This window comes from Dromiciops gliroides, chromosome 1 (assembly GCF_019393635.1).
Source record: "Dromiciops gliroides isolate mDroGli1 chromosome 1, mDroGli1.pri, whole genome shotgun sequence".
Lineage (NCBI taxonomy): Eukaryota > Metazoa > Chordata > Mammalia > Microbiotheria > Microbiotheriidae > Dromiciops > Dromiciops gliroides.
This window is the reverse complement of record NC_057861.1, coordinates 7,203,153-7,464,405: the sequence shown is the minus strand read 5'-3', so window position 1 is coordinate 7,464,405 and position 261,253 is coordinate 7,203,153. Positions and strand designations below refer to the sequence as shown.

General features: G+C 50.7%; 4 protein-coding genes and 1 non-coding gene across 14 annotated transcripts; 3 read left to right on the top strand and 2 right to left on the bottom strand.

Annotated features, from left to right (window-relative positions):
- The first annotated feature begins 12,718 nt into the window (after positions 1-12,718).
- LOC122735778 (SOSS complex subunit B1-like) lies at positions 12,719-13,692 on the top strand. Its single transcript, XM_043977555.1, is given in 2 exon segments — positions 12,719-13,002; positions 13,004-13,692. Coding segments are annotated over 2 exon segments (636 nt in total). The 5' UTR covers positions 12,719-12,762; the 3' UTR covers positions 13,400-13,692.
- A 24,791-nt stretch (positions 13,693-38,483) lies between these two features.
- LOC122737427 lies at positions 38,484-38,590 on the bottom strand. Its single transcript, XR_006354263.1, has one exon. It is a non-coding gene; the product is annotated as a U6 spliceosomal RNA (small nuclear RNA).
- Positions 38,591-41,171: 2,581 nt separating this feature from the next.
- On the bottom strand, positions 41,172-105,836 carry PRR14L (proline rich 14 like). 3 transcript variants are annotated; one of them, XM_043980522.1, is made up of 9 exons: positions 105,699-105,836; positions 89,049-89,537; positions 74,023-74,092; positions 57,838-62,782; positions 54,195-54,269; positions 53,260-53,428; positions 52,166-52,272; positions 50,997-51,068; positions 41,172-50,288 (listed from the first exon to the last, which is right to left on the bottom strand). In XM_043980522.1, exons 2-9 carry the CDS (start codon positions 89,484-89,486, stop codon positions 50,012-50,014), a joined length of 6,153 nt encoding a protein of 2,050 aa, XP_043836457.1. In that variant the 5' UTR covers positions 89,487-89,537; positions 105,699-105,836; the 3' UTR covers positions 41,172-50,011. The 3 variants fall into 3 exon arrangements, with proteins under 3 accessions (XP_043836457.1, XP_043836470.1, XP_043836463.1); XM_043980535.1 differs by lacking the exon at positions 105,699-105,836 and adding an exon at positions 75,496-75,688 and having other exon boundaries at positions 89,049-89,166; XM_043980528.1 differs by lacking the exons at positions 89,049-89,537; positions 105,699-105,836 and adding an exon at positions 74,202-75,461.
- A 13,837-nt stretch (positions 105,837-119,673) lies between these two features.
- On the top strand, positions 119,674-231,739 carry DEPDC5 (DEP domain containing 5, GATOR1 subcomplex subunit). 8 transcript variants are annotated; one of them, XM_044002189.1, is made up of 44 exons: positions 119,674-119,909; positions 125,505-125,622; positions 128,101-128,188; positions 129,804-129,850; positions 139,307-139,392; positions 144,031-144,114; positions 149,982-150,031; positions 150,497-150,566; positions 152,021-152,099; positions 158,303-158,364; positions 159,818-159,887; positions 160,551-160,623; positions 164,313-164,416; positions 165,111-165,185; positions 165,768-165,902; positions 166,310-166,371; positions 167,224-167,297; positions 169,250-169,319; positions 170,814-170,850; positions 173,201-173,321; positions 175,671-175,891; positions 176,464-176,667; positions 177,593-177,728; positions 178,385-178,492; positions 179,732-179,829; positions 185,706-185,765; positions 187,717-187,900; positions 190,054-190,214; positions 194,180-194,297; positions 194,409-194,576; positions 196,411-196,630; positions 197,121-197,254; positions 206,520-206,628; positions 212,841-212,906; positions 216,686-216,822; positions 217,215-217,292; positions 218,290-218,422; positions 219,892-220,000; positions 220,398-220,622; positions 224,179-224,348; positions 225,499-225,670; positions 227,907-227,967; positions 228,542-228,624; positions 231,138-231,739. In XM_044002189.1, exons 2-44 carry the CDS (start codon positions 125,565-125,567, stop codon positions 231,428-231,430), a joined length of 4,893 nt encoding a protein of 1,630 aa, XP_043858124.1. In that variant the 5' UTR covers positions 119,674-119,909; positions 125,505-125,564; the 3' UTR covers positions 231,431-231,739. The 8 variants fall into 8 exon arrangements, 7 of the variants coding, with proteins under 7 accessions (XP_043858124.1, XP_043858131.1, XP_043858116.1 ...); XM_044002196.1 differs by lacking the exon at positions 119,674-119,909 and adding an exon at positions 120,171-120,292 and having other exon boundaries at positions 187,744-187,900; XM_044002181.1 differs by lacking the exon at positions 119,674-119,909 and adding an exon at positions 120,171-120,292.
- Positions 231,740-233,748: 2,009 nt separating this feature from the next.
- ANHX (anomalous homeobox) lies at positions 233,749-251,329 on the top strand. The gene is made up of 11 exons (XM_043991748.1): positions 233,749-233,794; positions 235,400-235,659; positions 237,508-237,635; positions 237,765-237,888; positions 238,580-238,766; positions 239,883-240,015; positions 240,778-241,103; positions 242,969-243,116; positions 244,838-244,922; positions 245,813-245,896; positions 250,770-251,329. Exons 1-11 carry the CDS (start codon positions 233,749-233,751, stop codon positions 250,860-250,862), a joined length of 1,614 nt encoding a protein of 537 aa, XP_043847683.1. The 3' UTR covers positions 250,863-251,329.
- The last annotated feature ends 9,924 nt before the right edge of the window (positions 251,330-261,253 follow it).

The following is a 261,253-nucleotide window of genomic DNA, read 5'->3' as shown; positions in this document are numbered from 1 at the left end:
TCTCTGTCTTTCTCTCTGTCTCCTGATTTTATCACCATGGTTGACTATTGATCCCCAAGGACAAGGCTTTACAAAATCTCTATTGAATTATATATTCTTAGATTCAGTCCAATACTCTGTATAGCTTCTCCAGACTCTTGGATCCTAAGTGTCATTGGCTGTTAGCTACCTGGCCCAGCTCTTTGCCACCTGCAGATTTGATGAGGATGCCGCCCATCACCTTCATGTACCACACCTTGTTTGGCTACGCCCCAACGGACAGGAATCTTCTCTGTCATTAACCTCTCAAAAGAAGGGGAGACATTTGCCTGTGATGTTTCTATGAGTCACCAAGAGCAAGAAGAACAGAATAAGGCATGTCTGTGAGCTGAGACATGCCCAAGGCGGGACAGTCAGAAGCCAGTTTTTAACTAGAAGATGAAGTGTCGGAAAAACATTTATACTCTGAATTAGTCATGCCTTTGTTGTGGCGAGGGCTGATTCTTAGAAGATGGATACTCAAGGAGGAATGAAAGGCAAGTAACCAGGGAGGAACAGAAGCGCATGACACAGTCTGAGGACTAAAGGACAGAGGGACTGAGGCTAGTCAGGGAATCTTAGGGTCACAAAAGGAACCTTTTCAAAGCTTTCTTGAAGAATAGAAGTGCTGTGCTTGGGGGTCGATGAGATACCCATCACTGACAACAGAAAGAAATGCAGAGATGCTTAATTCTTACATTGCTTCTGTCATTGCCACCTCTGGACAGAAGTAGACTGGATAATGGGGAGTTGATGTCCAGTCGATCAGTGAAGTCAAGAAGCATTTATTAAAGTGCCTACTATGTGCCAGGCACTATATTCAAGGATACAATGAAAGGCATTTTGTCAACAAGCATGGTACAGCATGGCTCTGGAATCAGAGAACCTAGGTTCAAATCCCACTGCTGACCCTTACTAACTCTGTGACCTTGGGCAAGTCAATTCTCCTCCCTGGGCCTTGATTTTCTCATCTGTAAAATGATGGGGGTGGAGCTATACCACCCAGCCTCTGAGGGTCCCTAATAATGATAAGGAGGAAAACAAAAAGAAGAAAAGGCTATTATGTGATAAACACTGAAGATACAAAGACAAGAGTGAAAGTTATAGGAAATAGTCAGAGAGCACCTCCTTATCCTTAATAAATTCAAGTTATCTGGCCCAAATGAGCTACATCTTTAGGTACCAAGGTGAATGAATAGCAAGCAACCATCAAAAATATTTGAAAGATGGTGGGGAGGGGGCAGCTAGGTGGCACAGTGGATAAAGCACCGGCCCTGGATTCAGGAGTACCTGAGTTCAAATCCAGATTCGGACACTTGACACTTACTAGCTGTGTGACCCTGGGCAAGTCACTTAACCCCCATTGTCCCGCAAAACAAAACAAAACAAAACAAAAAAGTACCTTTAAGGGGCAGCTAGGTGGTGCAGTGGATAGAGCACCGGCCCTGGAGTCAGGAGTACCCGAGTTCATATCCGGCCTCAGACACTTAATACTTACTAGCTGTGTGACCCTGGACAAGTCACTTAACCCCCATTGCTTCACTTAAAAAAATGCTAGCTATCATTATTTGTAGTAATAGTATTGGGGGTAGTGGTTGTATGATGGTGGTAGTGGTAAAGGTAGTAGAAGTGATGTGGTAGTAATAATACTGGTAGTAGAAATGGCAGTAGTAGTGGTGATAGTAGTAGAAGTGGTAGTAGCGATAGAGGCAGTAGTGATGGTAATGGTGGTGGTGGTGGTGGTGGTAGTAGTAGTAGTAGTAGTAGTAGTAGTAGTAGTAGTAGTAATATCAATACTAAAAGACTGGAGAAGAATCAATATGTTTGTTTAAGAAAAGGACAGAGAATAGTAAGATCTATGAACCATTAGCCAGTGACCTTGACTTCACCTTCTGAGAAAATTCGAGAAGTGCTTATTAAAGACATGGTTCCAAAATATCTGGAAAAGGAAGTAGTGACCACAAAGAGTCAGCCTGGCTTAGTCTAGAAAAGGCCATTCTGGTCTAGTCACATTTCCTGTTTTCCAGTGTCACTAAATTAGTAGAGAAGGAGAGTGCTGTGGGTGTAGGTTAGCTGGCTTTGATAGGACATTTGATAGAGGATGCCATACTTGTAGAGAAGATGGAGAAACATGGACTGGGTGTTAAGGTAATTAAGTAGATTCAGAACGGATTGGATTGGATTGGACGGCAGGATTCTAAGCAGAGTCACTGATGGCTTGGTCTTGAGCTGCCCAGGGGTGTCCAGTGGTGGACTTCAGGGATGTGTTCTATTTCACAGTTTTGTCAGTGACTTGGACAGAGGCATATATGATTGGCCAAGGCTCTGTCCAAAGTCCTCTATCTTCCATATCCCCACAATTCCTCTTCAGGAGGATTGTAATCTCTAGCCTTCACTCCCAGAGCTGCACAAACTACATCATCGCGCAGGATTCCTCAGGGGCTGGGCTATCCCTTCTCTACAACCATCATCAGCTCAAGCCCACATTGACTATATTATACCTATTTTTAGGGGCCAGTGACAAGTATCCCAATTCTATTTAGCCACTTAATTAGCCATCAATTGACTTTTACAAAGAGATCTATTTACTTCAAAGCTATAGCAAGAATAAATATTTCCAGGGCAGCTAGGTGGCAAAGTGGATAAAGCACTGGCCCTGGATTCAGGAGGATCTGAGTTCAAATTCAGACTCAGACACTTGACACTTACTAGCTGTGTGACCCTGGGCAAGTCACTTAACCCTCATTGCCCCCCCCCCAAAAGAATAATAAACATTTCCCCCAATACCTTCTAGGCATGTTCTTCCCTACCCCACCTTGGTCTCTGAGGGAGGAGCATGGGGGAAGGGGATTAAATGGGATGTTGGGGGAGGACTAGCACCTCAGATGTGAGTTCTTGCTGAGCCCTTTTCAGGACTGCTCACCCACCTTTGATGCCCACCTGCCACCCAATTCTCACCTGTGGCTCCAAGAAGCTGTAGCATGTTCACCCGGGTAAAACCATCTCAGCAGATGGGCTAAACCAGGTTGAAGATAACTGACAGGCCTCAAAGTCATTGGACATGAGCCCTGAGCATGTGAAGACTTCTCAGGCAGAATGTGAGCATGACAACAACTTGTTCAAAGAGCCATGAAGGCGGCTGAAGCAGGCCCCTTGGAGCACTTCAAGCTTGATTAGGCACCAAATTTCAGGTCATTCAGGTCATGTACTGCATCCTGGGCCATCTCCAGAGATCTTGACTTTTGTCTTACCACTGGGCCCCATGACTCTGGAAGAGAGTGAGGCTAACCACTTCCTGCGACTCTGCCTTTTAAATCCCATTCGAGCACAGTTCAAGATATCATACCGTGATGTCATCAGTCCTGCTCAAAAACAAAGGCTGGAAATAGATAGATAGATAGATGAATGAATGAATGAATGAATGAATGAATGAATGAATGAACAAATCAATAAATCAACCAATCGATCGATCAAAGGCAAGTCAATTCCCCTCCCTGGGCCTTGATTTTCTCATCGGTAAAATGATGGGGGTGGAGCTAAACCACATAGCATGGATCCCACCAAGCCCACATCCAAAGGTAGCACTGCTGCTTGATGAGTCCTTGTCTGGGGCACTGCTCACCTACGTGCAGAGGGTTAACCTTTGCTCCTTGGGGCACTAGTCGTAGGCTGGATGCAATGCTTACCCTAATTCAGCCTGGAATCCTTAAAGGAATGACTGTAATTTCTCAAAGAGGCTTTCTGGACACCTAATTTAAGGAAAAGGACAGCTAGGTGCCATAGATTGCCAGCCCAGGACCAGGAAGACTAATTTTCCCAAGTTCAAATATAGCTTCAAACACATACTAGCTATATGACCCTGGGCAAGTCATTTCAACCTGTTGGCCTCAATTTCCCCATCTGTAAAATGACCTGGAGAAGGAAACAGCAAACCATTCCAGGATCTTTCCCAAGAAAACCCCAAATGGGGTCATGGAGAATAGGACATAACTGAAAAATGACTGAACAACAAATGTTAGGAAACCAAAACAGAAGGTTCTATAACTCATCAAATTTTTGGATGACACAAAGCTGGGAGGGATAGCTAACTCACAGGATGACATCATTGGAATCCAAAAAGAATGGCCTTTTCTAGACTAAGCCAGGCTGACTCTTTGTGGTCACTCCTTCCTTTTCCTGATATCTTGTAACAATGTCTTTAATAATTCTAGAAGAGCTTATTAAAGAGTACTGTGCTGTAAGAAATGACAAAGAAGATATTTCAGAAAAACCTGGGAAGACTTACACGAACTGATACAAAATGAAATGAGGAGAACCTGGAGACATTGTACACAGTAAGAGCAATATTGTAACGATAAATGACTTATTATTGTAAGTAAAAATGACTTAGCTATTCTGATCAGGACAAAGATCCAAGACAATCCAAAGGACCCCTGATGAAAAATGTTATCCACCTCCAGAGAGAATTGATGAATTCAGTACCGATTGAAGTATAATTTGTTCACTTTCTTTCTTTCTTCCTTCCTTCCTCTCCCCCCCCCCGCCCCCGCTAACATGGTTAATATGCAAATATGTTTTGCATGATTTCACATATATAATTGATCTTATATTGCTTATATTCTCAATGAGTGGGGGAGGGGCTGGAGGAAGGGAGAGAATCCAGAACTCAACATTTTTTTTTAAAAGAACATAAAAATAAATAAATATAATTCTTTAAAAAAACCCAAAGAGGCTCATATGCAGACTTTTTCTCCGAAAATCATTTCTAAGAGGTAGAGTTCTCACAAAGTAGAATGGATTGGCTTAGGAGAGGGTGGAAGTCTTTCAGCAGAGACCGGATGAGCATTTTCCCACCATGTTATGATGGAGGTGATTTGGGGGGGCACGTGTCAGACTAGAACATCACTGAACTCAAAGAGTAAGTAGAAACCACCCATTTTGGACCCCAAGACATAAGTGTGAGGGCAGCATAGGGATTGGCCCCAGAGGGTGCACTACAGATGTCAATAGATTAGGATGGTCTATTTCCAGAGGAGCTACCAAATGTCTTTTAGATAACATTTGCTTCCAGAGGCATTTATTTCAGAAAAAAGGGGGCATCCTTCCTTTGCCAGAGAGCATGGAATCGTGGGCTCTGTCCAAAGGCCCACTGCCTTCCATTTGCCCCACTGTCCCTCTGCAGGAAGATCATGAATTCCAGGAAATCTAGAACCAGCTTCCTCTTTTAGGGTCTGGCTGAGATTAAAGAACTCATTCTCTTTGGACTCTTTAAAGGTTTTCTGGACACCTAATTTGGGAAAACCAAAGCAGATATGTTATGTTCTGAGTGCTTGCTATGTACATTTACAAATTACATTAATTGCTATGTTTGATGTACAATGCAAACCAATCAATAAGAATTTAAGTCCTACTGTGTGCAAGGTACTTTATTAGTTGGTAAAGAACCAAAGACAAAAATAGTCTTTGTCCACAAGGAGGTTGCATTTCTTTCTTTTTTTTTTTTTTTGCAGGGTAATGAGGGTTAAGTGACTTGCCCAGGGTCACACAGCTAGTAAGTGTCAAGTGTCTGAGGCTAGATTTGAACTCAGGTACTCCTGAATCCAGGGCTGTTGCTTTATCCACTGCGCCATCTAGCTGCCCCTGAGGCTGGATTTGAACTCAGGACCTCCTGAATCTAGGGCCAGTGCTTTATCCACTGTGCTCCCTAGCCACCCCCAGGAGATTGCATTTCTAACAAAGAACCATTCCCTACTTGGAATCAGTTCGAGATGGTCAGTACATCCCCTTACGGCTGTCATTGGTTCTTAAAGGGAACCCTCAATAGCTCTCTCGTCAATATTCAGTAGACCCAGGATTTCCTTTCCATGACTCTCACCCGGAAGCAATCCTTCAGGTCAGGTCACAAGGCAATTACTCTACCTTTGGATAGCTCCAGTTGTGAGGAACATCCTGCAGAAGGGGACGGGTTAGAGAAACCGGGGAAAACTTGTATGCGCTGATGCAGAGGGAAATGGGCAGATCCAGAATAATGTTTGTAGTTAGTTATAAATTGTACTGGAAAGACAAACAACTTTGAAAGATTTAAGAACTCGGACCAACCCAATGACCAACCATAATTCTAGAGGATTAATGAAGAAACGTGTGACCTACCTCCTAATAAAAAAGTGAGAGGCAATAGCTATCGAGTCATACATATATACATGCATACATTTATATATATGTATATACACATTTATATATATACACACACACACACACACACATACATATAATGGACATGGGCAATGTGGGCATGGCAGGGAAGCTAGGTGGTACAAATGAATATAGTGCTGGGCTTGGAGACAGGAAGATGAGTTCAAATTCAATCTCAGACACTTCCCAGCTGTGTGACCCTGGGCAAATCACTTCACCCTGTTTGCCTCAGTTTCCTCATCTATAAAATGAGCTAGAGAAGGAAATGGCAAATTAATATCTTTGCCAAGAAAACCCCAAAAGGGGTCACGAAGAGTCAGACATGACTGAACAACAAAAATGTGGCAATTTATTTTGTCTGACTATGCATGTCTGTAGCAGAAGTTTTGCTTTTCTTATTTTCTAAACTGAGGAAAAAAGCAGATAGTTGGTACAGTGGGTAGAACACCAGGCCAGAAGTCAGGAAGACCTGAGTTCAAAACCAGCCTCAGTCACTTAATGGCTGTGTGAACCTGAGAAAGTCACTTTAACCTCAATTTACTTCAGTTTTCTCCACTGTAAGATGAGGATAACAATAACTACCTTGCAGGGGCCCAATTGAGATAATATTTGTAAAGCACTTAGCATAGTGCCTGGCTATATAAATATGAATCCCTTCCTCTTCCCCCTTCAGCTTGGGGAAGGGGGAGTTGGGAGGGAGAGAATGCAGATCTTAAAATAAAATTTAATATTAAAACAAAAAGATCCTTCAGACTTCTCATTCTTCCAACCTCAGCTAACATCTCTAAGCCATCAATTTTATATGCAAAAGCCATAGGTCAGGATGGTGGTGGGGATATAAACTTAATGCTTGTTGAATGAATAATGATAATGGCTCATGGCACTTCATAAATATGATCTCATTTTATTCTCACAGTTACTCTTTGGAGAAGGAGCTATCATTAGCCCCATTTACAGATGAGGAAACTGAGGCTGGTGGAAGTTAAATGTTTGCCCAGAGTCACACAACTATTAAGAATCAGAGGCAGGGGGCGGCTAGGTGGCATAGTGGATAAAGCACCGGCCCTGGATTCAGGAGTACCTGAGTTCAAATCCAGCCTCAGACACTTGACACTTACTAGCTGTGTGACCCTGGGCAAGTCACTTAACCCCCATTGTCTCACCAAAAAAAAAAAAAAAGCATCAGAGGCAAGATTAGAATGCAGGGGTTTCTGACTCCAAGCCCAGAGCTTTATATGCTGGGGCACCCAGTATAATGGAATGAATGAATGAATGAATGAATGAATGAATGAATGAATGAATGAAATGAACAATGAATGATAAATGAATGAATGAATGAACGATGAATGATAAATGAATGAATGATGAATGAATGAATGAATGAATGAATGAACAAGTCTGAGGTCTGTCTCACTGGTGGCATGGAGATGAATCTGGACTCTCAAAGACTATGACAGTGGAATGAAATCAGCTTCTTATTTCCAAGGAGATATTGAAACCCATGACGAATAACCCTAAGGAGAGGACTGATGTAGAATCAACCCCAAACCTTAGCTTTTTGTCCACGTGGTCCTTGATATGAACCTCTTCTGTGCTCCATACTCAGCACCCATACAACATAGAAGGGCTGGAAATAGAACCATTTTGCTGAGTTTGTAAGTTCCAATTCTGTTTTCTCATTGTCCAGGGGCAAAAACCCAGGGAACTTATCAGAGTGGTAAATGTAACAAAAAAGGAAAAGACTGGATGTTGGAGGGGATGTGGGAAAAATGGGATGTTAATCCACTGTTGGTGGAATTGTGAACTGATCCAACCATTCCGGAGAACAATTTGGAACCTGCAGCCAACCTAGGTTCTTGAAGGCTATTCCAATGGAAAGAAAACTCCACCAGCATTAGCCTTTGGGACCCAGAGTCCCCTCCACACCATGATGAGTGTCACAGTAGGACTTTAATGAAGTCCCCCTCAAAATATAATTATCATTCATATGTATATGTAGTCTACAAAGCTCTTTCCTCAACCACAAACCTTCCCTTTGTTGTTGTTTAGTCATTTTCCAGTCATGTCTGACACATCGTGAAGCTACCTGGGGTTTTCTTGGCAAAGATATTGTAGTGGTTTTGCCATTTCCTTCTTCAGCTCATTTTATGGATGAGGAAATTGAGGCAGACAAGATGAAGTGACTTGCCCAGGGTCACACAGCTAGTAAGTATCTGGGGCTGGATTTGAACTCAGGTCTTTATGACTCCAAGCCCAGGCTGGTGCTCTATCTAACCTTCCCTAGGCTATAACCATCCCCTAAGGCTAGTGTATTCTATTCCCCTTTCCTTTCTCAGCCAGACTCTTAAAAAAATAATCCCCACTGGTCTTCCTCACCTCTTCTCCTCTCTCATGCCTTAGCCCTTTGAGGTCTGGCTTCCAAACTCGTCACGTGGCTTAATTCCCAAATCAGAAGCCCTTTTCCCAGTGCTCATTCTTTTCAGTCCATCTGAGGCACTGGATACTCCTGGTTACTCTCTTCTCTCTGGGACTCCGTAACACTCCCGGCTCCTGATTCTCTTACCTGCCTGACTGTAGTCTCTCCCTCTCCCATGCTGACTTAGCACTCGTATCCCGCCCCTAGCCATGGGCATCCCTCACGGTTCCATCCTTTCCTTCTTTCTATATGTTCTCTCTCTTGGTAACCAACCGATTCCCATGGGTCTGACTCCCCCTTCCAAGCAGATAACGCCCTGTTATATGTGTATATCCAACTTGTCTCGCCCGAGCTTGAGCCCCAATCCCCAGCCGCCCATTGGACATTTCAAACTGGATGAGCCAAAGACATCTCACACTCAACGCAGCCCAAACAGGACTCACGTTTCCCGTAAAAACCTTTCTTCCAAACTTTATCAAAACTACTGCAGGTCCCACTGTCCTCCCAGTGTCTTGGGTTCATAATCTTGCCGTATCCTCTACTTCTCTCTCTGTCACCCAACGTATCCAGTCAGTTGTCCATCTTGTCATCTCTCTCTCATCTCTAGCCCTTCTCTCCACTCACAGGGCTAAGCCCTTAGTTCAGGTCCTCATCACTTCTTTTTTTTTTTTTAGTGAGGCAATTGGGGTTAAGTGACTTGCCCAGGGTCACACAGCTAGTAAGTGTTAAGTGTCTGAGGCCGGATTTGAACTCAGGTACTCCTGACTCCAGGGCCGGTGCTCTATCCACTGCGCCACCTAGCTGCCCCTCCTCATCACTTTTTACCAAGATCATTGCAGCAGCCTCCTAATTGGCATCCCTACCTCCAGGCTCTCACTGCTGCTGAGGTAATTTTCCATACATGTGCCTCTGACTAAGTCAGCATCTCCTACTCAACTGACCCCATGGCTCCCTGTTGCCTTGAGGGCTGGCTCTGTTTGGCTTTGAAAGCCCCCTGTAACCTCACCCCCACTGACCTTTCCAGCCTCCCCAGCATCGCTCCCTTTCCTAACAGTCTTTCTTTCTGTTCCCACACTCGACACTCCCCTTGCCTCAGCTCTGGTCATTCTCCAGGCCTATGAGGCCCTCTCTCCCTTTAGCCTCATGGATCCCACTGGTCCTTGCAGACACAGCTGAAGTGTGATCTTCTAAGGGCGCCTTTCATTATCCCTGCCCCCCTCCAGCTGCCGGTACCATCACTCTCTAATCCCTGGTCTTCCTCTGTATTTGTCTGTATTGATTCTCTCTCTATTTGTTCTGTATGCACTTATATTTACACCCATGTGGTCCTTTCCACTAGAAGGTAAGCTCTTTGCAAGGAGAGACTGTTTCATTCCTTGGAGACTAGCATGGTGCCTGGAACACAAGAGGTACTTAATTAAGGTTTGTTGATCGACTAAAGAGGTAAGATGGCTTGCCTCTGTATTAGTCACCCAGCTAGGAGATTCATAGGCTCATGTGTCAAGGTCTTGAAGGGGCCACAGAGACCCTCTTGTCCAACACCCCCATTTTACAGAGAAGGAAATGAAGGCCCAGGAAATTTAAGGGACTTGTCCAAGGGTTTTAACAGAGGCAGGATTCAAACCCAGGTCCTAGAGCCAGTTGTCAAAGCCAAGATTCAAAACAAGGGCTCCTGACTCCAAGTCATGGCTCTTTTCAAGCTGCCCCATTGCCACATCAAAAGCTTCTGTGGCGGATTGGCACAGGAAGTCAGGCTGACCTCTGAACCCCATCATTACAGGTAAGCAGGATCAACCTCATGTGTCCTGAAGCCCAACATCAATCAACAATCAACGTGTTCAAAGAGAGGTTTGATTTAACCAGCATTTATGCTGCAACTACCGCGTTCTGGAATACCAGGAATACAAAGGAAACCACACCTGTCCACGGCTCTAAAGGAACTTACAAGCCAGCGAGGGAGTCACGGGTTATGTTGGAAGATGATTGGAAAATGCTTGTTGACTTCTACTTAAAGGACTGTTAATTTGTCAGTCGGTCAATAAGCATTTTAAGGGCCTACTATGTGCCATGCAGTATGCTAAGCACTGGGGATACAAAGACAGGCAAAAGGCAGGCCCTGCTCTCAAGGAGGTCACAGTCTGATGGGAGAGACAACACGCAAACAATGAATTATTATTATAATAATAATGGCTAACATGTATATAGTACCTACTATGTGCCAGGCACTGTGTTTAGTGTTGAGGCTACAAAGAAAGGCAAAAGGCAGTCCGTCCCTGCCCTCGAGGAGGACACAGTCTAATGGGGGAAACAACATGCAAACAACTATGTCCACAAGCAATAGACAGGATAAAATGGAGATAGCCAATAAAGGGAAGGCTCTAGAATTAAGGACATTCAGGAATGGATTCCCCTGGAAGATGGCATCTCCTGTGGAGGACCGGTGGGCAGTCATGGACAACAGTCTCACCAAATGATGGGGAAGCAGGAATGGGGATCACAATCTGCCATCCTTCCAGATGCCCGGGCTCACAAGTTTGGAATTATTCTCGATTCTTCCCTCTCTCCATGAATTCCCTCTTCTGGTCAGTTTCTACGTCTTATCCACTCTGCCTCTGGTAACCATCCTCTTTCCTCTACTCGCAGGGCCCTCCTCATTTCTATTGCAGCAGCCTCCTGGACAAACTCCCTGCCTCTACTTCCCCCTACCGTCCATCCCCAATCCATTCTCCAGTCAGGCCTGAAACTGAGATTCCTAAAACACACCTGACCCTATTATTCCCATATTCAGACATGTTCCTTGGTTCCCTGTGGCTCCTAGGATAAATGATAAGACCTGTAGCCTGGTATTCCTAGTCCCGCACTACCTAGCCTCTGTCTACCTTTCATATCACTCTCTTCACACAATCTCTTTTCCAATCAAGTGGGCCTGCTAGCTTCTGCTTGTTTACAACAACCTTTATCTCCCACCTCCATACCTTTGCATGAGTGGTTTCCCTCCCTTCTTATCCCTGGCCCTTGAAATCCCTAGCTTCATTGAAGACAGTATCCAGAGGGGCAACTAGGTAGCGCAGTGGATAGCGCACCGGCCCAGGATTCAGAAGGACCTGAGTTCAAATCCTGTCTCAGACACTTGACACTTACTAGCTGTGTGACCCTGGGCAAGTCCCTTAACCCCAATTGCCTCATCCAAAAAAAAAAAAAAAAAAAGCAGAATCCAGGTACCAATTCCTGATGTTCCAGTGTCTCCCTGTTGAAATTTCTTTGTATCTATTTTGTAATTACTTGTGTCTATGTTGTTTCCCCTCTAGTAGAACAAAAGCCCTCTGAGGGCAGCAGTATCCTGTGCCTATTGGATATGGTTCACTTAAGTGAAGCAGATGGGGAATTTTATTTTATTCGCCGCTAGGTGGCAGAACCAATCCTAGATGAAGGTGTGAAAAAACTCAATTCTTGCCTCCAAATTGAAGTGCCCCAACTTGTAACTAAGAAGGCATTTTGGGAAGAAACAAGATTGGGAGATGGGCTGGACCAACTGACAGGATTGCTTATTGGAAGTCCTGAGGAAAAAGCCAAGAGCAAGGCCAGGGTGACTGGATACACCTGAAAGTACAGAAATGAGGAGTAGCCACTGAATCCAACCTGTACCAGTATAGGAAAACGAATTCCCATGATAATGTACCTGACAAAGGGTCCTCCAGCTTCATTCTTTTTTTTTTTTTTTGTGAGGCAATTTGGGTTATGTGACTTGCCCAGGGTCACACAGCTAGTAAGTGTTAAGTGTCTGAGGCCAGATTTGAACTCAGGTCCTCCTGACTCCAGGGCTGGTGCTCTATCCACTGCGCCACCTAGCTGCCCCCCTCCAGCTTTATTCTTGAAGGGGGAACCCATCACCTCCCAAAGCAGCCCATTACACTTTCAGATAGCACCATCTGCTAAGTGGTGCAGTGCATAGAGTGCTCAGCCTGAGTTCAAATCCAGCCCCAGGCACTCACTGGCTGTGCGACCCTGAGAAAGTCACTTAACCCTGTTTGCCTCGGTTTTCTCTTCCTTAAAATGAGATGGAGACTTCCTGGAATGTCTGTGACTCTACGTTCCATCGGGCTGCATCCGGCTGCGGGAGTGGAGGCCTGGGCAGCATGACGACGGAAACCTTTGTGAAAGATATCAAGCCAGGACTTAAGAATCTGAATCTCATCCTCATTGTGCTAGAGACAGGCCGAGTGACCAAGACAAAAGATGGACACGAAGTGAGGACCTGCAAAGTAGCAGACAAAACAGGGAGCATCAATATATCTGTTTGGGATGATGTTGGCAACCTGATCCAGCCAGGGGACATTATTCAACTCACTAAGGGGTACGCTTCAGTGTTTAAAGGCTTGTCTGACACTCTACACTGGCCGAGGGGGTGATCTACAGAAGATCGGAGAATTCTGTATGGTCTATTCTGAGGTCCCCAACTTCAGTGAGCCAAATCCTGAATACCGTGCCCAGCAGCTCCCCAGCAAAACGGTACAGAACGACAGCACTTCTGCCGCTTCCCAGTCTCCAGCTGGCCCTCCTGCTGGCTCTCCAGCCTCTGAGAGTCAAAATGGGAACGGCCTAAGCACCCCTTCTGGCCCAGGCAATGGCTCCCATGCACCCCATGCCCCTTCTCACCCTATCAGCACCCGAGTTACTCGAAGTCAGCCTAGCCACACACCTGCTGACCCTCCAGGTCCCTCCTCCACCCCCATCAGCAACGGCAAAGAGACTCGGAGGAGCAGCAAGAGATAGCAAGACACCCTTCTTACCGAAGACAACCCTTCCATGTATCTCCCCACCGGGAGCAAAGACTGTCCATTGGGAGCTAGCAGCATGTGTGTGGTGTGGGGACATATTCTCGCCTCAGACTTTCTGAGGTGATGTGTAGGGGGGCAGTCATTTCTCCCCCTTCTTCCCTGCGCCAACCCCCCTACTCAAGCCAGAGTACCTTGTCTCCTGAGCGCTCCAAACCACCTCTGCCATTTTTAGAAACCAAACTTGGGGTGAGTATGTTAAATGTGTGTGATATAGGGGACTTCCCTAATAAATACTTATACCCAGTGGGAAAAAAAAATGAGATAGAGAAGGAAATGGCAAACTACCACAGTATTTCTGCCAAGAAAACCCCAAATGGGGTCATGAAGAGTTGGAAATGACTGAAAAACGACTCAACAACAACTTATTAGGAAGTTTTTCCTGACACCCAGGCTACACTGGGCTCTTGGGAACTTCCATCCAAACTGGGCTCTATGGAATCTGCTCCTACTCCTACCATCTGGAACCTAACAGAACAAATCAGATTCCTTCTCCTTCTGACACCTCTTCAAATGCTTGAATACAACTCCCTTGTTCCCTCTGAGTCTTCTCTCTGAGCTAAACTAATCTCCAGGTCCTTCCATTGCTCCTGATATGATACGGAGTCAAGGCCCTTTACCAGTCTCGTCACCTTCCTGTGGACACTCTCCAGCTGATCAATGTTCTTCTCAACCTGTGGTGTCCAGACCTGGCCACACACAATACTCCAGATGAGGCCTCATGAGGGCAGAGGATGGAAGGATGATCCCCTTCCTCTTCCTAGAAGCCTTGCCCCTTCTAATATAGCCCAAGATCCCAATAATGGTTTCCATATCACACTAAGGACCTGTGGAGACCACTCAATCAATTGGTCAATTACAGTACCCAGCATAGTGTAGGAACTTAATAAATGTTTAGTGATTGGTTGGCTGATTTTAATGTAGCCGAAGATCCCAATACTGATTTCCCTATCACACTGCTGACATTTTTAAAAGTAATAAACATTTTTATTTATAGTTTTGGGTTCCAATTTTTATCCGAGGGATAAGCAATCAGATATGGGTTATACTTGTACAATAATGTCAAACATTACCATATTAATCATTTTGTACAAATTAATAAAAGAAAAAATGAGAGTGATAAATAGCATGCTTCGGTCTGTGTTCCATCAATATCAGTGGTTTTTTTGGAAGTGGAGAGTATGTTTCATCAGTAGTCCTTTGGGATTGTCTTGGATCATTGTATTGTTGAGAATAGTTAGGTCTTTCACAGTTCATCAGACAATATTGCTATCTCTGTGTACAATGTTCTCCTGGTTCTGCTCACTTCACTAGACATCAGTTCGTACAAATCTTTCCAGGCTTTTCTGAAATCATCCTGCTTGTTATTTCTTAAAGCACAATAATATTTCATCAGCAACATACACCACAACACTGCTGACACATCAAGACCAATCAATTAGTTAATCACAGTGCCTGGCACATATTAGGTATTAAATAAATGTTCAGTGATTGACTGGTTGATTTTGATGTAGTTCAAAATCAGATTACCTATATAGGTATCCATATCACATTGCTGACATATTGAGATCACCCAGTTAATCAATTATGGTACCTGGTATATAGTAGGTACTTAATAAATGTTCAGTGATTGACTGGTTGATTTTGATGTAGCTCAAGATCAGATTGCCTATATTGGTTTCCATATCATATTGCTGACCTATTGAGATCAATTGATTGATCAATCACAGTAACCGGCACATAGTAGGTACTTAATAAATGTTTATTTAACCTCCTTGGTTTTTTTTAAATCCCAACTAAAATTCCACCTCCTATAGGAAGCCTTCCCTCACCCCTCTTGATTCTAGTGCTTTCCCTCTGTTAATTAGCTCCTAATTATCCCGTAAACAGCTTGCTTTGTATGTTGTCCTCCCCATTAGCTTGTAAGCTTTCCAGTGTTTTTGCTTCTTTTTTTATCTCCAGCACTTAGCACAGTGCTTGGCACATAGTAGGTATTCAATAAATGCTTCTCTCCTTCCCCCATTAAACTCCCAGATCTTTTTAAAGAATAGCTATTTTTGGAGGCAGCTAGGTAGTGCAGTGGATAAAGCACTGGCCCTGGATTCAGGAGGACCTGAGTTCAAATCCCACCTCAGACACTTGACACTTACTAGCTCTGTGACCCTGGGCAAGTCACTTAACCCTCATTGCCCCACCAGAAAGAAAGAAAGAGAAATTTCACTAAGAATAGCTATTTTCTATCCATGGATCTACCTTCTTACATTTTTAAAAGTGATTTTTTCTTTTTTCTTTTTCTTTTTTTGTTTTTTTTGGTATCCAAATGCAAGACTTTCCATTTGTCCCTATTGAATTTCATCTCATTCAATTTAGCCCAGTGCTCCAGCCTGTCAGGGTCCTGTTGGATCCTGGCTTCGTCACCCAGTGTGTTAGAAATCTCTCCCAGCTTGGTGTCATTTTCAAATCTGACGAGCATGCCATCCCTGTCTTTATCTGAGTCATTGGTAAAAATATCACCAAGCATAGATCCCTGGAGCACCCTGCTGGAGACTTCCTGCAATGACAATACTGAGCCACATCAGTGTAAATGGAATCATTAACTGTCTTAGCCAGAGTGGAAATCTGAGTAGGTGGGGAGTAGTTGGCATTCAGACAGCTGGGCCGAGGTAGCAGAAGGGACATTAGCATAATATAATGTGTGGCCCTCTGTGTGATCTTGGACAAGTCATAACCTCTCAGACCTCAGTTTCCCCCTCTGTATTTGTGAAAGAGGGGAGGGGTGAATTGTATGACATCTATAAATTTCCTTACAGTCTCCCAGCCATGGGCCTCTTTAGTCTGGCTATTGGTACCCGGTGACCTGAGCCAGGCCACAACATGGGCACCAGCACAAGAGTGGTCAGAGCATAGGGGTAGAAGGATCGGTGTGCAAAGGACCAAATAGGCAGAGGGCAAAGGTGAGAGTGTACTGGGCCCAGGGTTTCAAGCTGGGGTAAGCAGGAAGAGGTTAAGGATAGAGTTTAAAACAAGAGCTCAGCTCAGGAACAAGGGAAGAGGTTCATGCACCTCAAGCAAATTAAGAGCATGATACCAGGACTGGAGCTGGGTCTATGGGCTACTCTGCTGAGCTAGATCCAGCCTGGTGGGTGCCCATGGCCCCTGGGGGCTGAAGAGCCTTGGGTCCCATCATCTAACGGTGGGCTATGTCCATTCTGGGGTTCTAACAGCAAGTGCCTACTATGTGCAGAGCACGGCATCAGGGTCTGGGAGAGATGGAAAAGTCTCCCTCAGAGAGACTGCAGCCAACTAGCCTAGAGGAACTACAAGGAAAGTAATACACACAAGAGGCAGGACGTTGTCTTGGAAGGAGTGTTGGGTTGGGAGTCAGATGTTGTTGGTGTTTTCCCTTCAATCTTGAAGAGGACCGTGATGTTGGAGTGATGTCATGACTCACACTGGATCAGATTGAAGTGAGGGAGAGCTGTGCAAGGTGACCAACCTCACTCTCTCCTCCAGAGCCATCTGGGTCCAGTGGCAAGATATAGATCAGGACGTCTGCAGATGGTCCTGGATCTTTAAGGTCATTGGGGGTAAGTGACTTGCCCAGGGTCACATAGCTAGTAAGTGTCTGAGGTGAGACTTGAACTCAGGCACTGTTGACTCCAGGGCCAGTGCTCTATCCACTGTGTGCCACCTAACTGCTGAGTTTGAACCCTGGCTTAGCCTCTTGCTACCTAGGTGACTCTGGGCAAATCGTTTTATGTTTCTGTCCCTTGGTTTCAACTACAAAACGAGGGGGTTGGGCTAGATGAGGTCTGAGGTCCCTTCTAGTTCTAAACTTAAGAACATACAAGTCCATTATAAGTTCAAGATAAGGCCTTTGCAGGTTTTTTTTAAAATTTTTTAAATTCATTTTGAACTTAAATACAAAATGAAAGGGGGGGAAGAACATTTCTAGCACAGCATAAGACCATGAATTTCCATTTCAGATTATATACTCTTTTGAGAAACTATGTCATAAATGCTCCATGCTGTTTTCAAAGCTATTCTACTTTTCAGTGCTTCCTTCTAAGTTTTCTTTTGTTCTCTGCTATATACTATTTCTTCTCCCCCCCTATCCACCTCACCCACACTTACTAGCTGTGTGATCCTGGGCAAGAACTTCTATTTATCAGTTCTTTCTCTGGATGTGGCTAGCATCTTCCCCCATAGGTCCTTTGTGGTTGGTTTGAGTATTTATGACACTCAAGATAAATTAGTCATTCAAAATTGTTCTTAGGACAATATTCTATTACTATGTACAATGTTCTATTGGTACCACTCCTTTCATTTTTCATTATTGCATGCAAGTCTTTCCATGTCTTTCTATAATCAATCAGCTATTCCACATTAATCATAGACCACAACTTAATTAGCCATTCCCCAAATGAAGGACATCAATCATTTTAGCCAATCTGATAGGTGTAAAATAATATCTCAGAGTTGTTTTAATGTGCACTTTTCTAATAAATAATGATTTAGATAATTTTTCATATGAATATAGATGATTTTGATTTCATTAAAAAACTACCTATTCATATCCTTTGATTGCTTGTTAATTGGGAAATGATTTATATTCTTATAAATCTGAAAAAGTTCCTTTTCTATTTGAGAAGTAAGACCATTATCTGAGAGATTATCCGTAAAACATCCCCCTCAATTTTCAGCTTTCCTTCTAATGTAGGCTACATTTGTTTTCTTTGTACAAAAAAATCTAATTTAATATAATTGAAATTATCCACTTTATACATTATAATGCTCTCTATCTCTTGTTTCTTCATGTATTATTAGTCTCTTATCCATGAGTCTGAGAGGTAATATTTATGTTCCATGTTCCTCAAATTTTCTTGTACTACAGTAACAGCAACATTGTGTGATGATCAACTGTGACAGACTTAACTCTTCTCAGCCACATAATGATCAAAGACAATTCCAAGACTCATGATAGAAAATGCTCTCCACATCCAGAAAAAGATCTATGGAGTCTGAATGCAGATAGAAGTGCACTAATTTCACTTTTGTTGTTTTTGTTGTTATTTTGTTTGTTTCTTCTTTCTTGTGGTTTTCCCCTTGTTCTTATTCTTCTCTCATAACATGACTCATGTGGAAATATGTTTAACATGATTGTGTAACCTATATATACCTATAACCTATAACTGTAACCTATATCAGACTGCTTTCTGGCTTTGTGAGGGGGAAGAGAAGAGAGGGGGCAAAACTTGGAACTCAAAATTTTACAAAAATGAATGTTGAAAAAATATTTTTACATGTAATTGGAAAAAATAAAATACTATTAAAAATAATTTTCTTTAAAAAAAAAAGAAAAAAAAATTTCTTGTGGTATCTTCCTGAATATCTGGGTCATGTATCCATTTTGACCTTATCTTGGTAAATGGTTTAAGATATTGGTCTGTGCCCAATTTATGCCAGACTGCTTTCCAAAAAATATTTTTTTTTTACCAAATAATGAATTCTTACCCCCAAAGCTTAAATCTTTACATTTGTTTAACACAAGGTTACTATAATCATTTGCTACTGTGTATTGTATATCCACTCTGTTCCACTGATTTATTTTTCTGTTTTAGCAAGTACCAGAAACTTTTTTTTTTTTGGTGGGGCAATGAATGAGGGTTAAGTGACTTGCCCAAGGTTCACACAGCTAGTAAATGTCAAGTGTCTGAATCTGGATTTGAACTCAGATCCTCCTGAATCCAGGGCTGGTGCTTGATCCACTGTACCACCTAGCTGCCCCCAGTACCAGATACTTTAGATAATTACTGTCTTATAGTTTCCAAACTTTTATATTTTTAAAATATTTTTTAATATTTATATTTTAAATTTTTAAAAATATTTCTTTTATATTTTTCCCCTACTGTTTGCCAGGCACTGGGTTAAGATGTTATTGTTCTTGCCTGTCCTTCATTTTCTTTTCTTTTCTTTTTGTTTGTTTTTGTTTTAGTTTTAGTTTTTGCGGGGCAATGAGGGTTAAGTGACTTGCCCAGGGTCAAACAGGTAGTAAGTGTCAAGTATCTGAGGCTGGATTTGAACTCTGGTCCTCCTGCATCCAGGGCTGGTGCTCTATCCACTGTGCCACCTAGATGCCCCCTGTCCTTCATTTTCTTAGAAGACCAATTGATGTTGGAGAGGTTAACAGACAAACCTAAGACCAGAATTCTAATTTAGATCAAAGTTCTGAAAAGGATTAATGGATAACTTAAGACTTGGGCCCTCATCAAAGTCAGGGCCCAGTTTCTTGTAAACTGGTACCTGGAGGTCTGGCTCCTGTTAATTACCCCCATTAATCACCACTCATCACAAAAAAATGAAGAGGCAGGTTATAGAGACCTTAACTACAACAAAAACATAAAGAGACGGGTTATAGAAATCCTAACTGATAAATGTTAATACACAGGAACTAGGCCTAAGGATGAAGAACACAGGGACACTCTGACCCTGGCAAGTTGAGGGAACATGCACAGAAGAGGCCAAATATATCCCCAGTTCACCTTATGACCAGTAAACCCTCAAAACACACCTGCTCAGAAAAAGGTACCCACCTCAGGGTTGGCTTAGGACCCCAGGAAGTCCCAATTAGGATAAGCCCTCCCCCGTACCTCCCTAAAGTAGAGATTATGATAATGAGACTGATAATCAGTTTATCTATGCTATAAATATAACTGTCTTCTCTTTCCCTATTTGAGAGACAACTCTATGGTGCTCTCCCTGTGGTCACTCCCAGTATTGCAATAAAACTTGGGAAACTGAGTCACTGAGTCTTTTAATTCTGTGGGAAGCCTCATAATCAATCTGATCAATTAAAGCCACCTCCCACATCACAATGATATCACAGTCTTGGAGTCAGGGTACAGTGTTTGGCCATGGCTGATCAAACTAATACAAGTTTGGAAGGCTGCACCACAGATTGGACACATGCGGTCCATGAAAATATTTATGGTGGAAATGGCTCAGCACCTTCTTGATTGGGGCACTGTGTTAAGTGCTGAGCCCCTCCCTTCTCTCAAGGAGATCCCATTCTAATGGGGGGGGCACACAAACAACTATTTACAAATAAACTAACTATAGGATAAATTTGTGGAGGTTGAGGGAGGGCAATCCAGGAATAGAGACCAGTATGGCGCCTAGAATAGGCACCAAGATCTGGCATGGAGGGGGAGGGCAAAGGTCTTTCCTGCCATCAAAGACCCTGGTTCTGTCCCAAGAGCTGGACAAAGACAGCTCCCTTCATTCGTCCAGTTTTATTGTCAGCCTCAAAGAAAGGTAGTTGGACTTTCTGAAAATTGGAAGCAAAACCAGGAAACCCGGATCCACCATGACTGCAACAATGTAAATGGAAGGATCGAAATGACCAACACAAAACGTTGTGTTATGATCAGGACCTTCTTTGCAGAGGCGAGGGTTGGGGAGTATGAAGTACTGCCTACGCTATTAGATTCAGTTCTTTGTTGTTTAGTTTTGTTGAGCTGCCTTTTTTTCTCTTTCTTGTTTTACTCTCTGTCATAAGGGATGGAGGGAGAATTGGGAGCCATAGGTGAGTAAAAAAAAAAAAGATAGAAATAGAAAAAAATTTTTTTTGGGGGGGGGGGTAAGGCAATGAGGGTTAAGTGACTTGCCCAGGGTCACACAGCTAGTTAGTGTCAAGTGTCTGAGGCCGGAATTGAACTCAGGTCCTCCTGAATCCAGGGCCGGTGCTTTATCCACTGTACCACCTAGCTGCCCCCCGCCTTTTTTTAAATAGAAAATATTTTAAAAGAAAAGGAACTATTAGGCTGAAGGGAACCTGGGAAAACATACACAATGCCCACATCAATGGCAATGGATGTCTTTCCCGATTCCTCCAGTTGCATTTATTAAGTGCCTGGCACACAGTAGGCGCTCGATGGTTGCTTGATTATAACCTCCATCCACGCAGCTTCCCTGGAAACTTGCTTTTCTTTGGGGATGTGGCTTTCCCTTTCTAAGCCCCTCACTGCCCTCTGTCTTCTTCATAGAGGCATAGCTTTCTTTTCAAAATCCATTGGCAGTGGCAGCTAAGTGATGCAGTGAATAAAGCACTGGCCGTGGATTCAGGAGGACCTGAGTTCAAATCCCACCTCAGACACTTGACACTTACTAGCTGTGTGACCCTGGGCAAGTCACTTAACCCCAATCGCCTCACCCAAAAAAAATAAATAAATAAATTGGCAGCTCCCTGGGGGAAAGAAGAAAGCCAGAACACCTTCATTTTGCCTGTGCTTCTGACTTTCTCCAGATTTCTCTACCATGACTCAGTTGTCTTGCTGGCTGCCTTCTCCTATTGGTGAATTCCTTCCAGGGGCCCCTATTTTGGAGACAGGTCCAGGCCATTTGTGCTTTATTCTCCTGGCTGTGAATCTGACTGTTTTCAGATTGTAAAGCACTTAGCACAATGCCACACATATAGTAAGCACTTAATAATGCTTGCTGTACCCTTTGACCCAGTAATACCACTACTAGGTCTGTATCCCAAAGAGATCATAAAAAAGGAGAAAGGACCCACATGTACAAAAATATTTCTAGCAGCTCTTTGTGGTGGGAAGGAATTGGAAATTGAGGAGGTGCCCATCAAGTGGGGAATGGCTGAACAAGTTGTGGTATATGAGTGTAATGGAATAGTGTTGTGCTGTAAGAAATGATGAGCAGGAGGAGTTCAGAGAAACCTGGAAAGACTTAAGTGGACTGATGCTGAGTGAAGTGAGCAGAACCAGGAGAACAGTGTACACAGTAACAGCAACATTGTGTGATGATCAACTGGGATAGACTTGGCTCTTCTCAGCAATACGATGGTCCAAGACAATTCCAAAGGACTCATGGTGGAAAATACTCTCCACATGCAGAAAAAGAACTGTGGGATCTGAATGCAAATCAAACCATACTATTTTTCTTTTTCTTTCTTTCTTTCTCTTTCTTTCTCTCTCTCTCTCTCTCTCTCTCTCTCTCTCTCTCTCTCTCTCTTTCTTTCTTGAGGGTTTCCCCTTTTGTTCTGATTCTTCCTTCACAACATGATTAATGTGGAAATATGTGTAATGTGACTGTACATTTATAATCTATATCAGATTGCTTTCTGTCTTAGTAAGGGGAGAGGGAGAAAAATTTAGAATTCAAAATCTTATAAAAACTAATGTTGAGGGCAGCTAGGTGGCGCAGTGGATAAAGCACTGGCCCTGGATTCAGGAGTACCTGAGTTCAAATCCGGCCTCAGACACTTGACACTTACTAGCTGTGTGACCCTGGGCAACTCACTTAACCCCCATTGCCCCCCCCCAAAAAAAAACTAATGTTGAAAACTATCTTTACATGTGACAGGGAAAAATAAAACATTATGTGTTGTCTAAAAATCTAAATGTGGGTTCTAATCTGTCCCCCCCACCCCAGTTTTGGAGGGAAACTGGCTAAAATCACTGATAAATTCACCAAGAGTTTAGGCTTTTAAGGGTTTATTAAAAGATATAAGATAGTGAAGAGAGAGAAAGATTGAGAACAGATTCTTTATAGCATAGAAATTCTAGCTTTCCTAACAGCCCACCAAGCCGATGTCTCAACCCAAAAGAGCCAGCTCCCCTCCACCAGCCTCAGCTTCCTACTTCCTGTCCTCCTCCCAGAAATGGGAGGTTCTTCAAGTTGATTGGCTGAGAGCAGTCTCCTGTTGATGTCCAGTCCATAGTTGCCCACCTGGGATCTCAATTTAATCAACCTTAACTAGGTTCAACTTCTGAGAACAAGACCCTACTCAGGGCCAGCCAGGTGTGGCCCTGATTTAATCATCACAAGTAGGTACTTAGTCTCTCAGCCTCACCCAATTCAATCAATTCCAAATCAAACTTCAGGTGGGGGCTCCTGGGCATCTGCCAAGTCCCATTATTTTATCACAATTATTAAGACTGAAAAAAAATGCTTGCTGTCTCCCTGCTTTCACAGCCTAGGGCACACTTACCAGCTCACAATTTTATTCCTAGGGGCATATGGGTGGTATCAGGTTTGTAAGAGTGCAATACCAATTCTCCCTCCTTTGCCTTAAAAAGTCTCTAAAAGTAGCTGTATGACCCTGGGCAAGTCACTTAACCCCAATTGCCTCACCAAAAAAAAAAAAAAATAGTCTCTACAGTCCCCAGCCTAAGAAGTTAAGCAAGACAGTGTCTCATCATCTCATCTCAGGATGCTTTTCTCTCTAGAAAAGCATGCATCAACTAAGGTGCAACACAACAGCTTTGGATTCCTGTTCACCAACAGCTTTAACACATTTGTCATCTTAAAAAACAAAGTATGGGGGGGCAGCTAGATGGCGCAGTGGTTAAAGCACTGGCCCTGGATTCAGGAGGACCTGAGTTCAAATCCGGCCTCAGACACTTGACGCTTACTAGCTGTGTGACCCTGGGCAAGTCACTTAACCCCCATTGCCTGCAAAAAACAAAAACAAAAACAAAAAAACAAAGTATGGGGTGGGGGTGGGGGTGGGGGCAGCTAGGTGGTGCACTGGCCTTGGATTCAGGAGGACCTGAGTTCTAATCTGTCCTCAGACACTTTACAGTTACTAGCTGTGTGACCCTGGCTGGGCAAGTCACTTAACCCTCATTGCCCTGCAAATTAAAAGAGAGAGAGAGAGAGAGAGAGAGAGAGAGAGAGAGAGAGAGAGAGAGAGAGAGAGAGAGAGAGAGAGAGAGAGAGAGAGTTCCCCAGCCTTTTTACTTTAAACAGTGGCAGGGCATGCAGCGGCTGCTCCCCCATGCACACCAAGTCCATGCCAATGCCTGGGAGAAAGAACAGACCCCTTCTGTCTGCTGCAAAAAAAGAAAAAAAGAAAACAAATAAAATGACATTCATACCCACTAACTGTGGGCTGGGCACTAGCTAAAAACGGGTAACAAAAAACCCACAAAGTATCTGTCATTCGTCCTTTGTTTTCAAAGAGGACTAGTGACATTATGGATGAAGTCTTGACTTGCTTGTGAAGTGGACTGAAGTGAGGCAGAGCTGAACAAAGTCATTAGCCTCACTCCTCCAAGAGTCATTGAAGTCCAATGCAAGGACAAAAGTCAGGACAAGTGGCAAGAGCCCAGGATGCAGTGCATGACCTTGGCATCTTTGATGTCTGACCAAGCTCTTCCAAGGGTCATGACGGCGGCTTCCTCTAAGACTTGATTCAAATCCCATTTTAGAAAGGAAGACTTTCCCCTCTCTCCTCTATTGCTAGACGTGTCCCTCTGAGATCGCCTCCAATTTACCCTTGGTGAGTAAATATTTAGAAAAAAGGTGGAAGCTTCCTAAGTCCAGAAGGAAAGAGGAGGCACAAAGTGATTAATTTAGGATACATTTGACTCCCTCTCTCCAAAGAGGGAAAGGCGAAGAGGAAAGGAGTGCTCCTGCACTCGCTCCTTGGCCCGAGCTATTTAAGTTTCTCCCAGGACATACTTCACACTTAAATTACCTCATTGCCCTGGCTCTGCCACTGACAACCCCTCTCTCCATGACCCTGTACAAAAATCTTCTTCTCCTGCCAGTGTCCGCTTCTTTGTTCAGGTCTTCCTGACTCCAAGCTCAGCACTCTGTCCACTGCGCCACCAGATGCTCCATTATGATTTGCCTAAAGTGTTCTGTTACCTTCAATTTAAAATATATATATATATATATTTTTTTTTTTATTTTAGTAATATTTTTAATAGGACAATGAGGGTTAAGTGACTTGCCCAAGGTCACAAAGCTAGTAAGTGTCAAGTGTCTGAGGCCACATTTGAACTCAGGCCCCTGAATCCAAGGCCGGTGCTCTATCCACTGTGCCACCTAGCTGCCCCCTTGTTACCTTCAAAAAAAAAAAAAAAGAGGGAGGGAGACTTGGGTTCAAGCTTTCTCTAAGGGTGGTTAGAAGGTGAAGCAGGGCTTTCATCTTTTTCCCTTTTTGTTTCTCTTTAGAATTTTCCTGCACAGGGGAAGCAGTTCTTGAATCTTGGTGAACTGGCCTGGGGGTGCCTGGGATGGCTCTTTAAACACTTGGGGAGTGATGTGAGAACCAGAAGAACAATGGATAGAAGCAGAACATCATCATAGAAGAAAGGGATTTTTTCCTCACTTAATAGGATTTCCCCCTATTACATGTAAAGACAGTTTCCAATGTTCATTTTTGTAAGATTTTGAGTTCCAATTTTTTCTCCCTCCTTCTCTTCCCTCCCTCCTCCTGAAGCCAGCAAGCAATCTGATATAGGTTACAACCATGTTAAACATATTTCCACATTTGTCATGTCAGGAAAGAAGAATCAGAACAAAAGGGAAAAAGTGGGAGAAAGAAAAGAAAAAGTGAAAATTGTATGCTTTGATCTGCATTCAGATTCTATCATTCTTTGGGGGGGGGGGCGATGAGGGTTAAGTGACTTGCCCAGGGTCACACAGCTAGTAAGTGTCAAGTGTCTGAGACTAGATTTGAACTCAGATCCTCCCGAATCCAGGGCCGGTGCTTTATCCACGGTGCCACCTAGCTACCCCTATAGTTCATTTCCCACTATGAGTCTTTTGGCATTGTCTTGGGTCATTGCACTGCTGAGAAGAGTTAAGTCTATCACAGTTGATCATCATACAATGTTGCTGTTACTGTGTACAGTGTTCTCCTGGTTCTGCTCATTTCACTCGCTTCGCGTAAGTCTAGGAAGACAGTTTTGAAAGACTTAAGAACTTTGATTGATGCAACAACCAAGTAAATGCCTAGAGTACCAGGATGAAGAATGTTACCAACATCCTTGTGGAGACGTGATGAACTCCAGGTGCAGAAAGAGATGGGCATTTCTGGACATGTCCATCATGTGGATTCATTTTCCTTGATTATCTTTATTTATGGTTACAAGGGTTTTTTCCCCCTTTCTTTTCCCCTCCAGGGCAATGAGGGTTAAGTGACTTGCCCAGGGTTACACAGCTAGTAAGTGTCAAGTGTCTGAGGCCGGATTTGTTTTTGTTTTTGTTTTTTAGTGAGGCAATTGGGGTTAAGTGACTTGCCCAGGGTCACACAGCTAGTAAGTGTTAAGTACTTGTCTGAGGCCGGATTTGAACTCAGGTACTCCTGACTCCAGGGCCGGTGCTCTATCCACTGCGCCACCTAGCTGCCCCTGGTGAGGCCAGATTTGAACTCAGGTTCTCCTGAATCTGGGGCCTGTGCTTTATCCACTGTGCCACCTAGCTGCTCCTTTTCCCCCCCTTTCTTTTGGTTTTTAATTGGAGGGAGGGAATCAGGGCCAGGGGAGTTAGCAGTAGGGATTTTTTCTAAAAGAGCCATTGGAACATGTTTTAAAATGCACATAAGAGAACAGAAGGAACTCTGAAAGAAGGACAGATGAGTGGGATGAAAATAATGCATAGAATTTACTATAAAAATTTTAAAGCAACGGATATGTAATGGAGCTTCATATGGAGCCTCTTGTGCATTCTGCGGTATGCTTGGGAATGCTCTTTTTCAGTGTTTGTTTGGAATTTTTAAAAAGTTCAATAAAAAGCCCTCCCTATACACCCTTTATACTAGACGTGACTCCCTCAGAGCCTCCACATCAACACCAGCTCTAACTGCTGATTCTGTAAAGGTTTTTCTTTCTTTCTTTCTTCTTCTTTTTTTTTCTTTTTTGGTGAGGCAGTTGGGGTTAAGTGACTTGCCCAGGGTCACACAGCTAGTAAGTGTTAAGTGTCTGAGGTCAGATTTGAACTCAGGTCCTCCTGAATCCAGGGCTGATGCTCTATCCACTGCGCCACCTAGCTACCCCAAAGGTTTTTCTTAATCACATTTACTGGTGCCTGTATAGTCCTTTAAGATTGTTAAGTCAAGGGGGGCAGCTAGATGGCGCAGTGGATAGAGCATCAGCCCTGGATTCAGGAGGACCTGAGTTCAAATCCGACCTCAGACACTTGACACTTACTAGCTGTGTGACCCTGGGCAAGTCACTTAACCCTGATGTGCATGATTTTTCTTCCTTGATTGGGAATTGGAGCAAGAAAAGAGGGAAATGGGATTGGTGGTGTGAAGGCTCATGTGTCAAAGCCATGAATAAGAACCTTTGTTCTTTATTTTTTTAAGTATTGTAGAACACAATCCCTTTCTTCTTTGCAGAGGTGGAGGACTAAGGGCATAGAATGCTATATATAATGTCAAGCTTTTTCCATACATTGGTCACTTTTGTTAAACTGTATTTTCTTTACTTCCTCCTTTATTTTTGTTTATGTGTTTGTTTTGTAGGGCAAGAAGAGTTAAGTGACTTGCCCAGGGTCACATAGCTAGTACGCATCCACTGCACCACCTAACTGCTCCCTATTTCCTCCTTTATTAGAAGAGATACCTGAGGGGCAGCTAGGTGGCGCAGTGGATAAAGCACCGGCCCTGGATTCAGGAGTTCCTGAGTTCAAATCCGGCCTCAGACACTTGACACTTACTGGCTGTGTGACCCTGGACAAGTCACTTAACCCCATTGCCCCATTTAAAAAAAAAAAAAAAAGAGATACCTGAGGGAAGCTAGGTGGTGCAGTGGATAAAGTACTGGCCCTGGATTCAGGAGGACCTGAGTTTAAATCTGGCCTCAGACACTTGACACTTACTAGCTGTGTGACCCTGGGCAAGTCACTTAATCTCCATTGCCCTGCAAAGAAGACGAAGACGAAGAAGAAGAAGAAGAAGAGATAGAAGAGATACCTTCTGGGGAAGGGAGGGAAGGGAAAGCATATGTGGGTAAATGTAGGTAATATAAAGACAAAAAAACCAATAAAAATTGATTTTTAGTTGATTCTCTAGGTTGCTCTAAATATACCATCTGCAAAGAGTGATAAATTTTCTTCCTCACTGACTATTCTTATTCCTTCAATGTCTTTTTCTTGTCTTACTGCTATAGCTAGCATTTCTTTCTTTCTTTTTTTTAAATTAATAAAGTATTTTATTTTTTTTCCGTTACATGTAAAGATAGTTCTCAACCTTTGTTTATACAAGCTTTACAATTTCAGATTTTTCTCCCTCCCTCCTCCCCTAGACAGCAGGTAATCTGATATAGGTTTTATATATATATATATACACACACATAAACACACATAATAACATTAATCCTATTTCTGCATTAGTCATGTTATAAGAGAAAAAAAATCAGAGCAATGAGGAAAAACCTCAAAATAGAAAAACATCAGCACCAAAAACAAAAGAAATAGTATGGTTCGTTCAGCATCTATACTCCACAGTTCTTTTTTTTTTTTTCCTGGATTTGGAGATCCTCTTCCATCACGAGTTCCCTGGAACTCTTCTGTACCATTGCATTGGTGAGAAGAATATAGTCCATCACAGTAGATCAACACTCAGTGTTGATGTTACTGTGTACAATGTTCTTCTAGTTCTGCTCATCTCACTCATCATCTATAGCTAGCATTTCTAATAAGTATGATATTGAATAATAATGGTGATAATGGGCATCTTTACTTCACCCCTGATCTTACTGGAAAGACTTCTGGTTTATCTCCATTACAAGATAATGCTTGCTCTTGAGTTTAGACAGATATTGCTTATCATTTCAAAACAGACTTCATTTATCCCTAGTGTTTTTGTTTTTGTTTTATCCCTAGTGTGGTTTTTTTTTGTTGCTTTGTTTTTATTTTTTTTAATTTTTTTTTTGGCGAGGCAATTGGGGTTAAGTGACTTGCCCAGAGTCACACAGCTAGTAAGTGTCAAGCATCTGAGGTCGGATTTGACCTCAAGTCCTCCTGAATCCAGGGCCGGTGCTCTATCCACCTAGTGTTTTTAAAAATAGAAATGGATATTATATTTTGTCAAAAAGTCTTTTCTGCATCTATTGAGATAATCATATGCTTTTTTGTTGTTGTTATTGATATGGCCAATTATGCAGATAGTTTTCCTAATATTGCAATAGATCTGCATTTCTGATATAAATCTCACATGGTCATAGTGTATGATGTTTGTGATATATTGCTGTAATCTCTTTGCTAGTAAAAATTGATTTTTTTAAAAAAAGCACAGTCAAGAAAAAAGTTGATTTTTTTTTTTTACTGTAGCACCTTTCAAAGACTATTACTAAGGTGTAGACCTATTGTTTCAAGCCTTGTCAGGAGGGAGTAGGCATAGTCAGAAGTGACAGACCCTTGAAGCATCAATGAAAGAAAAATGGCAACAGAAAAGCTTTTAAGTAAACAGAAGTAGCCTCAGTGGGGAGCTTCTTACTGACCTTTCTTCTGAGTTCTTTGGGAAAAGGGCTGGGAATCTGAGCTCCAGCCCTGGCTTCTCTATTTACATTAGCCATATGATCTTGGGCAGGTCATTTCCCCTTGGTCTCAGTTTTCCTCACCAGTAAAATGGAAGGGTAGTACTAAAGAATCCCACAGATACCCTATAGAATTTCTTTTTTTTTTTTTTTAGTGAGGCAATTGGGGTTAAGTGACTTGCCCAGGGTCACACAGCTAGTAAGTGTTAAGTGTCTGAGGCCAGATTTGAACTCGGGTACTCCTGACTCCAGGGCCGGTGCTCTAGCCACTGCGCCACCTAGCGGTCCCCGGAGCTTCTTAATTCTATTCTAAAGTGAGAAGAAAATGAAGATGGAAGGGACAGGAAGCAAAAAGACCTGTATTCTGGCCTCCAAATCGAGTCTCTTCCCTTTCCCTTGTGCCATGAAACATACAGTGAACCTTTACAAAAAGCCAATGACAGATTTTCTCCCGCCCAGAGTTAGCGGCCACTTGCTGTGTTTGGAATGGAGAGCGGTGGTTTCATAGGGACAGGCAGAAGGACCATGCTGGCTCCATATGGACAGTACCCTGTCCACTGAACAGAGCAGGGAAGAGAAGAGACTGTTGGACAGAGATGCTGGAGGCCTTAACCCTCTGAAGACCTGTGGAAACCGAGTCTTGACAAGCCTCTACAGGGTAGGCAAGTGACCAGATAAGCTCCTCCTTCTTGTTCGAATTCATAAAAGATGAAACAATAATGATGAAGAACAACAAAACTGAAAAAATGTTTTGAAAATATGGGGGCAGCTACGTGGCGCAGTGGATAGAGCATCGACCCTGGAGTCAGGAGGACCTGTGTTCAAATCTGGCCTCAGACACTTGACACTTACTAGCTGTGTGACCCTGGGCAAGTCACTTAACCCTCATTGCCACACACACACACACACACACACACACAAAAAGAAAGAAAAAGAAAAAAAAATGAAAAGGTTTAGAAAGCATGTTGAGGTAAGTGAGCCAGTGAATCGATTAGGGTGGTCTAAAAGGATTGCCTTGTTGTACCAAGGGCCCAGTAAAGGTTATATAGAATAAATTTATAGTGGCCCCAATCAAGATGGTTTCATGATTTTCTCCAGCTTGTTGTCCTCAAGAACAGACCCTGAAATCTGAAATTGTTTTAGAAAGAAATTTCCCAGGTCATTTGGTAGTAGAGGAGATCTAGCCAGAAAGGGGGTGGCTCTCTCTCCCCAGTTTCTGGAAGATTTAAATTATACAGGATTTTGACAAAGGTTTCCCATGCAAGAACCCCATGTACCCTACGTGCACAGTTGAGCCATTTTCCTGAGTACACCCTGGAAGCAAGGCAGAGTGACCTAGATATGTGTAACTATAACCCAAAACAGAAACTCCGGGTGGGCCCCTCAGGAATTCCTGGGTGTGGTAACCCAAAAGAGGAATGCTTTGGGTGAATCCAGGCCTAGGAGAATCAGAAATACCGTGTAGCCCCCTCCGGCATTCCTGGAGAATTACTGGGATCAAGCAACATCCTGGATGTGTGTGGATAACCTTTTATCCCATATCACTGGATTTAAACAGTACAATCACTTTTCCTGAACAGTGTCATAAATATGTTTTGCCCACAAGCCCCATTCAGCATTATGTGAATAAGAGCAAAGGCAGCACATGGTGGAAGTAATCCAAGGCTGGGGGTTGACAGGGCAAGATCTGTGATAAGGAGACAAGGGACTCAAGAGGAAAGTGTAGAGTTGGAGCGTTTCATGGAAAGGGTCAAGGTGGGAAGGGAGGAGAGTGCAGCCTGTGCAGAGGTGATGCCCTAGGAAATAATTGGGGGGGGGGGTCTAGAAACTGGAGGGAGATCAACTAAGTGCCTATTGTTTGCTAAGCACTAGACTGTTGTTGGTCCTTTATTGTCAAAGCGGACCATGACATTAGGGTGATGTCATGACTTGCACTGAATCAGATTTAAGTGAGGGAGGGCTGTGCAGGTTACCAACCTCACATCTGGGTCCAGTGACAAGATATATATCAGGACAACTGGAGATGGCTCTGGATGTTTAAAGCAATTGAATTTAAGTGACTTGCCCAGGGTCACACAGCTACTAAGTGTCTGATGTGAGATTTGAACTCAAGACAAGATACAGATAAGAAAAACAATCCCTGCCCTCAAGGTGCTTCCAATCTAAAGCATAACATAAGACAACATAAGACAACATAAGAAGAGAACTGAACAGCTGCATGTAGGGAGGGGAAGGTCCCTGACTTGGAGATCCTTCTCTAAAGTGGCAGAGTACTGAAGAGGTGTGGGTACCAAAGCTGATGCAGTCTCTTAGATGATGAGTTTCTGGGGGAAGGTTCCCCAGAATCATGCCTATAGTGGAGGTCAGGCCAAAGAATGCAGCTGGGGGTATATGAAGAGCTGGGGAGTCTGTGAACCCTCTTTAAATGGAGGCTTTGGGAGAAGTTCTTTGCATTGAAAGAGGCAGGAGGAGAGGTGGGATGCCAGCATCTTGTGATCAGATAAAGGAATGTTGTACTTCACCAACATCCTATCCCTTTCAAGCCAGGCCATGCCCCATTCAAGGTCTGCCCACCCTCTCTGAAATACCTGCTTAATGTGTAACAAACCCAAATCTGGTTCTTTCATGGGTGATGGCAAGATTAAAGGTTTGCATGTCTGCATGTTTAGCTGGGGTTGGGGAGAAGGGTGGGTCATGGGGAATGAGCACCTTGACAAACTGGGAGGTTGGTGTGTTTGAGTATCAATGGTGTATATGGAAGTCCCCTAGTATCAGGGTAGGTAGCATGTGCAATAGCCACACCCTCCACTAACCCTTGACAATCTAAGCCAGGTTGAGGATAACTAGTGGGCCTCAAACCGATCGATGACTTAGGGGGTGTCTACCCCAAGCATGTGAAAACATCTCCTTACAGAGAGAACATTTCGTTTCGATGGCCACAATGGCAGCTTAAGCAGGTGTTGTGCGGTCCTTAGAGCTTGGTTCGACATGGAAGATGCCAAGTCTGAACCCCAGGCAATTGCTGTCATCCTGACTTTTGTCTTGCTGCCGGACTTTGATGACTCTGGAAGAGAGAATGAGGCTGAAGACTTTGTGCAGCTCTGGCTCACTTAAGTTTAATTCATACACCAGTCAAGACATTTTCCTGTAATGGTGATGCCATTGGTTCTCTTCAAAAATGGACAATCGGGGCAGCTAGGTGGCACAATGGATAGAGCACTGGCCCTGGAGTCAGGACAACCTGAGTTCAAATCTGACCTCAGACACTTAACACTAGCTGTGTGACCCTGGACAAGTCACTTAACCCCAATTGCCTCATCTCCCCCTCCCCAAATGGACAATAAACAGCCCCATGACAACATTGAGGTAGGAGTTGAGGAAGGGAAAAAAAGTGAGCCAGGCGCCGAACTCATTGAAGAAAGAAGGGGAATGTCTTGGAGAGCTATAGACAGCCGCTGGCAATTTTGACTGAGTGATGTTTGAATTAAAATGAACCTCAAAGGAAGAGGGGTTATTGGGTGATGGAGGGAGAGGGAGAGACTGAAAGTGGAGAAGGGCAACAAGGAGGATTCCAGCTCCCCCATTTCCTCCTCCATTACCTCAGGGGAAATGAATGAAAATGCAGCCAGTGCTGGAAAGGGAAGCTTGGGAGGTGGGGCAATCAGGAAGCTACCACATCTCATTGACTCCCGGAAGATGGGAGGGATTGGGAAGGGACAAGGTATTAAAGCAGGTATTTCTGAGAGAGAGGGTGGGCAGACCTTGAATGGGGCATGCCCTGGCTTGAAAGGGATGGAATAAGGGGGCAGGGAGTGAAGGATGTGGAATGGGGTTTGTACCACAACTAGGGGTTCAGAATGATTGGGGTGGGGAGAGTGTGTAAGCAGGTTATCGTTATTCCCAGGGGCCAGTGTGAATGGGCAGGTGATAGAGTGGGAGCAGTGAAGCCAGACCTTTTCACAATATGGAAGTTCCAGGCAGGGACTCAGCAATCAGAGTCAGCCCCAGGGTCTAGTTATCCCAGATCCCAAGGCTTGGGCAATGGTATACAGCTAGAAAGTGGCAGGGGGCCAGGAGCATCCAGCAAGTGGGCAAGGCATCTGGTGTAGAGCTGCAGAAGTCTGGAAAGGATGCTAGAGGGTTGATGGAGTGGCAGGGCCAGGTGAGGAGCTGCAAGTAGCATCCTTCCCAATTACCTGGTATTGATTTGATTTATACCTATATATGCACATCTCTCTGAGCTAGACTCTGAGCTTCTTGAAGGCAGGAATTTTTTTTTAATCTTTGTATTTCCAGTGCCTAGCATACAGCAGGGGCTTAATAAATGCTTATTCTAGACCAACTCACTCCCACCCACCCCTCATAGAATGCAAGCTTCATGAGGGCAGGGATTTTCTCATTTTTGTCTCTGTGTCTCCAGTGCCTGGCACATAATAGGGGCTAACAAATGCTTGTTGATCGATTGATCAATCCAAGGCAATAAAATACTAAAACGATACAAAGGCCAAGGACAGAGAATTTACCTGAGACTTAAAGGAAGCCAAGGAGGCTGGAGGTGGACATCATACCCTCTGACTGCAGAGACTTCTGTCTGGGGCTCCCTCCTCCATACTACTTTACCTACTGATCCCATGAGCATCCATGGAGCTCCCACAGAGACCACCTCTATGCTCAGGTTTCTGAAATCTACCTATCCTTCCCCAACTGCTCTGTTGACCTCCAGTTGCCTCTAAGACTGAATGTCCAGTAGATGTCTTAGATTCAACATATCCCAAACTGAATTCATTATCTTCCCCCCTAAACACTTCCTACCTTCCCTATTACTGTAGAGGCCAAACACCATCCTCCGAGTCCCTCGGGCTCCCAACCTAAGAGTCATCCTGGACTCCTCACTGTCTCTCACCCCCCAGATCCAAGTTTTTACCAGGGTTTCTGGATTTCACCTTTGCAACATCTCTTGTATATGCTCCCTTCTCTCCTCTGACCCTGCCCCCACCCTGGTGCAAACCTTCATCTCCTCACCACTGGACTATCCTAATAGCTGCTGGTCGGCCTGCCTGCCTCATCTCTCCCACTCGAGTTCATCCTCCATTCAGCTGAGTGATTTTTCTAACGTGGAGGTCTGATCGTGTCACTCTGCTTATCACCCCACCCCCCAGCATTTCAATAAACACCAAGGGCTCCCTATCACCTCCAGAATCAAAGGCAAAACCCTCTGCTTGGCATTCAAAGCCTCTCACAACCAAGTCCCTTCCTAACTTCTAACTTTTTGGGTTTTTTACATCTTATACCTCCACTTACACTGGCCTCCATCTCTCTGCTCTGGGCACTTTCTCTGGGTGTCCCCTGGACCTCATGTCCACCTCCTGGCTTCCTTTAAATCCCAACTAAAATGCTATGTCCTCCAAAAAGCATTTGCTAGCCCCCTCTTAACGGCAGTGCGCTCGCTCACTCTCGCTCACTCTCGCTCACTCTCTCGCTCATTCTCGCTCTCTCTCAATGATTTACTTTCCCCTGTCTATAGCTTGTCTCCCTCATTTGATTGTAAGCTCCTACAGGGCAGGTGCTTAATGTTTACTGATTGTCTGAAAGTGGACTGGCCTTGGCATCAGAGGACCTAGATTCAAATCTTCTGTTTAACCCTTCCTGTCTAGATCCAAGGTCCTGGGACAACTTCAAGGGCCAAAGGCAGAAACCCTCTACTTTCTCCACCACCTTGCCTTGCTTCTCTGGCCACACCATGTTCCTCCGGCCTTCCCCTGCTAGTCTCCTTCCATCATCAGCTGGAGGTGGGCTCAGCTCAAAAATCCATGTGGGGTTTTTTAAATGTGAGCTGCAGATACATGTTTCCATTCCTGGAAGAAGTTCAGAGAAGCACTGCCAGGATCTTAATTTATGGATCCTTCTGGCTGAGGCACGAGCTTATTGGCAAGGATGGGCAACCTGTTTAGTGAGGCTGACTCTTTGGGACAGTCTCATGCTGTTCAACTGATTACATCTCAGGTTAATCAAGTTCTTGGCTGCATTTATTTCTATTTCTGATGGGGGTGGCAGGCTCACCTAAAGAGCTAGGGAGCTTTTCTTAAACCTTTTCAAGACAACAGGGTAAAAATATGTACATTTTAACTTTCCTCATTTTACTCTAAATACCTTTTTGGTATTTCCCAATCAAGAGAAAAGGCCTAGGGGCAACTAGGTGGTTCAGTGGATAGAGTACCGGCCCTGGAGTCAGGAATACCCGAGTTCAAATCCGACCTCAGACACTTAACATTTACTAGCTGTGTGACCCTGGGCAAGTCACTTGACCCCAATTGCCTCACTTTAAAAAAAAAAGAGAGAAAAGGCCTTCTTTTGAACAGAGGGGCAGCCTGGAGTGGTACAGGGATTCTTAGCCATTTTTGTATTATGAACCCCCCTCCCAACTTTGGCAAAGCCTGCTGACCCCTTTTCAGAATGTTTCTAAATGAATAATGATTTGTCAAGGAAACCAATAATTTTAAAACATAGTAATCAAAATAGTTTTGAAAAATGAGCTCAGGACTGATCCAACCATTCTGGGGAGTAATTTGGAACTATGCCCAAAGAGCTATGAGGTTGTCCATACCTTTTGACCCAGCAATACCACTACTAAGTCTGTATCCCAAAGGGATCATAAAAAAGGGAAAAGGACTCACTTGTACAAAAATATTTATAGCAGCTCTTTTTGTGGTGGCAAAGAATTGGAAATCAAGGGAATGCCCATCAACTGGGAAATGGCTGAACAAGTTGTGGTATATGAATGTAATGGAATACTATTGTGCTCTAAGAAATGATGAACAAGCAGATTTCAGAAAAACCTGGAAAGACTTAAGTGGACCGATGCTGAGTGGAGTGAGCAGAACCAGGAGAACATTGTACATATAACAGCAACATTATATGATGATTAGCTGACAGACTTAGCTCTTCTCAACAAATACAATGATCCAAGACAATTCCAAAGGACTCATGGTGGAAAATACTCTCCACATGCAGAAAAAGAACTGTGGGGTCTGAATGCAGATCAAACCATACGATTTTTTTCCTTTTTTTTCTTTCTTTCTTGGGGTTTTCCCCTTTTGTTCTGATTCTTTTTTCACAACATGACTAATGCAGAAATATGTTTAATGTAATTGTACGTATATAACCTATATCAGATTGATTGCTTGCTGTCTTGGGAAAGGGGAAGTGAAAGGGGGGAAAGGGAGAAAAATTTGGAACTCAAAATGTTATAAAAATGAATGTTGAAAACCATCTTTACATGTAACCGGAAAAAATACTATAGGGAAAAAAAAAGAACTCTTGGCTGTACGCCTAACACTCATGAGATTGGGAAAGTTAACAAGAAAGAAAAATGGCAAATGTTGGAGATCTGAGAAAATAGGTACACTCGTGCACTCTTGGTGGAGCTGTGAATTAGTCCAACTGTTCTAGTAAGCAATTTGGTACCACAGCTACTGTGAATACCTTTTGATCAGGTTATGCCAATACCAGGTCTATACTCCAAAGAACTCAAGGAAGGAGGAAAAAAATCATGAATTTACAAACATATTTATAGCAACTCTTTTTTGTGGTGACAAAGAATTAGGAAGTAAGGGAGTACTTATCAATTGGGAAATGTTTGAACAATTGTGGTAATAAAAATGTACTGGAATACTATTGTGTGAAATAGTTTCAGACACCTGGAAAGACTTGTATGGACTGGTGCAGAGTAAAGTGAGTGAACCAGAACAATTTATTCAGGAACAATAATATTTTATTTTTGTTTAAATTTTTTGCAAGGCAATGAGGGTTAAGTGACTTGCCTAGGGTCACATAGCTAGCAAGTGTCAAGTGTCTGAGGCTGGATTTGAACTCAGGTCCTCCTGAATCCAAGGCCAGAGCTTAAGCGCCACCTAGTTGCCCCTTATGGATGTATTTTTTATGTCGTCATGATTTCCCCCTGTATCCTTTCCCCTCCCCCTCCTCCAGAGCCATGCTATATAACCTATACACACACACACACACACACACACACACACACACACATTTTTTGGTGAGGCAACTGGGGTTAAGTGACTTGCCCAGGGTCACACAGCTAGTAAGTGTTAAGTGTCTGAGGTCGGATTTGAACTCAGGTCCTCCAGAATCTAGGGCTGGTGCTCTATCCACTGCACCACCTAGCTGCCCCCTCATTCATTCTTTCAGATACAGATGAAGAGCTTCTATGGTACAATTCACCATGCTGGGCATTAGGAGAGATGAGACACTTCTCTACCTGCCTTCTTTGCAGAAGTAGGGGACCATGGGTGTGGAACACTGTATATAGCATCAGACTATTTTTTAATATATCAGTTAGTTTTACAAACTTCTTTCTCCACTTAAAAAAAAATATTTGTTATAAAAGGAGGCAGAGATCCCTTATCACCTGGATTTGATGGAGGTGCCTTATTATCCAAAATGATTTTTTATGAAACCTTGGGTTAATAGGAGCAAAATGGCCTTCAACTGAACTGCAAACTGAACCCAGATAGCTAGCAGATAAAAAGTCCCTACCTGGAGACTTGACATCTGGGTATCCTCATCCTTGCCAAACCCTTTTTTGGAATCCTGTAATCATGATGCTCCTCTATTTCCTCCATACTTGTTATAACTGAAATTGTTCAAACTGCTTTGTATTACATCCATCCATTCTTTTTTTTTTTTTAACATATAAGGTATTTTATTTTTTCCGTTACAAAAAATATGGAACGCTTCACGAATTTGCGTGTCATCCTTGCGCAGGGGCCATGCTAATCTTCTCTGTATCGTTCCAATTTTAGTATATGTGCTGCCGATGCAAGCACTACATCCATTCTTGTTATAGATTTGGGTTGATCTGTAACTGTAACACCCTGTAACCAGTGAACAAAAAACCCCGTATATTCCCTCAGAAAGAGGGAGTTTCCTTCCTAGGAGACAAATAAGCTGGTACTATGTTTTTCCTGTCTGTCTCTGATCTGGTTTTTAAACACGTTCTCTGATCTGGGGTGCTTTTTTTTTTTTTTGGTAGGACAGGTATGGAAACAAATTGTAGGAGATATTAGAAATTAATTTCTCTAATCAGTTTATTTTTTGTAGGAGACAGGCAAATAAAAACTATATTTAATTTTCAACAGTAGATATATGTCTGGCAAAGCCAATGGTCGCATAAAATACAAGGAGTACAAAGGGATCCAATTATGCTGAAATGCAGTTATCAAAATAAGTTTTTTAAGAAGTTCCTAACCTCAGGTTATTAATCCCTGCTACAAAGTATAGTTCTCTAGAAGAGAGAGGAGGGGGAGGATGCAACAGGAAATGTAGGTGATACAAAAAAAAGATAGCAATAAAATCATGTTTTTAAATTAAATGCTTTGATTTTTCTCCCATAAAATGACTAACATGGAAATGTTTTTTAAATTTTTTTAAATTTTATTTATTTATTTTAGTGAGGCAATTGGGGTCAAGTGACTTGCCCAGGGTCACATAGCTAGTAAGTGTTAAGTGTCAGAGGCCGGATTTGAACTCAGGTCCTCCTGACTCCAGGGCCGGTGCTCTATCCACTGCGCCACCTAGCTGCCCCTATGGAAATGTTTTATATGATTGCACATGTACAACCCATATCTGATTGCTTACCCTCTCAGAGAAGGGGATAGAATTCAGAAGTCAAAACTAAAAAACAATGAATGTTAAAAATTGTTTTTACATGTAATTGGGGGAAAATAATTGGGGGGGGCAGGGCAATGAGGGTTAAGTGACTTGCCCAGGGTCACACAGCCAGATTTGAACTCAGGTCCTCCTGAATCCAGGGCCGGTGCTCTATCCACTGCGCCACCTAGCTGCCCCCAAAATGTGTTTTTTTAAAAATTGAATAAGCTATCCTCTATAACAAAGATTTTTTTTTTTAAAAAAGGGGAAAAGCCAGTGCAGCAAAACTAACCAACACTCTGAAAATGTGACTTTATATATCTAAGTGCTCCACACTCATGGTCTCCTACCTCTCATGTATTTCATACCACGGGCTCATAAGTAGCCAGGTGATGAAAGGCAAAAAGACCTTCCGAAGGTCTCCATTCAAATCTTGCCTCAACTCCTTCCTAGATGTGGCCCTGGGCAAATCACTTAACTTCTCTGCCTCTTTCTTCCTCTGTAAAATGTGGATTTTGGACTCATTGATCTCCACCGCCCCCAATTTTCCCTGTCCGTCTGTATCTCTCAGCATGGCCCGGAACACAAGCTTTGGGTAGAACCCAAAACAGGCAACCAGGCAGGATCTAAGCATTCCTTAAAACCATTAGGCTCCCCATGAAGTCAATGAGGTCAGCTTAACTTCTACAGTAAGATTTTGGGTTAATCTTCTAGCCACTTAAAGCTAGATTCAGGGGCAGCTAGATGGTGCAGTGGATAAAGTACTGGCCCTGGATTCAGGAGTACCTGAGTTCAAATCCAGCCTCAGACACTTAACACTTACTAGCTGTGTGACCCTGGGCAAGTCACTTAACCCAATTGCCTCACCAAAACAAACAAACAAACAAACAAACAAAAAACCATAAAGCTAGATTCGACAATATTAATAAATGACACAAAACAAATAATACAATATATTATTATATAATATACATTACTCACCATAATATTAATTATAGTAGCAATACGGTATTATATTGATCATATTCATTATAATAGAAAGAAACACTATAATATTTCCCTACAGGTCACAGTTAATAAGTATTGGATCCTGGATTTGAACCCAAGTCATGTGACTTCAGAGATCTTACACAATTTAATTTTGGCCCAGTCTCATGTGTTAGGACAACAGAGATCCCCAAATCTTCTACCTAGGAGCCCCTCCTTAGCTTGAGACAATAGCACCACGATTTCAAGAGCAGCTCTGCTGGAACCCCAACACTGCATGAGCCTGAAGAAATCTCCCCAACACTGGAAAAGGGGCCCCTTGGACCCTCTTATTCCTCTGGGCTCTTTAGGGAATCATTCTTCCCACTAGACTAATACAAAGAGCTTATACTTGGGCAGGGATAAAGCTTAAATCTTCAGAGCCCTTGAGCCAACATGCCCCTTGGAAATCTCTTTTCTTGTGATGTTCTTAAAAATCTTGTGTCAGATGTGCTACAATTCCCAAGGACTCATGAGAATAGACTTAAGGGGGCTAATCGAAAGATCCTTCCTTCCTTTCTTCCTCTTTCTTTTCGTCCTTTTCAATGCGGAAATTTCTTTTGCATTACTGTATATATTTGTAATATGTTTTGTCTTGCCTTCTCAATGGATGAGGGACAGATAGAGGGAAGAGAATTTGGAACTGAAAAAAAAACCACCTCTCATGCCATTTCTAATTCTTTTTTTTGTTGTTGTTGTTGAAGCAATTGGGGTTAAGTGACTTGCCCAGAGTCACACAGCTAATAAGTGTCAAGTGTCTGAGGCCATATTTGAACTTAGGTCCTCCTGAATCCAGAGCTGGTGCTTTATCCACTGCACCACCTAGCTGCCCCGTTTCTCATTCTACCACTCCCTTTTGGGTCGACTGGCATCCAAAGTCTGCAGTAACTAAAGGGCATGCCCTCTGATCCACAAAGTTTAACCGCAAACATACTCCAGAGCACAAGAGGATACAAACTTTCCTCTGGTTTGTTCACTCTTTTTCTCTGTCATCATGATCTTCTCTGCTGGGTCTCCTGTCAGATTTCCTACTGACCTTTAATTGATTCAGTGTTTCCTTTGGCACTCTACAGACACTTCTGCTCACTTTAATTTCTAAATGAAATTCTAAAATCTTGCTGTCTAACTCAAGCTTGATTAACACAGGATCATAGATCTAGAACTGGGAGGGACCTCGGGGATCATTTTGTCCCAATCCATCTTTTTACAGAAGGGGAAACTGAGGCCCAGACAGGGGAACTCAGTTGCCCTTAATTCTTTCCCAGGCCATTTCCCACCTTTCTATTGGCTACACTTTCCCATCTTGACCTTTTTATGAACCAATTCAACCCTACCTCACCCTCTCAAATCTCTTGCCCTATCACCAATCCCTGTTTGCCAAATCCCAACCTCAGATTCTTCCTACCATTGCTCCAGTGCATGTGAGGAATAGAACTAGAGGAAATCACAAAACTGTGCTGAGTTGACTACAAATTTATGCTTAATCCCACCTGAGCTCACTGCAGCAAGGCAATCCTACTTCTTCCTAAACAATTTGCTATCCCACCGTGTTCCAAACCTTCTGGTCTTGGTCAAGCTTCCCACAGCACCTCCACCCACTACTCACCTGAGAACCTCAATTTATTTTATGTTGTTTTGTATTTTGATATATAGGAACACATTATTGGGTTGTTTTTATAGCCTGCTGGTGAGAATTTTGATTATTTTTGGCTAACAGGCATATCTTTTATATAGAGATAAATGTATTGCTGAGATAGTGCGTGTGACCATTAGACATAAAGTCTCAGGGAATCTGTCAAGAGATGTTCAGTATTTTAATAGGCCTATTGCAAGTATTATCATGGTATATTTGCTGGACATGGAACCCAAAGGTAATTACTAACCTGGGATGCTAAGGTAACCATCTTTGTTCTGCCAAATGATGGATGTAACTTGATAATTCTGAACTGAAATCAATTCTGTGAGGGACTACAAAATTTGAAACCTAGAGGAGGAATGTAATAAGGGTTTCAGAACTGACTGGCATTTTGAACTCTGGGGTTCACAAGGACAAGCATCCTCCTTAAGAGACTGGGGACTATATCAATCTTTGAGACAGAAGATAGAATTGAGTCACAGCTTGGAGTTCTTATAGAGACACTCAAGCCTGGGAGAAACTGACTGGGAGGAAGAGATAGGAACCTCAACAGGTGAACAGCAGAAGTAACACTGGGCACAATCCTCCACAGAAAGCTGAGCCAGGAGCAAAATGAGAAAGGAGAAAAAAAATATGCAGGATTTAACAGAGGTGGAAAACAGAGGCTGGAGGAAGATCATTTGCCCTCTGGGCCAGAAGACTAGCAGAAGATTCAGGCTAAAGCCATCTGTTTTCCCACATCTTTGAGGGCTGCTGGGAGGTCTAAGGACAGGTCTGCTCTTTCCAACTTTTCCTCTTGATGCCCGTCCATGAACAGATACTAAACATGCCCTGTGAATATCTCTACTCAATTTTGCTTCAACCATGAAGCGGCTGAGGATAGAGATAAGCATACACTTCAAAGATGGCAGGGGCGAGCCTAATGTGGGGAATTTTTCTCTTAGTAAGTGTGTGCCTAACTTTTCACTTAATATCATCTCCTTAAAGCAAGAGGACGCAACCACTGTGGATCTGAGGTGCTATTATATTAACAGGTCAAAAAAATATATATATATATATATCCAATGACCTCATTGTTATTAATAGGATGTGAAGGAATGGCTTTCCAGAGACAGGAGAAAAGGTGGCTTTACTGTCAATGTACCCACCTCACACTACCCATGAGTCATGTAAACAAAGCTAAATTACCGTTTTCCATGAGTTATCAAAGCATTATTCACAGCTCTGACATGCCACGGGCCCCCAATTAGGAAGAAATGGCAACTTTTCCAAACATACTCTTTCCAAAGCTAAATGGTCTTCCCTCAGGACTACTCTTGGAGTTAGGAAAATCTGAGTTCAAAACCCACCTATCAGACACTAGCTCTGTGACCTTGCGGACAACTTCCTTGGGCTCTCTGAGATTCAGTCACATTTGTACAATGGGTATATACTTATACTGGCAGCAACTCCCTCACAAGGTTCCCATGAGGGTAAAATGAGAGAATGGATTTAATTTGTATCTGTTTCTATACGCACACGTTGTTTCTCCTGATAGACTATCAGCAACTTGAAAGCAGGCATGGTTTTGCTTTATACATGCTTGCCGGCTGCTTGAATGGAAATCATTTTGCAAACATTGAAGGGCTATATAATGCCAGCCATTATCATTGCTCTTATTCCTCCCCCAAGTTTGTGACCCAGCTTCTCTGGCTAATGATTGCACTTACATTCATCAAGACCAGCATTCTGATACATTTAAGAAATCAAATTCAAGTTGTCTGCTGTGTACATAGGAGGAGGAGCAATGGATATTTCGGAAACCACCACCATTATATCTGGAGATTTAACGTATTCAGATCAAGGGTGTGATGCTTTTCCAGCCTTTCCTTGGCAACCAGGGGATGCTGTCTCTAATGTCCCCCACTCCCAGCCTCTGGCCTCCTCCTGGTTATTGCTCCTGACCCAGCAGCTGCGTCAGGACCCCCATCTCTTCAAGCATCTTCCTCCACTTTTCGGGCTGAACACCCATTACCATCTTTTGGGGGGGGAGGGGACGGCAATGGGGGTTAAATGACTTGCCCAGGGTCACACAGCCAGTAAGTGTCAAGTGTCTGAGGCCGGATTTGAACTCAGATCCTCCCTAATCCAGGGCCGGTGCTTTACTCACTATGCCACCTGGCTGCCCCAGCCATTACCATCTTTGCATAGAAGGGACATATGCTCTTCTGGATTTTCTCCTGCCCCTGGGTTTTCCATAGCTAGTGAGCTCTCTGCCACCCAGTGATGCATCTGTCCATCCTGAATCTCCAGGTTGCCTCCTGGAGTGGGACTTAGCCTAGACCCTGTCGAAAGCAGCAGAGGTGCTTCTTGTCAGTCCAGTATATAACCTCTTGGCTGGGCATGAAGAATCAAGTGGGAGCTCATGGCTGGGGATACTTGGTGACCCTCTCTAAACACATCACGTGAAAACAGGTCCCAAAAGGCAAAACAACAACAAAGCAGTTGACAGAAGCTTTAGATAGGGCAAAGGAAACCAAGACTGAGATTCAATAAAGGAAGACAATAAAGCCAACAAGCCACACTCTCCACCCTCCACACATCTATAGAACCCGACCCCACTCTTTCTGCATACCTGTAACGTGGCGTCTTTTCACTGACATTTTTCAGAAGTCTTACCTTCTTTTTTTTTGGTGGGACAATGAGGGTTAAGTGATTTGCCCAGGGTCACACAGCTAGTAAATGTCAAGTGTCTGAGGCCGGATTTGAACTCAGGTATTCCTGAATCCAGGGCCAGTGCTCTATCCACTGCGCCACCTAGCTGCCCCCAGTCTTACCTTCTTTCACAGCTGACTTGTCAAATCCTGTCAATTCTGTCTTCGCAAAATCCCTCATTTCTTTCCTCTGACAGGATGAGCACCCTAGTGCAGGCCCCCATCACCCCACCCCTGGGTTGCTCTTCCTCATTAGTCCCTGCTCCAATGTCTCTTCCACTTAGTGCCCTCACCCTCCATTCAATAAACTCTAGCAATGCCCCATTATCTCTAGGATCAAAAATAAAATTCTGTCGGGCTTTTAAACCTGACCTTCCCCATTTGCCTGCACCTTATTCCCCTCTACCAACTACAATCCAGTAACAATGGCCTTGTTGATGTTTGTCAAACAATACGCTACATCTGCCACCTTCATGTCCTTTCTTCTTTCTTGTTTTTTTATTTTGGTAGGGCGATGAGGGTTAAGTGACTTACCCAGGGTCACACAGCTAGTAAGTGTCAAGTGTCTGAGGTTGGATTTGAACTCAGGTCCTCCTGAATCCAGGGCCAATGCTTTATCCACTGCGCCACCTAGCTGCCCCTCCATGTCCTTTCAATGGCTGGTCCTATACCCAGAATATTCTGCATCCTGCACTCTATTTCCTGTCTTCCTTCCAAGTCTCAATTTAGATCCCACCTGAAAGATGCCTTTCCCAAGACCCCCCACTGAGATTACCTCTGGTTCACAAATTATTTTGTCTGTGTCATCATTGGTGGTATGCTTCCCCAATAGAATGTAAGCTGTTTGAGGGCAAGAAGTGTGTGCGCCTTTCTTTTTAAACTCAAATGCTTGTTGACTTTGTGTAATGTTCACCTCCTCACCTCATAGCCCTGGCCTAGATGAACTTCCAGGGTCCCTTGCAGACCTAAATCTATGAGCCTATCAATCAATCAATCAGCAGTCATTAACTGCCTATGGTGTACCAAGCACTGTGGAAGGAAAGAAGGAAGGAAGGAAGGGAGGAAAAGGAAGAGAGGGAATCTGCATTCATTAAGTGCCTAAGTTATGGATATAAAAACAAACAGTCCCCCACCTCAAGATTTACCTTTGATTGTGGGAAGCTACATTGCACACATATGTAACAACAAAATGCAAGCATACTCAATACAAGGTAATTGAGGTACAAAGCACTAAGGAACGTCGGGGCACAGCCTGTTGTCTGGCTTCTTCACCCATTAAATAACTTTGAGCAGTGTCTGAAGACCAAAGTTGAAGTTAGATTACCAGGGAGAAGGAAAGGAAGGTCCATTGACCTCAGACCCAGAGGGAGGTTTCACAAGAGGTCAAATTAATGAAAATCTTCACAGCTACACAGGGCTAACCAGCTGAGACACCCAGAAGGATTGGTACAAAATTGGTGATGTTAAATGGAATGTGCAGGTTCAGATTCTTATGGTTGAACAATTTTGCCCCTTCCCCCAGAGTCTACTATTGTAGCCACAAGAAAGAATCACATGGACTGAGAATTTTTTGAAACTTTTTCCAAAAAAAAAAAAAAAAATTTTTTATTTTCATAAATTAACACATATAACAGTGGGAATTTTAGAGTCACAAACTACCAAACAGAAATGAAACTGCAAGGGGCATGATTGATGCCAATATTACCAAAAATGTACAAATTTCACTGAACTATTTCTCATGATAAGATAGAAACACTTTATTCAGGCAGCTACTGGCCCTGTCCAGCACGAGAGGTGCTGGAACATGTCACCCAGAAGTCAAATGCAGCACCGGAAGGTGGCTTGTGAAAATGCTCAAGCAACAATTTTGACCATCAGCCTGTGCTGGGGCTGTGAAATACACAGCACCTCCCCCCACCCCACCCCACCCCACCCCACCCTACCCCCGCCCTACCCACCAGGAAATCCAGAAAACTTCGGGGGCTGGGTTTGTGGCTCAATGGAATATTAAACTCTGATTTCACAGGCAGCTGAAGCCTTCTCCCCTGTCCAATCACTGGACATGAGGAGTTCAGTTCTCTTGGCAGGGAAGGTCCCCAGGAAAGGCCCTTTCTGCCAATTCTTTGTAATGCTTTGGATAAAGCCACCTACAACGTGGTACATCCTAGGTCCTTTCACAGACACCAGAAGAAAATTTAAAAAATATTTTCCCACAGGCATTAAAGAAAAAAAAATTGCCTATCTTCCCCATGCCTCAAAGTGACAAGGGAAAAGCATCACTGCCTAAAGGTTGATCTTTATATTTCTAGAGAGTGTTTAACGAAAGATCAAATTATTGCCTGGAGACTGAGAGGGCAACTCTAGAGCCCCCACCCCATAGCTCACACACAACCTCTGGCTGCACCCCGTTCCCCCCGTGGGTGGGACAGACAGGCCAATCTTAGCAGAAGGTGGGGGACCCAAGAACAGATGTCCCAATTCTTCTAAGTTGGCTCCAGCTCCAGTGTGCCCTTCAGGCAGAAGTGTGACCAAGTGTCATGATTTTCACAGCTGAGGGGGGAGCAGGGGAAAGGGGGGCATCATGTTTTGGGATTCACAGCATGAGTTTTTGAGCTCTTCAGGCTCCGAGTAAGGCAAATGCTACATGTCTCTTCACTGCACCCCCCTCAGTAAGACAACACAGACGTGATCGGCTTAAATGAGGTACTTTCACAGCAACAGAGAAATGAGATTGGAAAGGGGTGGGGGATGGCATGGAGGGGGAAAGGAGGTGGCAGGAAGTGAAAGCCAGCCATGAAAGGTTCAACAACAAGCAGACCCCTGCTCAGACCTGAGATTTCTCCCCCATCCCACGCAGAAAACTCTCAAGCCCCTGAGGTGATCCAGGCCACCTGGGGCAGAAGACCCGGTCCCTGCCATGGGCAGCATGGGCCCCAGGGGCTGGAGGTGCCACTGAAAATGCCTGTAGACATGAAGAAAGGGGTAGCTACAGTGCTGCTAGCACATCCCAGACCCATCGACTTCCTGTGAGTGATCTGAAGCCTGACCAGAGACTTGGAAGGGATGGCAAAGGTCTTTAGCTAGAAGCCTTTTGGACATTAGAGCTGGGCAGATGACCAAGAAACAACCGGGGATGCCCAGGTGCACAGCACGGTGGATGCCTGGCTCCTTTCCCACTCCACAGTGTTGCCAGAGCCTCACCAGCCGTAATCCCTGCTCATCCGGCCCTCACCGTTCTCACTCCTGGCCGTGCTTAAGCTGAAATGACATCCAATTCCATCATCAAGGATGCTGCCGCAGTGGCTTCTGGTCCGCCACGCCTGGCTTCCAAATTTCTGACACCATCAATGGACCTGACAACATGGTCCGACTGGAGCAAGACAGCTAGGTAGGGGGCTCCCTGAAAAGAGGCTGTGCAGGGCACCCACTACTCCTCAAAGGTAGTGCATAGACAGAGGAGCTTAGCATCCCGGGACCCCCAACCGAGGCAGAGGTATCGGGGGAGATGCAGGTCCTGACAATACAGAGGGCAATGGATACAGGTCTCTGGGGCTGGTCCACCAGGGGAAGGCCTGGGACTGTGGCGCAGCCATGCACGGTACTGAGCTGCTCCAACCTGGGGGTCTGGTCCCATTAGGCTGTAGCAGATGCCCATGGTCTCTGTGTTCAGGCCAGGAGCTTCCAAGGGAAAAGGCCCCCACTCTCAAGCTGGCACAGACAGCCAGCATGTAGAAGAAAGGTATAGCTTCTCTCTAGCCTGCTCTAACAAGGTCACCCCAACAGGTGAGTCTCATGTGCCCTCTGGAGGCTGCTCAGGTGCAGGTCTGGAGGCACCCCAGCAGAGTAAGCTGTAGGGATGGGAAGAGATGCTAGGACCCCAGGGGACGGGGGAGGGGGGAGCCCGGACGCCCAGCCCTCCTCACCTGTTTCCCAGGAAGAGGAATGCAGAGGGGAACGGGAAGGAGGAGGCCCGAGTGGATTAAGTGGGGGAAGGCTCACCGCATGAGGACAGCATCTCTGTGACCCAACAGCGCAGAAGGCTCCAAGGATGAACCAAGAGCTAGTGATCATCCCAGTCCCTCTCCCACCACAAAGCTTCAAGTACATTTCCCAAACACAGTGACCCAGAGCGCCAGCAGGGCTGGCTTCCCTGAGGCAGCTTCTAGTGAGAAAGGATGGAGTGTCCTCTCCTCTCCCTTGGGGCAGACTTAGGCAGTAAGCCTCTGAACCCACCCGACCCCAAGGGTCAAGACCTCCATCATCCACTGTCAATGTTTTGGCCATGAAAACAGGAAAAACCCACCTGATCCTAGTATATTAAAAGCGACCCGGAGAAAAACCTGCTTGTTGACCCTAAGTCCACTCACATGGAGGGTGAGAGCCAGCAGGCCCTGCCAACACAGCAGAGACCCTCCTTCTGAGCTGAAGGAAGGAGTGGCTTCAAGGGAGGGAGGGGATATGGCTTCCCGCTGCCCTGTGAGAGACTGGTCAGAGACACATTACATACTGAATAGTCTTTGCTTAAAACAGCTAATTGCCTCTCTCCTCCACATGTTAAAAAATAAAAATAAAACAAAAATCACATTTAAAGGCTCCCAACATGCAGCAATAATAATAATAATAATAATAACGACAACAATAATAATAAAAAGAGGAAACACCACAACATTGAAAAGTGCAACTGATTTGGAATGGTGCCTTGTTGGGCTCCTCTGGTGCCAGTGACCAAGGGCCACCAGTAGGTGGGGTGGGGCAGGGCTAGGGGCTGGGGTAGGACCAGGGGCTTAGAGGAAGGGCAGGCCGGGCCACACACACAGAGAACCCAATTTGAAGCAGACTCATTCCCAGGATTTAAGAACAAAATCAGGACGAACCTTTCCCCAACTCCTCCAGTGAGTTGTGGGATCCCAAGAACAAGGTGGTTTAGCTTCTGCGACTAGCACCGCTGTAAACAATGGAGAAAGTCCACAGGGACGTGCAAAATGAGGTGGGTGAGTCCTGGGAATCCTAGTGTTATCAGGGAAGGTGTTCCAGGCTGAGGAGGGGGCAGGCAGGCAGGCCTTCCTGGGGCCCTACACTCAGCAGCAGAACAGAGCTGTCTGCACCTCTACAGAGCTTGTTAACCAGGGATCCCTCATGCAGGTTGAGTGGTTTGAATGACCAGGAAAAGCCAAGAGATCCTTGCAAAGGAGGTCCCAGGGAAAAGACCAACAAGGCCCCCCAGTTCCTCCACAGTCGACTTCTCAGCAGCCTGACGCCGGTTCCTCTTCTCCCTCCTTGGCAAGGAAGGCCTCCAGGTCCATTAGTTTCTGAATCAAAAGGGCATCTAGCTCTTGGCTTTGCAGGGCAGCCTTTTTTGCCCTGGTAAAGCTGCCTGTCACCTTGATCTTACCACGATTCCTCCTCTTCCGGGGAACAGTAAAATCCTGGAACTCCAGCACCCGCTTTCTCTTCTGCTGGCTGACTGAGATAAGTGCCCCATTTCTCTCTTTGGGCTCTTCAAATATGGTCTCTAAACACCTGGGATCAGGAGATCAAAATGGGGCTGTCAGACCTGCACTGCAGGCTCCCCTATTATACACCTACAGAAACTCTGACTGGGAAAGACCCTCAAAGGGCTGGGGACCCCCCTTCACGACGTACCCGGCAAGCTGTCCTCCAAGCTCCTTGGGAGACCCTCAGTGTGGAGGAACCCGCCGCCTTTGGACGTCTGTCCTGACACTGAGCTGAGACCTACCTTTGCAGTGGCCACCCTCATGGCTTCCCAACTCAGGCCAATTCTGGCCACCCTGATTATCCTCCTCTGGAAGTATTCTGGCTCCCCCAATGTCCAAGGGCCCAGAGTCCTCCAGCTGTGACCTAATGTCCTGGCTGCTGCTATCACCACCACCACCACTACCATCAGCCCCTTTATCTGGGGCAACGTGGAGTCAAGACCCGCACTGACTTCTTTCCCAGCAGCCAAACGCTGGTCCAATCCTAGTCCTAGGAAGGGCCGTGTAGCTCTGGTCCCAGCCCGCTGCACTCCCACATCAATCTAGTACTTCTGCGAATGTGCTCCACCCCCTCATCACCCACTTCTTGCAGTGCATGCTGGGAGCAATGCCCTCGGACTGGGCTTCGGCATTTCCCCCAACCACATGTGCTGGAGCCCACTCTTCTACACTGTGACCTTACAGAGAAAGGGCATGACTGTGCACGCTACTTCCCTGTTCCCAGAGGACATACCTGGATGTAGGAGGGGACTTGTAATTTTTATTGGTGTATATTTCTTCCAAACTGAATTCCTTCTTTTTCAGCCTGAAAGAAGAGAACATGTGTCTGCTCTGCATGCACATCCTCAGCTTGCACACGGACAGAGCTATTTCCAAAGCCTTTGCACGAGCAGTCATTCTGTGAGGTGGCTAAATGCCGTCATTTCTGCAGCAGGATGAAGAAGCGCAGCCAGGCCATAGTGGGTAAAAGAGGCAGGGCTGGGACTAGAACCCAAGGGTTCCTACTCTTGGTCAAGTGTTTTATGTCCGTGAAACAGGAGACCTGCCATGAAGACTCAATCCCATGGAAGAAAAGATATTTCCCCTGAACAGGGCAATGAGGGCATCTGTGCCCACGACAGGAGGGACAAGGATAAGTAGGGGTTCAAACTCTCTCCAGAACATCGAGAAGGTGGCCCAGAGTCCCATGGGAAGACAGAGAGGGGCTGCTCTGAGGACCCAGATTCTGCTCCCCTCGTGCCAGGACGGGGCAGGTAGAAGAGAAGGGAGGAGTCAGCAGACAAGGCCACTGTGCTGAGCACGTCCAACAATACGTGCTCGGCCGGGCTAGTCTCCAGCTCAGAATAGCTCTCTCCCAGGCTGCTGAAACAAGCCCACTAGCTCTTCTCACACCTGTTGCTCATGACAAAGCTTAGGTAGGTGGTTTCCCAGGAAAATCATCTGGGCAGTCAAATTCAGATGATCAGCTAAGAAAATATTCTCTTTACTTAACGAGAACAACAAAATGAAAGCCCATCTAAGGGCTTGACTGAAGAGGGGAGAAGGGCTGTAAATGGGTCAAAACAAACATGGCAACGTTGGCCAAACTCCACCCACAGCAAGAGTAGCAAAAAGTTAATTACAACGCTTAACATTCTGATGTTTCCCAGAATAAGGGCCCAAGTCCCCAAAGAACTTGATGAAATAGATCTCTCATAGATCTCCTGGGTGGTTATGTCTCCGTGCCGTTCTGGTTGTCTTTCCTAACGAGTTCCTATTTCAGTTTGGGCTCTTCCTATGTCAGCAGCCCCTTTCCAAAGAATAACCCTAAGGTGAACCTGAGTTGGAGCACCACGTAGTCCAGAATCAAGTCTTGGTTGCTACCAAGTTGTAGGACCTCTTTACTGCTGAGAAAGAACTCACCTTTTGGGTCGAGGCAGTCCCATCGGGGTGAGGTTGGGGTCCGGCCTAGGGATGGTTTTCCGGATTCGAATCTGTGAGACTTTTTTGGGCCGTTTCTCTGGCTCAATCTATTTTTATGGGTCAGGACGGAGAGAAGAGATGGTAAAGAAAAAACAAAAATCAATGAAGCATATGAAGCAGCTCTCTAAGATGCCTAAGAGCTCGCTGCACTGGTTTTCTGAATTACTGCGATCAACAAGCAGCCAATTTGTTCTTTGAGAGGCGGTCGCTGGCCCCGTCAAACCCTAATTTATCTGACTAAAACACAATGTCACAATTCAATTGTGAACTCTGAAAATGGAAATTCTCATGGATGGGCTCTCTTGCCCATCTGGGATCCGCCCTTATTCTGAGAAAGGTACAAGACCTAAGAATGGGAAAGAAGCGGCCTAGGGACAGCGGCGCTGCGCTTTGGGGAGGAGGCCGGGGAAGGCAACCAGGATCGTGACTCTGGGCCTATGGAACTCACACTCTCGTTCGGGTTCCCACAATTCAAGCTGCCTACTGCCAAATGATATGCTCAAGCAAGAGCTAGCTGGGAATGCCAAGTGGGCCAGAAGAAGACCAAGATGGCAGCAGCAGGGCCAAAACCCAGGAGAAGCTCAAGGGACATAAAGAAGATAAGTCTTGGGGTGCCCAGGCCATTGTTAACAAGGAATGTCTATAGTTATGGTCATGGTCCCCTTCAAGATCACAGATGACAGGATTCTGGTGCTCAAAGGGACCTCAGTGCCTACACCGAGCCCAGCCCAGCCCAGCTCAGCCCCCAGGAAGATGACCTTCTACATCATCTCCAACAAAATGTTAACCAGACTTTACCTGAAGACTTACAAAAAAGGGAAACCCACTAGTTCCTGAGGCAAACCATTTCATTTTCTGGACAGCCCTGACTGTTAGTGAATTCTTCTTCTTTGAAACCTTCCTCTATCATTCCTGGTCCAACCCTGCCCCTCCCCTCACCCCCCAAGAACAAGCAGAAGGCTAATCTGTGTACCACGTGGTGCCACATGAGAACTCCTAAGACACCAGGAACAAGGAGCATCCCTCCCATATACCTCCTTCTGGGTGGCACCACTGTGCTGACTGGAGCATACAGGGGGGACTCTCCGAAGCTCTTTAAAAGCAGGAATCTGCAAGTCAGAAGCTGAAAGCCGGAGCACACTAACCACTGGTTCAAAGGCTAAGCAGGACTTTGGTGCCAAAGCAGAGAATGGAGGTCCCGGCCTGAGAGGATGGAGAGGAGAAAGAAGGAAAGCATTAAGAGAGGACCACTTCTCACTTTCATCTCACCAAAGGATCAGCAAATTACAGGCAACTCTTTTTTTTTTTTTGGTGGGGCCATGGGGGTTAAGTGACTTGCCCAGGGTCACACAGCTAGTAAGTATCAAGTGTCTGAGGCCAGATTTGAACTCAGGTCCTCCGGACTCCAGGGCCGGTGCTCTATCCACTGCACCACCTCGCTGCCTCCAGGATATTAATACCATCTCCAGAGAACTCTTATAGACTGCTTCCCTCTTAACCACCCTATGAGCTAAGAAGCCCAAATTCTATCAATCCTGTATTGCAACAGGAAACTTAAGGCCTAGGGAGGGGAAATGCAAAGTCCTTGGCAAGGAGGTGACGGAGCCAGAGAACAAAGCCAGCTCTCTGACTCCCAAGTCTAGGGCTCTCTCTGTGATCGCCCCCTGGCCAGAATGTTTAGGATTTCCAAGTTCATTTTCACCATTTAGAGGAGGTGGAAAAAGGAGCCCTGCGGATGGTTGTGTCTTTTGTAAGGAGGAAAGGAGAACGGGGCAGAGACCGTGCTCAAGGGATATGCTTATCTGATGAAGAGGGTGGGCAAAGCCCTCATTCTGCTTATGAAGGCTTCTTTGCAATTATCCAAATCCACCCTTGATTTGCCTCTTTCCCTCTGGGTGATTCAGTGCCCATAGGGGCCCAAGAGTCCCCCCCACAGTGGGTGGTGTAGAACCGAGGGCATGTGGCTTACCTAACTGGACTGTCTCTGGTCCTATCAGTGGTGGTTTCCATGCCCAACAGAGGCACATGTGGTAAGATGGCATGGCTGGCGTGAGGGAAAAAAAGCATAAAAGCAACCAGGTTAAGGACATACAACAATGGGGCAAAAAAATGCAACCACTAGGGTGGTTTTAAAAACCGACCCCAATTTGGAATTTCTAAGAAGAAAAAAGGTCCATGGCATCTTAAGAAGCAAAGAAAACAAAAAAGAAACCCACCATAAAACCCCCCAACCATGAGAGTATCCATGTGCTGTGTGTCCTCAGTAACTTGGGCAGGCTGGTCATGGGCCCCTGATTGAGCTTAAAGGATGAGAGAAAAGGGAAGGGAGTGAGATGAGTGTGAGTGTGAGGGGCTGGGGAAGGGGGTCACCATTCACTGTTTCTGACAGAGCACATCTTATCCAAAGGTGACTCAAGCAAAGAAAATGTATCCAAAGATGTTGTGCGTACACAGCGACTGCTCAACTCATGGGCATCCAGTGCTGCTATTTGCAAGGACAATCTCTCATCTGCCTGACGGGTGGTCCCGGAGCAGGGATCAGTGGGACAGCAGCTGCCAACAGGGCTGTTACCTTTAAGTAGCTATATTTATCAACACCATAAACACTCTGCTCTATACTTTGGGAGGGCTGGTGCTGTCCCAGGAGAGTGAATCCTCTATCCTTCCTGGAGAAAATACCAAGTTTGATGATCTCCAGAATACTGTCTTCATTGCTGAAGCACTTTAGTAGAGACCTCAGAACAAATTCTTCCCAACAGCAAGAGGTACTGAAGGGTTAAGAGGTTAAGCACTCTATAAACCAAAGTCCCTCCTTTTAACTGCTGCTGTGGTTATTCACACAGCCAACAGTATGTGAAGATGACTGGCCATGTACTCTCAGAACCCAAGCCTGTCCACCCTGGGGAGCTTGAGGCTGGCTACATCTCCTCTCAGCCTGGTCCTTAAAATGAGAAATTCAGACTACATCCGTAAGTCTCCTGGCTATTCTAAATCATGTCTCTAATCCTATGAAAAAAACACCAGCACTAACAAAAAAAAGGCATGAAAGTCTCTGTCCACATTTTAAGACCACTTAGTGTCAGTCAGTCCCATCACTCATGTGGCGATCCTGATTTGCATCAGTCAATGGGACTGACCTAAAGACAGCAGTTGTGTCGGGTTGTCTTGGGGAAGACAGTTCGCCTCCATGTTTCTCACTTTTAACCCTGACCACATCTTTCAAATGGTGACCGGATCTGCCTGTCCTAACTCACAAGGGGATGGGACGGCTTACAGGAGGTTTTGGAGAATGAAACAACATGAGGCACATATCTGTTACGATTACTGGAAGCTTCGGCTGCCTAACGCTACCCAGAGCGCTGGGTTAAAAAAAATCGAGATCATCAGGATTCACCCCACTTGCTTAGGGAGGCATCCCATCATTGAATTCTATTAATAATAATTAATTAATTATTAATAATAATTAATAATGTCTATTCCTTAGGCAGAAGAAAAGCCCTGGGAAGTCCACAGATGGAAACAGCAGCTCCTGACTAAAGGTTGGGAAATGACCTCTCAGCCCTGGCAAAGAACTTTGAAGGACCTTCTGAAGAAGCACATGGCAGGATGGGAAGCCTTAACGACTGGTAAGGATTTGAAACTAAGAAGCTTCCTGGTCCTCACAGGTGTCATTGTGGCAGAACAGACTCTTTCTCCCTCTGTCCATCCCTGTGAAAAAAGCCCCCAAAGGCCTGTACATCATAACTCTAAGAATCAGAGACAGAAGCAGAGGAATCGAGAGACGAGAGAGAGAGAGAGAGAGAGAGAGAGAGAGAGAGAGAGAGAGAGAGAGAGAGAGAGAGAGAGAGGGAGGGAGGGAGAGAGGGAGGGAGAGAGGGAGGGAGGGAGAGGGAGGGGGAGAGGGAGAGGGAGGGGGAGAGAGAGAGAGAGAGGGAGGGAGGGAGGGAGAGAGAGGGAAAGGGAGAGGGAGAGGGGGGAAAGATGACAGATGAGAAAGAGACACTCAGAGATGACAAATATGAATGAGTATGCCCGGCGGGGAGAGAAAATCATATGGAAGAAAAAGGAGCCGAGTCAGTGGTTCAGTCCATTCATCACATGGTGAAATGATTAAATGTTGACCCAAACTCAACCCTGAGACATTTCCAGAGTCTAACAAACTTAACAGCTCACACTGTGTGCGTGACAGAGCAGCTCAGAGAGAGGTCAGGGGCACGGTCACTTCTCAACTCCATTTGTTGCCAAGGGATCCGTCACTAACTGCACCAGGGCACATGGGGCACAGTCCCCAAGGGCTTAACCTAACGATCTCAGCTGGCATTTCTTAAATCAGCAGTTGCCCGTTCTCAGGCTCTTTAAGGATTGAGACCCTGAGGTTCTTGGGAGCTGCTTCTGGCCTTTTGTTTTCATTTTTAAAATTCTGTTTTGCTGGTAAGCCCTGAATACTGCCAGGCCCAGAGAAACATTCTGGAAGCCCAAGAAAAACCCTGAAGGATCTTTCTTTACAACATAAGGGACATTCATTTAGCCCTGGTTTCTTAGAACTTTGAAAGGGTTGGGGTGGTATGTTTTGAAAATTCATCCCTTTAAGCACATGTTTCCTAAGTGAGAAAATGTCTGCTTATTGCATTTCAATGAACTAGCAAACATTAAATTGAGTGCCAGTTACTATTTGCAGGGCACTGGAAATACAAAGATGACAAATAAGTAGTCTCTGCCCTTAATGAGCTTACGTCCTGTCCACCAGCTAAGGGTGGACATAGAGGAAGACGTTCTGTCGCGTCTGTGCTTTGCCATGTACTGTTTCTCTGTGACTCCTAAGGTGGAAAGCCAGAGCCGTCATTAGTGAGAGCTGAAGGCACCATCCAATTTCCCCTTCGCTTAGTTTTCAGCAATAACAAGCAAACCACCCATCTGAGGCTATTCCCCAATTCTGGGCTCGAGGAGAGCGCTGTCCTCTGAAGGCACAGCACAAAGACTCATTTCCACGCCTGGCACAGCTCAGATACCATACAATGCATCCTCCAAACCTCTCTTCCAGCTTTAAAAGGTTCCCAAGCGAAATTCCATCATGCTTGCATGATGAACGTCCTGAGAACTCTGGAGAAAGGTGCTACTGTAGAGATCACATACATGAAGCATGGGGCAAACTTGAAGTGCGTTAGTGTTAGTATTATTGTATCATTTCATCTTTTCTGATGGGCTTCAGATGAAAATGGTCACCAGATGTCACATCAGTATTATGAGCATCACCTCTCTTTGAGACTATTATATGGGGTATATATTCGTGTTGAGTTTGGGCAGGAAGAGGGAAAAAATATGGAAAAGAGAAAGAAAGAAAGAAATGGGAGTTTGGAGAGTGAAGAGAATCCAGGAAAATGAAATCAAAAAAAGAAAGAGCCTTCACGAGACAATAGAAGGAGTCTGGACAAGACACCTTATTGACCTGTCTCTGCAGAGCTGGCCAGGCTATCGGAAGAGGAAGGCAGAAGGAAAGGGCCTGCAAAGAGTCCTGGGCTTCCCACTCCAACTCCGTCCCCATCTCCTTTGCCCAATGGCAGGGATTATACACTGAACATTTGCAAAAAAAAGCTGACAGACTTGGACTTTACCTGTTCCTGATGCCCAGAGTTGGCGGCCACTTGCTGTGTTTGGGATGGAGAGCAGTGATTTCGAAGGGGCAGGCAGAAGGACCATGCTGGCTCCATATGGACAGTGCCCTGCCCACTGAGTGGGGCAGAGAAGGGAAGAGACTGTTGGACAGAGATGCTGGAAGCCTTAACCCTTTGAAGCCCTGTGTAAACTGAGTCATGAAGAGCCTCTGGATGGTAGGCAAATGACTGGATAAGCTCCTTCTTCTCGTCCAGATCCTATAACATCCAGGGGAAGAAAGTGCTAAAACAGTGGGAAGGCCAAGGACAGAGCAACCGGCTCTGACCTTCACGAGAGCATTGCTTCCAGGAGCTTGCCCGGGCGAGAGCAGCTCACAACTGAGCCCAGCCTCTTCCCTGAATGTGGCTGTCCCTGCAGAACCCTGGGACACAAGGAAGGAAAAGGTCCACTTTGGAGACTGAGGTGGGTGCGGGTGCACGGGACCCCCTCCTCCTGGGGCACTCTCAGGAGGGGAGCAGTGCTCAGAAAAAATCCTTGGGGAATCAGGGGTGAGCTCTGAGTCCAGGCTTATGTGAAAGGATATTGGGAAGATTTGGGTATTGAATTGCAAGGATGGCATTCTGTTCATCAAGTCTAAGAAGCCAACTCTGAGGGCTTCAAGGGGATAAAGTGCCGTCTGCCTGTCAAGTGTCTTGTTGCACCCATAATCACCTGTGCACAGGTTTAGCTGCATCATATTGTCGGGAGATTCATCCTGGAGCTTTTTCAACCTGAGCCGTCTGTAGGTCTCAGCCAGCGGAAGAAGTTGGGCTGAGCAAGGCTGAGATCCTAACTCTTGGGCGGCTGTGGACACAGCCAGCAGTTTCCCGGCCAGAACAGACAACTTGTTTAGCAAGGCTGACTCTTTGGTAGGTTCCTGAAGTCTCGCGCTCTTCAGCAGAAGGCGTCTTGTGGCTTTTGACTTGAGCGTGTGCTTGGCTACTGCAGCAGAGGACGGCAGGGCAGCGGAAGACTGGCCGAGGACTCTGTGTTCTTTGATGGAGATGGTTCCCACCACATTCTTTAGCAGGCTCCACCTTTGGACATCATTCATCTTTCTTCCAGTCTTGATGGGCTCATAAGTGATGTTGAGCCCTTTCTTTAAGGGTGGGAGGGATTTTCTTTGATATGGGCTCATTGCAAAGATATCGTTGTTTTCACATCTAGTACCACTGCTACCTTGGGGTTTCGTGGTGGAAACAGGGAGATCATGTCCTAAAGACGACTCGCTGTTGGGACATAAATGAAGAGCTTGTCTCCCTGCCCCTGAATGATCCCTCTTTAGAGATGGAGGAAGAGGCTCCTCCCTGGTCCCCTTTGCTCCTGTCATATCCTTTGAAGACCTCTGCTTCTGTTCACACCCCTTAAGGCGGCTTGGACTTGCCAAATCTTGTGATGATGAGCCCACTGTTGGCCCGATAAAAGGCCTGGCATTCCGTGATGCTTCCTGCTGGGAAAAGGTTCCTCTTTCCTTTAGCTGCGTGCTCTCTCGCCCGCCTTTAAGATCCTCGCAGCCCCGGACAATTTGGGCTTTCTGCGCTTCAGTATCCCCACACATCCTCTTTCGTTTAAAACAAGGCCTATAAGCATCTGGACTCTTATCACCACTAGCCTTTCTCCAAGTTTCCCCTGCAGCTTCCTCTCTGACTTCTAAATCATTTCCTGTTCCTTGCTGTTCTTCAGTCTCTCTTCTGGCCCTTTCATTTTCTGGATTCAGTTCAAAAGATGAAGGTGTCACCCTGGAGACCAGCTTTGGCTGGAATGTTCCTGTTCTTCCAGGTGGTCTCTTCTTCACCTTGCTCTTCAATGTGGGGAGCACTTTGACACCTACTGGCTCAGGAAGTTGTTTTGTTTCAGCTTTTTCACCCAAGGGACCATCAGAACCAGGGGCTAAATTTTCTTGGGAAGAGCTAGACAAAGGCGTTGTCTCAGCAGATCTTAACAGAGGCCCTTTGGAATAAACTTCTAAGGAATCTTCATCAAACACAGAATTCATTTGTGGTCTTAGCCCCCCAGTTGTCCCTTGTGTCTCCCCTGGAACCATTCCTTCAACAACTTTCCCAGGATGAATACTCTCTAGCAACACACTGATGGAACCTGACAACTTCATATCTGGCTCATGACGGGTAACACATCCCACTCCAGGGGCTGAGGAACCCACTGGCACGTGCACCTCCCCATCTCCCAGGGCTTGGCATAGCTTCTTACTCTCCCAGCTCACTGCATTACAAAGGTTGCCATCTCTCTGTTTACCAGATGGTGTCCCTTTACAAGATGACACGGTTTTCAGAGATCTCACGTTAAAGGAATCGGAAGCACATGGTAAAATAGAGTCCTGGCCAGTCAGTCCTTCCAATGGAACATGGACTTCTCTCTGAGGCTGGTCATTCCTCAAAGGCCCATCTGGCTGAAGCCTTCTGTCACTATCAGTTGAATCAGATTCTTTCATTTCCAAGACATTTTCTCCAAGGTTATTACTAGGATGAGCTGGGTCTGCTCTGCACACATCAGATTCTTCATTACCAAGGGAGCCTTTAAAAATAGTTTTCTTTGGAAGACCACAAGATGGCTGGACATTGCTCAAGGCTTCTTGGTGACCAAAGCTTGACCCTTTGTTAGGTTTTGCCACATCTTCATTCTCCATGCTGCAATGTTTGCTCGAGGATGACTCACTTTCACTCCCGCATTCAACTGGACTGTTAAGGTCACTCTGGCAATTAAGGCCTTGATGTGTCCCACTGGCCTGGTTTGTAACCCTAACACCTGAGTGCTCTGTGTTAAGACACAGGTCCTTCAGTTCTTTAGGACTAGAAATGTTTGAGAAGAGCCTGCTTTCTAAAGCCGTATGTTCAGAGGGATGGGATTCACAAGGTAATGAACTCTCCTTACTGTATGTTCCTGGTTTATTTTCCTCTAAGCCTCCCTTTTCAGCTGATCTTGCTGTGAAATTTCCAGGCTTAACATGGTTCAAGGCAAGTGTGCTTTTGTTTAAGGCTCTGCTGAGTACTGAACATGAAGCCACTTCATTCCCGATCTCGCCTTCCTTAAAATGACCTTCAGTTTCTTCTGGAGGAAGTTTGTTTTCCCCTGAGGAATGTCTCCCACTGAGGATGCTTCCTAGCAGGTAACCTTCTGCTCCTGGACAGAGATCACTGGGCACCCGTGTCTCTTCAGAGGTTGATACCAACTGATTCTTTGCTTCTGGGGAGACTGCAGTGGACTTATAGGTCACATCCCCTTCTGAGGCGTTCTCAGCTCTATGGTGGCAGCTGTGACAGCCCCAAGATTGAGCACTTTCACGCTCAGCCACGTCTTTCTCAAGGCTTGACACTGCTGCCGGCTTCCCTCTAACTATGTTGTTTGGCACCCTTTTGAGGTTTACTGCTTTAGCACAGACGTTATGATTCTGGGAAGAGGCAGCGCAGGTGGTGGCACCTGGGCAGAAGGCATCCTTCACATTGCTCATTCGGGTCAGAAGGGTCTGCTGATTGACAATGACCTTGTCTCCATCTTCCAACACAGAGCATGCCTCACTTATTCCCTTACTGAGGTCTTCTGCATCACCACCCAGAGACACCTCCTGGGGGGCTGTTGCTTCCTCGTCCTCACAAACATCAAAGGATCTCTTTGCAGATAAGACACATAAAAGCTTCCCGTTGTCTTCACTGGACTCAAGTTCATTCCGCCCATGAGAAGCAATGCTCTGGCCATCTACAAATGGAATAACATGCGTACTTAAGATTCCTATAGTTTCTTTTGTCTCAGGCTGGTCTGTCTGCAGCTGAGGAGGATCACTACTGACCCCTGAGACTTGATTTACAGGCTTGGGTGGTTGGTCTGGCACAGAACAAGCGGCGGGGTCTTTTTTCTCAGTGCTGCTGACCAAAGAACCAGGATTCTGACTGTCAACGTTCTTGCTGACGACACTTGGCTCAGTCTGCCCCACTGAGGAGTCATTTTCTTCTATGGAGTCTTCATCTTGGTGTGTATCATGAGGGCAAGTTACCCTCTTGCTTTTGTGTTCTTTGAAATTTTCTTGAATTTCTGGAGGGCCTTTCATAGGATCTCTTTCTGAAGGAGAAACAGAGTTCTCTTGCTGGACACTTCTCAGAGCCCCCCGACTGGGGCTGTGTCTGCAGCAGTCACGCAGGGCATGTCCCAAAGGAGGTGTGCTGCTCTCTTCTCCTCCTGACTCGGCATCCACAGGAAGTTCTTCTCTACTTGTGCTCCTGACACTCTGAACTCCTTCCTCCTCTTCTAGTCTAGAAGCTGAGCCTTCTTCCCTTGGGACCTCTCCAGTCCAGAGGGGTGTTTTCATCTTCTGCAGGTGATCTCCTGAGCCACATTTTTTAAGGGAGATTCTTCCAGGCCCTTCACAGGGTAAACTCAATGGGAAATATGACCTTTGGGGGTCTGCTTCCAAAGGAAGAACCCCTTCTTCACTCTTCACCTGGAGAATGCTGGTCTTAGAAGGGCTTTCAATGTCCCAGCCACAGTTGTGTTGGTGATTGTCAATGGCTTCATGGTCAAGGCTCAATTTGGACAGTACCTCTCCACTGTATGGTGGGAGGCTGGCACCGTCCTCTGGTGGTGGTGGCCGAAGAGGACAAGCACTGGACATTTCACATTCTTTTTCTGTCAAAGGCGCTTTTGTCAATCCAGGCTCCACAGAGGTTAAAGGCTCTAGGGACACCAGGGTGTTGGTTTCTGAAACCTCACCACTGGTCGTGATTTTGTCTACATCTGGGCAGTCGATGCACCCAGGTGGGAGACTTTTACTCACTTTGTCATTCCTGGGTTCTGCATTACTAATCATCTTAGTCCCATTGACCTTCATACCTTGTCCTTCTTCAGTAGGTTTAGGCAGAGTTTCTGTTGTAACCTGTGTGTTTCCTTGGTTTTCTTCTGCACAAGAGAAATGAACCCAAATCAGTATGACACGCCATTAATAAAAATGCCCCAATCCTTTTGCTTTAAATTTATTAACAGAACCTTATTGTGGGGCAGGAGAAGAGTGCAGGAGACCTGGGTTCAAATCCCAACTCTGCCACTTGATACCTGTGTGACCTTTCCAGTCTTTCATGTTAAAAAACTAGCCTGCTAGTTTTTCCCTGTATTTGACATTCCATCTCTAGCCTCTGTGCCTTGGAATAAGGGGTCTCTCATAGCTCGGATGTGGTCCTTCCTCACCTCTGCCTGTTCTTTTAAAATCTAACTTTAAAGGAGGTACTGTCTCCTACATGAAGTCTGTCTCCTTTGCAGGTTATTCACCTTGAAATGGTTTCGAATATATCTGTGCTCATGTTGTATCCACCCAGTTGAATGTATGTATCTCAAGGGCAAAAACAGTTTCATTTCGATTTTTGTATCCTCAGTGCCTGAAACACAAAAGGCACTTACTAAATGCTTGTTACTGAATCAAATTGGGCAAATCACTCGACCTTTCTGGGCCTGAGTTTCCTCCTCTGTAAAGTGACAGAGTCGGAATAGATGACCTTTGTGGTCCTTTCCAATTCCAAATCTATGCTCTACAATTCTGTTCCTCTTGATAGGACTATGTGGAGGTGGCCACTGGTGCTGAGCCACGGGGCCACAGTTGGGACTGGAAGTGATCTGGGCAGGGGGTTCTTTCTGCAAATAGTATGTTAGTCACTCATCTAGGGAAAGTGACGGGCAGAATCTCTATAACTCGGATTCCTCATTATTACAAGGGTTGGTAAGTTCGGCCTCCCTGAAAAAGAAAATCCATGAAGGGCCTGCCTGAGGTAAGGTGGGGTTTCCCCAGATTAGATCACATTAGTCCCAAAGCGGGTAGCAGGCCCACTAGACATTTCCAGAATCTGACCACAGCTGGAGTGTTGAGTTCAGTTTTGGGCACCATGTTTTAGGGAATACACTGCCAAGCTCCAGTCTACCCACTGAGAGCAGGGAACCAGGCTATGAGAAAATCAGTTAAAAGAGGTGAGAAATAACTGGATACAATGAGAATGGCAACTCTTCAAAGGCCTCTTTGGACCTATCAAGGTGCTTCACACATAAGCCATCACCAAAAGACAGGACAGTTGCCTTGCCTCTGCATGAGCTTATCCAAAGCCACTGCATTCAGTAGAAAGATTGATAAGGGTATTAGTTTCATTTCAAAGACTATAAAACCTCAGCTGCTTTTCAGTAAGTCTTCGGCTCTTTCCATCTCTTTAGATTTTAATTTGATCACAAGGGAAATAAACTATGTGGATATTTCTCCCACTGTGATGTAAGCTTTCCAAGGGCAAGGATCATTTTGTCCTGCCTTTGTATCTCCAGCAGATAGTACAGGGCCTGCCACACAGAAGACACTGAAAAAATGCTTATGGAATGAATTTCTGCTCTACACAAGCCCAGTCATTTCCTGGTTTGTATAAATAAAACCCTCCAAGTGAGGAGAAATGCTATCATTGGTATTTGAGGTGGTAACAATATACTCGTAAGCCATGCCAGTTGATGGCCTGAATGCTATGCAAGCATTATCAATTATACAAATGAGGAGGGAGAATGAATTCCAGTGAAGATTCCAGTCTGGACTAGCCTCTGACTCTTATCTCCATCCTACGGGGTCACCCCAAGTTCAGCCACGTCATGATGAATCTTTGGATCATGGCAACTAAAAAAAAATAAAGTGGCTCCTAGATTGTAGAGGTGGCTGAGATCTGTGCTGGAGGAAGGGGCTTCTACACCAATGAAATCGGAGATCCTTAAGAATCCTGGGGCACATTCAGAGGTCTAATAAAGGAAGCCCACATGCCTCAATGTGACACGGAAGTGACCGTGGGTTCTCCAGGGCTGTGCCAATCTGCCAGTGGAGTACAAGGTCACTGGACCAATGACAGGACCACAACAGGACTTGGAGATGGCGGGAGACTTGGAGGACGTCTGGCTTCATTTGACAGATGAGGAGGAAACTAAGGCCCAGAGAAGGGATTTGCCCAAGATCATTCAAAGAGTAACCCACAAAGCCAGGATTTAGTGCTTTTCCCACTCTAGCATGCTGACAGGGACCATGTGCAAGATCAGAAGGCTGCTCAACGGTGGACTAATATCTGTGGCCATGGCAACTGCAGATAGCCATCTTCTTATGGGAGCAGAGTCTACAATGGGGGAAGGATTTACCATGCTAATGAAGCGAGACCTCCCTAAAGTACTTATGGGGATGAAGATTTTAATTAAGACACCTGAACACATCTCAAAACAATTTACAGGTGTGGGAGGTGGCAGGTGAGCCATAGCCTATGCAAATGACGAACTGCTTTGGTCCAACCAACCCTGTGAGCTCATCCACGGACAGGACAGTGGATGGGCTGGCGGACAAAGACACAGACATGGATTTGGATTTAATCGGCATCTGAGACCTGATGGGACATGGATGATGATGATGTCGGCCCTTTATAGATTTCACTTGATCTCCTCGTTATTAACCCTAGTTTCTAGGTAAAGGAACTGAGGCTCTGCAGGTAGGTGGTCTGATCAGGACCACGGAGCTGGTAAGAGACAGGGCTAGTAGAAAAAAGCCACTGGAGATTCTAGGAGAACTTAATAGCAATATTATCAATAGGACATGCCATGGCAGAAAAGCTACACTGAGCTTTGGAACCTGTGGTAGAAAAAGTCACATTAGTTATGAGTCTTTCAAAGGCAATGGGAAAGCCTGGTCACATGACAACACTGAGGGGCTTAAGACGTGAATCACAGAACTGGGGAGAATCTTGACTTAAGCCTCTGACTTGAACAAGAAGAAACTGAAGCTCAGAGGCTTCTCAGCCATTCCCTGGTCCAACAGAATTCAACCCTTTCATGGTATTTGGTCAAGTGCAAAGATACAAGGACCAAAATTCAACTGTTCTTGCCCCCAGGGAGCTCCCACTCAAATACACCAGGTGACTGGCCTGAAGCCAATGACTCCTTGAGGTCAGGGTGGAGTCCTTCTGGACTTGCTTCTGAGGACCCCAAAGGAAGTCTCCTAGAGAGGAGGACTGAAACACACTGAAACTCAGCTTCCTATGGAGAAGTGGGTATCTCCCTCCCTTCTTAGGGGAGGGAGGAGGCCTAAGAGCAGGAACAAAGGGGTTTGTCTCACTGAATGACGTTTTTCTCTTTTTCTTGGTCCTAAGAGCTGGTTTTCCAGGAGAGAGATGAGTGAGGACTACACGAGGAAATGTAGATAACATAAGACAAGAAACAGCAACAAAACATAAATGTTTAAACCTGAAAAAACAACCACCACCACCACCCAGGGAGAGGGAAAACCAAGTTATCATTTGGTTACTCATTTTTAGAAAAGGGAAACAAGACTCTGACAATTCTGATCATGCCGCTGGGCAAACCCCCCAAAGATATCTTCCTTAGCTAGAGGGAAAGGTTCTGTATTTCCCAAAACATCCATAGCAGCATGCTCCATAGGAGTAAAAAACTACCAAGGGGGTGCCCCTGGCTGAGGAATTACTGCAAAATGCAGCAAATGCATGCAATGCAATAGTATTGCACCAGAAGAAACAACGACTGTATTGAATACAGAGGAACAATTGGTGAAGAACAAAAGAGGCAAAATGAACAATAAAAAGTCACAATGTATATGATGGTCAATGGAATGTAAAAAACACTGAAAGCTGAAATCAAGACCCCCTCCCATCCATGCAGGCCTGCTTCTGCCTGGAAGATCGTGGCTGCCACAACCCTCCCTCCTTCTGACCCAGAGCCAGGAAGCCTGTGTCCTGTTTTGTGTGTTTGCTCTCTCTCTTAAATATCGCTATTGACACACAGTCCGTCCCATATGAATGGGAGCTTCCTGCAGGCAGGAATCATGCACTTAGCTTAGTGCCTTGCCACAGAGTAAGCTCTTCTCCATGCTTCCTGACTAACTTAAAAGTACTTCCATTTCTGTCTGCAGATGGAATGCAAACAAACTCGGGGAGAAATGTGAAAAGTCAATCTGAAGTAAAAATCTGCAGAAAACCTACTTCTTCTACTTCTTCTAACCTACTTCACTGAAACCCCAGGAAAAACCTATGGCCCTGCTGCGCGTCCGGGATCTGGACCAGGCAAAGAGAAGAGGAAATGTCAACCAAAGTCCTCAGCTCGCTAAGAAACAAGACTGACCCCTGTAGAGAAAAGCTGCCTTTGAGCCATCTGCCTCTTCATGACCACACCTGGTGTTTTGGTGGCCAAGATTCTGGAATGCTTTGCCATTTCCTTCTCCAGCAGGAAAAAGAGGGCGTGGCAAACAGGCCCTGGAGAGCCTTGCTTGGAAAGGATGCTGAGCTTCACCGCCAGGAGCAGGCGGGCTCCTTCCAGGGGTGCTAAATGAAGTCAAGGGTCACAAATACATTCCCACTCCTCAGAGTGCTGACATGTGGTGCGGTGTTGGGTCTAGAGCCTTGAGTGCTGCCCCTGACTCACAGGCTCTAGGACTTTGGCCAAGTTCCTTCACCTCTGGGAGTCTGTTTCTTCTTCTGTAAGATGAGGACAATGCCATTCGAACCTTTCTTACCAAGCTCTGAGGAAGAAAACCTGTTGGATTCCACACCATGGAAGGTGATAGTTAGAAGGGAGCTTAGTGGCCATCTCGTTTAACTCAAAGACCCCAATCCCAACCTACCCAAAAAGCCAGGCCTGGTACGGTGCACTTGGTAAGTGGCTGCCTGGCCTCGGCTTGAAGCCCACCACTGAGGCCAACCATGACATCTGCAGGTAGCCCCCCATGGTCATCAAGCCTAACTCTGCCTCTCCCACTTGCTCCCATTGCTCCTAGTCCTGCCCTTCAAGTCCTTCAAATACTCCAAGTTATCTCTTAGGATATTTTTAGCTGATGCTCGAGACACAGACCTAAGGCGCTCCAACCTCCTGATCAGCCTCCACTGAGGCTCTTGCCCAGGCCTGAACATCACACTCCTTAAAGGAATGTGAATTATGGGAATATCCTATCGGGGATAAATTTCATGCCTCCCATCTGGAAGAATGGTACTAGGGGAAGCACCTGAGAACTACACAATAGTGACTCTGATATCGACCTGGCTAGCTGGCTGTAATTTATAATCCAGGGCAGGATTATGGGATTGGGGAAAGAAAGGCAGAAAATCACCTTCTGTTTAACACACTAGAATGGCTAAGGCGGAGCCCGCCAGGCACTGGGCTCTATAGTAAAGATGATTGGTTTTTCCAAGATTAAGCCATCATGTTTGTGATGGATAGGAAAACACCTTAGGGCCTGGAAAACAAAAGGTAGGAAGAAAGAGGCATTTCTGTACATGGACAAAGGTCAAACGTGGACTAAACTAGAGGCTCAGCTATGCTGAAGACAGTCACAACCAGTCCAGCCAAATATGGAGCCCTTTCAGACAGGGGAACAGATAAGCTCCAGAGAAGGGCAGCTAAAATGATGGTAATAACAGTTAGCATTTACATAATGCTTCTTTGGGGCCAGACACCACACGAAACACTTTACAATTACCATCTCACTGGATCCTCAAAAAACCCATTTTACAGATGAGGAAAATGAGGCAAACAGAGGTTAAATAACTTGCCAGGGTCACAGAGCTAGCAATTGTGGGAGGCTGAATCTGAACTTGGGTCTATCTGATTCCAAATTCAGCTCTCCATTCAATGAGTCCCCTAGCTGCCCCAAATGAGATGGATGGGGGAGAGCTAAGGATTAGTGATTTACTTAAAGCACAAACTAAAAAATCATAACAATTCTCAGCCTGGAAATGTGAAAGTTAGGGAGATTGAGAAAGAAAGGTTACATTCAAATTTTAAGAGTGACCACAGACACAAGAGAAGCCTTTCTTAGTGGTCTATCAGGAGTGAGATGTAAAAACAAAAAGCACTGATGAAACATTAAAAATCAAAATAAGAAGACTATATACATACTTATTTGCCCAAAGTGCCAGCCATCACTGCTTGCCCTTTGCCAGATCAGCTCTCCATCAAGTTGCAACCTGGAACTATCTATCTCTGCCCCTTCAGCAAGCATCCACACACCACTGTCCAAACCAGAATAAACAGACCCTCTGTCTACCTTGCACATTCCAAGTTGTTTGCAGATTGTCTCTCCCATTAGATGAGAGCTCCCAGAGAGCCCGAGAGCCGGGGCTGGGTTGGCCTTTCTTTGTATCCCTGGTGCTTGATAAATGCTTGCTGACTAGCCCGTGCCATTACTTGTGTTTAGACTGGGATTTACTGTTTGGAGCCTCAGTACCCGAGACCCGGGCTTGTTATCTGGCTTCAGAGATAGATGTTGTTCACACTCAGAACTTGGAAGAAAGTGCACAGGTTTAAAGAAGCACAAAGGGTTTAATGCAGTTTCTCTCAAACAGTTTTCTGTTGTCTCCCACCGCCCCCCACTGTGAAAAGAGAGAGCGTGAGCTCACTTCTGGTGGTCCCTCAGGGGTTACTGTCATACCTTGGCCAACCCATTGAGGACCAGTGGTTAACTGACCTTTTTTTTGGATTATGATTTTAAAATTATCTGTGACTTTAAAAAATGGTTAATCTTTTTGGCTGCATCACTCAATTGCAGAGGAAGGGCTGACCTGCCCTAGTGATGAGAGCAAGGTGAATCCCGGGGTCCAGGCCCTGCCCCCAGCCAATCCTCTGCCCAGTGCAGGCACTTCATGAAAACCTGTGGAGTTAAGTGGAACCTGTCAGAGGCTTAGCAGCTATTCTGTGAAATGCTTTTTCTATCCAGAAGAAAAGCTCTGGGCGTGACACCACAGGGTAGGACCCCCACACCCAAAGGCATCTGCAGGAAGAAGGCAGGAGGCCTCTTGGGAAAACCAGGCCAGCTCTCAGAGCGCCTCAGTTCACTCACCTTGCTCCTTGCCTCTGGGGACTGGTGAGGGAAAAGGCCTTTTACAAAGGCACCCACCCTCTCAGTCTTGATTCAAAGCTTTAGAAAGACTCCCAACGGTGGCTCTCCTTTTGTACCCCAAAAGGCTGGCTGAGCCACGGTCACATATATATGGACAAAGTAGAGGAGGAGAAGGAACACGGCACAGAAGACGAGATCTAAGTGCTCGGCCCATGGTGGCCATGGGCCATGGCCCATCCTGGATGAGCAGGGCCCACAGCAGCCTGGTCTGGGTCCCTTAGTAACAAAGCCGGCCACCTGCCCACCGAGCAGAAAGGTCTTGAGGAACAGAACGAGAAACATCCTGCTGAATGGAGTCAGTGAACTGAATGCCTTTGCTTGAAGCTGCTTCTTTGTTGTAAGAGAGGGGTCCTTCTTAGGGGAAGGAGGAGTGTGAATCAGTGGGATGTGTTAGAGATGAGAACAGAGCATCAGTAAAGCCTTAAGAAGTCCACAGAAAAGTTCCCAAAGGGACTGAAGGGGCAACTTCATTATCACAATATTAAATGTGTACATATTTTAAAAGAAAAACAAGCTCGTGGTTTTTCAAAGAGTAATCACTTGTGAGCATGCGCGCGAACGTGTGTGTATGTGTATTTCTGCTAATTGTTAGGTTTATAATAAAAGAGAGAATTCAAATTTTTGAAAAATGTTCGGCACTTCCAATGATCCCAGATGGCTCACTGCTGCAGGAAGCAAGCTGACAATTCTACATCCTGGAGATGCCATGTGGTCGGGCTTAGGACACCAGGCTCTCTGGGGCAGGATGTCCATCCACAAGGAACCCAAGGGACAAAAGAAAGCCATGGCACACCACCAATGGTGATGACTTGTGTAAGGTAAATGGCATGAAGCAAATCCCAACAGGTATGGTCCCCAGGGGTCAATGAAAGGCCTTCCAATGTGGACAGGACTGCAGCAGGGTAAGAAGGCATGTAAGGACTGTAATCTGCACAGGATCCCTGGAGGTCATCAGCTAGAGGATCATAAGACTCTTCCCCCTCCCCCGTGTGTCTACCTCTCTCTGTCTCTGTCTGTCTCACACACATCCTCCTTCACTCTCCATTTAGTAAGACCTCTATTTTTTAAGCAACATGATCAAACAACAGTCCATTTCTTAGGGAAGCCTCTGTCCTTCCAGGGTACTCAGGGGCTCACCCAGGCAGGGGATAAGGGATCTTACTAGGATTTTTCCCAATCCCAGAGTCCATTGCTTATAGACAGCATCTGAACGTGGTTCTTTGGAGTCCCCAAATGAACACAAATATTGATTAATCACTCACCCCATGGAAACCTTTGGATCATTGCTATTGGTCAGCTTTCAAACCATCCAAAAGAAATGTCAATTTTGAGATATTAAAGACATGATGAATTTGGAAACTAGCCTCTACATAAAGACCACATATGACCCCAAAGAGAATCCCTTATTTACCAGGGGTGGAGGGCAATACAAGTCTAGAGGAAAACAGAGAAAAGACAAAACCAGGCGGAGAGTGGGTGTGGCACCATGGCTTTATTCAGCATCAAAACAGGGCTCTGCATGAGCTAAACATGAACACGGGGTTTGTACAGAAATAAGCACCTGGCGAAAGTCTCCCCCACAAGATCACATCGACAAGCGTCTCCCTCTCGGGCTGCTCTTCTGCAGGAAGAGGCCACCCTTTTGTCCCACATCCTCGCCTTTTAGAGCCTCACCAGGGGCTCTCCCTGACGCCACTGTCCCTCCCCCAGTTCCCCCAGTTCCACTGGGCTTTATTTATATCCTTGAACCCTTGTGAACAGACACTTTAAATCTGGGGCCATGATGGGAAAGAACAAGGGCTTGGGCTGCCTCTCAGTTCTACCACTTAGTCTCTGTGTGACCTGCACTCACTTGGCTTCTCTGGAAAAGGAGAGCAGGGCTGGATGAGTTCAGACTCCTGGGACCCAGAGCTGATCAAAATTATTTAAGAAATAAGATAAAAAGTCCTAAGGGAGCCTCTCCATCAGGAGGCTGAGAAGCACAGAGCAGTGACTAAAGCCAAGGGCACGGAGCAGCAGTGAAGGCCTAGGCGGGCGCCTGGCCTCCAGGGCCCCCTCAGAGGGCAGCCTCCTTCACACGTGGCCGGCTTCCCCTCCCGTCCCCTCCCACCCTCTCCTGCCACCTCTGGGAAGGAGCAGCAGAGTCTCTGTGAAATCCAGACCAAGAGGGAAACAAACCATCGGCATCAGGGCACAGGGTTCTACCAATGAAAGACAGCTGTGGGCTAACACCCTCCTCCTTCAGAGCTGCTGCTGTTACTGGTCCTGCAGGGGCTACCTGGGTGTCTGGGTAGGAGGGGGAGAAAGGAGAGACCTTGGAGCCCCCCCCTTGCTCTGTCACTGGCTGAGACCACCAGGAGGTCACTCCAATTCAACAACACTTCAACAATATCAAGTGGGGATGGTAGTAATATACCAGAGGTCATTCTGGATCTCAGAACAGGTAGGAAGCGAGGTACCAGAGTGAGGTATTCAAGGACAGGGCTGTAGCCAGCCAGAGAACCAGAGTAGGAGGGCACTGGGGTCTGAGAGGGTGATGGCTGGGGGTGCCAGGCTGGCTCCAAAGGCATTTCCCCTTTACTAGATGACCATCTCACCACTGAGAATTCCTGCTGGCTCTCCACTTCAGGTGCTGAGCCCAGGTACCTGAAGGGCTGAAAGCACTGGAGGGGGTGTCTCACCCTAGGTCAACCATTTAGACAACAGTAGAGGCCCAACTGGAGCATGTGACTGTGACCTGCCGGGGGGTGAAGAGCTGCACATAACACTGTTCCCACATCCCAGTTCTGACCTATGCTGTGGGACTTTTTGCCAGCGTTCCCATGAGTGGGGAGTGACTGAAAAGCGCTTGGCAGTCCCCCAACCCACAAATTATTCAGGTCCCTTCTTGGGGAGCTCAGTTGGCCTTCCCTCCCCAGCTGACACTTCGGGTAAAAGCTTCCAGCTTACTACATTTCAAAGAGACCCTAGGAAAACCGGCTCTATCACACAAATGAAAGCTCAGGGAAAGGAGGGGCTGACAGGGTGTTGGGGAGCAGGGGTGGGAGGAGGATGCAGGGGCATAAGAATCAGCTGGGACAGGTCTCCTGGGAGCCCAAGGTGTCACCTCCAAGGCCCCCGACTGACTCAGATCTAGGTCTGTATGGGCATTTAACTTGGCTCCTCATCTCGTCTCCTGCCCCTTCATCACACAAGCTAGGGAGACAAGGGCCCTCCTTGAGGTGGCTTCAGCCAGGGATCAGCGCTGCCCAGAAGGGAGACATCCATCCCCAGCAGGAAACACGGGACCAGAGGGTCCCAGCGAGGGAATGCCAGTGGGTCCAGGACGAACTGTAAGTCTCCTAGAGAAGCAGCAGGTCCATTCACTCCCTCAACCTTGACTAAGGGCCCACAATGCCCCAGGAAGGGTTCCCAGCAGGCGAGGGGGGCATGGAGCTTTAGTCCCAACACGGCCATCGGGGGCCTGGGGATGAGCATCATGCGATGACCTGCCCAGGGAAGTGAGCACAAGGCCGTCTCCCCTTCTGCTCAGCACCAGAGGCTGCCATCTTTACTGGCGGAGAGGGAGCACCAGCGTCACTCCTAGAGCGTCCTGCGGGGGACAAAGCACTTGCCCCACAGCAGCCCCATAGGAGTTAGTATGAGAAGTGAGGAAGGAGGCAGAGAGAGCGAGCTGGAAGCTGAGGGCAGCACGTCTACCAACCGCAGAGTGGCTGGACCAGTGATGGTTTAGGAATGGGATGGAATAGCACGGTGCTATACAGAGAAAGGATGACGGGGAGGGCTGCAGAGAATCCTGGGAAAACTTGGATGAACGATGCAGAATGAAGAACCACTTCAGTAGCGGCAATGTTGTAAAGACTTCCCACCACAATGCCAAAAGACTCATGAGGACACATGCTACCTACCTGCAGACAGTGAAGTGACAACCTCAGCGTGCAGACTGAACCATATTTTCTTCTGTTTCTTTCTCCCCCCCCCTTTTGTTTGGGGGGGGGGAGGAAGACATGTTTTTCATATCTATGCTGTAACAGGTTTTATTTCTCTTCCTTTCACAATGGGGGAGGGAGGGAAGGGAGACAATTCAGAACAGAAAATAAAGGTGTCTGCTTTTTAAAGGAGAGGTATAGGGATAAAAGAGAAAGGCTATTAATCTTTTTTTTTTTAAGAAAACTAAAGCTGCAATAACCCTCTCCACCACAATAAGGAAAACGAGACTAGCCTTAGGGGAGAAGTCCATCCCTACCTGCAGGACGTGGCTCATCCTCAGAGGGGCTCCGGTTCAGCTCTTGCTTTGTCTGCTTCCCAAGGACCACCTAGAGAAAGAAGACCTCTGAGTCAGCTGGGCCTGGACGCCTTCCCTGAGACCCCTGAGACCCAAATCTACTCAGCTCCACCCCCAAACACCAGCGAGAGGCATCTCACCCTGACGTGGCAGCACCAAGCACGGCCCATTTTCATTAGTTCAGAAAACAAACGATTCACTTTATTATCCAAAAACAACACAGGGAAAATAGGCAGTCACCCACGAGTGCCTGAGGAGTCAGAGGAAGCCTGGTTTATATTCCCTTGTGGCCTGATCATCTAATATGAAAACAGGTGCACGCACGCGGGCATGGAGTGAGGAGGGCGTAATGAAAAGGGAACTGGCATTCAAATCAGAAGACCTGGATAGAAAGCCGTGCCCCACCTCACGGAGGGAAGTGACCCCAGCAACACAGACGGGGCTGGGGCCCACCAGGGATAGTGGGCGCTGAACTTTCTTTTGAAAACGGTAGAAAGAGACCAGAGAGAACTCGATGCTACTCCCACGACCTGCCGACCCCCTGCAGACTCGAGAAAACCGAGCCCCCACCATCAAATGAGACTCTCAGACTCCCACTGGCTCCCTGGCACGGTCACCAGTGCTGAGTGTGGGCTCAAAACCCCCGGGTCAATTAGGCTACAGGACCGGCTCTCCAACTGGAGCTGTGGGGTGCTGCGCGTCATACCACGGCACAGTTAAGGCTCCAATGAGGCAACGTCCGTCGAGTGCTAAGAGGTGTTAAGGCCGGTTATCAGGAATGAGTAAAGCAACGTGGGGACAGTGGAGGATGCGAAAGGACGAGGTCCTGCAGCCAAGTGCGAACTCTGCTAAGCACGAGGACCCAGGAATGGAAGAGAAGAGGAGGTTCAGAGGCAGGGGAGGCTGGGATGGAGAAGGAGGACGACCCGTCAAGCTCCGAGAGCAGATTCCTGCCTGCACAGTGAAGCTTCTTTCTGTTCATCTTCTGCTTTCACTGAAACCTTACTGGGGGCACAACGTCCACTTGAGAAATGCCCCCTCTCACAGCCTCCCCCCCCCCACCTCTTCCCATCACAAAAACAATTAGGGAGAGGGAGGAAGGGGCTACTCTCCATTCATCTTCCCCATCTCCACAGCCGACCTCCCGTTTGGACTTGTCTTTGACACTGCAGGATCGAGGACAAATCACAGGCAGATCTTATACTGGCCACTCCCTGACTGGCAGGGAGCAGCCCCCTGCTATCTCCTGGTGCCGCTCCATCCCCCATGGGGTTCCTGATGTGGGGCAGGGTGTGGGAGAGAAAGGCAGCCCTGCATCCTATGCCAGGCTCCTGGGGGGCAGCTCCCTCTAGCCTGTGCTCATCTCCAAGGCCAGCCCTTCTGGCCATTTCCTGCCGGCGGGGTGGGGCGGGGGGGTGGGGCACAGAGAGGCACCTCTCCATCCCATGGAGGATGTCAGTCTCCTAGGCTGCTTCTTCCCACTTGCAGGGGACCCTGCCCGCCCGCAGGGAGCAGAGAGAAGGCAGCACTCCAATGCATGCTGGTCTCCTGGACCATTCCTGCCTGTAGGGAACAGAGAACCGCCGTTCCATCTTGCTCCCTCCGCCTATCTCCTGGCCTGGCCTACCTGCAAGGAAAGGAGAGAAACAGTATGCCATCAGCTCCCCTCGTGGCCCCCTCACCTGAGTGCCCAGCAGGCTGAGAGGGAAACCCTAATGACATGGAGAAGCCGCCCGAACCCTCTGTCAGTGACTAGCGTGTTCCCACCGTCATACTCCTCCCACAGCAGGGGCTTGGAAGCCCTGGCCGCCACGAGGGCAAGGATCGTTTCCTACACGCCCCCCTTCTCTGTGCCAGGCCCCATGCTGAGGTTGTCGCCAAGGGTTCCTCCCCTACCCCCAGCCCTCCCCCTATGCTTTCCTCTTCTGGCCACCCTGCCCCCAATCCTTCTCCCAGGCCAGTCACTCCTTGTCCCTTCCAGCTGGCCTCCTGCCTCGCTCCTCCTCCTCCGAGCCTCTCTCAAGCCCCATCGACCAACCAACCAATGATCTGCTAGTTTGGCTCTGCCAACCCCAACCCCCTTTTTGCAGTGCTGGGCTCCCCAGCTCCTAACCTCCCACAAGGGGACATGAATAGTGATATTCCCGCAATCACCCCAACTCCTCATTTCTCTAGAGACCTCAAGGCAACAGGTCCTGGTGAATCAGGGCCGGCCCGGCACACACTGGGAGATGGGGGTACTGGACATACGGCTTACCTAGATTTGCCTATTCCTGCGGCAAACAGGGAGAGGCGTGGCCTAGATGATGACAGAATCTAGACCTGGTTTGTGGCCGGATTCGGGAGCTGAGGTAAATTGCTTCGTGGGCCTGGTCCCTAGGGAGCTGTACTGGGCAGCACAGCAGTGACCAGGATGAAGGTCTGGGTGGAACGTTCACCCAATGTGCAGATAACAAGAAGCAGAGCCTCAAGGGCTAAAGCACTGAACTGAATGTCCTAAGATGAAATGTAACAGAGGTAAAAAGGGTTCCCAATCGATCCCAAAACTCAACGTCACAAGTCAAGGTGAGGCTGGTGTCTGAAAACGATCTGGGGATTCTAGTGGGCTGCTGGCTTGATGTGTCAGTGAGTGCTATGGGGCAGGCAAAAGCTAATGCAGTAGAGGTGGATGGGGCCACTGGCCCTTGCCCTCAGCAGAGCAGGCCCCAAGACAGGGGGGGGGGGGGGGGGCGCCTCACCAGAGTCATAGGCTGGAAAGAGACCAAAGCAAGGCCACTGGGATGGAGGACAGCCTTGGGATGCTGGGCCTGGAGAAAGCCCTGGGGGCAAACGGACAGAGAGCTGAATGTTCTAGGAGGGCTATCGTGGAAAAGGGATTACACTTGGGGTGTTTGGCCCCACAACGAGCAAGGGTTGGACAGAGCCAGGATAAATTCCCTAAAAATTCAAGCAGCACCAAAGCAGAAGCAAGCTGAGGGTTCCCCTCAGTCATACGGCCAACTGGGGGGGTGTGGGGGGGATGAGGCCAGATGGGCCTGAGGCCCAGCCCTGCGCTCTGCCCACTGACTTAGGATGTGACTGAGGAGGAAGAGACCAGAGCAGGGATGAGGGGTTAAGAGGGGCTCTCCTCCCTCAGTACAAGTCCCCCCAGGCCTCAAGGCTGAAGCCTGCCCATGGCAGCAGAGGGGTTCCCCCTTCCCTGCCACCTTCATAGCTCCCCGGTACTTGAATGAATTCTCTGGATGAACTTTCAGGTACCTGAACCCATCTAGCTAAAAAAATAGAGGAGAATGAAGTTTCTCACTTGGCCAGACTGAAAAAGGATTCTCCTTTGACCTTGCCCGCCGCCCCCAACATTCCAACTGTCCAGAGATGTGACCCTCTTCCTAAGATATAGGCCAGGTGAACTAGAAACTTGTCTGAAGAGCCCCGCCACACACCGGAAGACCCAAGTCCAAAGCTGATTAGTGTGCTCTCACATATGTGGGGCTGGGCAGTCCAAACCTCAACCGGGGGACGAGGAAGACCTCCTTCAAGTCAATCCTATAAGCACTTGTCCCCAGACACCCACAGACAAGTGGCAGTCCCAGCTATGCTGGTGGGTTATTTGGGGTATGGGGAAGGGTTATTTGGGGTATGGGGAAGCCCGCCCAGGGCAGCTTGCTAGGCTACTCTTAGAGCTCCAAGTTTCCCATGTCTCTCTGGAACTTGGCCCCTTTTCTCCTCGCTCTATCCTTTCAGACCAGCGACGATGGGTCTCATCCTAGAGTCATCCCAATACCTAAGAGAGCCCTCAGAAGCTCTTCTAGGCTCTTCTCCAAGCTAAATGGACTTCGGAAGGGATGGGAGAGAGCGCCCCAAGGAATGTTCCTGTTCCACTCCTTCCTTCACCCCCCCCCATCCCCATCTCTCTTTGGTTAGTCCGTCCTTTCAGGGATTTATTTATTCACTCTTTCTCTTTGGTGGAGTCTGAAGAGGTTACAAAGGTCATGGGGGATCAGCTGTCTTGTTGCTCACGTAAGCCAAGTCCACCCAGATATTTTCAAGGCTCGTCCCCTGTGCCTGCAAAGTTCTTCATCTCTGGCACATGGCTTCTATCAAGTCCCAACTAAAACCCTACCCTCTACAAGAAGCCTTTCCCAACTTCCCCTTCTCTCTGCTGACTATCTCCCACTTATCCTGTCTGTATCTTGTTCATACATGGCTTATGCCATGCTGTCTCCCCAAGCTCTGTGAGAGCACAAGCCATGCTTGGCCTTTCTCCATGTTCCTGGCACTTAGCACAGAGCCTGGTATACAACATGTGCTTAATCTTAATGATGGTTACTGACCGACCTCCCCCAACGTGAAGCACCTGTGAAGTCTAAGGCCCTAAATCACAGGAGGCTGTGTGATCACTTGAAGGATGTGGAAGAGAATCCTATGGAACATAGAAGGTTAGACCAGGGAACGCCTGGTTCTTAGCCAGCTCTGAGGTTCTAATTTACATGCCCCTAGGCCAAGGCCAAGGACTCCACAAAGGACAAAGTGAAGGGGCACAGGTAAAGCCCTACTGAGATCTGGGTCATCAGGAATGTAAATGGCTGAGAAAGGATGATGATCTGGGAGCAAAATGAACAGACACCCAGAAAAATCAAAAGATGCAGGAGTAACTTACTTTTATTCGTAGTACATTAAAATAGATCTGGAAGGCCCTGATTTCTTAATAACCAACCTGAGCAAGGGATCATCATCGACCACCTTCCATCCAAGGGAGAGCGAGGGACACTGTCCAATGAAGTTTGTTCAAGGACAATCTTTAATCACCCACAGGACAGAAAGAGGCTGCAGAGGAAACCAGGAACTGGGGAAAGTGTGCATGAAATTGGATAAGGTAGCAACAACACTGCCAAGTTTGCCCCAGTACTGGGTGAACGTTTCTTTTGGTCTCTTTTTTGGCACATCCCTATCACTCCTCAACTCCTCAGTACCTGCCTTTGCCTAGGTAGGGGAGGGAGCCCCCACTCGAGGAGAGCACCCCAGGCAGTCACATCACCATTTCCCACCAAGCTGATCTGAAACATCCTGCTGCACAATGATAACCCCAGTTAGAGACAGTGGAGATTGGGGAGTAGCTTCTAGATCCTCCACCACTTGAGGGCATCCCAGGTGTCTACCTCATCACTTCCCAACCCAGCCACTTAATCATGTCCCCGGCACAGGGTCCACCTGTGCCTTTGCCCCCGCCCTCAGGTTCAGCTTCTTTTTATGTCTGAAGGCCTGAGAGCAGGACCTGATTCAGGCTGTCCTTTGTGGCCCCGATCCTCAGCATGATGCCTGTAACAAAGTAGGATATTGGTCTATGCCTAGTTTCTGCCATGTTATGTTCCAGTTTTCCCAGCAGCTTTTGCAAACAGTAAGCTGGAGTCTTTGGGTTTATCAAACAGGAGATTCCTACAGTCATTCACTACTGTGTATTGTGTGCCTATTCCACTGATCTGTCGCTCTAATTCTTAGCCAGTACCAGATAGTTTTGATGGTTCCCATATTATAATATAATTTTAAATCTGGGATGGCTAGGCCATCTTCCTTTGCATTTTTTTCATCCATTCCCTTGATATTTGTTACCTTTTGTTCTTCCAGCTGAATTTTTTTTTCTAGCTCTATAAAATAAGTTTTTGGTAGTTTGATTGTTATGGCACTGGATAAGTAAATTAATTTAGGTAGAACTGTCATTTTTATTATATTAGCTCGGCATAACCATAAGCAATTGATATGTTTCCAATTATTTAAATCTGACTTAGGGAGGGCAAGAGAGAAGGGAGAAAAATTTGGAACTAAAAATCTTATGAAAACAAATGTTGAAAACTATCTTTACAAGTAACTGGAAAAAATAAAAATACTATTAAGATGAGGGAAAAAAATTAAAGAAAATGGATTTGGATTGGGGGGAGAGCCAGAGCCAAGACAGTAGAGTACAGTGAGCATTTTTGCCAAGCTTTCCCAATATTCCTCTCTAAAGAACTTTAAAAAGCATGTCAAATTGAATTCAGTGGAATAACCAAGAAAAGTCACAGCGAGTTATTTTCCCAGCCCAGAACAGTTTAGAAGAGCAGAAAGAGGGGTCTTTGGACACTGTGGTTGGAGTTAGCCAGGAGCACAATGGCAGAAGTGACACCTGCTGTAAGGACTTGAAGGTGGCAGGGGCGGGAATAGCAGTAGTGGTACATATAGGGAGAGCTCACTGCCCAGAGACAGTAAAGGGACTGAACACTGAGCTAGAAAGAGATTATAGGGGACCCCTTTGGTAACACTGGGTACAGGACTGGCTGCCATTTGGCAACTCCACTGCTCATTACTCAGTTCCAGGTTGCACTTCCAGGATGTCGAGGAGTTGAGGCTTCAAGGGAGCAACCTACCAGGGCAAAGACCAGAGTGCAGACTAGAAGGACAGGGACCATACCTCTCCCCAGATCACAACACCCAAGGAAGCACCAAAAACTCCAAACCTAGCTATGAAAACAACAGAACATAGCCTGAAGCTTAGGACAGCCCCTCCACCGCCCCCCCCAACCCACTGAGTTTAAAGTCAAGAAATAGTCTAGAAAATGAGCAAACAAAAAAAGAACCTGACCATAAAAAACTACTATGGTGACAAACTCAGAAGACAATGACTTGAAAACATCTACAAGCAAAGCTTCGAAGGAAAAATGCAGATCGGACACAAGCCCAACAAGAATTCCTAAAAGAGCTTTAATAAAGAAGCAAAAAAAAAAAAGAGAGGTAAAAGAAAAATTAGGAAGAGAATTAAGAGTAATGCAAGAAAATCATGAAAAGAGAATTAAGTTTGGTAAAAGAGGCACAAAAAAATGGAAGAAAATTACTTTAGGACTGGGCAAGAGGAAGCTAATGACTCCATGAGGCATCAAAAAACAAAAGCTCACAGAAATTTTAACATTTAAACAAAGAGAAAAAGAAAAAACATAAACATGAATGAGAAATCAAAAACTTGATAAGGTTAAAATATTAACATACCTAAGTGGGAAGGACACATTATCCCCTAATAACTTTATCATCATTAAAGCAGTTAGAGCTATTGAAACAAGAGTACATGGATATAAGTTTATGATGTTGGGATGATCACAAGAGAAAAGTGGAAGATGTACTGAGAGGAAGAGGAAGATGGGGAAAATAATTTCCTATAAAAGAGGAGCACAAGGAAGTTTTCACAATGGAAACAAAAATGGTGGGGAGCAGGCAATCGTTGAACCTCACACTCAACTGAACTGGTTCAAAGAAGGAAGATATATATAGATATATCTATATCTATATATATGTGCGCAGAGAGACTCATTTTATCCAACAGGGAAGTAAGAAGAGAAAGAACTAAGAAAAAGTTGGGGAGGAAGTGAGAAGACGGAGGGTTTCTTAAGGGAGGTAGTAGTCAGAATAGAGGACAAGGGAGCAGAGCTAGGTGGCACAGTGGATAAAGCACTGGTCCTGGATTCAGGAGGACCTGAGTTCAAATCTGGCCTCAGAAACTTTACACTTATTAGCTGTCACTTAACCTTCACTGGCCCACCCAAAATAAATAAATAAAAAGAAACAGGGCAGCTACGTGGCGCAGTGGAAAGAGCACTGGCCCTGGATTCAGGAGGACCTGAGTTCAAACCCGACCTCAGACACTTAACACTTACTAGCTGTGTGACCCTGGGCAAGTCACTTAACCCCATCTGCCTCACCAAAAAAAGAAAAGAAAAGAAAAGAAACAGAATAGAGGACAGGGTTAAAAAAAAAAGGATAGACAGAAGAGAATAGGATGCAGGGGAAAGACAGTTAGCAATCGTAACTATGAATAGGATGAACTCACCAATAAAAACAAAAGAATAACAGAAGGGATTAGAAACCAGAATCAAACAATACGTTATTTACAAGAGACACACTAGAAACAGAAATTTAACAGAGTTAAAATATTAATTGCTCATGGGTAGGCTGAACCAATATAACCAAAATGACAATATTACCTGAAATAATTTACTTATTCAGTGCCATGTCAATCAAACTACCAAAAAATAATTTTTAAAAGCTAGAGAAAGGGGGCAGCTAGGTGGCGCAGTGGATAAAGCACCAGCCCTAGATTCAGGAGTTCCTGAGTTCAAATCTGGCCTCAGATACATACTGGCTGTGTGACCCTGGGCAAGTCACTTAACCCCCATTGCCCCTCAAAAAAAAAGAAAGAAAAGAAAAGAAAAAGCTAGAGAAAAAAAATAACAAAATTCATCTAGAGGGAAAAAAAGTCAAGAATACAAAGAAAAACAATAGGGGAAAAAAGTGATGGAAGGAGACCTAGTAATAAGATTTCTAACTAATATATAAAGCAGTAATTATCAAAACAATCTAGTACTGGATAAGAAATAAGAGTGGTGGATCAATGGAACAGATTAGGTACACAATACACAGAAGTGAATGACTACAGTAACCTACTGTTTGGTAAACCCAAATATTCAAGTAGTAACTTGAATAAAAAATAACTCACTCTAACAAAAACTGCTGGGAAAACTGGAAGGCAGACAGAACCAGGAGTAGACCAACATCTCACATGATATAACAAGAAAAATTCAAAATGGGTTCATGATTTAGACATAAAGTGTAATATAAGCAAATTGGGAAGCATGGAAAAACTACCTATCAGATCTAAGGAAAAGGGAAGAGTTATGACCAAACATGAGAGAATACTGTTGTAAGTAAAATAGAGAATTTTGCACAAACAAAACCAATGCAGCTAAATTAGAAGAAAAGCAGAAAATGAAGAAAAATATTTACAACAAACTGAGCCAAATTAATTGGGGGGGGGGAAGAGAACCATCCCCCAATTGATAAATGGTGAAAGGATACAGACAGTTTTCAGAAGAAACCAAAGCTATCAATAATCATGTAAAAATACAAATTAAGACTACGTCATACCACCTCAGACCTATCAGACTACTTAACATGACAAAAGGAAAATGACAAAATGGAGGGGATGTGGAAAAACAGTGGCCCCAATGCCCCGTTGATGGAGCCATAAAATGATCCAATGATTCTGGAATACAATTTGGAACTATAGTCACAGGACTAAAAAACTGAATCTCCACTGATGTGTCAATATCACAAGGTGTATACCTCAAAGAGATCAAAGAGCAAGGAAAGGAACCAATATGTACATGAACATATATAGTAGCTCGTTTTTGTGGTGGTAAAGAACTGGAAACCAAGGAGATGTCTATCCTTTGGGGAATGGCTGAACAAACTTTGGTCCGTGAATATGATGAAATACTATTGTGCTAAAAGAAATGATGGATTGGACGGCTTCAGAAAAGCCCGGGAAGGTTTGTATGAACCAACAGAGGGGGAAGTGAGCAGATCTAGGAAAGACAGCTGTAACGATTGGAATAACGCCACCTGCTGGATACTTACTGTAGAAGAGTTCTGCCCATGAAGGGAAGGTCTTTGAGGGCAAGACCAGGAGTCAGGAAGTGACGCGGGCTAGTGGGAGGAGGAAGGAAGAGACTGGCGCGGACTCTGGGGCTCTTTCCTTTGGACTCTGGTGGAGAGCGGAGCTAGAAATGTGCTCTCCCTTTAATAGATAGGAATCTAGGCCTTTCTCTCTCTCTTTACCAAATTCTTGTTTTCCTTAATAAACGCTTAAAGGTCTAACTCTTGCTAAAGCTTATAATTTATTGGCGACCACTCATTAGATATTTTAGACAGACTAGCTAGAATTTTAGCCCTTAACACAGCGTACACAGTAACGGCAGCGCCATAACAGTCACCTCTGAAAGAGCTGGCTATTCTGACCAATACAACAACCCAAGACAATCTCTAAGGACTCGTGATATAAAATGCCCCCCCCCCCCAGGGAGACCTGATGAGCTCTAAGTACAGACTGGAGCATATTTTTCCCACTTTTTCTTTTTTTATTCACACTTGGGCTAATGAGGAAATGTCTTGCAGAACTTCATGTTTTAAAAAACTACATACGAACCTTTATCAGTACAATGACCATTCATGATCCTAGGGGAGCAGTGATAATAAATGAGACGGGCCTCCAGAAAGAGGCAACAGGCTAAATATGCAGAATAAGAGATCCATTTTTAAACTTTGTCAATATGAGAAGTTGTTTAGCTTGACTATGCATATTTATTAAAAAGTTTTGGTTTTGGGGGGGGAGGGAGTGGTCAGAGAATAAACATGGAAATTAAAATTCAATAAAGAAAAAGAAAAGAAATTCCTTATAAATGGTGAGGTCTTTCAGATATGTTGAAGGCACAAGACTGCAAAACACTGAAGAGCCTCCTGAACAAAGTCCAGTGCCACTTAAAAACATATGGGCTGGGGCAGCTAGGTGGTGCAGTGGATAGAGTACCAGCCCTGGAATCAGGAGTATGTGAGTTCAAATCCAGCCTCAGACACTTAATACTTACTAGCTGTGTGACCCTGGGCAAGTCACTTAACCCCAATTGCCTCACCAAAAAAACCCACAAAAAAAACAAAAAACATATGGGCTGATCATTCACAAAGGGAAAATCCAATGTATAAAAAAAAATTTCCACTGCCTCTATTTTGACTTCAAATTAGATGGACCACTTACAGAAGTCACCCATCTCTCGAGATCAAATAAGCAAGGCAACTGGACTATGAGTTGGGTTTAGAATTAAACAGGAGAAGCCAGTGAGCAGGGTGGCGTTTAGGAAATTAGGAGGCGTGTTGTGTAATCTCCATTCACAGAGTAATATCATAAGCTACACTGTTCTGGTTCTACTTTCTTTGCTCTGCATTCATTCATGTTAACCTCAAATTTCTTTGATGTTTTCTATGTTCTATCATCTTTGCCAACTTGATAGGTGTGAGGTGAAAAAATCCTCAGCGGTTTTATTCATAGTTTTAAAATTTGCATCTTTCTCATTTTGAGTGATACAGAGCACCTGTTTCAAGGGGCTGTTGGCCCTTTGCATTTCTTCTGAAAACCATTTGTTCTTTGACTAGGTCATGTCTCTGTGGCACCATAATTCATCTTTGCATGTCTCAAGCCAATGGGATCTAAAGCAAGCCATAAGCCCTCCTCACAGCATCTTGTTTCTCCTGTCCAGGCACTAGACTGTGTGTGTATTATCCCATGTATTCTTCTATTCTATACTATACTATACTATACCATACTATTATACAAGATATTATCATTGCAGGAATGAATACATAGAGCAAAAGGCAATGAAACTCAACAAATGATCTATTTAGTATCTAACAACCACAAACTGTGGTGAGGGCACAAAGACAAAAACCAAACAGTTCCTTCCTTCCAGGGAGTGCTGGGCTGCAAAGTGGGGGCAGAAAATACAGCTGTCAGTCAATCAGCATTTATTAAGCACCTACTACAGCAGGCACTACCTAAAGCACTTTCACTAGATGCTCATCAACAGACAGCCCAGGGAGGGAAGCACTGTTACTGTCCCCAATTTACATTTGAAGAAAGGGAGGCTGGAGGCAGTAAAGAGACAGACACACAGAAAAGTCAGGATGAAGGTGGTGCAAAGGAAACATAGAGGGGCAGAGAGAGCCCTGATGGCTTAGAAGAGGAGCTTGGAAGGAGAGCTTCAGCAAAGACCTCCCTCCTAGAGGAAGGCATGTGTGTCATTGGCTTCCTTCCCACCAACATCAGCAACTTCACCAGCTTGTAGGAGAGGAAAGTCTAGTAGTCACACACACTTTAACCTCCACCCCACCCCCCAATTAAGCTCTGAAGTTTTACTAGTTATAAAAGGTCATTTTTTTTTCTTTAAAGGCAGTGAATGCAAAATGTAGGAAAAGGAAAGGTCTGTGTAGCCTTGGGAAAATTCTTTCACTATTGTGGCCCTCAGTTTCCCCATCTGTCAAAGGAAGAGTTTAGACATGGTGTCTATGGCTCCTTTTCCAGTTTCTAGAATTCTAGGATTTCTGTCCTTCCCTGCATCATGCCTGAGGCATATGATCATCTGATGAGGAAAATAAGGAGTGATGAGAGGCCCTAGCCTCCAGTAGACTGAGCAAGACCTTTCTACAAACAAACCCCTCTCTAGCAACAGGGAAATTAATCAGAAAGAGAACCAGAGAACGGGGAGCAGCCGCCTACCCTTCGTCATCCAGGAGGGACCAGAGCTGGCCCGGGGCTTTCCGGGGGCCCCTCCAGCATCCCTGGATCCAGAGTGCTCTAAGATGCTCCTCCAATCCATCCGCCCAGACCACTGGATCAGTGACCACAAGTCAAGTCAGAAGCCACACAGGAAACCAGCCCAGGAAGGACAAGAGTGTGACTCACTTTGGAGCAGAATGGGCTTGGCGGTGCGGACCACATCAGTGGCTGGGACCAAGTCTGGTGGAGCTCTCCGGTGTGGGCGTCTTATCTCCAAACAGACAGTCCACAGACTTACAAATAGCCTCTTCCCGGCCCCATCTCACCCTTGTGTCTTCCCCATCTTAAAGACCGTAGGATTGCAACAAGTACCTGGAGGGAAGAGGAAGCCGTCCCTAAGGGTTCTGCTCCCATTCTAGCCCAGAAGGCACTAGGTAGTGTAACGATTGGAACGACGCCACCTGCTGGAGACTTACTGTAGGAAAGCCCCACCGTGAGAAGGCCTCTGAGGGCAAGGCCATGCAGCTTTTCTTTGGCATCACTGTGACATTTGCTTGTGGGAGGGAGAGGGGGCGAGGCTGGCTCTCTTTCCTCAGGAGAAGGGAGCTAGCAATGCGCTCTCCCTTTAATAGATAGATGAATCTAGGCCTTTCTCTTTCTTTTCACCAAATTCTTATTCCCTTAATAAATGCTTAAAAGTCTTAACTCTTGCTAAAGCTTCTAATTTATTGGCGACCACTCGTTAGATATTTTAGACAGTCTAGCTAGAATTTTAGCCCCTTACAGTAGCCCCGACTGGACACAGCAAAGATGCTGAATGCCAGTCAAGGGAACAGGGCAGAAAAAGGAGACTGAAAAATCAGGGAAGGCAACAGTCATGACCTGCGATGGTTCTTCCGACTCACCCTCGACCAGCTGACCCCCAGGAAGGGCCAGACCTTCCCTGATTCCTCCCTACAACATCATCTTCCATTTACTGTGTGCATGCCCATGCATGTGGGTGTGTCTAAAATATTAAATCAGTATGAGAAGAGCCTCTCAAACCACCCCTTGACAGACATGAGAGACAAATACTGAATGGTGTACACGTTTGCAGACTTTTTCAAGGTATCAATTGATTGTGCTGATTTTCCTTTTCTGTGGTGTTAAAAAAATAACTTTTTGGGGCAACTAAATGGCGCAGTGGTTAAAGCACTGGCCCTGGATTCAAGAGGACCCTGAGTTCAAATCCGGCCTCAGACACTTGAAACTTACTAGCTATGTGACCCATGGCAAGTCACTTAACCCCCATTGCCCCTCCCAAAACAAAACAAAACAAAATAATAACTTTTTGTAGTATGGGATGGCTCTCTGGGATTGGGACAGATGGGAGGGGAACAAAAAAGATCCCAATAAACCTGATTTTAAAAACTGGGTCCATGTTTATGCTTTCCCACTCCCTGCCCCCTGAAAATCCCTCAGCACCTGGCTATTCCTGGTGTGTGAGCAGGCCCTTAGGACATGCCTGCTACACTGAATGGGGGGCAGAGCCAAGTGCTAGCAGGAAAGTACAGGAGTGTGGAGAGTCCCTTAAAAGTCTGAGGAGTGGAGCAGGCCCTGAAGCCAAGGCCAATCAGTGACAAGGAGCAAATGCAGCCTGAGGATGGGAATGTAGGACCTTGAATCTGAAGATCCCATTTCTGTAGCCCTGGGGCCATGACACAACAGCCCTGAGAAGGAGGGAGAACATACAAGTATTAGCACCAGTCCCACTTCATAGGTGGGGGAATTGAAGCTCGGAGAGTTGGAAGGTTCTCCTACACTTACTACAACACCTCACACCCCCAGAACTGTTGTGAGAAAGGTGTTTTTTGGAAAAATACATTTTTATCAACAGCATTTGTTTTTGTATCATCTACAACATTTTTGGGCAGTTAGGTGGCACAGTAGAAAGAATGCCAGGGGGGGCAGCTAGGTGGCGCAGTGGATAGAGCACCGGCCCTGGAGTCAGGAGTACCTGAGTTCAAATCCGGCCTCAGGCACTTAACACGTAATAGCTGTGTGACCCTGGGCAAGTCACTTAACCCCAATTGCCTCACTAAAAAAAAAAAAAAAAAAAAAAAAAAAGAATGCCAGGCCTGGAGTCAGGAAGACTCATCTTCCTGAGTTCAAATCTGGCCTCAGACACACCCTTGCTGTGTGACCCTGGACAAGTCACATCACCCTGTTTGCCTCAGTTTCCTCATCTGTAAATGAGCTGGAGAAGGAAATGGCAAACACTCCAGTATCCCTGCCAAGAAAACCTCAAATGGGGTCAGGAAGAGTCGGACACCCCTGAAAAATGACAGAACATTTCCTCTCCCTTCCAGAGAACCACCCTTTATAACCAAGAACTTTTTTAAAAAGAGAGTTCAAAAGCAGTTATGGGAAACCACCCTGACACCCCCGAGTCTGGCATTTCTGAGGCGTCCCAACCCCAAACTGAGAAAAGCACTTCACTTCTCTAACCTGAAAAGTGCTTGAGCCCCAGACTGAAGGACCCAGGAAGTGCCCATTGCATGCGAGAACATTTCCAAAAATAAAGCTACTCTCTGAGAAGCAGGTGCCATTTACAATATGACTGTGATTCTGCGGACCATCTGCTGCCAGTGCGGCCCCAAGGAGCCCCCAAACCCTGCCACCGGCCCTACAGCTGAGCCCTCCTCCGCCACGTGTCTGCCCCATTAGGATGGCTGGGCCTAGTTGGCCTCTGTCTCCTTACTCTCCAGTGCTGAGCACATGGAAGAGAGCCTCCTAACTGCTTTCCATTCGTTCATTCATTCATTCCTTCGTATTTTTCACACTCCCTGGAGTTCAGACTTCAGAAATCCCGCCTGTCTCTTACCTGGCTTGAGCCCTGAGTTCCTTCAGCAGCAGTTGGGGAAGGCTGCGCCTGGTCTTGCGCCAATCCCTCCTGGGGGGTGCTCTCGGCTCCCACCTCCCCTCTCTCTGCAGCACCTTCTTTCTCAAGGCCTCCTGAAGCCACTGGGTCTCTGGCTGCACAGTCTGCAGCCAGGCCACCACACCCCAGCTCTTCCCCATCATCCACGGGCTCAGCGTCGTGAGTGAGATCTCGCCCATGAGTTCGCCGTGGCTCTAAAGGCAAAGTCGGTACCAAGGAGCTTGAGGCTTCGGGTTTTGCATCTGGAACGACGCCTGGCTCAAACTCCAGAGAAGGCTCCGGGGAGACACTTACTGGAAGTTCTGTGTACAAGTCCTGGGTCCCTGCAGACATGGGGGAATCAAGAGGGACTGGTGGCGTCTCTATGCCTGATGACAGCATGAGGGCTGCTGAGGACGCTGGATTCCTGTTTATGTGTCCAGATGCTTCACCCTGGTCCAGACCAAAAAAGGGGAAAACACAGTTTAGAGAAGACCCAAATGGCTGAATGATGGAGACAATCAACTGCCACCTTATCATCCCTGCTGCCCACTTTGGACAGCACCCTTAGAACCCACTGAGAGCTGAAGTTAACACCGGGCAAGTTACGGGGTGAAGGAAGGAAGTCGTCTGACCTCGATCCAAAATACCTTTTCCCCTCAACTTAAAGATGAAGGGAACAAACACAGAGAAGAGGGTTATAGTCACAGAATTTAGAACCGAGAGCAGCCCCTGCCATCATCTTGTCCAAAGATGTTGTCATGGAGATGAAGAGACTGCGATCCAGGGAGATGAAGGCCCCTGACCAAGGCTCCACAGACACTAGGGACTGGCACCAGAATCTGAACTCAGTACGGCTCACTCCAAATCCAGCCCCTAACACAGTAGCTGGCACATAACAAAGCCTTCTTTAAGTGAGTCCCAAACCTGAGGCATCAGGACTTAAAGCACAGCCTAGTGACCAGCCCCTCCTCTTTTTTTTTCATCTAGCCTATGGTGCTTCATGTATAACCTACATCAGATTGCTTGCTGTCTTGGGGAGGGGGAGAAACATTTAGAACTCAAAATCTTATAAAAAATTAATGTTGAAAACTATCTTTACATGTAATTGGAAAAAATAAAATACTATTTATAAAAAAAAATTAGGTGCTTTATAAACTGCTAGATTGTACCTGAAGATTCTGATAAACTCCCAAATTCCCAAATTTCAAAGCCATCAAGGCACTGGCCCTCTTGGTATAGAGAAAACTTGGGTATAAAAAGGAAAAGTGACTCAGCCAAGGTCTGAGCTGGACTGGAATCCCCCTGGCCCCCACGGCCCACTGGCCAGTACAGGGAAGGTCATCCATGAGAAGGCCATTGAGCAGTAGAAGAGCCGACCCTGACCCCAAAGCACTCCCCTCAGATCTCTCAAGCTCAGCGGTCTCTCCTCCCACTCCCATTCAGGGCATAGAAGCCTAGTGTCCGTGGGCATCTTTGCCCTGAGGGCCCGAGCAGAGGCTCCTTCGTAGGCACCTTGGTAGATCGGGAGGAAAGGTGTTCTTTTATATACCTGGCCTCCCAGGGCCCTGGCTCCATCTGAATCTGGGGGCCCAGGCCCTCTGGCGACAAATAATCCCCATTTACGCAGCGCCCTAAGCGTTCCAAAGCACTTTTCAGCTATCATCTCATTTGGGCCTCACAAGAACTTTTCAAGCAGAGGCTTCATTATCCCCATTTTAGAGATGAGCAAACTGGGGCTCAGAAAGGATCCAGGACTTGTCCCCAAACTCCCACATCCAGCCCTCTGACCAGCTCTCCACCATCCTGCTTCCGGAGGCCGCTGGGAAGCTGGAATGTATCCAGAGAAGGGTCAGCAGGATGGGAAGGAACTGGAGGTCACACCAGTGAGAGTGGCTGAAGAAAGGAACGCTCTGCCTGGAGAGGAAAAAAGAAGACTCAGAGCCATTTGCCCTGCTCAGCTCGGTGCCAGCACAGCAGCAACGGTGCACGAGCTTTTTCAGCCAGTGCTCCCCAGATAAGCGCCTCCCCAGGAGCAGGCGGAGGGGGCTCCCCCTTCACTGGACAGCTGCAAACAAAGGCAGGGGACTGCTCCCTTCTTGGTTGCCGTGCAGAGGATTCCTCTGCAGGGATGGACAGCACCAGGGAACCATCAGAGGGCAGGTCTGGGAACCAAGAAGACCTGGATGCAAATCTTCCCCTGGCTGTGTACCGGCGATGAGCCGTAACTCATAAAATGGGGAGAATACCACCTGGAGTCCCTACCTCCCAGTTTCAATGAGACACAGGAAGGGCAACCTTTACCTGATGTACTTACTGGAGATGAGGAAACCCCCTCTACCAACGTGACCTGCAGCCTTCCAGCCCTTCAAAGAAGGCAGGACCGGACCCTCGACCCTCCTGAGCCCTCAGGCACACTTCCTCTGCACGCATTAGAGAATGCCCACTGCCTCTGAAGGAAGGATGGCCTGAGGTCTCTTCCAACTCCTCTGTTTCTGTGATTCTATGGAAACTCCATCAAGGGCTGCTGTGAGGAAGAGAGACAGGACTTGTTCTCACTGGCACTAAGTGCAGGAGGGTGCCTGGGGAAAACCCTCCCCCAAAGCAGACCCAACCTGGCAGCTTTGTGCTGGGGGGCAGGGGAGCTCTGCGCCCAGCTCAGGGTCTGAAAGAGTCAGCCCCAGATGAACAAGCAGCTGCTCAACAGAGGCCTGGCCTGGGCTGAACTGACAACTTCCAGACACAAGTCATGGGAACCATCACGGGTGTTCAAAAGCAGAAAGGGAGTCAAGGTGTCTCCATCACAGAGTGGCATGAGAAGGGACCGCAGGAAGAGAGTGAAGCCCACCCACCAAGGTGGAGGGACTGGCCCAAGGCCGCCCCAGCAGGCTCAGAGGCAGCATCCAAGGCTAGGCCAAACCCATGTTCCTTCCCCCAGACATTGCTGCTTTAGCCTGAATCCTGGTGCAAAATGATGCCCAACAAAAGATATTCATGGGGCAGCTAGATGGCACCGGCCCTGGAGTCAGGAGTACCTGAGTTCAAATCCGGCCTCAGACACTTAACACTTACTATCTGTGTGACCCTGGGCAAGTCCACTTAACCCCAATTGCCTCACTAAAAAAAAAAAGATATTCATGCTCAAGGATTTATCAGAACTGCCTGATCATGGATGACCCCTTGTGGGGATGCCATAGAGCTGAGACTTCCTACCTGAGGCTAGGACTGCACGAGGTGGTCAGTCAACAAGCATCAAGTGCTGACTATGTATCCCCAGCTCTTAGCCACATCTGGCCCAAAGAAAGGAGGGTACAAAGAATAGACAAAGCACCTGAAGAGCTATGGGCAGAGGGCCGCAGTGCTACACAGGAAGCAACAACCAAGAGAAAGCACAAGAAAGCACAGCGGCTTCTGGTGAGGCTCCAGAAACAGCTGAGGGAAGAAGGAAGAGAAAGGGAAAGCTGTGACCAACTGCAAGCAGAATTCTGAGAACAGCAGTCAGGTAAGAAGGCTTTCTTAACTGCTCAGTGCAAAGAAACAAAACAGAATGGAAAAGAAAAGACAGCTCTTCAAGACCATCAGAGATACCAAGGGAATGTTTCGTGCAAAAATGGGAATGATAAAAGACAAAACTGGTAAAGACTTACCAGAAGCAGAAGAGATTAAGAGGAAGTGGCATGGGGCAGCTAGGTAGTGCAGTGGATAAAGCACCGGCCCTGGATTCAGGAGGACCTGAGTTCAAATCTGCCCTCAGACACTTGACATTTACTAGCTGTGCGACCCTGGGCAAGTCACTTAACCCTCACTACTCCGCAAAAAATTAATTACTTAATTAAAAGATTTTAACATTACTGATAACCATAATGGTGTAGTTACTGACCTCAAGCCAGAAATCCTGGAGAATGAATTCAAGGGGGCCTCAGGAAGCATTGCTAACAATCAGGCTTGGGGAGATGTTAGCATTCCAGCTGAACTATTTAAAACCCTTAAAAGATGACACTGTTAAATTGCTACACTCAATAAGTCAACAAATGTGGAAAACTGCACAGTGGCCACTAAGTTGGAAAAGATCAGTTTGTCTCAATCCTAAAGTGCTCACTTCATATGTTAGCAAGGGCATGCTTAAGGTTCTGCAAGCTAGGTGGGCATCAGCAATATGTACACGGAGAATTACCAGAAGAGCTGGCTGATTTTTGGAGAGAGAAAGGAAACAGACCAAATTACCAGCATTTGCCAGATCATGGAGAAAGCCAGGGAGTTCCAGAAAAACATCTGTTTCTGCTTCCTTGACTGTACTAAAGTTTTTGATTATGTGGATCACAACAAAATGTAGCAAATTCGAAAAGAGATGGGAGGACCAGATCATCGCACCTGTCTCCAGAGGAACTTATATTTGGGCCAAGAAGCAACAGTTATAATCAAGTATGGAACAACTTCTTGGCTTAAGAATGGAAAAGGAGTATGGCAAGACTGCCTATTGTCAACTTATTTCACTTCTATGCAGAATACATCACAGCAAATGGCAGCCAGAATGAAGATGAGCAGTATCTCAGATCTGCAGACCCCACCACTCTGATGGCAAAAAGTAAAGAGGGGAAGAGCTGGTCTGAAGCTTAACAGCAAGAAAACTGAGATCCTGGCAACTGGTCTCATCACTTCCTGGCACATAAAGGGAGAAGAAATGGAAGCAGTGTCTGACCCTATACTGCTGGCCTCAAGAATAACTGCAGACAGCGACTGCAGCCATGACATTTTTTAAGACACTTGCTCCTTGGAGGTGAAAACTTTGGAATACCCGGCAGTTTAAGAAAAAGCAGAGACGTCACCTTGCCGATAAAGATCTGTACAGTCAGAACTATGGCTTTTCCAGTAGTGATGCATGGCTATGAGCGCTGGACCATAAAGAAAGGGGCATGCCATAGAACTGGTGCTGGAGAAGACTTGTGAGGGTCCCTTGGGCAGCAAAGTGATCTGATTGGTCAATACTGAAAGAAATGAATTCAGGCCACTCCCTGGAAGGTGAAATACTAAAGCTGAAACTTTGGCCACATAATGAGAGGATGGGACTCACTAAAAACCCTGATGTTGGGAAAGATGGAAGGCAAAAGGAGGACAGGACAGCAGACGGTGAGATGGAAACAGCAAAGCATCAACTTGGACGGACTTGGAGAGAGGGGGGACAGAAGGGCCTGGAGTGCTGTGGTCCAGTCAGATAAATAAGGGCAGAAACAAGGCGCCTGCTCTGAACAAGCTCTCGTTCTACTGGGGGACACAATGTGTAAATAACTAGGAGAGAAAAACTGAGTAGATGGAAGATGGTCTCAGAGAGAAGGCCCTGGGGCGGTTAGGAACAGGCCCAGAGAACACTGTACACAGTAACAGCAACCTGCACCATTGTGTGGCTTCTCAGCAAGACAGAGACCTAAGGCAATTCCTAAAGACCCATGATGGAAAACATTCTCCTCACCCAGAGGAAGAACATGCAGGCTGAAGCACGCGATTTGCACTTTCTTTATCGTCTTTGTGGCTTTTCCCTTTTGGTCCGTTTCTTCTTTCACACCATAACTAATATGGAAATAGGCTTTACATGACTGCACATATATAATAACCTATTTTAAATTCTTGCCTTTTTAGGGAGGGGGAGGGAGGGAGAGAAAATTTGGAACAAAAAAATGTTAAATGAACGCTAAACAAACCGTCTTTACAGGGGATGTAATTGGGAAAAATAAAACACTGCCTCCTGCAGAAGGGAGTATTTGAGGTGACTCCTGAAGGGAGCCCAGGAGTCCCAGGAGGTAGAAGGGGAAAGGGAGATGGTGTGTGAAGCAGGAGGAACAGCCGGTACAAATGCACAAAGGCAGGAGGCTATGTGTGCTGTGGGATGGCAGGAAGTCAAGAAGACCAGGAAGGGAGGTCAAAGGGCTCCGAATGCCAAACCAACCAACCTATGCGTGCCCAGGTGCCTCTGGGATCCCAGGATGGTGGTGGAATAAGGTCTCAAACTGAAGCCACCTTCAGACTGGCACAACGCCAAGCGTCCCCAGCCATCCCACTACAACCCCTCTTGTCTCCTGGACAACGTCTACCTCAATTCCTCACCTCCTTCCCTACCACAGCTGGTAGAAGAATACACAGGACCTTGAAGGGGCCCTAGAGGGCCCTGGCAGCAATCCAGGCTTAGTGACCCTTCACCCCCAGAAAAAAAAAAAATGGCTTCCTTTCTCTCTCAACAGGTCCAGGCTTTATAGTGGTCCCGCCCCTCAGGATACAGTCTGAGAGGGGGGTACTGGGCTTCAGCCATCTCTGCAGAGGGATCGCTTCTGTTCCAGGTTACACCTCCCCAATCTGCCCCTTATCACCGGCATAACCTTGGGCAAGAAGCTGCACCTCAGTCTCAGGGTCTTCCTTTATAAACTGAGGGGGCTGTGGAGAGCTCTGGGTCTAAAACTATGATCCTGCAATGCGACTGGCCAGTCCCTCCCGCCACCTCCGAGCCCATCTAGTCTGTGGACCTCATAGCCAACCTCTTGGAGGGAAGACAGCCAAATGCTAAGGCACAGGAAAGGTCAGACCGGGCCTCCCTGCTGTGGCGCCCCCAGACTGAGCCGACCTCCAGATGTGAGAAGACCCTTGGAAGAGCTTCCAGAGGAAGGGCCCCTTGTGACACTGAACTAAGTATGCGCCCAGTCCCTGAGTGCCACTGCTAACTCTCCCCCCTTCTTAGGTCAGCCTCTCAACCAGAAGAAACGAGGAGATGCCAGGCTGGCCCCTCCCTCGCAAGTGGGAGTGTAGGGTGCCAAGTTTGACCTCAGCCCCGTCATTTAAAACCAGAGAATTCAGAGGTGGGAGGGAGGGAGGAGCGGCTCGTTAAAGGCCTCCGGAGGAAGCTGTAGCCCAAATTCACAGAATCAGTGCCAGAAAGGACTAGAGATGGTCTCACTGCACACCTTGATTTTACAGGCCAGGAAACTGAGGCTCACAGAGCTTGCTAACTGTTTCAAGAGCACATGCTGTGAAGGCTGAGCCCATGTTGGGCCCCAGGACTCACAAGTCCAAACCCAATACTCTTTTTACTCCATCACATAACTGACAAATCATGCCTTCCCTCAGACCCCACCCCGGCCACTCCCTGGCAAAAGGGGGCTGATACCCAAAGGGCAAAGCTGCTGCGTGGTGGGTCTGAGCAAGCTACAGTATAGGACCATTGTGACAAGCGTCATAAAAGGTGACAGGGAGGAAGTATGTTGTTGGAGAAGAACATGAAGCAAGATGGGCCGGTCTCAGTGATACAAGGGTTAACACTGGACAGGCAGGCTCTCCACAGAGGCTTTCTGGAAGAGCAGCTTCAGGATGGGTTAAGAAGGCAACATCGGGGGCAGGGGCAGATTGGTGGCGCAGTGGATAAAGCACCAGCCCTGGATTCAGAAGGACCTGAGTTCAAATCTGGGCTCAGGCACTTGACACTAGCTGTGTGACCCTGGGCAAGTCACTTAACCCTTATTGCCCTGTTTAAAAACAAAAAGGCAATATCCACCTAACGAGATCACACACCGGATGACCCAGCTTCAGTAAAATCTGGACTACCCACAAGCAGACACTGAATAGGCAAGCCCATGGCTTACTGGAAAAAACACTGGCCTTGGAGTCAAGAATCTGAGTCCTGCCTCAGGCCCCTCCAAGCTGCAAGACCCTGGGGCAACTGCCAACTGCGCTATGCCTCAGGCCCCTCCTCTTTAAGATGAGAATAACAGCCACCTCCTAACAGGGTTTTGGGAGGATCAAATGAGAGAAAATAGGAAAAGCATTCTGCAAACCTTAAATGTTTGCTGCTATTCCGGGGATCAAATGACTACATACCTTGTAATCATTAGGCACTCCGCAAATGCAAGCAGTTACTTTATAACCCGGAAATTTTGCAAACACCCAAGGAGGCAGAGCGTTATCCGCATGGGCTCACCCCCTGCCCAAAGGTTTTTCCAGCTGAAAAGCAGCACAATCCCAAACCTCCAAGTCGTCCTTCTTATCATCACCGAAGTAACGAAGTCTGGAAAAGCGCTTTGCAGCCACCTTTATGAGTCACCCTGTGTTCTTGGCATCTTGTGGGCAATAAAGCCAAGGGACAGAATTAGGAGGCCAGCGACTTGAGATCACACAGCAGGCGGAAGAGCAATGTCTCTGGTTAACACAAGGATCTGCTACCCATCACCCTGAGCAGGCCGAGATTCTCCTGCCCCTGGCAGTGCCCCCCAGGGTGCCCAGGACAGAGGGAGCCCCAGATGCTGGAACCCAAGTCTGGAGCCAGCAGCTTGGCTCCTGTCCCTATCCCACTGCCTTTCCACCTGGTCTCACCCTGGGCCAGGTCCGTGCCAGGCCCGTGCCTCTTTCTGGGCCTGTTTCTCTCTCTGTAAACCAGGGAGGCTCACTAAGAGGTGTGTAGCTCCACGTCTGCTCTCTCCTCTTTCGCTTCTATCCCGTGGCCCCCTTCCTGCCTCTAAGCTTTCTCCCTTATATGGACAGACCCTGTTTCCATCCAGGTCAGGCTCCCAACAACCCCCAGCCCCTGGCACTCGGCCAGTTGGGCCCAGTGGGCAGGGCTCTTTCTAGACCCAGAGTCAGAGCCACTCTGGTCATGACTACCTAAACGATCACCAATTCTAAGGAGGTTAATCATTGATTTCGGGGTTAACCACTTTAACAGCTGCTGGAGGCAGGCCGGGTGATGAAGAAAGACTATGAGGAGAAGACGGAGGCAGCAGAGAAAAACCAAAGAAGCCCAAACGGTGGCTACGGGCCAGCGGCAGAGCTGGTGGCCAGGGATACCGGGCTCCCAGATCCACAGTCAAGAGGCCCTGAGGGGTTCGGGTCTCCTAAGCTGATTTCACTCCATGGTCATCAGGCTAACCACTGTGGTGGCTGAGAAAGGGTCCTGTTCAGTTGTGTAAGCACAGACTCTCCAAACTGGGAGGGAAAATTGGAGGGTGGCAAATCCAACGCATGCCAAAGCAGGAACCCCTTCGCAGCCCAGACAAGCGGACCTCCCTCAGGGAGGTCCCCTATAGGCCAGCTGGGATTGTTGCCCAGCTTTCTTCTTGCCCTAAGCCTAGGGCTGGGAAAGGTTTAACGCCTTCTTTTACATTTCCCTTTAAAAATAGGTAAGATAAAAATAGTTTGGGCACAAAAAGGGGTCGGTTTCAGTTACCTGAAAAATTGACTGAAATGGAGCACACTTTATTAGCCAAGGATGCCAGAAAAATCTATTGTTCCTATTGTGCCTGAAATAGAAACATCCCCCCCCACTCGTGCTTTAGGATGCCTCTTCCAAAGGGCCTTGCCCAGTCACTGCCCAGCTGGGCCTGAAACTTAAGTCTCCACAACTGGTGTAGATCCCAACAAAATGCACCTGCCCAGGTCCTTGGCATGAGGTAAATGGGTCTCAGATTCAGAATTTTCAAGTTGGATTTAAGGATCACCTAGTCTCCCCCCCTCCCCCATTTCAGTTAGGAAACAGGCCCAGATGAGGTCAGTGCCTTTCATACTTTTGTCTAGTAATGCGTCATTAGTTCAAGGTTTTATTCTGCTCCTCTCCTGCTATTCATAAATCAATAAGCCCCTTCCAGAAGCCACAGTGAACTTGCTCTAAATAGGACAGTATATAAAGGCTGACTTTCTAACTCACATTTAGAACGGCTTAGAAAAGGCTTACAGGGGGGCAGCTAGGGGGCACAGTGGATAAAGCACCGGCCCTGGATTCAGGAGCCTCAGACACTTGACACTTACTAGCTGTGTGACCCTGGACAAGTCACGTAACCCCCATTGCCCCCCCCCAAAAAAAGGGGGGGGCTTACAGAATGCTTTTTCTTCAACATCCTCATGAAGCAGTTCATGGCAATGTGATATGTGTGTTTTACAAAGTAAAATTTAAAAACTCAGTGAACTTAAATGATTGACCCAAAGTCACAGCTAACTGGGAGCCTGGCCTTGACCTCAGGGCTTCTGACTCTAAAGACAGAGCTATTGCCATTTCATGCTTCCTAAATGCCTTTTGGTATTGACAGCTTACAGAAAGGTGAGGATTACATAAAAATGCCAAGAAAATTACTTAGGGAGAATAATTTGTCTGGATTGTCCAATGTAAGGAATGTGATTGGCCAAGTCAGAATTTGAGAATGTCTGTCAGAGCTGGGAGGGGCCTGAGAATATGGAATGTCAGGGCCAAAGGGCCCTTAGAACAGGGGATGTCAGGGCTGGGAGGGGCCTTAGAGATGACCTAGTTCAACTCTCTCATTTTAGTAATAAGAAAAAGGAGATCCAGTGAAGTTGAGACTTACTCAGTAGGACAGAAGCAGGGATGGAGAAGGGAGAAGGCTGTGGATGGCATGACCTCTGACGTCCTTCCCAATGCTGAGTTTTCAGCTCCCATGACACCCCATTTGCCTTTTATTCAGCCATTATGTTTACAATTCAAAGAGAACAGACTGGGCCCCTTCAGTGCACTAGGCCCTCAGGCTGTGGAGCTAAAACCAAACAGCCTCTTCTCTCAAGGACCTTGCTTGGGAGCTGCAATGCTGACCTCAGAGCTATGGCCAAGTCACAACTCCTGGGAGCCTCAGTTTCTCCTCTTTGCCCACCTTTACAGAGTCGTCATCTCAGATGAGACCCTGCTGTTCTCTTCACTGCCTCTAACCCACACCCCCCATCTCCTGTCTCTGCCCAGGCACTGGCTGACACTTCACCTCCTTCAAAGTTAACCATGCCCCAGGAGTTGTCTTCTACATGAAGCTTTCCCATCCCCCTCAGCCAATAGCGTCTCTGCTGTCCAGCCACCCCGCCCCCCCATTCCCAATTCTCTTATACCTATGTATGTTCACTTTATGGGCAGCTCAGCGGCTGAGTGCAGAGCCCTGGGCCTGGATTCAGGAAGACTCAACTTCCATAGTTCAGATCTGGCCTCAGACACTTCCTAGCTGGGTGACCCTAGGCAAGTCAAAGACTCAACTTCCATAGTTCGGATCTGGCCTCAGACACTTCCTAGCTGGGTGACCCTGGGCAAGTCACTTCACTCTGCCTCAATTTCCCCATCTGTAAAATGAGCTGGAGAAGGAAATGGCAAACCACCCCAGGATCTTTGCCAAGCAAACCCCAAACAGGGTGACAGACTCTGACATGACTGAAATACGATGACGATATCTGCCTGTGGAAGTGTGAGGTGAATGATTGAGATGTGCTCCCCCTCAAGTGATGAGGCAGGGCCCCAAAGAGCTGGTACATTTCAGGAGCACAAAGTGCTATGAGACGCAAGAGAGAGGAAAGCCTCTGTCCATCTATTGGCCCTCCCCCTTGTTTCCTATTTAATGTCCATTGAGTCCTTAAGAAAGCCCAACGTGGAGGCCCATTGCCCCAGTAAGCCATTCCTCCTCCCAGCAGGAGTGACCTCACACGGCACTCTGTTCGGTGACTCTTACTCATCATACAACAAATGCTCAGTGACTTGTTCCACCACCACCCCCTCCCCCCACCCAGTTATCGAGCTCAGGGACAGCAGGGACATGGCACCTCGAGAGAAGAGAAGCCCAGACCCCAAACAGGCATTTGACAAACCTTCCCCATCCAACTAAATGAACTGCAACCCCCAGGAGATTCTTGTTGCCAGAGACAACTCTGCTGAGGACTCGACTGAGCCACTGAGAGTGCAAAAGAAGGCTCTGGAGAAGAGGCACCACAGGCGCCCAACCAAGTCAGCCGGCGAGGACAAGAGGGGGCAAGAAGCAGCTTCGAAGAGCCCTGACCTACAAGCTCCTGCTGCCACCACTCAGGAGCCTCAGGCCTCTCCCATGTAAAACGCTGCTAATACCACGATGCTGGCCTCAGAGTTCTTGCCAGAAAGGCTCAAATACTATTGATCCTGTCCATAAAATAATCTGCAAACTTAGCAGTTAACAAGAGCAATGTTCTCTTCCCCCTGCAACCTTACACTCCTCTTAAGGTACTCATCTTGCATGACTTTGTATTATGGGAAAGGAATAAGCATGCATTAAGCACCTACTATGTGCCAGCCGCTCTTACAAATGTGATCTCATTGATGGTTATTTCTGCAGGCCCCATGAGGCTAAGGACTGCCCATGTTTTACCCACACTCTGCCTCTCCTCCGCAGGTCTAACAGGCTCTGCCTGGGCCAGGGCATGTTCTGGGCAAAGTTCAGCCTCAGTTTCCTCAGATGAGAAATGACTCTTCAAAGACTCGTTTCACTGTCCTGGGCTCCCTCCACTTTCACTTGATCACAACAGGAGTTCCTGTGGTTTGGTTTGGTGTGTTTTTTTAATTGCGGACCTGTGGGTGAGGCTCTGGTCTTTGGATGAGAGATATGGAGCCCATGCTGAGCTCCAAGCCCAAGAATCCTTTCCATAGACTTCAGCGGGGGAGGAGAGCTCAGACTCACCCAGAGCCTCAGGATCAGAGGTCAGCTCGCTCCAGCCCAGGTCCAAAAACAAGCAGCAAGCTGGAGTTTGCTCACCCTTGCTCAAGATGTATACAGATTATCACAACCTCGTGATATTGGCAGGGCAGGCAGGAATTATTGCCCCATTTTACAGATCCCGCCTTAGAGAGTCCCCAGTAAGAAATGTTACAAATCTGATGAGCTAGCAAGCCAAGAACATTGCCTCACACAAGCCACTTTACAAGTGTGTGCCTCTTTGTTCCCTAAAAAATACTGGCAAGAATTCACATCCTCCCATAGCTACTGTAACAGAGACCTAAAAGATAACAATGAAAAACAATCAGCAAATTTACTATCCTTCTATTTTGCTTCAGTTTGTCAGGGGGAATCTCAGGCAGAGCTGGTCTTCAGGACTTGATAAAAATAGGTCTTTCTGTTAGAAAGTGTTCAATGAGAATGGCAGCTCCCTGAGAGCAGTGCCCCAGGTAGAGCCTGGAGAGCCAAGGGTCAGACCTAGTGATCGGTGCCTGCAGACTGACTGCCTGAGCTGGAAGCTCTGGCCCAAAGCATGAAGTGAGGTAAACCTGGCACTTGTGATCTGCCTCAAAAGACTCACAATCAACCTGTTTAAAGTAACTTGTAGGGGCGGCTAGGTGGCACAGTGGATAGAGCACTGGCCCTGGATTCAGGAGGATCTGAGTTCAAATCTGACCTCAGACACTTGACACTTACTAGCTGTGTGACGCTGGGCAAGTCACTTAACCCCCATTGCCCCACCAAAAAATAAAATTAAAGTAACTTGTAGCCTGAGAACATGGGGGGGGGGAGGCTTTTTGTTATGGGTTCCTCAGAATGTTTTTAAATGCACAAAATCACATCAATAGGGTAATAAAAGAAATCAAATTATACGGAAATATTTTTTAAAAGACCAAGTTCAGACCCCAGGTGAAGAAGCTGGATCTAGGGGAAAATTCACAAACTTACTCATTGTTATTCCTTCCCACCACTAAGAAGCTGCTTTCTCTGCACGGGCCCCAGCCCCCACACCAGTCAGCAGGCCAAACCCCTAGCCAAAGATGAATTCCTTCTTGAAGAGCTGAGGGCATTTTAAGTATACCGGAGGCAATGAACTTAACTTATGGAAGTAGGGGCTCAAGTATGGCCTCTGATCCATAATACTATTCCACTTGAGGGAATTCTAGGCAAAATACAAGAGTGCAGCGCCCCAAGTCACTCTCTAAAACAATAAGGGCGCTGACCTTCAAACCCAAAGAAAAGGGAGCCTCCCCAGGAGTATTTACAGAAATTTTGTAGCAAAAATTTTTATGAATTTGCTAGAATTTATCCTATGAATTTTAAAGGCAAATAATTACATGTAGATATTATAATTTTACTTAATTTTTTAAAAAAATCTATCCTACTTTTTCTATTTTCTTTGCCTTACAGAAAAAAGAATCGACAACGTATGTCTTCTTTGAAGGACACAAGATCTTCAAGGTATTCTTAAATTCAGACCCTTCCAGGATCTGCAAGATTCTTTCCCATCTTTTTTGTCTGTTTCAGGGAGGTGTTCTAGAGTGGGGTCAAGAGCACTGGCCTAGGGGTCAGTTAGGAACCCTAGGGTTCACAATGCCCCCCAATGAATGTGGTTCTTCGCTTCCTGCTGCCAGCTGGGGAGCTCCTAATGCCCCAGAATCCCAAGTGCGAGTCTTTCCTATGGAGGACATACACTGAGAAGGGCAGAACAAAGCTAGAAGTAACGTCTCCAGGTTTGCAATAGCAGATCAACTTGAGCTAAGAACCCATCCCAGTCAGCTGAGGCAAGAATGGGGAGGCTTCTTTTCCTATGGGCGTCAGGAAAACCGTAGCCAGGCTAATCCCCACAAAACAAGCCCATGGATGATGTTTGTAGGAGGGAGAAGTAAAAAAAAGAATCGGTAATGACTAAACACAAGCAGCCTAGAAAACCAAGATTAAAGACGTCACCCACTTTCTTTCATCATGGAGCCCGGGTTTTAAAAAGTCAGTACTTGAGATCCTCCCCCCAAAACATAACAACATGTAGCTGGGGACAAAAAGCAACACAAAAGCCAAGGCAGAGTAGGAATGTCCAGGATGTTTGTCTCCTGGAGGCCTAACCTCATTCATTTCATGTCTCCACAAAGAACATTACTGGCTCACAGAGTACCCAGAGCATGTGTGCCCTCAGAGACTCCCCTCCCAGAAAGGGACTTGATTTCCCAAAGCTTCAGACAGAACGAGGGCCTCAGTAACAGAACTGGGAGAAGGGCCTTTCCTCGGCTTTGGGAAGGTAAACTTCAATGCCATGGGGAGCTGGGGACGCAAGGGGCAACCTCTCAGCAAGGAATATTCTAGAAATCTCCAAGCAGGAAGGCCCATCTCCCTCTGGCTGTTTCACCCCAGGAAGAAAGGGGGCTAAAAGAATGGAAATGCAGAAATGGGAGGCTAGGGGTGCGCAAAGGATGCCTCTGTAGGTAGCTTTGTTTCAGCCTCCCCATGGGGACAGTTCTATCTTCCCTGGAGAAGGGGGGGGGGGGCAGCAGTGTGGTCCTCTCCCTTTCCATCAGGGAGGCTTTTTTTTCTTGACTGCTTCTGGAGATCTGGGCCTTCTCTATCCAAAGCATCCCAGAGAGGGGCTAGAAGGAACCTTAAAGATTATGTAGGCCAATCCCCTCGCTTTACAGAACAGGAAACTGAGGCCAAAGAAGTGATATGCCCACGGTCACCCTGGCTCCAAATCAAGCATTCCTCCCACAGTGAAATGATGAGACTACGGTGGGAGGAAGGCAATTTCCCCCCTTTCTTCCCCCCAGCCTGGGAGGGAAGAACAAGGAAGGCCGAGGTCTCTACCCCAGGAGTAAAGGAGGCAGTTCTTTGCCCTTAAGTGACCACTGAGATCTCCCCTCTTAGGGGCAGTGGGCCTGTCTCAGAATGGAGATTCGGGGTGCTTCGTGAGAGGGAGTGGGGGGAGAAAAGGCAGTCCTGGTGGAAGAGGCTTTTCCCCTTCTAGTTTTCAATACCAAGACAGGGCTCCCCACCCCCACACTATGAGGCCAGAGTGCTGGAAGTGGGCTGGGGGATGGGAACTCAGATGGGATGAGAGGGCAGTTTAATAGCTCCTACCCCTTGGAGGGTTTGGGGAGGGGAGGGGGGGGGCAAGGATCCTCTATTCCTGGTGTAATCTTGTACCATGGGGAGGGGCTCTAGCTACCTTAAAGGACTGGAAGAATTTAGAACTTATGGAAGGGGCGAAGAGTCCTCCAAGAAAGAGGAGGGGAAGGAGGGGGTCTCTCTCTACTTAGTGCATCTAGGGAGATCTGTGGCTGGGGGCTGGGCCCTCTCCCGTGGGGGGTGGGGGGATTTGAAGGGGGCTTTTCTTTTTGTGAGGCTCAGGAGGTCTCTGGGGGAGGGCACTCCCCCCACTTGGGAGATCCTCCCAGGGGACCTTGGGGATTGGGCCTCTCCCTACCTGGGGTGAGGGGATCTCTACAAAAGGGCACCCTCCCCACTCGAGGATTTAGGACCGAGCCCTATGGCACGGACAGGGAAGGTCTTGGTGGGATTTAGGAGGGAGTGGGGGGTACTCTCCTTGCTTGGGGGGGGGGGTTAGGAAGGAGCCCAGTGGCGGGAATGAAGCTCTCTCCACCTGGAAGGACTTGGGGTTTGGCCTTTCCCCAACGTGGGGGCGGGGAGGGGGTGATGGGGGGATGTCTCTTTGAGGGGCACTCCCCGCCCAGTGGCCGGGATGGGAGGCTCTCTCTCCACTTGGGGGGGCAGAGGGCGGCTGTATGGGGGAGGGGCGCTCCCCTCCCTGCCCCCAGGCCAGGTCCAAGGCCAGGGTCAGCCACTCCCAGCCCCGCTTGACTCCAGATCCCTGATAGGCCCCACGAGCGGGGGGGGGGGGGGGTCTATCGCGACATGGAACGCCTGGGTTGACCCTGGCGGGACATGATGGGAAGGACGAAAGACCGAGAGAGCCCTATAAATGGGCGCGCGCTCTCCCCGCCTGTCGCGACACCGTGGCGCCTATCGCGACATGGCCGGGCCCCTCCCCGGGCCCGCGCTGCCCGCAGCGCCTTGTCCCCGCTCCCCCGCCGTGGCCTTCCCTGCCCCTCCCCCACCCCGGAGCCGCCGCTACCGCGGCTACAGCTACTACCTGAGCCGAGCGAGGGAGGGAGCGAGGGAGGGCCGGGCCGCTCTCGCCGCCGCCGCCGCCGCCGTCGCTGCTTCTCTATGGTCGCCCGCACTTCCCCATCCGGGACCTGCAGCAGGCGGACTGGCCGCGCACGCGCACTCACCCTGCCCCGCGCCAGCCACGCGGGCTCTTCCGAGCTCCGCCGCTCCGCCCCCTGGTCCCGGCTCGGCCCCGCCCCCGGCTGTTCCCGGGGTGCGGCGCCCTCCCCCCGCGCGACCCACCGTCCCGCCCCCTCCCTGCCGCGTTGTACGGTCCACTTCACTTCACTTCATTTCACTTTTTCTTGCTGGGGCCATTGTTCTCGACCTCTGTCCTCCCCCCTCAGTGGTGAGCAGTGGTCAGAGGAGATAATGTTTGTAAAGCCTCCTTTGCACGGTGCTGGAACCTAGTAGGGGCTCGATCGATGTCTCCAGCTTCTGTTCCTCCCACTTATCCCGGGGCTCCTTCTCCATCTTTGCGGGATCTTCAGCCAGCCCGGCTGCTTCACTGTGGGCACTACTCTCGTGCTGTCCCTGGGGGATCTCACTAGTTGCCACCACTTCAGCTACTCGCCAACAGGGACAGCCCTGTCCATGTGCCTCAAACACGATACTCTCATCTCCCAACTCCAAGCCTGTTCCCTGGCTGTGCCCCCTGCCAGGAGCTGTGCCCCCTGACCGCTGTTCCCAGCTTCCTTCCACTGTCAATCGAAATCTCACTTTCTAAGAGAAGCCTTTCCTAATCCCCCTTAATGCTAGTGCTGCCCTTGTTTGATCATCTCCAGTAGGCCTTGTTTGTCCATAGTTATTTTCTAGGGCATAGGGGTTCAGGAGGACCAGCACCTCTGGGGTGAGAGCTGCTCATGCACCTTTGGTGCCCACCTGTCACCTAACTCTCACCTGTGGCTCCAAGAAGCTCTAACAGCCACACCCTGGTAAAAACCATCTCCGCAGATGGGCTTAGCCAGGTTGAGGGCAACCAATGGGGCCTCAGACCTGTTGGTGGGGGGGGGTAGGGAGATGTCCACCCCAAATGTGTGAAGACTTGCCCCAGCAGAGTGGGCAGATGAGAATAATTTGTTCCAATGGGCTACTAAGGGGGCTGAAGCAGGTTCTGTGGAGCACTCAGATCTTTATCAGACACAGAAGACATGTCATCCACTGGCCATCGCCAGTCACCCTGACTTTTGTCCTGCTATTGGACTCCAATGACTAGAAGAGAGAGTGAGGGTGACAACTTAGTGTAATTCTGCCGAACTTAAATCCAGTTTTGCTGGAGTCAAAAGACAATAGATATGTAGATGGATGGATGGATGGATGGATGGATGGATGGATGGATGGATGGATGGATGGATGGACGGACAGACAGACCTGGGATTTCACATGTACAGGGAATTCCCAGATGAGGAAACCCTTCACCCATGCAGATTGGCACCTTCTCTGCAATTGAGTAGAGCATGCTAGGTAGATGACTTAGGCAAGGCCACACGGTCAGTATCCACTAGCCTGGCTGCCTACAGATAAGCCTTTACAAAAGACCTTGAGGAAGGAGAGGGCATTAACAACTTGGGTTAGGAGGGAGCTCTTGACCAAGGCCTGAAGAAACAGAAGGATTGTAGGAGGCCAAGGTGGAGCCGCAGCACTTGGGATGGGGCATTTGGCTTGTGCTTTCTGAACTCTGTATTTACACAGGTCATTCCAAGCAGAAGATGCACTGCAAGGTCCCTGAGGTTCTTATGACCTTGTTAATGCCCAGACCACTGGTCTGCTGGCTCTCCTCCTCCCCTCCTCTTTCCTAGCCTGGGGCAAGTCTCTTTCCCTCCCAAAGTCTAGGTCTGGGCCTCTGTAAGGCCGAGATAACCCACCCTGCCCTTCCTATCTATTTTCTCCCAGGGCTGCTCAGAAGCTCAAGACAAAAACATGGCCTTAAAAATGCCAGCTCTGCGTCAGGAATTATAATAAATAATTGTGATGCTTCGGGGTTTTACAACTCAAGTCCAATTCCGAAAGATCAGGACTATCTTCCTCTAGAGGCTAAAATGCTACTTTTTTCCCCTTGGGACAGAATGAATCAAATTCTGACAACTCCTTGGTTAGAAGATTCCCACATTCACAGCACAGATCATAGAATTCTAGCTCTGGAACTAGAAGGGATCTTGGAAGCCGTGGAATCTAACCCTCTCATTTAGCAGATGAGAAAACCCAAGCCCAGAGACATTAGTGGACTTGCCCAGGATCACACAGTTAATAAGTGTCTGAGGTAGGATTTGAATCCAGGTCTTCCTGACCCCCCCCCCCCCCCACTAGTTGTAAACAAATGTCTCTCCTAAAGGAATTCTGCTTATTTGACTCTAACAAAAGGTGTTCTTTGCTAACAAAGGAAATTCCTTTAAGGTGGATGGGAGAATCCATGGGCTCCCACCCTACAGATGGGTTCGAGGACTTATCAGTCTCATGACCACCAAAGACAAAAGTAAGTCAACCACCCCTCCCTAACATACTCCCTATCCCATCAGCCACTATTTTTCTAAACCTCTCCTGGCTCCCTCCAGGCATTTTCTCTGCTTGTGCCCCTTGCCAGGAATGCCCTCCCTTCTCACCTCGGCTTCCTGACTTCCCTCAAGTCCCACCTTCTACAAGAAGCCTTTCCCCAGGGAGCCAAGATGGCGGAGGAAAGGCAGTGAGCTCTCGAAGAAGCCTTTCCCCATCTGCTTAACGCCAAAGCCTTCCCCTTGAGATTGGCTCCAATTTCATCTGTATGTGGCTTGTTCATTCCCATGACACGCTGTTTCCCCCATTAGGCTGCGAGCTGCTCAAAAGCGGGGACAATTTCTGTCCTTCTCTATATACCCAATGCTTAGTAGAGGGTTTGGCACATAGTAGGCGCTTAATAAATGCTTGTTGACTCTGTTCCAGGTGCTCTGTACCCAGTAAAGTGGCTTGAGTCTGCTCTCACTTCCCCAGAGTCAGCCAAGGTACCAGGGGCAGGTACCCTGAAGGTCCAGGGGTGATTCTTCTCTCCTGCCATGGTTTCTGGCCCCCACTGGCTATGTCCCCCCCCTCCAGATGTCAGTTACTGGTACCCAGTCTTGTTTTACCACTGGACATCAATTAATCTCTAGAAAAGGATAATTGGCTTTGAAGATAACGGGAAGACAAATACAAATATTTGCTCCGCCCCAGCCCCTTAGGGGTACGCTCCTGTATCCCCTCTCTGGGGAGGAGAGTGTGCTTACTCTTCCAACAGTTTCTACAAAGCATTGGTTCCCCCAAATCCATCTGCCTCAGCTACCTCAGCTAGGAAGGGTCCCAAAGGTCCCTCCTTGCTCCTTGGGGCATAAACACTGAGTAAAACACTGTATGGGTGTGGATTCCAACTCCTGCATTGGAATGACTTGGTCTTCTGACCTTTTAAATTCACAAATTCAAAGTCATTTCCCCCTTCTCCCTATTTCTTCACCTAAAACTCAAGAACAAAAATAGAAATAGGCAAGGAACCAGGCCTGTGGCCTCTGTGGAGAAAACAGAAGCCTTTCTCCTCATTGTGTTTCACTGGGCGCTGCTATCAAAGGAGTTAAAATCAGAGTGAGCAGTTGAAGAGAAAGGGAGGAAATGTCCAAGACTGAGCTCCTCCCTCCCAGAGACCAGGACCAGTTAGAGTGTCTCTGCAGGCTCTACTCTCTTCACCAGCCTTCTATTAACCTCATCATAACTTGTTGCAGCAGGTTCCTCATAGTCTTCCTCTGGGGAGACACCTTCTGAGGCAATCTGCTCACATAAGTTACACAAGCAAACACTGATTAAGCATCTGCAATGAGCCAGAAATGGTGCGAGGTCCTTGGGGTACAAGAGCAAAACTATCCAGTCCTCCAGGAATGGCGGAGTAAAAGGCCACATGAATCAGCTCTTGTCCAAACAGCAGCCTGGTTAAGAGCAGATGGGCTCAACTTCCAGGGATGAATTCTTTTGGCCACAGATATTCATGGAATCGCTTCCAGAATGCAGGGGGCATGATGGGTATGGGAAGAGGGAGGCCTCACCCCAGTGAAATCATCCATTTCTGCCTCCTAAGGGCCTTTTCATCCGGGCCATGTTGATGCTGTAGAAACCTTGTTGCTCACATTTCAGGTCTCCTTAAAGTGAGGTTGGGGACGTGGCTCATCCCACACTGAACTCCTGCCACGTGGGATGCCTTGTCATTCCTGCATCCCATCCCGTGTCTTTCTGCAGAGTCTGCAACAAGCCTAGAAAAGTCTTCCTCGGGCTGAAACCCTTCATTCTCTTTCAGAACCAGCTCCAGGGCTGTCTGCTCTGATGCCCTGAGGTGGGAGTGAGTCTTCCTTCCTCCATTTGCTTCTCAAGTCACAGACTATCATCAGATCTGGAAGAGTCCTAGATCTTAGTGTCTTAGAGACAGGCAATAGAGTGTAGTGGAAAGAATTCAGGATTTGGAGTCAAGGGATATTGTGATTGTTCGGTTCTGTCTGACTGTCTATGATCTCATCCGGAGTTTTCTTGGCAGAGATACTGGAGTGGTTTGCCCTTTCTTTCTCTGGCTCGTTTTACAGATGAGGAAACTGAGGCAAACAGGGTACCGTGACTTATCTAGGGTCACACAGCTAGTACGCGTCTGAGGCAGATTTGAACTCAGGAAGATGAGTCTTCCTGACTCCAGGGCTGGTGCTCTACCCACTGCACCACCTAGCTGCCCTTATCCAGCCCTTATTTCCATCGTGTGTGTATAAAAATATATATATCTGTACATTGTGTACACTATGGAGCCCCCTAGTGGCCCCAATCTCTCCTTTAACACTACTTGTGTGACTTTGGGCAAGTCCTTTTTGCCCCTGAAGTTTCTCCTCCTCAGAGATTCCTTCTGGACTCTGCCCTCAGTCACGGAATTCTAGGAAAATTGCTCAGCCTCCCTGGGCCTCAGTTTCCCCATGTATAAAACAAGCAGATTAGACTAGACAGCCTCTGAGACCACTTTCAGTTCTGATTCTGTGACACTGCCCTATAATTTGACAGAGGGAGAAAATTAGCCTCAGAAAAGCTGCCATTTCCTTTTCTTCAATCCCACAGTGCCCCTCCCATTTCCCCCATGCTCTTTCAAATATCCCTGACACTGGCTCAGCAATCTTATCTTCAAGTTCTTTTGAAAGATTTTGGTTTCTATTTGTCTGGACTTGATTAACACCAATAAACATGAACATTTACATGTACAAATCCGGCCTCAGACACTTGACACTTACTAGCTGTGTGACCCTGGGCAAGTCACTTAACCCCAATTGCCTCACTTAAAAAAAAAAAAAGCATATGATTGATTTTAAAGTTAGTTTCAAAGCCATGTTCTTCATCTATATCCTGCTGAATCTTCTACTCTCTTCCATGTATTCTTTTAAATGCTTCCTTGACAATGTTCTTTCTTTGTATTCCTTTTTTTTGAGCATCAGTATCACTCATTCCTTCTTCTCATCCATACCTCCACCAACCAAAAAAATAATTAAACCCACTCTTAACAGCCATTAAGCATATGGAAGTAAAAGAAATCCACATATCAGTCATGTCTGAAAATATAGGTCTTATTCTACAACTCTAGCCCATCACCCTTCTCTGAGGGTGTAGAAGTAGCATATTTCAGTGGGGATAAATGATTGGTTATTGTATTGATTAGAGTTGTCTTCCAAAGTTGCTTTTCTTTACAGTGTTGTGGTCATTGGATAAAACGTTCTGGTTCTGCTCACTACACTCTGCCTCAGTTAATACACATCTTCCCAGGTTTCTCTGAATCCATCACTTTCATAAATTCTTATGGTTCCATAATTTTTCATTAATTCATATACCATAATTCCTTCAAACATTCCCAGATAGATGGGTGCCCTTTCAATTTGTTTGCTACATCAAAAAGTGGTGGTGTGATATTCTTGTATTCAAGGGTCTTTCCCCTCTTTCTTTGATTTCTTTGGAGCATAAGTAGTATTGCTGGCTTAGAAGATATACATGGGGCAGCTTGGTGGCACAGTGCATAGAGCACCGGCCCTGGAGTCAGGAGGACCTGAGTTCAAATTCGGCCTCAGACACTTAACACTTACTAGCTGTGTGACCCTGGGCAAGTCACTTAACCCCAATTGCCTCACCAAAAAAAAAAAGATATACATGGTTTAGCATATAGTCCCAAATTGTGCCCATTTTTTTCAGCACCTGAGGGTGTAGTTTGTCTGGCCCGAGTCACTTGAATTCATCAAGGAGAAGTCTCTTACTCTTGTTACTTACCTTGGTTATCAGCTCCCTAGTAGTCATCTTTGTTCTCTTCCCTACAGTGAGTTATCATCCTCCTTGGCAGAGAAGATCATTGCAAAATACAAATTGAGCAGCTTTGACTTCTCTCTGTTGTCATTAATTTCTCCCCCTTCTCCCACCATCCACACCATGCAGTGGTTCCATGTCTTCTTTTGTTCTAGTCTTTCTTCAAATATAGCTTTTTAAAAAAATCAGCCCCTTCAGTTGTCCTTAGCTCCCCTTTCTGAACTTTAGAGTTCTTGACATTGTTCTTTGAAAATTTTACTTATTTGTTGTATCACTTTTTTTGGGGGGGGGGGGCAGGGCAATGAGGGTTAAGTGACTTGCCCAGGGTCACACAGCTAGTAAGTGTCAAGTGTCTGAGGTCAGATTTGAATTCAGATACTCCTGAATCCAGGGCCAGTGCTTTACCCACTGTGCCACCTAGGTTCCCCCTGTTGTATCACTTTTGGGTTTACTATCCTTATTCTCAGTGGACTATCAGACTGGATCCTCAGAGAGAAGCTAAATATGTGTTCTAGGGGTAACTCTGAGGGACGAGGGGATTTAACATTATCACTGGTGAATCTCTGCCTGGTGTGCTCCCCCAATATCAATCAACCAGTTGACCTCTTTGCTGTATAGCACAGAGTTAATTACTCTTAGAAATTGATATTACTGAGAAAGTCAAGCAAGGACAGAAGCTACAAAAATATCCCTTATTTCTTGTGTAATAACATCACTGGGGGAGGGTGGGCTCAAACTTAAATTAGATGGTACAAAACATTTCCCATAACCCACACCCTTGTCCACACAGGTCTCTAGGGAGAATGAGCTCAAACTGAAAGTAAAAAAGTACTTGAGGTATGCAAGTGGGGGACACATGGGATCCAGGGCTCCCACAAAGCACTCTCTTGCTCAGACGAGTGGGTGTCTCATAGGCCTCAGCTATTGCTGTGACCAAATCTGGTTGCTGTAGGGTCCTCTGATGTCTCCTGTAGTCTTTCAAAGCTCACAGGGTTATAACTTGATTTATTCCATCCTCAAACACTTCTCCTAAAATCAAGAAAGAACCAAAATCAAAGGAAGAGGTATGTGCTCAGGGACACATGTGAACTAGTAGATGGGGGAAAGTGCCCTTTCCTCTACCTGGTGGCTTACATCATTTCTTCCTTCACTCAATACCAGGAAGAAAAAGCACACACACACCAAAAAAAAAGGCCAAGGGAAGAATGTATTCATCCTTTGTATGCAGTCTCAGTTACTGTTCTTCAGTGGGTCAGAAAACTGTCCCCACACAGTACCAGCTGTTCCATGTGTTGAAGTGGCAGGAGGCAAAGTCCATTTATGTGCGTTTCAAGGACTGGGCCTTCACTGGTTAATCTCGACATTACAGAGAGACAGCAGAGAATTTTTGTCATAAAACCTCAGAGCTGGATAGGACCTTTAACACCCCAAAGTGCCAGAAGCTGCTGAGGGAGGTTGGGATTTCCCACTGTTTGGAGGGATCCAAAAAGAGCCTGGAGGACCATGTGTGGGGTGTGTTGGGATTCCACTCTTGACTGGGTTGATCTAGATACTGCTGAGGCCCAACTCCCAAATTCTATGATTCTATGAAGTAATTTTGTCCAACCCCATAATTGGCCAATACTTCTGTTATATCCAATAAGTTGTCCTGACATGCTTCTTTTTAAAAAATCAAACAGGGGCAGCTAGGTGGCACGGTGTATAGAGCACCAGCCCTGGATTCAGGAGGACCTGAGTTCAAATCTGGTCTCAATCACTTGACACTTACTAGCTGTGTGACCCTGGGCAAGTCACTTAACCCCAACTGCCTCACCAAAAAAACCCAAAACAAAACAAAACAAAACAAATTTTAAAAAAATAAACAAAAAAATCAAACAAACTTTACAACAAAATTCCAGTTGCTTCTTCCAAGTCTCTACCTATAGACTCATGAATTTGTTTTGTTGGTTAGCCATTCATTTCCATTCACTTTTTTTTTTTTTTTGGTGAGGCAATTGGGGTTAAGTGACTTGCCTAAAGTCACACAGCTAGTAAGTTTCAAGTGTCTGAGGTCAAATTTGAACTCAGGTCCTCTTGACTCCAGGGCCGGTGCTCTATCCACTGCGCCACCTAGCTGCCCCTCCATTTACTTTTTAGAAAGTGCTCAAAATATTTTAAATCATGTGACCTTGTTAGACCACCTTACAGTGGTATGTTCAGTCGTTTTCAGTCATGTCCAAATTTTTTTGTGTGTGTGTGTGTGTGGGGGGGCAATGAGGGTTAAGTGACTTGCCCAGGGTCACACAGCTTTTAAGTGTTAAGTGTCTGAGGCCGCATTTGAACTCAGGTCCTCCTGAATTCAGGGCCAATGCTTTATCCACTGCGCCACCTAGCTGCCCGCCATGTGCAACTCTTTGTGACCCGATTTGGGGGTTTTCTTGGCAAAGATACTGGAGTGTTTGCCATTTCCTTTTCCAGATCATTTTCCAGATGAGGAAACTGAGGCAAACATGGTGAAATGACTTTCCCAGAGTTACACAGCTATTAAGTGTCTGAGGCCAGATTTAAACTCAGGAAAATGAGTCTTCCTGATTCCAGGTGGTGCTCTAGGTGGTGCACCACCTAGCTGTCCCTACATTGGTATAGTGCTTTATAATTAAAAAAAAAATTTCTCCTTCCCACTATCCCCCAGCCATCGAACAATGGAAAAATCAAAACTCTGACAACAACTATGCATAGTCCAGCAAAACAAATTCCTACATTGGCTTTGTCCAAATATGCATGTGTAATTCTAGATTTTAAGTCCATTATCTCTTTGGCAGGAGGTAGGGGGCATGATTCACGTTCAGACCTCCTGATTTGGGATTCATCCTAGCATGAGTCAGGGTTCTAAAGTCTTTCTAAGTTGTTTGTCTCTACAACGTTTTTGTCCTTGTGTAAACTGTTCTCCTAATTCTGCTCACTTTACTCTGCATCAGATCACAGCAGTTGCTCCAATTTCCTCATTTCTTTAGGCACAATAATATCCTATTACATTCATACACCACAATTTGGCTGTTTCCCAATAGGTGATTTACTCCCTTAGGTTCCAGTTTTTTTGTCTACTGTGAAAAGAGCTACTGTAAATAATTTGGTACACAAACATGCTTTTGCTTTTCTTTGCACTCTTGGGGTGATAGGCCCAGTATCGGGACAGTTGGGTCAAATGGTATGCCACAGTTCAGTAACATTGGGGGCATAGTTTTTAATTGTTTTCCAGAATGGCTGGACCAATCCTTAGTTCCACCAACAATACGTTGGTTTGACTTTTCCTCAAGTTCCTCTGACATCTGTCACATCCTCTGTACCCAGCTGATGGGGGAGAGAGGGATCCTCAGAGTTGCTTTAATGTCCATTTCTCTAATTATTAGTAATCTCATGGTTATTGCTAGCTTGCCTTTTTAACTTTTCGAACTGCCCCTTCATGTCTTGGTAGTGTTTCTACTGGGGCATGGTTCCTCTTACTCATATAAATTTGAATCAGTTCCTTATATATCTTAGAAATGAGACTTTTATCAGAGAAACTTATTGCAAAGACTTCCCCCCCATTACCTATTTCCCTTCTAATTTTAACTCAAAATTTGTTTGCGTAAATAAAACCTTTTTGATTTTACATAACCAAAATTGTACGAACATTTTTCTTTCTGACCATGCAAGTGTTTTGCATTTATTCTGTTTTTTTTTTTTATTTAGTCATTTTTCAGTTGTACTGAACTCTTTGTGATCCCATTTGGGGATTTCTTGGCAGAGATACTGGAGTGGTTTGTCATTTCTGTTAAGGACTAAAATTCTAGCTAGTCTGTCTAAAATCTCCAATGAGTGGTCGCCAATAAATTATAAGCTTTAGCAAGAGTTAGACTTTTAAGCGTTTATTAAGGAGAATAAGAATTTGGTAAAGAGAGAAGAAAAGGCCTAGATTCCTATCTATTAAAGGGAGAGCGCATTTCTAGCTCCCTTCTCCACCAGCGTCCTCAGGAAAGAGCCAGAATCAGAGCGCCAGCTCCCCCTTCCTCCTCCCACCAGCCAATGTCACTTCCTGATGCCAAAGAAAATACGCATGTTCTTGCCCTCAAAGACCTTCCTTTCATGGTGGAACTTTTCTACAGTAAGTCTCCAGCAGGTGGCGTCATTCCAATCATTACATTTCCTTCTCTGGCTCATTTTAGAGATGAGGAAACTGAGGCAAACAGGGTGAAGTGATTTGCCCAGGGTCACACAGCTAGGAAGTGTCTGAGGCCAGATTTGAACTCAGGAAGATGAGTCCTTCCTGACTCCAGGCCTGGTGCTCTACCCACTGTACCACCTAGCTGCCCTTATCCTCTGTTAGTAGCCCTTATTTCCATCTTGTGTGTGTATAAAAATATATGTGCTTAAATATATATATAATCTAAGTTGTTTGGTGTTTATATTAGTCTTTTCAGCTAAATTCTATTTTTCCTCCTCTTTTGAATTGTTTCCATTTGTGTCTTCAGAATCTGATTGTTCAGTTTCTTCCATAATATCCCATCGCACCTCCCCGTCCTGCAGGGAAGTGGTTCCCATGGAAAAGGAGCCAGCCATGCCCCCCAGCTGCCATTCACAGAGCAGCCAAGTCAGCCTAGTTGAAATAGACAGGCACTTAGAGGGACAGAAGACAGGAGGTAGTTTTTGCCAGGCCTATAGAACCGCTACCGCCATGTTGATCCATCTCTTCATATACCCTGATAGAGGCCATGCAGACACTGAGCCCAAGAGCCTTGGGAATAGCCAGCTTCCAGCCCATTGCCCTCAGCCATTGTCTTGGGAAGCCAGTCTGGGGGAGATGTGGCCTGGACCTGCTCCTGCAGGGGCTATAGCCACAGCTACTGAAGACCCCTGGACAGAAAGTACTTGCCACCAAAGTCCTTGGCCCTGTCACATGGCTCAACATGAGGAACTGATATGGTTTAATCAGTGGGCATAATAACAATAATATTTATGTAGTACTTACTAAGTGCCAGGTATTATGCCAAGTTTTTTTTTACAATTGTTATCTCATTTGATCCTCACTTGCCTCAGGAGGGAAGTGCTATTATTACTCTTATTTTAGAGATAAGGAAACTGAGACAAATAATGATTAAGTGACTTGTATAGGGTCACACAGCTAGTAAGTGTCTGAGGCTGGATTTAAACTCAGGTCTTCCGGACTCTCCTGAGAGAAAAGACTATATTTGGACTCTTCTCAGAGCCCTAAGGCAGAGAGTGAGTCTGGTTTCAGCCCAACAGCTTTGTGGCCCCAAACCTCCCAGGAGGGGGCTGTTTGGCACACGAGGCTTCGAGCCAAGGCTTATGGGCCTTAGGCCTGAAGAAGGGCCTGGATTTTGTGGGAGTCAGGCTGGGCTAAGAGTTCACCTTGAGGTTCCCGAGGTGATCCCCACATGACTTGGAGCTCAAGCCCTGACTTGAGTTTTGTTTTGAAAGGTTATGTTTACACAAGTACTGTTTAGTGGGGAATGGGGACATTCTTACTCCAGCATAGGGTTGGGGCCTAAAGCTGCAATCTGATTGGCCAGTGAACGGAGCAATTTGATTGGTCAAATCCCAAGACCGTTTTTTTTTTTTCTTAAAGAGTTATGTATGTTGGGGCAGCTAGGTGGCACAGTGGATAGAGCACCAGCCCTGAAGTCAGGAGTACCTGAGTTCAAATCTGGCCTCAGACATTTGACACTTACTAGCTGTGTGACCTTGGGCAAGTCACTTAACCCCAATTGCCTCACAATCCCCCCCCCTTGAAAACAACAAAAAAAAGAGTTATGTATGTTAACACAGTATTGTTCTGAGAGGGAACCGACACTCTTGCGCAGAATAGGTTAAGGCTTGGTACTGTAGTTTGTAAAATCTGATTGGTCAACTGGTATTACCTGATGGGTTCTTAGGCTGTTACTGTTATTCTGTATAAATAGCAACTGTAATAACTGTAATAACTGAAATGTAAATGAGGAGTATTAAAATGCCTTAATGTGATTGGTCAGAGGGGACCCTTTGAGCAGTATAAATAGAGGTGAGGGACCTCACTACCTGCACATTCAGAAGAGTGCCCATCTTCATGAAGATGAATAAAGCCTTCACTCACCAACTGCTGCCTGCTTGGGATTTTTGAACAGCAACCTGCTAGCAACCCTAGGGCTGCCAACACTTGAGCTGCTGACACTCAAGCTGCCAACACTAGAGCTTTGCAACATGAAGAGTGGTTAGCTGTGTTTCTAACACTCCCATTAGAATGTGAATTTTGGAGAGAAGAAACTCTTACATTTCTATTTGAATTGTCAGTGCTTTGTACACAATAAGCACTTAATAAATGCTTCATTCATTTATTCATTCAATCCCATAAATGATTTCTCTAAGAGAATTTTCATCCATGAAATCCTACCTATTCTTCCTCTGAACCGTTTGAAATATACTCTCCTAAAATCTAGGGAGTATGGCAGAGTATGCCTGGATTTCCCCTCCTCTCAGACAAGCCCTAGGAGAGAATAATTACTTATCTCCAATCTTTCCATCATTTTATCCCAACAACCAGCTCCTGCCTATTAGTGGTAATCAGATTCAAAACAGAGCTAGTCCTTGTTAGCTCCTCCACCTTCTGACGCAAGAATCACCATTAAAACAATCTGCTTTTGGCAAGGAGAGACAGAGAAAGAAAGATTGAGAGAGACAGATATTGAGAGACAGAGAGACATATATGGAGGGGGGGGGAGAAAGAAATAGACTCAGAGACAGAGAGATATATATGGGGGAAGAGAGACAGCTCTCTCTCTCTATCTATGGGGAGGAGAGAGACATAGAGGAGAACAAGAGAGACAGAGAGAGAATACCAGTCGATATGTGTATAAAATTGAAGTTCTCCATCGATCCTCCCCATGTTTGTAAATTGCTTCTCAAATTTCTCGTCTCTTCTTTCTTTCTTTTTTTTGGTGAGGCAATTGGGGTTAAGTGACTTGCCCAGGGTCACACAGCTAGTAAGTGTGTAAAGTGTCAGGCCAGATTTAAACTCAGGTCCTCCTGAATCCAGGGCTGTTGCTCTATCCACTGCGCCACCTAGCTGCCCCTCCGTCTCTTCTTTCTTTCTGCCTGGCGGTATGTAGTACAGTCTGATGACAAAAATCACTCATTTCTTCCTCTCTCCCTCCCCCACTTTGCTTAGATGCTGACATGGTTTTCCCCATGATTCTTGTTTTTTCTTCACAAGGTTACATCTTCTTAATCTTCGCTCTCCCCATCCCGTCCCATTCCCATTTTTGCTTTTCTCTTGCCAATTCTCTTGGTTCTCTCCAAAGACTGAACTGGCTTCTTGGCTTTCGGGCCTCTACTTTATCTCCTTTTGCCTAGACTTTGTGAATTTGTGCATAGCAGCTCGTCCAGTTTTCTTTAAGTTTCAGCTTCTTTTGCTCTTCATTGTAGCAATTAGGACCTGACTCGTGGCATACACACAGATGGACGGCTGCCTCCTCCATCCTTTTTTTTCTCCATTGCTCCTTTGATTGGATTTCCATGCTAACGAGGCCGATCGATTCCTTGTCGCGTTCTCTCAATCCCTGGCCAGGAGAGGGTCATGTCTATCTTTTGAATGTCCGGGATGGGCCGCGAGGTGGCGCTGTGGGTGGAGCGCCGGGCCTGGAGTCAGGAGGACCTGAGGATGACCTGACACTGCCTGGCTGGGTGGCCCTGGACAAGTCTCTTCACGCTGTCGGCCTCAGTTTCCGCATCTGTAAAATGAGCAGGAGGAGGAAACAGCAAAGCACTGCAGTTGTCTGCCAGGAAATCCCACGTGGGGCCACGGAGAGTCGGACGCGACTGAAACGACTTGAATAACTACAACAAACGTCCGCAGTCAGTTGGGAGCGACGGGGAGGTGGGAGAAGGAAAGAAACTAGGAAGAGAAGGGAGGGGGTAGGAGAGCCCGGGCTGGCCGGGGGAGTCTCCAGGGCGCATGCTCAGCTTCCACCAATGGCCGGCTTGGCGGGAAACAGAGGCGGGGCCGCGTCCCGGCGCCTCGCCCCGCCCCCTTGCCCTCCCGGCGGAGAGCCCCGGATGAGGAAGTGAGGCTGCCGCCTAGTCCCGGCGACTCGGGCGGAGGCGGGGCCACTCTGAGGGGGCGGGGCTTGGGCGCGGGCGCGAGCGCAGGCGCGGGCACGAGCGCGGCCCCTGCCCCCAGTGCCGGCCCTCCGAGCCTGGGTCCTGGGTCCTGGGTCCGGCGAGCGCGTCCGGGCCGGGAGCGAACGGAAGGACTAGCGGGTGAGTGCAGGCTGCGAGCCCCTCCGGACCTCACCCAGCGCCGAGCTCCTGGGGGAAACTGAGGCCCGGTCCCGATCCCCCTCCTTCTCCCGCGGCCTCAGTTTCCCCCTCGGTCCAGTGCGGGCAGGGTGGGCTCGGGGGGCCCCAGGGCGCCCCCGCTTTACGGAGGAGCATACTGAGGCCCGCAGCCACCACGTGACCTCCCGAGCGCCCGAGGTGGGACTTGAACCCAGCACCCGGGGAATCGATGGGGAAAGGGGAGCACACACAGCAGGCGCCCAACTAGTGCTTGTTGAATTGCGTGCAGGGGGCGGGGGTCATGGGGCCCCTAGAACTGGGGGGTTTTCCAGGGACCCCTGGAAGTGCGGTCCGAGGTCGGGCCGGTCTGAGTCACACGGGCTGGGGGTGGGGGTTTCGTGCCCAGTCTCCTCCCTCCAGCCCCGCCCCGCCCCCTCCCTGCCATGGCCTCCTCCATTCAGGTCATGAAGAAGCCGAGCTAAGGGGTGAGCACCTACTGTGTGCTGGGCTCAGGGTTCCAAAAGCCCGCCCCTGCCCCCTGGGGGGGCTCCCAGTGTGGGAAGGGATCTGCAAACAGTTATGGGCTTAGGAGAAGGAGCACTCATTAAGCACCTACTGTGTGCCAGGTCTTGTCTAAGCGCTGGGCATACAAAGAGAGGCAAAAGCCACCCGTACCCTCAAGGAGCCCCCAGTCTAACGGGGAGGCAGCTGCACACACCCGGGGGGCAGACAAGATAGGGCATCAATGGGGAGTGGCCCGGGACAGAAACAGGGCACTACAATTACTGGGGAGCAGCAGAGGCTGGGCCTCCCAGGAGGCTGGGTTAGGGCCTTTGCCCCCGGGGCAGAAGCAGATTTGGGCTGGACTTCAGGAAACCTCCCAGACCAGGAGAGCTATCCCAGAATGCCGTGGGCTAGCCCAGAAGCCTGGGGGTGGGGGTGGGTAAGCAGAAGGAGCCCCTGTGGAGGTAGGGGCTACCTGGCATACGCTGTGTTCCCAGAGCCTCCGCCTGCCCTGACATTTTATACATCTGTTCAACAGGCATCTGCTACATTTGAGGTGCTTTGCATCTCTCTGCGTTAAAAAGTGACAGGAGGGCTGGGGAGGGCAGAGAGGCAGGGGCTGGAGGGGCAGGACTCCTGCCAGGAGCTGGGAGAAGGTCCTAGGCCGGGCCCCCGGCTCCACCCCTCTGTAAGATGAGGTCTGGCCTCCAGCACCTCTGCCTGAACACGTTTGCTCTTCTCCATAGTCCCCTCAGATTGGATCTGGACCAGGGGTACTGTTGGCAAGAGCCTGTGAGGTCAGAGGCCCTGGGTTTCAGTGTTGACTTACTTTCTGTGTCGATGAGATCACGGACAAGTCACTTCCTTCTGTATCATTTCTGTAAAGTAAGGTGTTGTTTGTTGTCGCTTCAGTCGTGTCTGAATCTTCATGACCTCATTTGGGGTTTCCTCGGCAAAGATACTGGAGTAATTTGCCATTTCCTTCTCCAGCTTATTTTACAGATGAGGGAACTGAGGCAAACAGGGTGAAGGGACTTGCCCAGAGTCACACAGGGAGTGTAGTGTTTAAGGCTGGATTTGAACTCAGGTCTTCCTCACTCCCAGCCTGGCCCTTTATCCCCTGTTCCACTTCTCTGCCCTACCAGCTAGGTGAGGGCTTCTTAATCTTGTTAATGTCCTGGCCCCTTTGGGCTGTCTGGTGAGGCCCAGGGCTCCCTTATCAGTATCATATTTTAAAGACAAAATCAGATACATAGAGTTGCCAGGAGAACCAGCTCCATTGAAATACAATTGTGAAAACATTGAATTAAAAATTCACAGACCCCAGACAAAGACCCCCTGAACCTGATGTCCAAGGTTTGACTCAGCTCTGACTGACTCTGATGCCAATGGTTAGTGCTTGTCTGTTGGTCTCACAGGAAACATTCAGAAACATCGACTTGAAAGAGCCCTGGTTTGGAGCTCTGACCCGAGTTCAGATGCTGCCTTGGCCCACTCAGTGGCCATGTGACCCCCCTGGGCCTCAGTTGGCTCATTTATTTTATTTTATTTTTTTTAAATTTTTTTATTTTGGTGAGGCAATTGGGGTTAAGTGACTTGCCCAGGGTCACACAGCTAGTAAGTGTGTAAAGTGTCTGAGGCCGGATTTGAACTCAGGTCCTCCTGAATCCAGGGCCGTGCTCTATCCACTTCGCCACCTAGCTGCCCCCAGTTGGCTCATTTATAAAACAAGGGGCCTGGGGCAGCTAGGTGGCTCAGTGGATAAAGCACTTAGCCCTGGATTCAGGAGGACTTGAGTTCAAATCCGGTCTCAGACACTTGACACTTAGCAGCTGTGTGACCCTGGGCAAGTTACTTAACCCTCATTGCCCTGCCCAAAAAACAAAAACAAAAACAAAACAAGGGGCCTATACTCAATGAACTCTGGTATTGCTTCTCTCATCCCTCTGGGAGTAACGAATTTATCAGTGGGAACATTCCCTTACCTGGTGCTGATTGCGACTCCTCCTTGCTTTCTCTTCCTGTGGATTTTCCCCAGTTTTTTTCCATTGAGCCGTAGAGCTTCTTCTAATTCCTTGAACATATGATATGTGACAATGACAATATAGTCATCCAGAAAAGGTGAGATCCAGCCTGGTTAAGGGGAGTCCAGAAGACTTGTGTTCAAGGCCCAGGCCCTGCCCCCCCATGACACCTGCTGGTCATGTGACCTTTCACTTAAGTCCGTCTCCAAGTGTCCCTGGCCGCTCTGTATTACAGAGCAGTGGCAGATATGCCCTGCTAATTATAATTAGGCTTTCCTCAGATTGAAAAACACTTTTTTTTTTGTTCTGGACCTTTAATTTCATATTCCCCTCCCCAAGGCAAGTTTGCAGCTTCTCTAGGATTTAGCATGTGAAAGCACTGTCTGGTCACACAGAGAAGGCTAGTGTCTTGGTCACAGGCACACAGCAATTGTGTGTTAGAGTCAGGATTTGAATCCAGCACCCGAGCGCAGAGCACAGCTGCGGGGCCTCTCAGTAGAATACCAAGTATGAATTCCTTTGACATACCACTTTGTGGATTGCCAGATACTTTACTTTCATCTCACCTCTTCCTCGAGACAGTTCGGCAAGGGAGGTAGCATTGTTACTGACGTTTTCATTTTACAGGGGGGGAAACTGAGTTTTCACATAGTGAAATGTCTCGATGTGGTCACACAGCCAGTGGGAGCTGGGACTCCAGGCCCTCTTGCTCCTTGAAAAGGCTAGTTCTTTTTTTAAAATGTTTTTGTTTTTGTTCTTTTTGGTTGTTTTTTGGTGAGGCAATGAGGGTTAAGTGACTTGCCCAGGGTCACACAGCTAGCAAGTGTCAAGTGTCTGAGGCTGGATTTGAACTCAGGTCCTCCTGAATCCAGGGCCAGTGCTCTAACCATTGTGCCACCAATCTGCCCCTTATGGATGTATTTTTTATGTCGTCATGATTTTCCCCTGTATCCTTTCCCCTCCTCCTCCAGAGCCATGCTATATAACCAGTATTTTTTAAAGACTGACAAAGTAGATAACATCATTATTACTGATCAGCAAACTGCCCCCAAAGTGAGAGAATCTACACTGTGCAGTACTTTGGGATCTCCCACCTCCGCTCATCTCCCCTCTCACTGCTCTCCTGCCTGACCTCTATCCTTTTGTCACTGAGTGTTGCAGGTTTTTCCATCGATGTCCTTGTCATCACTTTGTAATTTTCTTGGCTCTGCTGACTTTCCTCTGCATCAGTTCGTGTAGATCTTTCTATGCTTCTCTATCACACGTCATGTCCCACAGCACAGGAATATTCCATTTTGTCCACATACCACAACAGCCCTTCCCTGGGCCATGGCTTCATTCCTGGTTCTTTGCTAGCACAAAAAGGGTTGCTATCTATATGTTGGTGTGAGTTTTTTCTAATGTAAAACTCTTCCTACCATAAAGTGTTGGTTCTCTTCATCCCCAGCCTCCTGGTACTTCTCCCTTACATGAGACCTCTATATACATTTTTTTCATAGAGTTTATTTTGGGGGGGGGCAATGAGGGTTAAATGACTTGCCCAGGGTCACACAGCTAGTAAGTGTCAAGTGTCTGAGGCCGGATTTGAACTCAGGTATTCCTGAATCCAGGTCTGGTGCTTTATCCACTGTGCCACCTAGCTGCCCCCAACCTCTATGTAAATTGATAAACAGCCAGTTGCCGGGCATGAGTTTGCTGGATTAAGCATCTCTGTTCTGAAACCTGGAAGGACTTGCATGAACTGATGATGAGCAGAACCAAGAGAACACTGTACACAGTATCATCAATATTATGTGTTGATCAACTGTGATAGACTTGACTCTTCTCAGCAATACAATGGTCCAAGATAGTTCCAAAGGACTCATGATAGAAAATGCTCTCCACAGCCAGAAAAAAAAAGAACTGTGGAATATGGATGCAGATTGAGCCATACTATTTCTTTTGTTTTTGGTGCTGTTTTTCTTTGGTGAGGCAATTGGGGTTAAGTGACTTGCCCATGGTCACACAGCTAGTAAGTGTTAAGTGTCTGAGGCTGGATTTGAACTCAGGACCTCCTGAATCCAGGGCCAGTGCTTTATCCACTACACCACCTAGCTGCCCCTGTTGTTTTTCTTTTTTGAGGTTTTTCCTTTTTGCTCTGATTCTTCGTTCACAGCATGACTAATGCAGAAATATGTTTAATGTGATTGTACATATATAACTTATATCAGATTACTTGCTGTCTTGGGGAAGGGGGCTGGGGGGGAGGGAGGGAGAAAAATTTCAAACTAGAAATCTTATAAAAACAAATGTTAAACTATCTTTACATGTAACTGGAAAATAATAAGATACTTTTATAATAATAAAAAACAAAAAGCATCTCTGTTCCATCCCGGGCGGGCTGAGTCAAATGCTGGCCTCCTCCCTGAGCTCGTTTCTTTTAGACCAGAAGTTTTGATGGTTAGTGAAGAGCTCGAGGCTGCAAATCTCTCTTTCTTCTTCAGCTAATTTTACAGATATGGAAACTGAGGCAAACAGGGTTGAGTGACTTGCCCAGGGTCCCAGAGCTAGTAAGTGTCTGAGGCTGCACTTGAACTCAGGTCTTCCCAACTCCAGGCCCTGTGCCCTACCCACTGCACCATCCAGCAGCCCACATGAATATCTCTTTGTTTATTTTTTGCCGGCAGGGAGGCACGATGATTTCTCTGCACCCAGCTCGGAACCGCTGAAGAAGGAACCAGGCCAAGATGAGAACCAACAAGGTGTACAAGCTGGTTATCCACAAGAAGGGCTTTGGGGGCAGTGGTGAGCATCACCTGGCGCTTGGGGAGGTGGAGGGGGAAGGCAGGGAGGCCTTTGGGCAACATCTGTTGGCGCTAGAATGCTGCCAAGGGCTTTGGGAGCAGTGACCTGGACTTCAGCAGGGGCACCTACTCGGATGAGATTTTCAGGGTCATCCTGTGACTGGGTCAACGTCCTCAGGCCAGTGACTGGGCAGCTGTGAAGGGTCGGAGTTTTCTGGATTGTGTTGAAACATTCAGGCCCTGCCTGTGCGTGGCCGATGACAATGATGCCGTGATGAAAACTTCCCCCCACGTGGAGTTTTTGAATTCTCAGGGCCTTCCTCACATCCTCTCCTTTGGGGCTTTAACCCCGTGAGGTCTCGGTTGTTGTCTGCTCCCCTGCTCCCTGCTAGAGTGGCACAGAGTAGGTGCTTAATCGTGCTTGATGACTCGCCCCAGCGCCTGGCACGGTGCCTGCTCCTCTTTAGCGGCTTAATGAATGTTTGTTGAAGTGGATCAAATCTGGCTGGTTGGGGGCAGGAGGAAGCCAAGGGACAGAGTGGGACGATTCCGGTCCCTCAGCCCGAGTCTCGTTGTGTGACCTTGGGCCGGTCTCTCACCTCGCCTGGCCTTGGGTTTCTTTCTCTCCAGCCAGAGGCTCCAGTATCTGCGAGCTGAACGACTCTCTGAGGCTGTGGGACAATCAAGGCCTTTGTAGCTTGTTTTTGGTGTTTGGAGAAGAGACGGGGCGTCACGGAACATTGGAAAGATCTCGAGTTCTGGCGTCAGCCCCAGGACTTGGCTGGTAGTTGTGTGACCTCGGGCAAATGACTGACCCTCTCTGAGCTCTGAAAAGAGGGGTTTGGGCTGTCTTTCTCCCGAGGTCCCTTCTTGGCCCTAAATCTGCAATCCTGAGTTCTGGCTCTTTATTGTTGTCGTTCAGGCGTTTCAGTCGTGTCTGCTCTGGGACCCCATTTGGGGTCTTCTTGGCACAGATCCTGGAGCAGTTTGCCATTTCCTTCTCTACCTCATTTTATAGATGAGGAAACTGAGGCAAGCAGGGTGAAGTGACTTGCCCAGGGTCACACAGCTAGGGGGTGTCTGAGGCCGGAAGGGGAGCTTCCTGATGCCGTCCCGGCACTCTGTGAACTCCGGCGTCCCCTCACTGCCCCAGTTTCTCCCCTTCCCCCCAATATAGTTGTTTGATTCTCCCAGTGAGGAGTGAACACACAAGGATGAATCCAGTGATGATGAAGTGTGAGAAGTATGTTTGTGGGGTGCAGGGGATGATAAACATGCATCCCAGTCATCACCAGCCAAGATTCAGATCTTTGCATGTGGTCATTCAAGCTGAAGGCCCGTGTCGGAGAACTGGAAGTTTCTAGAGAAAGCTGCTGCTGTCGGGGTCTTAGCAGTGGTGGTCCGGGCACCTCATCATGGAAGTGAAGAGGATGCCCCGGGGCTTGAGGCTTCTTCCCTCAGTGACACTGAGAGGGAGTGGAGATGGGAGACATTGGCAGACTATGTCCTCACCTGCCCCTCAGCCCCGAGTAGCGCTGGGCATCAGGCTGGGCACCGTGCTAGGCACCAGGGATACCTAGAGAAAGGAAGCCTTGTCTGGGCTGCTCTGCCCACCTAGCTGCTGGCTGTGGGTGTGACTCCCTTTCTGAGGTTATCTGCTTTATCACATGACTGCTGGCCCTGGGAGGAGGTCAGGCCAGGTGATTATCTCCATTTTACAGGTGAGCAGGCCAGTTACACATCCAGCCTGAGCGTGAGCTCCAGCCTGTGTGCTACCCTGCCTCAGCCAGTGCCTGGGCCCTGTCAGGGCCATGGGATGTCGTGCTAATAGTCCCTCCTCCTGCCCTCCTCTGGTTCCCAGTTTGCTCAGACTCTATCAGCTTTCTCTTTTGGGGGGATCCCCACGGGGAGACAAGCAGGGGACACTGTCCCCCACGCCCCAGATGTGCTCCTGGCATCTCCCTCTGGTATAACTCGACTCGTCCCCGTGGCTCAGAGCCCAGGCCCTTTGATTCAGCCTTTGGTGCTGCTTCCGTGGTGTCCCCAGCCCTGCCATTGAGGAGCTGGGGGACCCTGGGCAAGGGCCTTGACATCGTTCGTGTCCCTTTGCTCAGTTACAGAAGGAGGTTGAGCGAGGGGACTCCACAGCCCCTGGGCCCTGAGAAATGCCACGTGGACTTGATTGCATGCGGAGCATTCCTGGGCCCCCGGGGGGAGGTAGCTGCGGTCAGGAGCCCAGAGCTTAGAGCCCAGGGTGGCAGCTGCTTGTTCTGTGGCCTTGCTTGAGTGCCTGGCATTTTGGGGCCTCAGTTTCCTTGCCCGTAAAAGGAGGCTAGCATTTGCCCACCCCCTTCCCAGGGGGGTGAGGGGGAGGGAAGCCCTTGGAGAAGCTTCCTACATTTTAGCTCTTCCTGTGGGGGATGGGGCCCGGCTCGGATTCGTGCTTTCACCTGCTGCTTGGACTGTCTTTGCCTTGCAGATGATGAGCTTGTGGTGAACCCCAAAGTGTTCCCCCAGATCAAGCTGGGGGACATCGTGGAGATTGCACACCCCAATGACGAGTACAGGTAAGGGCTCTTTCTTCCCCCAGGACCACGTGGCCTTCAGTGGTGGTGACTGGGACGGGCCAGGAGATGGGCTAACGCAGCTGTGGACTATGGATGCTGCGACCTCCCAGGGTTCTGATACACAGGATTGTTAACGTCCAGAGAGATGCCAGCAATGTCCAGGCAGCCCTGGTGCCAAGCATGGCAGAGCGCTCAATTTCTAGGGAAGGGGCTGTGGCCCAGGAGTCAGGAGGTCTGCCTCAGACACTTGCTGGTTGAATGATGCCAAGTCTCAGTTTCCTCATCTGTAAAATGAGAGCAGTAACACACATCCTGCTGACCAAGGTTCTTGTGAGGAAAGAAGGAAGGAATGAGCAATTGAAAAGTAATCTATCGAGTGCTTTTCAGTGCTCAGGACACAGATACAAAAACAAGACAGTCTTTTTTTTTTTTTTTGTGGGGCAGTGGGGGTTAAGTGACTTGCCCAGGGTCACACAGTTAGTAAGTGTCAAGTGACTGGATTTGAATTCAGGTCCTCCTGAATCCAGGGCCAGTGCTTTATCCACTGCACCACCTAGCTGCCTCCATCTTTTTTTTTTTTTTTTTGTGGGGCAGTGAGGGTTAAGTGACTTGCCCAGGGTCATAGCTAGCAAGTATCAAGTGGCTGAGGCTGGATTTGAACTCAGGTCCTCCTGAATCCAGGGCCAGTGTTTTATCCACTGCACTACCTGGCTGCCCCAGTCCCTTACTTTCTAATACGGGAAGGTGGAACATCTAGGGGAGTGATAGCTAAGAAGGGAGGGGTAATTGGGGAAGTCACCATTATGGTGACTGGGACCACAGGGTCAGGGGTTAATGCCTCCTTTCCAGGGATGGTTGTGCTGATTTGATGATTGTTCTGGGGGTGGGGGTTGGGGTGGAGAGTAATAGGGGGGAGCATAGAGATAGTCTGAGTGAGTCAGCAAGCCTGGGGATGCTTGGGTTTATCCAGAGCTCAAAGAGCTGGAGTTGGAGTTGGGTCCCAAGAAGGTACGTAGTGAGTAGGGGCTAGCCTTGGAGTCAGCTGCCCTGGGTTCAAATCTTGTCCTTGGTATTTACCAGCTGTGTGACCTTGGGCAAGTCACTTGATCTCCAGCTCACTGGGGTGTGTCCCCCAAGTCACAGACAAGCTGCAGTCTTGGGCGGGGGGCAGGGGTGTGAATTCCCACTTTGTGAGCGCCCCCTACAGACAAATGACGGCTCATTTGCCCATTTGTGAAACTGCCTTTGTAAAGCAGACAGGGCAGAGTCCGTTGGGATTTTGTGGGTGACTTTGTCCCTGTAGGGCACTCCTAGGGAGGAAGCTCCCGCCACCAAAGCCAGTTGTCTCCTGCTCCCCAGCATCTGGCTGTAGAAGGTGGCCTGGGGAAAGTGAACGGCCCGGGCTGCGCAGCCAGTGGGGATCAGACCCCAAGGCCTGCTCTCCATCCATTCCACTAGTGACAATGGCCATGAGCCGGCCTCTGTGCCTTGCGGGCCCACACTCGTCCCAGCAAGGGGCCTAGGGCTCTGTTTGCTCTGACCGGGCGGGGGGGTGGTGGTGGTGCCAGGGGCTCCTGCTTGAGGGTCTCAGCTCTTGTGTCCCTTCCCTTTGCAGCCCCCTGCTTTTGCAGGTGAAGTCACTGAAGGAAGACCTGCAGAAAGGTAAGCTCTCCTCTTGTGGGGATTTGGGGAAGTTGGTGGCCAGACCCAGAGCAGGGCTTGGTGCCTGTTCTTGTCCAGGTTAGCTGTGTAACGATTGGAATGACGCCACCTGCTGGAGACTTACTGTAGAAGACTTCTGCCCATGAAGCAAAGGTCTTTGAGGGCAAGACCAGGAGTCTTTTCTTCAGGAGTCAGGAAGTGACGCGGGCTAGTGGGAGGAGGAAGGAAGAGACTGGCACGCAGTCTTGCGCTCTTTCCTCTGGACTCTGGTGGAGAGCGGAGCTAGAAATGTGCTCTCCCTTTAATAGATAGGAATCTAGGCCTTTCTCTCTCTTTACCAAATTCTTATTCTCCTTAATAAATGCTTAAAAGTCTAACTCTTGCTAAAGCTTATAATTTATTGGCGACCACTCATTAAATATTTTAGACAGTTTAGCTAGAATTTTAGCCCTTAACAGCTGGGAAGGAAGCAGAGAGCCACAGGAGCACCCGCTGCCGCTCAGGGCGGCGAGGCTCTCTTGTCAGCACCTCCAGCTTTCTGGAGGAAGTGTCCTTGGCATCTCTCAAAGCTGCCGGTCAGGAGGCAGAAGTGCCAGGGCCCAAAAGTTTTCAGGAGACACTTAAAAAAGGAGTCATTCCCAAGGTGAATGGGCCGCCTCTGGTAAGTAATGAGGACTCCCATTGAGTGCGTCTTCTGTGCCAGGCACTGGGCTAAGCCCTGGGATACAAATACAAACACAGACGTGCCCTCAGGGAGCTTACGCTCTAATGGGGCCCTGGGTTTGTGGCTCCGTGTTGGACGTGGACAAGTTGGGGGAGGCGCTGTTAGAGCCCAGATCCTTGAGTTTAAGCTTTCTGTGGACAGGAGGATAGGACGGGGAAATACAAGTGTATGCAGAGCAGTTCGGTCCGAGCTTTGGGAGGGAAAGGCTTTGTGCTTCATTCTCGAGTCACGTCTTTAAGGATGAGAAGAGGGATTTGAGGCACAGGAAGAGAAGAAAGAGTGCATTTCAGGCATCGGGGACAGCCAGTGCAAAGGCCTGGAGATGGGAGATGGAGCATCCTGTGTGAGGATCAGAGGGAAGGTCAGGTGGGCTGGCCTGGGGGGGGCATGGATCAGGGCCAGGGACCCAAGGCCTTGAAAGTCAGAAGAATTTAAATTCGATCCTGGGGCAATAGGGAGCCAGTGGAGGTGGTTGGGTAGAGCCGTCATATGGTCAGATTGTACTTAGGATGGTTGTATGTCTTGCTATGGTAGAGGGGAGCCAGTTTGACCGGCCTCTGAGCCCCTGTATTTCTCGGAGCAGACACCATCTTCACCATTGTACACCCGCCTTGACACAGAGGATGCAAGATTCCACTGTTGGCTCTCCACCCAGAAGGTGTTTTCCATTCTTAAAATCATACAAGGGGCAGCTAGGTGGCGCAGTGGATAAAGCACCGGCCCTAGATTCAGGAATACCTGAGTTCAAATCCGGCCTCAGACACTTGACACTTACTAGCTGTGTGACCCTGGGCAAGTCACTTAACCCTCATTGCCCCACCAAAAACACCCAAAGCCATATAAGACCATATAAGATGTAATCAACAAGAATTAAGTGGCTACTGTGTACCAGGCCCTGGGGATGCCCAAATGAGGAAAGAATCAATTTCTACTCTTATTCTTCTGGGAGAGACCACGTGACCTTAAGTAAATGCAGAATCTGGGGGGGGGGGGCGGCGTGGGGCAGGCAGAGGGGAAAGGTGGGGGGGCCGCAGGTGGGTGATGCAGTGGAGTGAGCTCCAGACCTGGAGTCAGGAAGACCTGAGTTTAAATGCAGCCTCAGACACAACCTACCTGGGCAAGTCAGTGAACCTCTGTTTGCTTCAGATTCCTCAAATATAAAATGGGGATTATCACAGCACCTCCCTCCCAGGGATGGAGTGCGGGGGTGTGTGGGAAGACCAGCCCCTCTGGCGTGAGGCCTTCTGGGCCCGCTGTGGGCTGCTCGTCTACCTTGTGTGTCCAGCTGGTCGCCCAGCCCACCTGTGGCTTCAGAAAGTTGTGTCTTGTGCAGTGGCCACACCCTGGTAAGCTCTTTCAGAAGATGGGTGTAACCAGGCCAAGGGTAACCAATGGGCCTGACAATTAATACTAAGAAAACCCAGGTGTTCCTGCAGCTAGCATAGCACCATCCATATGTGGAACCATCAGTTACAGCAAACGTAGAAGTTCTGAACACTGTGGCTAAGGTGATTTATTTGGGCAGTGTGCTTTCCAGGGGTGTCCACATAGATGATGAGGCTGATGTTCACCTTGCCAGAGCCTGCTCAGCCTTTGGAAGGCTCCAGAGGAAAGTGCGAGAGAAGAGGGATTAGACTGACTACAAAACTGCTGACCTCCCTGTTGTCTGCCTGTGAAACCTGGACAGTACCTGAGCCATGAAACTGAATCACTTCCATTTGAATTGTCTTAGGAAGAGTCTGAGGATCACCTGGCAGGACAAGGTACCAGGCACTGAGGTCCTCTCTGAAGCTAAACTGCCAAGCATTCACACTCTCCTGCAGAGAACACAACTCTGAGGGGCCGGCCATGTTCAAATGACAAATGCACTCTTGCCTAAAAGACTATTTTATGGAGAACTCACACAAGGAAGATGCTCACATGCTGGTCAGAAAAAGTGATACAAAGGGGCAGCTAGGTGGTGCAGTGGATAAAGCACCGGCCCTGGAGTCAGGAGGACCTGAGTTCAAATCCGGCCTCAGATATTTAACACTTACTAGCTGTGTGACCCTGGGCAAGTCACTTAACCCCAATTGCCTCACTAAAAAAAAAAGAAAAAGTGATACAAGGACTCTCTCAAGGTCTCTCTTAAGAACTTTGGAATTGATTGCATGACATGGAAGACCCAGCATGGCGCGCCCTCATCAGAGAAGGGGCTGTGCTCCCTGAGCAAAGCAGAATTACAGCAGCTCAGAAGAAAGTCGAGATGTGCAAATTTAGAGAATCCACCCCAAACGGTCACACGGACTATTTGTGCCCGACCTGCATTCTGAGCAGCCACAGTCAAACACACTGTCACTTGACTCTAACATAGGGATGTCACTTTGGTCCTCTTGGAACATGAAGAACAACAACCAACCAACCTTTCCAGATGGTCGTAAGGACCAAATGAGTCACTGATCGTAAAGCACACAGATGAGCACCTGGGAAATGAAGCGCTCTATAATATATTAGCTGTTACTTTCTATTTCAGTGCACAGAGGGCCAGGCCTGGAGTCAGGAAGACTCATCTTCTGAGTTCAGATCTGGCCTCAGACACTTCCTAACTGTGTGGACGAGTCACTCCACCCTGTTTGCCTCAGTTTCCTCATCTGTAAAATGAGCACTCTAGTATCTCTGCCAAGAAAACCCCAAATGGAATCTCAGAGAGTCAGGCGTGACTGAAATGACTGGACAAGAACGAAGCTATGTGTTATGAAAACATTCGAGCATCATAAAGAATTTATCCAAAGAGTGGATCAGATTTGTTTTTCAACGTCAGGCTCACCCTCCAATATTGCACACTCCTCTTGGAGCACGCCTCATTTGACTCAGTGATTGTTTGCAATGGCGAATGCATTATCTCACGTCATTCTAGCTTTCTTGTCATTGTGACCCCGTCTCTTTTTGGGCTCTGCAGAAGAGGTGACCCTTCTCCCTGCCCAGGCCTGCACCTCTGCTTCCTTGGTCCCGTCCCCTCTCAGCCTCTCCTGCAGATTCCCTCCACGGTCGCCCCTATTCTCTCACTGATCATCAGTCTCTCCCTTCTGGCTGCTTCCCTGCCAACTACAAACATGCCCATGTCCCCATCCTGAAAAAACTTTCACTTGATGATCCCTGCCAATGGTCATTCCTTATTCCTCCTCTCCTTAATCCTCCTTTATTCCTCCTCTCCTCTGCTCACCTCCAGGGGAAAGTCATCTCTGCCACAGGGCCTCCATACCCTCTGCTGTGGGGCTTCACCCCGAAGCGTCACCTCTCCTAAGTTACCATTGGTCTCTTAATTTCTAGACAGAATGGTCTTTTAAAAATAATGTTTTGTTTTTCCAGTTCCTAAGTGTTTATTTTTTTCTCCAGCTCCCTCCTCCCTGCTAGAAAAATAGAAAACCTTTGCCACCAAACAGCATAGCATAGTTAGGCCAAGCAAAATACCACAAGGGTCACGTCACATCCAAATCAGGCATCGTCCGCCCCCCTCTGTCAGAAGCTGGGCTGCTTTCTTGATCCCTAGTCATCTGGAATCATGTTTTCTCATTGCACTGACCATGGTTCTGAAGTCTTGCAGGATGGGTCATTGTTACAATATTGATTTAGTATAAATTATTCTTAATAATCATAATGGCTAGTATTTATATCATGCTTTAATATTTGCAAATCTCTTTGCAAACATCCCTGGGAGGTAGGGCACGCGATTGTCCCCATCTTACAGGTGAGGAAATGGAGGCAGACGGACCTTAAGTGACTTACCCACAGCTAGGAAGTGTCTGAGGCCAGATTTGAACTCGGGCCCAGGGCTCTCTCCACAGTACCACCTAGCTGCTGGCTTCTCTGCATCTGTTCATACAAATCTTCTCAGGCTTCTCTCTCTTCCTTTCACAGTATTATGAGTGGTCTCATGCTCTGATCTCTCTGCAGCTTCCAGCATTGCTGACTGCCCTCTCCTCTCTGGGTCTGGAGGCACTGCTCTCTCATTCTCCTAGCTGTCTGGCCACTCCCTGTGCAGTTTGTTTTCTGGATCTTCATCTCTGTCCCACCCACCATCTTTGGGAGTATCTGGACCCTCTCTCCCTTGATGATTTTACCCGTTCACCTGGGTTCAGTTGTCCCCTTTGTGAAGGTAACATCCAGATCCAGCTCTAGTGTCTTTATTGACTTCTAGTCATGAACTACTGACTGGACACTTTGAACTGAACGGCCCTGGACATCTCATAGGCAAGATGTCCAAAACAGTTCATTTTGTCCCCCACAAACCAACCCCTCTTTTAATCAATGAGTGAATCAACCAGCATTTATTACATGTTTGCATTATGCCAGGAGTACAAAGACAAGTCACTGGCCAAGTCACTTCACCCTGTTTGTCTGTTTCCTCATCCATAAAATGAGCTGAAGAAGGAAATGGTAAGCCACTCCAGGATCTTTGCCACGAAAATCCCCCAGTGAGGTCCTGAAAAGTCAGACCGGACCGAACAACAGATACACAAAATGAATATGAAGTGGTTTGGTTCAGGGGAGGGGAGGTGGAGAGAACAGACAGATGCACCCGGAAAGTTGTCCCTTAAGTACTTTGAGAATTCCCAGGGATTCCCAGGGTGGGGGGGCAGTGTGTGGAGAAATGGGGAGCTCTGCCCTGGGAGCCAAGAAGACCCGGGTTCGGGTCTCACCTCAGACAGCAGCTCAGTGACCCGGCCGTGTCTTTATTTTGTAGCTGCCTTTTTTGGGGGGCCAGGGGATTGGACTCAGTGGCCTCTTGCCTCTCCTCTTTCAGACCCTGTCGTCCTGTGACCTCTGCCCTGTCCCTGCTTGCAGTCTGAATATCCTTCCCAGCTCCTCTCTCGCTCACCCACCGACCATTGCCAGATCTTGTGATTTCTTCCTGCGCGACATCTCTCATGTTCTCCCCTTCCCTGCATGCTCCCAGCGGCCGCCTGTATTCAGACCCGCATGGCCTCTGCCCTGGATGGTCGTAATAGGCCTTGGCCTTCCTGCTTCTCCGTCGTCTGGACTGCCGCCAGGGTGCAGGTCTGAGCAGATTGCCCCCCTCCTCCGTGAATTCTGGCGGCTCCCTTTGATCTCTGGGCGCCAGCGTGAACTCTTCCACTTGCCACTTAAGCTCTTTATAACTTGGCCCAGTGCTGTCCGTCTAGCCTCCAACATGATTCCCTTAGGCCAGCTCTGTGATCCAGTCATGCTGCCCTGCTCGTTGTTCCTCTGTGGGGTGCTCCATCCTTTAGGGAGGCAGCTCCTATAGAGAAAGGGCTGGCTAGCCGCCGCCACCAGTTGTCAGCTATGGGGCAGGCGAGCCAGCTTAGCTGAAACCGCCAAGCCCCAAGAGAGACAGACTGATGGGGGCCCAGCAGCATGGGCCAGGCAGGTCACGGCCACCTTGACCGTTACCTCCCCAAAGCTCCCCGTGCAGAATGTTCAGGACTCTTGAGTACAGGAGCCCAGTGAATAGAAGGGCCTTCCAGACCAGGCCCAGACCATTGGGCCTGCTTCTAGCCTAGAGCCCTTATGGAGAAGGGGCCACTGCCCTCTGCACCCGCAGCCTCAGTCACAAGAACCCCCAGGATGACGGTGCTCCCCAGAGCTCTGGCCCCCACTTCCACCCAGAAACACACCCTGTGAAGCTGGGACCTCATGACGACTTCTGCCGGGGCTGTGGCCCCAGCTTCAGCTGCCGGAGCTCCTGAAGACCCAGGGAGACAGTTCTCAGCACCCGAGTCCCCGGCCTGGAAAATGTTCAGCATCAGAAACCAGTGGGATTTTGTCTGTGGAAATGACACGGAAGAAGAGGTTTCACTACCTGTTTTGCTGCCGCCCCTAAGGACCAGGGACTTTTCCATCTTATTTGGGGCCGAAGCCTTCCAACTTGGCTGTCTCCCCCATTAGAATTGGAGGGACTCTGACTTACCTTTTGCGTCCTCGGTGCTTAGCATACAGGAAGTGCTTATTAAATGCTTCTTCATTGGCTCATTGCATCCCTTTGTCTTTGCCCTGGCCTTCCCCCTGGCCTGGAATCCTCTCTCTCTTCTGTTTTGTCTTTTAGAATCCCTGGCTTCCTGTAAGGTTCAACACAGCCTGGGTTTTTAGGGAACTACAGACTTAATAGTTCAGCGGGGGCTGAGCTGTCCTCAGGCTGCATTCAGAGAGACACGGCCTCCAGAAGTCAGGAGGTGACAGCCCCGCTGGGCTCTGCCCTCGTCGGACCTCCTGTGGAGGTTCGGGTTCTGTTCTGGAACCGAACGGATAAGTGGGAGAGTACCTGGAGAATGGTAACCAGGATGCAGAAGAGCCTCGCTATCATGCGGCGTGTGCAGCTGTGAAGGGACCTGCCTCTGTCTCCTGGACTGTCTTCTTTGGAGGCTCGGCCCAAAGGACCCTCCCAGGGCCTTCCCCCGGGCTCACCTTCCATCCCCTCCAGATGCAGCCTAGAAATACTTATTTATATTTGTACTCGTGTCCCCCCATGAGGTGGGGGCGCCTTGTGGCAGGCGCTTTGGGCTTTTTCTTTGCCTCTCCATGCTCAGCACAGGGACTGGCACAGTACTTGTTTCTTGATTGATCGGACAGGGCAGATTCAGCCTAGAGGAGACCAGACTGGGAGGCGCCACAGTTATGACTGTGCAGATTTGTTCTCTTGGGTCATGGAGGCTGACCTAGGAGCAGTGGGTAGACACTGCAAGGTGGTGAAGACAGGCTTGATGGCAGGACAGGCTTCTTCGCAGAGAGCAGTGGATTGCCCCGGGAGGTGGGGGCTCCTCCCTTGTTGGGGATCCTCCAGCTGCGGCTGTATGGCTCCTGCTCAGAAAGCTGTGGGGAGAATTCTTCAGGCAGGCCTTAAACGAGGTGGACAGTGGGGTCTTTTCCAAAGCTAAACATTAAGAGTCTGGAGGATGGATTGGAGAAAGAAGAGGCTGGGGTAGGGGTGGGGTTTGTAGAGTGCAGGTGAAGGGTGGAGGCTGTGGGAGGAGAGATGGGAATGATGGGCTTAGCTGGGTGACTGAGTCAATATGGTGGCCGATGGCTCCAAGGTTGTGATCTTAGGTGACTGGGAGGATGAGGGTGGTGCCAGCAACAGAGAAAGGATGAGCTTGGAAGGAATATGAAATGGGACCTTCAGATAATCATGGAAGGCATGATTATCAATAGCTTTGATTGGAGGGAGTGTTCCCAGCATGGGGCACAGCCACAGCAAAGGCCTGGTGATGGGAGATGGTGTGTCATGAGTGAAAGGCCAATGTGACCAGACTAATTGTGTATAATGGGGCTGGAAAGTTAGAAAGGAGCCAGGTTGTAAAATAATGAAAGAAAAAGCATTATGTGCTCTTCAGTGCCAGACACTGTGCTAAGTTTTAGAGATTATGTCTGAAAAAAAAATGGTAGTTCCTAGGGGCAGCTAGGTGGTGCAGTGGATAGAGCACCAGCCCTGGAGTCAGGAGGACCTGAGTTCAAATCCGGCCTCAGACACTTAACACTTACTAGCTGTGTGACCCTGGGCAAGTCACTTAACCCCAATTGCCTCACTTAAAAAAAAAAAAGGTAGTTCCTGCCCTCAGGGAGGTTATAGTCTAATGGGGAAGGAAAGTAGCACCTACTCAGGGCCTGCTGTGGCCAGACACTGCCGAGTGCCGAGTGCTGTGTAAATAGGATCTCATTTATTCATCACAACAGCCTGGGAGGGAAGTGCTGTGATCATCTCCATTTTACAGATGAGGAAACTGAGGCAGGCTCAGGTGAAACCACTTGCGTTTCCGTGTTCCCTTTAGCAGCCCCACACATGAAACAGAGAAGGGGTGGGGCAGGAGGCCCAGGAGGATGGAGGGGGTGTGGTCTTTAAAGCTCTTCCAGGGATCGCCTCCAGCTTCTTCTCCATAGGCTCTCCTTCCTCACCACATAGTAGGCCCTTTTCCTCCTCCTGCTGAAATTACTTGGGTGATATCTTGCTTTTGCTCAGCTGTGTGTAGAGTGCAGAGTACAAAGTGCTGGGCCTGGAGCCTTGAAGACCACTTCCTAGCTGTGTGACCTTGGGCAAGCTTCTTCTTGCCTCAGTTTCTTCCTCTGTCAAATGGAGATAAGGACAACTCCTACCTCCCAGAGTTGTTGTGGGGAGCAGCTGAGATTCTGTGAAGTGCTTAGTGAGCCTTAATGTGCTACCTAAACTAATAGTTAATTAGTACACCTCTTGTTCTTCTGGACAATGTGACCTTCTTGGAGGCAGGGAGGCTTTGGTTTTTGTCTCTGTCAGGAGCACAGTAGGTGTGTAATAAGTTCTGGGTGAGTGGGGTGGAGGCGAATTCTTCCCTGATCTGCAGGGCCTGGGTGTGCACTCCCCCTTCCCCTGTGCTCAGCATCCTGTCACACATCTACCATCCTCCCGGTCATATTTATCTCCTGGCTTGGCTGTGCTGGGTCTGTGTTGTTCCTACTTATCTTTGTTCTCAAATTCCTCCTATTGATGATTTCTCCCCAAGAATATTCTCTCACACTCGGACGGACAGTCCCCTTAGTTCCATTTTGGGGAGATTTTTAAACTACACATAAAAATCCCCCTCCTACCTTCCCCAGTTGTTCCTTATTTAAAAAAAAAAACTTGGGTCTGTTGAGAAATTTGTTTTACTTATTTATAAATCTTGCCACTTGAGCAGTTAAGCATTTGACAGCTGAGCCGACGAATCGGGCTGACTTTGTTCTCTGACGTGGCTTCCTTCTTTCAGAAACAATCAGTGTGGATCAGACAGTGACTCAGGTGTTCCGGCTGAGACCGTATCAGGATGTCTACGTGAATGTCGTTGACCCCAAGGTGCGTCTTGGTGTGGAATTGAGCTGTTTGGGAGGGTTTTGCCCCCCCCCCCAAGATCATGGCACTGAGGAAGGCGACTGTTGTTTAAGAGGCTGAGTGAGTGTGTGTGTGTGTGTATATATGTCATGATAACTTATACATAGGCAGGGGTTTGAGGTGTATAAAGCATTTCCCCCATAACAGTTTGGTGAAGCAGGTACCACAGTTACCATTAGCCCTATGATTGCAGAGGAGGCAGCTGAGGGCCTGAGAGTGGATGTGCTGGGTCCTTGGGCAGGGAAAGTGCCGGAGCCAGGATGGGCTGGGGGCTCCGTATCTCCAAGGCTGGTGCTTCCCGCCTTTATTGTTTAGCCTCTACCTCCACACGCATGTTACTTTTTTTTTTTGCAGGGCAATGAAGGTTAAGTGACTTGCCCAGGGTCACACAGCTAGTAAGTGTCAAGTGTCTGAGGCCTGATTTGAAGTCAGGTCCTCCTGAATCCAGGGCCAGTGTTTTATCCACTGTACCACCTAGCTGCCCCACACATGTTACTTTCAAAGGCTACATCATCACCCTTTTCAGATACTTTTTTATGCCATGCTCCATTATGTTTTGTTTTGTTTTTTAATTTTTGTAGGGCAATGAGGGTTAAGTGACTTGCCCAGGGTCATACAGCTAGTTAAGTGTCAAGTGTCTGAGGCTGAATTTGAACTCGGGTACTCCTGAATCCAAGGCCAGTGCTTTATCCACTGCACCACTTAGCTGCCCCTCCCCATTAGATTTTAAAGGCAGAACTAGAACCTGCAGTCCAGGAGCAGAGCCTTGGCCTGGCCCTCAGATGGCAGAGATGCCCTGGGATCCGAAGGAATCCCAGCATTTCAGGGAAGAGGTCCTTTACTGCACACTCCCTCTGCATCTTGGCCTGTCAGGCCCTGACTGCTGTGACCATCAGCCTTAGATGAGGACACCCAGTGAGGGGGCGTGCGCTTTCATCTTTGGACAGCTTTATAAGGATGTTGTTCTGATGTCAAGCCAGAACCTGCCCCTGCAGAGTCCACCCACCCACGGCTGAGCTCTGCCCTCAGGGCCAAGTAGTCTCTTCCAGACACCCCTTCAAACACTGGAGACAGCTCTCTTCTCTTCCTCACTTCCCGTCTCTCCAGTCCTTCCTCCTTATCCTTGTCCGGTGGGACCTCAAGGACCCCCTTGATCCTCGCTGCCCTTCTCTGCATTCACTCTCTGCTGTATCCATGTCTGTTCTAAATGTGGTGCCCAGCATTGAACACGGTCTCCAAGTACAGGCTGACCATGGGCAGAGGACACAAACTCATGCTTCTCTTCTGAGAATCTTGCCCCATGCACTGCAGTCCGAGTGTGTTAGTTAGCTTTTTTTTCTGTCATATCGAGGGCAGCTAGGCGGTGCTGTAGTGGGTCTCTGGATCTGTAGTCAGGAAGATCTGAGTTCAAATCCAGACTAGCTCTGTTACCCTGGGCAAGTCATGTACCTGTTTGCCTCAGTTTCCCCATCTGTAAAATGAGCTGGAGTAGGAAGTGCCAAACACTGTAGTACCTTTGCCAAAAAAACTGTAAATGGGGTCACGAAGAGTCGGACACGACTGAAACAAATGACAGATCACATGGCTGCCTCATAGTAAGCTTGGGGATCCTAAAAGCTCTGGCTTTTGATTCAGATCGACTATCTGGCCATCTCCCCCTCCCCCTGCCCTTTATTTGTGACGTTTGCTTTTTGAATGCAAGTGGAAGATTTGAAATTTGCTGACTGCTGACTCTTGTCCAGCGTGTTAGTTGTACCTCTGTGTCATCTGTGCCTACACTTTCTGAGTCACTGAGAGAAAGGTTAACTGGCCAGGCTCATGGGCAGCTCCTTGGAGGGCCCAGCTCAGTGCTGGGGGCCTCCTTCCTGAGCACTCCATGACTAAAGGCCTCCTGCCCACTTTCCCCGCATCGTGTTCATGCCCTTTGGGCCTAGCTGTTTGAACAGCAGAATCCAGCCCAGTGAATGTGCTCCTCCTTAGCGCACAGGATCCCCATTGTCCATGCTGCCCGCGGGGGACCTTGTCCCAGGCTTTGCCCAGACCTGGGTCTCTGAGGTGGAGCTGGCCTCTTACTCCTCCCGAGGGGGCCCTCCCCCTCTGTGATGTTTAAAATCTAAATTGTGGTCACCTTAAATTAAAAAGCTTCAGCACCAGTCTTTGGACGTTAAACATTTATTAAAACATAGAGGTATTCACAAGGAGTTCAGAAGAAAAAAAATCCTACCTAGCCTAGAGTTCCAGCCTGGTTGGGTTCTTCCTCAAGTCCTCCTCCACCAGCCTGCTTTAATCAGGAACTCTCCAGCAAGCTGATTGTGGAAGCTTTTTATAGGTCTGGAACAGAGGCGGTCCTTACACACTGCTTCAAGCTGATTGGTTGGCGTCATCAAATCCATTGGTTCTGAAGGTGTTCTCAAGTTGAGTTCACAGTCTAGTTTCTGAGAACAATACCTTCTTAAGGGCTAGCCAGGTGTGATTACAATCCAGTTAACTTGAAGTAGGCTAATCAGCAGTCAATGACTCTCACTTGATTCAATCAGTCTAGATTAATCTCCAGGTGGGTCTTTGAGTATCTGCTAAATCCCATTATTTCATCACACCTCTTAAGGATGAGCTGCTAAATGTTGGCCACAGTTTGATGTCAGGACCTGCAGCTCTGGCTCCTGCTTCTTTCTGGTCTTCCTGAGCTCTCCTTGAGTGACCGGGCTGCTAAGAACCTTCTTATTTTCCAACCTGTCTCGGATACCAGCTGTCTGGTGACCATTTCTTCTGATTTGTTGGGTAAATTTTATTTTTCATTGTGAATTTAAGAAGCATCAACAAACACAAACATTTAAGTATGCAAAGAAGCAGAAAGCACAGCTGGATCCCATTAGTACAAAGAATGAAAGCCCCCGCCCCCTCTCCCTCCCCCAAGTGGCTTGATGCATCTGAGTTCTCACTGTTAGAAGTTGTAACTATGTAAAAGAATCATGTAGGATTGCTGTCAGCTCAACAGAAATGGACAGTGTGAATCCCAGAGACGCTTGACCACGGCAGGGGCAGTCATTTTTTGCCCTCTGGGACACAATTGTCGGTAAGAAACCAGGCTTTTGTTACTTAGGATCTGGTGCTTTGAAAAAGTATTGATTGAGGGGGCAGCTAGGTGGTGCAGTGGATAAAAGCACTGGCCCTGGATTCAGGAGGACCTGAGTCAAACTCACCTCAGACACTTGACACTTACTAGCTGTGTGACCCTGGGCAAGTCACTTAACCCTCATTGCCCCACCAAAAAAAAAAAAAAAGAAAGAAAGAAAAGTATTGATTGAACTTAACAAGGTGGTAATTAACATGACTCCCTTCTCCTCTTTGGTGTTTTCTCCTGTGTCCTACTTATCATTTTTCTTCTGTTCTCTACATTCTCTCTCTCTCTCTCTCTCTCTCTCTCTCTCTCTTTTTGTGGGGCAATGAGGTTTAAGTGACTTGCCCAGGGTCACACAGCTAGTAAGTGTCAAGTGTCTGAGACCAGATTTGAACTCAGGTCCTCCTGAATCCAGGGCCAGTGCTTTATCCACTGTGCCACCTAACTGCCCCAATGTTCTCTTCATTCTCAAGATTATTCTCTTTGGCAGAGAGCCAGATGCTACATACACATCGAGTGGTTCGGCCTTCCCTCTCCGTGCCACGTATCAGCAGCGTCTCAGCCTCCCTGCCATGCCATACTGCCCCCTTCCTTTTCTCTGCTTGTCCCCCATGTTAGCCACCAGCCCTTTGTGGTTGCCCTGGGCAATTGGTGCCAGCCTCTGTCTATTCAGAGGATGAACACCACCCACATGCATGCCATTTTTGACTTTCACTGCCACCCTCTGTCCAGCTCCCTGCTCTCTCCCTCACTCTCTCCATGTCTGCTTAATTTCATTGTGTCTCCTGTTCCCTCCAGAACATAGACCCCGACTCTACTACCACATGCACCTTTGGGCTCATCCCTTCCTGTTGCACCTTTAGACTTGCCCTTTCACTCAAGGCAGCTTTAAAGTGAAAGGTGCTGGGGGTAGCTAGGAGGTGAAGTGGATAAAGCACCAGTCCTGGATTCAGGAGGACCTGAGTTCAAATCTGGATTCAGACACTTGACACTTACTAGCTGTGTGACCCTGGGCAAGTCACTTAATCCTCATTGCCCTGCAAAAAAACAAAAACAAAAACAAAAAGTGAAAGGTGCTGAGGAGAATGGCTTCTTGGGAGGATTCTGGTCCAACTCACCCTTACTCCCCTTAATTCCCTCGGGCTTGGGCGTTTCTTTGTTGTCAGTGACCCCAAAAGCACCTAATCTGTTTGTTCCTGTTTCTTTTGCCGTGTCCCAAAGCCCGCTGGACATGGGAATGTGCTGGAGGAGAGGGGTTGTTTGACTTTTATCTTAGCAGCCAACCATTGAGCATGGTGTCCTGCCTGTGCGATGTGCTTCATAAAAGTTTGGATGGAGACAGATAGAAAGACAAAGATGGATTGGTGGGTGGGTGGGTGGATGGATGGATGGATGGATGGATGGATGAATGAATGAATGAAGCCAGGATCAGGGGGCCAAGCATCAAGATGGAAGTGAGACTGAAGAATCTCTGTCTCTTTCAGGAGGTGACTCTTGACCTGGTGGAACTCACGTTTAAGGACCAGTACATTGGGCGTGGGGATATGTGGAGGCTGAAAAAAAGCTTGGTAAGATGTGGTGGCCCAGGGTCTACTCAGCACACTTGGTCTTGTACCGTTTGGTTGGTACTTTTTTTATACGCGGGCACTTCCCAATATCTCCTTCTCCCTGGAAGGTATCAGAGGTGCCTGACAGTGCATGTAACATTCAGAATCTGTAGTCTTCCGCCTCTCTGCCAAGAAGAAAGAGGCCCTTTTATCACTTCTTTTCTCGACCAAGACCGATCGCTGGAGTTCAGCCAGGTTCAGGTGTTTTGGTCTCATTTTTGGCTTGTCTTGTCTTCATTTCCATTATTGGAGTTGTGTATCTCGCTTTCCTGGTTTCATAGCAGTTTAACATTCCCCCATCCATTTCTCTGCTCACACAGACACTATCCTAGTTCAGGCCCCAGTCCTCTCTCACCTGGACTAGCCTTCTAACCAGTCTGCCGGCCTCCACCTCTCCTGACCTCACTCTCTCCTCCACTCAGCCTCCTACGTGTGCCAAAGCGTGGGTCTGATCGCTTCCTCTTCCTTCTCAGCAGACTTCACTGGCTCCTGTTGCCCTTCTCTGTTTGCCAGTTACCACCCTAACCTGCCAGGCTCGCCTCGCACCTCCTCCACCCCAGACTCCATCCCTGGCTGTGTTTTGTTCCTGCATCAGCTCTGCTGCCTCCTACAGGAGAGTCTTTCCTCCCAGTGACCGGGTTTTCCTTTTGTCTGCATCTGTATATGTAGCTGGTGTCATACGTGTCTACCCGTCCCTCTCTGATAGAATATCAGCTCCCAGAGGGCAGAGGCTCTTCCACGTTTGTCCTTGTACCCCGGTGCCTCACCTCGTGCCTGGCATGTTGAAGCTCCTTCATTGATGTTTCTTGATCGATCAGTTCACAGACATCTCCTCCAGTTCCTCCAGATCTCCCTTGTCTGTCATTTCTTACAGTGCACTAATTTTCCATCATGCTGCCCTTCCCTAGTTCAGGAATACCAACCTGGTACCTGAAGATAAGTGGTCAAGGGCTTAACGATTCTCAAGAGAAGATGCCTAATCTCTGTACTACCAAATGATCAGATCCCTGACCATAAGAACCCGAACCATCCCTGAAGCCACCCCTCACACATGTTGCAAACTTACAGAGGTGACACAGAGTGGAAATGGGCAGGGGCTCTGGGGAGGCCCAAATCCCACCCTCTCTATTTGGTAGAGCTAGAAAACCACCTGGAATTGTGTGAGCCATACCCCTTAACTTGCCGCTCCTTGGGCCCAGAGAGACCCTCTGCCTCCGCAAATAGCCCACGGATGTCATCAGTCACAAAGAAAGGTCGGTGTAGAACCAAATGGATTGGGAAGCAGCAGAGAACTGGAAACAAAGAGCATGGTGGGCACTTATGGGTGGGGCAGTGGTTGGGCGCATTGGGGTCTGGGAATATTGCCTGGTAAGAAATGAGGGCTGGGGCACAGTGGATAAAGCACCAGCCCTGGATGCAGGAGGACCTGAGTTCAAATCTGGCCTCAGATACATAATACTTACTAGCTGTGTGACCGTGGGCAAGTCACTTAACCCCAATTGCCTCACTAAAAAAAAAAAAAGAAATGAGGACTATGAAGAGTTTAGAGAAGCTCAGGAAGATGGGTGTGAAGTGATGCAGAGGGAGGCAAAGAGCGTCCATAAAACTGCAGGAATTGCCAGTTGTCAGTTTGGGTCATTATTGTAGTGAGAGGCCAGCGAAAGAAGCTCCCAAGGCGTCCTCCATCTCTGGCCCACCGAGCTGGGCAGGGCTGGGAATTAGTGCAGCCCTTGTGGCTGTCACCAGTGTGGAGTTAGGCTGCCCAGGTTTCTGGGCTGCTCATGACTTTGACCTTGTGGTTCCCCCCAAAAAAGCAGAGGAAAGAAAACTCACAGAATGGGTTATTTACAGGAGAGCTTTTTGTGGGAGCAGAGATGGAGCCATTTAGGAGGCGGAGAGGATTCACGCCCAGCAGAACCCTGCTCGATCCGTCAGAATTGAACCCTTGCTCAATGTTCCTGTTAAGGGACATAAAAAGCCTTTTTTGTTGTTATTATGAACTTAAACATCAACAAATAGCCACATTCCGACATAGAGGGGAGAGGAGAAAAAAGATTGTGTGGAACAGCGTGACTCCTCATTCTTTCCTGTTTGTTTTATGTGTACATAAAGATGAATGAACAAGATAGAACCAGCACCACCTGCCCTGCCCAGTCCTCTCCTGAAGGTCCTAGTGCTCTTGTGTATTCTTTCATGTATGTTTCTTCTTGTTGCCATTGTCTGCTCCCCTTTTCCCCATTCACGGCTCTGAAACACGCTTTCCTTTTTTCTCCAGTTTGTTTTTGGCCTGACCTCTTGTGGTCAGGTGCTAGGCCTGTCCATACATGACTCTTCTTGGTTTAGGAGAAGAAAAGCGTCCATTAAGGACTGTACATAACATATACCGCCAGAGGGAAGGTGCCTATGCATTGCTGCTGATCTCAGCCCGGTTCTTTGGAGATTCAATAGGCAAATAACCTTCACTCTCCTGTTTTTAGACTTTGTTTTTAAACAGCATGACCAGAATTCAACTCTGCTTTTGGAAAGCATTTTCCTTTTAACTACACTTTCTTTTAACATTCATTTTTTTTTGTTTGTTTGGTTTTTGTCTTTTTAGTGAGGCAGTTGGGGTTAAGTGACTTGCCCAGGGTCACACAGCTAGTAAGTGTTATGTATCTGAGGCCGGATTTTAACTCAGGTCCTCCTGACTCCAGGGCTGGTGCTCTATCCACTGTGCCACCTAACTGCCCCAACATTCATTTTTAGAAGATAGAAAATAGAGTAAATATCATGGGGGAGGGAATAGGATGGAGGGAAACAATTAACAATAGTAACTGTGAAAAAAAGTTTGAAGCAGAGGCAAGAGTAATGTAAGATGAAGATGATGATTGACTGATGATTGATGATGATAAAACGTATGCAGGCAGCTAGATGGCTCAATGGATGGAGCACTGGTCCTGGATTCAGGAGTACCTGAGTTCAAATCCAGCCTCAGACACTTAACACTTACTAGCTGTGTGACCCTGGGTAAGTCACTTAACCCCAATTGCCTCACTTAAAAACAAAACAAAACAAAAAAAACGTATGGTACTTAACTTTGCTTGGCTACTGTGAAGAAAATTCTTTGTCAGGTATAAGGTACTATATAAATGTTACCTATTACTGTTGTAAGAATCAACCTCATGGGTTTATTGTAAGGAAATCTCTCTTTAAAATCCTATATCAATGTAGTTTACTATAAAAAATGATGAGCAGGATGCAATTAGAAAAACCCAGAAAGACCTACATGAGCTGATGCAACGTGAAGTGTGTTTATACAAAATAACAGCATTACTGTAAGATGATCTGCTGTGAATGACTTGGTTATTTTCAGCAATGCAATGATCCAAGCCAACTCTGAAGGTCTTATGAAAAATGCAGTGCATCTATAGAGAGAGAACAGATGGTAACTGAATACCGATTGAAGCATTTTTTTGTTAGTTCCTTTATCTGAAGTTTTGTTTTTGTCTGTTTTCTTTCACAACCTGGCTGATGTGGAAATATTTTGCATGACTGCTCATGTATAGCTTATATTGAATTGCTTGAGTTCTTGTTGTGGGGAGGGAGGGAGGAAGAGAATTTGGAACATAAAGTTTTTTAAAATAATTGATGTCAAAATTTGTATTTAGGGGCAGCTAGGTGGTGCAGTGGATAGAGCACCGGCCCCTCGAGTCAGGAGGACCTGACTTCAAATTCGGCCTCATACACTTAACACTTACTAGCTGTGTGACCCTGGGCAAGTCACTTAACCCCAATCACCTCACCAAAAAAAAAAAGTGTATTTACATGTAATTAGGGAAAAATAAAATTCTAAGTAAAACATAAAAAAATTATTTAAAAAATTTTTATTTATGTATTTATTATTATTTTTTAAGCATTCATTTTTAAAACTTTTTGAGTTCCAGATTTTCTCCTTCCCTCTAGCCCCTCTTTTCTATTGAGAAGGCAGGCAATATGCTGTCAAGTATACACATAAAGTCATGCAAATCATAGTTTCATATTAACCATGTTGTTTACTCCCCAAAAAGCAAGAAACAAAGTAAAAAAAAAAAGAGTCTGCTTCCATCTTCATTCAGAGTTCATTGGTTCTCTCTCTGGAGGTGATAGCATTTTTCATCAGGGGTCCTTTGAAGTCGTCTTGGATCGTTGCCTTGATAAGAGTAGCTAAGTCTTTCACAGTTGATCAGCCTTACAATGTTGCTGTTATTGTATACCATGTGTACATATATACCAGGAGATCCTGGTTCTGCTTACCTCACTTTGCACTAGTTCATAGAGGTCTTCCCAGGTTTTTCTGAAACTGTCCTCTTCACCTTTTTTTATTTTTCATTTTTTCATCATTTCTTACATCTAATAAGAGTATTCTATCACAATCATATACTACAACTTGTTCATCCATTTCTCAATTGATGGACATCCCCTCAATTTCCAATTCTTTGTCACCATAAAAAGAGCTGCTATAAATATTTGTGTACATATATAGGTCCTTTTCCTTTTGTATTCTTTGGGATACAGACTTGGTAGTGGTATTCCTGGGTCGAAGGGTATGCACAAGTTTATGGCCCTTTGGGCATCGTTTGAGAGTGTTCTCCAGAATGTTTGAATCAGTTTACAGTTCCACCCATGGTGGAATAGGGTCCTTATTTTCCTGTATACCCTCCAGTACTTTCCTTTTGTGTTAGCCAATCTGATAGCTGTGAGGTGGTGCCTCAGAGTTGTTTTAACTTGCATTTCTCTAATCAGTTATATTTTAGAGCATTTTCTCACGTGACTCTTGATTCCTTTGATTTCTTCTTCTGAAAACTGCCTGTTTAAATCCTTTGGCCATTTATCAGTTGGGGAATGGCTCTTATTTTTTATAAACTTGGCTCAGTTCTCTAAATATTTGAGAAATGAGGCCTTTATTAGAGGAGCTGTAATTCCCCCCCCCCCCCCGTTTTTCTGCTTTTCTTCTGATTTTGACTGTGTTGGTTTTGTTTGTGCAAAACCTTTTTAATTTCCTGTAATCAGAATTATCCATTTTATATCCCATAATTCTCTCTATGTCTTGTTTGGTCATCAACTCTTCCCTTATCCATAAATCTGACAGGTAAGATATTCTATGCTCCCCTAATTTGCTTATATCACCCTTTATGTCTAAATCATGTACTCATTTTGAGCTTGGTATATGGTGTGAGATGTTGGTCTGTGCCTTGTTTTTGACAAACTTCCAAGTTTTCCCAGCAATTTTTATCAGGTGGTAAGTTCTTACCCCAAACCTTGGACCTTTGCATTTGTCACACACTAGATTACTATGGTCATTTACTACTGTGTGTTGTGTATCTAATCGATTCAGCGATCCACCCCTTTATTCATTAGCCAGGATCAGATTGTTTTCCTGGTGGTCTGGGGCATTCTTGGGCTTATTTGCCCTTCAGTGGCAGTTGGTATTGGTGATGGGCCCCTTTCCACAGAGGCTTCCCCTCTGAATGATGGTTTAGAGGGCCAGGCTGGAAGCATTGCCAATTGTGTGTGTGTGTCTCACACATGTACACACTCACACAACACACACACACACACACACACACACACACACACAGACTCTGCATAGTCAGTTCTCTCTCCTAACTTTGCTTTCTCAGCTGTTTAAAAGCCTCATCACCCTTAAGCCCAGCCCCATCCCTGCCCTGGCAGGGTTTTGTAGGAAACTTATATAAGCATGTTAATTAGACTTTTAGGCAGGCCTGGAGGCCTTGTTTTAGGCCTTGCTCCTTCTACAGTCTTGAAGTGTTAAGTCTTCCTTCCTTCCTTCCTCTCTTCTTCTCTCCTAGGTCAGCACGTGTGCCTACATCACTCAGAAGGTAGAATTAGCAGGTATCCGGTGAGTCTCTCCCCATCTTTGCTTTCTTCTGACTAACTAGGATGTAGCAGCTGTGTAGACCATCAGTGACGGGGGCTTCCCATGAAATGTCAGACGTTTACTTACCGCAAAAGGAAGCCGTTTTAGTAAAAATAACACAAAATACCAGATGTTTGGGATTAAGGGAAGCAGCACTTGACATGCATGAACTCAGGTCCTCCTGACTCCAGAGCCGGTGCTCCATCCACTGCGCCACCGAGCTGCCCCTCCATAAATCTTAAAGCTCTCTATAAATGTGAGCTGTGATTATGATAGTACCTCTGGGGAGGGGCAGTCCGCTACCTCCCAAAGTTTCCCTCCCACCTCACTTTTGGACAGCTCCTATTTCGGGATTACTAGTGTTACTTTAAACCTAAATCCTGCTCTGTTTTCCTTCTGCACATCTGGTCCCTTGTGTCTAAGACTCCTGTGGTCTCTCACTTTCAGGGCCCAGGCAGGTGAACTGTGGGTGAAGAGTGAAAAAGTCATGTGTGGCTACATCAGTGAAGACACACGGGTAAGAGCCCTTCCAGAATCCTTCGAGGCAGCCCCTGCAAGCTGCCACCCAAGCCCTGCTTGTCTCGGGCGCTTCCCTACAGAAAAAGCGGGGCTTGTACTCAAGGTAGACAAACACCACGATCTCTGCTGGCATCGATCCATCTGCCTTTGCTGTCTTCAGCCGGCACTGCCGGTCACTTCCCTCTGAGGGTGGTTTTCTTTATGGGGAAGGGAGGACTGAATCCGAGAGAAGGATCTGTTGAGGATGCCTCTGGTGTCTCTGTGCCTCAGCACAATGGAGACGGGACTGGAGACTGGATGGGGGTTTCCAGCTCATCGAGGGCGCGGTTGGCACATCCCCTGAAGGAGCCTCCATGCCGGGTGGGGAGGTGGAATACCAATTGGCGAGAAGTTAGCAGCGTGAGATTTAGGTAACGCCATGCCGCGAGTTCCCAATTCATGCTCAGGCAGTCAGGACAGCGGGAGAAGTGGGGCACAAGGCCGTGCAGACAAGGGGCACGGGGCTGTTTGGCGGCTGTTGTGAAAGCGACTGCTGTTACTGCTTCAACAACCTTGTGGGATGGTAGGTACAGGTGTCAGGCCTGTTTTACCGGGGAGGAAACCAAACCTGAGATCAAGGAAGTGGTTTGCCCGGGTTCTCATAGTCAATCCCAGGGCCTCCAGCCGGGCCATCTCAGACGCCTTCCTGTCCTTTCCATTTCCCTCCTGGAGCCCGGCAAGGGAAGGCTTTAGTGAGGGGACGGGCAGCATTTGGATTGGTGGAGAGTCACAGGGAGGACATTTTGTGAAGGGAGGCAGCCTGAGCCCAGGCAGGGGAGCCAAGCTCCCTCCTGACTCTTGCAAACTGTGATTCCCTAGATCCCCTAACCCTCATCGGCCTGGGGGAGGGCATCCCCAAGGAAAGGGGAAGGTGTGTCGAGGCTTCATTTTATGGATGCTTAAAAGCCCATGCCCCACCTGCAACGATGGCCACCTATGTTGGGGTGTTTGGTGATATCCAAATGGAGGCTTGGGAAGGATTTCAGTCAGTTCCCCTCTATAGTTTTTAAATTAAGAAGAAGGAAAAAACCCTTTCGTTCACGTCTATGGGTCCTTCCCATCCCCTTTGTCAGCTCTCCAGTCTACAGGGATTTTGACTTCTGTGTGTCGGGGTCTGTGCGTAGGTCTGCACAGCTGTGGATGGTACGCTTCATACCAGTGCATGATGGCATGAGAGGGGCTTCTCGCCTTGGCCCCCTCCTCTTCCCCATTAGCTCTGGTTGGTCCCCGTGACCACTTTTGCCCTCCTCTAACAGAAATTGGTGTCTGCATCCATGTAAAGCCAGCAGGGCTGGGGTGAGGAAAGCACAATTTATCAAGGCAATTAAACGCTTCTTTTTACTGTTGTGATATGTGAGCGACCTTTGGCCTTAGTCCTTGAAAAAATGTGGCTCTGTCTTTGTTTTTTTCCAGGTGGTGTTCCGTTCAACTTCAGCCATGGTTTATATATTTATTCAGATGAGCTGTGAAATGTGGGATTTCGATATTTATGGTAATGTGGCCAGTAGATGGGGATGTTCCGAGTTGGGACACTCAAGGGGCTGTCCTCCCCTTCTGACAGCCAGCCATCAGTGCTTCTGGCTCTGGGCCGGGAGAGACCCCTGATCTCCTCATTGTGGGTCCTTCCTCTCTGGTGGTGCAGACCCGAGCCCATCCCCCCTTTCTAATCCTCTGTAACTCTTTTCGTGATAGGTAATCCCTGTAAGGTGCTTCCCGCTGTGCGTGTGCATAGTAGGTGCTTAACAAATGCTCATTCCCTTCCCTTGCCCCCAATATCCAATTACCAGCTCTCCAAAGAGGATCCATGCAGTAATGAGAGCTAGACTTTATCTGGTGCTTTAGGAGCATTGCCTCATTTGGTCCTCACAATGACCCTGGGACATGGGTGGTTTTATTATCCCCTCTTTATACATGATGACACTGAAGCCGGCAGAAGGGAAATGACTTGCTCAGGGTCACACAGCTAGGAAGTGGCTGAGGCTGGATCAGAATTCAGATCTTCATGACTCCAGACTCAGTGCTCTGTCCACTGTACCACCCAGCTCCCTGTGCTCTATTGGAAATAGCACAGTCAGAATTGGCTGTTTGTTAGCTGTGGGGCCTTGGGCAAGTCATTTGCTCAGAGGGCCTCCATTTCCTCATCTGTAGAATGAGCTTTAGTCCTGAGCCTCTGGGCGCTTTCTGTTCTGGGCACATTTCTTCTGCCCTGGGGTGTCCCTTGAGCTCTCAGAATCGCAGAACTTAGCTGAGTTAGAAGGACTCTCTGGGACCTCTCTGTCCCATACCTTCTGCTTGAGCATCTCCATTTAAGGATGATCCCCTGCCTTTGAGGGCAGACTGTTCCACTTTGGGACAGCTGTGGCACCCATTGGGGTGAGCTTTTCTTGGCATCGGCCCTCGATTTTTGTACCTTCTAGCCTAGGAGGATCCCAGCTCTGTTTTTCAGGCCCAAATAGAAGCAGCGAGTCCCTCTCCCAGCAGACACGCCTTCTGATATTTGAATGCAGCTACCCCTTTCCTGGCTTCCTCCCCTCTCCCCCCAAGTCTTCTCTTCTCCAAGCTAAACAGCCTCTGTGACCCCAACTTGAGACCCGTTAACATCCCCTTTGATCTTGTCTGGATGCCCTCCAGTTTATCAGTCTCTCCTAGAATGAGGTGCCCAGAACTGAACACAGTTCTCCAGATATTGTCTGACCGGGGCAGAAGACAGAGGCACCGCCATCTTCTTATTCCTGGGGGCCACTTCCACCCCTGTACCCGCCCAAGATTGTATTGTGTGCTGTCATGCCACCCTGTGGGCTCAGGTTGTACAGTGGGAAGCTGAGGTTGCTGAGCATTTAAGCCTATGCCATTTGATCTTATTTGAATGAGCCCAAGGGTTTGACCTCTCTAGATTTCAGCACCTAGTCCTCTCTCTCGTCTTTGTGTCATCTCCAGATTTGCTAAGTGTGCCCTCCCTGCCTTTATCTGAGTCAGTATCTCAGGCCCCACTTGAGATCTGAGGCAGTCCGCTGGAGACCTTCCAAATGGATATTAAACCACGAGCAACTGCTATTCAGATCTGCCTGTTAGGCCAGTTCTGAATCAATCTCATGCTGCTATTTTCTACTATTCTGCTGTTCCTGCAGCTCTCTAATTTATTTATTTTTTTAGTGAGGCAATTGGGGTTAAGTGACTTGCCCAGGGTCACACAGCTAGTAAGTGTTAAGTGACTGAGGCCGGATTTGAATTCAAGTACCCCTGAACCCAGGGCTGGTTCTCTATCCACAGCGCCATCTAGCTGTCCTGCAGCTCTCTAATTAAAAAAAAATTAGCATGAGAGAATGGATCAAATGCTTTAATCTAGATCAACAATGCAAATAACAATCGATCTATCAGTTTACTGTCCAGCAAAAGGAACTAAAGTTAATGTGGAACGAACTGCTTTTTTAAAAAGCATCTGTGGCTGCCTTTTGTTACCATCTTTTCCCTTTGATTCTCTTACCTCCCCCTTCCTTCTTGTAACAAAGACACATTTAATCAAAGCCAACCTATCTGACAAGTCACTCTCAACAATGAATGCCGCGTTCCACATCCATTGTCCCCCACCTCTGCTGAAGGGAGTGGGGAGTGGAGCATGTTTCACCATCGCTGAAACTCATTGGTATTGCAAGGGTCGTTATGGAGCACACCTGCCTTTCCTTGTTTCTTCTCTCTGCTTTGGTGTTGTTGGTGTTGATTCTTCTATCGTTCTGCATCAATTTATACAAGTCTTAAACTGTTTCTCCGGACGCTTTTATAGTGGTCATATCTTTCTGTGCAGTCATCTTCCATATATTCCTATACTGCAAGTTGTTCACCCATTTCACAGTTAACATGAGCCCGTTGTGTTTCCTGTTTTTGCTTTCACTCATTTATTGCCCCCAGTAGCGGGGTCCCACCGGTTAAACGAGTCTTGAATGAGGCCAGGCTACCATTTTGTGAGCACTGCTTCCTATCCCAGAGATGCATTAACTGTCCCTTTAATAGTAAGTTCTGGGGCAGCTAGATGGCGCAGTGGATAGAGCACTGGGCCTGGATTCAGGAGTACCTGAGTTCAAAATCTGGCCTCAGACACTTAACACTAACTAGCTGTGTGACCCTGGGCAAGTCACTTAACCCCAATTGCCCCACCAAAAAAAAAAATAGTTCTAAGAGCACCGGCCCTGGAGTCAGGAGGACCTGAGTTCAAATTCGGCCTCAGACACTTAACACTTATTAGCTGTGTGACCCTAGGCAAGTCACTTAACTCCAATTGTCTCACCAAAAAAAAAAAATAGTAGGTTCTAGAATTTTACCAGGCGTTGAAGTCGGGCTCACTGGCCTAGAGTTTGCAAACTTGATTCTCTTCTGTTTTTCAAAAATTGGAACATGTGCCCTTTTCCCACGCTCCATTACCTCCCGTTATTCTCCCCTTCTCCACAGTCTTGCCGAACAGCTTGCTCACCACATCAGCACATCATTTCAGTTTCCTGCGGCATAGATCATTTGGGCCAAGAGTCTTTGAGCTCAAGGGTCACCAGGTGTACTTACTATCACCCTGGTCATCAGCTCCCTGTTCATCATGTTTGTCTTGTAGTCCTGATGTGATTTTCCTTGGCTGTGAAAAGAGAAACAAAACTAAAATGAAGCAGTTCTGTCTTCTCTCTGTTGTTGCTGTGCCGTGAATGAATGAATGAATGAATGAATGAATGAATGAATGAATGAATGAATGAATGAATGAAAAAGCTCACTATGTGCAAAGCACTGTTGATCTAGACAGAAAAACCAGAGGTTCTGCACCCAGGGTGCGGTGGCAAGGCAGATGGTAACGGGCCTTCTTTGGTGTCATCCGCATCATCAGCTCACATGTTTCTGATGTGGAATCATTTGGTGGCACCGTGGTCTGGTGGGGAGCACGCTCTGGGTCAAGTTCTGGTTGAGTAGTGTGGACATTTATTTTGATTTGGGGACCCTACCTTTAGGCTGAGATTAGAAAGCCTTAGGCCCTCAGGGTTTCTTCCCCTCCTCCTCAGCTTCAGCTGAGTCAAAAAGCCCCGTGGGGTGTACAAGATGCCAGGTCAGACAGCTGAGGGGAATAAGCCCCCAGCTCCCTCCACCCTGAGCGGAGCTATCCGAAAGATCCCGGATAGCACATGAGGCGGGAGCACCGTGGCCCCCCCCCCCAGCTGCAGCCCTGGCTAGCAGATTAGTTTGGTGTGTGGGTGCAAGAAGCCCCGAGATTTGAGTGGAGATAAAAAAAGTATATATAGACCCGGGAGTTAGACAGCAAGGAGTTCGGTTCGGAAAAGGAGAGATGGGGGGGACGAGACGAACAGCAACGCAGGACTAGGAGCAAAGGCCGCAGAAGACAGACTGACCAGGAGGCAGCGGAGAGCACAGAAGCGGTCAGCACAGGGGATAGGTTGGAGAAAGTGAAGATTCAGAGGAGTTAGAAGAAAGGAGCTGAGCAGGGAAAGAGTAGCGTGCCCTGAGGCAGGAGGCAGCTAAGGCCCTTATTGTATTCAAGAAGTTCAAAGCGCAGCAGGTGGGAAAGAGAGGCAGTGGAAAGAGACCACGGGAAAGCAGTCAGGTTGTACTTTATTTCCCTGTATTCTTAATTTTCAGTAGTATCTCATAAATAAACTCTGCTTTGATTGTTTGGTTAAGAGGCTTCTTAATATTTTGCTTATCAATTTGGGAGCGGAGCAGTGTGGTGGAACTTTATATAGGGCCCATATTAAAGTCAACGCAGTCAGATAGCCAAACAGTCAGAGGTCCCCAGATTAGTCCTCCAGTCAGATTAGCCCCCCCAAATTTAGGCTAGTCATTTAAAAAATATTCTTACAGTAGCTGTGCGTCCTGCAGAGGTTGGGGCCAGGCCTACAAGGCTTCCTTCCTCTGGGGTGGGTCTGCTGCTCTGGCGACACCGCTTTTCTTGGCCTTCTTTGCCCTTCAGTGGCAGCTGGTATTGTTGATGGGCCCTTTTCCACAGGGCCTTCTCCTCTGGGTGATGGTTTAGGGGGCCAGGCTGGAAGCATTGCCTGTTCAGGGGTGTGTGTGTGCGCTCGCGTGTGCGTGTGCGTGTGTGTGTGTGAGAGAGAGGGAGAGGGCAGGCTCTTCCTGGGGCCCTTTGGGTGAAGGGTCCTTGGCTCTATCCACTGGGGCATGAGAGGAAGTGGTGGGTTTGACCCTCGTTGGCGCATGCCACCTCCTGTTTTTCCCCATGGTACTTTGCTGCTTCAACTGGGCTCACTTGACCAGTGCGATCCTCTCCCTTCTTCGGTCGGCCTCTTTCCTCCCATACAGCTAGTACACATTTTGTGGCCTTCCTCTGCAGCCTCATCTCATTCTGATGTTCAGACCCCAACACTGCTCTTACAGGCCCTTGCCATTGCTTGTATTGTCCTCTGGTCTCTTTTCCTGTTTCCTGCTTCTCTCCACGCTTTTAACAAAATCAGACGCCGCCCGTGTGTCCACAGTGGTCTCTTCAGACAGGTCTTCCTCACAGGGATTGCAGAATCCCCCTCCTGAGATCATGCTGTCATTCCCGACCTGTTTCCCCTGTAGACGTTTAGTTCATGGGATCTTCCTCCCTAGCCTTCTGAGCCCTTTGAAGTCAATTCTCCCCAAACACGCGGGGGTAGCCATGTCTACCATTCCCGGGTGCCAGACTTTGCCCTTTCCTCTGCTCCCTGACATATTCTACAAGATGGTGGGTGGGGTGCTTTTCTTGCCTCGTTCCCATTGTTTCTGTCCCATAAGCCAGTGCCTCTCTGACAGTGAGAATCTGAGTAGAAGAGAATTCTCTCTTGCTTTCTTACCTTCTGAAGGCTGACAGTCATTACTGTGAGTCAGAATATTGTGAACGGTCCTGCCTTTGGCAGGAAGAGCTTCACCGGGTGTCTGGAACCCAGGTCTCCCATGGTGAGGATGCTGTGCTTCAGTGAACTGTCCAGGACGTCTCCTCTGTCACCCGTGACCCTAAAGGGCTCCCCATGCTGCCAAGTCCTCCCCTCCTTTTCCAGGATTTCCTTCCATGAGCATCTCTCAATGCATGTGCTGCTCCTCTCTGGGCCCCTCCTTCCTGGCCTCTTTCCAAAGCTGTTCTCCAGTCATGGCTCATCTCCCCCCCAAGTCCCCCCCCATCTCATCACTGGGTTGTCCCTTGCCCCCAGGCCTCTGCCTCTCTTCCTTCTCATATGTCCATTGCGAGGCCTCTTACACCACTTCATCGTGACTGCTGAGGCCCACTTCTGCCCGCTGTGAGTCCTTCCCTTGTGCTTTGGGTCAGCCAAAATCGTGACTCCTCAGAGAGCCTGAGGGCTCGAGGGTCTTCAGCCCTCTGTCATCCAAGAGGATGCTGGGGTTAAGAAGAAGGGGTGCAGGTCGGGATGCCTTTCTGCTGTCCAGCAGGCAGCAGAGCTCTCCCGGCTCTAGGAATGGGAGCCTTGTGCCCAGGCCCCAGGACGAGGCTGCCATCTTCCTCTTTAGTCGATGGTGCTGGAGGCCAGTTTGGGTTTCGGGAGACAAGGGAAAGGTTCCCTGGAGGGGACCTCCGGCGGCCTCTCGTGCCTTCTCACAAGGTCTCATGGGGCTCCCGCTCTGGCTCAGATTTGCTTTGCTGCCCTCTGTGGGGGTCAGAGGGAGAAGCGGCTGCGTCCCCTCAACTCTTTGCTCTGCTCCTTCCTTTTACAGGAGATTTGTATTTTGAAAAAGCTGTGAATGGTTTCCTTGCTGACCTCTTTACCAAGTGGAAGGTATGCTGAGATTTTCTGGCCTGGGGTCTTATGCAGTGGGTGAGGGTTTATTGTGCATTTCAGCCTTTAATGTGGACCTTGAAGTTGGGGAGACCGGGGTTCAAATCTCACCTCTGACACGGAATAGCAAGTGTGACTCTGGGCAGGTCACTTAACCTCAGTCAGACAGGCGGTGGCCTGCATTGGTGGAGGGATGTTCCCAGACAAAGAGTTCTCAACGTTCATGCGATCATAGGCCCTGTAGCACTGTGTTTGCCGTTAAGAGCCCTGCACTAGAGCTCTTGTTGGGTAAAAGCCAAATGGATAAGCCTTTAATTTATTCTGTTCTCCAATGGGAGAGTCACTTCACATCTGTCTGCCTCAGTTTCCTCATCTGTAAAATGGAGATAATAGTGCCTGCCTCCCAGGGTTGTAAACATTAGCTCTTGTTATTGTTTGGGGTTTTTTTTTGAGGCAATTGGGGTTAAGTGACTTGCCCAGGGTCACACAGCCAGTAAGTGTCAAGTGTCTGAGGACGGATTTGAACTCCGGTCCTCCTGACTCCAGGGCTGGTGCTCGATCCACTGTACCACCTAGCTGCCCCTCCGTTATTGTTAATGAGGTCTTGACCAAAGATGTACTTGTTGTGAGCTGAGGGTTGTGGTCCAGAGGCTCTCTGCCAGAGGAGGCCTGAGGGAGGGGAAACGGGAGGGGTGAGAGGCAGCGTTTGCACAGGGCTTCTTGGGGCATGTTGGGTTTGGTCAAATGGAAGGGGGAGAGGGAGGCAAGGGGAGGGGATCGGCGGGTCCCTGGGCTGTGCCTGGACTGGTGAGGACACACGTTTTCCCGGATGGAGACACTGAGGCTTAGAGACGGAAGCACTTTAGCCCAGGTCACACAGGAAGAGAGCGAGGGGGGACGTTCTTGGTCCAGAGGCCCGGGCCCGAATCCCTGGTGGGCGGATGAACTCGAGGCTTCTTGGAGACTCCCCCTGGACTGTGATGTGACCTGGCCAGGGGGCCTGCTGTACTCCCCCGTCTGGCCCCCACCCCCTGACATCCTTTCACCTGGGAGCCACCCTGCCAGTCAGGGACCTCCTCGGGCAGCGGGGCTCCCTTTGGGGGCTGGGGAGGGAGCCCCCCATGGTGCTGATCAGGTCACCGGGTGTCGCCGTGTTTCTGTGACATGACCTGACACTCGCTGGGCATCAGGAGAATGGCCCAAGTAGCAGAACCTCAAGGCCTCTGTCCTCCCCGTCCTTGCCTTGGGCATCGTACCCTGAGATCGCCTCTGCTCCTCGCCTCGGTGGCTAAGGCTGCCTTCGCCACGAGCCGCGGGGTGTGAGCAGGAGGAGCAGAGCTGTCGTTTCCCTGGGAGGGGCTTCCCCAGGCCTCACAAGACACCCGGTCATGGAGATCCTGACTGGGAAGGTGCGGGATCAGCTCAAGATCTCTTTCTCTTCTTTCTTGTGCAGGAGAAGAATTGTAGCCATGAAGTGACCGTTGTCCTGTTTTCTAGGACTTTCTATGACGCAAAATCGATCGGTGAGCCTGTCTCTGGCCTCCCTCACTGGTGGCCCTTGGCCCCCTCGGTGAGCTGCAGGGTTCATCCTAGACTGCAGGATTCCGGGGGGGGGGGGCCAGGTCCTCTGCCCGCCTCCCGTGCCCATCCCATCAGCATTTCAGATGTGGCGGGCTGTTCTTAGGGCCAGGACACGAGGATTCAACAGCCGTATCCTCAGTGATGGTTTCTTGTCCCCCCACCCTGGCAGTGGTGGGTGGGTAGCATTTTCTCGTCCGCAGACAGAGGGATCGTTGTGGGAGAGCCCAGTGAGGTGGGTGGACTTGGGACTGCAAACTATAGGAGATGACAGATCTCGCCCATGGGCTAGGATGGGAGCCCAGGACACCAGCTCTGCTTTCTCGGAGCACGCAGTCCAGTGGGAGAGAGATGCATGCACACATAGCTGTGTCATGGGACAGGAAATGGAGGCTCAGAAGGAGAGGCCCAGGATGCTGCAGGGGGGGCTGGTGTCCTGGCTCAAGGTGCCCCCGGCCCCCAGCTAAGAAACCCAGCCCAGAAATGAGTGTGGCGGGGGAAGAGGGCTTTACCTTCCCTGATTGGCCCGGCCCTCAGTGCAGGGGGGGCAGGGGAGGCGCCCCTCTCTGTCCTCCATAATGGTGCCTCCTCCTCTGTTTCCTTCTCAGATGAGTTTCCTGAAGCACACCGGGCCTCAATTCGACAGGATCACGAGGGCAGATTCTATGAAGATTTCTACAAGTAGGTGCTGGCTCCCATTCTCTGAGATGCTCGCAAGGTGTCCGGGTCTGCCCTCGTGCCCAGAGGTGTTATGGGAAGGTCGGAGGACCACTTGTCACAGATGGGGGCTGGAGATTCATGCAGTGGGTGCCGAGGGTTGAGCGAGATGGCCTTGGAAGCCCCACCCCCTGAGACTGGGAACCCAGGATTCTGGGAGCTGCCCAAGGGGCTGCCTGGGCCTCAGATGGGGTCACGAGAAGTTTTCCTGACACACAATGACTCAGAGAGCCCCTTTCACATGCCTTTGATGTATGAGGAGCAGCAGGCCCGGCCAGGGGAGGTGGCCCGGAGAAACAAGGTTCAGCTAAGGCCCCTTCCTGCTCTCATGGGGCACATGGTGTGGTAGGATGTAGGAAAGGAAGAATCAAGGAGGGAAAGGAGGAAGGAGAGAGGAAGAATGGAGAAGAAGGAAGGAGAGAGATGGAGGGAGGAAGGAGAGAGGGAGGGAGAATGGAGAGAAAGGAAGGAGGGAGAGAGGGAGGGAGGAAGGAAGGAGAGAGGAAGAATGGAGAAGAAGGAAGGAGAGAGAGATGGAGGGAGGAAGGAGAGAGGGAGGGAGGGAGAGAGGGAGGAAGGAAGGAGGAAGGGAGGGAGAATGGAGAGAAAGGAAGGAGGGAGAGAGGGAGGGAGGAAGGAAGGAGAGAGGAAGAATGGAGAAGAAGGAAGGAGAGAGAGATGGAGGGAGGAAGGAGGGAGGGAGGGAGAGAGGGAGGAAGGAAGGAGAAAGGGAGGGAGAATGGAGAGGAAGGAAGGAAGGAGAGAGGAAGAATGGAGAAAAGAAGGAAGGAGAGAGAGATGGAGGGAGGAAGGAGAGAGGGAGGGAGAATGGAGAGAAAGGAAGGAGGGAGAGAGGGAGGAAGGAAGGAAGGAGAGAGGAAGAATGGAGAAGAAGGAAGGAGAGAGATGGAGGGAGGAAGGAGAGAGGGAGGGAGAATGGAGAGAAAGGAAGGGGCTGAAGGACACTTGCCGAGGGCTCACTCACAGGAGTCAGGCTCTTCCCTGCTGCTGCAGAGGGGGCGTGGCCGGGGAGGGGCAGCTAGGGATGGGCCTTTTGGATGTGATCCTTAGGCACCAAACAGGGAGTGGAGAGAAGGGATGTGGCTGCAGGAAGTGGGATGGCTTTATGAGAAGGAAGAAAACAGGCATTTATTAAGCCTTTACTGTGTACTGGGCACTGGGCTAAGTGTTTTACAAATGAGATGATGCCATTTGTTCCTCGACACTTCTGGGAGGCAGCTGCTTTTATGGTTCCCATTTTACAGATGAGGAAACTGAGGTAGGTGGCATCTAAGTGATCGGCCCATGGTCACCTAGGTAGTGAGGTAGCTGTGTGACCCTGGGCAAGTCCCTTAACCCTCATTGCCCTGCAAAAAAAAAAAAAAGAAAGGAATGACCTGGGTTTAAATCTCACTTCAGATACTTACTAGCTGTGTGACCCTGGGCAAGTCACTTAACCCCAATTGCTTCAAACATTGGGGCCATCTCCAGTCAACCTGATGTGTATCTTGCCACTGGACCCAGTTGACTCTGGAGGAGAGAGTGAGGTTGGTGACCTTTCACAGCCCTCCTTCAAATCAGTTCATTGCAAGTCATGACATCTGTCATGAACAAAAGGGAAAAACCTCAAGTAACCCCAACAAAAATAAAAACAGAAACAGTCTGGTTCAGTCTGCATTCAGAATCCACAGTTCTTTTTTCTGGATATGGAGAACATTTTCCATCATGAGTCTTAGGGAATTATCTTGGATCAACTGAGAAGAGCTAAGTCTATCACTGTTGATCATCACACAGTATTGTTGATACTGTGTACAATGTTCTCCTGGTTCTGCTCATCTCACTCATCATCAGTTCATGTAAGTAAGTTCTTCCAGGTTTCTCTGAAATCTGCCCACTCATTGTTTCTTACAGCCCAATAGTATTCCATTACATTCATATACCACAACTTGTTCAGCCATTCCCCAATTGATGGGCATCCCCTCAATTTCCAATTCCTTGCCACCACAAAAAGAGCAGCTATAAATATTTTTGTACATGTGGGTCCTTTTCCCTTTTTTATGATCTCTTTGGGATAAAGACCTAATACTGGTATTGCTGGGTCAAAGGGTATGCACAGTTTCTTTTCTTTTTTTTTTTTTTGCGGGGCAAAGGGGGTTAAGTGACTTGCCCAGGGTCACATAGCTAGTAAGTGTTAAGTGTCTGAGGCCGGATTTGAACCCAGGTACTCCTGAATCCAGGGCTGGGGGTTTATCCACTGCCCCACCTAGCTGCCCCGTATGCACAGTTTAATAGCCCTTTGGGCATAGTTGCAAATTGCTCTCTAGAATGGTTGGATCTGTTCACAGCTCCACCAGCAATGCATTAGTGTTCCAATTTTTCCACATCTTCTCCAATATTTATTATTGTCCTTTTTTGTCATATTAGCCAATCTGATAGGTGTGAGGTGGTACCCTCAGAGTTATTTTAATTTGCATTTCTCTAATCAGTAGTGTATATGATCTTTTTATTCAGTCAGTTGTGAATTTGCTTCTGCCCCCAAATATATTTTTCTTTTGAAAAAATGTTGATAGTAATACTCTTAGAGAAGGTGGCTTCCACACTGATCTTATCCCTGATATTTCTTTATCAGTTTTCTTTGTGAGCCTTCCTCCCACTTCTGAAGGGTTAGAGCCTGGGGCTCCCAGAAGTGATGGGGATTTCCCTCGCCAGGCCCTCTGGCCTGTCTGATGGTCTCTGCTTGGATCCCAGCCCAGGATGGGGAGCTCACTCCCCTCAGGTCTCTGTGAGTGCATTTTTGGGCCGCTTTGGCCAGAAATGCTTCAGTGCCATGAGTGTCTGCCCTCACCCTCATTGCAGCAAAGCCTGCCCGCATGAGCTCTCTTCCCTGTGCTGCCCCTGCAGATACTGGCAGAGAAGGGGTCTGACCCCCTGGCCCTGGGCTTCAGCTGCAGGCCGTGAGAGCCCCAGGAGGGTAGAGGGTGTTGTTACCTATTCTTAGCTAGTGCCCAGCCTACAGTTAGTGTAGATGAATGTCATTTTATTTGTTTTTTTTTTTGGTTTTTGGTTTTAGTCTCTGTGTGTGTGTGTGTGTGTGTGTGTGTGTGTGTGTGTGTGTGTGGTTTTCTGTTGTTTTTATTCTTTTCTTTCTTTTTTTTTTGGTGAGGCAATTGGGGTTAAGTGAGTTGCCCAGGGTCACACAGCTAGTAAGTCTCAAGTGTCTGAGGCTGGATTTGAACTCAGGTACTCCTGACTCCTGGGCCGGTGCTCTATCCACTGCGCCACCTAGCTGCCCCTTGATGGGTCATTTTAGATGGGCCCTGGGCCTGGTGGGGGCTCTGCTCCCCTGCTCTGACTGTTACACTCTTGGTTAGGGAGAGCATGAGGGTAGGGATCCCACTTCCTCCTTTGGAGCTCAGCTTCCAAGGCTTAGGGCTGGAAGGGATAGATCCAGACTGCTCCCGTGACAGAGAAACTGAGGCCTGGAGGGGCTGTCACAGGAAGGCCCTGGGGGTCTGGACCTTGGTCTGAGCCTGGCTATTCTGAGCCCCCGGTGCCCTAGTGCCTCTGTGCTGTCCCCTCCCCCTGAGGCTTGGGGCCTGTCCTTTGGGGCCAGTGGCCAGTGCCCATTTTGTACCCCTTTGTGTTCCTTTCAGGGTGGTGGTTCAAAATGAGAGACGAGAAGAGTGGACGTCACTCTTGGTGACCATTAAGAAGCTCTTTGTCCAGTACCCGGTGCTGGTGCGGCTGGAGCGGGCAGGTACCGTTGCTCATGTTTCTCTCTGCCACCGGCCCCCAAAGGTTCTGTCAGCCGGGTACAGACCCTGGCACACCCTGCCCACCCAGAAGGGCCTCCCGTTGAGGCCTCTCCCTTGAGGCTAGCCAAGTCTGGCTTGGACAGGCTCGTCATCACCTCAGCTGCGTGGGCACTGATCGATTGGGCCCCGCCTCCTTGGAACTAGGGTCTGCGGCTGTCCACAGGTCATTGGCCAAGGCACTGGTTCTATAGGATGGACGTTAGGTCTGTGGTGCTGCGCTCCTACCCCCTCCGTGACTTGTTTGATGGGGGACCAGCCTTGCAGGTCTGAGCACGGAGGCCGGTCCAGGGAGGAGGAGCTGACCTTGCTTCGCTTGGCCCTGGGCAGACCCAGGAGCTTCACGCTGTTCAGGGGAGGAGCAGCCGGGCTGCCTCGGGAAGTCTGAGAGCCTCATGGGGCATGTTGGGGTAGAGGGGTTCGTCGGGGGAGGCTGGCCTGGTTGGCCTCTGAGGCTGTCACCGTGGGCTGGGCGATAGATGACCCCGGGTCACCGAGCGGCCGTCGTCTTGTCTGTGAAATGGGGAGTTTGAGGACGCCCTCGCCCCCTTCCCGAGGGCCAGACCCGGATGTCAGACAGTCGGTAACCGTGGTGGGCTGGGGTCACAGGCACTGATTTTGGCTTTCCTCTCGGCACAGACGGCTTTCCTCAAGGGGACAATTCTACCTCGGCCCAAGGGAACTACTTAGAGGCCATTAATCTGTCCTTCAATGGTAAGTGGGGGCGGGGGCCGGGCGCGGGCTTGGAGCCTGAGCTCTGGGCCGTAAGCAGGATGTGTAGAGGAGATGCCGGTGATGGGATCAGGAGTGACGTCACCTGGGACTGCTTCACAGCCACAGCCTGGGCTTCCCCCCCCCCATCCCCTCTAAACCTCACTCTTGACCCCGCCCCCAATCCTGGCGGCCCCAGCGGCTGGCCTCTGAGCAGCGGTCCCGGGCCTGGGGCTGGGGTCAGAGCAGCCGAGCACAGATTTCTGAGCCCCTCTTGTTTTTTAGGGGAGGGAAACTGAGGCCCAGTGAGGGGAAGGGACTTGTCCACGGGCCCAGGTGCTCTGACCTCCGACACCCTGCTCTTTCCACTGTAGCACGCGGGACTGGCCGGACCTGAGGATGTGGCCTTGAGAGCCATCGTGCTTGGCATGAGACTTCCGGGGGGTCATTTCAGTGACAGGAAGCTGGGCTCCTCCTTGGCCGGCTGTTTGGGGGGGCCCTGAAAGTTCTGGCGGGCAGAGAGTGCAGAGGATTCTGGGGGTAGCACCCTAAACCACGCATCCTGCCGTGTGCTTGTGTTTTTAGTGTTTGACAAGCATTATATCAACCGCAATTTTGACCGGACGGGGCAGATGTCGGTGGTCATCACCCCCGGGGTCGGCGTGTTTGAAGTGGACCGGCTTCTCATGATCCTGACAAAGCAGCGCATGATCGATAATGGTAACGTCAGGGCAATAACCATGGGAGCTGGGCGGCTCCTGGGCGGGGCACTTGTGACTGTGTGTGTTCTCTGGGGGTGACTCCACTTGGCACCCAGATTAGTATCCCCAGAATCATCACAAAATAAATGTTGGGGTTGGGAGGGAGGCGGGCAGGGCTGTGGGGGTTAGGCGGGCCTCAGGGGAGGCTGTGGCCTGCACGGAGGCCGGAGTCCCAGGACCAGGTCTGGGCCTCCATCCCCTGAGCAGTGAGGAGGGCCGGACTCTCCTGTCCTAGGTCAGGGCAAGCCAGAAGGGGTCAGGGCGGGGAGTGAGCAGAAGGAAGCCATCCACTCCTTTCTGAGACAGGGCCCGGCTGCTCGCTTATTTGGCGGCAGGCAGAAGGGGTCTGTCTGTTCTTTCTCCTAGGCATCGGCGTGGATTTGGTGTGCATGGGGGAGCAGCCGCTGCATGCCGTGCCGCTGTTTAAGGTAAGGAGGTGGGGAACTCTTTTATCTGTGAGTCAGGTCAAGTCAGTGTGCATTAATTAGGCACCTTCTGGGTGCCAGGTACTGCTCTGAGCCTCAGGGACACAGAAAGGCCAAAGATGTCCTTGTCCTTGGAGAGCCCCCAGTCTAAGGAGGGGGGCGAGGTGCCAACAGCTCTGGACTGACAAGCCATAGGCAGGATGAATGAACTGATCGACAGAGGACAGGCTCTTGCATGAAGGGGGATTGACTGGGAAGGGCAAGAAGGACGGAGGTGACAGTGAGAGTGCCGTCTCTTTAGAGGAAGCTGGGGCTCACGGGCAAAATCCCAACATCTCCCACACTGAGAGTCGGATTCGAACCCACCCCTTTGGCCTCCCGGCCCGGAGCTCTTTTTGTCAAGTGCCTACATAGGCCGAGAGAATGGACAGGCCAAATGGGGAGGGGCCTGTCTGGCTGGTGTTTGTGGCAGGTCAGCTGTGGCCCTGTGTCTCAAGGGGGTGGCGTGATAAGATGCGCCTGGGATCACTAGACTGTGACGGGCACAAGGGCCATGCGACCCTCGCCTGTGGCAGGAGAGGCCTGGGCCTCGGGAGGCGGTGAGGCTCTCACGAGGCCAGGGTGCGGGAGCCTGGCATTCTCTTCTAGAGAAGGGCATAATCAAAGGGCTGGAGGTGGGAAAGCTGGGACGTCTTTGGGGGAGGGGGAGCAGTGAGGAGGCCCTGAATGCCAGGCCCAGCAGGTGAGGCTTTACCGTAGGCACCAAGAATCCTCTAGAGGATTTTGTGCTGGGGACGACTGTGCCATCCCGTAATTTCTCCTCCAGCTGAGTGATTCTCGCCTCTTCCCTCTCAGCTGCATAATCGAAGCGGGCCTCGGGACTCTCGGCTCGGAGATGACTACAACATCCCTCACTGGATCAACCATAGGTAGGTTTGTCCTAGAGAACCTTGGGGGAGCGGGGTCTGAAGGCAGCTCTCTCGAGGCGTTGGGGGGGTCCCACGTTGGCGGTAGCCCCTGGGCCTGGAGAGAATTGCAGAAAGGCCGGGGGCCCTTGCTTCTGGGTCTGCCCTGAGCTTCCCCGAGCAGGGGCAGGAGGGTGCTGTGGGCAGCAGGGATGCTGGTCTCCTCAGGCTGACCAGTCACGAAGCCCTTCCTGCATCCAAGACCAGGGCATGGGACTGGGGACACAAGGACAGTGAGTGAGCCGTGTCCTGGTGCGGATGTTGTGCGCGGGCCTCCCTGTGTGTAAGAGACCCCCAGCAGGTGTCTAATCTGGCTTCACCCTTTAATGGATGAGGAAATCATAACCTATGTGGAGAGCCTGGCCTTCCAGGGTCCCTGAGCCCAGTGCCCAGTGTCCACCTGGGCAGGAAACAGCCCATGGACTCTGTGAGGATAATGACCCCCTGGGCAAAATGAAGGCAAGAGTGAAAAAAATTAGGACAGGGTATGGGCAGCGTCGGGAAATGCCAGGGCTTGGAGTTCGAGGTTCACATGCACCAGTTCTGAGCCGCGTGACATTGTCTTTAAATCTCTAAAATGGCTCTAGTAACGCTTTTGTTGCCTTTGGTGATAAGAGACTCTCATGTCCTTTGTGACTGAAGTGCAGCGGAGGGCGAGGCCCAGAAGGGTTCCTTCAGACCCCACTTGTCCCTTGTGGTTTCACCGAGCTCTTCAGAAAGAATGCGGCAGATCAGTCAGGCCTGAGGATTGTAACGCGAGGCTCCTTGTGATAGAAAGATGGGCAGTGTGAGTCATCAGGGCTCAGGAATTGTTCCTAAAAACCAGGAAGTCTTTTTTTTTTTCATCATCTCTCCAGGGACAAAAATCATGTGTTGTCTAAGTCAAGTGGCTGTGAACCTTGATCATGTGATAATTTTATCATGAATGGCAGGGCTGGGAGGGGCCTGAGAACAGGGGATGTCAGAGCTGGATGGGCCATTAGAACAGGGGATGTCAGGGCTGGGAGGGTCCTTAGAACAGGGGATGTCAGGGCTGGGAGGGTCCTTAGAACAGGGGATGTCAGGGCTGGGAGGGTCCTTGGAACAGGGGATGTCAGGGTTGGATGGGTCCTTGGAACAGGGGATGTCAGGGCTGGGAGGGGCCTCAGAACAGGGACTGTCTGGAAGGGAGCTTAGAACAGAAATGTTGGAGATTGTCCCCTTTATGGTTGGTGAAATGGAGGAGATGGTGACGTCCAGTGTCACCCAGTGAGTCTGTGCAGAGCTTGGAGTAGACCCCAGCCTCTTGCATCCCTGTCCGGCCTCCTCCTGCTGCCCCATTCCTTAACACCCCCAGGTCACAGGGGATCAAATAAATAAAGAGGTCAGAGCAATTTAAGTCAGTGAGTGGATGATACAACCTGCATCCTACAGGAGCTGCGGCTGTTTTAGGGCCCCCTGGTCTCCCAGGTTGTGGTTCTCCAGGTGAGCAGTCCCTGCAGCTGTCCTGGGGGGAGCAGGGAGGTCTGGGTTCAGATCCCAGGTGTACACTGGCTGGGTGACCCCAGGCCCATCGCTGAGCCTCCACGCTTTCGGCTGCTCTCAGGCCCCATGTTTCAGGGCTGTGCTGGCCTGCCTTGGGAGAGGGTCTTTGCTTGACTGGGAATTCTCTGTATCAGCAGTGACCTTTTACCTTTGGTTCAGGGGAGAGCTTTGGCCTGTGGGTGGAGGGTCAGCGCAGCCTCAGGGAGTTAGAGAATGAGTCTTGGGGGCAGAAGGACTGATGGATCCTGCCAGAGCCTTGGGCCTTAGAGTGGGAGGCCCTGGGTCTGGAGTCCGGCAGCCCTGGCTTCCCCTCCTGCCTCAGTTGTCAGGCCTTCATGATCTAAAGGGAGATGGGATAATCGGCTTCATGGGCCTCTCTCTCCTCTCTGCAGCTTCTATACCTCCAAGAGTCAGCATCTCTGTAACAGCTTCACCCCACGGATCAAGCTGGCTGGAAGGAAGGTAGGTTTCACCGACCTCTCTGAGGGGCCTCTGGCTCTCCCATGCAGTCCCGTTCTCCTCTCCCCTGGCATCACCAAGCATAACTAGATATTCAGGAAGATCTGAGTTCAAATGCTGCCTTTGACATGTACTGACTGGACACCCTGGAACTGCTCAGTGCCTCCGGTGGCTCCCTGAGATTAAAATTTTTAGGGCAGGTACCTCTTGGCTTTGGTATAAGGGGTTGTCTCTGGGAGTTCCTGACAGCGGCTACTCTCAAGGTCTGCTCTGCATGTCCTCAGGGGTCCCTGAGACCCTTCCCTGACTTCAGAATTATTTTCGTTTTTGATTTTTTGTTTTTGTTTTTTAGTGAGGCAGTTAGGGTTAAGTGACTTGCCCAGGGTTACACAGCTAGTAAGTGTTAAGTGTCTGAGGCTGGATTTGAACTCAGGTCCTCCTGACTCCAGGGCCGGTGCTCTATCCACTGTGCCACCTAGCTGCCCAGAATTATTTTCATAGTAACACCAAGGTGTTATTTGTCTATCAAAATAGTCCTCCCTTTTCTAACTGCCTCCCTGAAGTATCTGAAGCACGTCTTCATAAGTTACGATGGAGACGATAGATCACACAAATCCATGCAGAAGCGGTGGGAGGAGCCAGCTCGCTTCCGCCAAGCCTGGCCTGAGGAGATTGGCCAGAACACGGGCACACGGTGTCATTCCTCCCATGAAATGGTTTTGTTTTGGAAAGTGATAATTTTTATGATTTTAATTTTTAATGTTCTTAATGTTCTTTTAATGTTCTCAAAATGTGTTTATTTTTATTAAAATATGGTCTTTATGGCAACATGGGGTATTAACATGGGTAAGTGACATATTAACATAAATGTCAATGAATTTCTTGTTACTAAATGAATTGATAGATGTTTTAAAATGTTACCAGTTTTAATTTCTGACATGGCAAATGCCAATAGACAGACCCCTCATAAATAAGAGCTTTTGGGGGGGGCTGAGCCAAACATTTTGAGAATTGATGCGCCCCCCCCCCCCCCCAAGCCCCACTTCCATACCCAACAAAGGGGGTTTGGGGCTGAAATCATTGTTAGGAGTCGTAACTTCGTGAACTGGAGGGCAGCACTGGTAGCCTCAGCAGGCGCTTCGGGGGGTTCATTAGAATTATAGAAAAAAGTTTCTTGTCAAAATTGGAAGGGACCTTGGAGCTGATGGAGGCCAGATGTTGTCCTTGCTCCTTGTCACCTCCCAGTCACGTGTAGATTTATCAAGTAAGGTTAATGTGAGCACCGAGGCCTCCCATGGACAACTGTCCTCCGAAGTTCTAGAGGTTCTATGCCACCTGTGGTCTTTGAGGCCCTCTTGGAAATGGGGCATGTAAGCAGAAAGGCTGAGGATTAGCCGAGCCCGGGAGCCCAGAATGTTCTTTTGGAAAGATGAAGCGACTGCTTTGTTCTGTCCTTCCCCTTCTTCTTCCTCATGTCATCTCTTTGATGTTTTCCAGCCTGCGACTGAAAAGGCAAAAAATGGCCGGGATACCTGTGAGTGTTTCTTCTGTTGTCTTTGAAAACAGTCCAGTCCCAGCCCCCAGCCCAGGGGCAGCTGGGGGGCCGGTGGGCCGCCCCCAGGCAGTGCCACGGGGTTGGCTGAGCTGGCCGCCCATCCCACAAGGAGAATAACCTCCCCATAGTGTTTGAGAGTTTAGCCAACACTCGGACACTTCCTTGGTTGTTATACCCGTTACTCCCGTTTTACAGATAGGACTTTGAATGAAGCTTGAAGGGGGAGGGAGTGACTTGCCCTGGGCTTCCTCCCACTACACCTGGAGCAGAAGGTGTAGCTGTGAGAGAACCTGGCTCAGGAGGGCAGCCCCCTGCAGGACCAGGGGAGGCCTGGAAGGGCCGGGCCCCCAAACCCCTTCCCAGTTAAGAGGCTGCTCTTCGGTCCCCAGACTCAGCTCTTGCTCCTGGGAAAACGAAGGGGGTTTGACCAGATGACCTGAGGTCCCTTCAGTCTTGGGGTGGGGGGGGTTATGGTAGTTTGGCTTTGAGAAGGGACCCGGTGGGGGATGGATTGCCCCAGGGCTCTCCCAACGGGGGTTTGTCCCTCTGTGGTCCCAGATTGCGACCCCTCTTTAGTTTAGACTGGGGTGTCCCACTTGGATAGAAATGGGATGCTCGAGCGGTACAGGAGGGTCCTTGACTTACTGTGTTACCTCTTTCCCAGTTAGCTTTTAATCCGGTCTGGGACCCCTGGGGGGTGTTGGGTGGCACATTTGACACCACTGATGTCACCAGTGGTCCGTGTGTGGTACAACCACAGCCTGGTGGTGAGAAGCCCATTGGAATTTAGCTTTGCGGTCCTTCGCCCGCATGATGGCCATCTCTCCCCAGACCTGTTCTCAGAGCTTTTCTGACTTGGGCGAGTACCTTCCCAGAGGTGGTTCTGTTGCCCTAGTGTTCCAAGCTCCATCCTCTCCGTACCACACTGAGGCTTCAGTCAGTCGCTCAATCAACAAACATTTTAAAGCACCTACTACGTGCTGGGCCCGGTGCTCAGTGCTGAGTACAGAAAGAAAGGCAGAACCCAACATCGCCTTTCGGGGGCTACTGTTCTGACAGGGGCAATGAGACCTGAAGCACTGGGTGCACACGGGACGATACCTATAGTAAAATGGGAGGAAATCTCAGAGAGGCGTTGGGAAAGGCAGGGCTCATGGGGCATCTGTAAGGAAGCCTGGGCTGGGAAAGAGCAGGAAGGGCAGGGGTTTGTGCTGGCTCAGGGACAGTGGGGGGGTGAAGGGAAGGTAACCCGGGGGCTGCTGGGGGATAGGCCTTGGACAGGCCGGGTTCTTGCTCAGCCGTTTGGCGGGGAGGGCCCTTTTTCTCTTGGTCGGTGCAGCGGGAAGCCGCGTTTCCTAGACCGACTTCTTTGCCTTCTTGTTGCTGTTCAGTCTTTTCCAGTCGTATCCGACTCTTTGTGACCCTATTGGGGGTTTTCTTGGCAAAGATATTAGGGTGGTTTTTGCCATTTCTTTCTCCAGCTCACTTTACAAATGAGGAAACTGAGGCAAACCAGCCTAGGGTCACACAGCTAGGGAGTGTCTGAGGCCAGATTTGAACTTCTGAAGTGGAGTCTTCCTGACTCCAGGCCCAGGGCTCTGCACTCTGGCGCCCCCTAGCGCCCCTTTCATCTTTTTATCTTTGCCTTTTATCCATCTTTAATTTGTGTGTGTGTGTGTGTGTGTGTGTGTGTGTGTGTGTGTGTGTGTGTGTGTGTGTGTGTGGCAATTGGGGTTAAGTGACTTGCCCAGGGTCACACAGCTAGTAAGTGTCAAGTGTCTGAGGCTGAATTTGAACTCGGGTCCTCCTGACTCCAGGGCCAGTGCTCTATCTACTGTGCCACCTCACTGCCCCTTTAATTTTTTAAAGCACTGCTTGGCAGGGATCAGGGCCCTCCCTCATCAGCTTTTACCCTGTATGCTGAAGCGTCTCCTGGCCTTGCTCCCAGGCTGCTTTTTGAGTCAAGAATGGCTGGTTTTGACGAAGACCATTGAAAGAGTCAGTAAACATTTATTAAGTACCTCCTGCATGCATAGAGCTACAATAGAGGAAAGAAAACACGTCTAGGCTCTGCCTTTGGAAGGGAGCCCTGTGGTCACCTCATCCGTTCTGGACCTCGCAGTGGTCCTGCGCCCGTTTGAAGGCTGTCTACAATGAGGGTCCCAGCTGCCCCTAGTGGTGCATTTCACCCATTGGGAAGCCATGTTTTATTCACCCTGAGCCTGAGTCTGTTCTCTGTCCATCTGTGCCTCTCTCTCTCTCCTGGGGACCCAGCAGAATAAGAGCCTTGTGTTGGGCACTTCCTCATCTCCTTTTTTGTGGATTTCAGCCATCGGGACCCCAAAGGAGTCGGAGAATGCCCTGCCTATCCAGGTGGATTACGACGCTTATGACGCCCAAGTGTTCAGGCTGCCTGGCCCGGCCCGCGCCCAGCGCCTCACCACCTTCAGGTCCTTGGTCACATTCACAGTGGGCCCACTTTGGGGAGGGAGAGGAGAGAGCTTGGGGTTGTGGGTGTGGAGGGGGGGGGGGACTCCGTCCTTGAGCCTGCCTGGCTCCCAGCTATTGGGATGAGCCATTTAAAATTTTTTTTTTGTGGGGCAATGAGGGTTAAGTGACTTGCCCAGGGTCACACAGCTAGTAAGTGTCAAGTGCCTGAGGCCTGTGATGTTTAAAATCTAAATGTGTGGCCACCTTAAATTAGAAGCTTTAGCACCAGTCTTTGGGCATTGAGCATTTATTAAAACATACCAGGTATTGACGTGGAGTTCAGAAAGTTAAGAAAAGGCCTATCTAGCCTAGAGTTCCAGCCTGGTCAGGTTCTTCCTCAAGTCCTCTGCCATGAACCTGTTTCAATCATGGACTGTCCCTCCAACTGAGTGTGGGAGCTTTTTATAGGTCCAGAGCAGAGGCGGTCCTTACACACTGCTTCAAGCTGATTGGTTGAGAGTGGGCTCCTGTTGATGTTGCAGTCCACATCCTCTGAGAACACACTCTACTCAGGGTTGGCCACATGTGGTCCTGATTTAATCATCCTTAAGTAGATTCTCAGTCTCTCAGTCTCACCCAATTCAATCAATTCCAAATCAATCTTCGGGTGGGGCTCCTCAGCATCTGCCAAATCCCATTATTTTATCACAGGTCGAATTTGAACTCAGGTCCTCCTGAATCCAGGGCTGGTGCTTCATCCAGTGCGCCACCTAGCTGCCCCCACAAAAATTTTTAACATTTTTTTTTTGGTGAGGCAGTTGGGGTTAAGTGACTTGCCTAGGATCACACAGCTAGTAAGTGTTAAGTGTCTGGGGCTGGATTTGAACTCAGGTCCTGACTCCAGGGCCGGTGCTCTATCCACTGCACCACCTAGCTGTCCCTGATATTTGTTTTTTTTTTTATTATTTTTATTTTATTTTTTTTAGTGAGACAATTGGGTTTAAGTGACTTGCCCAGGGTCACACAGCTAGTAAGTGTTAAGTGTCTGAGGCCAGATTTGAACTCTGGTCCTCCTGAATCCAGGGCCGGTGCTCTATCTACTGCGCCACCTAGCTGCCCTGACATTTGTTTTTTTAAAAAAAAGTTTGAGTTCCAAATTCATGCCCTCCTTCCCTTTCCCCCTCCCTAGGAGGGCAAGCATTTTGATATAGATTATACCAGTGCAGGCATGCCAATCATTTCCACAGCAGCCTTGTTGCAAAAGAAAATGCAGGGGCGGCTAGGTGGCGCAGTGGATAAAGCACCAGCTCTGGATTCAGGAGGACCTGAGTTCAAATCCAGCCTCAGACACTTGACACTTAGTAGCTGTGTGACCCTGGGCAAGTCACTTAACCCCATTGCCCCACAAAAAAACAAAACCAAAAAACAAAACAAAAAGAAAATGCAGACCAAAAAAGCAAGAATAATAAAGTTTAAAAGTTTGCTTTGTTCTGCTTCCCAAAACCATTTCTTGGGCAGCTTTGGGGAGCAAAGTGCTGGGTTCTGATTGGTAGGGTGGGGGTGGGGGGTAGAGAGCCCCATTCCCCCCCCCCCAGATGGTGTTGCTGGCTTTTGTTTCCGTTCAGTAAGCAGTTGTTAAGCACCCACTGTGTGCCAGGTGCCGTGTTCACACACTGGGACTACAGAAAGAGGCAGAAGACACCCTGCCCTCAAGGAGCTGACAGTCTAATGGGGCGCTAACTCCAGAGGGAGCCGAGGATGGGATAAATGGGGCCTGATGACCAAGGGGAAGCCTTTGGTGGCGTGACGCCTCTGGCAGAATCTAGCCTTAGCTGCTGGGCAGCCGTGGGCTGCTGGCTTGCCTCTGTGAGCCGCTGTCCTGTTCACAGTGAGCGGTTCTCTGGCCCCTCTCCAGGTCAGAAATCCCAGTGGGGTTGAGGGTCGAGTCTGTGATCTAGAAGTAACAGGCAGAGGAGAGGGATGGTGGGCGGAGAGCTGGCCTGTGGGTCAGGAGAGCCGGGTTCTCTCAGCTCAAGCCAGCCCAGTTTCTTCTGCCTGGAGGCCTTTTCACCAGTGAAACTGATTTGTAGTTAATGGACCCTATTGACGAGGTCTAGCATCCAGATTTCTGGGTCTCTGACCGGGCGGCGATGGTTTTTGGGGTCCCGTGGGCAGCAGTCACTTGTAGCTGTCCAGGATTTACGAAGCCACTTTTCATACTCACAGTCTAGTCGCAAGCCTCCCTGTGCACTGTGACCTGCCCAGGGCCCCACTTCTAGATTTGAACTCGGGTTCTGTGACTCCCAAGTCGGGCACTGGTTGTGCTCACTGGGCCGCCTCCTTCAATCTGGTTCTGTCCTCCTCTTCAGGGCCGTGAGGGAGCGAGAGAGTCATGCCCGGAAGAGCTCCAGCTCCTTTGACGTGTCCTCCAGCCCGTCTGTTCAGAGTCGTACCCTGCCCCCCGAGGAGGTGAGGAGCCAGGCCTCGGACGACAGCTCTCTGGGCAAGGGCTCCCACATCCTGATGATCCCCCACACGCACATCCATCAGTATGACGTCAGCAGCTCCCTGGGCTACCCCAGCACGCGAGGTCAGTGATGTGACACGAGCTTGGGGACCGGCCCGGGTGGGGCTGCTGGGCGGGGCGTCCTGTCCCGGGTATCTTCATGCCAGAGCAGAGCAGATGGTCAGGTTACATCACCCTGCTTGCAGATACCTCTTTTGCTTGTATCTGACCTGTGGTTTTGTTGGCCTGAGAAATTCTGGGTGAGGAATCTCCCTGTACTCGTGCAGATGCACACGTCTGCAGTGCAGAGCCCTGGGGAGCTGCCCGGGCTCCTGAGGGATAGATGGAGGGAAGTGCCCGGTGCCTACCAGCCGACACATATCGGTCCTCCTGACTCCCGCCGGCTCTGCCCCTCCCGCCACTGGGACCCTTACATTTCATCCGGCCTTCATTCGTGGCTTGTTCAGTGCCTCGTTGTCTTGGGCATTTCCGAGCTTTAGTAGAAGCATGAGTTTGCTTTTTGCTCTTCGAGGGTCTTGGTTCTGACATTTCACGTTTTCGCCTTCGCTCCGTTTGTTGGGAGCCGGCCAGTCCTCTCAGTTGTCCCCGTGTTTAACTCTCCTCCCTGCCTGCTGCTTGTCCTTGATGACCCACAGATGTCCTGGAGAACATGATGGAGACGCAGCAGCGGGACTCGAGTGCCCCGGGGAGGTTCCATGTGGGCAGTGCCGAGTCCATGTTGCACATCCGGCCCGGCGGCTACACGCCCCAGCGAGCTCTGATCAACCCCTTTGCACCGTCTCGCATGCCCATGAAGCTGACCTCCAACAGAAGGAGGTGGATGCACACCTTCCCCGTGGGTAAGTCTGGACACGTGATTGGCCTCTGGCCTCCACTGTCACCACCTCCCATCCTGCCAAGACCCCCGCCCTCTTCCTTGCCCTGTAGCTGCCCCCTCAGGCCTGCCCTCTCTGGTTATTGGTACCCTCAACTCCCCAAAGAAGCATTTCTTTAGAGCCTGCTCCGAGGGCCACCTGAGCCAGACCTTGGGAAATACGGAGACGGGGATGGCAGTAGCAAGTTTCGTAGGGGAGATAGAGAGCGTGAATGCTGATATGTCACCTCAGTGCATGCTTCTGGGGGGCTGACGCAGGCATCTTTGCCCACTCAACCTGGTCCTCTGGGTGAACGCTCATTCCAGCCCCAGGTGCCTGTGAGAGGGACCGAGGGAAGTCAGGTGAGGGCGGGAAGGATCACTTTTGTCGGAGGAGTCAAGGTCCAAACCTCAGCTCGGATGGTAGCCTGGGGGATACCGGCCCATAGGCTGAGGACAGAGCCCGGGGGACACTGGCCCAGGAGCTGACGACAGAGCCCAGTGGTGGTGGGGAGACACCGGCCCATAGGCCAGGGGAAATGCATGATGAACAAAGCAGGCCAAGGCATATTTGAGACTGTGTCCAGGAGGGGGCAGGGATCACCACTTACACAGGCTCCAGGGGTAGCAGCGGATGAGGACTAAGACAGAGCCCCAGGTGCCACGTAGGGGCTATGGGAACCTCAGACCGAGTTCAGTTGAGTTGGGGGCCAAAGGTGACTTTACAAAGGGCTGGAAAAGTGAGTGGGCTGCAAAGGAGGAAGGAGGAGGAAGAGCAAGAAGAGGAGGAGAAGGGAGGAGGAAGAGGAAGGAGAGGAGGAGGAGGGAGGAAGAAGAGGGAAAGGAGGGAGAGGAGGAGGGATTATAAGCTCTGTGATGCTCCCGGGGACCATTGGCTGTTTGTCCGGTAGGTCCGTCTGGAGAAGCCATCCAAATCCATCACCAGACTCGGCAGAACATGGCCGAGCTCCAGGGCCGGGGGCAGCGGGAGCTGACTCACTCGTCCGCGGAGCTGCTGGAGCTGGCGTATCATGAAGCTGCTGGAAGGTGAGGGTCCCGCCGGGAGCGCCTCGCAGCCAGGTGCGGGCAGCGTGGTGTGGGCATCGTTGTCTGAGAGTCGGCTCAGGCTGAATCGGATCCCGGGCCCCAGAAAGAGCAGAGAGTCACATGAGCTCAAGGTGCTTGCCACAGGCCTTGCCCTTTGGGGGGCCCAGGGCTGGCTTCCTCCCAGCTGCTGGAGGCCTCTCCCCAGTTACTCGTGTCCGACTCTCTGTGACCCCATCTGGGGTTTTCTTGGCAGAGATCCTGGAAGGGTTTGCCATTTCCTTCTCCAGCTTGTTTTACAGATGAGTAAGCTGAGGCAAGCCGGTGAAGTGACTGGCCCAGGGTCACCCAGTTAGGAAGTGTCTCAGACCGGCTTTGAACTCAGTTCCTCTGGGTTCCAGGGCTGGCTCTCTATCCGCCCTGCCACCGGGCTGCCCACAATTCAGTTTAGCAGTTACTAGACCATTGGTGACCTTTGATGTCGTTCCAGTTGAGTGGTGAGGTCAGAAGCCGTATCATGTGTTCCTTTCTTCTCTTTTTCATGAACAAAGGTTTATTCTCTCCCCATCTCCTCTCCCTCTCCCACCATTGCCTCTCCCCTCCCCTCCTCTCTCTCCCCAACCTCTCTGTCTCTTTCTTCTCCTTCCCCCTATTTAAAGGAAGAACACAAGTCTCAGCAGAGGCGTGGGTAGTGGCGGCCGTGCTGGCTGGGCTCCTGTGCCCCCGCACCCTGGCTGGCAGGCTTCACCACCAGGCCCTGGAATCAGGTCAAACCCAGGTTACACACAGGTTCTTGGGAGGGAGGCGCACAGTAAATGAGATGCCTCCTTCCCCGGGAGGTGGTGATGGGCACCAGAGGATGGCCTCCCCCTGCTCTGTCTTCCTCTCTCCCTGCCAGGAGGCTGCCAGGCCTGGGCTTTTGTATCTGGACGGGGCCTGTTCTTCCTTGGGCGACCTCACCTACTTCCCTGCTTCTCTCTGGGCCTCAGGGTCTCCATCACCAGTGGCTTTAGAAGAAACTTATACCTGACATCTAGACGTGCAGTGCTCTGGGCCTGGAGTGGCCCGGGCCTACTAAGCCCCAGGGCAGGGATCTGAGCAGGCCTCAGCCAGTGGCCTAGCCCCTGAGGCCTGGTGCCCGGGCCTGGCTTTCTGTCCATCCTCGGGACCTGTTGGGCAGGACCCGATTTCCACTTATGGCAGGGTCAGGTGACAGCCGCTTCCCTGAGTTTGTATAAAGGAAAGACTGGGGATAAGGCCCTGCCCTGACTTCATTTACCACCTACACCAGGTGCTCAGAGCACTGGGCCAACACAGGATGACCTGAGTTCAAATCGGCCTCACACACTCACTAGCTAGATCATCCTGGTCACTTAACCCCTGCCTGTCTCACTTTCCTCAATGGGGCAAATAATAGTGCCTCCCTCCCAGGGGTGGGGGGTGGGGGGGGTGGTACAAAGACCCACACCTCGAAGACACTTAGCATTTAAATGGCCGACAGGCTTAGATGGGGGCTGGGAAAGTAGAGGGTGGGGTTTGAGCTGGGAATCCGGGGCATGTGTCCTGATGGATGAGCTTGGACACTGAGAAGGCCTGAGGACGCCCCCTTACCAGAGCATCCTGAGGGAGTCGGGCAGGGCACTGACCTTCCATCAGTGATCAGGATGTTGGGCAAAGCCTAGTCAATATTGGGTTTTTTTTAAAGCACCTACTGTGTGCAAAGGCACAGAGCCACCCCCCCCCCCTCGAACTTCCTCATCCCTGAGTGTTCTGTGTTCTCCTCAGTGCTGGGCTGGGTGGGAGAAGGGATTGAGCACATGGGAACAGGCAGGAGACCCCTGGGCCCTGGGCCCTTTGGCTGGGGCTGGGGATGTCTGCCTCCCTCGGGGTCACCAGGCCCCTTTGAGAAGGTGGCTGGCCTGGAACATTCTTGGGAAGCTTTTTTGTTGGGTCACCGTGGGTCATCCCCCTGCCCAGCCCAACTGCTGGCCCTTTGTTCTCTGCAGGCACCTCCCTTCCCGCCAGCCTGGGGACAGCGCGTCCTTCCTGAATTTCAGTGGAACGAGCGAGTTTTCTGCCCGCCTCGTGAGCAGCAGCGGCGGAGGTAAGAGCAGACAGAGGCGACAGAACCAGGATTTGGGGCCATGTGTGACTATCTTTAGGCTGAGCCACGCTGGGGGTGACCTGCTTACAGCTGCCCTATCTTGTTAGTGGGACCTGTAAATGGGCCATGCGTCTAGGGGGTGGCCTGGGAGCCATTGCTCAGCACCCCCAACACTGTGTAGGCATGAGGCCAGGCATGGCTGGGGTGTGGCTCTTGGCCACAGAGAATTCACAGGCATTTACTAAGCACCTAGCGTGTCAGACACTGTGCTAAACCCTGGGGATACAAAGAAAGGACAACGAGCATTCCTGCCCTCAACGAGCCTCCAGTCTAATGGGAAAGATAACACAGAGACATCTGTGGACAAACAAGCCACAGGCAGGACAGCGTGGACATGATCCACCGAGGGGAGGCACCAGAATTCTAGGAGGTGAGAACTTGAGCTGGGACTGGGAGGAAGCCAGAGCAGAAGGGAGGGAGCGCCAGGTGGGAGGCACAGCCAATGCAAATGCCAGGAGTCTGGAGATGAGCTGCCAGGAGGCCCCTGGCTCTGCATCAGAGAGAATTTGGTGGTGGAGGGAGGGGGGAGAAAACTGGAATGGGAAGGTATGGGGGGGGTCTTAACAGCTAAACAGGATTTTGTGATTGATAGGGAGCCACCAGAGTTAATGTGATGGGGGGTGGGGGGATGGACACTGCTTTGTGGGAAGATCACTTGCCTGGCGGAGTGCTGGCTGGGCCTGGAGGCAGCAGACTGACCCTCTGCTCCCCACAGCGGCGGTTGCTGTAGCCCAGGCCGGAGGGAGTGAGGGCCTGCCCCTATGGGGCAGGGTCAGAGGGGAAAAGGGGCACATGACAAAGCCTGGAATGAGAGAATATTGAACCTTAGCGCCCATGGCATTGGCTCCAAGCGGGAGGTTAGGGGAGGGTCGGCATGGATGTAGTGGTCGGGGAAGGAGGACTCCGGATGGATTCTGAAGGGGGGATGGGACGGAGAGATTAGTGGCAAGGCGCAGGTTATCCCACTAGAGGGGAAGAACACGAATGGCCGGATGGGGCTAGAGGAGGTGGGCCTGGTGCCAGGCGAGGCTGAATCCTGGGGAGTGGTGCCAGGCTGGGCCAGGCCATTGGGCAAGATACAGATCCAACCACCCAGGAGATGCTGGTCTAGTAGGGGCTGAGGCACCCAGGCCACTGGAATCTCCCAGGGTGATGGAGAGGCTTTGTGGTGGCGATATGGAGTCTAAGATCTGGGTTCAGATCCTCCCTCAGGCACCTACTCACTGTGTGCCCCTTATCCCTGGAGTGAAGAGCTCAGGCACAAGGGAGACCCTTTCAGGTGCTTGGGCTGGCCTTGGCCACACACTGGCTGCCCCCAAGCAGCAAGCAAGCTGCAGTGGCAGGGAGGTGATCTGTGCTGGGAGAGAGCATCTCCCCTCAAGGCATCGCTGAGCCGGCCGCATGCCCTGCCTGGGGAATTGGGAAAGGTGGGCACTGAAGCTGCACTGAAGGGATGAGGAGGAGAGCCCGCCCACACCCGCTGGCAGAGCTTGTCCAGAGGCGGCCCTGGAGAGGCCCCAGCAATGGAGCTGGGGTCAGGGGTGATGGCTGGTGCCCGGTGCCTGGCTGGCAGGCCTCGGCCGGGCCTGAGGGAGGGACACCTGCTTGGGGAGCGGGGCCCTCAGCTCCAGCTTTGGAGTGGCGCTGAGTGCGAGAGAGAGAGAGAGAGAGAGAGAGAGAGAGAGAGAGAGAGAGAGAGAGATCGCATTGTCCTCGCACAGAAGGGGAAAGCCACGCAAACGCAGCTCACACGTGGTCCTGGCTGGGGCCGTGGCCACTCTTCGGCCCTGGGGGCCCCGGAGTCTCCCAGTGTTGTCTGCCTTGTAGCGGAGAAATGGGCGTAAGATGGGGTGCCTCCTGCTCTTCCCCCCGGCCAGGCGGCCGCTTCTACCTTCCCTGTCCTGACCAAAAAAGAAAGCGGCTGCATGGAAACTTGGAGTGGGCATGAAAAGTGTGTTGGCTGGCTGTGGGTGCTTTAAGCCACCCTTTGGGTTTGGAGCACCGAGCTCGTTATCCCAGGTCAATGACGTCATTCAGCAGGGGTTTGTTGAGCCCCCTGGGCCTTGTGCCGGGTGTGGTGCGTGGCACAGGGCATGGTGCCCAGCGTGAGCACTCAGACCCTGCTTCTGACGGTGAATAATGGGGGTCACCAAACGGTGGTCGAGGGCCCAAGGCGGAGCATGGGGCAGGGTCAAGGGCAACTTCTTAGAAGAGGCGACTGAGCTCGTCTGAAAAGATGGGCAGAAATTCCGAGGTGTTTGTTAGCCGGGGCAAATCGGCAAATTTTAAATTCATTTCCTTCTTTTTTGAAGCATTTACTGGAGGCCCAGGGGCATGGGGACAGGCCGAGGGTGGGCACTCCTGGTGTGAGACTAAGCATCCGCCCAGAAACTATCTTGGTTTATCCTCGTGTTGGAGACGCTATTAGGATTCACATTTTACAGATGGAGAAACTGAGGCAGACAGAAGTTAAGTGACCTACCCAAGGGTCACACAGCTAAATAGCTGAGGCCATATTTGAACTCAGGCCTTCGTGATGTCAGGTCCAGTGCTTTATGCCGCGCCACCAGCTGCCTCCGTGACAGCTGTGTCTTTATCTAAATCACAGAATTTCCAGTCCCACCTTTATTCCTCAGGAGAATCCCACCACCAGTCACGGAGAAACAGCTATCTGCTGGGGCCACCTTGTTTGTGTCACAGCCTTCCCGTCTCCCCGAGCCCCCCACTCCCTTCTCAGAGTCACGTTTTGGAAGGAAATGCTCAGTTTCTGTCAGAGGTTTGTGAAGCCCCAGGCCAGAAACTCCTTCTTAGACATCTCCTGCTGCTGCTCAGTGAATCCAGGCCGGCTCTGGAATCGGCGTGGGTGGGCGTGGGCTGACACAGGCGTTGGGGTTCCCTGAGACCTCCTGACCTGTACTGCAGTATTTAGTGTCCTCTGTAACAGCCAGCCCCCACCATCTGGAAGCTCTCAGCCATGGCTTGGTGCCATCCCACGCCAAGGGATGCCTCATCCGGGGCTTCTGCCCAGCCTCGTTACTCTCCTGGACCCTTCCCGGGGCTGTCGACTAACCAACCACCAACACAGAGTGCAATTCCCCGGCTCCCAATCGGGCACCAGGTGGCAGCACAGATGGGTGACATCTGCTTTAAATGAGCATCCAAGGAGGGTCTTCCACTGGGGGCGAAGGGGGGAAGCAGGCAAAAGGAAGGCCATGCCTGTGTGCCCCCAGCCCGTCTGCATTGTCCAGAAGCCACGGGTGCCTGAGAGCCTTGGAAAATCGCTGCGTCCCCCTCAGACAGTGAGGATGCAGGGCCTGTTGTCTGGTCTCAGAGAGCGGATGTCTGACAAAACCGATGCGAGGGAATCCAGGAGCAGCAAGGCCGCAGCCGGCTAGGAAGGCCCAGCCCTTCTCGAGGCCGGTGCCTTGTTCCTTGGGACAGATAGCGCCCCCCCCCCCCCTGGCTCTGCCCTCTGGCCTTGGGTCAAACCCCACTTCTGTGCGCCCATTCCTGCGCCAAGCTAGCAGAAGTGCCGGCACTCACCGTGGGGAGACCCCCGCCAGGTGTGGTGCCTGGCTGGGGTTTGGGCTCTGGGGTTCTGTTGGCAGTCATCTGGACTGGACGTAGGTAGCAACTCTCTCCAGCATTTCCACGGCTCTTTGGGGTGGCTGAGTGCTTTCTACATCAGTGTTTCCTTTTGTCCTCACAGTAACCCTGAGGTGGGCGCTATTGTCCCCATTTTTACAGACGAGAAAATGGGCTGAGAGAGGTGAAATCACCTGCCAGGAGTCACACAGCAAGCATCCCAAGCAGGATTTGAACTTGGGCCTTCCCGACTCTAATGTGCTATCTAGCGAGGTGGTGGGGCCTGGAGTCAGGAAGATCCAAGTTCAAGTCCAGCCTCAGATGCTTAACTAGCGTGGGCAGGTCACGTCACCCTGTGTGCCTCAGTTTGCTCAGCTCTACAGTGGGGATGAGGACAGCACCCACCCTCCAGGATTGTTGTGAGGATCAAAGGGGTCAATCTCTAAAGCACCGGGCTGCTGCTGGGCACCGTTAGGCACTGGCTATTTTGTCATTAGCCACTAGGTGCCATGCCACCCAGCTGCCAGTAGGTGGCGCGCTCTCCCAATTTCTCAGTGACCCAAACCAGGAGACACTGGCCTGGATGTGACGGGTTAACAGTCGTTCTGCACAAATGCTGGGTTTGAAAAACCGGCCCCACCAGCACAAGACTAGAAACCCCTCACCCACCCTGTCTGAAAGAAAAGGGGGGAAGGGGGAGTCCTGATGTGATGGAACAGGCGGCCAGGCTCTCCGTGTCTCCCTCCTGGTCCCTGTCCCCCTCTCTCCCTTTCTCCCCCCAGGGCAGCCTCCGCATCCTGGGTCAGTCCACGTGAGGACTGCGTGGCCCTCTAGTGACCATAGTTTAGGAAGGTCGTTCATTGGCAGCCAGGGTGGTGGTTGATGGCGGAAGATGAGTCAAAGGAGCTGGGATTGTTCGGAGAGGAGGAGATGTGACGGCTGTGGCTGTCCTGTGGAAGAAGGCCGTCCTCTGCTTGCAGAGGGCAGGGCAGGAGTGGCAGGTTGGGACGGGTGCTCCCTCCCATCAGGGCCTTGGTCTGGACAGATGACCACGTGACAGGCATGTAGCCAAGGGCTCCTTGGTGAGATACGGGCCTGATTCAGCAGCAACTCCCATTCTGTGCTTGGGTGGAAGGGAGGTCGCGTGAGTCTGAGCCTCTGACATTTCTTGTTGGTGTTCTGGAGACAAGGCAGGAATTTGGCAGCATTGGGCTTCGAAGGCCACCCAGAAGAGAAGCTCGAGAGACGGTTAGCGCAGATATGGCGGGATAGCATCTCAGTCCAAATGCAGCTCCCCGTGGTCTGGGACAGGCTGCTCACCCCCGTCCCCCCCCAAGCCTCTGTGGAACAAGTGGGGATCTCGATGACCATCTAGCTCTTCCTGGGTCCTCAGGCTCCCGCAGTGGCTCGAGCTGGGGGCTGTCCATTGCATCCTCTCAAGGAGGATAGAAATGGGCTCCTTGGAGTGACCACAGAAGGGAGCGAGCCTGTGTTTGACGGTGACAAGGCCTCCTTCACGTCACTGCCACGGGCCAGGTCAGCCCGGGGGCTACCTTTGTACTGGGACTTGAGGCCGCGGACAGAGCCCCTGGCCTGTGAACCTTGACCGTGTAGGCACATGTGGGAGTGGTCACATTGGTCTCAGTGCCCAGCTTGTTTAGCAGAGGCAACCTGGGTTTCCATCCAGGAAAAGGAGGCGGCTCAGAACACAGGAGTAACTGTCGCCCTCCCCGCCTGCTGTCCCCCACCTGGCGTCCCTTTTCTGCATCCACATGGATGCCACCAGGCAGCTAGAAGCACTTAGCTCGCCAACGTGAGGACTCACTTGTGGGGGATTCCTGGTGTGGAAATTTGCCCCCCCAGCACTGCTGTCAGCCTGTGAGAGGCTTGAGGCTGGGCAAGGTGGAGTGGTCAGATTTGCACCCAGGTCCTGATGCAGAGCTCATTTCTTTTTGTGTTATGTTCTCTTTCCTTCATTTGGCACGTGCTCACTGTGTGCCAACCAGGAGCTGGGCTGCAACACTAAGTGCACAGAAAGATGGCCCTTGTCCCGGGGGGGATGGGCCTGCCCCGGGGGGGGGGGCCCCGCAGTGCACAAGGGGCTCCATGGGTCTGTCTTGTCCCCACGCAGACCGGCTGGGCCTCAGAGCAAGGCTCTTGTTCAGCAGTGGCGTGGTGAAGGTGGGGGTGCACACGACTAGTTTGTCTCAAGTTTCTTCATCTTTCTGTAGGATCCAAAGCCCAGAGCAAGGACTCCCTGGAAGACAGCGCAGCTGCCTCTTCAGGTCCAAGTAAGGGGGAGCGGCTCATTGGAGGAGGTTCCTGGGGCTCTCGGGAGGCGGGGGGGGGGGCATCTGTGGCTAGAGGGCCGAGAGGGGGCTTAGGGAGAGTGGGGGTGGGGGAACAGCTTACGTTCTGTTGGGGGGAGGAGGAGGAAGGGAACAGGGGAGACCCAGCCCCATCTAAGTGGAGGGGGAGGGCTGAGGCGAGAACTCCAGGCAGGTGCCGGCTTTCGATCGCAGGCAGTGGGACACGCTCAGTGGAGGTGACAGAGCTGAGTGCTGGGGAAGGGGCCTGAGGTGTGAGACCCAGGGCTGGGAGTGTCCAGCAGGGGTGAATCACCTGCTGTCAGAGGTGCTGTCCTGTTAAGGGAGAGGAAAGGCATCCATGTGGGCCGGCCTTCCTGTGGCCATGGTCTCAGCCTGGCTGAGCAATGCTGGACCTCGAGGAGTTAGAAACAGGCTCATTGGGAAGACTGGGATGGGTTAGAGTGTCTGTGTCTGCCCCTGACGAGGCCTTTCTTCATGTCACTGTCATGGACCAGGGTTAGGCCCGAGGACAGCCTGGTATTGGGACTTGGGAGCTTTGCTTCTCTCCTACTGGGAGACTTGGGAGGAAGCCCCAAGCCTGCGAGCCAGGATGTTCCTCCAGCAGAAGACTTTTTAAAGCTCTTCTGAGCGCTCGGAACGGGGCTGACAAATACAGCCCTGGGCTGACAGAGCCAAGCTGAGCCAAGGTGTCTGCCCTCGGGAGCTTACAGTCTGGCCTCACTCCATAGTGCAGCTCAGAGGGACAGAACAAAGGCTTTCTGAGGCCCGGCCCTGGCCGATGGGCGCTTGGGCCCAGAACAGCCCACCTCTGTCTGCCTTCCCCCAGGGTGATGGTGACTGGTCCTCATCAGGCCTCCACGCTGCCCGTCTCACCACCTGTGCCTGGGAGGGACCTCCCAGGCCACCTAGTTTTATGGAGGGGGAACTGAGGCTTCAAGTGGAAAAGAGTCATGCAGCTGCCCCTCAAATGGGAACAGTCACCCCACCCCCGCAACTGACCTTTTGGGGCAATGGAGAGGATTAATTAAATAATGCGAGTTCTTGGATATTAATGACAATCCCTGGCCTTTCTGCACATCGTAAAGGGATCCAAGCACATTTATGTTAGGAGGCTCTCCCAGAGTCTGCAGTAGCTTTTAAGTGTCAGGCGGGATTCTCCAGTGACCCTTCAGGGCATCGTGGACTCGGTGCTGCAAGTGGCAATCTGTTGGGGAGGGGGCTTAGCAGAGGGTGCGTCCCTCCTTGGTCACAGAGGCGCTCAGGCTGGTGTTCCCTGAGGGCCGCCCGGATGGTGTGGACCCTCTCTGGACTCCCAAGTGTAGATGTTGCCTTTTTTTATCCCCTTCTTTGGGGACACAGAGCTCGGTGTCCTCGTGGCCGGAAGCAGGGAGCTCTGGGCAGGCCCACGTGGCTGAGCCCCTCAGACTGCACTGTGCCTGTTGGGCCCTTCCCCCCCGTCTCCCACCCCCTCTCCCTTTTGGGTCTGTTGCTTGGGTGGCCGCCTCTGCAATCACTCCTGTTTGTGCTCTGTCCACTGCTCTGTCCAGAATCCGGCTGAGCTCTCCTGCCCTGCGCGGGCGGCCCCGGCCTGCCCGCCCGCTCACCCGCTCTTCATTGGCTTAGGAGGCAGCGGTACCCGCCCTGCCATGTAACCCACCAGCCTCGCAACTCTCCAGCTTGTCACTGACTGATGATTCTCAGGATTAGCTGAACATCCCATTGCATGATGGGACTGGATAAGCATGTGCACTGCCCTGGTTAACAAACTCTGTCTCTCTTTCTCTCCCCCCTTTTTCCTCCCTCTTCTGGCGACTCGACCCCCTCTCGCTCCATTCCTTGTCTCCCTTCTCCTCTCCCTGTGCCCTAAACGTTCCTTGTGGGGGAACACCCGTGACCTTGCGCCCCGCGGCAGTTCTGACGCTGTCTGCTCCCCCTGTAGTGCCAGGCTTCTGTTGCACAGTCGGAGTGGACTGGAAGTCTCTCACTACTCCGGCGTGCCTCCCCCTCACCACCGACTACTTCCCAGACCGCCAGGGCCTCCAGAATGACTACACCGAAGGCTGTTATGATCTCCTCCCGGAGGCAGACATGGACAGGTGAGGGTCCGGGGCCGACCGCGGCCCGGCCAACGTCACACAGGCTCAGGCTTGTTCCACACCTGCTTGTGTGAGACCTGGAGCTTCTTAAACTTGGAGTATCATCTCCTTTTAAAGAGGATTCTTTTGAAGGAAGAGTTGTCATTTCTTCCTAATACCCTTCCCCTCCCATAAGGCCCAGCAGGAACCCTCCTCATACCCAAGGTATGACCAAGTGAAGCCAAGCACCCACCAGTTGGCTGTGGTTGACAACTAGTATGCCCCAGTCCACCCCAGGAGTCCACCACCTCTCCAGCCAAGGAGGGAGGCAGGCTTCCCCTCACCAACATTCCCTGACACGTCACCATTGGCCACTGCCTGGATTAGGCATCAGGCGTCTTTCAGCGATGTTTTCCTTTTTTGGGGCTGTGTTCTTTGTGCCGATTTCTTTAGGGGATCAGGTGGGTTTTTTGTCTTCAGGAAATGGCACAATGCAAGATCTGTTAACTCTTCATAGTGGACATGAGTCCTCAATGGTTCATCTGCAAGCCTTAGAGAGCGAGCGGCTGAATTGTGCACCTCTTTTGGCCTGGAGATGATGCTGTGAGGTACATATCTAAGGGGAGCTATGTCAGAAGGGTGCCCAAGAGCGGCGTCGAGAATGGGAAGCCAAGCAGGTACCCACAGAGGGCTAAACACTGCGCCCCCGACACCATGCGTGTGTACACACACACGCACGCACGCATGCACATGTGCACACACACACACGCATGCACACGCACGCACACTCCCAATAATGACAATGATGTAAATATTAAGAACCCAAAAGAAAGCCTGTGTTGTGTAATTTGGCCCCAGTGAAGAGGTGAACAGTGCCCCTGTCCCTGTCACAGACCAGGCTGAGGGGATCAGAGTTCATGAGCAATAAGAAGGGCGTGTGACTGATAAGGTGGGACAGGCACAGAGGGCCACCAGTCCCACCCTCGGGAAGCTGGGTAGCCAAGCACAGCACCTAGAGTGCTGCCCACGGTGAAGGGCTGTGTCAGGGAAGCCCCTCTGGGGATGATGCCCTGGGGACAGGGCCAGAGACCTATGGGAAGCCTCCTGGATAGACCAGTGTACCCTCAAGAGTGGCCCCGAGTTGGGATGCAGAGATGGACCGTTCCTGGGATGCTCTGGGCTGTGAAAGGCGTGAGCACCGTACCATGAGGTGCACATCTCGTGCAGGTCCAGCCTGGGGGACCTGGCCTCCTGTGTGTTGTCTTCCCTGTTAGACTGTAAGATCCTTGAGGGTAGGGTCTGTCTTTCTGCTTGTTTCAGGATTCCCAGAGCTTAGCACATGAGCACAATGCCTGGCTCATGGAAGGCTCAATCTGTGCCCCTTCTGTGTATCTGTCAACAAATCTATTGAAAAAGAAAAGGTTGGGTACAGCAAGGTGGCACAGTGGATAGAGCACCAGCCCTGGATTCAGGAGTACCTGAGTTCAAATCCGGCCTCAGACACTTAACACTTACTAGCTGTGTGACCCTGGGCAAGTCACTTAACCCCAATTGCCTCACCCCCCCCCCCAAAAAAAAAAAGAAAGAAAAAGAAAAGGTTGGGTACAGCAAGGTGGTGCAGTGGATAAAGCACTGGCCCTGGATTCAGGAGGACCTGAGTTCAAATCTGGCCTCAGACATGAAGCTATTGTTAGCATGTCCTCAGACTCAGGTTCATAAGCTGATACCTGTATTATCGTGTACTCCGATAGAAGCAGTATTGATCACCATCTAAATTTAATTAAATTAGTTACCTTTACCATCCATTAAATAATTACATCGAGTTCCCACTTTCTCAGCGGTCGTACACGCCTCCATCTCCACTCTCAGCACATTCTGTGTCTCTGTTGGTCACTGAATGAAGAGCAGCTGCTCAGGACAGCAGCTGTCCGGGCCCCACGGGTCAGAAGGGGAGAACTTGCCAGGGCTTCTGGGTCCAGGTCGGGCTCCCTGCCGTGTGGCTGAGAGGGGACGTAGGGAGAGGGCAGCAGCACTGATCCGGGGCTGCCACCCGGGTGCCATCCCTCAGCTGCTGAAGGACGCTGCCCCCCAGGACGAGGACGGCGGGGCCCTGTTCACCGCCGTGGCGGGGGAGGAGCTGCTGCTGGTCTGATGTGGTGGCCGTGTCTTTGCAGGAGGGATGAGGAGGGCGTGCAGATGACCGCCCAGCAAGTGTTTGAGGAGTTCATCTGCCAACGTCTCATGCAGGGCTACCAGATCATAGTGCAGCCCAAACCGCAGAAGCCCACCCCGGCTGTGGCGCCTCCCCTGAGCAGCAGCCCCCTCTACAGCCGCGGTGAGTGAGTGCGCCGTCCTCCCTCCCTCCCTCTCTGCCTCTCTCGCCTCTTTCTGTGTCTCTGTCTCTGGGTTTGTTCTGTTCTCACCACACCCTTCATTATGGGCACTGGATTGTCCAGAGAACCCGGAGCACAAAGCATTTTGGCCTTTGTGAGCTTCCTGGGGACAGGGGCTTTGTGCCCCAGCCCGGGCCGTCCTCTCTCTGAGGAAGCCTCTCCCTGCACCCCTGCCTGCCTGCCCGGGGGGTGAGGAAAGGCTCAGTGAGCCTTCAGGGACACAGCCTGTCATTACTGGTGGGGGGAGGTCACGCCTTCAACCTGGGCATGCCCAAAGCTGCAGGGTCCCCCGTTTGTCAGGTGAGGCCCGCCGGCTTTCCCTTTGTGTACAATGCTCTGCTCCCTGCAGGCTGGGGTGGGAGTAGGGGAAGGGTTATCGGTCCCCTTTTACAGCCGAGGAAACCGAGGCCTAGACAAGAGGGGACATCTGCCTCCGGTCCCACAGCAGGGCAGAGCTGGAGCTTAGACGGGGCTTTGCTTTCCAGTCTGGGGCTCCTTGCTCCCCCGTGCACGAAGCACAGTGATGTGAGCTGGTGCCTTAGAGTTCTCTGTGTGTCTCTTAGCCACCCCTTGGACGGTAAGCCCCCTGAGGGCAGGTCAGCCCCATGTGGCTGGGGGTGTCCCCCGGAGCCAAGCAGAGGGTTCTGTGCCCAGCAGATGCTCGGGGTTTGGATGGATGAAGGTTAGCTGCTGAGACCTCATCATTTCAAGGGGCAGCAGAACCACCTGATAATGGGGGATGGGCAACTGAAGCTAAGCAGGAGGGGGTCTTCGAAGGGCTCGTGTAAAATGAGCTCACCTGATAGACTTGGGTGTTCATGCCTGAAGTAAGCGGCAGTGCCTGGCACCATCCTCGCTGTTCCCTAAGCCTCAGGGCCCCTTGCGGCCTCCCTCGACTGCAGCCCCTTTGAGCCAGTTTGTTGGCCTTCTGTCATCTTCTTAGCCATTAGACTCTTTGGGGGTCCTGCCCATCCTGTAGAGTGCTAGCCAGCCCTCCCCACTCGGCGTCAGGCCCTAACAAACATGCCCAGTGGCCCAGGGTCAGGAGGAGTCCTTGGTGCCCGTGGCCAGACGCTGCTCTGCAGGGGAAGATCTGCCCCGTCCTGACTGGTCTTGGCAAGGGGCCGTCTGCACGGACCATACCCGCCCCCCACCTCCCTCCATCTCTCTCCTGCACTGTCTTGTCCTCGTCGTCTCGTTCACTGGCCATTCTGTGTTGTAGCTCCTTGTCCTCCAGTTGGATGTAGTGCAGTGGACAGAACACAAGGTGGAGAGTAAGACCCTTCCCTCCTCCCCAAACCCCCACAAATATAAGCTCCCTGAAGGCAGGGCCCCTCTTGCTTTTGTCTCTAGATTCTTGATGACTGACCACTCTGTCCCAGAGCTAAAGTCCCCTCCGCAGTCTCCTGGACAAGTGGGCCTCAGCCTTGCTTGAAGCCTGGCTGTAGGTGGGATTCTATCGCAGCCCAAGCACCTTGTTCCACTTTGGGGTGGGCAGCCCTTGCTCCTGGTGAAGAAGCTTCTCCTCACGTGAGGGAGGCCTGCCTGTCCTATGTAGCTGTTCCCCCCTTGCCCCTGGGGCTGCCTTCTGGGTCTCTGGCAGAACAAGGCTCACAGCAGCTCTCCTGTCTCCCCTAAATCTTACCTTCTTCAAGCTGAACATCTCCAGGCCTCCCCGCTGATCCATGTGGGCCCTCATCTTGGCTGCCTCTCCTGGACACGGCCCAGCCTATCCCTGCCCAACCTTGTCTTGGTGCAGTGCCAAGTGCCGAAGCGCTCTGATCAGAGGTGGTTCTCCCTAGGCACCGACTCTGCCCCTCTCTTAATTAAGGAACCTCAGACTTCTTGTTGGCTCCCTTGGCCGCCCTGTCCCACCGGGCGTGACACAAGCCTTCCCCCCATTTTTCAGATAATCTGTTCTTTAGTCACACCTCCCTGTGAGACTCTACCTTGATCCTCTTTAAACCAGTGTCTTTGTCCTTCTGGAGCTCACATTCTGCTGGGGAGGAGGCAAGGATGGGATGTGTTAACAAAAATATGTGCGAAGTAAATACCTGATAACTGGAGGGATCAGGAAGGGTCTTGTGTAAGGCATGTGTGCTGCCCCTGGAAGGGAAGGAGGGAATCCAGGAGGCAGGGGAGGAAGGCAGCCATTTCCAGATGTGGGGAACAATCGGAAGAAAGGGGACGGGGCGGGAGATGGAACTAGGCCAGTTTGGCTGGACCTAGAGCGTAAAGGGACCGTTTTGTTCTGGAAGATCGCCCGGGTCCAATATGTTCCTTGTTTTGTCACTGGAGAGCTTGAGAAAGAGGCTGATCAGTCCCTTGTCTAAGGCTATTGTAGATGGGGCAGCTAGGGGGTGCTGCCTGGAATCGAGAGGACCTGATTTTAAATCTGTCCTCAGACATTTCCTAGTTGTATGACCGTGGGCTGGTCACTTCATCCTGTTTGCCTCAGTTTTCTCATCTGTAAAGTGGGCTGGGGAAGGAAATGGCAGAACCCAGTGTCTCTGGCAAGCAAACCCCAAATAGGGTCACGGGAAGTCGGACATGACTGAACAACAACAGCAAGGGATGGTGGGGTTTGGCTAGGGGGCCTCTTAGACCAAGTTGGTAAGGATTTATTACTTAACTGGGAGTAGGCTCTGTGCTGAGCACCCAGGGAACACAGACACAGGCGCCCTCAAAGAGCTCCCATTCCAATGGGGGAGACATCTCCTAAAGGGAGAGACAGAAGGGAGGAGGAGGAGAGAAGGTCCCTATGATGGTGAAAGCTGGCGAGTCAGAGCCAAGCCAGCGAGGGGCTATGATCGTCTGCCTGTGGGGCCAGGCCGGGCTCTTCTGGAGGAGGGACCATCGGGGGAGAAAGTGGCAGCCACGTGATGATTAAGGTTCCTTTCATCTCTTATGGTCTGTTATTATGTTGGTTATTATTGTTTTTAAGTCTAAGGTTCTGAGATTTTCTGCTTGCCTTAGAAATAATCATTCAAGTTTCATAGGTAGTACCTCTTTTGGGTAAAATTTTTAGAAATTGTCAGTTTAACAAATACCCCCCCCTCCCCAAACAGAAGCAGCAGCAGCAAACACTCCTACTTACTAAGTAGGACAGAAAAAGAGGATTGTATGTGGAACTGAATCTGTTATATACAGCTTACTTTTTAAAAAAAAAAAAGTCTAGAATAACCTCATTGTGTTACTTTCTTTTCTTTCTTTCTTCCTTTCTTTCCTTCTTCCTTCCTTCCTTCCTTTTGTGGGAAAGTGAGGGTTAAGTGACTTGCCCAGGGTCACAGCTAGTAAGTGTCAAGTGTCTGAGGCTGGATTTGAACTCAGGTCCTCCTGACTCCAGGGCTGGTGCTTTATCCACTGCACCCACCGAGCTGTTCCTGTTGTGTTACTTTTAAAGCTGTTCTACTGGTCTGTGTCTCCCTCTGAACTTGTCTTTTCTGTCCAGTTTTTAAAATGCTTCAGTGACCACCTTTTGCACCTTTTTTGGGGGGAGGGTCTGATTCTTCTCTCTGTTCCCCCTTTTGCAGCCACATCCAATAAGAAATGAAAAACGTGATCCTTCTAACAAATAAGCAGAGGCCAGTGAAGCACAGCCCAGATCTGCCAGAGCTGTGGGTGTCTGTGCTTCTGCCTCCTGCACCCGTCCCCTGTGTCAGGAGGGGGTGGCGTGTTTCGTCCTCAGTCCTCTGCCTTTCCAGGCCGTTCGTCTCTATGATCTTGCTATTGCAGACATCGTTCTCCTGACTCTGCCGGGGGGTCTCGGTGTCACTCAGGTCTCCCCAGTTTGCTCTGAATTGGTTGTGTCCTCGTGGGATGGTTTCCAAGCCCCGTCAGTGCCGGACCTGGGTCCGTCCTCCTGGACTAGAGTCAGAGACAGCTCTTTGCCCTTCCTTTCTCCTAGGCCTTGTGTCTCGGAATCGTCCCGAGGAGGAAGACCAGTACTGGCTGAGTATGGGCCGCACTTTCCACAAAGTGACGCTGAAGGACAAGATCATTACCGTCACCCGATACCTGCCCAAGTGAGTCTTTTGGGTGTCCTGCCCCCAGGGAGTAGGAGATGTTGTGATGGGGGGAGGGTGTCTCTGGCTCTGATGGCCAGCCATGCTGAAGCGGGTGGCCTTGGTTTCCAGGTATCCCTATGAGTCTGCCCAGATCAGCTACACCTACAGCCTGTGCCCCTCCCACTCGGACTCCGAGTTTGTCTCCTGCTGGGTGGAATTCTCCCACGAGCGCCTGGAGGAATACAAGTGGAATTACCTGGATCAGTACATCTGCTCGGCGGGCTCCGAAGACTTCAGGTCAGCCCCAGGCCGGGGCCGTGCTCACGGTCACAGGGCTTTCCTCTGCTACTGCTGGGGAGACTGAGGCTCTGGGAGCTTGGGCCCTGCCCATGATCACATGGGATCAGAGTTAGGGCTTTCAGAGCATTTGCTGACCGTGTCTCTGCAGGCTGGGGGGCTCCAGGTGTGGGGCATTGTGCCCGCTGCCAGACCGGGCTCACGGGGACTGCTTTGGCTGAGCTGTGGTTGTTCTTGTTCTCCATTGCCGGGAGGCTGCGTGTTATAGCGCAGGGCTTCCTCATCTTTTTCCTCTCGTGACCCCTTTTTGCCCTAGACATTTTTATATAACCTTGGGTATGTGGGCACCTAAACCTTTTTCTGTTGCAAAGTTTTTCGTGGTCCCTGCTGTCAGTCACGCGACCCCATCTGGGGTCACTACCCACAGTTTAAGAGGCTTTGTGCTAGTGGATAGAGGGCAGGCCGTGGCCCCAGGAAGATGTGGGATAAAGTCCCACCTTTGCCATACACTGCTGTGGGATCCAGGTGCTCTCAGCAACTCTTTTTTGTTTTGAACTTTAAAAAAATAGCGAGCATTTCTCTGGTCTCCCTCCCAACCCCCATCTCCCGCCAAATTGCGAAAAGGAAGCAGAATCCTTGTTACAGATGGGGGTGGCTCAGCAAGGCCAGTCCCTCCATGAGCCGTCCAGAGATGTGCGTCTGATCTGCACCTCAAGGCCCTCTGGGCCACTGTCCAGTCAGGGTGTAGGGCAGGTGCCTGACGGTAACCATACCGATGATGATGACAGCGGTATGGTGTGGGCGCCATAGCGCCCATGGTGGGCCAGGTGCCTCACTGAGCGCTTCGCTCCACTGGTCCGTGTTCCTTATAGCAGCAGCTCACAGAACCCTGCCTTAATATGTGGGAGGGGGAGGGAAGGGGAAGGGTAGAGTAGAAAATGAAAGTGAGATGAAAACAAAAGGGGGAGAGGAAGAGGAGGAGAAGGGGGCCTGTTTCTGCCTTCTGCGGGGCATGGCTGTGCCCACTCCACAGTCACCAGGAAGCAGAAGAAGGGATGGCTCAGGAAACTGGGTCTGTCACAGACGATTTATTTTTTAGTTTGTATTAGCTTGAGTAAGGTTGTACCGGGTCGGATGGATTTCTGTACTGTGTGTGTGTGTGTCTTCCCTTCTTTAACCAGTTCAGAGGAGAGTGAGGGCCAAGTGTCATCTGCTGCCCCCTCTCCCAAGCAGTGCCCCATCTTTATTTTAGGAACTCCTCTTTTCACACCCTGTTGGTATAAGATCATTTTACATTCTTCTCCTCCCCACCCTTCTGTTGGTGCATCCTTCTTTCTCCCTCTCCCATTCTTCCTTTGAAAACACCCCAACATAAGAGAAGCACGCCCAGGCTCTGTCTAATTAGCCTCCCTCCAGGACCCCAGGTGTGGATGAAGTTCGGGGGGGGGTCCCCTGTGTCATCTCCCCATATAACAGTGTAAACAGTTGAACCTTGCTTTAAGCCTTGTGATTTCTCACTCATGTTTACTGTTTGATGCGTCCCTTGGCTCCTGGGTTTGCGCATCATATTTCCTACTCAGCCAATCTGGTGGAGTGATTGAATGTCTCTCACTTGCTTTTTGTGGGACAGACCTGGGGAAGCCGTCTCCCTCTCTGGGCCTCAGTTTCTTCCCCCGTAAAAGGAGGCTAGTTGGACTGCATTGGCGTTGTCATTCTCTCTGGCCCTAGGATGTCATGCATTTGTGCTCGAGAAACTCTTAAGTAAATGGGAGTTTTTGTTGGAGTCTGTGGTGATAATGCTGGTTCTCTTTCCTGGCCTCTTGGGCCTCTGTAGTTTAATCGAATCACTGAAATTCTGGAGAACACGCTTCCTGCTGCTCCCCGCGTGCGTCACAGCCACCAAACGCATCACTGAAGGCGAGGCACACTGTGACATCTACGGGGACAAGCCACGCTCGGATGAGGAAGAGTGGCAGCTCTTAGATGGCTTTATCCGCTTCATGGAGGGCTTGAACCGCATCCGGCGGCGGCATCGCTCGGACCGCATGATACGGGTGAGCTGACGACACACCTCAGCTCCGCCTTGTCTAGCCCGGTGCCCCCTTCAGCTGCCCTGGGTCTCTTAAACATGACCCTGAAAGGTTTCCACACAAGCTCGGTGACCCCCTGTCAGGGAGGGACTGCTCGGGTCTTTCCTTCTCTTGTTCAGATTTTACAGTCGGGGTGTCTTCCACTGTCAGAGGTAGAGATAGATGGTGCAAGTTTGTGAGATTGGGGGGGGAGGAGGGACAGGAAGGAGAGAGACGGAGAGAAAGAGAGGGAGGGAGGGAGCGAGCGAGGTTAGCGGGGACTGAGACAGAGAGACACCCCAGTCCTTCGGGGGGGCCTGGCCTTCCTCACTCACAGGACAGCTTACCTGAGTGATTGGTCTTTGGATAAAACTGCTCCCAAGGCAGGCTCGGGCTTCCTCCATCGAGGGTCTGGGGGTGGCAGGCACCGAGGGGACGCTCTCTGCTGATGTCCTTCCCCCTCCTCTCTCCCTAGAAAGGGGCAGGCATGAAGGGCTTGCAGATGGCCGGCCCCCTCCCTGCCCACTCCCTGGAGCCCGCGGGGCCCCCGGTTGGAAAGAAGGGGACATCGGCCCTCTCGGCGTTGCTGGAGATGGAGGCCAGTCAGAAGTGAGTGCCCGGGCCTCGGGGGAGGGTTGGCGGGTGGCCTTCTGGGGAATCTCCCTGGGATCTTCTCTCAGGCCTCACTGTTGTCTCTAGCTTCCTCTCCTGCCCTTTCAACCACCAGAAATGCCCACGTGACGGAGGGCACTGAGCCCCTCACTCTTACATGGAGCCTTAATGCCTGTGTGGCCTCGGGTATGCCCGGGGCCTCCACCCTCGAGGGAGTCATTGTGGGGAGGCTGGCTCTTCTATAAGTGGAGGCTGTGGTCCTAGCAGGGCAGGGGTGATGAGGCGGAGTCGTCAGGGAGGCCCGGCTTGAGCAAGGGGCAGGGTTTAGAGAGAGATGGGGGGTGGGGGACAGCGAGTGGCGCAGGCTCAGGCCCTGCCTCTGCTGGGCCTCAGATACACTCAGAGGCCTCTTGGGCTCTGCCAATAGTGCCCACACTAGCAGGTTCAGGAAGAGGCTGGGCTGGCCCAGCTAAGGGCAGAGAGGTGCGGTGCCTCTGGGGGTGAGGGTGCTGGCCCCAATAGCTCATGAAACAACCACACACAATGAGCCCAGTCCTGGGGACAGAGCAGACCCCTGGTGTGGGGCTTCTGCAAGCACTCCCTTAGAGGCGTGTACTTTGGGGCACGGAGTCATGGGGGAGTGGGGAGAGGCCTCGGCAGCCGTGCTGTCCAGCTGGCCAGGGGTACCCGCCACCTTGTAAGCCGCTCCGGCCACGGCTGGTTGGCCCCTGTGCACCCTGCCCTCGGGGCCAAGCAGAACCAGCCCTGGGTCAGCCTTTCACGTGCTCCAGAGACGGCAGTCATGCCCCTGCCCAGTCTGCTCTTCAGGCTCGCCACGCCTGGTACAGGGCCTTGTCCTTGGATGTGTGAAGGGAACTTGACTGCTAGTGGAACCAGAGGAGCTGGGTTCAAATCCTGCTGCTTAGGACCTGTATGACCTTGGGAAAGTCCCTTCCCCTGTCTGGGTCTCTGTAAAATGAGGGGGTTGGACTTGATGGTCTCTAGGGTCCCTTCTGAATCTTTGACCCTGGGATAATAGCAAGAGATTGGCTCATGTCGGCCTGAGAAGCCATAAGATGGGGGGGGGAGAAGGAAGTGGGGGAGAGGAAGAGTGCACGTGCTTGCATGTGACAGTGACATCACCACTTGGGCGGGGAGAGGCAGATACCGGCTTCCTGAACAAGCGGGATGTTTGTTCTTCTGGTGATTTGCTGGTGATAACGGTAGCAACCCCTCCTTCTGAGGAGGCCGGAGATGTTTGTGGAGGGGGTGTGGGGCGTGTGTGAGGCTGACCCAAAGGGGTCCCTGCTGCGGGGCCGCAGCCGGACTTAGCCTCAGTGGGACGTTCTCTGTGCTCTCTGGTATTTTTGTTTCTTTTGGTAAACGTCTCCCGGTTCTGTTTGAATCTGGTGGGGGGGCTAGGGGTTGTGAGGGCTCAGGGGTGGGGGTGGCTAGGGGCGGGGTTGGGGGCCCCTCTCTCTGCCCCCTTTGTAGCAGAGAGTTAGAGAAAGATGTAGAGACAGTAGAGAACTGAAGCCACCTTCTGGCTAAGTCACCACGCGCTGTAATACTGGACGAGTGACTTGGGTATCATGATTCCCTTCTGGGAGAATGTTGGCAGCTGTCCAGGCTGGAGTCTGGAGACCCAAGTTCAAATGTGGCTCCAGATATTTACGAGCTGTGTGACCCTGGACAAGTGAACCCTTGTTTGCCTCAGTTTCCTTATCCGTACAAGTAGAATAATAATGGCACCTACCTCTTGGCTGCTGTGAGGATCCAATGAGACGATCATAGCAGAGCGCCCAGCATGGTGCCCGGCACAGAGTGGGGGCCGCGTCAGCTGTTCTTGTTGTTGTTCTTACATCACGGTGTCACCACAAATGGAATGGGTTGTAGTCTGGTGGGCGGGAAATGACTAGTGCCAATGTGGACATTTTCAAATCACCATCAGTCACAATCTGTACCAGACTGAAAGAAAAAAATAAAAAGCAGATACCATTGGGTACAATTGAGGCAAGCCCAGCCTCTTTAAACAAATTTTTGACCCTGAAAAATGGGTAAAGAATAAAGTAATAGATACTCACCCAGATAATCACCATTTCCTCAGGAGGGGGCAGCTGGGTGGTGCAATGGGTAGAACACTGGCCCTGGAGTCAGGAGGGCCTGAGTTCAAATCCAGCCTCAGATAACTTGGCACTCATTAACTGTGTGACCCTGAGTGAGTCACTTAACCCTGACTGCCTCCATCATCCGGGGCCATCTCTAGTCATCCTGATGTATATCTTGCTGCTGGACCCAGATGACTCTGGAGGAGAGTGAGGCTGGTGATTTTGAACAGCCCTCCCGCACTGAAATCCAATTCACTGCAAGTCATGACATCACCTTCTGATACCATAGTCCTCTCTTCGAGAAAGAAGGACAACATTTCCTTAGGATGTTTGACTTGTGTCAAACCGTGAGGAGTCCCAAAGAAGCTGGAAACCACCTTAACTGATGTTTTTGGCCAATTCCAAAGATGTAGCAGCTGAGGACAGCACCGGCTCCCAATGTCCATTTGTAGATAAACGTTTTCCAGGTCAGCTGTTTTTCCAAGGAGATATTTCACATTGCCCTCTATTTTTTATTCCTTTGGATTTGCTTTATTGTGTCTTGGTTTCTCATAAAGTCACTAGCTTCCATTTGTTCAATCCTAATTCTCAGGCAATTATTTTCTTCAGAGAGCTTTTCCATTTGGCTTTTCAAGCTGTTGACTTTTTTCTCATGACTTTCCTGCATCACTCTCACTTTTCCCTCTACCTCTCTTACTTTATCTTCAAAGTCCTTTTTGAGCACTTCTATGGCTTGAGACCAATTCATATTTTTCTTGGAAGCTTTGGATGTAGGAGCCCTGACATTGCTCTCCTCTTCTGAGGGTGCACTTCAATCTTGTCACCAAAGAAACCTTCCATGGTCCACACCTTGTTCTGCCTGCTCATTTTTTTTTTGGTAGGCAGTGGGGGGTTAAGTGACTTGCCCAGGGTCACACAGCTAGTAAGTGTCAAGTGTCTGAAGTCAGATTCGAACTCAGGTCCTCCTGAATCCAGGGCCGGTGCTTTAACCACTGCGCCATCTAGCTGCCCCCTCTGCCTGCTCATCTTGCCAGCCTATTTCTTGACTTTTGACTCCTTAAAGTGGGGCGCTGCCTCCAGGATGAACTATCCCAAGCTTCAAGGGGTCCCAGGTGGTAAGATTTAAGGAGCGGCACGTTCTCAGCTCACCTGGCCTATGGTCTGGTCTGTCAGTAACCCCAGGCTGCTTGCTCTTTAACCCAGAAACAAATCTGGTTCACTTTGGTTGCCAGCACTGGTGTGGCCGTACCCTTCCCTAGATAAACACTTAAAGGAGAATGATGGAAGCCCATGAACAGACTCGCTTCCTAAAAGATTCAGAAGCCGCCGAGGGGAATCAAGCTTCTAGAATCCTTGGCAAGAGGCCTCGTTAGGTGGTGTCATTCATAGAGCATTAAGGATGTCATTGGAAGGAGGACAATACTTCAGGAAGAAAGGAAAAGATCCGTCAGGATTTCTGAAACTCTTTTCTGTCAGTTCCTTCCCAAAACCAGATGGGAAGAGCAGCCAGACTAGGACAGGCAGAGGAGGCCGGAGCCGCAGGAGATGAGGTTCTGAGGGAAGAAGGGGTGGGGTTTAAAGATATCTGAAAGTGGGGGAGGGGTTAGTTACTACATTCTTAGAAAAAACCATGCTCCTTCAACGGTTACCACCACCACCACTATCATCATCCCCTCCCCCAAGGTGATCTTCAGAACCAGCATGTGTACGCGCTCCAGCCTGTGAGAAGTCCACTACCTGCCTGCTTGCCAATGGTAGAAGGAGGTGCCCGGCAGCTTTCCACAGACCACATTCTGCCGCAGACCGTGTCCTTTCTGCCACGTAATAGACCAAAGGTGCAGAGGGTGCGCCATCCCTTTGTTCTTCCGCTCGTGGCACTAACGAGCGACTCTTGGGCCGCCCAGGAGAGCAGACCGCTACAGGGGAAGCTCATCTCCAACATGGCGGCCCCCTTGTATATTTTTGAGTTCATGAGATTCTCTGAAGGGCGTAACAACTGGGAGCCTTGCTGGATGGCCCTCTGATTCAAGATGGCAAATGAGCGCCAAAGCTGGGAGGTAAATGCTCATCAAAGGTGTTTGGAGGGTGTCCCCCCCACCAATCCCATGTGGAAGAGGCTTCCCCAGAGATGTTGGGGTGTCCTTCAGGCACCCCTGCTTGCAGGTGACTTTGTGCTGATTGCATCATGCCCTAGATCACGCCACAGGCTCCTACGTGAGATCCATAATTACTCAAGAGTTTGGCCTCATTATTCATAGAGGTAAAACCAAGGGCACAAATAATGCTGCTTCTCCGGATTTTGGCCTGCGGGTGACAGCCAGCCGGTGGTGCAGCTCCCTCAGGATGTGTACCTTACACGGCCCCTGGGGATGGGCCCATTCAGGAGTCCAGAGATGAAGAGGAGGAGGAGGAGGAAGAAGCACAGGCCAGCCTTGGGGAGATGGTGACTACTGGCTCCTCTCTTGACCTCAGTGTTCTCCAGCACTGCTCCCTGGCGGCCACTCAAGGCATACAGTGTCACTGAAGAATGAAAGCTGTGACCCACTCTCAGCATGGTGGACAGGGACATGATGGAAATAAGGAGGCCAAGAATGTCATTGTAGAGAGGGCTGCCAGAGAGAACCTGGACATTCAAGGATGAGAAGAGGCCAGAACAGCCTCCCTTGGGAGCATGCTGTGGGCAGCTCAGCCAACGGTCCTCATAACCTGGGCCTCAGGGTCCCATCACACTCTTAGAAATGACTGTGGGCTTCTATTCATATGGGTTACAGCTACTGCTATTGACCTTATTAGGAAAGAATGCTAATAAATTATTACAATAGATCTTAAATAATTTCAAAATAACAAACCCATCACATGTTAACATGGCTTTAAAAAAAAACACAAAACCTTTAGTTAGTTTTCAGCATTTTTTTGTGGCCAGGGCAGTGAGGGTTAAGTGACTTACCCAGGGTCATGCAGCTAGTAACTGTCAAGTGTCTGAGGTCAGATTTGAACTCAGGTCCTCCTGAATCCAGGGCTTTATCAACATTTGTTTTTATAAGATTTCTATTTCCAAATTTTTCTCCTTCTCTCCCTCCCTTCCCTCCCCCTTCCCCAAGACAGAAAGCAATCTGATATAGGTTATATATGTACAATCACATTGTGAAAGAAGAATCCGAACAAAAGGGGAAAACTTCAAAAATAGAAAAAAAAAAGTAGAAACAGTCTGGTTCAATCTGCATTCAGATTCCACAGTTCTTTTTTCTGAGTGTGGAGAGTATTTTCCATCATGAGTCCTTTGGAATTGTCTTGGATCATTGTATTGCTGGGAAGAGCTAAGTCTATCCCAGTTGATCATCACACACTGTTGTTGTTACTGTGTACAATGTTCTCTTGGTTCTACTCACTTCACTCAGCATCAGTCCACTTAAATCCTTCCAGGTTTCTCTGAACTCCTCCTGCTCATTGTTTTTGTTTTTGTTTTTGCTTTTTAGTGAGGCAATTGGGGTTAAGTGGCTTGCCCAGGGTCACACAGCTAGTAAGTGTTAAGTGTCTGAGGCCGGATTTGAACTCGTCCTCCTGACTCCAGGACCGGTGCTCTATCCGCTGGGCCACCTAGCTGCCCCTGCTCATTGTTTTTTACAGCACAATAATATTTCATTACATTCATATACCACAACTTGTTTAGTCATTTCCTGATTGATGGGCATCCTCTCCATTTCCAGTTCTTTGCCACCACAAAAAAGAGCTACTAGAAATATTTTTTTTCATCTGGGTCCTTTTCCTTTTTTTATGATCCCTTTGGGATACAGCCCTAGTAGTGGAATTGCTGGGTCAAAGGGCATGCACAGCCCCATAGCCCTAACTTAGCATTTTAAATGAAAAATAACTTTTCCAGCTCAAAAAAATGTCATGAGAAGGGACCTTGTTTTACATGTTTTTTGCCAGTTTCTTCCATGTCTGCCTTACTAGGAGACAGCTGGATTCTCCCACGGCTCCTGCTTTCAGTCTGTTGTGATAATGTTGTTTTGGTGAAGTATTTGAAGAAAGTCTGGCCTTGTACACATATGCACTTGGCAAGGGGGAGGAGTATTTGGATAAACACTTGACATTATAATATTATGAAAATTGTTTGGTCCTCGAAGACCCCCTGAGAGTGTCAGGGACCCCAGGGGTGTGAGAGCCACACCTGGAGGGACCCAGAAGAAGGCCCCCAGAAGGTTGGGGGGCCTCCCTGTGGGGGATCACAAGGATGAGAGTCCCACAGAATGGGGAGGCCCGGGAGTCTCATGGTCTGTGCCTTTGGACCGTCCACCTACAGTGAAGCAGAGAACTGTACAATGACAGCTAATGATGGTCTTTTCTTCTAAAAGGTTGAAGTAATAACGAGGAGGAAGTGAATCAGAAATCATGGGACTCTTCAGAGGTGACCGTCCCATCCTAGACTCTTTGAGAGCAGTCAGGCAGAGGCTGACTCACACTGGCTTTGACTGGGGCCGTTGGCTTCTGGATCCAGAGCTGGAGAGTTGGGGGGGGCGGGTTGGAATGGGGGTAGGGCAGGAGGAGGGGCTGGCCACAAGATGTTCAGGGAGGGAGGGGAAACATGACTGGAGCCAGCCCTAGTCGGGAGTCGGGGCCCAGGGCAGGAGTGAAGGTGGTGAAAGACTGACCTAGGTGGAGATTGCGGCTCCTCGGAAGTCTTGGATTTAGTGGAGGCTCAGAGTGGTCAGGAAGGGCAGGGCCAGGTGGTGAGGACCCTGGGGACCAGGCTATAAGACCTTTGGATGTTGGTTGCGTGGGAGGTCACTGGATTTGGAGCGAGAGGCCTCGGGCATCCATCCTCTGCCTTCATCCTCCGCCTCTGTGTGACCCGGCTCTGTCAGCTGCAATGGAGCAGTTGTATGAGCGAGCGCCGGGGCTCCTTCCCTCCGCTTCTATGATCTCCTGCACTGTGAGGTCAGTGGGTCAGAGTATGTTCTCTCCGAGGCTCCTTCCCCTGGCTCTGGTGGGCCTCTGGACTTGGACCTTGGCCTGAAAGCACTGGGAGCAAACCATTGCATGTTGTGGGTCAAGGTCAAACTTGTCTTTCAGGAAGGCGAGGGAGGCCCAGAGGTGAGGCCAGCTGGGAGACTCCAGTGGTCCCCAAGTGAGACGGGCAAGGCCTGGGGGAGAATGACAACACCCCAGGCAGCCCCTCAACGACCCATCGCCCCTAGCTCTTTGAAGTCAAGCAGAGCAAGTCCCCTCCCAGGCAGTGAATGTGCAAATGTAGATTGAGAGGAAGAAGACCCAGGGGCAGCACTGATGATAGCAGCACATGAAAGATTGCCACTCACTTTAGAAATATTATCTGACTCCATCCCCACAACAGCCCTGGAACAGAGGAGCTATTATTATCCCCAGCTCACAGGTGAGGCAGACAAAGGTAGAGTGACTTGCTCAGGGTCACACAACCAGGAAGTGTCTAAGGCTGGATTTGAACTCAGTCCAGGACTCTACCCACTGCTATCTTCAGGGGAGCCAGTTCCCTATTATGCTCCTTGGGCTGAGGAAAGACCCCAGCTGGCCTCTGCTTGGTGGGTTCCCCCTGTGGTTGAATGCAGCACTTATTCCCCTGGGAGAGAGAATAGGAAACATATGGAGATCAAAGGGGTGTGGATGTGCATGGAACAGAGCCTACCATACCAGGGAGACTCAGTAAATAAGCACTTAGTATGCACTTCCTGTATACTAAGCACCGAGGATGTGAAGAAAGGCAAAAACACATACCCAACTCTGACAGAACTCGTGGCCTAATGATGGCTGTGAGATGAAGTGCCTACTGTGTGCTAGGCCCTGTGCTAAGTGATAATCCCTCCTCCCCTCGAGCTCACAGTCTTATGGGGGAAGACAGTGAATGGAAGGTGTGTGTGTGGGTGCTTGAGGAGGGGGCCTGGTGAAGAAGTTGGTGCACAGAGTAGGGCAGCCAGGCGAGGGAGGAGACGCCTGAACTGGCCTCCCTTCAGTGGAGGTTTGGCACTCAGTCCTCCGCCCAGGTCTGCTGTTGTGGCGTCCTCCTGGACACCTCCTCCCCCACCCCCTGTACTCAGTCCCAACCATTCTTCTCCCTCCGCAGACTGGCCCTTCGCAGGCTTGTCACCCCCTACACTTGAGTCTATGGTCCCATCAATGCCCTTTGGGCCACCTCGGCCTCAGGAGCCTGCTGCAGGAGTCGCCGCAGGCATCTGGCTAGGCGGGATGGCGGCCAGGGGTCCTGGGATGTTCTTCCCCTCGCCCCCCCCCCACCCCCCGCCGCCGCTTTGCAGAGAGGCGGCCTCACTAGATGCTGTCACGACTTCTCAAGTGGGTGATGATTTGGTGGCCCAGGAGAAGGCGTCTCCCATTTGAAATGTTAGATCGTTGGCCAGACCCCTTGGCAGAAGGGCTGGAGGCGGGGAGAAAGCTGGAAATCACTGTCTTGCCCCAGATTCTCATTTCGTGCCCACGCGGAGCCTTGAGCTCCTGCCCACTGTGAGCGATGGGAGCTTGGGCGACTCCTGCATGGTAGAAACAGGCTCCATCCTTCTGTGGAATCTTTTATTCTGGGCAGCTTGAGCCTCCTGAGCTGGTCGCTAATTTGCCATGTTTGTGGAGGACCCCCTGCCCCGGGTCAGTGAAAGAACACTGGCTAGGCCTGGGAGGTCCCTTGGGGATCCTCTGTTTGTGATAAGGAAACTGAAGCCCAGAGATGGGGAAAAGTGGCCTAAGTGAAAGGCCTTTCAGTGCTAGATATCATTTGACAAACATATATTAGGCTAAATACTGTGCTAGGGGGAGTATATACAGATATGAAGGATCTGCTAATGTGGGTGAGGAAGATGGGTATGTAAAGAAAGACTTGCAGGCCTAGCAACAGGTGACATTTAGAGAGAGCTACGGTTTACAAAGCAGTCTCTCATTTGCTTTGGGCCTAGGAGCGAAATACCATTTCACAGAAGAGAAAATGGGCCAAGAGGGCCCAAGTCTCGTTCCTGGCCTCGTGGCCAGCCAGTGGCAGGAGTGGGATTGGCTCCCGTGGTTCTCCTGCCTCCAAGCGAAAGCCCGAGTGGGTACAAAACTGGAAGAGATGGTCAGGGCTTCTCCGGCGGCGTGTCAGAATCGAGCCTCACAGATCGTTCTCCCCCCACTTTTAGGTGCTTGGGAGAACAGCAGGCCAGTCTGCATGCTGGCAAAGGCCCCGCTCATCCAGCAGAGAACAGCAGCGTGGCTCTCACGCCAACCTACCTGGACAGCCCCCGAAAGGTGAGTGAGGACAGCCCGTGGAGGGCGGCGGCTGCCCTTGCCACGAGGGTGATGTCTCCTCTGACTTCCCGTGGGCTTGGGAAGGAGCCCAGTAACTCCTTCCTTCCAGGATGCTTCACTAATTACGCTGCCACTAACCAAATGAAGTCCCTGCTTTGGGCGGTCGCTGGCTGGCCTAGGCTGTGAATGATCAGGCAGCTCTGGTCTCTGTCCAAAGCCTGACCGGAACTCAAGGGGCCTGCAGGCCTTCCCTTGTTATAGCCCCAGCTTGATAGATGGGCTAGTCAGGCCCTTGTTGTTGGCGCCATCCAGCCCAAGGCTCTTTGGAAAGGATTTGGGAAAGGATGGTCTCCCAGAAGGGGCTTCCTGGTTCACGTGGCATCCTTTGGCCACAGCTGTTAGACGTAGCCGATCCAGAGAGCAACGGTCCTCCTGAGAGAGTGGCCGTTATCACAGACTTGTGCAGCTGTCACCAGTATGTCATCAGCATACCTAGAGTGCTCCACACACTCCACCAGGGCTATTTTATTTATTTATTCTTTTTTTTTTTTTTTAAGTGAGGCAGTTGGGGTTAAGTGACTTGCCCAGGGTCACACAGCTAGTAAGTGTTAAGTGTCTGAGGCCGGATTTGAACTCGGGTACTCCTGACTCCAGGGCCGGTGCTCTATCCACTGTGCCACCTAGCTGCCCCTATTTATTTACTTTTAAAATCTGAACATTTATTGACCCTTTAGTCCCAGAGGCCAGATTCTTATTCATCATGAAAGAAACATGGACTTAGGTAACTTAATTTTTTAAAAATCACAACTATTGGGGCAGCTAGGTGGCACAGTGGATAGAGTACCAGCCCTGGAGTCAGGAGTACCTGAGTTCAAATCTGGCCTCAGACATTTAACACTTACTAGCTGTGAGACCACCCTGGGCAAGTCACTTAACCCCAACTGCCTCACCAAAAAAAAATCACAACTATTTTTTAAAAAGGCGGGGAGAGCAGCTAGGTGGTGCAGTGGATAAAGCACCAGCCCTGGATTCAGGAGGACCTGAGTTCAAATTTGGCCTCAGGCACTTGACACTTACTAGCTGCATGACTCTGGGCAAGTCACTTAACTGTCATTGCCCTGCCCCCCCCCCCAAAAAAAATCACAACTATTTTTTTTAAGTGAGGCAATTGGGGTTAAGTGACTTGCCCAGGGTCACACAGCTAGTAAGTGTTAATGAACTTGGGTACTCCTGACTCCAGGGCCGGTGCTCTATCCACTGCGCCACCTAGCTGCCCCACAACTATTTTTAAAAATTTTTGAAAATGAGATGTAGAATACCAAATTGTTTTGGAGGTATCACAGTCTACCTGGGCACATCCTCTACAGAGACCTTTGTCAGGAACTTGGGCCCTTTCAGCTGTTGGCCCCTCTGACATTGGTCCTTTGTTCTAGTCAAAGAGGTGATTCAGTCTTTTCTTAGCTGAGTAGGGAAGGAATTTAGTTGTAGGGCCAAGGGAAGACAGGGAATTTGGAGAATCAAACCTTTATAGTGGCCTTTCTTATTTGGTTGGGAAAATTATGACTTCTGAAATCAGGCATCCAGGGTCAGCCACTTGAGGTAGCCCACTAGATCTGTGGCCTCCTCGGTGTGAGAGACTCCTCCACCTTGTCGGCCTATCCCGTATGACCCTCATCCATGTTACATTCAAATACAGTCCCAGCACACCTTCACAGGGCATGTCTGAGCACCTTTGGGTCATCCTTGCCTTCACTGGTGTCTCGTAGAGAGCTGACCACCTGGGGTTGGCCTGCTGGGAGCCGTGATAAGAAGGGGTGGTCACATTAGACTGAATTGCTAGCTCTCCAGAGAACATTTCCCATTCATGCAGTGCTGAGCCCTGTCTGAGGCACAGGGGCGTGTGTGTGCCGATGGTGGGTGGGCGGCTGTGAGCATCCTTGACTCAGAGCCCTGCGTTGCTAGGCAGCACCATCCTGCTTTGTCTAGGTACCCACAGGGCTTGGTCTGTGTTAGCCTGTGCAGCAGCCTGGGCTTGGGAGGCCCAGGAATACACTTAGGGGCACAGAGCTGGCCCCGACTGCAGCTCACCTGGTGAGCAGCTAGCTACCTGTGCATTAGAGGAGGCAGTGGGAGGTGGAGGGGGTGGGATCAGAGATGGGAGGCGGGGTAAGCATGCAGGGTGTAGCTGCCACATGTCCTCTCGTTCCAGGCTCAGCAGCCTGAGCCTCGGTCTTGTTGGCTTCTCCTTATTGGGCCTCAGGGGCGGCCGCTGCCCAGACCTGCCTGACCTCGAGCCCTGCCCAGCCACTGACTGGCTCCTTCACCTTGGACGAGACTCCAGGTTGGAGAATCACAGCTTCCAACAGGCTCGAGGGGGCATGTGGTCCAAGCTGTTCCAAAGCCTGGTTCTCCTCTCTGACTGGAGCTGGGCATGGCTCATATGCTGAAGAACAGTGGGGCTTCAGCTCCTAGAACCTTGGCACACCAGAACTCTGGGCCAGATCTGGTCAGTAAGACTTGAAATGGATGAACATAAATAGGGAGCGGAGCCTCCAGTTCCCAGGCTCAGCCTGAGTCGGCAGAGACAGACATGACTGCCAACAAGCAGCCTCGACCTGGGGCCGCGTTAGTGTCACATGGGCTCCTCTGCCCACGTCCTCTCGATCCTGCAGGGGCCAGCTTGGGGGCCGCGTTTATAAGGAACGTTGGTGTAAAGTGGAGTTAATTCAGAGGAGGGTGGTGGGCACGGTGAGGGGACTGGGGAGCATGCCGTCATCAGGCCGTTAATGGCTAGTAGGGAGCTGATGTTCAGACTAAGTAAGGAGCTAGGAAGCGAGCACCCAGTTAGCCTGGATAAGTTCAAGTCACTCACCCCTGAGGAACAAAATGACGTCCTTGGGTACTCAGAAAACTGGTGGGTGTGACTGGAGCCACTGTCAGCAGGACTTGAAAGACCCCCGAGAAGGGGCAAGGCGCAGGAGGACTAAACACCAGGGAAGAGGACACTGTCTGCGGGCTGTAGGCCAGGGAGCTTGGCTTTGACCCCGTTTGGAGTTTGCTTGGCACAGATACTGCAGTGGTTTGCCATTTCCTTTTCCAGCTTATTTTACAGATGATGAAACTGAGGCAAACAAGGTGAAGTGACTTGCCCAGGGTCACTCAGCTAGGAAGTGTCTGAGGCTGGATTTGAACTCAGGAAGACGAGTCTCCCAGACTCCAGGCCAGCACTCTATCCACGGCGCCACCTTACTGCTGAACAAAAATTGTACAGTGGATCATTAAAGAGAGGGTCTGTGAACATGTACAAGGGGAAGCATTGGTTACCCAGAGCCGTCATGGTCCTACCAGACCCACTTTATTTCCTTTTCTGGCAGCGTTCCTACACAGGCTGATGAAAGACATGCTTGATATTAGCATAGCCTGTGGTAAAATGTCTCACACCATTCTCCTGGGGAAGATAAAGAGATGTGGAGTAGGAGATAACACAGCAACCCAGCGAGCTGGGCTCAGACCTTGTCAGATGATGGACCGGGAGTGGGTGCTCAGCCCATGCATGGAAACACATTTACCAGTGACATACACGCCAGACTTTCAGATGACACTGAGCTTCTTAACTATTAGAGCTGCCCCTGGTGCCTTGAGCTCCCCATCCTTGGAGGCTGGATGATCCCCTGCTAGGTGCATTATGTAGAGTGTAGGGCTGGAGCTGGTGGCTGCGACTTCCCTTCCAACCCTAAAATCCTGTGATTCTGTGGTTCTGGGCCCCGGAGGTATTTGGGGATGTGAGAGTGGCCTTCTAGTATTCAGAGAAGGGGAGCCAAAATAGCTCGCTTGTTCTACATAGAAAAAACACTAGAACCAGCCTGAAGAGCCTGAACTTAGCTCGGTGTCAGGAAGGACTTTTTAACCTTCCACAAGTGGCAGGAGGTTCCAGAGGAGAGAACGAGGCTCCTGCCAGTGCTCAGGATGCTGCAGGAGCCAGTACTGAGCTGGGTGTCTTTGGAGGGCTCCCCACCCCGACAGTCTGTTCCTCCGGGATGGCGGTAGTGACCTGCAGTCATGGCCAGGCTTAAGAACTGATGGATGTGGGGCAGCTAGGTGGCGCAGTGGATAGAGCACTGGCCCTGGAGTCAGGAGGACCTGAGTTCAAATCCGGCCTCAGACACTTAACACTTACTATCTGTGTGACCCTGGGCAAGTCACTTAACCCCAATTGCCTCACTTAAAAAAAAAAGGATTGGTAGCTGGGTAGTGTAGTAGGTAGAACACTGGCCTTGCTTGGAATCCTGCCTCGGGCACTTCTGAGGTGGGTGACCTCTGGCCACTCATGTCCCCTCTGTTTGCCTCAGTTTCCTCATCTGTAAAAGGGACCTCCCCAGGTTATTGAGTGCATCGAACGAGGTCACCTGTGTCAGGTGCTTTGCAAACCTTCAGGCACTGTAGAAACACTGATTGTCATTGTTATTATCATGATTAGATATCATTTAGAATGGGAGAGGAAGGAGCCTGAGAGACCTCACAGAATTAGAGCAGGCCCGCGGAGGGGCAGGTGAAAGTGGCCAAGGACAGGCGGACGGGCGGACGGACGGGCTCCTTCCCTACAGTTCCCTGACCGGGCCTTTCACGATTACGGTTGGCTGAGTGACTTTACTGATGAGCCAGGAAGGACGGGTCTTCAGTGACCCACGGGAAGCTGGGCCTCCCTCTGAGCCCTGAGGGCTGGTCACGGCAGCTGTGACTTAAGTGGCCCATGCCCCAGCCCCCAAGGCTGCCGTCTGGCGATGGGTGCAAATGGTAGCCGCTGGGTGAGAGGCAGCGACACCACCTGGAGGTGGTTGTCAGACACCTCCCTTCACCTGCAAAGGGCCCAGCCTGGACCCTTAGGGTCATAGCGAGGCAGCCTCAGTTTCCTAATATGTTGCCTGGTTGGGTACAGCTGCATGGCGCAGTAGGAGGATTGGCTCGGGGACCAGGGAATTCACTGCTTCTTCCCTGTGACCTCGGCAAGCTGCTTAATTAGTCACCACAGGCCTTGGTTACTCACTTGTTGGTTGCGTGGCTTCTCACCGACTCGGCCTCTGAACCTCATGACTTCAGGACACAATCCCAGGGCCACAGTCACCAATCCCACTTGATTCGGCTGTTCAGAAAGGTGACCCACACCTCTGGTCTGCCACGGGAACCTGCCTGAGGCTCCTAACTTTGTTCGCCTCTCAGGGTGAGGACTGTAGGATCGGTTCATCAATCCACAGGCATTTATTAAGCACCTGCTCTGTGCCTGGGACGGGCATTTATTAAGCCCCTGCTGTATGCCGGGATTCTGGAATTCTCTTTGTGCGGAGACTTCTGGGAGATAACAACTATGTTTAAAAAACAACAAAAAAGGAAAGGACGTTGATGATACAAGAACAGGAGAAGCAGACAGACAAAAGGAGATCCCAGGAAGTCCCAGAAGATGTGTATCCTCAGATATGGGGTGTGTGTCTGAGATGCTTGCTCTCAGGGTTGGTGGTGATGGAGAAGGAGAAGGCAGCACTTAAGGGTCCTGAGTGCAAATCCCTGCTTTGTTGCTTCCCACCTGTGCAAACTACTTCCGCTCGCTGAGCCTCAGTTTCCCTATCTCTAAGTTGTAGCGAATAGCCTCTCATATCCTTTCCAGTTCTCGAGCTTGGATTCTTCCCCTGTGGGTCCCAGGGTCTGTTCCATGGGTTCCTTTGGGGTGTGATGAGACAACCTCTCCACCCTGCATTCTTTCTTCCTCTGTGTACCTCGGCTCTTTCTTGGCATCCCCATTGCTCAGCACAGAGCGTGGCTCACATTAGGTGCTTTACAAACGCTGCCTGCCTGCCTGCCTGCCTGCCTGCCTTCCATGAGGACGTCAGGGAGGTGTGCCCTGCTTGAGTCTGGCGCCATGCCTTCTCTGTGCCAGGGAGCCGGGGCTGCTCCGCAGGGCAGGACGTCCGAGACCCTCATGTATGTAGAGCCTCCTGGGAAGGCCCAGGGCGGGTGGGGGGCACCCCCTGCTCCCCTCCTTCCCTCGGCCCCTCGTCACAGAGATGACTTTGATTTTTTCATTTCCTGTCCTCTTGTCTTCCCCTCCATCTTTTTCTTCTCTGCCTCGCCCACTGCCCCCCGGCGATTGCCTGCTGGTGCCTGTTTCTGTTCCTTTGCCTCCTCGATCCTGCGCCCGCCTCTTCCTCTGCTGCCTTCAGGAGGGGGCCTTCTTTACGGAGTCTGTCCGCAGCCCGCGTATGGCACCATCCACCTTCTATCCCCAGGTCAGTCAAACCCCTGCCACCTCCTCTACCTACATGGAGCAACCGCAGGGTAGCCATGGACTCGGGACAGAGCCTGTATCCAGGCATCCTCCACAGACCGCTGGAATGGACGATAGGCATCCTCAAGGAGCCATGGTCATCTGCCCCGGCGGCCCCCACGGTGCTCCCTTCTCCTGAGGACGGTCTCGCTGCCCTCGTATGGGCCGCTCAGGCGCTGGGCTGGTTTCCAACACCAGCATCTTCACTCACAAGTATCACTTGGCTCTGGTCTCTTGCCTGGATCAAGCAGAGTACAGGGTTCAAAAGAGTCCTGTGTGTGGGTGTGTGCACACTTATGGGAATGTGGGTGGGTGGCATACATGTGCATGTGGGTGAGTGTGTATACATTTGTGTGGGGGGAGTGTGCACACGTGTGTGTGGGGGGGGTGAGGGCAGTGTCAGTGTGGGTGTAGGTGGCACTGGAAGGGACGTGGTCAGGGATCATTCACCCTGAGCTCTGGGCCTGGCAGGACCTCCAGAGTGTACAGGGGTACAGGGCCTGGCCCAGGGCTACACGGTGTAGGTAGCACTGCCAGGCCTTGGCCCCTCCTGGTCATCTGGCTCCAGAGCCAGGAATCCCCCCCGGGGGCTCCTGCGCTGGCTCTGTGACCTTGGTGCATTACTCCCGTCTTGGCCGTTTCTTCCTCTGTTCAGTAGCGATGCTGATACGTGCCCCATTCACCTCCCGAGGCGCCACGCAAACATGAGTTCTTATTAACATCTGGGCAGGCTGGCGTCTGGAGGCTCACAGCCCTGGCAGATGGGGGGCTCGTCCTGCCCATCGCCTAGAATGGAGGGAAGGGATCAGGAGCAGAGCGCAGGGGCTGCCAGTGCCCACCTGCCCTCGGGGCCTCTCTTGGGCACCCCATGGGGAGGTGGGCTGGGCCTGGATGTGGCCCTTCTCAGCCCACGTGACCCTGCAGACCGGTGGAGTTAGCTAGAGCCTTCCCTCTATGGGCATCTAGGGAAGCCAAAGGAGCAGTGCTGCTGACCATGCCGGGGAGGGGCCGCTTCATCACCAGGGCTGGAGCCAGCCAGTGTTCAGTCCCCAGGGCTGGGTAAATGAGATCAGGGACCGTTTGTTCCACTATGAAGTGCCGGTTGTATACAGGGCCCTGTGCTGTGTGTAAAATAAGCCAGGGGACCCCCTCCCCCAGGCCCCATCACAGAATAACCACAGAGCGGAGCCTCCGGCATGGCCGCTTGGAGCAGCAGGAAGAGGGGAGGGAGGCCGAGAAGGCTCCTGGAGAGGGGGGTCTCCCCATGGGCTTCAGATGGAGAAATGGTTAGGAATTCGGGAGGGAAGGGGGTGCGGAGGCCAGGACGAGGCTGCACTGCTTTCTGCTTCTCATCTTTAACAGAGGTCATAAGGTGCCAGGGGACTCCAGGACATGGGGTGTCACAACGGGCATGGCCCGTAGAGGCCCTGAGGACCCTGAGAGCCCACGAGGAGGGCTCAGAGTACCATGGGTGTGATTGGAGGAGACCTGAGGCTGTCTAGGCCATCTTACAGATGAGCAAACTGAGGCCCAGAGCCACAAAGGACTTAGTGTGGGTTAGAGGTTAGAATGCTGACCCCTGAGGAGTTTTGTGACCCTGTATGAGTCACTTAATTTCTGTCTGCCTCAGGTTCCTCTTCGGTGAAATGGAGATAATTCATAGCACCTACCTTGTGGGCTTGTCATGAGCATCAAATGAGATCGTATTTAAAAAGTACTTTGTAAGGGCAGCTAGATGGCGCAGTGGATAGAGCACCGGCCCAGGAGTCAGGAGGACCTGAGTTCAAATGCGGCCTCGGACACTTAACACTTACTAGCTGTGTGACCCTGGGCAAGTCACTTGACCCTAATTGCCTCACTAAAAAAAAAAAAAAAAGTCACCTAAGTGCCAGCTGCCCTTATTATGATTTATCATCATTGCCATCGTCGTTGTCCACGGTCACACAGGTAGTAAGGAGCAGAGGCAGATTTGACCCCAAGGCCAAGGGCACCAGGGGCAGTGACTTGCCCAAGGCCGTGTGGCAGAACCGAGCTGAGAAGCCATGGGGACCCTGCCCTGGTCCTCTCGCTGCCTCTCACATTAGGATTTCACGTGGCAGCTGCTGAGCGAGTTAGGCCTGGGCAGCGATGGAACAAATTTTGTTGGGTTTTAGCCCATTGAGATACCAGCGCCAGCTTTGGGGGCCGCTTTGCAGGCAGAACAAGGCTGGGAACAAAACGAAACCCAGCCTCCTTCTCTAGGGAAGACCTACAAATGGGCTGGATCCCACCAGTTCCCTTGGGTGGGTGAGTCTGCGGGCTTGGTGGGAAAAGACCCCATGCTCCAGGCATACGTGGAGCCTCTCGATAGCTGGGGGACTTGGCCCAGTTCAGCCAGTGCAATCTTGGATCTCGGTGCCTACTTCGTAGGGGATGGGATGACTGAAGACCTCTAAGGGCCCCACAGCTGCCGTCCTACGATTGCGGCCTCTGAGGATTGAAAGGGAGCCCGGCAGGCACCAGCCCACCTGAGAGAGGAACTTAGGTTTTCCAAGAGCGGTGAAAACTCTTCACTGCATCTTCCTCATGCCTGCCTCAGATTGGCACATTGAAGGTTTACAAAGCATCCTATGGCTGAAGAAGCCAAAAGAGGTGAAATGGCTTACCTGAGGTCACACCACCAGGAAATGCCCAGGGAGGATTTGAACTCAGGTCTTCCCAATTCCAGGCCCGTACTGCTTTGCTCCCTCAATTTGGTTCAGCAGACCTCCAGCTTGTGCTCAGGCGTCAGAGAAGGGGCTTGGATGGAGATGGTGCCTGCCCACGGGGAGCCCAGAGGCCGGTAGGGTAATACCTGCCCTGCCCGTTTTTAGGAAGTGACCTTGGGAGCCATAGAAGTTGTTGCCCAGGGGCCAGGACAGTTGGGTGGCCATCACACGATGAGGGGATTTGAGAGTCCGAAGCCCAGGCACTCCAGGATTCCTCCGGGGGAGGCAAAGCCTCAGTGTGCCCCTGGAGGATTCTCTAGGACGGGGAATGAAGGTCGCTCCTGGGGAATTCTGCTTTGGATTCACCAAGTCTTCCATCTGTGCTTTTGTCACTCCTGCCCTGTTTATTCTGGGCCCGGCCTCTTCCCCCCTCCACAGGGCCCTCAGTGCCTCACTGGCGTGTTCCTGACTGGTATTAGAAAGATGGGGCAGGATTGGAGAAAAGGGAAGGGAACAGACCTGCCGACTGCCGGCCAGCGAGCTCTACTCAGAATTGGAATGGTTCTAGACGGTGCATTAAAGGGGAGGCTGGTGGACAATTAGAAAGGGCAGTAGTGATCGCCAAGCACCAGCCCCGCCAAGCCGACCCCTTTCCCTTTTCTCCTGATAGACGCAGCCATTTGGCGAGGCTTTTGACGAAGGAGCGATGGCCAAGGTCCCTGTGACTCTTAACTTCTGTGACCTTAGAGCATGGGGCTGGGGATCGTTTTTAGAGCAGGGAGCCTGAAGCCCGTCCGGTGAAGGGTCTTGGCCTGATACGTCTCCCCCGTCAGCAACAGGATTGAGACCTCCTTCTGCGGGTGCTGCACGGGGGTGTGCCCCCGGGGGTCTATAGTTGGACTCCCAATGGAGCGGGGCTCCAGCTCTGTTCTCTCTGGGTTAGCTCCCCCTCAGACCCCAGCTCACCCCAGGCTGGGTCAGTGCCTCTCCTCACCTTGAGTGGCTTTGGAGGAGAAATGGTGTAAAGTTGATTCTAGCTTCCCCATCCTCGCAGGTCTCAGTGGATCAGAGCGCTGCTCCAGCCTTGGATGGCACAAGCCTGGGGATCAGCATGGGCCAGCCTGCAGACCGAGGTGGCGCGCAGGCCGCTGGGGAGCAGGGCTACCCACCGGCCAATCCCAGCGACAGCAGGTGAGACCCAGGCACCGCCCTGGACCTGGTGACAAAGGGGACCCAGTGCCCTGGTCGGGCTCTTCTGTTGTGAGTGCCCCGAGGGAGAAGGGGCCTCCCTGGGCCTGGGGCCCGGGCTTTCACATGTGAGGAAGAGTGTCTGTGCCCACGTGCATGCACGTGTGAAGGCTTCCTGGAGGCGGCGGCACCTGAGTTGGGAAGAAACTGGTCCTCCGGGGGAGGGGGTGTTGGGAGAAGTGGCATTCCACTGGCGCTTGGCCCACCTGCCCTGGAGGTAGAAGGCCGCCTGGCTTCTGGGAGCCCAGAAGGGAGACCCAGCCCCCACTGCAAAGGTGGGGGCTTGCCTGCCTCACCCGTCCAGGGACTAAAGCCACTATTTTGCCGTGTTCTAGCTCCCAACAGTTCCCTGCCAGCTCGCTGACGACCTCCTCCACCCTGCTGGAGATCCTGGAGGCCATGAAGCACCCCTCGTAAGTTCTGGGAATCGAGGCACGCGCCGAGGGGACCCACACGGGACTCACCAGGGCCGTCGGGGCTGAGGTGTGCACTCCAGGGCTAGAAATCATAGCAGAGCAAGAGCGGGGAGCCTCCGGGCATGCTGGGCCTGGCTCCAGGCTCCACTCGGCCATCACTTCCCCTCCCCAGGCCTCAGGGTCCTCTGTAAAGGAGAGGGGAACAGGGCTCTCCAAGCTCCCTTTGCCCAAGCTCCGCAGCCCTTCCACAAGCCCCTTCAGAGTGAGCTCTCTGTGTCTCTCTTGTCTCTTTGTCACTTTCTCTATTTCTGTTGCACTGTTTCTCTCTATCTCTGTCTCCCCCTTTCTCTCTCTCTCTCTCACTCTCTCTCTCATTCTCTCTTGTTCTCTCACTCTCTCTCTCATTCTGGCTCTCTCTTGCTTGCTCGCTTTCTCGTTCCCTCTCTCGCTCTTCCTTTTTCTCTCACTCTCATTCTCTCTCGTTCTCTCTCTCTCGCTTGTTCACTCTCTCGTTCTCTCACTCTTCCTTTTCCTCTTGCTCGCTCTCTCGCTCTTCCTTTCTGTCTCTCTCACTCTCTCTCATTCTCTTTCTCTCATTCTCTCTCTTGCTCTTCCTTTCTCTCTCTTTCTCTCTCTCATTCTCTCTCTCTCTCTCTCTTGCTCGCTCATTCTCTCTCTCGCTCACTCGCTCACTCTTCCCTTCCCCATCTTTTCCTGGAGGGCAATGGAGGAGCAGAGGGTGAGGTAGCAGCGGCCCCTTCTGTGCTGCCAGTACTTGCTGTGTGACCTTGGCCAAGCCCCTTTCCCTCCCCAGGCCTCAGTCCCCTCATCCCTAAAAGGAGGAGATTGGAGCAGACGGCCGAGCTCCCTCGCAGGGACCCCAGCAGCCCTAGCTGCCCCCGCCCTTGGTGCCCCTCAGTAAATCCCCCTGAGTCCCAGCTTCATAACGAATCCCGACTGTCCCTTCGCCTGCCCTTCTCCGGGTGGGCTCCAGAACAGGAGTCCAGCTGCTTTCGGAGCAGAAGGGCCTCTCCTCGTCCTGTTTCATCAGCGCTGAGGTCGTGCACTGGCTGGTGAACAGCGTGGAGGGCATACAGACCCAAGCCATGGCCAGTGACATCATGCAGGTGAGTTCTGGGCCAGGCCTGCCCGTGGGGGAAGAGCTGGGGGTGGGGGGAGCAGGATGGGACAGGGCGGGGAGGCCTGGGGGCTCAGGATGGGGGAGGGGGACGGGCTAGGATCAGGTTAGTTTGTCCTGAGGGCTCAGTCTCTGGGGGTGCTGGCCAAACGGGGCCTCCTTTGGGAACGTGTCCCATTTTGGCCCATGAGTCTGGGCTGAGTTGTCCTGGTGGCCAAGGTGCACCAGACATCATGGAAGGCTCTTCCCCGAGTGGAGGCTGGGGAAAGAAGGCAGGCCATGCCGCCGGGGTTGGGGTGGGAAGGGCCCACGCCTGAGGTCAGGAGCCACAAGTCTGTCCCGCTCTGTGCCCCCTGAGCTGCCCTGCCTTGGGCAGGCCACTGCTCCCACTGATAAATAACCTGCTCTTGGGACTCCAAGTTCCTCCCCTGTGGGAGGCGGATCCCAGGCAGGAAAGGGGACCGTGTGGCTCACGTGGGATTTCTTTTGTGGCTCCTGTGTTGGTGCATCCATTGGAGTCCTGGGCCTCCACTCCAAAACAAGGTCCCCTTCCCCAGTGACCATGGGCTCCCTCCTCCCCGCTCTGGGCCCTGCCCTCGTTGGTTACCCAAGCCCCCCATCTGGAGCGGGGCTGGCCTTGCTTGTGCCGTGGCATCCCAGGGCGAGGAGGCCATCCGCCCTCTGCCCTGGATGAGCCACAGCTGGAGGCTGGTGTCGGCACAGCTCAGACCAGGGCGTGTTCAGAGGAGGCCTGAAGGAGGGGGCCGGGCCTGGGGGGGGACACACGAGACCCGCCTTCAGGGGCTTCCCAGAATTGTAGCTCGACGACCACCCAGTACAACCTGGTATCGTGTGATGTGCCCTGTGACAAGTGGTCATTTGGCCTGTGTGAAGCCCTCCGGGGACAGGAAGTTCACTACCTCCTGGGGCAGCCCTTTCAGCTGTGGGGCAGCTCTCACTGGGGGAGCTCTTCCTGACTCATGGCCCTGATAGGCCTCTTGGTAGCCTCCATGCCCCTCCCCCAATTCCTCCTGGTTCCCTCAGGGGCCGGCCCTCCTCCCTCCAGTGACCAATAGCCCTGAGGGCTGAACCAGAGGCTGGAGAGAGGCCCCACAGGACAGGACCGGCCCTCCCTGGCGTCCTGGAGCAGAGGCCAGATGCCCCTCGTTGGGGATGCGGGGACTTATTCCAGTTCTTGTTGGCCTGGATTGGCCTGGCCTTCTGGGGGTGCTGTGCCCTGTGCCACTGGTTCCCTTGGCTCGGTTTCCTGTCTCATGACCTGAGGGAAGTGGGTGAGTGGCCTCCTGGCAGCTCTCTCAGCCTGTGCTGGTTCAGAAGCCCCTCTGCCTCCCCCTGCCCCAACCCGGCACCTGTGAGGCCTCTGGGCCCCCGGGATCCCCTCGCCCAGGGCAGAGCGGTGGCTTTTTGTGGCTCTGACCTGCCCATCTCCTCTGCTAGAAAATGCTGGAGGAGCAGCTTATCACTCACGCCTCGGGGGAAGCCTTGCGCACCTTCATCTACGGCTTCTACTTCTACAAGATCGTGGCCGACAGGGAAACCGACCGAGGTCAGAGGAAGAGGGGACGGAGGTGGTTCCCCGGGCTCACTGGGCCTCGGGTGCCTCCTCTTTAAAGTGTGTGTGGGGGGTCAGGCTGGAGGGCCACTGGGTCCCTTCCAGCCCCAAATCTGGCACGGTGCCTGTCACACAGTAGGTGCTTAATGCTCACGGTGCCTGACTGTGAGACAGGCCGATTTTCAGCTCCTCTTCCCTGCCTTCCGAGCTTGGCCTAGTCCTAGCTGGGTACCTCCCCGACCTGGGTTAAGTGAGGAAAGGGCTTCACCCGCCTTGCTTCTCCTCGTCCTTGATGAACGAGCCCGGGACATGCCCATGGGGTGGTGCTCCCTCCTGCCCTGGCCCGGGCCTCTGTCGTGGGCAACCTTCCCCTCCTTTGCTGTCTCCCCAGTGGGCCTGCAGCAGTCCGCCCCCTGGCACACGGCGGCCATGGACGACTTCACAGCTTTCCAGCGGAAGTGGTTTGAAGTGGCTTTTGTGGCCGAGGAGCCCCTGCACTCGGAGATCCCCGCCTTCCTGCTGCCCTGGCTGCCCAGCCGCCCCGCGTCCTATGCCAGCCGACACAGCTCCTTTAGCCGCAGCTTCGGTGGGAGGAGCCAGGCCGCCGCGCTCCTGGGTACGGTACAGAGCAAAGATGGCAGCGGGGCTGGGAGGTGGCGAGCACCCTAGGGAGCAGGGCTGAGCAGGAGGAAACTCAGGGCAATGAGGGGCCTGCGCCTGCACTTCCTCTGTGGACAGACATGGCAGAAAGGCAGGTTTCTGCTCCCAGCTTCCTGACACGTAGAACTGTCTCAAAGTGGAATGAGAGGTAGTGAGCTTCCCGTCACCCAAATAAAGGCAGGGATGCAGCATGGTAGATGCCTCCTCTGGCACTAGTTAGAGCAGGTACTCTCCAAGGTGCTCAGGCCTTTGGGCCACAAGGAAGGCTCAGGAAGGGTTTGGTGTAAGGGATGAGTGAGCCCGGGCATAGACTTGGGAGTTTTCTTATCTGTAAGACAGGGTGCTTGTTTCTGCCTCTGTCAGTTCAGCAACTATGACTCACCTTTCTGAGCCTGGGTCTCCCCTTCTTTTTTTTTTTTAAACAGAACAAGACTTTTTTATTTTATTTTATTTTATTTTAATTTAATTTAATTTAATTTTAATTTAATTTAATTTAATTTAATTTAATTTAATTTTATTGGTGAGGCAGTTGGGGTTAAGTGACTGCCCAGGATCACATAGCTAGTAAGTGTCAAGTGTCTGAAGCTGAATCCTCCTGAATCCAGGGCCAGTGCTCTATCCACTGCACCACCTAACTGCCCCTCTCCCCTTCTTTTAAAGCAGCATTTTAAAAAAATTTTTTTTTGCAGGGCAATGAGGGTTAAGTGACTTGCCCATAGTCACACAGCTAGTAATTGTCAAGTGTCTGAGGCCGGATTTGAACTCAGGTCCTCCTGAATCCAGGGCCGGTGCTTTATCCACTGAGCCACCTAACTGTCCCTCTCCCCTTCTTTTAAGTGGGGACAATTAGTCCAGATGACCACTTCTAGTTCCATGTCTGAGGCTGACTTGATTTATAACTGGGGAAAGGGGGCAGCTAGGTGGCACAATGGATAAAGCACTGGCCCTGGATTCAGGAGAACCTGAGTTCAAATGTGGCCTCAGACACTTGACACTTACTAAGCTGTGTGACCCTGGGCAAGTCACTTAACCCTTATTGCCACACAAAACAAAACAAAACAAAACAAAAGTATAATTGGGGGGAGAGGCAGCTAGATGGTGCAGTGGATAAAGCACCAACCCTGGATTCAGGAGGACCTGAGTTCAAATCCAGTCTCAGACACTTGACACTAACTGTGTGACCCTGGGCAAGTCACTTAACCCCAATTGCCTCACCCACAAAAAAAAAAAAGAAAAGATAACTGTGGGAAAGTGGCTTCCTGCTTCCAGGCCTGTGTTCCCTCCTTGGGCTCTCAGAGGGCTTCTCCTTGAGCCCAGTGACCCGTTGGCCTGGCCCTCTCCGAACTGCTCAGCAGAGTCTGTTCAGAGTGAAGGCAGCCACGTCTGCAGGGGTCTCTGCAAGCCTAGAGCTCTGGGCCTCTGTTTTTCCTGCTCTCCAACAAGGAGGGCATCAAGGATTTTCCTTTCCCGGTGGAAAGGCTAGCTGGACATTGGCCCTCCTCCACACAGCTGCGACGGTGATTTCCCGATGCGTGTTTCTTCTGCTCTACAAGCCCCTGTGGCTCCCTATAGCCTCAGGAGCAGATTCCTGTTTGCATTTCAGGCCCTTGGAGCTGCCTGCAGCCCCCTTTCCTCCCTGGGCACGGGCTGTCCTTCCTCACCTCCCACTCTCCCAATCCTGGTTCCTGGAGAGCTCAGTCCAGGCGCCACTTCCCACAGTCGGCTCCTAGAGCCTTCCACTGCCTTCCTCCTCAGAATGTCCTCAGGCTGGTGCTCTTATGCTTGGTGCCCTGATAGAGTAGGAGCTCTCTGAGGGCAGGGCTGGCCTCCCCTTTGTCTTTCCAGCCCTGCTGCTTCTCCCGGGGGCCTGGCACATGTGCCAAGGCCTTGCATGAATGCCTTGTGATTCCCGACTGGTAGGCAAACAGAATTATCTTTGGAAAGCCAGGGTTGTTCTCCCCGGGATTTCGGGCCCCTCCCATGGAGGAGAATAAGCTTGAAGTGTGTGTAGACGGGTATGGATTCAGATCCTGCCCCTGGCGCTTACTTCCTAGGCGACTTTGGGCAAGTCCCTTCCCCTCTGTGGGCCTTGATCCCCTCTCGTGCACAGTGAGGGGGCTGCGCCAGTTGGCCTCTGGGACCCTTTCTGGCTTCACTGATTCCTTTACCTCTCACTCCAAAGGCCTCCTCTTGTGCCTCTGCTCTTTCCTGACCCTTGTCCTCTGCTTCCTTCACCAAAAATCCTGTTTGGAAAAAAGTGGGGGAAGGGAAGTCACAAGCTCTGGGTTTGAATCCTGCCCTTGGCTTCCATGGCTGCAGAATGAGGGGGCCCTTCGCCTTCCAGCAGCCTCCACGTCCTGGTTCTTTGCACCACCCAGAAGGCCGAGGACGACTGGCTAGCCGTGTGTTGGGGCCTCTGTTTCCTCTTCTGTAAAGTCAAGGGATTGGCTCCTTCCCAGGGCCCCTTCTTGCTTTAAATTCTGATTGCAGTGCCATCAGCTCAGCCCACCACAGTGTTTTGGGTCAGTGCCCTGGTCGCTGGGCAGGTGGTACCCGCAGAGGAAGTCTTGGCCCGGCCTGGCCTCTCACAACTTATTTTCTCTGTTCTTCCTAAGTGTAGGCTGTCCCCGGGCTGATGGACTGAACCCAGATATCAGCTCAGGCTGTGCCGGCATTTGGGTCAGGCTTATGGAAGCATGAGGGGCCGTGTGCTTCCTGATCCCTTCCCCTCCTTACCCCTGCTGTTCCCCCATCCCCCCATTTCTTGTCACAGCTGCTGGTTCAGACGTGGCCGGCTCGTCTTTGCTCTGCTGCCCATACAGGTGGGCCAAGGGGAGCCCCTGCCAGGCAGCTGCTCATGGGCAGCCCCTCGAGGTGCTCCAGGGCACCCCACCTGCCTGCTGGGTGCTCGCCCATGTGACTAAAACAGAAAAGGAACGAGGTTCTTCTCCCCTTGCTGCCTTCTCTTCATGGCCCAAACAGCCCATTCTTGGTGAACTGGCCTCCTTTTGTTCCCAGAGTCTCCAGGCAATTTCTTATTCTTTTCTCATGAAACTTTGCTCTTGACTTGGAGTCACTGCAGCCAGAGGTCTGGTCTCACTGTCCACATTAACTCTGCAGGGCCTTGTCTGGGCGTACCCCACACCCCCTGCCAAGCAGGCGGCCCTCTGCAGACAGTTCTAGAGCCTACTGTGTGCAGAGGGGTGCTGGCTCCCCAGGGCCAATAGAAAGGGCAGCAAAGCTGAGGTCCCAGCCTTCCTTCCTCTCATGGCCTGGGGTGACCAGCTATGATCTGTCCTAGGTCAGGGTGCCACGTGAGCCCTTTGAGCAGAGGGAGCAACAATCTGGTGTTGGAGCAAGAAGAATGTTGGGATGTTAGAGGAAGGGTGGGCTGGGGGGGGGGGGGCGGAGATGGCACACCAGGCGGGGGCACCACCTTGGGGGGGCAGGGGCTCCTCCCAGGAGCAGTCAGCCCACCTCTGCCCCTGCCGACGCCTCCCGTCTCCACACAGCGGCCACTGTGCCCGAGCAGAGGACGGTGACCCTGGATGTGGACGTGAACAACCGCACGGACCGCCTGGAGTGGTGCAGCTGTTATTACCATGGCAACTTCTCTCTGAACGCTGCCTTCGAGATCAAGCTGCACTGGATGGCGGTGACGGCTGCTGTGCTCTTCGAGATGGTGAGTGGCCTCGGCGAGCCTGCTGCTGGGGAGGGGCAGACCCTGATGTCCCCGGTAGGAGCCCGGGCTTGGTGCCACCACTCCTTTTCAAGGCCAGGATAGAAGTAATAAGGAAGGTCCCCCAGCTCGGTGGCTGGGCTGACCCCCAGGCCTGGGCCTTCTCCAGCCTTCCCCACTGGGCTTTATTGCCAGCCCTGTGGCCAAGGCACCCCACCCCCCGCCCCCTGGGGATTTTCATGTGTCCAGGGGGCCTGGTTTGAGGTAGGCCTGTCATAGAACATGCTTGATCATCCCTGGTCCTCACGCATTGCTGGCTTCTAAGAAATAACCTCAGCTCTGGGGGACCAGCCCGTGGTCATAAAGCCCCTGCAGGGTGACCTGGGAGTTTGGCCCTGCAAGTAGCAGCGTCCCCGTGGACAGATAAAGAATCAAGGCTCAGGCAGCAAAAGGAGTCGCTGAAGGCCCCACGACCGCTGGGATTAGCAGAGTCAGGCCTAGAAGTGAGTGAGGCCCGACCTTGGCCAAGTCCAGCCTTTTCCTGTGTCCAAAATTATTCCTGTATTTGGCCCCAGGCCACTGGGCTGCCCAGTGGCAGAGAATCTCCCTCTGGCTCAGGTGAAGGCCCGGCGCTCACTCAGCTGATCTATCGGAAAGGCTTCCTCCACCCTGGGTCACGTCAGGCGTCCGCAGCAGGCCCGTCACCTTTCTCAGCATCCCAGGGACAAAATGAACTTTAAGGAGGAGGTTCATTTTCCCTTGGCACCCCGTCTCCCCAGAGAGGGGAGAAAAGCCCCTGTGGAACCTAGCAGCCACCAGAGAGGCGCCGGTCGGCCCTTGGCCTTAGCCCATCCCTGGTTTTCAAGAAGAGTCGTCTTTTCCTTTTCCTGGACTTTGGGGGGGCCTCCACACCCGTTCACCCAAGCCAGCTGGAGCCAGGCCGCTGTCACTCAGGGAGAGAGGGCCCCGCGCCATCATCCCTCCCCACAGCCAGCTGCCCATCTCAGGCTCTGCCTGTGGTGGTGACTCTGTTCTCCAAGCCAGTGGGCACTGCCAGGGCCGAGGCCTCTGCATTGGTGCCGCTGGCACATTTGTACCAGTCTGGGATGCCTGCCGAGCAAGCACGAGAACAGCCCGTGTGTGTTTCTCCCAGGTCCAGGGTTGGCACCGCAAGGCCACTTCCTGTGGCTTCTTGCTGGTTCCGGTTCTGGAAGGCCCGTTTGCCTTGCCCAGTTACCTGTATGGAGACCCGCTGAGAGCCCAGCTGTTTATCCCACTCAACATCAGCTGCTTGGTGAAGGAGGGCAGTGAGCACCTGTTTGATAGTAAGACAGGCTCTTCTTTGGGCCTCTGTGTCCCTGGGGGGTGGCGGGAGCAGGAATCTTAGACCCCGGAAGGGGCCGGGGAGGGAACATCCCTGTCTAATGCTGCCCCTAAGAAGCCCAGGGCTTTGCCCAAGGCAGCCCCAGGGGGATTACAGAATCCAGGCCTCCTGAGGAGTCTGGCCCTCACTCCCGCATACCTCATGCCCTCCCAGGGGGCCTCAGTGGGCCCCTCGTTCTCCCTACACCTGTTTGGGGCGGGACGCCCTTGCCTTCTCAGCCTTGGTAATGCTGCGGCTTCTGATTCTGACGGTAGCCCAGTGGGAGAGGCCATCCGAAGATGGTGCCTCTTCAGTCCCTCCTGACTCTGCCCTAGGAAACCTGGGGGCTCTTTGGCCCTTCCCCGTCCCTTGCATGACGCCCCCGTGTCTACCACCCTGCAGGCCTGTGCACATTTCTGTATCACGCTGCCAGAAAGACCAAGGAGGGGCCTGGGCTGGAAAGGCTGCCTGGGGCAGCTGGGAGTGGGCGAGCCCTGGGCCGGGCTTCTGCTGGTGGGAGGGAAGTCTGGCACAGGGCACAGGAGCACCCCCACCTCCCTCCCAGCCGTGCATCAGGGAACTGGGGGCAATGCTAACCCTGACCGCACAGATTCATGTGAGGAGAGCCCTTAGGAATGGGAGCATTGCCCTCCCAGGGGGCACTGCTGGCTCAGAGGTGCCCTGGGAAGGGGCAGATTTAGGGCAAACATCCACTTTTACTGGCAAGAGGATTCCAGAGTCCCAGAATTGTAAACTGGAAGGAGGCATCTGGGGACCCTGCCCCCGCCCCAGGCCCAGCTCTCCTGCTGCTTGATCCAGGACGTTTCCTCCTCCCTACCCTATCCCCCCCACCCCACCCCAGTGTCTTCCAGAGAGGCGCCCACTTCTTGGTAACTGGGGCGGGGTGGGGGTGGGGGTGGGGGTGGGGGCGGAGGACAGTTCGGGCTTGGGCTTCCTTGCCCGGCTGCCTTATCTAATCTAGGCTGGGAGATGGCCTTTGTTGCTTCAGTAGACATCACTAAGTGACTTGGCTTCTTCCGCTGAGCATCTTCTCGGTTGCTATGGTTACAGTCAGGGAAAGATGCCCTGGTTTAAGTGATAGTGGCCCAGCAGCTGGAGTCCTCTTTCTGCCTGCTTCTGTCCCCTCCTGGCTGCCGCCTTCTGCCTTGCGTGAACACATTCTGTGTTTTTTAAAATGAGAAAGCTAGAGAGATGGGCTTAAAAAAACCCCACAAAGGCCCCAAACCTCTTTGGTTGCTCTGGCAACCTCCCGCCTGCCCTGGATAGAAAATTACAAATATGGAGGGGACTGCTGAGGAGGGACGTCTGCCTGTTGTGTTCCTGCCTCCCCAAGCATCAGCTCCCCAAAGCCTGTGGCTGGTGTGGCAGATGCCGAGATCACCTGTTCCCGGGGGTGGGGGGGCATTAAATGCCTTCTTATTGGCACATCACCCATGTTTCCTGGTGTATCTGTCTTCCCTCCCACACCTGGAAAGCCACTCCTTATTACAAAGAACAAAAAAGATGGAAAACAACAGCAAGAAACCAGACCCTGAGAGCCCCGCCCAGTCCCCCCACCTCCTCCTCTGTCCCCTTGGGGCCAAACTTGGCCCTTCTTGGCTGATTTCACAGTGCCTCACGGTGGGTTTTATGTCCACGTTTCCTTTGGTCTCCATAGTATTCCACAGAGCCACCTTATTGGCCCCATTCTGTGGATGAGAAAACCAAAGGTATGGGGCATCCAGAGACGTGGCCCAAAGGGGAAGGTCACTTGACAAGGCCGTGGTGGGGCTGGGGTTCAAATCCAGGTTTTTGGATTCCCCAAATTCATTGCTCAGGTGGAAGAGAGGTGGACATGGGCCCTGGGGGCAGCTTCTGGTGTCCCCCGCCTCGTTTTACAGACAGAGGGAGACTGTCCAGAGTTGCTCCTTGTCTGGCCTGGGCCCCTGGCAGGGCTCTCCCTATGAGATTCCAACATGAGCTTGTCTGCCCAGGGAGAAGCCCAGGACAGATGTCAGTCCCTGTCATGGTGGCTGGTTTCAGTGGGGCACCCCTCACGGGTGGCTGGGAAATTTTCCCCCAGTACAGAGCCTTGAGGCCTGCCCCCTGGGACCTTCTGCTGCCTCCTTGCTGGTTCTGCCCTTCAGGGCCTCTGGGCCACACAGGCCTCACTGTGCTGACTGCACTTCTCTCCGTAGGCTTTGAGCCAGAAACGTACTGGGATCGCATGCATCTCTTCCAGGAAGCCATTGCTCACAGGTGGGTTGGTTGGTAAGACGGGTGTTTGGGGTGCATGCGAATCTTGCTGAATGGGGCAACCCTCCCCCAGTCAGCTCTTGTGTCTGGGAGACGTCACGGCCCAGGGTCAGCTCTGAGTGCCCTCTTCCCTCTGCTCCATGGTTGGGGGCTCCAGAGAGGCAGCAGCAGGGGCGCTGGGGTCTGCGCTTTCCCCCCTTTCCTTGCCCAGGCCTTCCCCCTTAGCCTGTGGTCATTGGGTGCCGAGCCCCTTAGGACTGGCTTAGTCTGGTCCTTGGGCAACAGAACCTCCCCTTCCCCCAACCCTCTACTCCCAGTTCATCCCTGGGTCTGGCCTTGATAATTTCCCAGCATGCTTTAGGGCCCTGCCTTGCCCTTTTGGGACACATAGGCCCTTCTGTGGCCTAGTAAAGCCCCAAGGGAGCAAGTTCGAGTGGTGAGACCCAGGAAAGAATGTGGTGAGGGGATGGGTCACGGGCCCACAGCCCGCTGCAGGCAGCTCTCTGTGGCCAGGCTGGAAGAGGGGCCTCCTCAGAGCCACAGCCCCCGACCACTCTTGCCTCCCTCCTTTCCGCAGGTTTGGATTCGTGCAGGACAAATATTCTGCTTCTGCCTTCAACTTTCCTTCTGAGAACAAACCACAGTACATCCACGTCACAGGTGAGCGGGCGCCTGGGCTCTGGGGAAGGGGAAGCCGCCCTCCTTGGCAGCCTGGTGTGTGCCCTCAGCAGGAGCCCGGGGTGGGACCCCTTCACAGTGACCTGTGGCGGCCCATGGTCCTGGCCGGCGGGGGGGGGGGGGTCACTTGAGGTGGAGCACCTCCATCCTCTCGTGGCTCCCAGGGACCTTCTTTGGGGTCTTTAGTCTGACCCCAGAGGCCGGTGTCCTCCTCCTCCCGGCTTAGGTGGGGGGTGGGGAGGGGGCAGAGAGCCCCGGGGCGGCATCCTCAACCACGACTCACATCACAGGGTCAAGGGTAGGGTCGGCGGCAGCCTCCAGAGAGCACTTTAGGCCCGGCGCTCATGGGGCCCCCCTCCCGCCTGGAAAGGGAGGCCCATTTCAGCCCCTCTTGACTCTGACCTTGATTGAGTCACCTGTAAACTGGCTTGAGTGGCCATTGAAAAATGCATCTGGCCCACAGGTTGTGGGGAGAGGGGAGGGGATCATTGGGGTGCCTCGGCTCACATTCTGGGAAGAGAGGTGGGGTCTGCCCCCCGGGCGAGAGAATAGCAGTGACTGTGCTGCTGGCGGGGTGGGGGTGGGGGTGTGTGTGTGGTGTACGTGTCTCTGTCTTTCGTGGGTGCTAGGAGTGTGCCCTGTGAGTGTGAGCGGCCTCTGCCCCCGGAGCAGGGGCTTCTACTTGAGAGGAGGAGGCGGAGGCCTGGAGGCTGGGCCGTGGCCGGGCACCCCGTTTCTTTGGGCTGCTTCTCCGCCCTCCTGAGAAGGCCTGTCTGCTGGGAGATGGAGAGGCTATCGAGGCTGTTCTTTGTTCTGCAGGGACAGGGCGCCCCCTCCCCTCTTTCCAGGCAGTGAGTCAGCTGACAAGCATGCATTAGGCGCCTCCTGCATGCCAGCGCCACGCGTGCTGCAGAAATCAGGCCCGCTAGCGGCCACAGTGGGGGGGCACCTCTGACTCCATAAAGTGCCCGGGCCTGCCCCTCCTCCCCCTGCCTCAGTTAGCCCAGGAGTTCAGTAGAGAAGGGCGCTGCCTCAGGGGAGCCGTGGGACCCTAAATGAGTCACCGAAAGTCCCGGTGGAGGCTGTGGTCAGGGAGGCCAGCCTTGGACCACATAGACAGGAGCTGTCCAGCCCTCCCCATGGGCAGCACTTCTGGGTTCTGGGCAGGAGAGTGGCTTTGCCCGCCACTGGTGACACTGTGTGTGTCTCTGGGGGGGCTTTCCCTGCCCCACCCCCCGAGGCTCCTTGGGAAGGGACCTCAGAGGCTTGAACCCTCCTGCATCCTTGACGCATGGGGAGCTCACTACCTCTTGAAGCAGACTGCACCACTTTGGGATTGTGCTCTTGGGCAGGAAGGCTCCACACATGGGCATGAAGGGGGCTGCTTGCACCTTCCTCCTGCTCTCGGACCTCTGCCGCAGACACGCTCCAGCTCATCTGTGTTCTAAACTGTGACCCCCAGAATCAGATGTGTCCCAGCATGAGAGCAGAGCACCTCTCTGTGCCTTGGTTCTCCCCTCTGTAAGACCAGATGGCCTCCGACCTACCTCTTAGGCAGGACATCCCACATTCTATGTTCCAGGATGTGTCCCGGGATGGTCCCTCGTGGGTTTCCCCACCCGGGTTCTTTGTTCTAAGGTCCCTTCCACTTCTGCCGTCTAGTTCCCATGGGGCCGTCCATTGAGCTCTCCAGTGGAATCTTTCTCCAGAGCATTTCCCTAAATATCTCTGTTCTGATGGCATGGGGGTGTAAGGGCCGTGTCTACCTCGCTGGCAGGCGGGACGCCAGCAGTGGGTGTGGGCAGGAATGTGGGTTTCTTTCCCTTCTTGTTAATGGCTTGTCTGGGAAGCAGAGGGTGGCCTCAGTGGGGCTTGGTGCCCCCCCAGAACTGGCTGCTCCATCCGCCTTGGTACCGTTCTCCTCACTGTGTGATGTGATCCCACACATCTCTGAAGGCCCATGGAGAGGGGGCAGAACTGGGATCTGTGGGGTTGGACCTCCCAGAGTGGGACGGGCCACCTCAGACCCTCAGGGAGGGTCTGCCTCCCACCTGGAGGCCTTCAGCAGAGGCTGTATGGCCGTGGTCATTGGGCCTGATATCAGGGGCTCTCTTTGTGTGATGATAGCTGGGGTCTCTGATTCTGAGACTGAGCCTGATACAGAAAGTGCCCTTCTTGGGGTGCCTGTCATGACCTTCCCCTCTGGGGCCTCGTAGCCTCATGGCTAATAGCACATAGTCTGATGCCCCTCTTAGCTGGGGCACCCCCAGCCCCCCACTGCACCCCCTTGGAAGCCTGCCAGACTGCATGCAGCGGTTACTTAGTGAGAGTGTTGGGGAGGGGCACGGTGGCCCCTGGGTGAGGATGGGGGCCGCTCGTGGGCCTCAGTAGCTTGAGGCTGAGAAACAGCCTGGACTTGTCTGGGGCTTGTCTGCCTTTTCCCTGGGCCGCCAGGGCCCCCTGCTGACATGTCTCTTCCCGCCCTCTCTCCATAGGGACCGTCTTCCTGCAGCTGCCCTACTCCAAGCGCAAATTCTCAGGCCAGCAACGGCGCAGGCGTAACTCTACCAGCTCCACGGGCCAGAACGTATTCTGCGAGGAGCGCGTCGGCTACAACTGGGCCTACAACACCATGCTGACCAAGACCTGGCGCTCCAGCGCCACGGGGGACGAGAAGTTTGCCGACAGGCTGCTCAAGGACTTCAGCGACTTTTGTGTCAACCGCGACAACCGCCTGGTGGTGTTCTGGGCCAGCTGTATGGAGAAGATGCATGCCAGCGCACCCTGAGGTGCCCGGACCAGGAGGCTGAGCAGCCTTGAGCCAGCGCTCTGAGACTAGGCACACCCGGAGCTGCTGGGACGGTGCCACCCTAGCCTTGGCACCTGGGGCCGAGGCATGGTTGTGGGGTGAGGAAGCAGAGACTAGGCAAGGGGGTTGCCCTGCCCCACTGTGCGCCATGAGATAGCCACAGCAAAGGCTTTGTGTGGCCTCCTTTATCAAGGGGTGTAAGATAATCCTGTGAAATAATGTATCATATGTCAACATTCGTTGTACATACGTGTAAATACAGAAAAGAGAAATAAAAATCTAAGGCAGCCTCGTGTCCCTGGCCTCATCTCTGGTTCAGCAGGAAGGCATTGACTGTCTACCTTGTCATCAGAGGAGCCATTGGCCACCGTGTCTAAGGAAGCTTGGCAGTGTGAGGGATGGGGGCAGGGCTGGCAAAGGGGCTTAGGCCTCGGTGTCAGAGCTGGGAGCGGCCTGAGAATAGGGGATGTCAGGGCTGGGAGGGGCCTTAGAATAGAGGATGGCAGAGCTGCGAAGGGCCTTGGAACAGGGAATGTCAGGACTGAGAGGGGCCTTAGAATAGGGGATGGCAGAGCTGGGAGGGGCCTCAGAACAGGGGATGGCAGAACTAGGAGAGAGAGGCTGGGAGGGGCCTTAGAAGAGAAAAATGTCAGTGATAGGTGAGACCTTGGATCAGTGAATGTGAGAGATGAGAGAACTTTGAACATAAGATATTAGGGCTGGAAAAGACCTTAGCACATGGAGTGTCTGAGCTGGGAGGGGCCTTAGAGCAGGGAGTGTCAGATTGGGAGGGTCTTTGGAACATGGAACGTGGGGGGGGGGGGCGGGGGAGAAGACTTAGAACAGGGAATGTCACAGATGGGAGGGGCTTTAGAACACGCTTGGAGCTGGGAGGGATGTTTCTGATCTAGAATCAGAGATCAGGGAAGCCCCGAGGTCGGAGGAGAGGTGACTTCTCCAGGGTCACACAGAGTTAGTGGCAGAACCAGGACCCGCCCCGACAGCCCCTGCACGCTCCCTAGCCCCTCCGACGGCCCCGCCCGCGAAGGCGCCGACCTGGCGCTGACCCCCGTGGGGGGAGGGGGCCACGCTCACCCGGGGTTGTCACCGAGCAGTGGCAACAGTGTCGCCCCCATCAGGGGCCGCGGGAGGCGCCACCGCCCCGCCCTCTCCCCCAGGCGCCGCCCCCCGGCCCGCACTGCCGCCGCCGGACCCGCCGACCCCACCCACGGTCCGGGGTCCGAGCACAGCTTCTGCAGCCCCCGGCCTGTGAGGCAGGGGGCTGCCCGGGACCCCGGCCCTGTCCGGCCGCAGCCGAAGCCAGCCGTGAGTTCAAGGTCAGGCCCCGCCCATGGACCCCACCCTTTGGACCTGGGGGGGGGGGGAACCTCCCACATTAGGCCAAGGGGCCTGTTTCCCTAGGGCTAAAGGAAAGAGGGAGGGGCCCCCAAGGTGTTTACGCGTGTCCTAACATCCCACCGCGTCCTTCCCCCACCGGGACTCTAGGTTCTCTGTTCTACTCTCCGTCGAGGCTCTGACATTCCGCTTCTAATACCCCTCCCCCTTGGGCATTCCATGTTCTAATATCCCATTCAGGGTTTACAATCTGTCCTAGAACCCCTCCCAGCCTTAACATCCCCTGTTCTCAGGCCCCTCCCAGTCCTGACATCCCCTGTTCTAAGACCCCACCCAGTCCTGACATCCCCTGTTCTAAGGCCCCTCTCAACTCTGACATCCCCTGTTCTAAGACCCCTCCCAGCCCTGACATCCCCTGTTCTAAGACCTCTCCCAGCCTTAACATTCCCTGTTCTAAGACCCCCCCCCCTTGGGCATTCCATGTTGTAATATCCCATTCAAGGTTTACAATCTGTCCTAGAACCCCTCCCAGCCTTAACATCCCCTGTTCTCAGGCCCCTCCCAGTCCTGACATCCCCTGTTCTAAGGCCCCTCTCAACTCTGACATCCCCTGTTCTAAGACCCCTCCCAGCCCTGACATCCCCTGTTCTAAGACCTCTGCCAGCCTTAACATCCCCTGTTCTAAGAGCTCTCCCAGCCCTCATATTCCCAGTGCTGACACACCTCCCAGGCCTGACATTTCACAAGCCTGAAGAGAGAAGCCTCACTCGGCTTATTTCCTTACTGTGTGACCTTGGGTGAGTCACGTTGCCTCTGATTTGGGTAAAAGGATGAGAAGGGCCTATATCGTGCCTGTGGCTCTTTCTAGCTCTAAATGTGGACTCTGGGCAATCCAACTTGCTTCCTGCCTTGACTGTCCTTTCCTTTCCCCAGGCTCTTCCATGGAAATGGCTGAGGGCCCCCAGGCAGGGCCCTCTCCAGCAGTGGGTGAGTCATCCCCAGAGGAGGAAGGAGGGCTCAGTGGGGAGTGCCTGGGGACACTCAGGCTGCAGAGACTCAGTGAGGCCCAGGGTGGGATGAAGGAGACCCCTTCCTCACACCTTCAGCAGCCACTTTACAAAGGAGAAGGTGCCCAGGCCTGAGACTGGCTTCCCGGACACTTTGCACCACTCTGAACACAGCCAATTGGCTGAGACTCAGTTTCCTCTTCTATACAATGAGGGGCTTGACTATATATCATGGCTGAGGATTTTCCATCTGACATTCCTAGTTCTAAGGCCCCTCCCATCCCTGGCACTCTGTTCTAAGGCCCTTCCCAGCTCTGACATTCCTGGTGCTAAGGCTTCTCCCAGCTCTGATATCCCCTGTTCTAAGACCCCTCCCAGCTCTGACATCCCTAGTTCTAAACTCCCTCCCAGCTCTGACATCCCCTATTCTAAGGCCCCTCCCAGCTCTGACATTCCTGGTTCTGAGGGCCCTCCCAGATCTGACATCCCTAGTTCTTTTTTTTTTTAATTAATAAAGTATTTTATTTTTTTCCCATTACATGTAAAGATAGTTCTCAACTTTTGTTTATACAAGCTTTCCAATTTCAGATTTTTCTCCCTCCCTCCCCTCCCTCCCCCCTCCCCTAGACAGCAGGTAATCTGATATAGGTTTTATATATATATGCACATAATAGCATTAATCCTATTTCTGCATTAGTCATGTTATAAGAGAAAAAATCAGAGCAATGATAAAAAACCTCAAAATAGAAAAAAAACGACAGCACCAAAAACAAAAGAAATAGTATGGTTCGTTCAGCATCTATACTCCACAGTTCTTTTTTTTTTTTTCTTGGATTTGGAGATCCTCTTCCATCATGAGTTCCCTGGAACTCTTCTGTACCATTGCATCGGTGAGAATATAGTCCATCACAGTAGATCAACACTCAATGTTGATGATACTGTGACATCCCTAGTTCTAAGGCCCCTCCCAGCTCTGACATCCCCTGTTCTAAGACCCCTCCCAGCTCTGACATCCCCTGTTCTGAGGCCCCTCCCAGCTCTGACAACCCCTGTTCTAAGGCCCCTCCCAGCTCTGACATTTCCTGTTCTAAGGCCCCTTCCAGTTCTGACATTCTAGGCTCTAAGACCCCTCCCAGCTCTGACATCCCCTGTTCTGAGGCCCCTCCCAACTCTGACATACCCTGTTCTAAGGTCCCTCCCAGCTCTGACATTTCCTGTTCTAAGGCCCCTCCCAACTCTGACATCCCCTGTTCTAAGGCCCTTCCCAGCTCTGACATCCCCTATTCTAAGGCCCCTCCCAGCTCTAACATTCTAGGTTCTAAGACCCCTCCCTGCTCTGACATCCCCTGTTCTAAGGCCCCTCCCAACTCTGACATCCCCTATTCTAAGGCCCCTCCCAGCTTTGACATTTCCTGTTCTAAGGCCCCTCCCAGCTCTGACATTCTAGGCTCTAAGACCCCTCCCATCTCTGACATCCCCTGTTCTGAGGCCCCTCCCAACTCTGACATACCCTGTTCTAAGGCCTTTCCCAGCTCTGACATCCCTGGTTCTAAGCTCCCTCCCAGCTCTTCTACTCTGATCCTAGGTGCCAAGCTGAAGCATTTCCTGGCCTTGCTGGAGGAGAACAGGGCTTCTCCAGCCCCCCCAGCAGAGCTGATACATCTGGCTGGAAGACTGTGCCAGGAGCTCCAGGACACCCCGCCCCTGACGCTGGAGCCCCTGGCCGAAGCAGTGTTGGGGAGCCCCCACTGGCAGTATTTCCTGTCCAGCTTGGATGTGGTCAGAGTGTGTGTGCTCATCCTGGCCTTTCGGGGCCAGCACCAGGCGGCCTGTAGGCTGCTGGAGGTAGGAGCCGTCGAGTGAGGAGCACGTAGGCCGGCCGAGGGAGGGGGCAGAAGGCCGGGCCTTAGGAGCCTTGGGCTCAGAGGCAGAGTCAGCCCTCGAAGCCACCCAGAGGGATTCTCCCTGGGGAAGGCGGACAGCGCCACGAAGCCCATGCCCTTTTACTGGGGGAGACGCCCTTGCTGGTCTTGGTCACTCGCACCCTGCCCGCGGCGACCTCATGACCAGCTCTGTGCCCGAGCTCCCCGGCTGCCCTTTAGATATCTCTCACGGGCTTCCAGCATTTGACCTGTGGGGCCTGACGGAGGGCACTGCCCTGCTCCCCTCAGGCTCCCACCCCAGGAGACAGCCTGGACTCCTCTTGCTCTCTCCCTGTTCCCCTCCCCCCATCCAATCAGTCCCCACGGCCATAGGACCATCTCCCTTCATCTGGTGCAGACCCCCATCCCCTTACCCCTGGGCTGTTTCAGTGGCCACTGTGGGGGGGTGGGGCGGGGGGATCTGCCTGTACTCATCCCTTTCCTCTCCAAACCATCCTGCATTCAGCCACCAAAGCTCAGGTCTGACCACGTCCCCCCCTCCTCAATAAACTTCAATGGCTCCCCATGGCCTCCCAGACCAAATACAGAATCCTTCGTTTGGCGTCCAAAGACCTTCAGAACCGATCCCCTCCCACCTCTGCAGTCTCCTTCCGCAAAGTCCCCAACACGTGCTCTGATCCAGCCACGGCGGCTCCCTGGCCATTCCTCGAACAAGACCCTCATCTCCAGGCTCTAGGCGCTGTCCTGGCTGTCCCCGTGCCTGGACACTGTCCCCCCCCCCCTGCTCTGACCACCGACCTCCCTGGCTTCCTTTAGGTCCCAGCTAAAACCCCACCTTAATTCCAGGGCCTTCCTTCCCTCTGTTAATTGTCTCCCATTTGTCTCCTGTGGAGCTGGCTGGGATATACCTGTACCTGTTTGCTTGTCGTCTCCCCCGTTAGACTGTAAGCTCTGTGAGGGCAGGAGATGCTTTTTGGCCTTTACTTGTATCCCTGGCACATTTGTTGTTCAGCCGTTCAGTGGTGTCTGACGCTATAACCCGGTGACCATACTATCTGTGGGGTTTTCTTGGCGAAGATCCTGGAGTGGTTGGCCATTTCCTTCTCCAGTGGATTAAGGAAAACAGAGGCTAAGTGACTTCTTTTTTTGTTTGTTTGTTTTTGGTTTTTTTGGTGAGGCAATTGGGGTTAAGTGACTCGCCCAGGGTCACACAACTAGTAAGGGTCAAGGGTCTGAGGCTGAATTTGAACTCAGGTCCTCCTGAATCCAGGGCCAGTGCTTTATCCACTTTGCCACCTAGCTGCCCCTTAAGTGACTTGTCTACAGTCACACAGCTGATGTCCGAGGTTGGATTTGAACTCAGGTCTTCCTGACTCCAAGCCCAGTGCTCTATTCACTGAGCCATCTAGCTGCTTTCTGGCACATAGTAGGTGCTGTTTTAAAAAACAACAACTGTTTCTTGACTGACTGCCTGACTTAGAGAGGTGCCCAGGTTCCCAAAGGCAGTATGAGGTCTGGGCACCAAGGATAGCTCTCCATCCACTATACTACACTGACCCCAGCAAATCACTGGGCCTCTCTGGGTCTCAGTGTCTTCATCTGTTGAATGTGAGTCGATTGGAACAGATCACAGAAACCTAGAGCTAGACCTTGAAAGGACCTCAAGGGCTATCTAGTCCAACCCCCACCTTGTGTAGAGGAAGAAATGGCAGGGAGGGGTGAAGTGACTTGCCCAAGGTCACCTATCAAAGGTAGGATTCGAACCCAGTGCCTCTGACCCTGAGGTTCTACCTCTCCATTCTCTCCATAGCACTGCAGCGGGGCTGGTGAGAGGGAGCAGCTGATCCAGCTTTGGAATGAGATTCACTACCGCAAGGTCATGGAGAAATACCATGTGAACTCCCTGACCCCCGTGCAGAAGTTTCGCTGCAGGAAAAGGTACCGTGGGGCAATGACTGATCCCTGCTCTGGGGTGGTGGGCACAGGGACGGAGCTAGCAGGGCATCGGCCAGGGCGTGGCGCTCACACTCTGCTCCCCTCATGGGCCTGCTTCTCTCCTACCCCAAGGAATCCTCCTCCTTTTTCCCTCTGCCCCGAGGGTGTTAAGAGCCGCAACTTCTCCAAAGATGTGCGCCAGAAGCTCCTGGGATTTGCTGCAAGGGTGACCACAAACCCTAACAGGGAGCAGCGGGTAGGTGTGCAGGCCGGGCCCTGTGTCCCTAACACAGAATAGCGGGGAGGTGCGCGGGCCAGGCCCTGCTGTCCTAACAGGGAACAACAAGTAGGTGCGTCCCCCTAACAGAGCAGCAGGGAGGTGCGCAGGCCGGGCCTGCTCCCTGCTGAACACCGAGGACTTGACAGGATAGAAGGAACTCAGGTCAGGGTCCGTTGCTGAGCCTGAGCCTCGTAGGCATCATCGTTGAATGCCCCCTTGGCTGTTTGGCTCACGGAGAGTGACCCAGGCCGGGTTACTGACTCCCTAGGCCCTAGCCCAGCTGTGCCCATTTGAGAACTCTCTCAGGATGGGGAATGCATTCAGGAGGAACTGGGGGGCTCAAGGCCAGAGCTCCCTCCTCACAGATCCACCGGCCCTCAGGACCCGGGTGGGGAGGACCATCCCAAGCCACCGTACAGGTCTGGGTCAGTCTGGCCATGGGACTGCCAAGGGGCAGCCCATTGACGGAGACCTGACACAAAGGCAGGCTATGGCAGGAGCAGCCTGGTTGTTGGTGGCACGTGCGGGTTCTCCGAGCCCTTTCCTTCCTGCTGGTAGAGCATTATCCTCCCTCGATGTGCTCCCCCCTTCTGGTGAGCTCCCTTGCCTCTGGCTGTCGTCACTTCTGAGATTCTCTGATTTCTCTCTGCTTCCTTGGGGGTGTCAGGGGAGACTGGCCTTGGAGACCGGCCTGCAGGTCCACCAGATTTATAACTGGTTTGCTAATTACCGCCGGCGTCAGAAATCATCCCTCCAGAGGCAAGAAGGCTTCCAGGACTTTCCCCAAGGTGGGGAATCTGCACCAGAAGCCCAGCGTTGGCTGGACCCCGGACCCTGCAGCCTCCAGCCCCAAGGTAGGTCTCCTGTTATTTCTGTAATTGGGGGGAGAGCAACGAAAAACCTGGCAACTGGGAAGCGCCTCCGCCTTCTTGTCCCCTTCCTGGTCCAGTCCTGGAGGTGTGGAGATGGAGAGGTGCAGGCCAGGCCCCTCCCCTTGGGCCTTTGGACAGGGAAGTTCACGAGCTTTCCCCTCACTGAGAGGGGCTGCTTAGCCTCATGAAGGAACCTCAGAAACCCTTTAATCTAACCTCCTCTGGGGCAGCTAGGTGGCGCAGTGGATAGAGCACCGGTCCTGGAGTCAGGAGTACCTGAGTTCAAATCTGGCCTCAGACACTTAACACTTACTAGCCATGTGACCCTGGGCAAGTCACTTAACCCCAATTGCCTCACTTAAAAAAAAATCTACCCTCCTCATGTTACAAATAAGGAAACTGAGGCCCAGAGCCAATCAGGTGGCATAGACTTGGAGTCAGGAAGACCTGAGTTCAAATCCTGCCTTAGATTTTTTTTTGGGGGGGTAAGGCAATTGGGGTTAAGTGACTTGCCCAGGGTCACACAGCTAGTAAGTATTAAGTGTCTGAGGTTGGATTTGAACTCAGGTCCTCCTGACTCCAGGGCTGGTGCTCTATCCACTGCGCCACCTAGGTGCCCTGTGCCTTAGACATTTACGAGCTGTCTGTGAGATCCTTCACCTCTCTCAGCCTCAGTTTTCACATCTGTGAAATGAGGATTAAAACTGGTACCCACCTCCTGGGATATTCCAATGAGGTAGTGTATCTGTAAGGGGATTTCCGACCTTGAAAGCAGTATTCCCTCACTTGACCCTCAAGGCAGCCCTGGGAGCTCAGTACTGCTAGTATTATTATCTCCATTTTACGGAAAGGGAAACTGAGGCTCTACAAGGTTGAGGTGGTTTTCTCAGGGTCACACCGCTATTGCGTGCCAGAGATGGAGCTCCGGCACAGATTCCTCCTTGTGTCAGTCAGGCCGAGGGCTCTTTCCACAGCACCACTGGGGGATGAGGGGGCCTGCATCCCCCCAGAAATGAAGTGCAGCAGACAGGACTTTGCTGAAGACCCCCTGACCCTTCGAAGCTCGTCATCCTTATGTTTTTACTTCTCTGCTCTCAGCTGGATTCCAGGGGGAGGTTCACCTGGGGCCCCCCCAGGCTCCCTTGGGCCCTTGTGAGCTGACATGGGAACCGCCCATCCTGGGCCTGAGGTGCCATCAGGAGGAGGGACTGACCAAGCTGCTGGATGCCAGGTACGGCCAGCAGGATTCCAGTGCAGTGCATCTCCCGGATCCCCATGTGTGCAAGGCCTAGCTGGGCACTGTGGCAGGGGTTGGGGGGCATGGCCCAGATGAGCTCAGCTCTCAGGGAGCTCCCATCAAATGGGAAATGAGACGGGCACACAGAGAACAGTGATTGTGTGGGGGGAGTCCTCCCTTACGGAGGAGACCCCCTGACCTAGGCCTTGAAGGATGAGACTTTGAGAGACAAAGATAAGGATGAAGGAACCCCTTCCCAGGCATCAGGGCTGGTGTGACCCACAGCTTCTGGATTCTAGTGTTCCTGGGGGTTTTCATTGGGTGGTTTCTTTCAGGAGATGACCAGTGGACCCTTCCTGTCTTCTCTTTGCTCCCAGGCTCTAATAGATTTTTCTTTTCTTAGTCCTGGTTTTCAGAGTCCAGTGATTCTTAAATTCTCTCTCCTCGACCTGCTTTCCGTTCCATTTTTAAAGAAGTCTCAGGTTCCATTTTCTTCTGTTTTTTCAGTCTTTTGGTTTTGTTCTAATGTTTCTTGCTGTCTCGCAGACTCATTGCTTTCTCTTTAGCGGGGCCTTGTTTCCCCAGAGCCAATTTCCTTCCCTGCCTGTCACAGCCTAAGCTGATCTCTTGATGCGATGCCAACGCTTCTCAGAGGAGCCTTGGGCCTCTGTCAAGTTTGTTCGGAATGGTCGGCTGCACCCCCTCCCAAGTGCTTCCTCCTCCACTGCCCGTCCCTCTTTTTGGCTCTGCCCCCAGGTTTGTGAGAAGCAATGAGATGCCAGTGGAGAAGCTGGGCACGGACCCCCGGACCCTCCTGCTGGCTGCGGGCCCCGGCTTCCCTATGGAAGGCCCCAGCACTGCCCTCTGCCCCGCTGCCCCCGCCGCCAGGCCGGGGCCCATCCTCCCTGCCCTGGCCCCCTGGCCCGAGAGCTTCCTTCTGGGCCCCTGTGAGTCACTGCCGGGGCAGGTGCAGGACACAGCCTATGGCCGAGAGCTGGAGGTCCTGCAGCCGGTGCCAGCAGCATCGCGGGAGGTGGCCGCTGTGGGTCCCCTCCCTGCCTTCTGGGACCCCAGACCCTCAGGTCAGCTTCCCTGGTTCGGCTTCTCTTGATTCAGGCCTCCTTGGCCCCCTTGTTGGGTGCCCAAATGCCCTGGTCCTTGTTTCAGAATTGGAGGGGGGAGGGGGGCCGCACCAACTACGAGTCGTGGGATCTCAGGCCTCAGGCCCGGGAGCGACCTCAGAGGCCGTCTTGGCTGGCCCCTCACTTGACAGAAGAGGAGCCTGAGGCCTGGGCAAAGGCCATGACTCGGTCGCTATCAGAGGGTCACTCTGTCCATTTCTGGCTTCTTGTCATGACCTCTGGTGCCTGACCAGGGCGCCCTCCAGCGGGAAGGGCCCGGAGAGACCTTGCAGCCAGGGGCTCTTCAGCCTGTTTGAATGCTGCACCTGTGACGTCTGACACAGGCTTTTCAGATGGGGAAACTGAGGCTTAGGAAGTGAATGGAATTCAGCCTCAGGACACTCTGAGCCAGGGCTACAGATCAAGCCTTCCGATATCCAGCCCAAGACCAGCCAGGAGCCAGCCTTTAACGTTGTCGTTGTTCGGTCATTTCGGTCGTGTCTGGCTCTCCCTGACTCCATAGAGACACATGTTACAGATAGGGAAACTGAGGCAGGCAGGGTGAAGGGACTTGCCCAGGGTCACACAGCTAGCAAGTGTCTGGGGCTGGATTTGAACTCAGGGAGAGCAGTCTTCCTGACCCCAGGCCTGGCTCTCTGTGCACCGTGGCGCCCCCTAGCGGACAGCCTTGAACGACCTCTGGCCCTTTCCTGCTCCTTTCTAGGGGACATCAAGGACCCTTCACAAGACTTGAATGCACAATTTCGTTTAAAACTGGGGAAGGAGTGTGTGTGGCAGAGGAAGCCCACCCCCCTGAGGCATCAGGCCACATGTACCCCCAGGGAACCATAAACTCCTGTGGGGACCGAGGCCCCTCTGACTTTACCGTGAGGGGACTCCCTCTAGCTGGGCAGTTGTTGAGCCAGCTGTTGAGCACCTAGAGGCCTAGACAGTGGTCTGGGGCATTGAGACCCCACTGTGACCTGCCCAGGGTCACCTGAGCAGGAAGTGGTAGGACTTGAACCCAGGACTTTCTGGTTCCAAGGCTGGGTCTACATCCACTGAGCCAAGATGATTAGCACAGTGCTTAGAACAGTGCCTGGTTCATGGGCATTTAATAAATGTTCAGTGGTTGATTTTTGGAAGGGCTCTTAGAACGGGATGTCAGGGTTGGGAGAGGCCTTAGAACAGGGAATGTCAACTGGGAGGGGCCTTAGAACACAAAATGTCAGGGCTGGGAGAGACTTAGAAGAGGGAATGTCAAAGCTGGGAGGTGTCTTAGAACAGGGGATGTAAGGGCTGGGAGGGGCCCTAGAACAAGGGATGTCAGGGTTGGGAGAGGCCTTAGAACAGGGAATGTCAGCTGGGAGGGGCCTTAGAACACAGAATGTCAGGGCTGGGAGAGGCCTTAGAACAGGGAATGTCAGGGCTTGGAGGGGCCCTAGAACAGGGGATGTCAGTGCTTGGAGGGGCCCTAGAACAGTGGTGTCGTTGAGGGAAGGACAGAGTTAGAAGGCCTGAGTTTGAATCCCAGCTCTGTCACTCACTACCCGTATGAACTTGGGCAAATCCCTCACCTCCCTGAGACTCAGTTTCCATGAAAGGAGCTAGCTGGAGCAGACACCGAGAGAGGTCAGGGTCCTGATCCCCTTGGCTGGGTGTGGAGGATGATGGGTGAGGGTGGCAGGAAGCCCAGAATCTCTGGGTTGGGGGGATCATCTTGCCCAGACAGTCCTGAAAAAGCAGGGAAGCGGAACCACACAGACCCTTGCTTTCCTTGTGACTCTGGACAGGAGAGGGTCTTCATTCTGCTTTCTGCACCCCAGGTTACCAGGTACCGCGGGACAGAAGCCCCCCCGGGGCAGGCATTGGGCCCTGCCCTGAAGTGACCAGCAGACCACCAGGCTTGGAGGGTGGCAGCTTCATGCTCAGAGAACAGCAACTGGGAGCCCTGGAGTGTGTCCTCCCACAAAGGTAGGGTAACAGAAGTGGGTCCCCTCAGGCGTGGGACACTCGCACCCCGTGAAAAAGGCCCATGTTGGCCCTTTGTCCTCCCCCAGGGCTTGTAGCCCCTGACAGATAAGGGTGGAGAAAGGATGGGGCTGCCCCTCCTCGGGGCCTCAGAGGTCACCTGGGCCCCTCCATCCTTGGCCTTCATAGAGGTAGAAACTGAGACCCAGAGAGGTCGTGACCCTGGGCAAGATCACAGAAGCAATAAGTGGCAGACCTGAGACCCGAATGTGCAGGGAAGCCTGGTCCTTCCTAGGACCAGTACCTAGCACAAGGCACTTCTCGGGCCTCAGATTCCTTGGCTGCAGATAGAGTAGGTTGGATTAAATGATCTCTAATACTCCAGTACTGACCATCCATGATCTAAGGCCCTCCCAGCCTTGACATCCCCTGTTCTCAGGCCCCTCCCAGCCCTGCCATTCCCTGTTCTCAGGCCCCTCCCAGCTCTGCCATCCCCTGTTCCCAGGCCCCTCCCAGCCCTGCCATCCCCTGTTCTAAAGCCTCTCCCAGCCCTGCCATCCCCTGTTCTCAAGCCCCTCCCAGCTCTGCCATCCCCTGTTCTCAAGCCCCTCCCAGCTCTGCCATCCCCTGTTCCCAGGCCCCTCCCAGCCCTGCCATCCCCTGTTCTAAAGCCTCTCCCAGCCCTGACATCCCCTGTTCTCAGGCCCCTCCCAGCCCTGACATCCCCAGTTCTCAGGCCCCGCCTAGCTCTGACATCCCCTGTTCTAGGGCCCCTCTGTGTGTGACCCTCTCTTGGAAGTATTCGAGCTCAGCTGGTCCCTTGGTTCCTGCCTTCTCCCTTGTAGGGATAAGGATATCTGGGGGTTTGGCTGAAGGTGTGTGAATATCTGACTCTCCTCCCTGAGACTCAGGTTGAAGGCAGGATCTTGGGGAGGGGGCACCACTGAAGGCAAACCCTAGTTTGATGCCATGCTCTGACCCTGAGTCTGGTCTTGGAATCAGGTGACCAGGGTCACATGGCTGGTCAACGTCCGAGGCAGCCTTTGATCCAAATTGAGCACCATCCCAGGCCATCCTCTTCCCCCTGAGCCTCAGTTTCCTTACCTGTATTTGAGGGAACCAGGACAAGATCCAGACAAATGCCAGAGCTTACCTAGCGAGTCGGGGTGTGGGGAGGGTGCAGGGATGATGCTGAGTCGGCGGGGTGGGGCACAGAGCCCCTGGGGGGGGGACCCCCCGGCAGTTGGACAGGGTCCATTCCCATTGTATGAATGAGGAAATCGAGTCTGCAGAGCCTGCTCACCCAGCCCAGTGGGAGGCTTGGGAAGTTCTCCGCAGTCTGGAAGCCCGGCATGAAGGCAGAGCGTGTTACGGGAGAACCGTCTCCCCCATGACCCAGGGGGTTATGGAGGAAGGCGCTCCAGGCGTGGCAATCAGTTCTTCTCTTGGGCAAATTGCAGCCCCTGCCTGCTGAAGTCTAGGAGACGCTGGCAGATAGTGGTGGCAGAAAGACCCGGACCTAGGGCCCCCCCCAGACCCAGGGCCCCCCCCCCCCCAGACAGCCGGCCAGTGCTTGGGCCTTGCAGGTGCTCCATTCAAGGTCCGTCCAGCTGCTCCCTAGTGTGGCCTTTGAGGGAGCTCAGGCACCACTGAGGCACGGACACAAGCCGGGAGGGAGCCGCCTTCAGGACCAGCGAAAGGTCAGCCACTGTGTTGTTTTCCAGCTCCCCAGAGATGGCGCTGGAGAAGCCCTCGAGCCCCCATCAAGTGACCATCCTGGGTGAGCCCCAGGCTCTCGAGTACAGCCAGGTAAGGCTCCCCAGACCGGCAGTCGGGGTTCAGAGCCTTCCTTGGCTGCTGAGGGACACCCGGGCCTTCCTCCTGGAACCTCTGCCTGCTTCATTCCCCCTCCTCTCCCCCATCCTTCCCCTCCTCTTCCTCCCCCTCCCCCTCCCCCTCCTCTCCCCCCTCCCCCTCCCCCTTCTCCTCTCCCCCTCCTTCTCCTCTTCCTCCCCCCATTCCCCATCCTTTCCCTCCTCTTCTTCCCCCTCCCCCTTCCCCTCCCCCTCCTCCTCCCCCCCATGCTTCTTCTCCTTCTCCTCCCCCCAGACAGGAGGGAGCCCAGGGCCCCTTCCCCAGAATTCCCTCTGGTCCCCGGTCTCCCTGTCCCCTCCTCACACATAGGGCGCTGACTCTCAGAGCTCATAGGGGCCCCAGCAGCAATCCTGACTGATCATACCTCTAAGGAGGGGGAGCTCACCACCTCCCAGCAGGCCTCTCTGCCCCGGGGCAGCTCTCATGATTAAGAAGCTTGTCCTGGCAGAATGTGTAAAGTTCCATTTCTGCTCCTCAAGGGGAGGGCCTGGCTTGTGTTTGTGCCCAGTGCCCTGCACATAGTAGGTGCTTATGAAGAACATTCATTGGAGTTGAGTGCTGTAACCCCCAGCAGAATGTCAGCCCTTGGGCACTTTTGTCTACTTAGACCTGGTGCTTAGCCCAGCACACAGTAGGTGCTTACTAGATGCTTGGCCATTGACCGACTGACTGACTGCTCCTGGTTCTGGCCTGCCTCACCCTGAGGCTTTTTCTCTCTAGACCAAACACTCCCCACGCCTGGCTCTGTGTGAGTCCTTGTCACAGAAGCAGCACAAGTTCCTGGTGGGCAGGGGCCATGACAGGCCTTCTTTCTCCTCCTGCAGAACCACCTGGGCCCTGCCGGAAGCCCTGGAGCCGCCCTGAGGGGCCTGGAGGCACCCGAGGAGGCAGCGACAGCCGGGTCTCCTGTACGGCTGAGTATAGCAGCATTCAGTGAGGAGGGAGGGCAGGGAGAGAGGGGCTGGGGGTGTCCTCCTGGACCCCGAGGGGCCTGTGGGTATCAGGGCAGAGAACAAGATGTCTGAGCCGGCTTCCTTCCTGTGGGGACACATTCCTTCCTGGGCAGAAGAGAGACTGGGCCTGCTTCCTCTAAAAAGGGAAGCGGAAAGTCTGGTCTCTCTGTCCCCCCACCCCCACCCCCTGCCCCCAGTCTCATTTTGTCTCCTGCCTCTAAGCCCCAGATACAGACGTGAGAGTCCAGGAAGCTGGCACTGCTGCCTGCTCTGCTGCCATGAGACCATTTGGAGAGCTCTCTGGCTTTTCCCAATCAGACGAGCAATTATTAAGCACCCACTGTGTGCTCGGCAGTGTGGTGGGCACTGGGGAGACAGAGGCATCCAAAAATGCCTTTCAAAAACAAAAACCTTCTTGCCCTCCAAGACTTTACATTCTACTGGGGCATATGACATTCAAGCCAAGAAGCATTTATTAAGTGCCTACTATATGCCCAGCACTACGCAGAGCTCCGGAGAGACAAAGACAAAAATGAAGCTGCCCTTTCCCTCAGGGAGTTCCCATTGGCGGCTTTCCCCTGTGAAGCGGGCAATCCAAGGGTGACTGTTATTCCCATTTTCCAGATGCGGGGATCTGGTCACTGAGCTAGGCAGTGTCAGAGCTGGGATTTGAACCCCCAGATATAAGACTCTTTAGAGCTGGAAGAGACCTGAGAAATCTGGTCTGCCCCCTGCTATTCCTCTTACCCAGATGCCTCCTTTTACAGAATGGGGTGGCTGGGCCGAGGTCAGACACCGAGTGAGGCTGCCCAGGAGTCCTGGGGAGGGGCACCGCTGAAGAACTGAGGGAATCACAGCTTTAGGCCCCCGGGGCCTGACCCCCATTTTGCAGATGAAGTAAACTGAGGTCAGAGAGAGATACCAACTGGACTCTGGCCTCTTGACTCCCCACCCAGGACCCCAGAGCAGCCAGGCTCCAGAGGCAGCTCGTGAGCTGCCCAGGATTTCCCGGGAGGCACCTGCCTGAAAGGGGGGGCTCATGTGGATCGAGTGGGGCCCCTGGGCCTGCACTGTATGATCAGCCTGGACAGATGCTAAAGCCTGCGGGTGAATGGGCTGTCCCAGGGATCCCCTCCCCCAAGGCCCAGCCACTGAGGTGCCCTTCACCTGCCTCGTGAGGAGGGAACGGGGAGAGAGTTCTCTCCTGGTTGGCACCGGGCCTGGGACTTGGGGGAAGGGCCGTCTAATTGTAGACAAGGGACCAGGTCAGAGGGCAAGTCCCTGGCGTCAGATCCACATCGGATCCACAGGAGGCTAGGAGCAAAGCTCCTCATGTAATTAACCCAGTTTTACACATGGGGAAACTGAGGCTCGGAGGTCCAAAGTGACACGTGCACGTGGCCTGGGATTGAAAACCAGGCCTCTCCCAGCCCAGGAGGAAGCCCAGGCTTCAGACTTCCCAGTCTGTCAAATGGGGAAAGTGATCCTTGCCCTGTGCCCATGGAAGAGGGGTGTCCTGGAGATCAGATGGTGTGATTGATGAGGGATAGGATGTAGGAGTGGAGAGGAGCCTCAGAACAGGGGATGGCAGAGCTGGGAGGGGCCTCAGAACAGGGGATAGCAGAGCTGGGCAGGGCCTCAGAACAGGGGATAGCAGAGCTGGGATGGGCCTCAGAACAGGGGATGGCAGAGCTGGGATGGGCCTCAGAACAGGGGATGGCAGAGCTGGGCAGGGCCTCAGAACAGGGGATGGCAGAGCTGGGCAGGGCCTCAGAACAGGGGATGGCAGAGCTGGGATAGGCCTCAGAACAGGGGATGGCAGAGCTGGGCAGGGCCTCAGAACAGGGGATGGCAGAGCTGGGAAGGGCCTCAGAACAGGGGATGGCAGGGCTGGGAGGGGCCTTAGAACTGAATAGGTTCTAATCCTGGTTCTGCTCTCAACTTTCCATGTGACCTTGGGCAGGTCCCTTCATTCGCTTGGGCCTTAGCTGCTGAATTTCCAGTGAGGGAGGGGTTGGGCCAGCTGGTCTTCCATGTCCCTCCCCCTCTCAGTCCTCCAGGGGTGGCAGTGTGGTGCAGTGGCAGGGGCCCTGGCTTTGGATGAGGACGGGGTTGGAAGAGATGGCCACTGGCCTCACTCTCTGCTTGGTACCTGACATGGCGGTGGGCAGGGCCCTGGGCTGGGGTCAGGAAGGCCCGAGTTCAGAACTTGCCTTTGACACCGGCTGGGCGCTGGCCAGAACTCCCTTCCCCTCTCTGGGCCTCAGTTTCTTTATCTCCAAAATGAGGGGTGATGGCCCCGAGGCCCATTCTGTTTTTAGCGCTGTGATGGGGTGACTTGAAGGTCTGGGGTCCTTCTCGAGGCCCTAGAGGGCTTATCTGGGCCATCCCCAGACTCTGGGCGGGGCCCACCCCAAGCTGAGGCCCCATGAGGTGCTATCTCACTTGGAAAGGCCTCCAGAGTTGGCAGCTCCTCCTCCTCCTCCCTCTCTGTGGCTTGGCCAGGGGAGAGAACTCTTTCCCGTGCCCATCTGGTGGGCCACACTGGTCTCTAGACACTTGTATTGTAAAATGGAGTGGAAGAAAGCAAATGGAGTGGGGAGAGAGGATCAATTTGATTTTGTTTTGGTTTGTTTTTTTGTGGGGCAGTGAGGGTTAAGTGACTTGCCCAGGGTCACACAGCTAGTAAGTGTCAAGTGTCTGAGGTTGGATTTGAACTCAGGTCCTCCTGAATCCAGGGCCGGTGCCTTTTCCACTGCGCCACCTAGCTGCCCCACGAGAGGTTCGATTTGAGGGGAGGGCTCTGGGGGCTGTGTTGGAAGCCAAGTCCTCCCCAAGTCTCCAAAGCCAGCCTGGTAAGAGTCTGCTGGCTGCCCGGGGTGGGGGGGTAGGAGCTCAGCTCTATTTTACATATGGGCACACTGAGGCCTGGAGTAGGGGAGGAACATGGCCCAAGGCCACACTGCTACTGAGAGGCGGGGCAGGGGTTGGCATCCAGCAGTAGAATGTAAACAGGACCTCTAACAGGACCAGGCATACAGCCGGGGCTTAATTAATAAGGTGCTTATTGCATTGAATCTAAGCCGGGTCTCCCAGTGTCTTCCCAAGTATCTTGAGAAGTCAGGAAGAACGGGGTTCAAATTCCTCCTTTGACCTGTACTAGATGTGTGACCCTGGCCAAGTCACTGGGCAGCTCACTGGTCTGGGCGGCTAAGACTGAATTATAGGATGCTTTGTGTACTGTAAGCACTGAAGAAACACTACTTATTGATTCACTCCTTCATTGGTTCATTGGCGGAGTGATTCATTTGCTCATAAGTTGTAGAGAGGATGCCAGTCTGAATCAGTGAAGGGAGTTTCCTCCTATGGGACTTGCCAATATCGATGAAACCCCAGTCCAGTCCCTGTGGCCCCAGGCTCCTGACTCCCAGGCCGGGCACCCTTCCCAGCTACTCCCCGTCCACTCCAACGGTGTAACAAAGAGGTGTGCGGCCCTGCGGGCTTTCCGTCCTGGACAAACGTCTCAGAGACTGGATCCATGGAAGGAGAAAGTGCCTGAGAATTTATTAGGCTTGTCCAAAGTGGGATGGACTTGGACGTTTGTGGGGAGTGAGCTCCCCATCTCTAGAGGAGTGCTTTAATTAGGGATTCTGTAGAACGGGAGGCTTTAGAGGTAGGAAGGGATCCTTACGGTCAATTAGTCCCCTCATCCTCCTCACTTGACAGGAAAGAAAAATGGATCTCAGAGTTGTCAAGTGATTTACCCAAGGTCCCACAGGTAGGCAGGGACAGAGGCAGAGTTTGAACGCAGGCCTTCTGCGGGCTAAATCACACACGGTGGGCCTCTAGCTTGGGCACTGGCTGGGCTCAGTGCCCTCCAAGGTCTGCGATGGGGGATCCAGGGCAGCGGGGCCAGCTGGTCAGCTCCCTCAGCCTCCCCTCACTGTGGGAGGTCTGGGCCACGCCTGGTGACTCTCTTATCTCTTAGACAATGAGCTTAGGTGGAGTTCACTGGGGGTCGGGGGCATGGGGCGGGCCGGGTTCCCACACTCCCGAGATGGGAGGGGACAGAGTCAGCAGAAGAGATGGGATGGTGTTGGTCGTCTGATCATCTCTGCCAATATTACTTGGCACACATTGGGCACTTCAGAAAGAGACTGAATTGATGCAAAAGGAAGGAATTGATGTAGGCGGCCCTTGCTTGGACCCAAGGAAGGGGAGGGGCGTCATCGGGCTTGCAGTGAGAAGACTTGGGGTTCAAATGAGCTCCCCAACAGAACACCAGCTCCCTGAGGGCAGAGACTGGGGTGGGCCTAGCATGTGGCCTAGTATATGGCCTAGCACATGGAGGGGTCTTTCTTTATAAATGTACCCAACATGACCTGGGGACCGTCACTATCCTCGGAGCCTCAGTTTCATCATCTATAAACCAGGTCCAGGAACACTTGAAAGACTATTATGAGGATCAGTCGAAGGCACGGACAGACGGGAAGGGCTTTTGCAAAGTGCGACCTAAGCAGCAACCCCGCCAGTCAGCCTCGCCATGATCCTATGGGGGGCGGCCCTCCCTGGCAGTTAGTTACTGGGCTTCAAGCAGAATCTGAACCAGAGACCAGTCAGTGTGGCGAACCTGGGTGTACTTTCTAGCCTTTGGGACCGCAGGACTTGGGGCTAGGAGGGGTCTCGAGCACAAGCCTCGGACTCGGGGTCCCCAAGACTCTCTCCATCATGCCAGGCCTCTCTTGGGGTCAGAAGGGACTCTCGTCCGAGGGGACAGGACGGGCTGGCTCGCCACCAGTAAGAGACACGACTCTGTCTGTTCTTCCAGGTTCCTGGGGACTCCCTGAATGAGCAGACCTCCAGCGACACTTTCTGGGCCGCTCTGCTGCTGTTTGAATTCTCGGGGGGCAACCGGGCCTGAGGCGTTCTTGGTGCGGATTCCTAGGCCAGGCCCCCGGAGCTTGGCGGCCTTCCTCCCACCCTCGCGGTGCCCACTCCCTGGGGCTCTGCGGGGTCCGTTTTCTGTTCTCATTGTGAGTATCGGGGGGCAGGGGCCTGCTCCCCCCAGCCAGATTCTCGGCCTGTTTCCAGGGAGGGCAGTTTGGCATTAGCGGTTTGTTAGCTTGTTGTTAGCGGTGAAGTTGTCCCCCTGCACCCCCCCGGAGGTGGGCCTGTTCTTCCTGTCCGCACAGATGTGACCCCGGACGGAGCCGGCGTCCAGGCCCATAGGTGTCCCCAGACCCCCGAGGCTCAGGCCTCTCGCCTCCCACAGGGGCTAATTCTCCCCTAGGGCTCAGGATCCTATTTGTGTCGGCCTGCCCTCCCAAAGTCCCAGGGGCCGACGCCTCTTGAACCCCACAATAAGCCATCTCCATCCTTCTCAGGGAAAGCCACCAGCCCGCCCCTGGTCCCACTCGGTATTGGGGGGGGGTCCTGATTTAGGGAGCCAGGAAGGAGGGAAGTATGTTGGCTTCCATTTCTGATGAAGTGACGGTTTGCCAAATAAAGGTTATTGAGACCATGTGCCTGGGGCTGGTGACTGACGGTGGGGAGGTCCTTGAGAACGTGGGAGAAGCCGGATCCCAACCTGGCCAAGGTTGGCGAGGCCATGTCACGGAGGAGAGATCGCCAGGCTTGGGTATCAGGAGGTCCGGGTTTGAATCCTGCCTGGGACATAGCTCTATGACCTTGGGAAACTGGGCCTCGGTTTCCTTGGCTGTAAAAAGGAGGGGCTGCGCTCAATGACCCTCCCACCTCAGAATCTGTGATCCTACAGTCATGGGCAAATCCGAGTCTCCCAGAGCCTCAGTCTCCTCATTTGTACATTAGACTGTCCCTGGCTAACTCCTGGGCTGAGATGGGAGGGGTTGTTAGGGATAATTCTCTCTTGTCCTAGCACAGACTGGCTGGGGGTGATCCTCCTCCCCCAGCTCTCAGCATTCTGAAGAGGTTATTCCCACTTTACAAAGGAGGAAACTGAGGCTCTGGAAAGTGATGTGACTTGTCCAAGATCACACGGCTGACCAGGACCTGAACTCAGATCTTTGGCCTCTAGGACCCCTTCCTGCCCTTTGAGAGGTACAGATGTGAAAGCATCCATTGGCAGAGCTGGAAGGGACCTTAGGCCTGGCTTTCCAAAGGGAGAAGTGGAGGACCAGAGAGGGACAGCAACCTGGCCAAGGTCACACAGGCCTGGCCTCCGACCCCGGTTCTTTGTGCCAAGGGGTGTTCTGCCCCTGTGGTGGGGTTAGGGGCACAAGGCCCTGCCCTTCACCAGCCTGGGAGCCCTGGGTGAGGCCGGCTTAGAGGCTGCCTCCTATGCATCGGGGTCCTTAGCTTGGGCTGAGTGAAGTCATTTCCTTCCTTTGTCGTCCAGTCTCTTTCACACCTTTAAACACGTGGTTCTAAGGAGGGTCCCTCAGCTTCACCACACGGCCCAGGGTGGCCCTGGGACAAACATGGCTAAGAGCCCCTGGGGGGTCCGGGCCCTTATTCCTCAGAGCTCCACCCACGAGGGGTCACAAATTTAGGGGTGGGGGCAGAATCACAGCGTCAGGGAATTGAAGGGGCCTCGTGACTGGCCCAGCCTGCCCACAAAAGCACCCCAGGCTCAGATCTAGAAGGGACCCTGGGTCCAACACCCCTGGAGTAGGCCTCAGAGGCCAAGAAAGGGCTTGTCCAGGGCCCCACAGGGAGTGAGTATCACAGCCAGGACTGGGATCCAAGGGTTTGGGCTCCCGGAGCAGGGCTCTTTCCCCTTGGGCCGTATTGTCCCACAGCCAGGAAGCGAAAGAGCCAAGGTTTGGAGCCAGGCTTTCTGTCTCCACCAGAGCCTCAGCGTTCTCATCTGTAAGATGGGTTAGAATTATCCGCCGTGGGGGCAGCTAGGTGGCACAGTGGATATAGCACCGGCCCTGGAGTCAGGAGGACCCGAGTTCAAATCCAGCCTCAGACCCTTGACACTTATTAGCTGTGTGACCCTGGGCAAGTCACTTAACCCCAATTGCCTCACTAAAAAAAAAAAGAAAAAAAAAGAATTATCCACCATGCCTGTGGGGAAGTGTGTTTGCTGCGGTTGGGCGGGTGGGTCGGGGCGGTGGGGGTCATGGGGGCCATGGGGAGGGGTTTGAGGTGGCCGAAAGGGTGTGGCTGGTGCTGAGATCAAGCCTCCTTCCCCGTATCTCTGAACCTAGCATGGGATGGGCCCCCCGCTGGCTGTCCTTTATAACAAAGACAACGGGCAGGATGGGGAGAGGACTGATGTTCCAACGGCAGCCTGCCTCCTGCCTCCCCATTGGCTGGGGCGCCCGGCAGGGCCATGGCAACAGGGACGGATGTGGCTGGCTGGGCCCTGATTGGCCAGCAGGCCTTAGCAACAGAGCAAGGCCAGACCTGTCTCCAACAGCGACGGAAGGCACCAGCCCCGGCCCCACCTTGCAGGGAGACCCAAGCCCACGTGTCCTGCTCAGCTCGGGCTGGAGAGCAGCGGAGGCCCTCGGGGACCCCTGTGGGGACTGTCTGGGGTTCTGGGGTGCCAGACCTAGCGCTGGGAGGGGCCTCAGAGGCCAGAGGCCAACCCCCTCATTTTACATACAGGGAAACTGAGGCACAACCCCACATGGCAGCTCTATGAAAGTCTCAGATCTTGCTTTGGGAGAGCAGGGGAAAGACAAAAACCCTGGCCCCTCCCCCAGAAGTTTCACTGTCTGAGCAGGGCTGACCCTTGTCCTGGGAAGCAGAGGGGAATTCCAGAGACTGGGGGGGGGGGCGGGGTTCTCCCATCTGTCCCTGGCCAGTCATCCGTGATGGCAGGAGGCTGGGAGGTAGCACCTCCGGGGCTTCTAATACGTCCGTGTACTTGATGGGCCACCCTAGACAGGTCTCTGCCCTCCTCTGGAACAAGAAAGGCTTGATCTTGAGGGAGATGGCATCAAGCTGATCCCTGAAGAGCTGAGGAATGGATGGAGGTAAATGTGGGGAGGTGGAGCACACCAGGCAGGGGGCCTAGCCACTGCAAGAGCAGGGAGGTGGGAGATGAAATGTCTTGCACAACAAGAAGGCCAGTTTGGCTGGATCATGGAACCTTTGAGGGAGAACAGGACAAAATCAAGCTGGAAAGGTCAGACTATGAGGGGCTCTCAGTGCCAGAGGACTTTGGATTTGATCCTAAAGGCAATAGGGAACCACCAGAACTTCTTGAGTGAGACAGCGACACGGTCAGAAAGTTGTCATTGCTCACACAGCTCCTACATCCCCTGTTCTAAGGCCCCTCCCAGCCCTGACATCCCCTGTTCCAAGGCACCTCCCAGCCCTGGCATCCCTTGCACTATCCCAGTTGCTCCCAGTCTCTCTGTCTCTCTCTCTCTCTAGCTCTGTGTCATTCTTGTGTTCAGGAAGCTTCTGTGCTTCCTTTTGCCTTTAGGTTAAAATACACAATCCTGTGCTTGGCATTCGAGCCCTTCCTCATCTGGCTCCAGCCTGTCTTCCCAGATCCATTACGCAGGATTCTCCCTCAAGCCCAGCATTCCTCTCTCACCTCCACACTTGTGCCTAGGCTGTCCCCCATGCCTGGTGTGCCCTTCTTCACCCGCCCCGAACCTATGGATCTTCTCAAAGTTCAGCTCATGTTGTACCTCTGACAAGAGGCTTTTCCTGATGCCCTCCTCTGACTCACTGTGTCCTACAAACAAGTCCCTCCATCTCTCACCTCTGGGCTTTCTCTCTGGCCTTTCCCTATGGACCGCTCCCCCTCCTCTGCTCTGACCACTGACCTCCCTGACTTCCTTTAAGCCCCAACTAAAACCCCACCTCAGGGGCAGCTGGGTGGCGCAGTGGATAGAGCACTGGCCCTGGAGTCAGGAGGACCTGAGTTCAAATCCGGCCTCAGACACTTGACACTTACTAGCTGTGTGACCCTGGGCAAATCACTTAACCCCAATTGCCTCACTAAAAACAAACAAACAAAAAAAAACCCACCTCTACAGGAAGCCTTCCCCTAGTCCCTCTTATTCCCAGGACCTTCCCTCTATTAATCATTTCCTGTTTATCTTGTACAGCACTTGTTTGTACATATTTGTTTGCTTGGACTGACTTTTGCCTCTTTTTAGATTTCCAGCTCTTAGCACTGTGCCTGGCACATAGTAGGTGCTTAATACATGTTTGTTAATTGATAACTTGTGCCTATGGCCTGCATTTACATGCATAGAGGGCTGGGCCTGGAGTCAAGAAGATCTGAATTCAAATCCAGCCTCAGATACTTACTATAGTTGTGACCCTGGGCAAGTGCCTTCACCCAGCTTGCCTCAGTTTCCTCAGCTGTAAAATGAGCTGGAGAAGGAAATGGCAAACCACTCCAGTATCTCTGCCAAGAAATCCCCAAATGGTGTCAATGAAGGGTCAGACACAATCAAAATGACTGAACAATAAAATGATTAGGGTGGTGGCTGTGGGGGTGGGGAGAAGAGGATTAATGAGAGAGAAGATAAGAGAAGATAGATAAGGCAGAGGATTACAGGAAGTGATTTACGATCCAATCCTGCAAGTCAATTCCATTCAACAAATTTAGAGTAGAGCCTTTCTGTGTGCCGGACAAACCCATGAACACTATGATCTTGGAAGAACCACAACTGTACATGAAAACTGTAACAGCCAATCTTTACATAGTTCTTTAGGGTTTATAATATGTTTCCTCATTTGAGCCTCACAGCACCCCTAGGAGGCAGGTACTATCACTGTCACCACTTTGCAGTTGGGGGAAGAAACTGAGGCAGACAGAGGTTAAGTGACTTGCCCAAGGTCACACAAATAGTAATAACAGCTAGCAAAGCACTTTACAAATATTACCTCATTTAACCTCACAATAACCCTGTGGACAGGTGCTGTTATTATTTCCGTTTTTCAGATCAATCAATAAGTAAACATTTATTAAGCACCTACTATGTGCTAGGTGTTGGTGATAGGAATACAACAGATGAAACAATCTCTGTAAGAAGCTTACATTTCAGTGAGAGAATGAGGTGAGGAAACGGCCACACAGGTGAAATCACTTGCCAGGCTCACACAGCTCGCAGGTGTCAGAGGCAGGATTAGAACTCAGCTCTTCCTCATGGGCAGCTAGGTTGCACAGTGGATAGAGCACTGGCCTTGAAGTTGGGAGGACCGGGGTTCAAATCTCACCTCAGACCCATTAACTGTGGAACCCGAGCAAGTCACTTAACCCTAATTGCCTTTAACATCAGGGTCTGTCTGCAGGAGTTCTCCTATAGTGGGGCTGGTGACCTTGCACAGCCCTCCCTTACTTAAATCCAATTCAGTGCAAGTCGTGACATCTGTCATGGTCCTCTTTGAGAACGAAGGCTAAACAACAACACCCCATTCCCAAATCTCCATCTTCCTCTGCATCTCTCCATCCAAAATGGCACCTTCTCAAGGGTAGGGACGATTTGTCCTTGTCTTTCTTTCCTTTTTTTTTTTTTTAGTGAGGCAATTGGGGCTAAGTGACTTGCCTAGGGTCACACAGCTAGTAAGTGTCAAGTGTCTGAGGATGGATTTGAACTCAGGTTCTCTTGAGTCCACTACATCACCTAGCTGCCCCCTGGGCTTTCACTTTTAACAGTAATACCAGGGTTACCCCAGCACCTTGCTTAAATGGAACTTGGAATTCTGTTGATTTTGTCTCCTTTACATATAGTCACACATGTGAAGATTTGAATTCAGATCTGGCCTCGACTACTTCCTAGCTGTGTGATTCTCTGTCTGCCTCAGTTTCCTCAATTGCAACATGGGAATCATAATAGCCCCTATGTCCCAGGTTGTCGTGAAGATCTGATGGGATCATATTTGTAAAGTGCTTCACACAGTGCCTGGCACATAGTAAGCATTTTGTAAATGCTTGTTCCTTCCCCATCCCCCCTGAGAAGAAGAGGAATCGAAGGCTCTGAGAATCAGAGAATGTTAGTCTTTGAGACTCCACTACTGAGAATCAGAGCATTAGAAAAATCCTGAGAATCAGAGAACGTTTGGATCACGGATTTCGAGGATCAGAATTTCAGAGCTAGAAGCTCATCTGGCTCAAGGAACTCACTTCATCAAAAGGGAAACTGAGGCCCAGCAGGGCTGGCCATGGGGAGAGGGGCATGGCAGGAGCCCTTTCCCTTAGCCGGCCTGCTCCACTCCAGGCCTCCCAAACCCTAGCAGGCAGGCTGGTCAGAGGGTCAGTAAATCCCCAAGGCCCTGAGTACAGAACTGAGCTGGCACATAGAGTCAGAGGAGGCAGTATGGAAACAGAGGCCATTCTGTCCCGACTTCCCCCAGCCCCAACTTCAGGGGCCTCTGGCCAAAGTCAGGCACTTCTAGGAGTTTGCTTCCAGTGGACAAGGGGCCTTGATTTTATCTGCTGCATGACCTTGGACCAGTCCCATGCCTTTCTCTGGACCTCAATTTCCCCCTGGACACAATACAGGTTTTTGTTGTTGTTTTCAGTCCTTTCAGTTGTGTCTGACTCTGTGACCCCATTTGAGGTTTTCTTGGCAAAGATACCTGGAGCGGTTTGCCTTTTCCTTCTCCAGCTCATTCTACGTGGAGTCAAGTTAAGTCAACAAGCATTTTTTTTTTTAATTTTTATTTTTTTTAGTGAGGCAGTCGGGGTTAAGTGACTTGTCCAAGGTTACACAGCTAGTAAGTATTAAGTGTCTGAGGCCGGATTTGAACTCAGGTACTCCTGACTCCAGGGCCGGTGCTCTATCCACTGCGCCACCTAGCTGCCCCTCAACAAGCATTTATTAAGGGGCACCTGGGAGCCCCAGGAGGACCTGAATTCAAATCCAGCCTCAGACACTTATAGTTGTGACCCTGGGCAAGTCACTTAACCCCAATTGTCTCCAACCCTTCCCCCGCTCCAACCCTGCTCCCCCAAACATTTATTGAGTTCCCCCTATGAGAGAGAACAGCAGGAGCCACGGCTTGGAGAAGGCGACGACCCTGGCATGTTCATGGGATGGAGAAGAGAGGTCTGGGACTGGAGCAGAGAATGTGTGTTGGGGACACAGGGGAGGAGAGGGGATGGAGGGAGCCTGGGGCCCTTCTCCTCCCCTCCAGCCTGGCTCCAGGCTGAGTCCGTCCCAGCTCAGCTCCCCTGCTAAACTCACTGTCCTCCCTCCCCTCTCCCCTCCCCGCTGTAGCGTCCTTGCTTGTCTCTCCCTCCAGCCTGGCACCAGCTCCAGACTCACTGCGTTGGCTTTCCAGGCTGTGCCCGTCTGGATCGTGGTTCCCCTTCCTGCCAGCTCTTTCCTCTTCCAGGCAGTGAACTGGAATAGAGTTTGAGAGCTGAGAATACCCTGAAAAGAATAATGATGATAGATAGATGGCAGTGATGTAGTGCCCACCACGTGCCAGGCACTGTACAAATGGGATCACGTTTGAATCTCACAACCACCCTGGGACACATTTGGGGAAAGTGAGGCAAACAGAAGTCAAGTGACTTGCCCGGGGTCACACAGCTAGTAAGTGTCTGAGGCTGGATTTGAACTCAGGGAGAACAGTCTTCCTGACTCCAGGCCCCACTGCACTGCATCGGTCCCTACAGCCCTACATAATTGAACAGCACTAACTTTATGATTCTATGACCTGAGGTTCTACTAAGCTCCTGCATGACCTCGGGTAAGTTACTTCTTTCTAAGCCTCATTTTCCTCCCCTGTGAAAGGAGAGGGTAGCTCCCCCAACTCCCTTCAAAGACTCTCATCTTCCCAGCCCCGGAGCTGCTATTAAATAGGAATGCTTCAGCCCAGGGCAGCCTCGCGCTGTCCTTGCTGCTTGGGGAGAGCTGTGCTGGATTCCAAGGTTAAAAACTCGCTGACAAAATGATCTGCTCTGATGTCAGCATCGCCACGGGCCGGGTGCCTGGCAGGGCCCACCTCCCTCTTCTTCCCTGTGAAGCTCCAGGGGCGCCAGAGCCAGAGGATGCCGGGGATGTGGCTTTCTGTGCCCAGGGAGAGGCAGCTGCCGAGGGCTTCACATCCGTGACCCGGCAGGAAAGTGATTCCTTCTTCCCTGGCGTCCTTTTGGTCTCCATGGACACCACATACCAGCTGGGCATCAAGGGCCCTGGCACGTGGGCATGGCCTTACGGCTTCCCAAGGCTATTGACAGTAGCACGGAGATGGGGCAGGGCAGGGGACATTATGCCCACTTCACAGAAGAGGAAACTAAAGGCCACAGAGAAGCAGATGCGTCCATAGTCACACAATGAGCTATGGGGAAACTTGAACCCACATCTCCTTTTTTTTTTTTTTTTTGGCGGGGCAATGAGAGTTAAGTGGCTTGCCCAGGGTCACACAGCTAGTAAGTGTTAAGTGTCTGAGGTCGGATTTGAACTCAGGTCATCCTGAATCCAGGGCCGGTGCTCTATCCACCGCGCCATCTAGCTGCCTCCAGAACCCAGATCTCCTGAACCTTGTTGAGTCCTCTCTCCATTGCCCTCTGGACCTATTTTCCTATCAGTAAAATGAGGGGCTGGTACAAGATGACCAGGGAGAATTTCCAGTCCTGACATCCCCTGTTCTAAGGCCCCTCCCAGCCCTGACATCCCCTGTTCTAAGGCCCCTCCCAGCCCTGACATCCCCTGTTCTAAGGCCCCTCCCAGCCCTGACATCCCCTGTTCTAAGGCCCCTCCCAGCCCTGATATCCCCTGTTCTAAGGCCCCTCCCAGCCCTAACATCCCATTCTAAGCTCTTTCCCAGCCCGTGACATTTCCATACTCTGTGCAGTTCTTGAGGGCAGGGATAGTTTTTACCTTTCTTTGTCTCTCTAGCACAAAATCTTAAACAAAGTAGGTATTTAATAATTGATAATTGATTGTTGGATTAAAGTCCCTCTCAGCTCTGACATTCAACCAATCAATCAGTGTGCATTTATCAAGCACCTACTATGTGTCAGATGCTGTACTGGTGAGGGAGAAACACAACAAAAGTGAAACAGCCTCCCTGCAAGGAGCTTACAGTTCCAATGGAGAAGATATAAGGTGAAAAGCCATTCATGGGCTCAGAGATACAGAGCTGGGAGAAGACTGAGAAGGAATGTGACAGATAAGGAAACTGAGGCACAGGCGATTCAGTGACTTGCCCACGGTTCCACAGCTATGAAGCCAAATCTAATTATAATGGCTGGCATTTCTAGAACCCTCTGAGACTGGCAAAGCACCTTAAACTTGGGGTCTCCCCTGAGCCTTACAATCTGCCCAGGCCTGGTGCTGTATCTACCACCTGCCTGCCCCCTGCTGTTAGATCCTGGAGTTGTTGCTTACCTGCCCTCAGCCTCAATTTCCTGATCTGTGAAATGGGCTAATGATAGCGCCCCATTAGATTGTAAGCTGCTCGAGGGCAGGGACTGTCTTTTGCCTCTTTCTGTACCCCTGCACTTGGCAGGGGGCTTAATCAATGTTGATTGATTGACTGTGAGGAGCCCTCCCATCTTTGGCAGTCTACGATGCCCGACTCTAGCGCTCCGTGTTCCAGGTTAGACGTTCCGTGTTCTTGCAGTTTCTTACTGTGCCTTCCAGATCTGGCTTCTGTGTCTTTTGGCCTCAGCCTTTAACCCCAATGGTAGCACTCAGCCCCGTCCAGGAACACCCCTAGTAGCTATCCATCTACTCTCCCAGCATAGAGCCTTGGATGCCAAGCTGGACAGTTTGGGTGTTGCTCAATCCCCTTCCTTGCTTCCCCCCCCCCCCCCAGACACAGATAAGCACTCATTTCCCAGTCTCTGGTGGAGACAGAATCCTCCTCACGTACCTGGACCAGGATGCTCTCCCAGACGGCCGGCGCAGCCGGAGTCCACAGCCCTCCCTCTGTGCCTCGTGCCAAGTTCCGGCGTCTGAACAGCCCCCACAAGACCAGCAGCTTTTAGCGTTCAGATGTGTGGAAATGTCCTGAGCCTGGCAATCTGTGAAGTGGCGGCAATTCGGGCCCGTGTGCGGCATGACGCCTGCCAAGCGGCCAGTGCCTCCCCAGCAGTCCACAGAAGCCTCATGGGAATTAGAGCCGGCAGGACCGGAGAACCTGGGACAAAGATCCAGCTATCAGAGCAGGGAGGGCCCTTGAAACAGGGGATGTCTGGGCTGGGAGGGGACTGAGAACAGGGGATGTCAGGGCTGGGAGTGGACTGAGAACAGGGGATGTCAGGGCTGGGAGGGGCCTTAGGGATGATTTTATAGCTAAAAGCTCTGAGAGGCATCTCCCCAGCTCCTAATCAGCAGGGGCCCTCAGGGCTTATTAAGTCATTAAGAGCAGGGCAGGCAGGAGGCTCCAGGGGATTCT

What these genes read in the sequence shown, in the direction of transcription:
- PRR14L (XM_043980522.1), bottom strand. Translation starts at nt 89,486, where the DNA reads ATGCTGTCATCAGGCATAGAGACGCCACCAGTCCCTCTTGATTCCCCC. An exon ending in GGACTGCCTCGACCCAAAAG is followed by an intron (nt 51,069 to 52,165) that starts GTGAGTTCTTTC and finishes CTCTTCTTTCAG; the next exon opens with GCTGAAAAAGAAGGAATTCA. An exon ending in AAGTCCCCTCCTACATCCAG is followed by an intron (nt 50,289 to 50,996) that starts GTATGTCCTCTG and finishes TCCTGATCCCAG; the next exon opens with GTGTTTAGAGACCATATTTG.
- DEPDC5 (XM_044002189.1), top strand. Translation starts at nt 125,565, where the DNA reads ATGAGAACCAACAAGGTGTACAAGCTGGTTATCCACAAGAAGGGCTTT. An exon ending in GAAGGGCTTTGGGGGCAGTG is followed by an intron (nt 125,623 to 128,100) that starts GTGAGCATCACC and finishes TTTGCCTTGCAG; the next exon opens with ATGATGAGCTTGTGGTGAAC. An exon ending in ACCTGGACAGCCCCCGAAAG is followed by an intron (nt 206,629 to 212,840) that starts GTGAGTGAGGAC and finishes TGCTGCCTTCAG; the next exon opens with GAGGGGGCCTTCTTTACGGA.
- ANHX (XM_043991748.1), top strand. Translation starts at nt 233,749, where the DNA reads ATGGAAATGGCTGAGGGCCCCCAGGCAGGGCCCTCTCCAGCAGTGG. An exon ending in ACCCTAACAGGGAGCAGCGG is followed by an intron (nt 237,889 to 238,579) that starts GTAGGTGTGCAG and finishes TGGGGGTGTCAG; the next exon opens with GGGAGACTGGCCTTGGAGAC. An exon ending in ACCAAGCTGCTGGATGCCAG is followed by an intron (nt 240,016 to 240,777) that starts GTACGGCCAGCA and finishes CTCTGCCCCCAG; the next exon opens with GTTTGTGAGAAGCAATGAGA.